The sequence below is a fragment of the Pinus tabuliformis genome, chromosome 7 (genome assembly GCF_031772625.1).
Source record: "Pinus tabuliformis cultivar Carrire ecotype Pingquan chromosome 7, CPIR1, whole genome shotgun sequence".
NCBI classification, from domain to species: Eukaryota; Viridiplantae; Streptophyta; class Pinopsida; order Pinales; family Pinaceae; genus Pinus; species Pinus tabuliformis.
Genome location: NC_142293.1, coordinates 63,227,650 through 63,516,007, shown reverse-complemented (window position 1 = coordinate 63,516,007; position 288,358 = coordinate 63,227,650). Strand labels below are relative to the sequence as shown.

The window sequence follows — 288,358 nt, the reverse complement described above, 5'->3', positions numbered from 1 at the left end:
GGAGCAGTTCGACAGGGGGAGTCCCTGAGCACTCCTTTTCCATTGATGTCAAAGGGGGAGAGAAGAAGAATATTGCCATCAATGACAAAGGGGGAGATTGTTGATCTAGATTGTCATTGATGTCAATATGGCAATATTCTAGGATACTAAATGATGATATGAAGCCAAGGAGAAGCAGAGTAGATCCGTGAAGAAACAGGAGCAAGAAGCCAAGGAGCAAAGCCATCAGGGAAGCCATTGGAAAGACATTGGAAGCCATTGGAAGTCAAGAACAAGAGCAGTCAAAGAAGAGCTATCGAAAGAGTTCATCGGAAGCAGTTTATCAGAAGCCATCATGAAGCCAAAGTGTAAGAGGAAGAGGTCATTGGAAGCCACGAGAAGCAAAGAGGAACACATCGGCGGAGGTGCATAAACAATGTTAACAGAGGAGTTAACAGTAATATCGAAGAAATAAGCGGAGGGAGTATTAAACAATGGAGTCAAGAAATGAACGGCGGAGATCAAACCCAAGTGCTTGCGAAGAAGAATGGCGGAGGAATAGATCTGGATTGTCAGATTGACAGATCTGTTAGATCGACGGTGATTAGCAACTGCGGGGGTAGGAAAGTACGGATTTCCTTGATCGTGGCTGAAGTCCCGCACTCAATCCTAGTTGTCGATCTCATATTCAACTCTTAGATCACAGTCAACTGCGGGGGTTAAGGCTGTCTTAATCCGTGTGCCAGTCGAAGTCCCGCAAACCATAGATTGCGATATAATATGCGGACCCGATCAGTGTATGGTAACAGCCCTATTGTAATATTGCATCCGCGTGTATCAGAACCTTCACATCGCAAGTCTTAAAGGAATGTCACACTAAAACTGCGATTGCGATAAACCCCCAAACCGCCGACTGGGATAGCATTGCAGACCCGCTGCACCATTATAGCATGACTTAATAAAATATCGCATCCATAGTAATCACAAGTTTCAAAGGGATGTCAAACCACTGATTGCGATATGTACTGCGGACCCGATGATTCCATTACAATACGCCATAATACAATATCGCATCCATCGTATAAAATTTCATATCGCAAGTCATAAAGGGATGTCACAATAAAAATTGTGATTGCGATATAAGGTGCGGACCTGATAGCTCCATAGAATATACCTTTATGTAATATCACGTCCAGGTATCGGGGAAGTTATGCAAATCATAAGGGTTGACACCGTCGGACTGCCGATTGCGATAAGTCTTGTGAACCCGACCGCCGATTGCGATATTAGCTGTGGACCCAATGGATCTATTGACGATGGTTTAATATTATATCGCGTCTGTTTCATCGGCAGTGTGAATATCGGTGATGTTAAGAGTTGCGATTGCAGACCACCGAAAGTTGTGATTGCGATTGATGACGTGGATGTGGGACCTCCTTGGGTACAGTCTCTCCTATGAAATCCTCCGTAAATAAAACAAGTTTATGAGTAATTGGATGAATATCCATAAGTCAGCCTCTCCTTCCAAATGGATGTGTCCTTTGGTCATTGGTGAAACTCGTATAAAAACAAGTTAAAATGCTTCAATTCTGAGTATCTATCTCGGGCATAAAAATAGAGCATAAAGAAGTTCACAACTCGTGAACTTGAAGAGACAGAGGAAGCCGAAGGAATAGTAGAAAGAAAGCCAAAGGTCGAGTGAGTGAAGAAGGAATCCGAAAGGTCCAGCGGAAGAAAAATGAAGCCAAAGGTCGAGCGAACGAAAGAGGAAGCCGAAGATCGAGAAGTCGAAAGGTCGAGAAGCCAAAGGTCTAGCAGACGATGAAGGTACAAAAGAAGCTGAAGATCGAGTGAGAAGTAAGTTGTAGGTCCAGCAGAACAGAAGGAAGCCGAAGGTCCAGCAGGACAGAAGGAAGCCGAAGGTCCAGCAGGACAGAAGGAAGTCGAAGGTCCAGCAGGACAGAAGGAAGCCGAAGGTCCAGCAGGACAGGAGGAAGCCGAAGGACGAAGAAATTCTGTTGATTGGGTTAATATTTGAAAGGCTCAGACCTGTGATAAATTAATCTATGGAAGAAGTACAAAACGCAATTTGAAGAACAATTCTGTGAAAGGAAATAAAGTTTCATCTGTCATCGTTTGAAGGGAGCAGTAGACAGCACCAACATTGAAGTGTTTGTGAGTTTGTTTCTTGGAAGTTTTCAGACTTTGTGTGGGCAATATGAAGAGTTGTGAAGACTCCTTCATATGAAGACAGGTTGTCATTAATGATGTAGCATGGAGACTAGAGTGAAGTTGTAGATTGACAGAACTCAGTGAAGAATATTTTGGGAGCAGAGAATTACTACCAAACATACCTTAACAAGATAGGGTCGGAGCCCTTGGGGTTGGTGCCTCAGAATTGGAAGGATTGGTGTCCTTGGAGTTGGTGCTCCTAAACACAAGGTTGGTGCCTTGAGAAGATAGGGTTGCTGCCCTAGAGGTTGGAGCCTCACAAAAGACCAAGTTGGTGCTTGGCAACAGGTTGGAGCCTTATATATATTGTACCTGATTTATTGTAAAGATTATATTAATAAAAGCATTTATTCCTATTGTTCATTTTGTGTTCTAAATGTAAATGATTTAACTGGTAAAAAATAACAATTAAAAAGGAATTCTGATTCACACCCCCCTCTCAGTATTTCCAACATCTATAGTAACAGTCATGTACATACGCTAGTTGCCTTTACAACAGTCGTGTATAATAATCAGAATAAGAAATTGAAATTGAAAGTGTGTAAAACACTGATTCACCCCCCTCTCAGTATATTTCCTAACGGTTGATGAGAGTGAAAGAAATGGAAAATAAGCTTTTAACTTTGTATAAAGGTATTTATTCTCATTTTGAAGGAAACATTTTGAATATTGTACCAACTCCTATTCATCTTTTAGTTGTTGAATTGCTTTGAAAGTGGGGGGCGACACACTTCTCAAAATTTATTGCAAGTGTTTTCCAATAGTGAATTGGAGAAAATGGCCAGACTTGATGATTTGTTAGAGTTATTAAACAATCTAATGTTGTCTACTATCCATAACATTGTCCAAATCAGTAAGGACACAGTCTCTGACATCCGAACATGTTTGAAAAATGCTCAAAGAAAAATTGAATTTTTGGAGTTAGAATCACAGTTGCAAAATGATGAATTACGTGACCTAAAGATGAATTGTAAATTTGAACTTGTTCTTGTTCAGAACAACAATTTGTTTGAGCCTGATCATCAGTCAGAGAATGATCAGAGTAATGAAGTGATTTCAAAAGAAAATTTGGATGCAGCGGAAAGTAATGTTCAAGCAAGGGTATGCAAGAGTCATTTGCATACATATGTGCAATTTTTCATTCCCAAAACCTTTATAAGACCATGGGAAGAAATTACGCATAACAAACACAGAACTGGTTTGGGGTATAATAAGGATGTCCTAGATGTATATTTTCATATTCCTGATTTTTCTAAACCTATACAATTTCATAGTGTTGGATTTCTGGATGATGTTGTTCTAGAACAAATTGATCGATTCCAACATTGTGATCGAGTTGAACATGTGAAAGACCAGTGTTTTGATCTTCACCCATTGTGGAGTAGGTAAATCTCCTTTGCAGATAGAGGTGATCCCTCTAGCCCAAGAGTGGGTCTAGCCGTAAACAGAACAACCTAATGAAAACTTCCTTAGACTATAATTGAATAAGAGGGCCTACCTCTTAGGACGCTAATCTGCTTGATGGTGGTCTCACTCCTTTGCTCTAGCTTCCTTTCGTTCTTTCCATTCAAATACCTGAAACAAACACACAAGAGACAACAACAAACATCATAGCATACAATCACATTCAATCTACTTAAAAAGTCAAGGAATCTTAAGCCATCAAATGTAATATGACACTAAATGTAGGAAATAAACCATTAGTTGTATTGATATAAAACTTAGAAGGAAATACAACCAAAGCCTTGACATTGCAGGTCTCCTCTGATGTATCCGGGTTCCAACACCACTGCTAGCATCTCATGGTTAGCCTCAACAATGGAAGTTTAAGGCTTCTTCCCTTTAGTTCCAAACCAAACCAAACACACTATTCTCCCTTCACAAACATAAACTAGAAGGCTAAAGCTATAGATATCTTGCTAGTTATTCAAGCTCCAAAAAAGACTAGTTCAACTTGGAAAAGGAGGAGTTTATATAGCTTTGATGGAGGGGATATGGTTCCTCTTATGATGGGAGAGGGCTTATCTCTTTGGTTTGTTCCATCTTAATAGGGGAAAGGAGCCCAAACAGACTCCCTCGGCTCTATCTAGCCCAACCATTTACCAGACTTTCGTTCACGAAGATTCTAGACCTGGAAGTATCGAATCCATTTTTAAAAACTTGCCAAAAGAGGGTCGACACGAGTGATGAAGGGCTCACTTGCGCCATTCGGCACTAGGTCTGGTTTCAAACTCTGCAAATCGGGATGAGGAAGGAACTGATCACTAGCGCCAGTCTTGAAAACTGGGATTGAAGGAAGATTCTTGGGAAATGATGCAAGAGGGGAATGTTTTTGCACATGAAGAGGGATGTAAAGGCATGCTCTTCATGATGGGAAAGCATATAGAGTTCACTATAGAGGTCCTCCAGGATCGAGGAACAGGGAGTACAGGGACAGTGACAAAATGCTGTGTAACAGATGCCCCCTAAAGCGTGAAGGCCGAACTAGAGTGAGGGGTGAAATGCTTTACAAATATATGCGTGGAACCGAAGATAGTCGTCGAAAAACCTGCAAGCAAGCATAGATACATATACATCACTGAAAACTCTGATAAATGATACATGAATCGTGGTATGGATGCAACCATCTAGAGAAAGATCATGTAAATGGATCCAAGGTATGGGCGCAACCATCTAGTAAGGAGGATCATATCGAACCCAAGGTATGGTCGCAACCATCCAATAATGAGAAGGATCACATATAACAACTCATGGTATGATCGCATCCATCCATCTGAAAGAGACATGTATATCAAGATGATCATGCCACATCACCTTGCAACCTGGACTTTAGTAATCTGAGCCTAGGGTCTTGCGCTCCAACATGACCCAATCAAAGTACAAATTCTAACATGTGAATACATGTGTCGAAGTCGAACATGCTAGAAAGTCGCTTGATTACCGGTCAATGATGTGAACCGTTAACAAGCGCGAGAGAAACCACCAATAATGACAATGGCTCTCAAGGTACCAACAGAACAATCCATGGAATGTGAATAACGAACTGAAGTCGAACACCCGTGAAATCACCCGATCGAAAGCCAATGATGTGAACTTGTCATCGAGTGCAAAGAACTTGACATTAGGGCATGCAAGCTCTAAGGTACTGGAAAGGAGTCTCTCGGCCAACTTCCCGGATAATGTGCTAAAGTCGATAGGAAGTGACCTTGTCGAAGGAGGGCCATGATGTATCCCACATCATCGACGTGAGATAAAGGGATGTAATGATTATGGATGATACAAAGAATCAGGAATGAGTGTAACTGCAGAAGGATAACCCTTAAACATATTGGCGAAACGACTCCGGAGTTTGGCAACTTTTGGATCCATAGGATTGGAGGTCATGATGACGTGGCAGAGATCAAATGGAAAGGAAAAAATGAACAGCCCAACCCAGGAAAGTCAACGATGAAGTGTGGATATCCCAACCTGACACGAAGCAGAAAGTGTCATGTTCAAGAGTGAGCTGCCGACACAACTGATAGAATTTCCCATTTTCCCCCACCATTTCTAGCAGGTACCCCAATTATTTTTTATCACAAGCTTGAATGGGATATCATGTGCTTGCACTATAAGTCTATCCTTCGGATGAATCTGACCTAGATAAAATTAATGATCCTTAGGAAGGACAAGCTCATGTCCGTCATGGTGATGAATCCGATGTCATTTAATTTTTTAACGAGTCCAACAAAGGTGTGATTCGGTATCTTTTTCATATTTAGAGAGTTTGAAAAAGACACAAAAAAGAAAACTCCAAAAGGTCCCTTTTCATACATTTGTGTCTCTCGAGCCCGAAAAAGTAGAAAACAATACTTGAGAGAACCGCTTGACCATGTCAGTCAAGGAGTACCTTTTTCGTAAATAGTTTATCGCGACCCGAAAAAGGGGTAAACGTATACTGGGTAAACGACGTTTTGCAGCCTTTAACGAGTTCAAAACGACAAGATATCGGCAATATTTTCGTGTTTTAAGGGTCGAAAAAGAGCTGAAAAATACCCCCCATTTTTATTTTCTTTAACGAGTCAAAAAGGGAAAAATACTCGGCAATCTTTTCATTTGAGTTTTTACAAGTCGAGAAAAGAGCTTAAACGCGACTCTAGCACCATCATCAACAATCCATCACCTATCGTTGCACAAGAAGCAAACGCATTATCCGATTTCTAAGGTAAGAATAGGCGAAAAATGATTTTAAAACCCTAAAATATCATGAAAAGTGAATAAAAAGGGGAAAAGTAAATAATTTTTTACCACTTACCTTTTTACTTTGCTTGGAGCAATTTTTACCCACTTGTGCCCTAAATTTTCAGGAGCAGATTGCGGTAGATCCAGGAGGCCGATCGACGAACCGTCAGTTGCAGGTAAGAGCTGAGACCCTAAGCTTCATTTTCATACCTGCTTTCCTTGTTTTTAACCATTTTTTAGATTTTGTGGGGGATTTTGGCAAAAAAAAATCGCCCTCAGTCGAAACGAGATCTAGGCTCGGGATCGCGCCGATCAAGAGTTAATAGCACAGGAACCTGCGTCGTCGGCGCTACTATTTTTAAAACAGTCGCGCCAGCGCAAGGAGAAGAAAAAATTTCATTTTTTCCCACTTTCTTTGCTACAAATCCGAAATTTCTTGATCCAAGGCTAATGTTGACTTGAATACATGGTGTTTGCAGGCAAAATACAGTGAAAAAAATGGTTGATTGGAAAGAACGTGAGCACGAGGCAATTGATTCACAGGCATTGGCAGATCCAAATTGTTTAGATGCTTTGAGGAACTGTGGGCTCCTCAAATTCTTCCTTACACCGGGCCTTCGGGCTCAACCTGAGTTGTTACAATACTTGATTAGTCTTTGGGACGTTGGACGGGAAGTCTTTGTGATCTGGGACCAAGAGCTGGAGCTAGAGACTTCAGATATATACTTCATCACCGAACTATCCCGAAGAGGGGAACCAATCAATTTGTATGGGTCCAGGCCCATTGGGGCAAGTGTGAACATGTTGCTTGCAGAACATTGTCCAGAAGCACTGAAATCAAAAAGCGACAAGGTTGATATCATGAGTGTTAACGACCTTGTATTGAAAGTGTTGCTCTTGACCATAAATAGAGTTGCTGGGGCTCAGGCATTTCATGAGTCCAACAAGTCCAAATTCCAGTATGCCATAGACTGCACGGCACCCACTGTATTCAATTGGGCGGAAGCCATGAAGGTGAACATGAAGCTCCAGTTATCCAAAGCTAAGGCAGGGAACCTGAAACAGTTTGGATATGGTTCCGTTCTGGTGAGTTTATATTTGAAGCAGATCCCACTATTTCACTATCAGTTGGCAGAGGTAAACCCCCCATTGCCACAAGATCCACGGATGGTCCGATGGAGTGAACTGATGCCTAGAACTGGCGAGGGCCAGCATATGTCATACAAGCCCGCCTTCTTTGCATGGCTGAGGCGTCAGCTGATTGTGGTAGAGGATTGGCCATATAGTGGTACTGACTTCTGCGGCGATCCTGACATGCCGCTCCCAGAGGGAGAAGATTTTGATGATGGAGGTAAGCAAAACAATTTTAATTTTTTATTTTTTATTGTTTTTGAAATATATGTATTTGTGACATTTCGATTTTGTAATTGCAGATGTAGGACCAAAGTGACCAGCCGAGATGTCCCCGATCACTAGACGCATTGCTCGATAGTTTGAGATCGCTCCTTATCAGGAAGGAGTCGATAATGAGGAGGAGATTGTGTGGAACCTTGACAACTTGACCAGAGGCATCCCAGAGTATGCCCAGGTGGGTGACATCCCATGCCAGTATCAGCGACACACAGTGGGAGTGTCAGATTGGATCTACCATTTACTGACTCGAGTAGTACGAGCAGTGACGTGCTATCATGAGCACCATGCCGAGTAGTCCATAGTTTTAGCATTTACATTTTTGAGGCCTGCAAGCCACGAATGTACTGAACACATATATTATTTTTTTGGGTTTTGATGTATGACACTCAAACATTATCGACATATATATATATATATATATATATATATATATATATATATATATATATATATATATGTTATATTTCATGTTTACTATGATACAATGTTTTGTTTTTCACATGTTGCGTAAATGTCTGTCTAACACATAATTAGCTAATGCATATGTTAATGTATTCATATGCCTAGGAATATGATGATATGTGATGTAATCAAAATTTCTTTCCAATAGACGAATACGCAAATACATTCTCAATATGTGAGGGTTTCTAACGGAATATTGCCCATTGAGCTGAAGAAAAACAAGTTGTGAATCAAGGTTAACAACCATTTCCCGAATGTCAAGAGCGATGGCTTCTGACAAGAGTTCGATAACCGCGCTATATTCAGCAATGTTATTAGTTGTTTGACCCAAACAAATACCTTGAAGATCAATCAACTCACCATTAGGAGCATAGATAGCCCATGCCGTGGAAGATAGATTCTGGGTACTACGGCAAGCACCATCAGCAAAACCGACGTAAGGAGTCACAGACATTTGCAAAGCAGGTGAAGACATAATAAGTAGGAAAGTTGCTTGAAAAAACACACCAAACCAAACTTGCACAAAAATGAATAACACACTTATGTACAAAAGTAGCCATGCGAGATGACTCAGGCATAGTACTTTTTTAGGGAGTCCATTTCCGAACTCAGGTAATCAATCAATAACGAGGAAAACCAGAGTTTTACCGTTGACATGACGTGTAAGCATCGAATCAGCCAAATAATAGAGTAAAACTCATAAAAGGTTGTGCCCCCAATCCCCCTGGGCGAGTGAGGGTTACGAGTTGTAAGATGAAAACCATAATGGGTCAACGGTAGAAAATTGAAGAGATGAGGCAAACCTGAACTCATGATGAGAAAAAGGTGCCCCCAATCGAAAGATCTTGACAATATCAGGGTAAACCGAGATGTCAATAAGCAGTGCTAGGGTAATATTACCCATGTTCCCTTCTGACCAAACTTCATGGGTCATGATAGGCGTCTGAAGTGGTTGGGTCAGGAAACGAGAAGAGAACTTCTCAAGATAGGTAGACATGACCGTCGGGCCAGGCAAGAACGAGGAATGATGATGAGTATCATTCCATGGTGCTTCCTCCAGAGACATAATTTCCATGATACTTTCATCAGAAGGAAAAGTCTTAGTTAAGGGATCGGGAGAATCTGAAGAACCAAGCCACGGGGATTGAGAATACGTGTCAAGAGACGTACTCGAAATAGTATGATCAGTAGGTACCGAAGCTGAAGCCGAAACAATCTCCACATAATTGATCTTAGCAGGGCTTAACGGCATGACATCACCCCATGTATCAACAAGATCAGGAGAGGGAATGACCCAAGGATTAGACTTAATCGAGATCATGTTGACTGAGGCAACATGCGGAGGTGGGAGAGGAAAAATACCCATCAAGGTGGGATCTTTAAAAATTCCAGCCCCCACACTCTCATAAGGAGCACCGGTATGCTTCACATAAGGAACATTGCCATCCGAGGAAGAAGAAGCAAAGAAAGACAACTGGTCGACCGTGACAATTTTCCCTTGATGGGGAAAATGGAGCACGCGGAATAGAGAAGAGGCCACAACATGCATAGCATGGGTCCAACTCCGTCTGAGTAGAAGATTATAATTAAGATTCGCATCCACAATTTCTACTTCGACATGTATTGTCTTGCCTTCCAAGGTAATGGCAAGATTAGGAAGGACACCGAATGGTCGAGAATCACGCCCATCAAAGGCTTCCAAAGTGTTAGGTGATTGGTTCAAGGTAGGAGAACCAATTGCCTTCCAACAAGAGATAGATATGATGCAGGTGGAAGCAACTTCATCAATGACGGTCCTGTGAATTGTCTTCTCATTAATGATTACCTGAATGAGGAAAGAAATCTGATGAGGTAAGCGCAGAACATGGTTTTCCAGATCAAAACAAATGAGATTAGAGTCAAATGGATCAATACCTCCAATAGCCGACAGCAACGCTTTCCATTGAGAAGGGCAAATTTGAAGGACCTCGAAAGCAGACATAGTTGATGGCACTTGAGCCAAATCCTCAACAATGTTATAATGTTGAGTGGCGAGGACTTTCACAGCACACCCCAGGAGGGTGGTTGAATAGCGGAATCAAGATTAGGTCGCTCTATATGGAGAGGACCAGAGGTAGACAACATAGAGGAGGAAGGGGGACCTTCTTTCTCTTTCCTTGCTGTCGGAGTAGGTGTTTGATAGAATTTCGATCTAGTAGCCACATTTATAGGCATACTCATCATAAACACTTGGGAACCTAAGGAAGCGGAAGATTCAGGTTGGTCTACCATTTGGGTCTGCTGGGACGAAAAGGGCTCTTTCAAGACAACTGGGGTCCCTTTGAGCAAGCGACTAACTTCAAACCGTCGGGGACAATCTTTAGTATAGTGATCCTCCTCACAGATGAGGCATGGATACTTGGGCTTCCTTTGAGAAGCATCACCAATAGACGACTTAGGAGGGCCCTGTTTTGGGGCATCGGCTTTGGCCTTGCCTTTGCCCTTATTTTTACCTTTAGAGGATTTGTCCGTTGCGGTAGACTGGACAGCGTGAACCTCAGAGGTTTTACCAGGACCAGGTGAATTTCGAGAGGGATCATTGGAACCAGTGTTTGAGACCGCCTTCTGCTTGGAAGAAGATTTCGCGAGGGTCTGAGACACGAAACCAATCACTCCATCAACAGGTGGGGTAGCCGGAGACTTTGATGTTGTTAGATCAGATGATGGTCTTGGAGCATCGGGTAACATATCATATAATGTGCCAGATTGCAAGTAGACGAGGTCTAAATACTGGGCACAAGTGATGGCTTTCTCCTTAGTGACACAGCCACCCATAGCTATGTCCTCAGCAATTTTGTTGACGAATGACTTGGTAAACCATTATGTCAACAACTGATCAACAATTTCAAACTTGATCAGGCGACGTCGATGCCTCCATTCATGGATGTGATTGGAGATATGGGTCACAGTGTCTTGCTTAAGGGACATAAGCATATGGGTGCCAGTTTCATAGCGAACCGACAGCTAAAAATGTGTGAGGAAAGCCATAGCAAGAGTGTTGAAGTCATTGTAGGTACCTTGAGGCAATTCGATGTACCACTTGGCTACAGCACCTGTGAGAGTTCGTTGAAAAAGTCGGAGATGAATGGAATCATCAACGTACGAATTGGAGGAGCACCAGAGGTGATATGTCATCACGTGGGCTTGTGGATCCTCCTTCGCTTTTCCCTCAAACTTCGGACAATCGCTCGGAATCTTGGACGGAACTGGAGGCCAGTATGGCGAATGAAGAATGGGATCATTCGTGAGTCTAGAAACATCTGGCAGCTCCAATGTGGCCAAGAATGGCAATTACATATTAAAAGGCATTTGGGGCCTCTAAGCAGGCCCAGACTGTAGAACCCATCCTTGTTGGTAAGGATTTTGTCCCCATAGTGGAGGATTTTGTCCATATGGCATCTGATTTTCCCCCACTATAGGTTACCTTGCCCGTAGGGAGGATTCTGACTTGGGTAGCCTTGATATTGTCCAGCCATAGGCTGTTGATAAGCAACATATGGGTTAAAAGGTTGTTGAGCCTGTTGACCTTGGACATACGGATTTTGCACCTGCTGCCCCTAGACATAAGGGTTTTGAACCTGCTACCCTTGGACATAAGGATTTTTCACCTGCTGCCCTTGGACATAAGGATTCTGAACCTGTTGCCCTTGGACATAAGGATTTTGAGCCTATTGCTACAAGACTTGACCTTGACCTTGCAAAGGTTGACCCTGTTGATATGAGTACAAGGGTTGTTGTTGCCCAGGCTAACCTTGGTGCTGCAAGGGCTGGCCTTGCTGCTGTAAAGGTTGTCCCTGCAACTGCAGAGGTTGACCTTGCGAGGACATAGGTTGAGAATATTGGTGAACAAACTGCGTCTGCGGCTGCAAAGTTTGTTGCGACTATTGCAAGGGTTGCCCCTGTGGTTGTTGTAGTTGTCCTTGCTATTGCATTGTCTACCCTTGCTGCTGCAAGGATGGCCCTTGTTGCTGCGAAGGTTGCCCTTGCTGCTGCAAGGGTTTCCCTTGCTGTGGCAAGGGTACTTGGACAGTTCCTGGAGTGATACCTTGAGGGTACTGAAAGTTCCCGAATTGGATCTAGCCATATCCACCAGGCATGGCGGATGGACCAAGCTAAACATAAGGTCCAACTTGAGGGACGTAAGGCGGATTTACCATCACTTGTGAACCATATGGAACATAAGGAGGTTGGAATGGAACCTGAGCCACATATGGCTGCTGGTACTGGACGTTACTTGACCCAGACGAACCAGCAGGGTTTGGTTGCTGGTATTGGACATTACTTGATCCAGAAGGACCAGCAGGGTTCAGAATAGCACCGTAAGAGGGCTAATTCATTCCAACCATGTGAGTTTGTGAGCCACTCACATTGGTTGCACCAGACATCATGGAGATATTCGGATCTTGCCCCCTAGGTGGTGGTACAACCTGTCCACTTACTAGAGGGGTCGAAGAACTTACAGAGACTTGACTTGAGACTGTCGGTTGAACTGGAAGAGTCGATTGAAATGACAAAATGAGCAGATTCGAAATGGCGGGTTGCATTGGAACTGAAGTGATTACAGTGTGCACAATCGGTTGAGAGGTCAGGTTCTAAACGAATGGACCTGAGGTAGGCATAGCACCAGACGACCAGATAGGGTTGTGATATAATAACGAGGCACTAGGAGTGCCCGACACCAACTGAGCTAGAGAGGTATAACCATGCAACAATGAAGGCCCGCTATACTCAGGGTAAACGTTGGTCGGAATGCTTCCCGTGTAAGGGAAACCTTCAGGAGGGAATTGATATCCATGTTCATCAACTACGTGAGGAGTGTGTGTAGCAAAAACCTCCGAGTGACCCAGAGAGGAGATTGGGATCTCGCCTTTTGATTCCATGGGTGGAAACAAACGACGATGGACAACCGAAGATGTTTGAGGGGATAATTCCAAAGGAATACTCGGTTGATCGTATGGACTGTACAGATGCTGCGGTGATATCACAACAAGATCAAACAAAGGATTCAGAGGGTAAACAACCAATCCTTGCTGACCTTTAGGAGTCGGCGGACTCTCAGGAGTCTGGATAGGATTATCTGGAGATTCCAGGCCAGATTCGTAAGGTGACCCAGTATCTGATGGGGGAGGATGAGATGACAAAGGTTGAATACTCAGAACAATTCCAAGTTCAACACCTTGATCCTCGAGTGACTGCAAGAGTTCGGGAAGAGGCTCCTTAGATGATCTTTCAGATGGAGGAGTGGAAGAGGAACTAGGCAAACTTGATGGTTCTGCCATGATGACTTTGTCTCAAACAACAAGAGAAAAGAGATTAATTCAAGGCTTCTTGAAAATGTATTAAAGGTATACTCACGATGTGGTCCAGAATAAGACTATCAAGAATGTGATGTGATCGTGGGCAACAATTTTTTAAGACGTTGAAACAGATTGGTGCCTTTTCATGTTTTAAGAGTCGAGAAAAAGGCAAAGATGACTCTATCACTTTCGGTTTGAATGAGCTCGAAAGGACAAGTGCTCGATGATATTTTAAATTTAAAGAGTTAAAAATACCAAAACGACTGCTCAGGATAATCTAGGCAAAAGGATTACCAGGTAACCGTGAACTGCAGAATACCTCCTGGTGAACCAAGAAGTACGGGCAGGCAATCTCCCCGAATGTTGTGTTCAGTGTATCACGTTTACAAGGCGGCAGAATCAGCTTCCTACGGATAAAGGATTGCAAACCTAGTGGGGTCTCCCTTTATATACGCGACAGTACAGGGAGCACAAGTTCGTACTAGCGCTGTCTAGTGTTGAAGCGAACGACAACTGCTAGGTTTAAAGACGTCGGAACTCATATTTAGCCTAGACCTCTAAAATGTGAGTGTTAAGTTTCAAATGCGCCTTAGGTTAATTGAATACGTTTTGAATTTTATAGGTTAATTGAATACATTTTAAATTTTATCTTGAAATTATGTCTCAGTTTTCAGGCCCTATCGATGTGACTCGAAAAACTCCTATATGCAGCTAAATGAGACAAAACCCTTTCAATTCGATGAATGTTTACACTAATGAGAGTAGAGAAAACAATCAATGCAACAAACAAGCAACTGAAAGCAAGATGACTCTTCACTACTTTGCTTTTTAAAAACAAAATAATGAAAATTCTTTCCACTTCCTATCTTCTTATCAAATGCACTTCAACTAGTCCTTTCAATGGTAAAAGAAGTTCATTTCATTTCAAATGCAAATGATGATGCAATTCTAGCTTTCAATGATGCTACTTAATGCAACATATCGATTCAAAAAACTAGAATGATGTATTTTTCAATGGAATGATAAAATGAATCTTTCACATAAACACTTCAATGAAATTTTTTCAAACAATCAACATCAATCATATGCAAAGCATGAAAAAGAGAACTCTTTCCAAACCAATCATGCAAAGACTCAATAGAAACAAGACGAGCAATTGTAATCTATGCTCGAAAAGAGACGTTCAACCAAGAGAAGAGCAAACGAAACTTTTCAAACTTGTTCAATTGAAACCAAAGCAATAAAAGGACTAAAACACAAAATGCATGGAGCAGTTAACCAACCACTTGACTTGTTGAGCACAAAAACAGCTGAATGGACAATGACCTAGATGCCCTAGGGTCACAAACCATCCAAAGACTCAAAAAATCAAGTAAGGAAATCTCAAACCAAACAAGCACACAAAACAAGCTAATGAAGCTTTCTAGCCAGGGAGAACAAAAGGAAAACAGGCTAAGAGGCAGAAATTATGAGGGCAAGACACACTGGTTATGATTCAGGAGAAACCCTGATCTTCACCTACAGGAATCGGCACAATTGCCTAACTGACAACAAGCGCCACAAGGGGGTACGATGCGACTATTTAAGAGCAATTCGCACTGGTTGGCGTGACTGTCAGAAAATAAAACGTGCTGATCGAGGATTTAAAAGAAAAAATAAAAAATTTCAAATACCAAAACCAGACCTGTCACTCTAAATTTCAGAGCCAAAGTAGTAAACCAGGCAAAGCACAGAAAACCAAAGGGAAAGGATGATACAACAAAAGTTCACACAAACCACGAAATGAAAAACAATCAAAAGAGAGGCATGGATCCCCAATGGAGTCGCCAATTTGTGGAGTAGGTAAATCTCCTCTGCGGACAGAGGTGATCCCTCTAGCCCAAGAGTGGGTCTAGCTGCAAACAGAACAACCTAATGAAAACTTCCTTAGACTAGAATCAAATAAGAGGGCCTACCTCTTAGAATGCTAATCCGCTTGATGGTGATCTCACTCCTTTGCTCCAACTTCCTTTCATTCTTTCTGTTCAAATACCTGAAACAAACACACAAGAGACAACAACAAACGTGATAGCATACAATCGCATTCAATCTACTTAAAAAGTCAAGGAATCTTAAGCCATCAAATGTAATATGACACTCAATGTAGGAAATAAACCATTAGTTGTATTGATATAAAACTTAGAAGGAAATACAACCAAAGCCTTGACGTTGCAGGTCTCCTCCGACGTATCCGGGTTCCAACACCACTGCTAGCATCTCATGGTTAGCCTCAACAATGGAAGTTTAAGGCTTCTTCCCTTTAGTTCCAAACCAAACCAAACACACTATTCTCCCTTCACAAACATAAACTAGAAGGCTAAAGCTATAGATATCTTGTTGGTTATTCAAGCTCCAAAAAAGACTAGTTCAGCTTGGAAAAGGAGGAGTTTATATAGCTTTGATGGAGGGGAGATGGTTCCTCTTATGATGGGAGAGGGCTTATCTCTTTGGTTTGTTCCATCTTAATAGGGGAAAGGAGCCCAAATAGACTCCCTCGGCTCTATCCAGCCCAACCATTTACCAGACTTCCGTTCATGAAGCTTCTAGACCTGGAAGCTTCGACTCCATTTTTAAAAACTTTCCAAAAGAGGGTCGGCGCGAGTGATGAAGGGCTCACTTGCGTCGTTCGACGCTAGGTCTAGTTTCAAACTTTGCAAATCGGCGCAAGGAAGGAACTGATCACTAGCGCTGGTCTTGAAAACTGGGATTGAAGGAAGATTCTTGGGAAATGATGCAAGAGGGGAATGTTTCTGCACACGAAGAGGGATGTAAAGGCATGCTCTTTATGATGGGAAAGCATATAGAGTTCATTATAGAGGTCCTCTAGGCTCGAGGAACGGGGAGTACAGGGAGAGTGACAAAATATTGTGAAACACCCGTGTGAACATTATGGAAAGTGCAATCACCATTCAAACAAATGTTCTCGCAAGAAGACTACTGCAAGAGAGAAACTAAAATTTAGATGGATTGCTTCTTGGGATTGGTCAAAAACAACCATGAATATTTACAGGTCATACAACAGGATATGTTCAAGAGTATTGACCAACCTTGCAGTGAAGAATTCATCTTCTCACCCTGTATCTGACAAGGGGGGAATTGATGGAATTGATGGTCTTCTTGGTCTGCGGCAAGTTTGAAGATTTGTAAAGCGATCCTGAGACAAAGATCATAATTTTGTTGCTACAGTCTAGAGTCTGAGTTCAGATTCAGACTTGTAGATAAAGTTTTTGATTTATGCTCTATGAGAATGAGCATGATTGCATGCTTTTGGCATGTTGTTTTGATTGATTTGAGAACTATCATGAAGGTTCCATATGTGGGTATTGTTTGTGGTTTTCTCTTAAAAACCACCATCCTTGGTTTGTGTTCATCCTTAAAAACCATTTCTGAGAGACATTCGGCTCTTGGCTGAGTTGCATTTTGCAGTTTTAGCTCTCATTCTTGGACTTTGATACATCCCTTCAGATTAAGGGGGAATGTTAGACAACGAATCCTTGGGATTAAGGTTAGGTTAGTTTGTGTTATGGTGAGTGGTTATTAGAGTCCAAGAAGACCTAGAAACTGAATCAACAGTTTCTTTATGTATTTATATGTACATTGTGTACATCATTCTTTGAGATCAATTCTTAATATACTTTTGAGTTTGGTTTAAAATTATTTGGCATATAATAGGCAAAGAGTACAGAAGAAAAAGGAGTTTAAGAAATAGATGGATCATTTACCACTGAGCAACTCCCCGCCTCCAAGAAAACAAAGATCCCTTGTAGGCACAAAGCAAGCTGCAAGAGCTTTGTTTCGAGCCAGCTAGCAAGGAGGCCTAGAATGATGCCAAAACTTCGTTGTGTGTTAATAATGGACACTGAAGGAGGATAAAGTTCGTTGAGCTTGAAGGTTGAGCTAATACGATTTTTAGAGTGAACAATTGAGAATGATTTTGCAAGTGACACTGAGGAGGATGTGCCAAAAGAGTGGTTGGCGTTATGTTGTTTTCTATAAGCTCAACCTACGAAGCCAAATGTAAGTATGAAATTGCAAAACCTGCACACTCCTTTTACGAGAAATTCGACATTTTCATTTCCAAGGACTCACACAATGACTTTCTAGAGCAAGAAACACGGGCATCATAATTAGGACTGTTAATGAATAAGAATTGATTGCAGGGGATACATGTAAACATTTACATAAGATAAGTTGAGGGATTTGTAGTTTCCCGTGTTGTTTTTTCTGGTATTTCGCATATAGCAGTATTGGGACATCATTCTTATTTTAGTAGGCAACAATATGGGTGATAGTGAGAATAGTAAAGTGGAGAATTGCAGGGATTTTGAAAAAGAGAAAAATAAAGGTAATTTGAACCTATTCAATGTTCAAGAATATGCATTGAGTAGCTAGGAAGCTATGTCACCTGTACCAAGCTCATCCTCACATGTTTACGGCATGGATTTTCTTTGAAACGGAGCAAAATCATGCTAAATTGAACCTAGTCATGTTATCTGGGAAGAGGCGGAGTCTGGTCTTTTTTACTTGAATCTGACATATAATTTTTAAATTGGATTTCTAATATCTAAATGTATTTAGTGCCTTAAAATTTAAAAGTATTCAATGCCAAAGAAAACCATTACCAAATTTGTAAAATGTGCAACTCAATAACTCGAATTTACAATTTGAACACATTCTAATAAAAAAAATAATTTTTTTTAATAAAATTGATAGGAAAATATACACTAAAAAGACACAAAACAATTAGAAAGATATGTAATCTGCACCAAGTTCACCAAGCTCATCAGCGCTGGTTTCATGCAAGTAAGTATAGGAAAAAGAAGGATATAGATATACTTAATATTAATGTCCACATATAATAAACTAACTAGTAAATGTGGAATTTCGTCTCCATCTAAACGTTGTTTCAAATTCTTTCAAAACCTTCTAATACCTCAATCCTCCTCAGAGTTGTGAATTTGAAGACAAAAATCTTTTAATTTTAATTACGTATGTTAAGGTTATCTAAAAAAACGAAATTTGGTATTTAAAAGTTCCAAAGGAACGCAATGCGTGTCCAAAATGTTTGGCTTGCTAGATTGGCTGGACAATAAATGGAGTTTCCGACAACATCAAAATGTTAGCAATTGGTATTGTTTGATCGATTATGAACAAAGGCAAGGTGAATTAATTGTTAATTAGTTTATTTATACATTTCCCGGATGTATCTGTCCGAGGAACCTCAAATAATGGAAACTCAATTTATAAATGGGTTGAGATTTCCCAACCAAAAGGAGATCAAGGTGATGAGTATTACGGATTCGTTGAACTTGGAAGAAGCGTTTCTGATGACTCTAAAGGTAGAAAGACTATTTAAGAGGAGACAAGCAAATCACATCAGAGAATCCGGTTGAATTACTGAGACATCTAATCAGACAAGCAAATTAGTTGATTAACTTAGTGACAATTTAAGAAGATATAAGCAAATCGTATCAGATAAGTATTTTGTTTTTTTGGGTTGATTCTAATAGTTAAATATTAATAATGCGGATACGAGCTCTACTTTGTATTTTGTTGGATATATTTCATTATAAAGTGTAGAAAACACAAAGATGGTTAATCAGATCATACACAAGCATAAACTCTATGTCCAAAACGGGACAATAGCCACAAATATAAGAAGAATAGAACCTAATAATAAAAAAGTTAAATATGTTCTCGGTTGTAAAACCAAATAGCATCTTAATGTATAATAAACCAAATAACATCTTAATGTATAATAAACTGGGAGAAGCACAGTGTTAAAGCTGGTCGTTTGATAGATACATTAAGAGGGTGGTTATCAAATAGATTAATTTAGTGTTAATATTTTATTTAAGCGAATTTAATTGAGTATGTACATTATTAGTGAAATTATTAAATTTCTACACTACACTGTGATAAATACCTAGGTACAAAATATTTAAAAAAAGAATGAACGTTCACAAAGAACCAAAACAAGATAGTAGACAAAAAGGAGGGGAAAAAATTCTTACAAAACTAAGTGTGTAAAATAGCTACACCGTACTTATCTTCTTGGCTTGAAAAATGTTAGGTAGCTCTTACTAAGGAAAATTGTAATTGCATTTTTCATTATGGATATTGGGCTAAGGAAATAAGTGGCATTGCCAATCACAGTTTATTTTCCTTTTCAGTTCTGGCTACTACATTCATACTTTCTACATATATTTTCCTCACTATTATATAGAGCTTGTAGCTCTATAAAATATGGCAAGAGTGTATATATAACCTTGGATAGTCTTTATTATGTTTGATACAAAAGGTTGTTATAAATATGAACATTAAGATTAAGACAAAAAGCTTTTCGAAAGAACTAGCCTTGTAGGCCACTGTAGCTTACTACTTGGAGATGTTTCTCATCCTCTCCTTTGTCCTTCTCATTCATCTGCCTTGGTCGTTTCCTGACACTTACACAATATAACATTAGGTTTTGTGTAGTACTAATGATGTTTGATTTGGTTTAGGAGCTTTTCCATCTCATCTTTGAGCGGCAATTTCTCCTTATGTCGCATTCTTGACATGTCCTTGAATATTCTCATCCAATTTTTGCTCTACAACCACAAAGCAGGACATGTCAGTGCATGCCTAGGGTTTTGTTGTAGACCAACCTTCTTCTAGTTGTGTTTCCCAGGTTTCCTGGGAGGAAGTTGGAACCAGTGATTCATATCATCCTCATGCTCCTGAAACTATTCTTTGAGTTTTGATTGCTCTTTGGCCCATTGATCAACTCGTGTGTCGACCACTAGGGGATACCTTGCTTCAGGTTCCTCTTGCAAACTTTGATTTAGTTCTATTTAAATAAATGTCTAAAAGAGAAATATGATAGAACACACACGAGAATTTATTAATTCAGGGCAATGCCCAAAACTGATTGCACAATACATGACTATGTTTCCTTATAAAGGAAATAACATGTACTCAACTGTAACTAACTCATTTACTTAACTACAGCTGACTCATACTGAACACAATGAGTTTATTATACTCTAAAACATTCAAGACTCTAGTTCTACACAATCTGGAGAGTTCTACACAATCTAGGACATTTTCATGAGTTCCACATAATCCAAAACATTCTATTTCTCCATTAACTCTAAGTCTCCCCCTTAATGGAGAAATGAATTATTTATCACACCTAACTTGTCTCTACATAGCAAGAACTTGTATTTTTTATCCCAGTGCCTGTAGGAACACACACAGGACGAAGAGGGCTTATGAAAGCTCAAAAATCAAAGTGATCGGAATGCTTTTGAACCAGGACCAGAGTGTAGATCTCGTCGTCTTGATCACGGTGGTGTGAACAGTTCATCAATCCGAGTCCGAATGAGGAAGATAGAGGCAGTCAAAGTTGGGTTGACTTTTGCTGACTAGGCAGGATTAATGAAGACACAATTTGGACTTTTTTCCAGTAGACAAAATCTGGCCAACTCCGGCCAGATTCCAGGCAAAATTGTCGCCTGGTTAATTCGTCTCCTTCGGTCATTTTTCGATTTTTTTAAAATGGCTAATTGTTGTAAGTAAAACCAAACAAAAAATATAATTTTGGGGTAGCGAGCCACCAACCCCGCCACCCCCCATATCCAATAATAAAAAAAATAATTAATTGTGGGCCGATGGGCCATGACCCCCGCCGGCCCTCCCTTAAACTACCGTAGCCAAAACAAGGGGTGGGCGGCCATGACCCCGCCACCCTCGGATCTCCACCCAACAACACCATTAAACATAGTGGGGGCACGGGTTGTCAACCCTGCCACCCCGGAACCTCTCCACACGTGCAACGATCGTCGACGAGAAAAGGGGCGCGGGCCACCAAACTAGTGGACCCGCCGCCCCACAATTTAAAAAAAAAAAAAAAAAAAAGGAATTATGGGAGGGGAGGGGTTTGACCACCTGACCCCTCCTCAACGAAATTTCTAAATTAACCACTGCGCCAACCGAACAACATGGTAAAGTCCACCCATTAATTTATATAAAAACCCGTCATTTCATCAGTGCGTGCAGATGGAGGAACCATGAGCGGGCACAGAATTCAAGGAGACATTTTTTAATTAATTTTTAATGCAGGTGGAACCATGAAGGAGCAAAATTTCCAGGAGGGTGAAATTTTTGCAGTGTCCAAATTGGACAAATTTTATGTCGATCCTACACCTCTAGGCGACACGAACCCGATGGTGCAATCAGTTTCCTAATCTGAGCAACTGATTTGCAGAGGACCCGGAGGAGGGAATCTTTGAGGAATCTAGGGGGGATCCAAAAGATTCCTTGAGCCCCAAATTTTCATTTTCTCATAATGCAGAAATTTGACAGTCGATTGTGCACTATTCGACACCACAAATCTGATGGTGCATTCGGATTTTCCATTTGCTCATTCTATTTTTCGGCCACTTTTCTAAGTGGAGTGCAGGTGTCAGCATTCGACGTGCAGTCATTCCATGAGATTCGATGCCGCGAAATTGATGGTACGACCAACTTCAGCAACTTGACATCCTTTTCTTCAGATGGCCCCTGGATGTGAGGTATATGCAGTGTGTTCATGTACTTCTTTTGCTAAGCATTGTGCTACACAGCTCTTTGTTTGATGTTTGATGTGGGATCTTGTTTCTTACTTGTTTTCATGATTCCTGCTTGATGTGATGCGGAATCGTCTGTGTGATGTACTTGTTGTCATGATTCATCATGTTTTGTTCGAGATCCCTTTGTTGTCATGTCGATGGGATACTCCGATTGTCACCATGTATGTTTGCATTGAGATACCTTTTATGCCATGTTGGCGGGATGCTCATCATGCATGAGTTTATGTCATACTAATAGGAGTCCTTTTGATTGAGAGTTCCTGTAGTGGAACATCTCTTGGAGCCACTCCCGCGTGAAGGCATTTTCCTTGTATGATAGCGACATCCCCTCTTATGTACCTCATCACTATTGACAGCACTTAATGTAGCAGCCTACACAATCTTGACATCGAGGCTCAGAGACGAGTCCCTCCTGGATGAACTCTGTTATCAACGACTTATGTTTTCATGTGTTGATGATTGTCATGTTCCTGTTCTCTACAACATGCAGATGTATTCTGATTTATGTTCTTTTAAAAATGCAATTTAACACATCACGAAAGTAAAAGGTCTTCGAAGGGTCCTTTGTCACACCCGGACCTGGATCAAGTGGTATCGGAGCGGTCTTTGAGTGGATGTGAATTGCAAGTGTGAACAATGGAACGTGCAGGGATAGAGGATGAAAAAGTGATGTACGAGACCATGCTCAAAATTTCCCAAAGGGTGGAAATAATGTATGAAACTCTACAGAAAGAGACAGAAGAAAAGGAGCGATTGCAGCTTCAATTGCAAGCCACGGAATAGGCCCTGGAAGAACTGAAGCACAACAACCAAAATCTTCAAATAGATAACACTGAATTGAAGATGCGTCGTCATGAAGAAAAAAAGGAGAAACATAGTTTGCTACGATAGCTGCAAGCTAAGGACAAGGCCTTGGAAAAGCTCCAGCGTGACCCATGTGAGGTAAAAAGTAGTTCTCTGAATTCATGTATGTTTCCTGATGATGATTTCATCGTTTTTGAAAATCATACCATAGGAATTGGCTCCAAACTGTTGAAGAGAATGGGGTATGAAGGAAAAGGCTTAGGCGTTAATGGCCAAGGCATTGTCAACCCCATCAAAGTAGAAGAATTACCCGATCAGGTAGGACTTGGGTATGTCAAAAAGGAAGTTGGGGAATACGTCGAGACAGCTAGTGAACCAACAACAACAGATGATGAGAAGCCCTCATCAGTTCTTTCCAAATCGACAGAGGAGGTAAAATATGTTGATTTCCTTTCGGTTCCATCTTCACATAGTATGCTTTCTGTTGGAGATTTGGAGATCCCAATTACAGGGGCAAACATGAGGCTCCTTACAAGGACGAGGCACGAAAGGAAGAACAACATGGTGTTAATAACCAAGGCATAACTCAACCATTGGAGGTTGCGCAGAGACCTCAATTTGCAAGCTTGAGATACACCGAGGGAGAATGCTCGAGGGTGTCAGATTCTTTCGAGACATCGTCAAGGAAAGAGAATGATAGGAACACATCCCCATCATCCCATGGCAATTTCCATGGCAGGGAAAGAGCTTAGGCGAGCTCTTATCGCCATACTTACACCAGAGACGGCAAGGAGAGGTATAACCAGTTTCGACATTCGAATGTTCATTTTGATTATAATCATGTTGTTAATGATGAACGTAAAACATGGCATCGAAAAACATGTACCTTTTGTGGATTACATAACCATACATTTTCTAAGCATTGGAAAAGAATGACAGCACACAAAAGGATGAGGCGTGAAAGACCCTCTCAATAGCAAGTAAAGAAACATGTTAAGCAGATCTGGAGGAAGAAGACCTATTGCAGTCATTGCGACAGAAGTGGCCATCAAAGAGCCACATGTTGGAGGCTCCATCCAGAGCAGTGCCTTAAAGACAAAGTGTCGATGCATGAACCAAATGAAACAGTTGTTCGACCAGCAAAACCACCACAGGGAGATGACCCTTTCACCTTGATAAGTGAGAAATGGTTTTGAGATATGTTAGTGTTTCATGGTCATGCTTTTGTAAATCGTTTGTTGCATTTTAAAATGTAAAAGTGATGATGTGTTTTCTATCACTTGTTAGGCAACAATGATGTCTGGTCTTATTTTGAGTTGCATTTTAAACTCTGAAAGTGATTTCATGTTTCCATCACTTGTCAAAGAAAATAGTGTTTGGCCTTATTGTTGTAAATCATGTGTTGCAGTGATAATGTGTCCATCACTTGTTGAAGCAACAATGATATGTTGGCCTTGTTTTCATAGTTGGGGTATTGTGTCCATTTTGATGTAAACTTGACCATCGAGTATGTGTTATAAACTCGTGGCAAGTGTGGGATTCTTGAGTCATTAGCTGGTCATGAAAGGCAGCATGTAATTTGCAAAACAATGTACTACAGGTTGCAGAGATTGCAGGTGCCGGCTCATCGCTTAAGGCTCCAAAGAACAAAGGTGAAGGAGATGGAAGCGAGACCTTTTAGGACGCTTGTGGTGCAAACAAGGTACAGAGAAGTTGCACATTATTTTTCATGCTTTTGGAGGACCAAAAGCTCCTCAGTGGGGAGGATTGATCCAGATGGCTCTAGGAACACACACAAGACAAAGAGGGCTTATGAAAGCTCAAAAATCAAAGTGATCGGAATGCTTTCGAACTAGGACCAAAGCGTAGATCTCGTTGTCTTGATTGTGGTGGTGTGAACAGTTCGCCAATCCGAGTCAGGATGAGGAAGATAGAGGCAATCAAAGTTGGGTGGACTTTTGTTCACTAGGCAGGATTACTGAAGACACAATTTGGACTTTTTTCCAGCGGACGGAATCCGGCCAACTCCGGCAAGATTTCGGGTGAAATTGTCGCCTAGTTAATTCGTCTCCTTTGGTCATTTTTTGATTTTTTAAAAATGGTTAATTGTTGTAAGTAAAAACAAACAAAAAATATAATTTTGGGGTGGCAGGACACCAACCCCGCCACCCCCCATATCCAATAACAAAAAAATAATTAATTGTGGGCCGACGGGCCATGACCCCCACCGGCCCTCCCTTAAACAACTGTAGCCAAAACAAGGGGTGGGCGGCCATGACACCACCACCCCTAGAGCTCCACCCAACGACACCATTAAACATAGTGGGGGCACGAGCTATCAACCCAGCCGCCCCCGAAACCTCTCCACACATGCAACGATCGTCGACAGGAAAAGGGGCACGGGCCACCAAAATAGCAGACCCGCCACCCCACAATTAAAACATAAAAAAACTAAAATGTACTATGGGAGGGGCGGGGTTTGACCACCCGACCCCTCCTCAATGAAACTTCTAAATTAACCACTGTACCAACCGAACCACGTGGTAAATTCTGCCCATTAATTTATATAAAAACTCGTCATTTCGTCAGTGTGGGTAGATGGAGGAACCAGGAGAGAGAGCACGGAATTCGAGGCGACATTTTTTAATTACTTTTTAATGCAGGTGGAACCATGAAGGAGCAAAATTTCGAGGAGGGTGAAATTTTTGCAGTGTCCAAATTGGACAAATTTTGTGTCAATCCTACACCTCTCGGCGACACGAACCCAATGGCGCAGTCAGTTTCCTGATTTGAGCAACCAATTTGTAGAGGGCCCGGAGGAGGGAATCTTTAAGGAATCTAGGGGGAATCTAAAAGATTCCTTGAGCCCCAGATTTTCATTTTCTCAGAATGCAGAAATTTGACAGTCGATTGTGCACTATTCGACGCCACAAATCTGATGGTGTGTTCAGATTTTCCATTTACTCATTCTATTTTTCGGGCACTTTTCTAAGTGGAGTGCAGGTATCAACATTCGGCGTGCAGTCATTCCATGAGATTCGACGCCACGAGATTGATGGTACGGCTAGCTTCAGCAACTTGACATCCTTTTCTTCAGATGGCCCCTGGATGTGAGGTATATGCAGTGTGTTCATGTACTTCTTTTGCTATGCATTGTGCTGCACAGACACCTGTTTGATGTTTAATGTGGGATCTTGTTTCTTACTTGTTTTCATGATTCCTATTTGATGTGATGCGGAATCATCTGTGTGATGTACTTATTGTCATGATTCGTCATGTTTTGTTCGAGATCCCTTTGTCGTCATGTCGATGGGATACTCCGGTTGTCGCCATGTATGTTTGCATTGAGATCCCTTTTATGCCATGTTAACGGGATGCTCATCATGCATGAGTTTATGTCATACTGATAGGAGTCCTTTTGACTGAGAGTTCCTGTAGCGGAACATCTCTTGGAGCCACTCCTGTGTGAGGGCATTTTCCTTATATGATAGCGACATCCCTCTTATGTACCTCATCACTATTGACAACACTTAATGCAGCAGCCTACACCATCTTGACACCGGGGCCCGGAGACGTAGTCCCTCTTGGACGAACTCCGTTATCAACGGCTTATGTTTTCATGTGTTGATGATTGTCATGTTCCTATTCTTTACAACATGCAGATGTATTCATTTATGTTATTTTAAAAATGCAATTTAACACATCACGAAAGTAAAAGATCTTGGAAGGGTCCTTTGTCACACTCGAACCTGGATCAATTTTCCTAAAGGCTTAGTAAATATGTCTGCCACATTATCATTTGTATTACAATAGATAAAATTAATTTCCTTTGATTGTATCTTTTCTTGTACAAAATGATGTTGTGTCTCAATGTGCTTTGATCTTGCATGATACACTGGGTTGTTTTCCGATTTGATAGAGCTTTGATTGTCACACTTGATAGCTATTGGTCCTTCCTATTTTTCTCCCATGTCTTCAAGAATTCTTCTTAGCCAAATTACTTCACAGATTGCATTGCATAGGGCCTTATACTTTGCTACTCCATGACACAATACCAGATCCAATATTGAATGCATAACTAGAGGTGGACTTCCTATCATCTAGATCTCCTACCCAATTAGAATCTGAATAACCTATCAACTCAACATTCAAATCATTAGTATATTTAATACCAAAGTTTTTAGTCTCCTTCAAATATCGAAGAACTCTCTTTGTTGCTTTCCAGTGACTTTCATGTGGTTTTTCCATGGATTGACTAAGTATGTTGACTGAATATGCAATATCTGGTATGGTTGTAGTTAAATAATTCAAACTTCCCACCAATTGTCTATATAATGTGCCATCCACTTCTTTTGTTTTGTCATCACTACTGAGTTAAACATTTTGTTCCAATGGTGTAGATATTGCTTTACATCCATTCATATTGAATCTCTCGATTAATTCATGTGTGTATTTGATTTGTGTGACACGAGTTCTATCATTATCTCTCCAAACTTCAACACGTAAACAATAATGCAGCTCTCCAAGATCCTTCATTTCAAATTCCTATGACAGAATGTGTTAGGACCCTATACCACTAGTGTAACCCCTTATTTTTATTAGTACAACCCCCTTTTATATTGTTGTACCCATGTAGTCCCCATATTGTTATTATTGTGCCCCATAGAAGCCCACTATTGTTATTATTGTTCCCTTACATTATTATTGTTATGTCGGCTCTGATTATATTATGACCCCTTAGACTCCTATATATAAAAAGGAGGTCTTGTCATTTGTATCATCTAAGAATTGTTCATTTGTGTAATGTAAAGGAGGTTGACCCCTCGAAGAGGCTGAATTCTAAGGTGTTGATCTATATTTTCTATCTTTTTGTGAGCTGGTTTCATAACATTTGGTATCAGAGCTTTGGATTCTAGGGTTTCACTACTCCAAATAGGTCATCGTGGAATTTTCTCTATAACTTTTTCGCTACGAAGTTTCAGAAGCTAAAAAAAAACCCATTTGATACGAAATCATGTTGAATCCAGGATCCTAATTTTAGATCTTATCTCACTATATTTTTGGAAATATGATCTGAGGAAATTAGGGTTTTTGCAAGCTCCAGAATTTGAACTAAAAGAGGTCATCGTGGGATTTTCACTATAACGCTTTCGCTATGAAGTTTCAGAAGATAAAATGAAAACCCATTTGAGAAGAAATCGGTCTAAACCTCGACTCTGAATTTCAGATCTTGTCTCGCTATATTTTTGGATATATAATCTTAGGAAGTTAGGGTTTTTGCAGACCCCTGAATTACATTCCAAAAAGGTCACCTTGGGAAAATCTTCATAGCTGTCTCTCTGAGCATCAGATTGAAATTTCGTAAGAAGTTACAGAAAGAGGACAGATTGTAGTTTCCTGTATATAATTTTTAGAGCCAAAGGTCAAAACAGTCACACGTGGCACTTCATACAAATTCACTCTTCTGAAAAGGTATATAATCAGGTCATCTTGGGAGATTGTGCATAGCTCTTTCTTGGAGAATCCAATTTTGATCAAACTGATGGCATTGGAAAGAGGACATAAAGGGCTACTGCAATTTGCAATTTTAGAACTAGAAGAGCTGAAATTACAGAGTTATAGTCATTTCAAGTTCGAGATCCTAAAATCAAGAAAAGGCGATATGAGGAAGTTTGATGGCAAGGATCTAGTAAATTGGATACTACAGATGAAGCAATATTTTGATCTACATGAGGTGCAACTGTTACAAAAGGTACGTATTAAATCTTCATATTTAGGACCAGATCAATTTTTATGGTATAAAGGGCTTTGTTCTCGTAAACCACTTGTTACGTGGTCAATTTTCATGGAGGAAATGACAGCACATTATGAGGATACAAAGAGAAACACCTTCTTTAGCCAATTGATAAATCTCAAACAAAAGTGTTCAATGGCAGAGCACATTGAGGAATTTCAAAAATTGAATATAAGGGTAAATGATATTCCATAGAAGCAAAGGATTGATGTCTTCATAGGTACTTTAAAGGATAACATTCAACATGAGGTTTGTCTTTGGGAACCTGATTCATTGGAGAAGGCATTCAGGTGGGCAAGAAAAATTGAAAGCGAAATTATGGAAACAAGGAATCCCACCACTGACAACTATAATTATGGAAGTGTTTCTTCTCCTAGCCTTCCACAACCTACAAGGTTTACACCACAACAATTGGAAGAAAAAAGAGAAAAAGGGCTTTGTTACAATTGTGATAGAAAATGCACTAAAGGTCATAAGTGGGATGAGAAGAAATTATTTTACATTAAGTATGAAGAGGAGGAAGAAAAGGATCAGGAAACATCAAAAGAAGAGGATATAAGCCATGACCAAACCCTAGAGAAAGAAGAAATGGATCCGACCATATCTTGTAAAGCATTGGCAAGAATTACCACTCCTCAAACTCTCAAGATAGAAGGACATATCAAGAAGAAAAAGGTTCAAGAAGTGAAAGATCACATCGAGAAAGAAGAAATGAATCCAACCATATCTTGTAATGTGTTGGCCGTAATTACCACTCCTCAAACTATCAAGATAGAAGGACATATCAAGAAGAAAAATGTTCAAGAAGTGAAAGATCACATCGAGCATCAAGAAATGAATCCGACCATATCTTGTAAAGCATTGGAAGAAATTACCACTCCTCAAATTCTCAATATAGAAGGACATATCAAGAAGAAAAAGGTTCAAGTAGTGAAAGATCACATCGAGCATCAACAACAAGTTCTCCAACTTTTAAAGGATAACGCCACTTTGGTGTAGAATCGAATGAAACAATAGGTAGATCAACATCACAGTGAAATTTTTTTTGATGTAGGTGATTGGGTATTTTTACGGCTACATCTCAAGCAAGCTATTTATGAGAAGGAAATGTTGGCAATACTACATGCACTTAAGAAATGGCGACCTTACCCAATGAGAAGACACTTCAAGGTAAAAATGGATCATGATAGTCTTAAATACTTTTTAGAACAAATATTATCTTTAGAAGAACAAAAAAAATGGGTCACAAATATGTTGGGTTATGACTTTGACATCATATACAGAAAAGGGAAGAAAATTTTTGTTGCAGATACACTCTCAAGAAAGGATGAGGATGTGGTAGCATTGTTTTGTGCTATTATCCAACCAGATTGGATAAACGAAGCAAGGGATGAATGGAAGAAGGACAAAGAAGTGTGGCCACTCATTCAAAAGTTGCATAATATCCCAATTCAAACAATGTTGCCAGAACTTGAAGAGGAAGGAAAAATCATATTGGAGCCTGGAGCAGTCACAGAAACAAGAACTCGACAGTTATTAAATTGATCAATTTCAGAGTATCTCACCAAGTGGAAGAACTTACATGCTAAAGATTCCACATGGGAGGACAAGAATTTTATACAGAAGCATCAAGAACTACTCAAGCGTTGAGGACAACACTTTTTGAAGGAGAGGGGCATGTTAGGCCCCTATACTACTAGTGTAACCCCTTATTGTTATTAGTACAACCCCCTTATTATATTGTTGTACCCATGTAGTCCCCATATTGTTATTATTGTGCCCCATAGAAGCCCACTATTGTTATTATTATTCCCTTACAGTATTATTGTTATGTCGGCTCTGATTATATTATGACCCCTTAGACTCCTATATATAAAAAGGAGGTCTTGTCATTTGTATCATCCAAGAATTGTTCATTTGTGTAATGTAAAGGAGGTTGCCCCCTCGAAGAGGCTGAATTCTAAGGCGTTGACCTATATTTTCTATCTTTTTGTGAGCTGGTTTCATAACATAATGCTTTTTATCTTTTCAATCACCTTGGTATCACTTCCTATTATAATAAGATCATCAACATATACATAAATCAAAACAATATGTCATTTTTCATCCCTCTTGATATAGATATTTGGATCTCCTTTACTTTGAATAAAACCCTGTTGAGAGAAGAATTTATCAATCTTCACATACCAAGACCTTAGTGCCTATTTGAGTCTATATAATGCTTTCTTTAACCTGCAAACAATATGCTCTTCTCCATGTTTTACAAAACAAGATAGACTTCTTTAAATTTTCTATTCAGAAATGTTGATTTGACATCTAACTGATTTAGCTTCCAGTTATGCTTAGTTTCCAATGTAATCATCATTCTAATGGTGTTCATTTTAGCTATAGGTGCAAAGGTTTCTTCATAGTCTATCCCTTCTATTTGTGAATAACCCTTTGCTACAAGTATAACTTTATATTTATCAATAGTTACATCAACATTAAATTTAGCTTTGAACAACCATTTTAATCATATGGGAACTTTACCTTTAGGTAATTCTGTCGATTCCCATGTATACTTTTTTATAATAGAATCATATTCTTCCTTCATTGCATTTATCCATTCTACATGTTCATTAGCTTCTTTAAAGTTCAAAGGATCTAATACATTCATCACTTTAGTCATCAAGGCATAGTCTTTATACCTTAATGGTTGCTGAATTTGGTGTGAGGACCTTCTTGGTTGTTCATTGCTTTCATCCTTTCCTCTAGTTTGTGGTGATTATTTTCCTCCTCTAGGTGTGCTCTCACTGCTTGAGATGTGCATATCACTAGATTCTTCCTCTTTTTTTTTACTCATGTTTGTCATCAACATTATCTGTAGCATCATCACAGTCATGAGGAATATGCCATGCATCATAACTATCCTCCTTATGGCCTTCATTTGCATGTTCATGAAACAAAACATGCCTGCAAAAACTTTATGAGTAGAAGGATCAAACGACTTATATGCTTTATGATCAGAACAATAACCAATGAAAATACACTTGATAGCTTTGACATCAAGTTTTTTCCTATATTCTTTCGGAACATAAGCAAATGTTTTGCTTCCAAATATTCTTAAATGACTTACTGCTAGTTTATAACCATAAAGAGCTTCAAATGGAGTCTTATTATTTAGACTTTTTGTGGGACTTTTGTTTTTTAAATAGACAACAATACTAATAGCTTCTGCCCAAAAAACATTGGTAAGATTTTTACCTTTCATCATGCTCCTTGCACATTCTACTAAAGTTTTGTTCTTCCTTTCGGCTACACCATTTTGCTGTGGAGTATGTGGCACTATAAATTGTTGTACAATTGCATGGGCTTTGTAGTATTTGAAAAAATATCCTAATGTATATTCCCCCCCCTTGATCAGATAGGAGGATCTTGATGTATTTTCCTATTTGTTTCTCAATCAAGTTTTTAAAATATTTGAAATATTCAAATACATCACTCTACTTTCTCATGAAATAAACCCAAGTATATTTTGTGCAATCATCAACAAATATTAAGAAATAATATGCTCCTCCCAATGATATAGTCTAAATAGGCACACACACATTTGTATGCACAAGTTCAAGAATACCCCTTTTTCTTCTATCTGTTGTTACACTAAATTTTGTCACAATGACTGTAGATTCGGATCTCTTGGCATTCGATGAGTGTCTCAAGTGAATCCCCTATGAATCTTGAAGTAAAAAAATACTAGGGACAAAAGGAATTTTGGGTTGCATTGCTTAAAAACCATTTTTGAGCATCTGTGCAGTTTTCTTAGCCATTACATGTGCATGAACAGTTTTTACCATGTGGCCTACACAATTCTGCGCATTGTATTCCGCTATAAATTGCACAATCTTGTTCACACAAGTAAAAATAAAAAAGCAAATTCTAGAAGCTTTGATGGAGGAATATTATCCAAATTAGAAACCTCAAACTACTACATACCTACGCCTCATCCCTTGGTTCATGGAACTAATCTCCTCCTCTTAAGCATCATATCCCTTGAGAAGAGGAACTAGAAACATCCTCCTCTTACCTATAAATTGAGCACAAGATTAGAAGATGAGGGAGACTTGGATTTGTAAACTTATGCTACTGATTTTAGGTCTGAAGAGCTTGTCATTAAGGGAAGGAATGAAGACCATTGGAAGAGGCTTGTGACATAAAGGCAACCAGGTTGTAAGCTTATTTTCCTTTGAATTTAATACAAAGTAGTTGTCCTTTCCTAATTTCGTCTATTTTGATGTTATTTGCAAGATTCCTTGATCACTCACATGGTTAATAACTGATCATTGATTCAACTATATGTTGTATGTTAAGTTAGGGATTTCATTTACCTTTGATTTTATATGCAAGATGCTTTGATCCCTTTGAATTTTTTTGTCTATGCAAACCTCTTTTCGAGCATCATGGAGAAGTTGTGGAAAGCATTGGGAAAGCCTCTAAGGCATTGAGGAAAAGCTGGTTGTGAAAAGAATTGAAAGGATTTTTACAAGCACATCGCTAATAGGTAAGTGATTCTTCACATACTACATGGTTCACGTTTTAGTTATAAGCTAAGGAAAGGTAGCAATTCTTTTGATGTTTGTTACTAGGTTTTGTTGGAAATCTAGGGAGATCCTTCTTGTCTGCAAGAAGTGATTTTTCTGCCTAACAAAGTGGTGACTCCACTAGGGAAAGAGAGTTTCTTTTCTTGTGTCCTGTTGCAACCCTTGACACCTTTGGACCTTTTTAAGAATTGAAATTTCTAGTTTGAGACCCTTATTTTTTATTTTTTTTCCTAAAATTTTCTCGGACTACGCATTTTATCTTAAGCAACAGAGCACATATTTGCGCACTTAGTCCTTAGCACTAGTGCGTATGCGCACTGAATTGAACTAGTAACTTGCGCAACCTTGTAATTTTTTTGAAAAAGCTAAGGTTTCTCTAATTTAAGTCCAGATTTTTTGTTTTTATGATTTCTTAAGCTTGTTTACAGCCTTATAGAGTCTCTATCAATTTGATTGGGTGTTTTGAATTTTATTTTTGGGAAATTCTTAATTTGATGTCCTTTTGTCATTACTCAAAGGTTTGTCTCAGATTTTTAACAATTTTTGCATGTTTTTTCTTTCATTTTTGCAAAACAAATTCCCCCTCAATTGTCGAGGGAAGGGGAGGGGCGGCCTGAATTGTGTCTAAGTGATAATCTCCTTTGAGTGTCATCACTTTTGATATTTGGAATTTTCACCCAATTTCCTTTACTTACACTCGATTGGTTCTTTACTTACATTGGTGAAGGAAAATAGTCTTGTTGTTCTTTCACTAATTTGGAATCATATTGTGTTTGTTTTGAAAAATTGTCTTGCATAGATTACATTTGCATAGTTAGAATTCTCATTTTCATAACATGAATGGAAATTGTGCATAGATTACATTTGCATAGTTTTTAAACAAATTGTGCATAAATTACATTGCATGGTTTGGCACTTAGGGATTTGAATTGCATTGGAAAATTAGAAGTGGTGCATTCTAGAGTTAATATTTTAAAGAATAAACTCTCTCCTTCCTTTAGCTAGGATTCATCAAAATGAAAAGATCACAATATCATGTTCGATTGCATTAAAGTTTTGAGTCAGGTCATAACACCATTAGTTTCACATCCATTTACCCATTGAGTAAGTAACAACTTTAAAAAAACAATGCTAATAAAATAAATTAGAAGTTTTATATTTCTAGGGCTTATTACACCTACATTAGATCATATTGTAGGACTTTGGAATAGGAAAGTGAGTTAACTTCCCAAAGCCACAAACAAACAATAGAATCTTGCGGTAGGGAGTAAATCCATTTATTACAATTTGGCTCTAGGAAACTCCTATAACAACAAAGTTAAGCACGAGATCATATCGAACCCAATGGGGTGATTGACACGTATTAAAAATGGTGTTGAAAGGTGCTTGGGAGTCACTTGAAGGTAAACCTCAGATTAACCATGTTGAGGAACTTTCAAGGGGATTGAGCTTTGTTACTCTACCCTTGCGTGTACGTCTGATCTACGACTGTCCCCCAGGTTAAATTGTCGTAATTGGTAACCTTAGAGACCATAATCTTAGGGATATTACCCAAGGTGACGGCAGAGGGGAAGTCTCTGTTGTACCTGGAACAGACGTTGGCTAGACTCACTTGGACCTTTTTGGAGGGTATTCTTCACTCGAGATGGCATAAGTGAAGTTACTTGCACCATATCATGTTCATTAAGTAGGTTGTCAGTGTAACTGGTTCCACCCACTCTATCTTTATTCACTTTTCACATTAATCTCTGCGACATTGGATTTCATCACCAACTAGTGATTTCGTTGTGAAAATTTTGTTTGCATGGTTTGACTCCTTAGATTTACTAGCGTGTGTTATTTGCTTGTTTTTACTTTTTACAGACCTTAGGTGTGGATTGTGAATATTATTTAAATTCTTAATAAAACTTATTTGAGTTGAATCTAATGGCAACAATTTTGGAAGTTACCGATGAAGGAACGCCTCTTAACGAGAATCCTATTCCTTTTCCTTGTTTTGGAAATGTTGGTCCTCCTTATATGACTACATTGTCATTACCTAGATTTACCATTGGTTTATCGATATGGTTGTTTTCAACTTCGTTGGCCTCAAATACTCAATTTGTTCCACCTCAACTAGATGCTTCACCTCAACCGCGTTTACCATCTCAACATCACCAACCTCATGTTGACCCTTTACCTTCTTCTCCCAACATGTCCTCCTCCCTTTCTTCTTCTTCGCTTGATAAAAGCCTTGATGCTAGTAACCTAGTGACTAAGAAGAAAAAGAAAGGGAAGAAGAAGAAGAAGCAAGAGAAGAAAGAAGTCAACTAACCAACCATGGCTGTAAGTATTGGTAATGTTGAGCAAACTTCCAACATGGATCAAGAGCCCAAATACCCTTGCAAGCTTTGTAAGGGTGACCACTTCCTTATCAATTGTCCTGGTATTCCTAAGGTCTTAGAAGTATGGTCAGAAAATTATTATCAACTTATTGTTGATCCATCAACCAGTGAATTTTCAAGTTCCAAGGAATAAGGGTAAAGTTAGGCTTCCTTGTAGGTTATGTGAAGGGAGTCATCGAAATCATCTTTTCCCTCACATGGATGAAGCCTCAAAATTGTTGGAAAACCTTACTGTTTCTCAACAACAACTTCCAACTGGTTACGGTAAACTTTCTCCTAACATATCGTCAATTAACAAAGTGATTGATCTAATTCCAAGTAAAGTTAATCCCAATATTCCATTGGAGAGTGAAACACATATCACTCAGGTTGATGAACCATTGATTTATCAAGTGGTAGAAACGATTCCATCTTTAGTCGATCCCACTCTCCCTTTAGAGAGTGAACTTAATACCTCTCAAGTTCTTCTTGTTACTTCAGATTCTTCTACACTAGGGGGCATTTCACCTGTTTTCGCAGAACCCCCTCCAAGTGTTGAGGTCATTTCCTTTGATTGGAGTATACTAACAAAGCCTCACCTTCCTTCTTCCCCCCCTTTCCAAATCATTGTGAAATCGTATGGTAAGAATGTGCGTCACACACACGTCGACGAAGGTGCTTCTATCAATATTTTATCCTCAACCGCTTGGAAACCTTTGGGTTCCCCTCAGCTTGTGCCTGTTACACATAATTTATTAGCTTTTAATAGAACCATTAGTGAATCTTTAGGGATCCTTCTTAAGTTATCTATTACTTTGGAAGGAAAAATTGTCTGTATTGATCTTATGGTAGTCCAAGGCCCCTTGGATTTCAATTTTCTCCTTAGGCGAGACTATATCTATGCCATGAAAGTTGTTGTGTCCACACTTTTTTGAATGATGCCTCTTCATTAACCAACTTTCGTTCGTTGGTATTGATTCAATTACCAGCCATCTGACATCCTTGAATTTTCCTTATATGCAAGTGGTATCTACCCCACCATAGGTTAATTACGTGGCATCTGATCCCATGTCTTCAGTTACCGATGTAAGTGAGCCTCTCACTATTTGCTCAACTTATTTTGACTTAGATCCAATAATTGACATGGTGAACCCTTCAATGGGGACATTTGTACCTGATTTTCTTATCCCCATTGATTCCCTTAACATGTGTTCCTTCCAGAGAACTATTCTTCCTTCTAATGAAGATCTCTTGGAAGCCGTAATCGGGGAGTGTCCCTTGGTATGTGTTTCTTCCAAATGGAAGCCATGAACAAGTTCCTATGAGCATAGTTCTTTTCCTGTCTCAAGCTCATTAAAAAATGAAACAACACCCACAAGGATGGTTCTTTTACTGTGTCAACCTTGTTAAAAAATGAAACAGGTCATTATGAGGATGATTCTTTTATTGTGTCAACCTCGTTAAAAAATGAAATAGGTCCATTTGAGGATGGTTCTTTTACTGTGTCAACCTCGTTAAAAAATGAAACAGGTCCCTATGACAATGGTTCTGTTACTGTGTCAACCTCGTTAAAAAATGAAACAGGTCCCCGTGAGGATAGCTCTTTTACTTTGTCAACCTCGTTAAAAAATGAACAAGTCCTTATGAGGATGATTCGTTTACTGTTTCAACCTCGTTAAAAAATGGAATAGGTCCATTTGAGGATGGTTCTTTTACTGTGTTAACCTCGTTAAAAAATGAAACATGTCCCTATGAGGATGGTTCTTTTACTATGTCAACCTCGTTAAAAAATGAAACATGTCCTTTTGAGGATAGTTCTTTTACCGTGCCAGCCTCTTTAAAAAATGAAACAAGTCCCTATGAGGATGGTTCTTTTACTGTGTCAATCTCGTTAAAAAACGAAACAAGTCATTATGAGGATGATTCTTTTATTGTGTCAACCTCTTTAAAAAATGAAGGAGGTCCCTATGAGGATGGTTCTTTTACTGTGTCAAACTCATTAAAAATGAAACAACTCCCATGAGCATAGTTCCTTTTCTTGTGTCAAGCTCGTTAAAAAATGAAACAAGGTTCCGTGAGCATAGTTCTTTTCCTATGTCAATCTCATTAAAAAATGAAACAAATCCTCCCCTAATTAAGTCCAATCTTTCACCTGATCTCATAAATGAACCTTCATTTCATCCACATATTAGTAACCAATAGTCTACTCAGGTGAATGAAGCGAAGCTTGGGGGGCATGTGCCTATGTCGGTATGTTGGGGGCATGAAAAATTATCTCAAGCATAGTTTCCTCTTTGTTTCAAGCTTGTGTAAAAATGAAACCACTCTCAAGCATAGTTTTTCTTTGTTTGAAGCTTGTAAAAAAATGAAACCTACCTCGAGTCCATTTCAATTATTATTTTCAAGAATTCTTAAACTCATGAAAATCCCGAGCTTCTTTTTCTATCTTTTCATGCTCGTAAAACGTACATGAAAATGCTGAGTTCTTTCCATATTTTCCTGCTTTTTAATTAAATTGAAATTCGGTGATACGAGTAAACTTGATCACTTTTTCGGATTCGTTACAACTTACGAAAAAGTGAAACCCTGGAGTTACCTTTAAGCTCTTTTTTGACTCCCGGAATATGAAAATATTGTCGAGTACACTTGTTTCTTTCGAACTCGTTAAAGAAAACGAAAAACGTCTACTTGATACAAGTTTACCCCTTTTACAGATCATGTGGACTATTTACGAAAAATGTATACTTTGACTAATCATGGTCAAAATAGTTTCTCTTGCATATTTTACCCTTTTCTGGGATTAAGAGACTAAATTTACGAAAAAAAGAAGACATTTTTGGAGTTTACTTGTGTTTTTCTTCGGACTCCCTAAAAATAAAAAACATCGAGCTTTACTTTCTCCAGGCTCGTCAAAATCTACGTTGAAAGAGTTGAATGAGTTTTCTTTTTGTGTCTTTTCAAACTCCTTAAATATGAAAACAACATCGAGTTACCCCTTCACTGGACTCGTAAAATGTAAACAATTCAGGACTCGTTAACCATGACCAAACCAAACCACTCCCTCCTAGGGTTCGCTAAAAATACTCTGAAGGACTCATCCGAAGGATGAGCTTATATGAAAAGCATATGTTATCCTCCTCAAGATTGTGTAAAAATAAAGAGGTACTTGCCAATAATGGTGGGGCGGAATTGGGAAAACACATTTGTTTTTCTATTGTAAGAAGGTAGTATGTCACTCTCGAACATGACACTTTGTCACCTTTATATATGGGTTTAGAAATCCATTTGCCTTTGAATTGGTCATACCTCATTGAAAGTCTTCAAACTGGTTTCTGGTCCTATTTTTGAGTCAAATGATGCCAAGTCGAAATGTTGTGTCACCTCAGTCAAAATTACCCTGCAAATCATAACCTTCAATCGCGGCGGTCATCTCTGAGTCAGTCCTAAATCACTCCATTTTGTTCTTCAAAACTTGACATGAGTTTCGTGTCGTAGGTCCTCTTGTGACAAATCGCTTCCTATCGACATCAACTCATTATCTTGGAAGTTGATCTAGAAACCTCCTTTGGTGCCTTGGAATCTGCATGCCTCAATGGCAGGTTTCTCGCCTTCGACGATAGGTTCTCATCATTGACCTTCGATCGAATGATTCTATGAGTGTTCAACGGAAAGACATTTAATCACACTGGAGTACCCTGAGAGCCATTGTCATTATTGGTGGATCGAATGATTCTATGAGTGTTCAACGGAAAGACATTTAATCACACTGGAGTACCCTGAGAGCCATTGTGATTATTGGTGGATCGAATGATTCTATGAGTGTTCAACGAAAAGACATTTAATCACACTGGGGTACCCTGAGAGCACCTGTTAACGGTTTACATCATTGACCGATAATCAGGTGTTTTCTACCATGTTCGACTTCAAGACATTTACTCACATGGTTAGATTCGTACATTGAGAGATGGAGATCAAGACCCTGGATCTAGTTTCATCCATCCAGGCTGCGTGGAGTTATTAAATATTCATGATTGTAAACATAGATCCATTGATGGTTGCGTCCATACTATATTCTGTTGACATGGATCTTTAGATGTATTTCTATACTGATTTTTTGAGATACTTGTACTATAAGTATGGGAATGCCTACCTCAGTGATGTTTATATGAAAGCATGATATGGTAATCCTTGATTGTTTGTTTCAGGTCTTCAATCAATTGGTCTTTGATCTGAACCTTTGACATGATAAATCTCTTTAGTCGTCAAACATCTTTTGTAGATTTTCACTTTAGGAGGAGATTCGTTACACTAAATTTTATCACCATGACTGTCGATTTGGATATCTCACCATCCGATGAGTGTCTCAAGTGAATCCCTATGAAGCTTGAAGTAAAACAATACCAAGGACAAAAGGAATTTTGGTTTGCATTGTGTAAAAACCATTTTTGAGTATCTACATAATTTTCCTAGCCATTACCTACGCATGTGTAGTTTTTACCATTGTGGCCTGCACAATTTTGCACACTATCTTCCACTATAAACTGCGCAATCTTGTTCCCGCAAGTAAAAATAAAAAAGCAAATTATAGAAGATTTGATGGAGGAATCTTATCCAAATTAGAAACCTCGAACTAATACTTACCCGTGCCTCATCCCTTAGTTCATGGAACTAACCTCCTCCTCTTAAGCATCATATTCCATGAGAAAAGGAACTAGAAACCTCCTCCTCTTGCCTCTAAATTGAGCACAAGATTAGAGGACGAGGGATACTTGGATTTGTAAACTTATGATGTTGATTTTGGGTCTGGAGATCTTGTCATCAAAGGAAGGAACGAAGACCATTGGAAGAGGCTTGTGACATCAAGGCAACTAAGTTGTAAGCTTGTTCTCCTTTGAATTTAATACAAAGTAGTTTTTCTTTCCTAATTGCGTCTATTAGATGTTATTTGCGAGATTCCTTGATCACTCGCATGGTTTATAACTGATTAGTGATCCAACTATATGTTGCATGCTAAGTTAGGGATTCCATTTACCTTTGATATTATATGCGAGATGCTTTGATCCCTTTGAATGTTTTTGTCTATGCAGATCCCTTGTGGAGCATCATGGAGAAGTTGTGGAAAGCATTGGGAAAGCCTCTTAGGCAGTGAGGAAAAGATGGTTGTGGAAAGCACTGAAAGGACTTCTAAAATAACATCGCTAATAGGTAAGTGATTCTTTGCATACTACATTTTTCATGTTTTAGTTATAAGCTAAGGAAAGGTAACAATTATGATGTTTGTTACTAGGTTTTGTTGGAAATGTAGGGATATCCTTCTTGTCTGCAAGAAGTGATTTGTCCGCCTAACATCAGTGTGAGTAGGGAACTCTTCCCTATGCATATTCCCTAAATCACACCCTTCACATGCCAAATATGCATTCTTAAACAATGGAAGTCCCTTGATCATTCTTTGTTTTTGTAGTAGCAACAAGTCATGATAGTTAAGGTGGCCATACCTTTGATGCCAAAGATCTTTCGTTGTCATGGTAGTGGATGCCAACGCATTATGACTTTTGTTGGTCACATAAATCTTGTATAAGCTTCCCATTCACACTCCTCTTACTATTATGTTGTAGTCATCTTGTATATCCTTAACAACACAATGTGACTTAAGAAATTCAACTCTGAAATTCTGATCTGCAATGGTGGACACATAGATTAGATTCTTCTTGATTCCAGGAACATACATCACATTTTGTATTTGTCTTACATGTCCATTTGGTAAGGTTATACATACATCACCATAACCTTTGATTTCATGAGATTGATTATCTCCTAAATAGATGTGAATGCCATTATTATTTTCATGATAGGTATCAAACCATTCTTTTTGCATGTCATATGAATTGAAGCACTAGAGTCAATAAACCATACATTATCATTATCAGTTTTTGTTGATAAGACAACTTTTGAAATGAATAATTTGAGATTATTGAATTTATCACTAACTGAGGCTTCTTGATCAACAAAGCTGGTTGAATGCCTTCTATGCTTAGGCTCATCAATTTTTTTTTATGACAATCTTTAGCAAAGTGTCTAGGCTTACCATAGTAGAAGCATACATCCTTCCTCTTCATATAGGTATTTGTCCTTGGTGGTGTTGTGACTTGATGTGGTTTTGGATATGACTTTCCTCCTTTGTTCTTGTCCCATGGATTTCCTCTATATGACTGCTTCCCTTTTGTCACCAATGCCAAATCTGAATTTTGAGATCTGCCATTGATATTCTTCCTTCTCTCTTCTTCTTGCAAGAGAATACCTGTTAATTCATCAAAAGTAGGAGCTTTTTCCCGAGCTGAAATTCCAATGTTAAACATATGATAATCATCTAACATCCCATTCAATTTAATTGTTACTAGATCACTACTTGAAATCTTTTCACCAATAGCATCAAGCTTATCAAAAATTTCTATGATTCTAGAAAGACAATTACTAATAGTTTCATTTACATCCATCTTAATTGAGAAAATCTTCTTCTTTTAAAACAATACTCTATTAGTATTGGGAGTTTCATACAACTTTTTAAGTGTTTCTGTGGTTTCTTGAGATGTAGCACAATCCCTGATATGTGGAATAATATTGTCTTTTACAAACATTCAGAATATTACCTCGGCCTTGCTCTTTTTGCGCTCCCAATTTTGAAATGAAGCTGGTGGTGTTGTCGGTTTGGTTTCATCTCCTATCATGATTGACCAAGCATAGGCTCTTTCTAATACTCTCTATAATTTAAATTTCCAGTTTCTATAATTTTCTCCATCTAACTTTCTGCACTCCGTAACATAAAAATCAACAAATTGATTTTCCATTTCAAAAAAATTCCAAACAACTCCAATCAACTAATCAACAAAACTTATAAGTGCTTTTTAGCCCTTTTTTAAATAACCAAATCTCAATTTTATTATTATTTATTAATCAGTTATATATCAAATCTCCATTGTAAACCTTCCAAACCATATATAATAATAACCTTTCTCATGATAAATTTTATACTGTTTTAATCAACACTCTATATCAAATCTGTATATCAAAAATTTTCCATCCTTAAAAGAAACGTAACCAAACCTCCTCACTCAAACCTCCGCTTGAATCATAAAATATCCAACCGATCTACTAAATATTAAAAAATATTTATAATAACTCCAAGCCAAGGGTTAAAAAAATAATCCTCGTACTTACAATACACTGAGATTTCATTAATTTTAAAGTACAAGGTATTATTCCTAACAAAAATAAAATAGGTGGCCTGATCTCTACCAATATAAATATATCTGGCTGAAGTGCTCTATAATGCAGCGGACAAAAGGTTAAAGGTAACAACGTCGAAAATTGGCAGTGCATCCTCCAACTGACAGCGACGATGGATTCGGCTCCTCACACACCAAAGACTGCAATTACTCTTATGCAAACCTCACACCAATTCCACGATGTTCCACACTGCACCGACTTCCCAGGATTAACCCACAGGCTTTCCTTCACTCTTTACGGAGGCTCTGATTCCACGCGCAGTAGGTGGATGACCTACTGTTTGGTGGAGCAACAAATCTTGTAGAATGGACCCACATCTGCAGTATTATTTCCATTTTTAGCGTGGCATATGGTCTTGTCATGAATAAATCTAAATCATGTCTTATTCATGGAGATAGTGACGAGACAATCATCAGGGAGATTTGCAGTCTCTTTGACATTGGCTCCTCTCATTATGAAGATGGCTTTTTATACCTGGGTTTTAGAATAACACCGAAGAATTATCATGTTTAGGACTGGGATTGGCTGATTGACAGGTTTGAAAAGAGGCTATGTGGGTGGAAACACAGGTGGTTATTGTTGGGAAGTCGCCATACTCTAATAAAATTTGTACTCCAAAACATTGCAGTTTACTGCATGCACCTATTTCAGTTACCTAGGGTGGTCATTCACAGGATTGAGTCTATAATGGCAAGGTTTATGTGGCGTAGAAATATGAAAGCGGAGAAAATCCACCTTGTCCAATGGAGAGTCCTCACCAGGCCGATTGTAGACGGTGGATGGGGATCTTAGACACTCAAAATTTCAACCTGGAATTGATCATAAAAATCAGCTGGAGGGCTATGGCTGGGAATGACATATGGTCACGATTTCAACCTGGAATTGATCATAAAAATCAGCTGGAGGGCTACGGCTGGGAATGACATATGGTCACAAATCGTCAGAAAGAAATATATGTTTGGACAATAATTCACTACTTGGATCAGAGGTGGTGCCAGGAGGAAAACAAACTCATTGTTCATTTAGAGATGCATGCAAAATAATCTTCATTGGTTGATGACCTTCATTCGACGAGAAGTTGGGGGTGGATCCACAATTGAGATTGGACTATATGCGCTTTCAAGATTTGATGGGAAACATACTCTTTCGACTCCACTGATCACACTACTACATGAAAGTGGCAAATACTATCTACAACAGGCCCAACACAATCAACAGGTAAACATGCTTGGACAGTCCTGGATGAAGGAAACTGAGATAGGTATTCATGGGATTCTGGCTATTGAATGGGACATTTACATTTCCTAATTAAGTACCGCGGGCATATTCCTCATTGATCAGGCAGACAAAATGATCTGGGCAGGGAAGAAAAAGAAGAGACCACCGATGGTTAAAGAGCTTTACCAAAAAAATTCCAATGAATAAAAAGGATTTCAAATATTGCTATGAATAAGAAGGATTTCAAATATTGCTTATGGTTTCAGGAAGCTTGGAAACGGGGGATTCCATAGAAGATCATATGCTTCTGCTGGATGGCACTTCATGACCGCATCCTTAACTGGAAAAACCTGCAAAAAAGGGGCTTTATTGGACTTCTATGTTACCAGAAACGAGAAACGGGAAACCAAACGAGAAACAGAGTTTCAATTTTCAATATAGTTTCAACTAATTTTCTAGCCCAAATTTTATTTAAAAACTAAATAATTTGAATACCAAACTTATGCTTAGCAGATTGACTATTAAATATATACATTCTTATGCTTCCTAGTCAATTAAGTATATACATTCTTATGCATTTTGGGCCTTCGGCTAATTATTGTTTCCTTAAAAAAAACCAAATAATATATATATATATATATATATATAAACAATAAATAGATTTGCAATTAAATGTGAACTTCTTGAGCCACATATAGAATAGTGTTTAAACTATGAATTTTAACACTATACATGTTAAAGGAAAACAAATCAACTAAAAAAAGGGACAATAGTACAAAAAAATCAACTTTCTAATCAACTTTCTGTATACTTCGCATAGGCCTCTAGGTTATTGAATGAATACATGCATGAAATCTACAATAAAGAGTGAAAATATAGAGCTGAGAACGACCTGCAAAAGAGCCAACTACGACCTGTAAAAGATTTCCCGTAAAATATATGCACTGGTTAACTAAAACGACCGTAGAAAACGGCGTTTCCGTCTGGTCTCGTTTCTTACACGTTTTTTTACCGGGAACGGTGACAACCGTCGCGTTTCTGGTAACATAGTTGGACTTCGTATATGTTTGTTGTGCAAACAGGGAGATGGAGATGTGGATCATTTAATGCTTAGATGTCTATTTGCTGCTGCAGTCTGGGAAGGGGTAATGGATGCAATTGGTATTTCACCCAATAGGAGACATCTCACACTGAAATCATGCTTGTCCTTCAGGATAAACTCACGGTCTCACTATTGTTCCTTACCTTTTCTCATTTTGTGGTCCATCTGGAGATGCCGGAATGCATTTATCTTTGGCCAAAAATCTGTTGTTGTTAGAGAACTTATTATAAAATATGTGGCTTATTTCGTGGAATCTAGGATGACAGAAAGAAAGAAATCAAGTAGAAAGATCAGAATTCGGGACATCGGGAAGGTCTTCCCGGTGGGGTTTTTTTGATGGGGCTTGCCTGCACAGAAAATGTGGATGCAGGGCCGTCATTGTTTTGGAACCAAGCAAATACTTCCATTTCTGGTGGGAGGGGGTGAAGGGACAAATAATAGAGCTGGAATTATCGTTCTATGAGACGTCCTCATAGGTGAAAATCGTTGGGCTCGAGGAATTTCTGTTTTATGGGGACTTGAGGAATTTCTGTTTTATGGGGACTTGAAAGGCATTATCGATTGGGTTAAGGACTACACTCTATTTAATCCGCCCATCTTATCTAACTGGATGAAGAGAATTCGACATTTGATAAGCACTTTCCAACCTATTGAATTTGGTCATATATAGAGGGTAGAATCAGATCACCGACCTCCTCTCAAAAAAGGAATCTCAAAGGCACCTGGTAAGATGCATTATGTTGCTTATGAACAGGGTGTAATGAAAAATGATGGATGCATCAATCACACTTAGGAGTTGATGAAAGAAAAAGTGACAGTACGTTATTTTGGACAAAAATTCGTTGTAATTTTGTTTGTCAAATGTTTTTTTGTATGGACAATATGCTATGTAAGTGGTTAATAAATGATTATAGGGACAATTCAGACAATTTTACTACAGATAGGATATAGATATGAGAGATATAGGAGAATTGATAGAAGTCTACAAAACATCTCATGAATATGTACTCTCTTTTTGTTTTTAATGGAAATGTAGCATTTTTTCTTCTAAAAAAAAGGCTCTGATGCCAACTTAAATAAATAACTAAAACTTAAATATGATAGAACACACATAATATTTTATTAATTCAGGGCAATGCCCAACACTGATTGCACAATACATGACCAGGTTTCCTTATAATGGAAAATAACGTGTACTAAACGATAACTGACTCATTTACTTAAATGCAACTGACTCACACTGAAGATAATGAGTTTATTATACTCTAAAACATTCAAAACTCCAGTTCTAGACAATCTGAAGAGTTGTACACAATCTAGGACATTCTCACGAGTTCTATAAAACATTCTATTTCTCCATTAATTCTAAGTGCATGCCTAGGGTTTCGTTGTAGACCGGCCTTCTTCTTCTTGTGTTTCCCAGGTTTCCTAAGAGGAAGTTGGAACCATTGATGCATGTCATCCTCATGCTCTTGAAACCATTCTTTGAGTTATGATTTCACTTTGGCCCAATGATCAACTCGTTTGTTGACCACTAGGGATACCTTGCTTTAGGTTCCTCTTGCAGTCTTTGATTTAGTTCTTAATTAAATGTTGATGCCCTCTTCTTAAAGTCACTTGGCTAGTCTCCATCAATTCTGTTTTGACACAAGCCTTTCTATCTTCCATCTCCTTCTCCTAGTTCTTTCCTCTAAGTACCAACCCTTCATCCTTCCTAAATTAACTACTTCTTCTCCTTCTCCTAGTTCTTTCCTCTGAGTACCAACCCTTCATCCTTCCTAAATTAACTACTTCTTGACAAGTCAATTATCCTTTGCTAAACTTCTTCCGTTGTCACCTACGTCCATATTTGTATGGATTGTCTTCTTTGCTGAACTTGGTTATTATACCTTTCCTCTGTGTATAAGTTATCTTTGTATGTCAATTACTCTCTCTTGTATGATATCCCTGTTGGCCTTGATTCATGAAAGCTGGGATGCCCTCTTTTGTATGATATCCATGTTGGCCTTGATTCATGAAAGCTTGGATGCTCATGAATATGTTAAAAGTTGAATAAAGTTGTGAAGTTGCGATAATACAGAGCTAGGCAACATTGTATAATTCACATTTGGTTATGGCAAATTGTTTATAATGAGGTTTTATTGGGATATGATAATTTTAATAAATTGTATTAGTTTTTCTTCCATTATTATATATATATATATATATATATATATATATATATATATATATATATATATATATATCTCTCTCTCTATCTATATATATATATATATATATATATATATATACATTTTTTTTTTATTAGGTCTTCCACGTTCTTATAAGATTTTTCTAATAGGTTTTTCTAAGTTTGTTATAACTTGAGAGATTTCTAGTGTCCTCTTACAGTACACTACTAAATCAATATGATCTGTGCTAGTTGTAAACTTACAATTATCTTATTTCATTGGATGAAATTTTATTTGAAATCAAAGTTCCATCAAATTTTGTTAAAGTCAAACAAACTAAGACTACATGCACAAGATTTATTTATATAAAAAAGAAGAAAGGAGTGACATGCCACCACATGGCTCTTGTTTATTTATCGACCCCTAATCTCTTTCAACCTATCCCTCTATCCTTCATTCATTTTTAGTTATCCAATTAATTAAATAATTAAATCTTAATAGTTTTGATTTTGTATTATTTTATTATTTTTAATCATATTCATATATATATATATATATAGTGGGAAAATCTATCATAACTCAATTGATTGTCAAATCAACAATGAGGACAAGCATCTTTGGTTGCTATCTGCAAATGTAGGCTGACTCATCACCATTTTTTTTTAACATAGTTGGTTACTTTTTATATATTGCAAAAAAAGAAAAAAAAGGGAAAGGAAGCTAGTTCCTTGTACATTCAGAGGAGGGCTGGTTCAAAAGTAGTGCGCAAAATGGGAGCGCAGTCCCCACAACTACTTTTACAACCCTGTTTCTATAAACTTCAAAAACTATAGTGCTGGTGTCGTGGTTCTGAGCTATGGGATAACTTTCCAAATTTTGACTTGATCTCCTTAAGCCTCGCGTGGTAACCAAACCCGCACTTAACTTTGGATAAAGCGGACTTAACCATAAACCTTTATCCTCGTATAGTGGGAATATACACAAACACACAGGAAATAACATTTTCCGCTTTTCCATAGCCTTGGCGCGATTTTCAATGCTTACCTTTATTAGGCTCAATCTCCACTGTAGATTTTCCTCCGTCAGATCTGACGGACACCTCCGATCGCCGATCAATCAACTTGCACGTCACTCCACCACCGTCGATCCACTCGTGATAGATCCAACGGCTATCAGGGATTTCGGGTGGGCAAATCGCGCGGAGAATACCCGCCCGATAAAGCGGTATTCTCACTCCACCCTCTTGCTACGTGTCCATCGGTGAGTGGAATCAGGTGGTTCCCTCCTGAAACCGCTTACCGCTTATTCTCATCCCGAAATACCATTCCTGCTTATATTCCCACCTTTTCTCTTTGACTAACTCTCGAGCATGTTAGCGCCCGATGACCGTAGATCTGCCACCATCGACGGCTGTGACGGCTTCTCCGAGTTCCTCTTCCGCTACTACTGAAGTCAATCCTCATCCGTTGATCTCCGAGATCCAACGGTTCCTGTGCGATGATTCTTCATCTGTCTCCTCACTCTTACTTTGCGGCATTTCTTCAGTGTTTTGTGGTTTCTGTTCCTAATTTATTGGTCTCTGTTGAGGAGAGACCTGCTGCTGTTGATTGCCATACTGTCTCGGGTCGCCTGGGAGCCTGCGTAGGTGTACGTGGAGACCTGACTGTTACTTGCAATACCATTACGGTCCAGGCGTTCGTGATTGACATGACTAATGCCGTCTTCGCCCAGGAGAGGAGGACAATTGAAATCTTGATTCATCATATAGTGTAGCTTTTTTGGGATTGTGAGAATCGTGTGCTCTGAGCAAGGCTGATTACAGTTGAGAACCTCTGCTGACATATATTCTCTGTTTTCCTCATGCAATCTCCTTCTTGAATTGATGTTTTGATTCTTCTTTTTTTATTTTTTTTCCCCCTGAAATATTTCTCGTGATAATCTTCGGATCTATATCTTCTTTCTCGATCCTCATACTGGGTGAGGGGGTCATGGTATAATTTCTTCATAAACTTCATTATTCTCTTTGACAATCCCAACTGGTCTGTCAATTGCTTTGTTGGCATGGCTATCAGCGTCCTTATTTTGGTTTCTCAGGACATGCTTTATGGTTATTTTTCCCAAACTTTCAAAACTTGTTTTGATCCTTTGATAGATTTTGTTGATGGCTATGCTTTTGAAGTCCCTTTTGGCATCCAATGCGGCTATTATGATAGCCAAGTCCCCTATTATTATAGGGTCCTTGATTGCATTTTTGTTTAAAAGCCTTGTGCCTAGGAGAAGGTTGTATGCTTCAGCCCTGTTGTTTGTCATTTCTCCAAGGCTCCATTCATAGGTTATTATTTTTTTTCCATTTGGATCTAGTATAACTCCACCTGCCCCTGCTTTACCTGGGTTATTTTTTGCAGCTCCATAAAAAAAAAGAATGTGTCTCTTCTATTCTTTTATCCATTCTGCAAATTCTTTATCCTCCAATCTTAATTTCCATTTCTTGTTTGTGTGAAATTCTTTATTTTTTGCTATAGCTTCTGCTTTTGCTTTGTTTTCTAACATTGCTTTGCTGTACCAGTCTTTCTCTTCTTGTTGTAAATTGTTCTGGTCCATTTTTGAGATTCCATTTGTACTTATTATCTCTGCAACTTGGCTCCAAGTTTTTGCTAGGATCTTGCCTAGATTTGGCTTTTGTTCTTTGAAAATGCATTTGTTTCGGGCTAACCAAATTTGCCAACACAGGATTGAAGGGAGACATTTCCATATCCTATTTATTGTTGCCTTTTTTTTCTTTGTATATGGGTAGCTTTTATCCCAGTTTTTATGAAGAGTTGTCAACTGAATTGTTGGATTTATGTTTATTTCCAAAGGACTTGTTGCCTGTTTCCAACACTCTCTCGCCACCATACAGTTTATGAAGAGGTGTTGGATTGTTTCTTCCTCCTTTTGACACATGACACATTTTGAGGGCCCTTGTATTCCTTTTTTTTTTAAATTTTCAGAGGTAAGAATTTTACCTTTGAGAAGGGTCCAGGTGAAGACTTTAATTTTGGGCAGACTCTCTGATTTCCAAGCTGCCTTCCAAAGACTCCAATCATTTTGATTGTGAAGTTTTTGGAGGAGGTTGTACCCGATTTCACTGTGTAATCCCCTCCATTTGGGTCCCAAACAAAGTCATCCTGCTCTTCTTTGTTGATGGGCGTGGCCCCTGCCAGATGAACTTTTAAAATTTCCCACTTACTTTTTAGTCTTGGTGGTGTAGCCAGCTTTTTCCATCTTACCCAGTTATTTTGATCCCAATCCGAAATAGAATAAAGAGTGTTAAAACTTTGCTCTTCCATCCATCTCTGAAGTCCTCTTAAATTTTGTTGCTGATTTAAGGGGTTTTTCCCCATTATTCTATCCTCCCAGATAGAAATTGTTTTGCCATTCCCTGGATTTTTGGATATTTGATCTCTAATAAGAGGAATTATCCTTTTAACCAATTTCCAGATTTGGGTGCATGGCCTGTCTGGAATAGTATCAGTGAGCAGCTTTGTTCTATGACAATTTAAGTATTTCATTGTTAGAACTTTTTCCCACTAGTGACTATTCCCATTTATCATTCTCCAGATAATTTTTGTCCCTAGAGCAATGTTCATTAGTCCTGGCAGGCGTATTGCTATACCTCCTTTTTCATAGGGAAGAGTAACTTGCTCCCATCTAACAAGGCTGAATTTTTTATTATCTTGTTTTCCTCCTTGCCAGAGGAAGCTTCTAATTATCAGTTCCATTTGCTTGTGGGCACTTGCCGGAGCCATAATGATTGCATACTGATATATAGGCAAGGCCGAGAGAAGTGCTTTAATCAATGTCACTCTTCCTGCCAGGTTGAGCCACATCACTCCCCAGTTCTGAATTTTTTCCCTCATTCTCTCCACTTGCTTGTTCCAGACTTCTGATTTTACCACTTCCTTTGCTAAGGGCAGCCCAAGATAAGTGAAGTGGCTCCAATTTATTTGTAAAGGTATTTCCAGTATTTGTGAGATACGCTGCATTGTTTTTGTTGGGGTATTCCAACAATAAATTCTGCATTTGGAGTTGTTTAAAATTCCTCCTGAAGCTAGGAGAAATTCATCCAAGACTTTTTTGAATCGTCTTGCTATAATGCAGGATGCCTCGCCTATGAGAAGGGTATCATCTACAAAGAGAGAGTGGTTTATATCTTTGACTCCTCTCGATATTTGGATCCCTGTTATATTTTTTCTCTTTTCTCTGATTTTCCAGCATAGCACTCAGCAATTCAGCCATGATGATGTACAAGAATGGAGAAAGCGGACAACCTTGCCTCAACCCTCGTGTGCTTTGGAAAAATTTATTGGGCCGTCCATTGATTAATGGAGCTATCCATGGATTTGATATACATGCCTGGATAATCTCTATGAAATTTATTGAAAAGCCAAACTTTTTGAGAGCTGCTGCAAGAAAGTTATGGTTAACTCTATCAAAAGCATTAGCCATATCTAACTTAACAATCATTCCTCTCTCCTTTCTTTGGATACTGCTGTGAATAGCCTCCTGAACAATTATCACATTGTTTGTGATTTGCCTCTTGGGGACAAATCCTCCTTGGCTTTCTGAAATTATTTTTGGAAGTAATTTTTTCATTTTGTTTGCTAGAATTTTGGTGAGAATTTTATAAGACGAGTTGCAAAGGGATATTGGCCTATATCTGTTAAAAGTTGTAGGATTGGGTTCTTTGGGAATGAGGGCTAGGAAGGAGGATTTTGTATTTCCTCCAATCTTTTTTTTTTGGAAAGCATTTTTGAGCATTCTCATTAGATCTTTTTTTATAATTTCCCAATGTTGTCTGTAAAAGGCCATTGTAAATCCATCTGGACCTGGTGCCTTATCAGGGTGGAGATTCCACACAGCTTCTTTGACTTCTTCCTCAGTGATTTCTTTGTCTAATTCCTTGTTTGGTTGGTTGCTTATTTTTTTTTTATATGCTGCAAAATTTCTTCATTAGCTGCCTGCTGGTCACTTGTTGAGAGTTCTTTAAAGTGTTTATGGGCTGCATTTTTTATTGCTTCAACTCCTTTTATTTCTTGACCATTTACTTGAATCTGTTCAATCTGATTTTTGGACCTCCTTATTTTCATTGTATTATGAAATAATGATTTATTTTTGTCTCCGGATTTTAGCCAGAGGCATCTTGATTTCAGTCTGCTTTCCTCTTCTTCTTGCCTATTTTGCTTATATATTTCTAGATATATTTCCTTTTCTTGTATATGATCTTGCTTACTTTCTTCCTTGTTCTCTTTTTCCTTGCAAAGATTATCCATTTTTTTTTGCAATTCGATTTTCCTAGCTTTGTCCCGGAGATCATTTTCTCTTGTCCAATTTTTTAAGTGCATCCTTAGGTTCTTTAGCTTAGTTTCCCAAACATACTGGGAAGATCCTGTGACGCTTTTTTTTCCAGCTGTCCTTTATTTGTTTGCCAAAATCTTCCTTGTTGTCCCAAATTGAATTATATCTGAAGGGAAGGGGTCCTTAATTTTCCAGCTTTCCCAAGGTTAGCACCACCGACTTGTGATCTGAAGCTGAGTTGTGAACAATTTTACTTTTCACAAGAGTATAAGCAACTGCTATGCTTTCATGAATAAGAATTCCGTCCAACCTTTCTTTTATGTTGTTTTTTCCTATTCTTTTGTTGTTCCAAGTGTATTTTCCATTGCTTGGCGGAATGTTTATTAATTTGTGTTCTTCTATTATTCCTTCAAGAGCTTCTCTTGACGGATCATTGTGGAAGATTCCGCAAAATTTTTCTTCTGTATTCCTTATCAGATTTAAGTCTCCTCCCAGGATTAAGTTCCAACTTTGTCTCTCTGCTATTTCTTCTTTAACTGATTTCCAACATTGTTCTTTCTCTCTATAGTGATTTGGGTAGTACACATTTATAATGCTATACTATTCTTTTGTATTGAGATTTCTCAACTCTGTTCGAATCCAGTGTCTGCTGTGTTTTTGGGTCATTAATTCCCATTTTCGTTTATCCCAAATGGTGATGATTCCTCCTGATGCTACTGTGGCTTCTAATGCTACTCCTTCATAATCTTTTAGTTTTTGAATCATTTTTTGATTTTCTTGCTTATTTAGTTTGGTCTCTTGGATCATTTATATGTCTGGTTGTTCCATGGCTAAAATGTCTCGAGCTGCATTGACTTTAAAGGAGGTCCCAAGGCCGCGACAATTCCAAGAGACCACTATCATTATTTACTGTTGTGTTGGTGTGGTCCTCCCTTTCCTCTTTGCTGAGTTTTTTCATGACTTCCTGTTTGTTTCCCAAGGAATGAATCCATTGGCTGTTGCGTTCCTAGGGCCATTTCTTTAGCTGCTGCCTCATCTCTGATTTCTTTATTGGATTTCCTTCCCACTTTTTTTTGCTGATCCCAGGCTTGGGGGATTTCTTTGGCTTTGTTTCTAGTTAGAATGCGGTCCACTGAGGGAGGAGGTGGAGAGGATATAGGGTTGGGGGAGGATATGAGAGCTAAAGAGATGGGGTTTGAAGGTGGGGATCTGGGAGAGGGTGGATCAAAGGAGTCTTCTAATGGCTCAAAAGGATTCGGAGTTGTGTGATCAGGAGGAGTAACCTTCGCTGGAGGCTGAGAGGTTGTTTCGTTTGCTTCTTGGGATTGATAGATATTTGATGCGGTCTGCTTATTGGTTGATTTTTTTCCTTTTCACTTGTTCCCATGTAGGTTCTTGCTCTTCTACATTTTCATGCTCTATTTTTTTAAGACACCTATTTGCAAAATGACCATACTCGTGACATACCTTGCATTTAAATGGTATTTGCTTGTAGTCCAGCTGCTGAATGTGTGTCCACTGGTCGACCTTGATCTTTATTGCCTTTGGGAGGCCTTTTCCGAGATCTACTTCCACACATATTCTTGCGCACGCATGCATGTTGTCTTTTGGCTCACATCTGTCAATATATTTGCCCACTGCGTTTCCTATAGCCTTTACAGATTCGTCTCCCCAGCAGTGAAGAGGAAGATGCGGGAGCCTGACCCACACAGGCACTGCATTTGGGACATCCATCTCCGGATCAAAGTCTGGCATCCACCTGTTCAGGTATAAACCTCTGGAGTCCATGAAGTAAGGTCCGTTTCTAAATATCATATCTTTGTCCTCCTTTGTTTCAAAGAGAAAGGTGTAGTATCCCCTTCCACAAAATTGTATTGCTATCTTCCCCTGTGTGGTTGCATTCCAGTTTCTTTCCACCCATTTTTGCACTAATTTGGGTGAAGGCCATAGCCCTGTGAACTGTCCAACAAGTCCGCGTTCTGCCAGAGAGATGGCTGCTCTTCTTGGAAGTGCTGGAGGGAGAGAAATCTCTGGGATACTTTCAAGTTTCTTTACAAATTTATTGACTGATGGCCTGTTCCTTGGAGCTCCATTCTCTGCGATCAGAGATGCGAAGGCTTCTGCGTTTTCTTCATTCCCTGGCTGTGTGGAAGAGTGAGGATCTCCCTCCTCAGAGGGCTGCATGGTTTGGTTGGCCTCAGCAGCAGGAGGCTGCTGAGAGAGGGATCTGCAGGGGCAGTGGCGGCTAGGTCAGCGCAGGCTCGGGCTGGGCTGTTGCGCACACGATTTAACTGACTTATTAAATTTAGGCTGACTCATCACCATTATTCAAGGAAAACCATGCCACTTGGAATGGTCTGGTGGTGGTCAGTAAGTGGGCAAGATTTTACTCCTGCCAGATGCCTTTGGGTATTGGGTCGTTAACCTGATGCCTTTGGGTATTGGGTCGTTAACCTATTTCCTTACGTCTGAGGAAGACAAGCTCTTAGCCAAGCAAAAGTAGTTTTAGGAGATACTTAATTTTCTATTTTATTACTTAGTTCTCAATTTTTTAATTCATTAATTTTAATTATTTATTCTTAATTCAATTTCAATTCATTATTTATTAATTTAATTTAAATTTTTTCCAATGTTCCTTTTGACTTATGAATTTCTAATGTTCCCATCCTTTCCCCACACCTATATAATTTCTTTTGCACTCTTTTTCTAATCATTTTGCTTCGTTTGTTCCCTGAGGATGGGTGAAGTGTCCACCCTAAATGTTGGACACAATCCTCGTACCACACACAGAGCAAATACATCCACAAATATTATTACTATCATTAATAATATTGATGTGATAATATGATTTAGATTAATATATTATATTAACGTTTATTTGTATTTTTCTTTTTAAATCACGGTTAATTGGTGATATGTTGGAGTAGTTTGAGTTAGGTTTATGATCAAATCTTCTCATTGCCATTATAATACCAAGAGTATATCTAATAACTCTCAAGCTAGATATACTACTCTTTGAACCTCACCACAATGGGCCAAACATGTTCATGGAATTAAACCCAAGCGGATGAGAGAACAAATTGTGTTCCCAACCACTTGAGCTACTAGCCCAAAAGCAATGTATCATACCAATGTTATAACCTAACTTATACATAAAATAATACACTACCTATAGATATGGACCAACATAAATCCATGTAGTATTGAGGAGGCGAGTACTATATTTATCTTCAACCATGCCATAGGATTTTTGAGAATAATAAGTTTGAATTGTGTAACCTACACAATCCGAGTGCCTTCAGGTTTTTCAAGGTGTTGAATCTATTTATGCCTTTAAAAATGCATTTTAAGCACTGAAAATTCACAATCTCACTAAAAGTTTCTATTGTTAGATTTTGACCAAATTAACAAAAATATTAAAAAATTAGACTACACCATTAGAAATAATATTAAAAATTTAATTAGTTGACAAAAATGAAAATTATTTTTTCTTATTAATTAGATTCTTAAAGAATAATAATCTTCTTAAATTTTAGTTTATTGAAAAGTGTAATATATTTTATTTTGTAAAATAGTAAATCGATTATATACATTATATTTATGGCACTTAGAAACGTAAAAATAAAATTAATGTCTTAAAGAATAATAATCTTCTTAAATTTTAGTTTATTGAAAACTGTAATATATTTTATTTTGTAAAATAGTAAATTGATTATATACATTATATTTATGGCACTTAGAAAAGTAAAAATAAAATTAATGTTTGAAAACATATACCAATAACTTATAACTTGGTAAAAATTAAGACATCATATTGGTGGGACTCCTACTATTTGAGTCTTATATCATAATGGGCCAAACATCCCCCTTGGAATTAAATTTTAGTGGATGGGAGAACAAATCATGCTCCGAGGCAATGAAACTACAAATCCAACACCAATTTATCATATCAAAATTGTGACCTAACTTATACATAAAATAGTGTACTACACATATAAATGGACCAACATAAATGCATGTAGCATTTAGGATGTGAAAACTATATTTATCTAAACCCATACCATATCATGAATTTGTAAAATAATAAAATAATAGTATATATTAAATTTTAAAAGTTATATTATCTATATGTGGGGAAAACTATTATAACTTAGTTGTCAAATTAGGAGTGGGGATAATTATTATTGACTATTATTCACCAATACTTATCATTGACTACTATCCATCAATGTAGGACTCATCACCATTATTCAAGGAAAGTCATGCCATTTAAAATGACTGGCTAGTACTCCATAAAGGAGTAGGCTTTCACTCCTTCCAGATGCCTCTAACTTTGGCCATTAGGGTCTTCATTCTCCAGTATAGAAGCAATGTCTGACCGTATAGATTCCTTCTCCTTTTGGTTTGGCTTGAGTCTATCACAATTTCACCATAGTCTTGCACTAACTCTGCCATGCTTGGTTCAAGTTCTGAATTCAACATTTCCTCTCAGTCTTCCAGTTTGGAGCCTGCTGGGTTTGAGGACGAGGCTCTGTATAAGTCTGCTACCTCCACCTCTAGGCGAGACCCACCTCCTTGACCTCTCCCTTTGCCAGCTCGGTGTTGACTGTCGCCTTGACCTCCTCCGTTGGTCGTCTCCCTTCCTCGACCTCGACCTCAACTGGGGTTGGTAGTATTACAACACCTCAGACCCAATCGAGCCATTTCCTTCCTTATCCAACAAATCTTTATGTCCTTAGGGCTCTGTCTTGAAGCCCAGTCGCCAGATCTTGTGCCCCAGCTAGAATTCTTGGTGGAAACTTGCGCAATTGCTAACCTTGCAAACTTGACGTTATCAGAACGACAAACAATAAACGGTGATAACATTAAACCTTCTAAGAGAGAAGATCTCATTAACCAAACACTGTCTCCAAGTCGGTCCACGTACAGAGAATTGTCAGGCCAACATACCATAAACTGGGGAATTAGCAGAACATGTGAAAGGAGGTGTCTCAATAATGCCTCTATAACCTTAGCAAGGTGGGTTCCATAAACTGACCCTCCAGCTCGAAAGCCGACCGTGGCCAAATAATTCTCAAGGCCGTATAACGAAATCAACAAAACCACAACCTCCCTATTGTAAGCATCCCACATTCAAACCGACACGCAAGGGATAAGACCACAATTCCAGTTTCGAGCCTTTCTCCATGCTAAATAAGTAAACACAAACTGCGAATAGTAAAGAGCCTCGAAACTAAGATAACAATGCATATAAACCCAATTCCAAACATACCACAAGATCACCTGCTAGTTATAAATAACCATTCACAAAACTCTCCATCATCCAAGTGACACATGAGAATCAAAGGGAGGGGAAAAGGTAACATACCCACAGGCGTCCATTCCCTGTTGCCCAGCCCAGGTCATCTTGAGACTAGATGGATGCCCGTCCTCCTCTGCTCTCGACGTTCTTTCTTCTTGTGTCCCTCCTCTCGGAAAGATTAAAAATTATTTCCAAATTGCACCAAAAATGATACTTGGCTACTAATTCTCTCCACCATTCAAGATTATGCCTAGCGGAAGATCTCACCTCCATTACTCCTACGTACTTCACCAAGTCATTATCCATGCACGTGCATGATGTGATGGGGTGGCCACGCCACCCATCCTTTATTACTCTGAGTCTTCTAACCATGGCAATGAGAATCCCATGGTGAAATCCTCCCTAGCTTGCACCTCGATTGGGGAAAAATAAATAATAATTTTTTTTCTTTTTAAATATACTATTTTTAATTTAATTTTTAATAAGTGGTTGAAATTATATATTTTAGTTTTTAAAATTATAATATAGATTTTTTTATGAATCTTTTAGTAAATTTATTTAATATTTAAGAAATTATAAAAAATGGAGTAGGGGGGGAATTGCCCAGATGGCCAAAAGTGGCCGGAATGGGCAAAACTTTTTCAAAAAATCTTGTAGAGATAGTGTTTAAATCATGTTTTGATGCTGGAAATGGATTCAACACCATCAAAAACTTCTAGGACACCTAAAATCTTGAAGTTTGACAATTTTTACTTAGATTTACAACAATCCCAGGCCGATTTTTTCAAAACATGGTATGAATTTCCATAACTTTCAGAACAAAATAAGAGTCTCATTAGACTACTATATAAAAAATTATCATTATTATTTTTTTTCATTATAAAATTATTTAAAAAAAGATAATTTAATATTAAAATAAATATTAAATGGTTAAATTTAATATGACTATATATATATATAAAATTAGTAAATATTTTTTGTGGGTTAAAACATAATTAAAAAAAAACATTATTTAGTATAATTAAAACAACTATTAATTATAAGTTTTTTAATTAATAAATTTAGTTTTGATTTCTTCAATTTTAATTTTTATCGTCAAATCATTTTTTGGTTAAAACATAATTAAAAAAAAAAAAAAAAACATTATTTAGTATAATTAAAACAACTATTAATTATAAGTTTTTTAATTAATAAATTTAGTTTTGATTTCTTCAATTTTAATTTTTATGGTCAAATCAATCATAAAATAAAACTTCAATTCTTTTAGTAATAAAATAATATAAAAATAAAAAATATATTTGCACAATATTTTAAATTAGACAATATAGATAAATATTTATAGTTAAAAACATAATTAACCAATATAGATAAGTCAGGTGTTACTTTCAACCAGAATTAATAAACCTTGATTTGTTTCCAGCCAATAAGGTAGCAGTTTACTCCAAGATTACACAAAATAAAGCATAAGAGAGAATTAAAATGAAAATCATTGTCTTGCCTAGTTTGACTGAATAATAAATAATAGGCGCAGAATTTCCAAGGAAAATCGACTGGCGAAGTTTCCCGCAGGAATCGACCACGGAACGTGTAAAGTCCAGATCTCTGGGTAAATTGCTGAAATGAGTCTTTGAACAGGCATCTCAAGCTTGCTTGCGTGAAGGTGAAGCACAGACAGTGGAACTCTAATCAACTTCGATCAGAGGCACATCGGTCCTCAATATTTGCAGAACTTTCATCTCCCCATCTTTTGAAAATGCCCGTACAAAAGCTCATTGTCGAACACAATGGAGACGAACACAGAGTCGAGTACGACACAAATGATGGAATAGAGGTCCGTAAATGCGTCGCTTTTTTGTCTGAATCGCTCTAATATGCAGGCACTGGCAGACGCATCTACCTATCTGCAAAGAAGTAATTGAATTCATGAAATATGATTATCCTTTTATTGTTTTATGCAATTATAATCATTGTAGTTTCTGCTTCGCTATCTTATTTCAGGTGCTGAGATACCAGCTTTATTCACTCACACTTGTTCCGCCCGAGAACCAAACGGTAAGAGTCAACACCTTCAGTTTATTATGCTTTTCCCTCACATAAATGGTTAGATTTTGTATCCAAAAGCCAATGCGGCCTCACAGGACAGATTGATAATACAAGTCATCCGAAGGTACATGACGACTTGCAGTTCTTTCCTCTTCCCATCGAAAATCTGGGTAGAGAAGACGATCTTTCTTTCTGACTACATGAATAAGTCTTACAGATGATTCCATTATATAAGGCAGAAAGAAAGAAAATATGATTATCATTTGTTGATTACTATCACCTCTTAAACAGGGGAGGTTCCAAAGTTAACTGATATTGAAAAGATATTCGATTTTGCATTCTCTCTGTCCCGGTTAGATTTCCTTTCCTTTCAAATGTCTCCTCACAATCAATTCCTTTTTTTTGTGCAAATCATTTTGCCACCAGCCCTGCTTTATGCTTGTCAAGTGAATCATCTGATTTGCTCTCGTTTTTGTAGACCCACTTGTAGCCAATTGGTTTGGTTCCAAATGGAGGGTCTTCTAACTTTCATGTGCTGTTTTTGATGACAACATCGTACTACTCTTGTACAACTTATTTCTAATGGTCATGAGAAGTAGCTTCTTTAAAGGAAGTTGGTTCAATGTTAGTAGATAAATTCAATTTACAATTATATGCAACATCCATTTCATCTATGTTGAAGTTTCTAAGTTTACTTAATTTAGAAACCTTTTATGCACTTTTTCTGATTTATTCCTACCTGCTTGTTAATTTTTCTTTAACAAGTTATTTACAAAGTAAATACTGAAAATAAACACCAGTGCATGCTCAACATATTACAGATCAGCAACTAAAAGAAAGAAGAACAAACACACCACATGACACCATTATTTTTGGACCAATGTCCCCAGAAAAACCCAATGCGGGAAAACCGGTGCAGCTATCTGAGGGTTTTCTTATTAAGCAATATCAGAGTACAATCTGGGTGCCGTAACTGGCCTACCCAACAGAGAATTTCCTTAGCACCTATACCTCACAGTTTGAGAGAAATCTCCTCACTGAAACCCCGAAAAACCCTTCCGGCAGCTTCTCAGCACAAAACTGCTCCTGCAACCCCAGCGTCTGCTCAATCTGGACTGCGTCAGCCCCTCTCTGTCTCACGCTGGCACTGCGTCAGCCTTTCTTGGCCTGCGTCAGCCCCAAGAGGCCTTCTGTCAGCTCTGGGAGCCTCTGCGTCAGTAACGCTGGCCTTTCTGGTGCTCTGCGCAACACTTCGCTGCCTCTGTGTGAGCCCTTGCTGGTTCTGCATCACCGTCCTTGGCTGTTGCGCTGCTCTCCCGGCACAATCTCTGCCTTCTCTGTTCCTTTGTACTCAATGCCCCTCAGCTGCTCTTTCGATCATTGATTCTATCTTTCTTAGCAAACCCGCTCTAGAGAATAGAATGACTGATCATCTGGTGTGTTCTCCAAGTGACCCTCAAGCCTCCTCTTATACTTTTCTTGTTGACATTTCAACGGCCGAGATTAAGTCCCTAATCAACGACTAAGATTAGATTTGGCTTGATCCATGTCTTTTGGACCACTCTAACACAGATTCATATTAATACACATTAATATTTTATTTTCCCTAAGTTTAGACTCAGGGACTCCATTAAAAATATTAATTATTTTAATATCTCCTGATCTGTTTAGAATCTGCCCAAACCCTTTCTGGGTATTGGAGATCTCATGTGCCCCAACCTCTCCACCAAATTTCATGGCTAGAGCACATCTGATGCTACCCCAAATCAACACTCCCTCTTAGCGAAGACTGTGCTCTAGCAATACTCTTCATTGAGTATTACTCTGATCATCCGGCATCGGTACCTGTGCTGATGCTAGGCCTTCCTGCCCAACATCCTCTGCACTGCTGCATCCTGTACTGCTGCCCATGGTTCTGCCACTGCCACTGCTGCATCTGTACAATAGATCCCTCTGCATCCGTGCTGCTGCTGGTCCATTCTCTTAGCACTGCATCCACACTGCACCTCCTCTCATCATGCTGCATCGTGCTGCCCATTGCTACACTCAACTTAGTTATTGAGAAGTAAGTAACTGATCTCCCAACTGACCTCCCTGTTGGGCTAGAAACACCTACTGATGTTGAAGCTCCCTCTGCCGCTGACAAGTGCTCCCTCTCTCTGACCTCTGCGCTGCTGCAACAACTCCCTGCATCTCGCACCGTTGCACACCTCGCTGTGCCTTCCTGCACTGGTGCAACACCCCTGTGCTTCTCGCACTGCTGCAGCCTGCTAGCTCTGTGCTGTCTCGGGACTCCTGCACTGTAGCTCTCTCTGCCGCTCCATCCGCATCCGTCTCTACCCATCTCAACCAGTTCTGCTACTCCTCGTCGGGGCTCCCGTAGCAAGGTCTAATCCAAGAGGCTGGGTACCTCAAGGATCCTGCCCCTCATCGCCTGTAGTCCTCCTGACTACAACTCGATGTCTCCCCACTTCCGCTCAAGTGGTGCGTGTACACTCATGGCACAGTCATCGTCTGTCGAAACTTCCTTCTCTGCCCGTGCTGGCGTTGCCTTAGTCCCGGAAGACTGTCCCTTATTCTTCTTCCGTGGGCACTGGGTCGCATAATGACCCATCTCCCCACACTGGAAGCACTTGATCTTGGAGAGATCTTTCTTCTTCCGCTTCTCCTGCTTTCCCTCAGATGTTAGGGCCAGATCCTCCTCCTCCTGCTTGACCTTGATCCCTTTGCTGCTGCTACCTGTCTTTGAATGCCGTCTGATCTCTTCCTGGTGAAGAGCTGCCCACATCTCGTCCTAAGGTAGGAGAGTCCCTCTGCCTAGGATGCTCTGGACAAACACTTCCCACTCTTCTGAGACAACATTTAGGGTTGTCCTCACCATAAGCTCCTGATCCGGTGTCGCTCCTATAATAGTCAACTGATCTCGGATCTCATTCAGTCCTCCGAGGAAGGAGTCAATCTATTGACCCTTCTTCATCTGATACGACCTCATCTGGTTCTCGAGCAACATTCTTTTCTGCACAGAAGTATGCTGGTACAGGTTCTTGAGAGCCTCCCACAACTCAACTGCCGTTTCCTTCTCGGCTATATGTGGTACCACATGATCCTTGACCCCGTCAAGGATAATGCACTTGGCCCTCGCCATCGCCTCTTCGTACTTGTCGTTATCATTAGGGTTGACTGGGATAGCTATAACCTTCAAGGCGAAGTTCTTGACACGATTCCTGTCAAGCACTGATAAGATTTTGGCCTTCCAGATTGCGAAGTTCGATGCTCCATCGAGTCTATCCTGGTCTCTTACCCCGTGTAGTGCCATGACGCTCCTCTACTTCCCTCCTGGAAGTTCTCTGTTCGACTCCTTTGAGTCTCTACTTCCCGTTTGGAAGTTCTCTTCTAGACTCCCTCTTAGTCCTGATTTCCCTCCTGGAAATCCTTCTGCCGCTTGTCGAGATGCCCCCTGCTCTGATTGTCTTGTGCAACTGCATTGCTAATTCGGGTTCCTCGGCCAGAAACCCTCGGTAACAACTCCTCTGGCCCTGCTCTGTCAGGTACTGTTCTGACTATAGTGCCTCACCAGCTCCACTCTGCAAAATTTCTGCAGCCTTCTAGACCCCAGCAACTGCCTCTCTGTGAACTGCATCAGCCCCTCTCTGCCTCATGCTGCCTCTGCGTCACCCTGGATGGGTCTGCATCAGTTCTGGGATGCCCTGCGTCAGCCCTCTGGCCCTCTGCGTCAGTTCTGGGATGCCTGCGTCAGCCCTCTGGCCCTCTGCGTCAGCAACGCTGGCCTCTCTGAGGCTCTGTGCAGTTCCCGACTTCTTCTGCGTGGCTCTCGCTGGCTCTGCGTCACACTTCCTTGGCTTCTGCGCTGCTAGAAACAACTTCTGTCACCTCGGGACAACTGTTTTTTGCTGCTATTGCTCCGCTCGACTGATGTCTTTTAGTCCTCCTGTGATCTGCAATCATGCTCTGATACCATGTTGAAGTTTCTAAGTTTACTTAATTTAGAAACCCTTCATGCACTTTTCTTGATTTATTCCTACCTACTTGTTAATTTTTCTTTAACAAGTCATTTACAACGTAAATACTGAAAATAAATACCAGTGCATGCTCAACATATTATAGATCAACAACTAAAAGAAACAAGAACAAACACACCACATGACACCATTATTTTTGGACCAATGTCCTCGAAAAACCCAATGCGGGAAAACCTGTGCAGCTATTTGAGGGTTTTCTTATTAAGCAATATCAGAGTACAATCTGGGTGCCGTAACTGGCCTACCCAACAAAGAATTTCCTTAGCAGCTATACCTCACAGTTTGAGAGAAATCTCCTGGCTGAAACCCCGGAAAACCCTTCTGGCAGCTCCTCAGCACAAAACTGCTCCTGCAACCCTAGTGTCTGCCCAATCTAGACTGCGTCAGCCCCTCTCTATCTCACGTTGGCCCTGCGTCAGCCCTAGGAAGCCCTGCGTCAGCTCTGGGAGCCTCTGCGTCAGCTCTGGGAGCCTCTGCGTCAGCTACGCTGGCCCTTCTGGTGCTCTGCGTAGCACTTGGCTGCCTCTGCATGGCCCTGCGTGAGCCCTTGTTGGCTCTGCGTCACCGTCCTTAGTTGTTACGCTGCTCTCTCGACACAATCTTTGCCTTCTTTGTTCCTCTGTAGTCAATGCCCCTCAGCTGCTCTCCTGATCACTGATTCTATCTCTCTTAGCAAACTCCGCTCTAGAGAATAGAATGATTGATCATTTGGTGTGTTCTCCAAGTGACCCTCAAGCCTCCTCTTATACTTTTCCTGTTGACATCTCAACGGTCGAGATTAAGTCCCTAATCAACGGCTAAGATTAGATCTGGCTTGATCCATGTCTTTTGGACCACTCTAACACAGATGCATATTAATACATATTAAAATATTATTTTCCCTAAGTTTAGACTTAGGGACACCATTAAAATATTAATTATTTTAATATCTCTTGATCTGTTTAGAATTTGCCTAAACCTTTTCTGGGTATTGGAGATCTCATGTGCCCCAACCTCTCCACCAAATTTTGTGGCTAGAGCACATCTGATGCTACTCCAAATTAACACTCCCTCTTAGCGAGGACTGTGCTCTAGCAATACTCTTCACTGAGTATTACTCTGATCATCTGGCATCGGTACCTGTGCTGATGGTAGGCCTTCCTCCCCAACATCCTCTGCATTGCTGCCTCTTGTACTGCTGCCCATGGTTCTGCCACTGCCACTGCTGCATCTGTACTACAACTCTCTCTGCATCCGTGCTGCTGCTGGTCCTTTCTCCTAGCACTGCATCCACATTGCACCTCCTCTCATCATGCTGCATCGTGCTGCCCACTGCTGCACTGCAACACAGTTACTGAGAAGTAAGTAACTGATCTCCCAACTGACCTCCCTGTTGGGCTAGAAACACCTACTGATGCTGAAGCTCTCTCTGCCGCTGACAAGTGCTCCCTCTCTCTGACCTTTGCGTTGCTGCAACAACTCCCTGCATCTCGCACTGTTGCACACCTCGCTGTGCCTTCCTGCACTGGTGCAACACTCCTGTGTTTCTCGCACTGCTGTAGCCTGCTAGCTCTGCGTTGTCTCGGGACTCCTGCACTGTAGCTCTCTCTGCCGCTCCATCCGCATCCGTCTCTACCCATCTCAGCCAGTCCTGCTACTCCTTGTCGGGGCTTCCGTAGCAAGGTCTAATCCAAGAGGCTGGGTACCTCAAGGATCCTGCCCCTCATCGCCTATAGTCCTCCTGACTACAACTCGATGTCTCCCCACTTCCGCTCAAGTGGTGCGTGTGCACTCATGGCACAGTCATCGTCTGTCAAAACTTCCTTCTTTGCCCATGCTGGCGTTGCCTTAGTGTCGAAAGACTCTCCCTTATTCTTCTTCCTTGGGCACTGGGTCGCATAATGACCCATCTCCCCACAGTGGAAGCACTTGATCTTGGAGAGATCTTTCTTCTTCCGCTTCTCTTGCTTTCCCTCAGATGCTAGGGCCACATCCTCCTCCTCTTGCTTGACCTTGATCCCTTTGCTGCTGCTACCTGTCTTTGACTGCTATCTGATCTCTTCCTGGCGAAGAGCTGCCCACATCTCGTCCCAAGGTAGGAGAGTCCCTCTGCCCAGGATGCTCTAGACAAACACTTCCCACTCTTCTGAGACAACATTCACGTTGTCCTCACCATAAGCTCCTGATCCGGTGTCGCTCCTATAGTAGTCAATTGATCTCGGATCTCATTCAATCCTCCGAGGAAGGAGTCAATCTATTGACCCTTCTTCATCTGATACGACCTCATTTGGTTCTCGAGCAACATTCTTTTCTGCACAGAAGTATGCTGGTACAGGTTCTTGAGAGCCTCCCACATCTCAACTGCCGTTTCCTTCTCGGCTATATGTGGTACCACATGATCCTTGACCCCGTCAAGGATAATGCACTTGGCCCTCGCCATCGCCTCTTCGTACTTGTCGTTATCATTAGGGTCGACTGGGATAGCTATAACCTTCAAGGCGAAGTTCTTGACACGATTCCTGTCAAGCACTGATAAGATTTTGGCCTTCCAGACTGCGAAGTTCGATGCTCCGTCGAGTCTATCCTGGTCTCTTTGTAGTGCCATGACGCTCCTCTACTTCCCTCCTGGAAGTTCTCTGTTCGACTCCTCTGAGTCTCTACTTCCCGTTTGGAAGTTCTCTTCTAGACTCCCTCTGAGTCCTGATTTCCCTCCTGGAAATCCTTCTGCCGCTTGTCGAGATGCCCCCTACTCTGATCGTCTTGTGCAACTGCACTGCTGATCTGGGTTCCTCGGCTAGAAACCCTCGGTAACAACTCCTCTGGCCCTGCTCTGTCAGGTACTGTTCTGACTACAGTACCTCACCAGCTCCACTCTGCAATATTTCTGCAGCCTTCTAGACCCCAACAACTGCCTCTCTGTGAACTGCATCAGCCCCTCTCTGCCTCATGCTGCCTCTGCGTCACCCTGGATGGGTCTGCGTTAGCCCTGGGATGCCTTGCATCAGCCCTCTGGCCCTCTGCGTCAGCAACGCTGGCCTCTCTGAGGCTCTGCGCAGTTCTCGACTTCTTCTGCGTGGCTCTGGCTGGCTCTGCGTCACACTTCCTTGGCTTTTGCGCTGCTAGAAACAACTTCTGTCACCTCGGGACAACTGTTTTCTACTGCTATTGCTCCGCTCGGCTGATGTCTTTTAGTCCTCCTGTGATCTGCAATCACACTCTGATACCATGTTGAAGTTTCTAAGTTTACTTAATTTAGAAACCCTTCATGCACTTTTTCTGATTTATTCCTACCTACTTGTTAATTTTTCTTTAACAAGTTATTTACAAAGTAAATACTGAAAATAAACACCAGTGCATGCTCAACATATTACAGATCAACAACTAAAAGAAACAAGAACAAACACACCACATGAAACCATTATTTTTGGACCAATGTCCCCGGAAAAACCCAATGCGGGAAAACCGATGCAGCTATCTGAGGGTTTTCTTATTAAGCAATATCAGAGTACAATCTGGGTGCCGTAACTAACCTACCCAATAGAGAATTTCCTTAGCAGCTATACCTCACAGTTTGAGAGAAATCTCTTGGCTGAAACCCCGGAAAACCCTTCCGGCAACTCCTCAGCACAAAACTGCTCCTGCAACCCCAGCGTCTGCCCAATCTGGACTGCGTCAGCTCCTCTCTGTCTCACGTTGGCCCTGCGTTAGCCCTAGGAGGTCCTGTGTCAGCTCTGGGAGTCTCTGCGTCAGCTACGCTGGCCCTTCTGGTGCTTTGCGTAGCACTTGGTTGCCTCTGCGTGGCCCTGCGTGAGCCTTTGTTGGCTCTGCGTCACCGTCCTTGGCTGCTGCGTTGCTCTCCCGACACAATCTTTGCCTTCTTTGTTCCTCTATACTCAATGCCCCTCAGCTGCTCTCCTGATCACTGATTCTATCTCTCTTAGCAAACTCCGCTCTAGAGAATAGAATGATTGATCATCTGGTGTGTTCTCCAAGTGACCCTCAAGCCTCCTCTTATACTTTTCATGTTGACATCTCAACGACCGAGATTAAGTCCCTAATCAACGGCTAAGATTAGATCTGGCTTGATCCATGTCTTTTGGACCACTCTAACACAGATTCATATCAATACATATTAAGATTTTATTTTCCCTAAGTTTAGACTTAGGGATACCATTAAAATATTAATTATTTTAATATCTCCTGATCTGTTTAGAATCTGCCCAAACTCTTTCTGGGTATTGAAGATCTCATGTGCTCCAACCTCTCCACCAAATTTCGTGGCTAGAGCACATCCGATGCTACCCCAAATCAACAATATACAACACCCGAATTTGAATTATCTACATCACCTCCATCATCTTGTCTTGTAGAACTTCTAGTTCTTGTCTTTCCAACCTTATTAGGATGAACACTTTCAAGTGTCTTGATGAACCACTTTGGACATTTATGAGATGGTCGAGGAGGGTGTTGCATTTTCATCAATGTTCAACTTTTTAATCCTCTTGATCACATCATCCAACTGAACTTCTTGGTCTAATGAAGTGGCCAGAACTTGTTAAGGAGAGCGAGATGGCGGTGCAAATGAAGATTCTAGAGATTAATCCGAGATAGTGATCCCTCCTTCAAGATGTGGAATCTCATCATCAAACTCGTGATATGCCTTTATATGAGTGAATTTATCTAGATGATCAAGGTGTAGCTTAATAGTTTTTGTTGATTTGGGGTAGCATCGGATGTGCTCTAGCCATGAAAATTGGTGGAGAGGCTAAAACACATGAGATTTCCAAGACCCAGAAATGGTTTGGGGAAACTTCACCCAGTTAGAGAGATATTAAAATAATTAATATTTTTAATAAAGTTCCTAAGTCTAAACTTAGGAAAATTAAAATATTAATGAGTATTAATATAAAATTGGGTGAGAATGTTCTAAATGACATGGATCAAGCCAAATCTAATCTTAGCCGTTGATTAGAGATTTAATCTCGGCCGTTGAAGACTCAACATAAAAAGTATAAGAGGAGGCTTGAGGGTCAGTTGGAGATACACCAAGATTGATCAGTCAGTTCGATTTTCTGGAGCGGGGTTTGCTGAGAAAATTCGAACAAGTGATCAGAGTTGCAGCGAGGGGCAGTGAGTGCATAGCAGAGAGGCAGAGATAGTGCTGAAGGACCAGCGCAGAGATTGAGGAGGCTACGTAGAGCCAGCAGGAGCCATGCAGAGGGCCAGAGTGACTGCGCAGAGGCTAGCAGGGCCTGCGTGGGTGACACAGAAGGCTAGGGAGCCAACAGAGAGCAGTGGAAGGCCAGGAGGGCTGACGCAGAGCCTCAGAGAAGCGTTGGAGAGATTTTCGTGGAGCAGACTTGCTGAATATCTGCTTCCGAAGAGAGGTATTACTGCCAGATAGATATCTCTGTTGGGTGAGCCAGTTTGGCACCCTAGTTGTACTCAAGAAAGCTGCTTAATAATAAAACCCTCTGCTGCACTGGTCTTCCCAAGTTGGGTTTTTGCGGGGACGATTGTCCAAAAATAACGGTGTCCCTTGTGTGTTTGTCTGTTATTTTCAGTTGATGATCTGTAGATGGTTGAGACTGCATTTGTGTTTATTTTCAGTATTTATATGGTTAAATAACTTGTTAAGAAATAAACAAGTAGGTGAAATAAACCAGATAATGCAGGAAGAATTTCTGACGTGTTAGACTTAGAAATTTCAACATGGTATCAGAGGATTGCAGATCACAGGAGAGCTAAAGACACTAGCTAAATCAGAAAATTTGCAGCAGAAACAGCTGTCCCGAGAGACAACGCTGTTCCTAAGCAAAAAGTAGCAGTAAAGGAGTGACGCAGAGGGCCTACGTCATCATTTCGAGCTAGATAGAGGGTCATCGCAGAGGCAGAGAGAGGCAGAAGAGTTTCACGAAGAGCCACGTTATCCGACTCAGTCAGGTAGGCTTGACGCAGTTGGCCAAAGGAGCGATTCAGCCTTACTGGGATTGCGCAGAGCTAAGATGCTCAGTTTCTTCAGCTGCTGGGGCCTAGGGAGCTGTGGGCAGATTGTGTGTTGGGAAGCTGGTGGGGTGCTGATGCTGTCGAACCAGAACAGTACCTAATGGGACAGAACCAAGGTAGAGGGATCCGTTACATTGAGGGATTTCTAGCCAAGAAATCCAGATCCGAGTTGTAGTTGCAAAGAGGATCGAAGAGGAGCGGATCGACAGTTGGCGGGAAGATTTCCAGCAGGGAAATCAAGACTCAAAGGGAGTCTAGGAGAGAACTTCCAGGAGGGAAGTCGAGACTCAGAGGGAGTCCAGTAATAGAGCGGAGATGGCAATGAACGGATTGAGGGATCAGGACAGGTTGGATGGGGCCTCCAACTTTGTCATTTGGAAGGCCAGGATCCTGTCTGTTCTGGATAGACATCGCATCAAGGGCTTTGCCTTGAGAATCGTGGCTATCCCAGTCGACCCAGCTGATAATGAAAGGTATGAGGATGCAATGGCGAAGGCAAAGTGCATAATCCTTGACGGGGTCACGGATCATGTAATACCGCATATTGCTGAGAAGAACATGACAAAGGAGACGTGGGATACCTTGATGACATTATATCAGGGCACTTTTGTGTAGAGGAAGATGCTATTGGAGAATCAGCTGTGGTCGTATCAGATGCAGAAGGGGGAGCAGATAGATCTATACCTCAGCAGGTTGCAAGAGATTCGGGACCAACTTACTTCCATAGGGGCCACACCGGATCAGGAGTTCATGGTGAGGACCACCCTGAATGCAGTCTCCGAGGATTGGGAGACATTTGTCCAAAGCATTTTGGGCAGAGATGATCTTCCAGGATGGGAAGAGATGTGGGCAACTATTCGCCAAGAAGAGATTAGATGGTTGACCAAGATGGAAAGTAACAACAAAGGAGGTTGAATCAAGAAAGAGGAGGAGGAGGATGCGGCTTTGGCATCTGCGGGACATCAAGGGAAGAGGAAGAAGAAGGACATCTCCGAGGTAAAGTGCTTCCATTGTGGGGAGCTGGGTCATTATGCAACCCAGTGTCCCAGGAAGAAGAATAAGGGAGAGGCTTCTGACTCCAACGCAGCTCCGGCTAAGGCAGAGAAAGACGTCGAGATTGATGACGATTGTGCCATGAGTGCTCATGCACCTCTAGAGAAGAGGTGGGGAGACATCGAGCTGTAGTCAGGAGGACTACAAAAGATGAGGGGCAGGATCCTTGAGGTACCCAAACTCTTGGATCATATCCGGCTACGGGAGCCTCGAATGATAGTAGCAAGATGACGGATGTCGATAGAAGAAAGATGCGGATGGAGCGACAAGGCAGTGCTAGAGTGCAAAGGTCTGTAGCAGCGCAGTGGAGGTTGCAATAGTGTGAGAGGCACAAAGGTCATTCAACTCCAATGCTCCTCCTCAACATAATTGTTTGGGTCCATCATCAATCTCCATGAAGTATCCTCAAGTTAAGTGTCCAACCTCCAAGATATATAGGACATGGTCCCGAATCCCAAGCTCCAAGGGTCAACTGCCCAATGATCATCCTCCTATGTAGGTACCTCCCTTGATCTAGTAATCGACTCCCCCATTATGTGCACCTAATGGGTTAGTCAACGTGTTGATCATGGTAATTACCTCCTAGGTAAGGGCGCCATGTGAACACTCTAACCAAGGTCAAACATCCCACCCGAACTAAGCCATCCATATGTCCATAAAACATCGAAAGGGTCTAGGCGATCTAGCACCCTCCTAGCAAGGTGAAAACACTTTCGGAGCAACCCCCAAAACTAACAACTTCTTAAGTTGCTTTGGAGGCACTTTCTTCCTTAGGACCTGTTGTCGCGCGGATTGGCACGACAACGCTCAGACCGGGGCTGTCACTCTGATCCCCGGTCTCTCCGTTTAAGCCTGTCTCCCGCGGCTAAGGGGGGTAGACCCTGTGAGATGATGAGGCCAACTGTCGACCAGTTGGTTGGGGACACGAGACACGATCAAGAGAAGCACTAAAATGGATTTAGAAATGAAAAGACCAGTGCCTTAAGAGATTGCGGATAAGACGATTACTTTGTTGAATGATATAAAAAAAAGCATGGACCATGAACAACGATCATCTATCATCAGCTAGATCACAATGCTCTTAGAATGATATCCGGCAACTGAAAAATTTGAAAAAGATGAATGTTTCAAAACACCACGAATCATAAATCATTAACCAGATATCAGGTTCGCATCTTGGAAAAAAAATTAGATCTTCAGCATAAAAGATATAGCATGAAAACCACTGAAACTTGGAAAAGTAAAATTTCCGCAAAATTTTTATTTTTTCAATTTTTTTTTTTTTTTTTTTTTTTAAACTAAACTATGAAAACTTTAAAACTAAATCTAAAATCTAAAGAAATTTTTATTTTTTATATTTTAAAACAAAAATAAAACTAAAATCTAGAAATCTAATTAAAATCTAATCTAATAAAAAAAAAAGAACTATGAAATTTTTTTAAATCTAAATCTAATTTAAATCTACGTAAATTCAAAACAATAATTAACATTTTTTATTTTTATTAAAATTGATGAGAAGAAAAACAAAATCGAAACTCAAGAAGTTAAACTACGTAAATAAAAAAAGGAAAATCAAAACGCATCAAAAAAACTTAGAATCATAAGAGGCAACGAATAACACAAGGAAAACCCTAGCCGTCGAAACAAACCACGCACTTTCAAATAAACACACAGCATCGAAGCTCAGCGAATTTTTTTACAGTAACTAATGCATGAATCGATTTTACCTGGCACGTGACCACTGATCGATTTACCTGGTGATATCGAAGTTTTCCGTGATTGAAAGGTTGAGCCGCAGTTGGAAAACACTGGAAAGCTCGACGGCTGGTAACGCATACACAATGCATCTGACGGCAGACGGAATGGCGTTTGAAGGACGAGAATCATAGCCCTGGACAGAAGCTTGATTGCATATTGCATATACGATGAATAAAGAACCAAATTTGAATCGAAACCCCTGTCACATACTCAGGACTTCAAAGCACGTTATGTGACCAAAAAAAAAAACGATTTTTTCTGCTACGGATTATGCCCAAGCCGCTGAAAGATTTAACCACCGCAGATATTCATATCAAAAGATCAAAATCGAAAATGTGTATATAACTTGGATTAGCACTTTCTGCAGGTTTTGACGGCGCGAGGACGCTGAGAAGACAGACAGCGAAGGGAAAGCGATTTTGCTATGGGGGAACGACGGCACTTGGAGAATAACTGCGTGAAGAAGAGGCTACGGTGGAGCAGGGCCGAAGTGAGAGCAGCGCTGATCAGGCAGTTTTGATGGCAAAGCTATGCAGAAGACAGACAGCAAAGGGAATGCGTTTTGTCAAAATTTAAAACATTAAATCTACCGAAATACTGCTGTCAAAACAATACGCAGTAACCTTCGACGGATACTCACGTTGAAAACAATACACGCTGTTATCAAAATTTGGAAACAGTAACCAGATCCTCAGGTTTCATTCACACTGAGAGGAATAAATGATACGCAGACTTTGCAAAGGGATTACCTGATAGTGAATGTGGCGGATAACTTACAATTTTCAGATATTTCTTGGTTAACCTGAATGCTCCCACGCAATGATGCCCACCTCTATTTCGCTGGACACAGCAGCTGAGCTTATATCTTCAATTTATTGCAGATCAAAACTTTGCACATGAATTACAGATCTGAAGGCAAAAATATTTAGAACCCTTGAACAACCAGAATGGAGAGACTGCAACAAGAAGAACTAACTTTCCACAAGAATTTATCTCAGGCCTGTAACCTGCAAAATAGAAAACAAAACCCGGCAGACATATGCAAAGTTTTAAAGTAAAGCCCTTCAAAAATTACCCTAATCAAATCTTCAGAAGAAACCCTAATGAAAACTGCCAAAAAATAAACTTGAAACCCTAGAACAACTAATTAATGTACGGATTTGGGCCCCTACACAACCAGATTTAACAATAAGAGCAGAAATATTTTCAATATATCAGAAATTTTGAACTTCACTGTGAACATAAAGAGAATCTCTCAATGTAAAACAGAAAAAGAAACTTTGAATGATTTACCCAGGGAACAATCAGCTGGGCTCTGCACAGAAAGTGCTTGCGGGAGTTGGCTGGTTCAGCCGAGAACTTCCCCGAACGCCCACAAAATTTCCTTCAAAAAATGTTTTCCTGCACATCTCAAGCAACCATCAGCAAAGAGAGAGAGAAAGCTGCTAGATCTCAGGAAATAATGGAGATATCTGCCATTATTTCAGAAACCCTAGCAGCCCTCAAACCCTAGCAGGTGAACAAGATACCTGTGCTCACACTACTCTAAAAACAAGCTATGATTAATGGCTGAAAACTGAAATATGCAGAAAACTAAAGATCTCACAGCAATTCCAGAGAGCAACACCAACACGATTTGGACCCCAAAGTCTTTTTATTAACCAGAAAATCAGATTACAAGAGAGCTTTTTCAGTACAGACTCACAGATCAGATGATCTGAAATGACCCCCTAAGACCCTATATAAAGGAAATGATCCCAACGGCTAGTTTTGGGTGATCCATGTAGAACTGATCTCGACCGTTGGATGAGGATCAAGACATCTCTTGATCTCATCCGTCGATTTATTAACTTAAAATATTATTATTTTATTAGTTAGGGTTTTTGCTTCATTTTTTAATTTTTTATTATTTTATTATTTTTATTCATTTTTTTAATTTTTTAATTTATTTTAAGATGGATCATCAAACTAAGCCGTTTGGATCATCACCTAGGACCTAGGACTTAGGACTCATGAGGGGATTTACAACATTTTCAACCCTCAAGACACAATTCATCATGATTTTTACAATTTACATCTCAAAGGGATGAACCCACTTAATACAGACCCTCATAGAACACCCAGTTCTGCGACACAACTATAATCTAGCAGATTAACATATAAGACTCTCCTAAAGTTCTGATGACGAAATCCATCCCGGCTTTGGGGTCAGGTTTGAAGGAAAACTCTGCCGATCGTAGATCGGTGAGACGAAAAACCTCCCGGGACGCAGATCATCATTAGAAAGTTAGGTCCACCTAGGCAACTTTACATACATGACTCTGATCTGCTTAGATTATTTACAACTTATACATGCAGACTGGGTTTACAACAAAAATGATCAAGCTGCTGATGATGGCAGGATGGCACGGACATGCTGATCAGGTGCTGCTTCTTTCTGTCAAGAAAAACGGGATGCACTGCATGGGTAGTTGACCAGTAGAGGTCAACATCTGGCTCTACTTGGGGACACGTTGCTGCTTGCAGGAATGTGAGAATCCAGAATCTGCATCCATACAACACAAAAATAAGTAGCGTCCATCCCAAAAAATCAGCATATACATTAAGCACAGGAAAGATAAAAGCTCTTCATTTATTAACTATCTAAAACAGAAACGAAAATGCGGAAAAAACAAGGAGTAGGGTTAGAAATACGATACAAAAGGATGCCCTACAGCATCAGATGTGTTCAATGTAGTGCATACTGAGCATTTGCCTGCTTTCAGGCAAATCTGTGGGCTGCTTGTCGGATGTGCCATGTCCAATTTTGCATATGGTAGGACTCCTTCCTATCCGAAAATCAAGCTGCTCACGGCCGTCTGATGCATCAAATCTTCGTCTAATCTTCTTCCTCTTGCGCTTCTTCTTTCTGGCAGGATGAATTACTGATGATCTGGAACTTTCTGTTTCGAAACTATCAGATGAAGTGTGTAAGATATGCATGCTAAGTTCTTTTGTGTCGTGCATCTGATTTTTATCGTTTTTAAGCTTATCTGGATCACCTTCAATTATCCACCTAATGACCTCCTCATAGTAAGATGGAACTTGTTGCGGCAAATAAGAAGGCTCCTGGTTTCTCTTATCATCTGGCCATTGTTGAATCTTTTGAACTTGTATTCTAATGGCATCCATTTGACCAGAGCATTCATCCCTTATAGTACTGATTTGTATGGCATGGTGTTCTTTCATGTGTTTTATCACTTTATCATTCTTTTCCTCTATGTCCATCAAGCAATGTTGCATGAAATTTATTTCTTCTTTATGTTTCGCTTGCATGTCAGCCAACTGATTGTTATGATTGAATGTCATAGAGTCAATTTCCTTATCATGATCAGCTTTCATGGTCACCATATTTTCCTCTAAGACTGACATCTTGTTTTGCATGCTTCTAATTTCTGTTTCATACTTAATTTTCATGGCCTCAATTTCCTTAGCATGCTGATTTTGCGTGACCTCCAACTCCCTATTACGTTTTTCCAGGTGGGTGCCTAAAGTTTTAACATCATTGATAAGACTAGTTTGATTGCTTTCCATGTTTCTTACCAGCATCATTAGATCTTGTATAATTTGCTTTTGTTCTTCCCTTTCACTATTATTTGTCCCTGATTTTTCACTATCATGAACTTGATCTACAATATTTCCGGTGGATGACACATTCTGATCCTGAAAACTTTCTTCAACAGCTTGACCTTTAATATGATTACTTTCTTCTTTTTGCACAGTTTTAGAGGTAGAAGGCAAGCTGTTTGGACTATCATATCTATCTTTAAAAGCATCGAGAATGTCTTGTAAAGAAGTGAAAAAATCATTAGGAAAATTATTAAACCAATTCAAGGCATCACCCTCTAAAGAATGGACAAATAGACGCATCTTGAAGTCTTCATGATTATATTGAGGGAATCTACAATACAAGATCTTTACACAAGTAAATATGTTTAAATGATGTTTAACAGTGACCGGATCATCACCCGAGAACTTAAGTAATTTAGAAATGGCCTCTTTCGGAAGATCATGGAGATTATTAGTAAAATGACATGGCTTACATGAATAATCCATGATGAACAGTAAGAGATCAAATGGATGATAGAAAGAGATTTCTGCTCAAGAAAATTAAGAGGTGAGAGAAATGGAGTCGCCACTTGAACAATAAATCTGATTCTAGGATCCAAAAGTAACCACAAGTAGATATGAGGAAAGCTTCTTGTCTGGGAAAAATGAGAAAAATGGAGTCGCCACCCAAACAAGAAACAAAACCGAAGAGATGCTGCTGATATGTGATGAAAAGATGCCAAAATATTTGAATCTGCCAGCTCAAATGAGAGATGAGAAGATGAGAAGATGAATGTCGATGAAACCCCAGGAACAGAAAAACTCTGTCCCCGGCAACGGCGCCAAAAATGTTGTCGCACGGATTGGCACGACAACGCTCAGACCGGGGGCTGTCACTCTGATCCCCGGTCTCTCCGTTTAAGCCTGTCTCCCGCGGCTAAGGGGGGTAGACCCTGTGAGATGATGAGGCCAACTGTCGACCAGTTGGGTGGGAGACACGAGACACGATCAAGAGAAGCACTAAAATGGATTTAGAAAAGAAAAGACCAGTGCCTTAAGAGATTGCGGATAAGACGATTACTTTGTTAAATGATATAAAAACATGGACCATGAACAGCGATCATCTATCATCAGCTAGATCACAATGCTCTTAGAATGATATCCGGCAACTGAAAAATTTGAAAAAAATGAATGTTTCAAAACACCACGAATCATAAACCATTAACCAGATATCAGGTTCGCATCTCGAAAAAAATTTAGATCTTCAGCATAAAAGATATAGCATGAAAACCACTGAAACTTGGCAAAGTAAAATTTCCGCAAAATTTTTATTTTTTCAAAATTTTTTATTTATTTTTTTTTATTTTTTATTTTTTATTTTTTTTTTATTTTTTATTTTTTATTTTTTAAAAAACTAAAAAAAATCTAAACTATGAAAACTTTAAAACTAAATCTAAAATCTAAAGAAATTTTTATTTTTTATATTTTAAAACAAAAATAAAACTAAAATCTAGAAATCTAATTAAAATCTAATCTAATAAAAAAAAAAGAACTATGAAATTTTTTAAAATCTAAATCTAATTTAAATCTACGTAAATTCAAAACAATAATTAACAATTTTTATTTTTATTAAAATTGATGAGAAGAAAAACAAAATCGAAACTCAAGAAGTTAAACTACGTAAATAAAAAAAGGAAAATCAAAACGCATCAAAAAAACTTAGAATCATAAGAGGCAACGAATAACACAAGGAAAACCCTAGCCGTCGAAACAAACCACGCGCTTTCAAATAAACACACAGCATCGAAGCTCAGCGAATTTTTTTACAGTAACTAATGCATGAATCGATTTTACCTGGCACGTGACCACTGATCGATTTACCTGGTGATATCGAAGTTTTCCGTGATTGAAAGGTTGAGCCGCAGTTGGAAAACACTGGAAAGCTCGACGGCTGGTAACGCATACACAATGCATCTGACGGCAGACGGAATGGCGTTTGAAGGACGAGAATCATAGCCCTGGACAGAAGCTTGATTGCATATTGCATATACGATGACCAAATTTGAATCGAAACCCCTGTCACATACTCAGGACTTCAAAGCACGTTATGTGACCAAAAAAAAAAACGATTTTTTCTGCTACAGATTATGCCCAAACTGCTGAAAGACTTAACCACCGCAGATATTCATATCAAAAGATCAAAATCGAAAATGTGTATATAACTTGGATTAGCACTTTCTGCAGGTTTTGACGACGCGAGGACGCTGAGAAGACAGACAGCGAAGGGAAAGCGATTTTGCTATGGGGGAACGACGGCACTTGGGGAATAACTGCGTGAAGAAGAGGCTACGGTGGAGCAGGGCCGAAGTGAGAGCAACGCTGATCAGGCAGTTTTGATGGCAAAGCTTATGCAGAAGACAGACAGCAAAGGGAATGCGTTTTGTCAAAATTTAAAACATTAAATCTACCGAAATACTGCTGTCAAAACAATACGCAGTAACCTTCGACGGATACTCACGTTGAAAACAATACACGCTGCTATCAAAATTTGGAAACAGTAACCAGATCCTCAGGTTTCATTCACGCTGAGAGGAATAAATGATACGCAGACTTTGCAAAGGGATTACCTGATAGTGAATGTGGCGGATAACTTACAATTTTCAGATATTTCTTGGTTAACCTGAATGCTCCCACGCAATGATGCCCACCTCTATTTCGCTGGACACAGCAGCTGAGCTTATATCTTCAATTTATTGCAGATCAAAACTTTGCACATGAATTACAGATCTGAAGGCAAAAATATTTAGAACCCTTGAACAACCAGAATAGAGAGACTGCAACAAGAAGAACTAATTTTCCACAAGAATTTATCTCAGGCCTGTAACCTGCAAAATAGAAAACAAAACCCGGCAGATATATGCAAAGTTTTAAAGTAAAGCCCTTCAAAAATTACCCTAATCGAATCTTCAGAAGAAACCCTAATGAAAACTGCCAAAAAATAAACTTGAAACCCTAGAACAGCTAATTAATGTACAGATTTTGGCCCCTACACAGCCAGATTTAACAATAAGAGCAGAAATATTTTCAATATATCAGAAATTTTGAACTTCACTGTGAACAGAAAGAGAATCTCTCAATGTAAAACAGAAAAAGAAACTTTGAATGATTTACCCAGGGAACAATCAGCTGGGCTCTGCACAGAAAGTGCTTGCGGGAGTTGGCTGGTTCAGCCGAGAACTTCCCCGAACGCCCACAAAATTTCCTTCAAAAAATGTTTTCCTGCACATCTCAAGCAACCATCAGCAAAGAGAGAGAGAAAGCTGCTAGATCTCAGGAAATAATGGAGATATCTGCCATTATTTCAGAAACCCTAGCAGCCCTCAAACCCTAGCAGGTGAACAAGATACCTGTGCTCACACTACTCTAAAAACAAGCTATGATTAATGGCTGAAAACTGAAATATGCAGAAAACTAAAGATCTCACAGCAATTCCAGAGAGCAACACCAACACGATTTGGACCCCAAAGTCTTTTTATTAACCAGAAAATCAGATTACAAGAGAGCTTTTTCAGTACAGACTCACAGATCAGATGATCTGAAATGACCCCCTAAGACCCTATATAAAGGAAATGATCCCAACGGCTAGTTTTGGGTGATCCATGTAGAACTGATCTCGACCGTTGGATGAGGATCAAGACATCTCTTGATCTCATCCGTCGATTTATTAACTTAAAATATTATTATTTTATTAGTTAGGGTTTTTGCTTCATTTTTTAATTTTTTATTATTTTATTATTTTTATTCATTTTTTTAATTTTTTAATTTATTTTAAGATGGATCATCAAACTAAGCCGTTTGGATCATCACCTAGGACCTAGGACTTAGGACTCATGAGGGGATTTACAACATTTTCAACCCTCAAGACACAATTCATCATGATTTTTACAATTTACATCTCAAAGGGATGAACCCACTTAATACAGACCCTCATAGAACACCCAGTTCTGCGACACAACTATAATCTAGCAGATTAACATATAAGACTCTCCTAAAGTTCTGATGACGAAATCCATCCCGGCTTTGGGGTCAGGTTTGAAGGAAAACTCTGCCGATCGTAGATCGGTGAGACGAAAAACCTCCCGGGACGCAGATCATCATTAGAAAGTTAGGTCCACCTAGGCAACTTTACATACACGACTCTGATCTGCTTAGATTATTTACAACTTATACATGCAGACTGGGTTTACAACAAAAATGATCAAGCTGCTGATGATGGCAGGATGGCACGGACATGCTGATCAGGTGCTGCTTCTTTCTGTCAAGAAAAACGGGATGCACTGCATGGGTAGTTGACCAGTAGAGGTCAACATCTGGCTCTACTTGGGGACACGTTGCTGCTTGCAGGAATGTGAGAATCCAGAATCTGCATCCATACAACACAAAAATAAGTAGCGTCCATCCCAAAAAATCAGCATATACATTAAGCACAGGAAAGATAAAAGCTCTTCATTTATTAACTATCTAAAACAGAAACGAAAATGCGGAAAAAACAAGGAGTAGGGTTAGAAATACGATACAAAAGGATGCCCTACAGCATCAGATGTGTTCAATGTAGTGCATACTGAGCATTTGCCTGCTTTCAGGCAAATCTGTGGGCTGCTTGTCGGATGTGCCATGTCCAATTTTGCATATGGTAGGACTCCTTCCTATCCGAAAATCAAGCTGCTCACGGCCGTCTGATGCATCAAATCTTCGTCTAATCTTCTTCCTCTTGCGCTTCTTCTTTCTGGCAGGATGAATTACTGATGATCTGGAACTTTCTGTTTCGAAACTATCAGATGAAGTGTGTAAGATATGCATGCTAAGTTCTTTTGTGTCGTGCATCTGATTTTTATCGTTTTTAAGCTTATCTGGATCACCTTCAATTATCCACCTAATGACCTCCTCATAGTAAGATGGAACTTGTTGCGGCAAATAAGAAGGCTCCTGGTTTCTCTTATCATCTGGCCATTGTTGAATCTTTTGAACTTGTATTCTAATGGCATCCATTTGACCAGAGCATTCATCCCTTATAGTACTGATTTGTATGGCATGGTGTTCTTTCATGTGTTTTATCACTTTATCATTCTTTTCCTCTATGTCCATCAAGCAATGTTGCATGAAATTTATTTCTTCTTTATGTTTCGCTTGCATGTCAGCCAACTGATTGTTATGATTGAATGTCATAGAGTCAATTTCCTTATCATGATCAGCTTTCATGGTCACCATATTTTCCTCTAAGACTGACATCTTGTTTTGCATGCTTCTAATTTCTGTTTCATACTTAATTTTCATGGCCTCAATTTCCTTAGCATGCTGATTTTGCGTGACCTCCAACTCCCTATTACGTTTTTCCAGGTGGGTGCCTAAAGTTTTAACATCATTGATAAGACTAGTTTGATTGCTTTCCATGTTTCTTACCAGCATCATTAGATCTTGTATAATTTGCTTTTGTTCTTCCCTTTCACTATTATTTGTCCCTGATTTTTCACTATCATGAACTTGATCTACAATATTTCCGGTGGATGACACATTCTGATCCTGAAAACTTTCTTCAACAGCTTGACCTTTAATATGATTACTTTCTTCTTTTTGCACAGTTTTAGAGGTAGAAGGCAAGCTGTTTGGACTATCATATCTATCTTTAAAAGCATCGAGAATGTCTTGTAAAGAAGTGAAAAAATCATTAGGAAAATTATTAAACCAATTCAAGGCATCACCCTCTAAAGAATGGACAAATAGACGCATCTTGAAGTCTTCATGATTATATTGAGGGAATCTACAATACAAGATCTTTACACAAGTAAATATGTTTAAATGATGTTTAACAGTGACCGGATCATCACCCGAGAACTTAAGTAATTTAGAAATGGCCTCTTTCGGAAGATCATGGAGATTATTAGTAAAATGACATGGCTTACATGAATAATCCATGATGAACAGTAAGAGATCAAATGGATAATAGAAAGAGATTTCTGCTCAAGAAAATTAAGAGGTGAGAGAAATGGAGTCGCCACTTGAACAATAAATCTGATTCTAGGATCCAAAAGTAACCACAAGTAGATATGAGGAAAGCTTCTTGTCTGGGAAAAATGAGAAAAATGGAGTCGCCACCCAAACAAGAAACAAAACCGAAGAGATGCTGCTGATATGTGATGAAAAGATGCCAAAATATTTGAATCTGCCAGCTCAAATGAGAGATGAGAAGATGAGAAGATGAATGTCGATGAAACCCCAGGAACAGAAAAACTCTGTCCTCGGCAACGGCGCCAAAAATGTTGTCGCGCGGATTGGCACGACAAAGCTCAGACCGGGGGCTGTCACTCTGATCCCCGGTCTCTCCGTTTAAGCCTGTCTCCCGCGGCTAAGGGGGGTAGACCCTGTGAGATGATGAGGCCAACTGTCGACCAGTTGGTTGGGAGACACGAGACACGATCAAGAGAAGCACTAAAATGGATTTAGAAAAGAAAAGACCAGTGCCTTAAGAGATTGCGGATAAGACGATTACTTTGTTAAATGATATAAAAACATGGACCATGAACAGCGATCATCTATCATCAGCTAGATCACAATGCTCTTAGAATGATATCCGGCAACTGAAAAATTTGAAAAAAATGAATGTTTCAAAACACCACGAATCATAAACCATTAACCAGATATCAGGTTCGCATCTCGAAAAAAATTTAGATCTTCAGCATAAAAGATATAGCATGAAAACCACTGAAACTTGGCAAAATAAAATTTCCGCAAAATTTTTATTTTTTCAAAATTTTTTATTTTTTTTTTTTTTTTTTTTTTTTTTATTTTTATTTTTATTTTTTATTTTTTATTTTTTAAAAAACTAAAAAAAATCTAAACTATGAAAACTTTAAAACTAAATCTAAAATCTAAAGAAATTTTTATTTTTTATATTTTAAAACAAAAATAAAACTAAAATCTAGAAATCTAATTAAAATCTAATCTAATAAAAAAAAAAGAACTATGAAATTTTTTAAAATCTAAATCTAATTTAAATCTACGTAAATTCAAAACAATAATTAACAATTTTTATTTTTATTAAAATTGATGAGAAGAAAAACAAAATCGAAACTCAAGAAGTTAAACTACGTAAATAAAAAAAGGAAAATCAAAACGCATCAAAAAAACTTAGAATCATAAGAGGCAACGAATAACACAAGGAAAACCCTAGCCGTCGAAACAAACCACGCGCTTTCAAATAAACACACAGCATCGAAGCTCAGCGAATTTTTTTACAGTAACTAATGCATGAATCGATTTTACCTGGCACGTGACCACTGATCGATTTACCTGGTGATATCGAAGTTTTCCGTGATTGAAAGGTTGAGCCGCAGTTGGAAAACACTGGAAAGCTCGACGGCTGGTAACGCATACACAATGCATCTGACGGCAGACGGAATGGCGTTTGAAGGACGAGAATCATAGCCCTGGACAGAAGCTTGATTGCATATTGCATATACGATGACCAAATTTGAATCGAAACCCCTGTCACATACTCAGGACTTCAAAGCACGTTATGTGACCAAAAAAAAAAACGATTTTTTCTGCTACAGATTATGCCCAAACCGCTGAAAGACTTAACCACCGCAGATATTCATATCAAAAGATCAAAATCGAAAATGTGTATATAACTTGGATTAGCACTTTCTGCAGGTTTTGACGACGCGAGGACGCTGAGAAGACAGACAGCGAAGGGAAAGCGATTTTGCTATGGGGGAACGACGGCACTTGGGGAATAACTGCGTGAAGAAGAGGCTACGGTGGAGCAGGGCCGAAGTGAGAGCAACGCTGATCAGGCAGTTTTGATGGCAAAGCTTATGCAGAAGACAGACAGCAAAGGGAATGCGTTTTGTCAAAATTTAAAACTTTAAATCTACCGAAATACTGCTGTCAAAACAATACGCAGTAACCTTCGACGGATACTCACGTTGAAAACAATACACGCTGCTATCAAAATTTGGAAACAGTAACCAGATCCTCAGGTTTCATTCACACTGGGAGGAATAAATGATACGCAGACTTTGCAAAGGGGTTACCTGATAGTGAATGTGGCGGATAACTTACAATTTTCAGATATTTCTTGGTTAACCTGAATGCTCCCACGCAATGATGCCCACCTCTATTTCGCTGGACACAGCAGCTGAGCTTATATCTTCAATTTATTGCAGATCAAAACTTTGCACATGAATTACAGATTTGAAGGCAAAAATATTTAGAACCCTTGAACAACCAGAATGGAGAGACTACAACAAGAAGAACTAACTTTCCACAAGAATTTATCTCAGGCCTGTAACCTGCAAAATAGAAAACAAAACCCGGCAGACATATGCAAAGTTTTAAAGTAAAGCCCTTCAAAAATTACCCTAATCAAATCTTCAGAAGAAACCCTAATGAAAACTGCCAAAAAATAAACTTGAAACCCTAGAACAGCTAATTAATGTACAGATTTTGGCCCCTACACAGCCAGATTTAACAATAAGAGCAGAAATATTTTCAATATATCAGAAATTTTGAACTTCACTGTGAACAGAAAGAGAATCTCTCAATGTAAAACAGAAAAAGAAACTTTGAATGATTAACCCAGGGAACAATCAGCTGGGCTCTGCACAGAAAGTGCTTGCGGGAGTTGGCTGGTTCAGCCGAGAACTTCCCCGAACGCCCACAAAATTTCCTTCAAAAAATGTTTTCCTGCACATCTCAAGCAACCATCAGCAAAGAGAGAGAGAAAGCTGCTAGATCTCAGGAAATAATGGAGATACCTGCCATTATTTCAGAAACCCTAGCAGCCCTCAAACCCTAGCAGGTGAACAAGATACCTGTGCTCACACTACTCTAAAAACAAGCTATGATTAATGGCTGAAAACTGAAATATGCAGAAAATTAAAGATCTCACAGCAATTCCAGAGAGCAACACCAACACGATTTGGACCCCAAAGTCTTTTTATTAACCAGAAAATCAGATTACAAGAGAGCTTTTTCAGTACAGACTCACAGATCAGATGATCTGAAATGACCCCCTAAGACCCTATATAAAGGAAATGATCCCAACGGCTAGTTTTGGGTGATCCATGTAGAACTGATCTCGACCGTTGATGAGGATCAAGACATCTCTTGATCTCATCCGTCGATTTATTAACTTAAAATATTATTATTTTATTAGTTAGGGTTTTTGCTTCATTTTTTAATTTTTTATTATTTTATTATTTTTATTCATTTTTTTAATTTTTTAATTTATTTTAAGATGGATCATCAAACTAAGCCGTTTGGATCATCACCTAGGACCTAGGACTTAGGACTCATGAGGGGATTTACAACATTTTCAACCCTCAAGACACAATTCATCATGATTTTTACAATTTACATCTCAAAGGGATGAACCCACTTAATACAGACCCTCATAGAACACCCAGTTCTGCGACACAACTATAATCTAGCAGATTAACATATAAGACTCTCCTAAAGTTCTGATGACGAAATCCATCCCGGCTTTGGGGTCAGGTTTGAAGGAAAACTCTGCCGATCGTAGATCGGTGAGACGAAAAACCTCCCGGGACGCAGATCATCATTAGAAAGTTAGGTCCACCTAGGCAACTTTACATACATGACTCTGATCTGCTTAGATTATTTACAACTTATACATGCAGACTGGGTTTACAACAAAAATGATCAAGCTGCTGATGATGGCAGGATGGCACGGACATGCTGATTAGGTGCTGCTTCTTTCTGTCAAGAAAAACGGGATGCACTGCATGGGTAGTTGACCAGTAGAGGTCAACAGGACCTACAATATTTTCCTTATTATCATCCTGTATGATTGCCATGAAGGCCACTACACCGATGGACGATTTGCCATGAAAGATGGTAGTTACTAGTGATGGCTCCACACATGCGAAAAAACAATTGCATTAATGGATGATATCTTTCTAATATCTTTTGATTTAACCTTTAACAAGAATCGACATAGTAAAGTGTTTAAGCACAGGTTTATGGATGGGACAATGATTGAAAGTAACCTAACTGTTTTTTCCTTGTAATCTGTGAACAGGAAACCCCTAGAGACTTCACTACTGCCGACAGGTGTGACTAGGGTAAACCACTGACTAGGATAAACTTGGCAAGGACATTGAGTATTAATATATCACATATATCTTGCTGAGGGACTTGACACCGAGATCTCTTATTTCAATTCATAGCCCTCAAATGCTTGAGCTAAGCCAATGGGCTAAAAGTACCCTAATTTATTTATCAGTTGGGGTGATACACATTCCAAATTTTCTTGACCTAGGGGTGTTTTACACTGTATGATTAACCAGGCTAAAATAACCTAGCAACAAATCCATAATTTGGGCTTCCAGAGTGCAACCTGTTGAGATTAGGTTAAACTGTTTGACGGGATTGAACTGAATTTTATCAAAACTATAAAGTAGCTTTTGAAGGTACTTTGTGGAATTTACTTCAATTTACGTTGACAAATATATAATTGAAATAATCTTAGAATATCAATCAGTGGTCCTTGCTGAATTCCTCATTCGAGCATAGTAGTAAATGCAAAGCCACAATCAGTCCAGATTATATTAGATTTATCTTATCTCTCAATGAAAATTTTCTCTGATACTTCCTTTGGGATAATTCAAGCAAATACATTATGGTTTCATGCAAATTCATCAATGCGCCAACAATTTTCTGGCAGCAAAACTAGTGCAGCTTTCTGCTGAATTGTATTTTGTAGTAGTTCAGATAGATTGTTTTCATGCAAATCAAATTATGGAAGGGCCTTATTATTGCTTGAAGTGCCTCCTTACTAGTGATAAGGAAGACAAAGCAGAGTTCATTAAGTCAATTATTTTAGTTTTAACAGAAATGTTTGAAGGAAAACAGTATGGAGCAGCAAATGGGACTGGTAAATGTTTAGTAAACTTGCCTTGAGTTATTGATCATTAAGAAGTGGCCCTTAGTCTGACATAACCAGCTATAGGAAGTCACCCTTAGTGCTTTGATAATTGTAATTTTTTAATGAGATGCTTCCTTATTTTTATAGATACAAACTGTGGAGTAGTGAAAATTCTAAATGGTCCATGCCCTCTTTGTATTTTTTTAAAGATTTTTGGAGATAGAAGCGTTCCAGTTGAAAATGATGCAGACCTTCTACACATTTCTGTTGGAGGTGTAAACAAACTTAAGTTAGTGGAGAAAACAGAAACCACAGATCCTTCTACCAAGGCTTCACTGGAAGAAATCACAGCACTAGAGAAAGCTGATGAGGAATTGGCACGATTCTTACAGGTAGCCACATCAACTATAATACTAGTTTGATTTCTTCAAGGTTCATACTTTCTGAGAACAGGTGTTGTCCACTTGTTTGTCCCTTTTCATTGGAACTAGGTGGATCAGTAATATAGTAGACTGTAACATGTTACAGATCTCTTAGTTAGTGGGCTTTGGTATTTTTCTGCTTGCCTCTGAAGAATAATGCTGCTTATTAGAAGTATTTTCTTTCTAAACAGGCCGAAGAAGATGCTCTTGCCTTCCAGCAACAAAATGCTGGTCAAGGTAAGGGGGAGTTTGAAAGAAGGCTTCGACCATATGTGGACCAAGTTTTATTGGTGTGTATTTCATTACCTTCTATTGGATGAACAGTTACATTGTTATTGCTTTTCTGTTTTCTTGTCAGTTGGTTCTATGCTAAGAGACAACCATGCTAAACTGAAATAGTCTAAGACTGAAGTCCAAAAGTAATTTCTTTTGTAGTATGAAGATCCTGTCCGGCAAGAAGCAGCACGAAAGTCAGTTCCCATGGATGAACTTGAAGAAAAAGCTGCCATTACCTTAGCCAAGGTAAAAGTACTATCTAGTTTACTTGAGAGTTGCTTGTCTTTCTAGTTTTGCAGGTTCAACAGAGGACTTATGTTACAGTATTTGTAGACTTCTATCATTTTTTTGTAAACATAATTTTTGTATTATAGTACATAAAGAAATGCATGACTTACTAATACATCAGATGTTAAAGTGGTTCTCGAATTTAACTTTGGCACCCCACTTGTGATGGTCATTGAAGACATAGCTATTCTAGAGAATCCATGGTTCAGAGTTCCCAAAAATAAAAAGATAATAATATGTCAAAACCCAAGCTTTTCAAAATAGCCACTCTAAAACAGATTTTTATAAAAGGTGCTATTACTGCTAAACATATTTACTAAACTGCTTATATTTCTCGTCTAATCTGCCCTGCTAGTAACACAAAATTCAAAATCTTCTTATTGTTCGCAAAAAAATGCTATTCCAGGTCTTGCTAAGAAAATCATAGTGGAGTATAGTGTCATATCCCCAATAATTAAATTTGTCTGAGTATACCCGATTTTGCAGTTTTGTTTCCTACTCAATTATTTTGGCGCTTGGACTTTAGGAGTTTGGGTTAGAAGGCTTGGGAATTAAATTTTGCAAAAGGAAAAGAAGGCAACTTAGGAAAAGTGGGTCAAAAATTAAAAGGGTGAGTTGTGGGGGCCACACAAAAGGGGAAATCGAACCCTTAGGAGGAATTCGACCCACATGGAGCGAGAACGCTCTAGGGGGTTCGATTTGGTGGGGACCACAAGAGGAAGAGGAGAGAAGCTACAAAAAACAAAGGCAAGCTCATTTTTGGGGTTCCTTGTTCATTCATCTAACTTGAGAGTTTTCTTGTGCTGATAGCCAAGTCAACCGGTGCTTTGAGCACAGGGATTTCCAAGGGGAAATTCCAGCCTCTCTTTCGGTGGACTTCAAGTGCCACCCTAAGAGGGAATTTCTGAACTTAGTGGGAAGGAATTTCGCTCGAGTTCGTGGGACAGTTTAGCGCTTCCTTTAGCGAGTTCAAACTTCCAGGAGGACGCAGGGGCAAAGCCGTACTAGGGGAGTTTCAAGGGGTATTTTGGCCAGACGTTTTAGGAGAAATTTCACTAAGGGTGGACCAGCATTTGTGGATAATTTCAGGGCTTGAAGTTGCTGCTCCTGAGAGAGATAGACTCACCATTTTAGGGCCTGCGCAGTAGTGTTATTGGGCAGAATTCGTGGGGCTGGATTCACCTCACTTGTGTCGGGTTTTGGAAGGAAATTCGCTCAATTCTTCCAGAGGGAATTACAGGGCAATCCTACAGTTGATTGAGGAGGGATAAGTGGCATATTCAACAATTGTGGGTTGTGGGGGACACAAAATCTGCCAAGGAGGGCGTAGCACCCGATTTGGGTACTTCTGGGAGGTTGGAATTAGCCCAAATCCTTTCTGGGTTTTGCTGGATTGGTCTTGTTAACACTCAAACTAGCAGGGGACCTAAGGGGGATCCCTAAAGGGCAAATGCTAGGCCAAGGGCAACAAATGGAGACTTAGCCCACTGTCACCTCAGCTAAGGCTCCCTTCTATTTACGGAATTTCACCGATGGGAGGAGACCCGGTATATTATGGAGTCACTGATGAAGGATAAGTCAATGAAAAGATGTGGAGTGACCTAAATAATCCCTTTCTCGGAAGGGTTAGAAAGATAGAGCTTGCTTGCTTTCTAAGCAAGGTACAATGTCTTCTAGGGAAAGGAAGGGAGGATTTGAGGGTTAGGTTTATGGGATATGACTTGTGAAGGAGTTTCCCAATCCCTAAAATCCTTGTTGAAATTGGTATCCTGAATGGTTCTTGAAGAATTGTCGTTTCAAAGAAACGGGACCACATGGGACCAAGTGGACCCAGTGTAGGGTAGGGGAGAAGAGTGTGGCAACCAACGATTATTCCTAACCTGGACAAGGTATGGAAATGGATCATGGAAAGAATATCCACTTAAAGGTTTGAATTGATCCAACAAGGTACTAGCCTTTGGGGATGTTAGGGCAAAGTTTGATCTCAAAACTAGGGCTTGGCTTTTCTCCAACTCCACCGTTGGAATGGCTTCAAAATTGGAGGAGGCCTTGAGAAGACACCAACGCAGGAGACCCTAGGAGATCAAACTTTTTGGAGGGATAGTTTGTCAGGAAAATGATGCCCTAGGTGACCCAACTTGGGTTGACCTGGGAAAAGGTGAAAAAGCTGTGATTTTAGGTGACCACCTCTTGGTAGATCAGTGCCTTAGTCTTCGGAGAATGGAGTCTACGATGAATATGAGTGAGGGCCTTTGGTTCTTGGTCAAGGAGGCCCTAAGACTACTTCGCTAGCCTTCTAGGTCAAAGAGAAGCAATCTTGGAGCTTTTATACTTTGATGTGCAAAGGAGATGGCTTATCATGGTCAATTCGTTGATAAAATCACCCCTAGGAGATTTCGTTCACATTACATGGACCATACATTGAGAGATGCTATAATAGAGAAAAATTTTCACAACTTAAAGCAGTGAATGCATGCAACAATTAGCCCTAAAAATAGCGAAAATCCCAGTCCAATGTATATGACAGAGTAAAACAAGAATAACATTAAAATTATGTACTTACATGTAACAAAATATATCCAACCATCCATAATTGACAAAAGAGAAGCTCCAAGATAAGATAGACCAATATCCACACATCAAAATTCATCCATAAAGCTCCAATTCATCCTCTAGAAAAAGTGCGAAATTCTCAAGAGAGAAAAGATCCAATCCAAAGTGATGATGAGAAAATGAACTCATCCCACTTGTATTCATACACTAATGAGGAGTTCGAATTAGCCTCCTTGGCTTACATAAGCCCCAAAAATAAAATAATGTGTTAATTTTCTAACTTTTGGTGACAAGTGCACCAAACTAGCTCACAAATGAGAGAATATGCCTCTTAAGAGGTCGAATGATGAATAATGCATGTTGTAGAGCCCTTTAAGAGGCTTGATGAGGTCATGGGTGCCATAATGAAGAGTAGGACCCTCAAAAGTGATGGACAAGGGGTTGGCCCCTTGTTCTCCAAACAATAAACCTGTGGTGCTCCCAATGGGTGTGGGGTACAATAATAACCTCACGGGTCTCCAAATGAGTAGAAGATGCCTGTAGATTGTCTGCAAGGGCTCTGATGAGGGTGTAGGGGATGCCACATCATCCTACAAGTCTTGGGTCAGCTGCCAAGTGCATGGTACATCTGTGGGCCAACTGGGCAAAGGTGAACCAAGTGCATCTTCCTCGTCCAATGGGAGTATCTCGAGCATCTCTGACCATCCTCAGGGATCCATGGAGTGCTGTCTACTATTGTGGAGGTCCATGGCTCTCAACACACACCCTACATGTGCCAATGCAGCCCTTTGGAGGATTAAGACCCCGTATAGGGAGACCAAACCCAAGATGGAGATCATCTGCAATCCTGCATAAGATCCAATGCATCCCCTAGCCTTCTAGTACAACAAGTCATTAGAGAAATTGAGTAAATGAGCTTACCAACCATGGACCGCAGTTGCGGACTTCATAATGGCCTGCCATTCCAAAATGGGCTTCGGGATGTGCCAATGTACCAACTCCAAATGGGGTTAACCAAGTATCCTATTAGGTGGTTTCTACTTCTAAAGGGGATAATATGTTCAAGGTACATCCTTCAAAAGATGGTGGCATGTGACAGATAGGTGAATGAAGTAGGGGATGAGAAGGGGCAGCTCTGGGCCACATGTTGGGGTACAAGGGTAGCTAATAAAAGGGAAGCCCACACTTGGGTTTATAATGTATAAGAAGGAGAAATCGTGGTACATGAAGTGCCCCGACCTTGATTTTTCCACCCTTCTTTATATGCCTTTTGCCTTTTTATGATTTTCTTTAATTAATTGCTCGGGGCTCAAGGGGTAAGAGCATGATGCGTAAGATATAGCAGTGAATACCCCCTTTTAAGGTAAAGTGGTTCATTGCCCACCGGGGGTTGGGACAATCATGGGTTCCTATATGATGAAGGGGGTTCATAGAACCCGTAGGAACCAGGGTGATGGCCATGATGATGGGTAGAGCTCATGTATTGGCTTTTGTCCACGTGCTAAATATGTTTGTCCTGGCCATATTTTGCATTTTGTGGTACATTTTCTTGTTGAATGTGGCCAAATATGTTTTTATCTTTCTTTTTCGCTGCATCAACCTCCGGGGCATCATTTCAAGCCTGACCCAAGGTGTGGGCAAGGGGAAGGGGCGGGCTAACCCTATGTGGAGCCAACGGAGGAATGTGGACCTAGCGGAGGAATGTGGACCCAAGCGAGAGAAATGATGAATGGGGTAATAATGAGTGGAAAGGGAGTAATATGAACGGATAAGGGAGCTGGACCACGCGACCAAAATTAGGTTTTCCCATTAAATACCATCCCTAAAGCCAAATGGTCATTAAAAGAGATTCCATGGGATTAGAATGCAAGGTTAATATCCAAAAGGGGTCTAGGGGACAAGGGCACAGACCTAAACCATTCTTTCCGCCGAATCCCCCCATTAATCCATGCCCATAAGTGTCCATGATAAGCAAACAACAATACTCAATTATCAAATGACAAGGCATACCTTTAGGTTCAGGAAGCCCACCTTCAAACATACGATCATGGCAGATGGGTGAGGGACCACATGGTTGGCTTAGGTGGTAGAGAAATGGTACAATGAGCTAGCTGGTGGTTGCCGACTAAGGACCATCTTGGAGATTTTTTTTTTCTCCTAAGGATATCACCCACAAAATGGTGGGTAACAGGCCTCAAGGAGTATACTCCTAATATTGCAGAATTTTTGGAGGTGTTTTGGGCCCTCAAATCTCAGTTCACCTACAACAATAGTGCAAAATTTTCTGGGTGAAACATACAGCTTGGAGGAGCCATATTGGGTGGAGATTTCTAGCTATTCTCACCTGGGTATTTGCTTACTTTCCATAACATGCCCAGGTGCACACTTTCCATTCTCCATTGTAATCAGATTCCATGGTTAATTAATAAAATGGCTCAGGATCATTGCTGCTACCCTATGGAGTTTTAATTTGTTGATGCATGTGTTATTTCCAGTATTTTATGGTTGTACTTATGCAGTAACTAGTGCATGTCTTTGGTATTCTACTGTAAATTTCTATTAGGAATATTACATATAGTCAAGAATATCTTACGAGAGTCCAAAAATATGGCAATCATTTCCATACTGGAAAACTTATTTGGTTGTAACTTGAACTCCTAAGGCTGTCCTTGTATCTGGGATGGGTCCAACACTCTTCAACCAAAGGCTAGTAGTCCATTGACTCCAGTGTTTGCCAGGAGCTAGGATTTTGTTATGCTCTTAACCTGCAAGACGATACCAGAATACTAAATATGCGAAGAAATATACCCAGAACATAGAACAATGAGAAATAACAGCAAGTATTTTATTATTCAGAAAGCAATGTTCACTTGCCTCTTCGAGGGGGCAACCTCCAATAGAGCAGAGCTCGATTACAGAATAAAACACGATGCTCCTCAAGGGGAGTCTCTATCCTTTATATAGGATTCATACATGCAATACCATGGGGCAATACCATGGTTCTTATTAATACCATCTATCTAATACCATGGCCCATTTGCAACTAACTGTGGTCCCTTCATTAAATGCGGGTTAACCACTTACAATTATTAATATGGGCTTTATTGACTCTTTACTTAACTATAACTATGACTCGATCCTATTACATAAATAAGGGGGTTAGGGTGGGACCCTAACATGCCCTCCCCCATAAGAATAGCCTTGTCCTCAAGGCTGAAGCTGCGGAAACTGCTGAAGAATAGTGGCTGGTTCCCAGGTTGCATCTTCTGGAGAGGTGTCTTTCCACTTGACGAGGACTTCCTTGATCATGCGGTCATGCAGGTGCCTTTCTTGTGTATCAAGAACCTGTTCAGGTTGGAGCCAGATTGACCCTTCTTCATCCAGTTCAGGTAGACTGGTTTGAATTCTGCAATTGTTCCCAATCACTTTCTTGAGGCATGAGACATGGAAAACTGGATGGATTTTTGCAGTGGGTGGCAAAGCTAGCTTGTAGGCAACTTCTCCAATGCGTTGAAGTACTTGATATGGTCCGTAGAATTTTGGAGATAGTTTCTGACAACCCTTGTCTTTGAGTGATGTTTGCTTATATGGTTGCAGCCTCAAAAATACCTGATCCCCTTCTTGAAATTGGCGTTCTGAGCGATGTTGATCTACCTGTTGCTTCATGCGGTTTTGAGCTTGATGAAGATTCTCTCTAAGGTGGGCCAGCATGGTTGTGCGGTTCTGTAGGAGTTGATCCACTGCTTGTACCTTCGAGCATCCCTTGATATAAGAAGTAGGGGAAGGAGGGAGTTGACCATAAACTGCTTCATATGGAGTCATTTTGGTGGTGGCATGATAGTTGGTGTTATACCACCATTCAGTGAGAGGTAACCACTGTACCCAGAGATGTTGATTTTCTGAAGTGAAACACCTAAGGTAGGTTTCCAGACATTTGTTGACTGCTTCAGTTTGACCATCAGTTTGAGGATGACAGGAAGTACTAAGTTGGAGTTGGGTACCTTGTAGCCGGAAGAGTTCCTGCCAAAAGTTACTGGTGAAGACCGGGTCACGATCTGACACAATGGAAGTGGGCATGCCATGCAATTTGAAGATCTGATCCATGAAAGATTGAGCGACCAAAGTCGGTGTAAACAGGTGGGGTAGGGCGCAAAAATGAGCATACTTAGAAAGTCTGTCCACAACCACCATGATGACTGACTTGTTTCCTGACTTTGGAAGACTCGTAATGAAATCCATAGAAACCTCCGTCCAGATTGAGGCCGGGATGGGCAATGGCTGTAATGTGCTTGGGGATTTGACTGTTTCTCCTTTGTGGCGCTGACAGACATCACATTCAGCTACAAAAGTAAGAATGTCCTTTCTCATGCCTGTCCAAAAAAATGATCTTCGAGTGCAAGCATACGTCTTCTGAAAGCCTGAATGTCCTGCAGTGGGCGATGAGTGCAACTCCGCCAAAATGCGGCTTTTGAGGGTGGATGTTGGTGATATTACGACTCTGTCCTTGTAGCAAAGAATCTCATCCTGCCACGAGTAGCCTGCTGTGGAATTTGGATCCACCTGCAATTGATTAATGAGTTGGGAGAGCCAGGGATGTGAAAACCATTCCTTGCGAGCCTCTTCAATCCATTCTGGAATGGGAAGGGAAATTGCGAGCAGGGTACTTTCCTCCTCAAATTGGCGGGATAACGCATCTGCTACAATATTTTCGCGCCCTTTCTTGTAAATTATCTCATAATCATATCCCAGCATTTTGGCGAGCCATTTATTTTGTTGTGGTGAGGATAGGCGTTGCTCCAAAAAATATTTAAGGCTTTGATGGTCTGTGCGGATTTGGAAATGGCGCCCCAATAAGTATGGTTGCCAGGTATCTACTGCATGTAAGATGGCCATCATTTCCTTCTCATAAGTAGATTGTCCCAGATTCTTCCCACTTAGTTGTTGGCTCGTGAAGGCCAAGGGTCGACCTTCCTGCATTAAGACCGCCCCAATACCCGTACCCGAAGCATCACATTCTATCACAAAAGATTTGGTGAAGTCGGGTAGTGCTAAGACTGGAGTGGAACACATGGCATGTTTGAGAGCTGTAAAGGCCTATTGTGCTTCATTATTCCAGAGGAATGAATTTTTCTTGAAGAGTTGAGTGAGGGGCCTAGCAATGCGACCATAATTGCGGACAAATTTGCGATAGTAGCCTGTGAGACCCAAAAATCCTCTCAGGCTCTTCAAGGTCTTAGGTTGAGGCCACTCTTGCATTGCCTGGATCTTTTTGGGGTCCACCCTGACACCGTCACGCCCCACAATGTGGCCCAAATACTCAACTTCTTCCATGCCAAAAGAACACTTGGACATCTTGACAAATAATTTATGCTTGCGGAGCAGTTGCAAGAGCAGATCTACATGCTGAAGATGTGCGGCCCAGGTGCGACTGTAGATGAGGATGTCATCAAAGAAAACCAGGACAAATTTTCTGAGATATGGTTTGAGCAGGTGGTTCATAAGGCTCTGAAAAGTGGATGGGGCATTAAAAAGACCGAATGGCATGACCAGGAACTCATAATGGCCTTCATGAGTTCGGAAAGCAGTCTTTGGAATGTCTACTTCTTTCATGCAAATTTGGTGGTAGCCTGAGCGAAGGTCGAGCTTAGTAAAGAATTGAGCCCCATTTAGTTCATCCAACAAATCATCGACAACCGGGATGGGAAATTTATCTTTGACTGTCAACTTATTAAGGGCCCTGAAGTCTGGACACATACGCCATTCCCCATCTTTCTTGAGCACCATGACCACCGGCAATGAATAAGGACTAATGCTGGGACGAATGACGCCTGCTTCCAAGAGTTCCTTGATTATTTTTTCTATTTCATTCTTTTGGGCAAACGGATATCTATATGGGCGCACATTTGGTGGTTGAGCCCCTGGGACCAAAGTAATGCTATGATCATGTTCCCCTCTCGAGGGTGGAAGCTCATGAGGCTTGTCAAAGACTGGCAGATGGTTGTTTAAGATCTGTTGCATCTCAGGATGAATATGAGGAGAAGTGGGTTCGAAGGCTTGGATGGCATTAAATTGAGCTATAACTCCATGGTGGCCCTTTTTTAACAATTTTTCCATCCAATGTGAGCTGATGATAGAGGGACCTCCCGCCTGGAGTCTGCGGAGGGTATGTGTGTGGTTGTTCTGCTTAAAGCTCATATATAACTCCTGGAAATCCATTGTGATTGGGCCAAGTGTGCGAAGCCATTCAGCACCGAGGACAATATCGCACCCTCCCATGTGTATGGCAAACATGTGGGTCTTTAACTGATAATCTCCCATTTGAAGTTTGACATTTTCACAGCGGCCTTCACATTTCATTGTTCCCCCATCAGCAATTTGGACCTGGAAGTTAGAAACTGCTCGGACAAAACAATGCACTGCTTCCGCGACTCTTTGATGGATAAAATTATGTGTACTTCCACTATCAATCAAGACTACTACTGGGCGATGCTTAATAAAACCTCTGATTTTGAGAGTTTGAGGCGAAGAAATCCCTGCCAAAGCATGCAGCGAGATGACTGGTTCTTCAGGTACATTGTTCTGCTGGTTGTCCTCTTCTTCCTCCTCTGGTTCCTCAAGTGGTGGGGCTTCCTCCGATGGACTGTGATCAGTAGCATCAATTTGAAAGAATTTGGGCTCCTTGCATTTATGCCCAGGGGAGTATTTCTCATCATAGTAGTAACATAAGCCTTGCTTTCTTCTTTCCGCCATTTCTGCTGGTGACACCTTTTGAACCTTGAGTGTTTGGGTAGTGCTTTGAGCCTGTGGGGGGCAACCCTTGGTGATGAAATTTGGGCGATTAGACTGGGCCGCTAACGCACGTTCGACTTCACGAGCTATCTTGCAAGCATCCAGCCATGAGCTAGGGTGGTGCAGTCGGACGTGGGCTTGTATGGCTTCTTTGAGACCACTGACAAAACATTCCACGTAAAACTCATCGTGTAGACCTCCAGTGCGGAAAGCTAAGGCTTCAAAGGCTGCAATATATTCATTTACTGTTCCTGTCTGTCGGAGCTTAGTGAGACGACCCAAAAAGTCAGATTCCTGGTCAAAGCGATCCATAAGATCTTTTTTGAATGTGTCCCATGTCAAGGGCCTTCCATAGCAACGTTGATGCCATTGCCACCATTGCCATCTTTCATTGTCCAAGTACATGATACCCACACTAAGCTGAGTCGCATTATCCAGGATGTAATTCAGATTGAAATATTGCTCCATTTGTGCTATCCATGCGGCTGGGTGAGAGCCATCAAATTTGTACATGTCCAGCTTGGGTGGTCGCGGATGGGATTGTTGGTGGGTGCCCCAGAGGTGAGGCGACTGGCTAGACTCACCCTCACCGTCTTCGCGTGCCTCCACCTTGCCCTTAGAGAGTGTTGTATTTAAGTTTTGCATCAGCGACATGAGCTCGGTCAATGTTGTTTCAAGTTTGTCGATCCTCTCATTCGCCATAGCTTGAGCTCTAGTTTCTACCATGCACCGATCCGATGTACTGGAAATTTTGGGACCGCCCGAATTTTTTGGCTCTAACAATTGAATGGTACCACCTTGCTCAGCTCGTCGTCCTGATTCTGATGGGCTAAGTCACCAATAAGCGCCCCGGGGGGTCTCAAACTTTTTTTTTTTTGTTACTCCGAACGGAGTTTTACTCCTTGCTTAGGAATACTGCAGTAGCCGAATCCCAGAAATGTCAATGTTGCCAAAAGTCCTGCGAAAATCACGCCCAGGTATAGGAACCCACACAACTACTCAGATCTGGATGGCGGGTCTGATGATTCTGAGAGATTTGAATGGTTGATCTCATAGATCTGAACGACAGAACTGATTGCTGCTGCGGATCTGATGGATCTAATAGATCCGAATGGTTGTTCTGATAGATCTGAACGACGGAACTGATTGCTGCTGCTGCGACAAAACCCCACTTGCGAGATCTGATCTGGCAAAGATTATGCGTGATCCCGAGATAGAGAAGGGAACTATGGTCTCCAGGAGTGTCAGGTGCTACAGATCGCAATATACATAAGGGTCTGACAGTGGTACTCGGCCCAATTTTTCAGGGCACTAAGCAAGGAGGATCAACCGTACCCTTAGCTGTACAACCCGACTACCCTATCGTACGCACGAGTAATCTCTCCGAGTGCTGTTCTCGGTGTACTGTAGCAGCAAGACGGCCGTCGGTTTATCTATTATGGCAAGGTTTCAAGGGAGCTAGGGGGCTTCTGATATACCCAGAGGGTACTTGGAAGACAGTCCGTGCGTGGTTCTGTCTAATGCTCTACTACTCGAAGGGGTACCCACAGGGGTTACAAGGGAGTCCAACAATCGTGACCACCTCTTGTATTTCCTGCGTGCATGCCTCCCCAAATCTGCAGGTTTATGCGCTCAACGACAGATCCCGTGGTTTAAAGACGCCGGAACACGTCTCTAGCCAAAAAAAAATTTGCTAAAATTTGGAGATCCCACCGGCCCTGGAAAGCGCTCTGATACCACTTGTTATGCTCTTAACCTGCAAGACGATACCAAAATACCAAATATGCGAAGAAATATACCCAGAACATAGAACAATGAGAAATAACAGCAAGTATTTTATTATTTAGAAAGCAATGTTCACTTGCCTCTTCGAGGGGGCAACCTCCAATAGAGCAGAGCTCGATTACAAAATAAGACATGATGCTCCTCGAGGGGAGTCTCTATCCTTTATATAGGATTCATACATGCAATACCATGGGGCAATACCATGGTTCTTATTAATACCATCTATCTAATACCATGGCCCATTTGCAACTAACTGTGGTCCCTTCATTAAATGCGGGTTAACCACTTACAATTATTAATATGGGCTTTATTGACTCTTTACTTAACTATAACTATGACTCGATCCTATTACATAAATAAGGGGGTTAGGGTGGGACCCTAACAGATTTGCTCAGCATGCTGCAAGTTTCTGCAACAATTTCCTCTATGGAGTGGAGCTTTATTATCATCTTTGTTTTCTTAGTCTTCAACTTTGCCTTCTCTGTCATCTCGTGGTGGGATTTCCTTGTTCGCATGCTATTGAGACTGACTGGTATGAACCCTCACCTAAGTCATGATAGAAAATGTGAGTTCACATTTGCTCTCGTCTTCTTCAATTTTTTGTTGAATAAATTTTCACAGCATAGCGATCATCTCACCCATATCCTCCATGTTCTCAAAGTTCTTCACAATTCCTGCCACCACATCTCTTATTGCCTACCCTAAATCAACCACTACCTTGAAGATGCTTTCTAGATTGCTATCATTATGTCTATTAAAACGTAACATTTACAGATCAACATTTTGACCAAATGTCATGTTGTTCAGGAAGAACATGTGAATAACTTATCTGATTATCTATTACTTTTCATTGGATCTCGACCAACATTTCTCTAAAAATATAAATATCTCAAACTAATATTGCTTAAATTCCATGTTTTTTGTTCTTGAGGTAGTTCATTACCTAGTTTAAAGATTTTGCATGTTGCTAGTATGGTTAGCTTTATCTGAAAAGTTTAAAATAGTCAAATCAATTTATTTAGAGATAGGAAGAACACTATATAAAGGCATTCGACGTCCTCATCAAAGGCACCATTCGACCTCGCACAAGAAAGACAAGTTCTGGGCATCCAAGCGAAGATCAAGAAGGACATGAAGGACACATATCTCTTTCTCTCTCTCTCTAGCTCACATTTTATCTCTCCAGACCTTGCACGTGTGAATTCTAGGCAACAATTTTTGGGTAGGTTGAGTTGCAGGGTCGAAGTTGCAGGGTCGAAATTGTAGGGCTGAGTTACAGAGCTGAAATTTTGGGCATATTTGAGAGGGCCGAAGTTTTGAACATTAGAAGTTTGACTTGACTTGAGGGTTGGAGACCAAGTTTGACCATAACTTGTTGATCAGTTTGATGTCATAGTTGACTCGCGCATTAGATGTATCTCTTGTTGAACTGAAGAATATCTCTAAGGAAAAGGTTGCTGGATTTTTCCCCCAAGTGGGTTTTCCCAGGGTAAATCTTGTGTTCTCTTTGTGCATTGTGTGTAGGTTTTAACCTCGTACAAAAATTACCTGCATACGAATTCTAAAACACAGAAAAATAAACAATGCGAGAGCATAATACATAAAACACATATACATACAGATTTTCCCATTGGATCCCAAAACTAGAACTACCAGCTTGATTTTTCATTATGTTCCTTTCAATGTTATAATACATATTTATACATGTCGAAGCATCCAATACCATGGACCGAAAACCATCGCATCCAATACCATGGATCGAAAACCATCACGTCTAATACCATGGACCGAAAAACCATCGCGTCCAAAAAACATGTGCAAAAATCATGCACAAAACCATAGGTGGGTTCGCCCAACCTAACATAGGGTCCAAAATCAAAATTTTCCGGGGCGCTGCCCCAGACCCCATAAAGTGGGGTTACGGGTACCCCTTCAACCCCATGTTAACTACGTGGAAAGAATATAACACAACCCAACATTCTCCCACTTGTTGTTTTCTTTCCACAGGGGGCCACAAGAGAGCTTAGTCATTTTTCCAGCCCTGAAACGCCCATTGTTTCTCTACACCAGGGCAACTTCTCAGAGCTCACAGATTTTGTCAATGCATCTGCAGTATTCTTCAAAGTGTCCACCTTTACCAGCAACACCTTTTTGTCTTCTATCATATCCCTCACAAAGTGATACTGAACATCAATGTGCTTTGTCTTTGAATGATATGCAGGGTTCTTTGCCAAGAAAATTGCACTTTGGCTGTCACAATCTATCCTTATAGCTTCCTGTACTAACCCCATACTTGAACACAATCTCTACAACCAAACTGCTTCCTTGCTTGCATGAGTGGCTGCCATGTATTCTGCCTCTGTAGTTGATAGTGCCACTACAGATTGTTTCTTACTCATCCAACTGATTGCACCTCCAAATAGGTTAAACACATACCCGCTTGTAGATCTTCTCTGATCCAGATCTCCAGCCCAGTTTGCATCAACAAAGCCACGAATATCCAACACTCTGTCCAATCCTGGTCTTCCTTGGTAGCACAAACCATAATCACTAGTGCCACGCAAATACCTGAAAACCCGCTTCACTACTGTCTAATGCTCCTTTCCTGGTTTTGACATAAACCTGCTCAATACTCCCACTGCATGTGCAATGTCTGGTCTAGTATAGACCATTGCATACATCAGGCTACCAACTGCACTTGCATATGGAACACGAGACATATCCTCTTCCTCTTCTTGTGTCTTGGGACACTGTTCAGTAGATAACTTTACACCTACAGGAATAGGAACCTTCACCGGTTTACTATCCTGCATATTAAACCTCTGCAATATTGTCTCGACATACTTCCTCTGGTTTAACCAGAGCTTCCTCTTTTCTTGATCTCTTTTAATTTCCATGCCCAAAATATAGTTTGTAGCACCAAGATCTTTCATGTCGAATTTGGAGGACAATTGGGTCTTCAAATCCTGGATAATTTCTTTGTCATTTCCAACCAACAACATATCATCCACATACAAGACCAGATAAATAACACGGTCACCAATTAATTTAAAATACACACAATGATCTGCTTTGCTTCTGGTGAAGCCAAGTCCCCGTATAAATGTATCAAATTTCTGATACCACATCCTTGGTGACTGTTTTAACCCATACAGAGACTTCTTTAACTTGCATACCAGTTCTTTTTTACCCTTCACCACAAAGCCTTCAGGTTGTTTCATGTAGATCTCCTCTTCCAGATATCCGTGAAGAAATGCTGTCTTCACATCCATCTGTTCTACCTCAAAATCAAAAGCAGCTGCAACAGATAAAAGTAATCTAATAGAAGTTACCTTGGCAACAGGAGAAAAAATATCACCAAAATCAATTCCCGGCACCTGGGAATAACCTTTTGCTACCAACCGAGCTTTGTATTTCTCCACTTTTCCTTCTGCATTTGTCTTCTTTTTGAACACCCATTTACTGCCAATGGGTTTCCTTCCAGCCGGCAACTCCAGCAGATCCCAAGCCTCATTTTTGTGCAAAGATGCCATTTCATCAACCATGGCCTCTTTCCAGAGTTTTCTATCCTCTGAATCCATTGCTTCCTTCACAGTTCTAGGATCATCATCAGTAATAGATAAAGCAAAATTTGAACAGAAAGCAGATGGACTATACCTTTCTGGCTGCATTCTTTCTCGAACTGATCTTCTTACCCCCGGAGTTTGTGGCTCTTCATCTTCTGATTCCTCCTCTGCTGTAGAGTCTGATTCTTCCTCCTTTAGCTCAAACTCCATCTTCTCAGGTTCCTTTGGTTGGACTTCATGTTTAATAACATCTTTCACCTCTCTGAACACCACATCTCGGTTGTACACAACTTTCCTTGTTACTGGGTTCCAAAGCTTATAACCCTTCAAACCATCCTTATACCCAATAAAGATGCACTTTTCAGATTTACTATCCAACTTGGTTCGTTTCTCCTTTGGAACATGTACATATGCATCACATCCAAATACCCTCAGATGTGAAAGAGAGGGTTTCTTACCAGTCCATACCTCTTGTGGAGTCTTATCCTCCAACGCTGATGAAGGTGACCTGTTGACCAGGTAACATGCAGTATCCACCGCCTCTGGCCAAAATTCCTGTCCTAACCCGGCACCACTGAGCATGCTTCTTGCTCTTTCCATCAACGTCTTATTCATTCTTTCTGCAACTCCATTTTGCTGAGGTGTATATGGAGTAGTCTTCTGCGGCGCTATACCACACTTCTTATAGAATTCTTCAAATTCCTTACTGCAAAACTCTCCACCATTATCTGTCCTCAGCACCTTTATCTTCTTCTCTGTCTGGTTTTCCACCAGAGCCTTGAATTCTTTAAACCTGTCAAAGACTTCAGATTTCTTCTTAAGGAAATATATCCATGTATTCCTTGAGAAGTCATCTATAAATGATACATAGTACACAGACTTACCCAGTGATGGAACCTTCACAGGTCCAAACACATCACTGTGCACAAGCTCTAATATCTGTTTCGCCCTCTTACTTCCAGAGGGGAAACTCACCCGATTCTGCTTCCCATATACACAATTTTCACAGAAATCAAAATCTAGAGAGCTATTACTCATACCTTCTACCATACCTTTACCATGAAGTATTCGAAGGCCCTTCTCTCCAATATGTCCAAGCCTTTGATGCCACAGCATGGTCCTCTCTCCAGAGATGACTAGATTTTCTGCTCCACTTTCAAGAACCACAGAACTGTTGCACCCATCAACAACAGTGCTACCTTGCAGCTTGTACAGAGTTCCAGTCCGAACTCCCCGCATCAATACCAGTGCTCCCCGAACCATCTTGCATGTATCCTTCTCGAACACTGTTTTTACACTTGCATCATCCAGCTTGCTTACAAAAATTAGATTTCTGGCTAATGCAGGAATATGTAGAACACCTGGAAGTGTTCTAACCCTTCCACCTTGCAACTTCAACTTTACTTTACCACGACATCTAGCCTTCCTGTCATCCCCCAAGAAGACATCACCACCATCATATTTCTCATACTCGCAGAACCACTCTCTATGGGGAGTGAAGTGAAAGGATGCACCTGAGTCAATCAACCATGCCTCATGATCTACATGTGTACTTGAAGAAGCCAAGTACACATCCCCACCTTCATCTGAGGTGGTTTTCTCCTTTGTAGAAGGAGCATCATCAGATCCCTTTCGTTTATCAGGAGCTTTAGATTTACAGTCCCTTTTGAAGTGCCCTTCCTTTCCACATTTTCAGCACACCACCTTTACAGGTTTTCCTGGAGATTTAGATCTCCCACTTGATGACTTATTTTTGTTTCTGTTCTGGGACCGTCCTCGTACAGACAAGGCATCACCATTCTGGCTCTCCATATTTTTCCGTCTCATTTCCTCCGTCAGCGAGGATGAGACTATTTCATCAAAATGCAAGGCAGTTGCATTGCTACCTATTGCAATAACCAGACTATCCCACGAATCTGGTAGAGAACACAACAAACTGATGCACTTATCTTCATCTGAAATTTTAATATCAACAGATGATAACTGACTTACCACAGTATTAAACGCATTCATCTTCAGGTTATACAACTTTTTCCGCAGGAACAGTTCATTCACCAAAGACTTAGATTGGTACAAAGTCCCTAACTTGTCCCACAAAGCCTTTGCCGTAGCTTCCCCTGATACATTCAGCAATACTGAATCTGAGACACACAATCGTATTGTGCTTTTTGCCTTCCGATCCAACTTCTTCCATTCTTCATTGGTCACTCCCGTTGGTTTAGTACCTGGATCTACCGCGATCCACTGATCTTTATCCACCAACAGATCCTCCATCTTGAGTTTCCACAACTCAAAACTCTGACCATTAAATTTCTCGATCTCTATCTTTCCACCACTCGCCATCTTCTTTCACCACCAGAATCGATCTCGCAGATCTCCCACTGAACAGGGTCTACCACAGGCCCGAGCAAAACCCCTCAGCAACAAAGGCGTCCCCTTGAAGCCAAAAACAACTCTGATACCAAATGTAGGTTTTAACCCCGTACAGAAATTACCTACATACGAATTCTAAAACACAGAAAAATAAACAATGCGAGAGCATAATACATAAAACACATATACACAAAGATTTTCCCACTGGATCCCAAAACCGGGACTACCAGCTTGATTTTTCGTTATGTTCCTTTCAATGTTATAATACATATTTATACATGCCGAAGCATCCAATACCATGGACTGAAAACCATCACGTCCAATACCATGGACCGAAAAACCATCGCGTCCAAAAAACATGTGCAAAAATCATGCACAAAACCATAGGTGGGTCCGCCCAACCTAACATAGGGTCCAAAATCAAAATTTTCCGGGGTGCTGCCCCGAACCCCATAAAGTGGGGTTACGGGTACCCCTTAAACCCCCTGTTAACTACGTGGAAAGAATGAAACACAACCCAACATTGTGATCTCTTTATGGTTTATGGTTGAATTTCTAAAGCGTAATTGCTTAATGATAAATTGGAATTGTTAAAATAAGATATATATCATTAGAAGTAATTATTAGTGTTTCAGAAATATTATGCTTGTATCTATTGCACTTGAAAAATCAACCCGCATGCAGCCTGTGGCTGGTCAAACTGTGGTCTAATGTGTGGTCAATAGTTCTCACGTGAGGCCCCTCCTATTGTCAACAATCCACTGTCAATTGTCAGTCAAAGAGCTCAGTCAAGGTATGGCCAACTAGGCCCAAAACAACTTGATCTTCTCCTCACATGTGTGGCCAAGAGAGAGATGAGACTTCACCTTGTTCAAAATTGCTCTTGCTTGGTGGTGAAAAATGAGAGGTCACATCATCTATTTATACTAGTCGAATGGGTGAAATAACACAAGGGGCACACCACTTCATGAGCTGGGAGACTTGATGCTTCAAAAATCAAATTTTCAATTTAATCTTTCATAATTATTCCAGGCCGACTTATGCATGCAGGAATACCTCCCGATGCTACACAAAATATCAACAGGATGTTGTACTCAGGTACTATGGATGAAACAAAATTTGAACGATCTTCAGAACATAATGATCAACTTGTTTCTATCATGTGTGATAATACTAGTGCAATAAATATTTCAAAAAATCCTATCATGCACTAAAAAAAAAGCATATTCCCATCAAGTATCACTTTTTGCGAGAACAAGTTGTGGATCGATCATTCAAATTAGAATACATTCCAACCAAAGAACAAATTGCTAATATCTTTACTAAGCCTTTTCCAAGGGAGAGTTTTGAATATCTTAGACAAAGGATGGGAGTGGTCTCTTCCTCACTAGAAGAGTTATCTCACTAATCCTAGTCAAAGTTACAAAGGGTTTTCCTCCAACCCATGATAGGGGGAAGATAATGAAAATAGTTGAAGAAGCATTGGTAGCATGGTCTCAAAGGAAGACTTTATCGGGTCCACAAGAAAAGCATTGGCAACATGGTCACAGGGGAGACTTTATCACATTCAAGAACAATTTGTGAGTATTGACATGAACTTAGAGAATGCAAACATTGGTAGATAGGACAGACTGAAGAAGATAATTTCAAGAGATTCTACTTATAACAGGATCAGGTTCACACATAATTATGGAAGCATTGGTAGACAACCATGTCCCTTTTCCATTGATGTCAAAGGGGGAGAGAATGCAAACATTGATACAGACATTGACAGACTTTGAGACATAGGAGCAGGAGATACTGACATATGTTGAAGGTGAGAATGTAGACATTGACAAAAGGAAGGAAAAAAATAAGGAGGCATCTTCGCAATTAGACAGGAGGAATCCTCATCACTATGTCAAGGGGAGTTTGATGCATGTCAAGGAGAATTTGGCCTATTGACATCAATGGTCATCAATGTTTGGTGGTGTTGCCATCAATGACAAAGGGGGAGATTGTTGCACATAGTGTTGTCATTGATGACAACAAGTGTCATTGATGTCAAAGGGGATGTCCAAGACAATAGTAGTGTCATTCATGAGTCAAAGAAAGCAACATGACAACTAAATATCTTGCATGCCCTCATCAGGTGAAGTCAAAAGAGGTATGAAGTTTATTGATTTTTTCACAAGGTTATGATGCCCTAATGATCATATAAACAACATGGTTGGGTAGTCCTTGTCGAGACCTTTCCAATGGTATATCCCACTCTGAAAAACTCCTCCTGGATGAGAAGTTACGACCATTTGAAAATCAACATTTATAAAAGATGAAAATTATAGGGCAAAAGCTCCCCAACATCAATATGTTAAATAGTGTGCAACTTCTAGGCAGATCCATGGCTAATTAATTAAATCCACAACGGATGGTGACCATACATGCACATAGTTTAACGTGGTTAAAGATCACGCACCTTGTTCAGATCAAATGATAGATATATGCTAACATGTGCACTAGTTAACTAGAGCGGCCTTGCCAAAATGGCTAATCTCGGTATGACACATGGCAATGTTTGATTGGATGATTTGGTGAGGACATGGCCCCCTTTGCACAATCACCCATGACATAGCAGCAAGGATGACACATGGAAGCATTTGATTGGATTTGGTAATGATGTGGCCCCCCTGCACAGTCACCCATGATGTAACAACAAGGCTGGCATGGTACCTCCAGGGATTGACACGTGGCAAGTCCAAATGGCAACTTTTGGTTGGTCAAACAATTGAAAATGAATGACATGTGGCACCCCTCATAGGATAACACGTGGCATGATGATGTCATGCTAACGTCATCATGCAGATGACCATGGGCCCTTAGGTCAGGGTCACATGACAAGGTCATATCAGTCTGAGCACAAATTTTAATGAGGTCACATAGTCACGGTTTTATCGTCAGAGGGCTAAGCCCCAGGTTATATGCATGTCAATGTTTTTGAACGAGAATTATATGAAGCTGTTGTCTGCCAGGACACACACACACACACACACACACACACACACATATATATCGTGGTGCAACTCCATTCAAACATAAATTCACCGAAAATCAATTTAAATCGTATTTGTGGTTCATGGTGAGGTTGAAGTGGTAGCACAATTGATCTGTTGTGTGATTGTTATTGGTTCAAGTTCTTGGGCGATTGCTCTGCACATGTGTATGGCATTTCCCATGAAGAGTTGACACAAGTTTTCGTTTGGGCTTCGAGCTCTGAGTATGTGACAACACCTCGCCCACAGGTAATGACTTCGTGATTAGGTCAATTGGTTATGTGATATGGTTTGTACAGTGTAGATAGTGGGTTCGAGTGTGGGTAGACTCGGTCAATTATTTTTGTAGAAGGGTTATTGCCGTGCCAAATTTGTTCATTTTGTCGAACAATTAAACTTTTCTAGCACTTGTAAATTGCTATTTTGTAGAATGTGTTTGGAATAATCCATTCTATAGAAGGATTAATATTTGCATGGTTTTTGTATAGTTACAATGTTTTTTGGAGGTTTTTGGGCTCATTTTAAGGCCAAATTGGATTCCAGAAGAAGCATGATGATCAGGGTTAAGTGGTGAACAATCCTAGATGCATGAAGTGTCTTGATGATGTATTTTTGGTATTCAGAATCCATGTTATGTGTTTTGAGAGCTTTATGAGCAGGTTGTAGTTGACGTTGAGTATATGGCAAGAACAAATTCTGAGAAGGGTTTTATGTGACCAGATTAATGAGCAGGTTGGAACATGGTTTGGACAAGTTATGACAAGTTGTTGACAGTAGTATGGCAATAATAGTTTGTTCAGTTTGAAGATTTATATTGATTGAAGAGCAGGTGGATCCAGTTTGAAAGATTTTGAAAAGAGGTCCATAAGAAGTTGAAGAAGGAGGTGGGTACCTCTACTGAGGCTGGTGCCTCAATCAGGTTAAAGCTTAGAGCTAGTCGAGTCTTGTTCATCTATGAGGTTGGTGCCTCAATCAGGTTAAAGCTTAGAGCTAGTCGAATCTTGTTCATCTCTGAGGTTGGTGCCTCAATCAGGCTGTAGCCTATAGTGAGTAGATGCTTGCACATTTTCGAGGTTGGTGCCTCAATTAGGTTGTAGCCTACCGCAAGTAGTTGCTTGCATATCTTGGAGGTGGGTGCCTCTAGCAGATCGATGCTTGCAAGTCTATGTAATGATTTGAAGAAGAAGAATTTGTGGTTTTCTCCCGTATGGGTTTCCACGTAAAAGCTTGTGTCCACTTTGTGTTGATGTGATGGCTTCTTGATGTATTGTTGATATGATAATGGCTTTTTGATGCATTGTTCTTTTTATTGATGTGTTGCAAATAGTTATGATACATTGCCACATAATTGCTCATTGATAAAAAGTTGTGAAATGCTAAAATTGTTGCCACACTGATCCAAGCCCCCTCTTAATGTGATCTTTGGTCCAACATCTGGGCCTCCTATTTGTGCCCCTCCTGGACAGTAAAGGAAAGGCCTCAAGGGTGTCACAGCAGGGCAAGTGATAACCACCAAGGTGAAACATGGGAACAAGTGTACAACCAAAAGTGGTCTATCATCAAATTCATACTAGAATGCCCTTAAACATTATGCGAAAGCACTTGAATACAAAAATGGTCATGTAAGTTACAATAGATGACCCACCTTTTGGATGAGTAAGCTAGATGAAAGAAATCACTGATTGGAGGATGGATGAGAGGCATCTAAGGCTATCTATCTATCAATCATATTAGGCCTGCTAGTTGATAGGCTAAAACAACAAGGGAAGTTTTTTTTTCTCGTAGGGGTTATGAACATGGGTGGTTAATAGGGCCTGTTGACCATTGGAGTGGCACCTAATCATTATATGAAAGACTTCCTGCCCAAGGATGATCCAGAGGACACTTGTACCATCAGATATCATTAGGCAACAGAGTTTTTTAAACTCTACTTCTATTTTCTCATCATCTTTCTTGTACCCAGATTCCACACCCTGCAGGGAATTGTAATAAGTGATACTAGTAATGATGAGTTTTGAGTCTGTAACATGCCTAGGATGTTGGAACTCGATCAGCAAACAAGTACACCTTGGAGTGTTCTTTTATCTGGTTAATTATCCATTTTTTCAGAGGCGGATAATTTTCTAGGTTTTTTTCACTCACTTTTTACCCCAAAGCCGGGGTGATGGTTTGAAGGTTGAGCCCTTAACACATATTAGTGTCTAGAGCCGATGTATATTACCGTACTAGATCACAAAAGAAATTTCGTGGAATTTGGTTAGGTCTAGGTAGTCATTTTTTTAATTTTTAGATTTTCCGCACTGCGGAAATTGCTAATAAAATTGTATTTGTAATGTAATAAGTGATGTCTAGACAAATTGTATGGGGTATGAGTAATGCAATTTGCACCCCTCACCCTCAAATTTCTACTATAACACACTTTGAGGGGCTAAAAATGTGTTTTGAACCCTCAAAACCCACTTTTCCTAAGTTTAGTGGGAAATCTGGCAATTAAGCAATAAATTAAATAAACGGAGAAAAATAAATATCCACACATGCTAAATGTTCTCGAAATGAGGTGGAAAATTATGGGGGAGTTAAAGTGAAGTCCTAAGGTGTTGTGGATTCCTAAAATCAAGGAAAGGACATGTGCTCAAATAAAATCAAATTTCTGGCATTAAATGAGAAACCTGCTTACTTGGAAATTCGAATTTGTAAAGTTAATGCACATTTGGAAGGATTTGGGATAATATTTGGTGGAGATTTTTGTGGGAAATTGTCCCCACATGGGTTACCACCCATATACACTTGCCATTCCATCATAAAATTCGAATTTGGCACAAAAGGGAAGAAGAAAATGATGTCCACTTGCTAGAATTCGATTTTTACAATTGACATTGGAGCTCCATTCAACAAATTCGAATTTCTCTTTGAGATTGTCACCTCATGCCACTTGTTTAATCACTTCGACATTGGAATTGGCTCCCATAGTTCTATATAATAGAGCCTTGAACTCTCATTTGTATATAATGTTACTAGCTATTGTGCTTGCGGAAGCGCTGCTACCTTGTACACTTTCAGAAATATCAATAAAGACTATGGGGTTTCATTCATGAGGTGTTCCTCCTTTGAGAGTGCGATGAATTGTTGATCATTGGTATAATTCCTTTTACTCATGCTTTGATCTAATTTGTTTCCATATGCTCTTGTAGATTTGTTAATGTAGAGTTATCTTGCATTGACATTTGATTTAGAAGTATGCTCTAGGTATAGAATGCTCTAGTTGGTTTTAAATAAATCTCTAGAGTTTCTTATCATTGTTTATCGCTAAATCTATATGGAACTAATTCTTGATTGAAGTTTTGTAGAGGGAACATCTTGTTGGGATCACAAAATCAAGTCTGAGGGGAAGTCTTTGGAGAGACCAACCCACTCTTGATACATTCTTAAAAGAGCTCTCATTTGTTCTTTGAGCCTTCATAGTCTTATCTTACAAAGTGGTTTTGCAGGGGTTTTGGCACATAGCTTGTACACAAGCCGAGCACTTCTAAATTTAAATCTCTTTAAAAAAAACATTATACTTCATTTCTTTCATTTTCTATCTAAGAGCTTGAAGATGGCTAAGCAAAGACGAGAGTTTACTCTCACTCTTTAGCTTAGCCTTTTGTAAATTATAATTGTACATATACATTTTATCTTGTTGATTTTTTCACTAATACTTAACTTATTTTGCAGTCATTGTTTGGATTGTTTGCTAACTCTTGTGTGGCATATTTTGAAGAGCAACCTCCCGCAACATCTAACAAGTGTTTGCAAGACCTTTGGAAAATGTTGGGGGTTCGATTTCCAAGGATGTCATGAGCCCTTTTGAGGCTTATTTTGGCCAAGTCGAGTTCACTAGAGGGCTACCCATTTTCTTCTCTAAGCCGTGGGCATTTGGAGGAAACTCACACCTTGTTTCCCTTGCATAAGTTTTGTGAGATCTTGTCACTACTTTCTCAAGAAAGGAGGTCTAGTGTCCAAGTTTCAAGCAATTATTGTGAGGACTCTCCTTGAAGTTTAGTTGAGGACTTTGAAGGGCCCTCTTCTCATTGTAATATTAATAAAAGATCTAATTTGTTTGTGGGAGCTTGGGATTTCTCCCATGGTATCATATCTCCCCATTTAGAGGGAGTTTTCTCTTGGGTGGATTGACATTTGCACGGTTTAAACTTTCATACTTCATTCACTTACATGCATGCTTTAATTGGGAATTAACACAACCTTACTATCACATTTCATTAAGTTAAAGTTTGTTACAATTTCATTTGAGCTTTGCATTCTCTATCTCATTGTTGCTTGAAGCTACAAGCTTACACTTTACTTCGGGCAATTCATCCTTCACATGCAAGCATTTTATATTCTTAACAAACTTTGATTCGTTTCCATTTACCTTGGTAAATTGTTTCATGAGCACTTGAATGCATGCTTCAATTTTATGCTACATTGTAAACAAGGTACAACACCTTTTTTTGATTACAGTGGAATCGACAACAGGGGCAGCTTCGTGACTCGCGTTACGCGGGGTCGATTCTGACTGCTACCTCTATAACCACTGGGAGCTGCGCCCGCCCCTCTATACAACTCCAGGGTAAGTCCAGGGGATTTGAACTCGTGACCTTCAGTATGGAGCCCACCTTTCTAACGAACTTCACTACATTGTGATTACCAACTCGCCTACCCCCGTGGGGCTAACAAGGTACAACACCTTATTAAGAAGGATGCATCGAAATCTTCAAATGAAGAAATTCGAGTTGAAGAGAAAGGAATTAATACCAAACTAGTGAATATCTCAACTCAAGAAGAAGACAAGCCAGTTGTAGGAAAAGCATACTCAATTGTTGTAGTTCAGACGATGAGATATCCAAATGAAGATTTTGTAACCAACTCAACAACATCAGTGTTTGAAGTGAATTAGGAAGCTGTCACATGCAAGATAAGGGAAAAGCAAACCACAAGAACTCCCTATTGACATCCGAATCACAAGAGCAAACAACTCATTCAATCTACATATATGTATCACTTAGATCAGAAACAACAAACTTATGTTCCAAAAAATACTAAAGTTTCAACAATCCAGTCCTGTTATAACAATTCATCACAGGTTTCTAGCAATTGCAAGATTCCACAGAAGATTAATTTAGGATGGTCAGATCCCTTCTTAGTTCTATAATTTAACTTATCACTCGGAGGATCATATCATCTTGTATAAACAAAGATGACAGTTCTGACACGAAAAGACATTCGAAATAGAAAAAGAGATGAAGCCTTTTAATCAGTAAGCTTTGAGGACAAAGCTTTTTGAAGCGGAAGACAATGTTATGAATAAAATATAAATATATAAATAATAATAAGGAATAGTTAATTAAATAGTAATTAGTAGTGAAGAGGCATGTCTCTATGGACATGACCGTTCGTGAAAGGGTACTTGCCTAGGTATATAAAGTAGACCCTCATTTGTAACACAATCATCTCACTTGTATTCAAATATTATTATATATAATTGTTGAGAAATCTAGGGCATAAAGATTAAGTGATTTCTCTTCTATTACTAACTGCTTGTGAGTACTTTTTACTTCTTTATATTAGGATCTCCTTTTACTTAGGTTATTAGTGTTCTTCTTCATCAAATAGCTACCAATATATAAACCATAAAGAGACAAGAGACACAAAATATAGGCTATTAGCTAGGGCCAAAACTTCTCTCTTTGAGAGGAAAACCCGAACAAATTATTCTTCTTATAGAGATTCCAATTGAAGAATACCAAGACCAAGACCCTTGACCTAGTTGCCACTCCAAGACCAAGACACCAAGCCTTCTTCCTCTTCCTTGAGTCAACAATAGTCAAACCCTTTTCTTGCTGTTACTTTCTCTGCCTCCTTGCTGCAATTTATAGGTCTTCAACTTCGACTTTCTCGGCCTTCTTACTATAATTTTATAGGTCTCTTTCTCGGCCTCCTTACTGCAAATTTATAGGTCTGCAATTTTGCACTAGTGGAGATATTTTTAGCCCAAAACAGTCTTGTCTTCTAGTCCCTCCTTTGCTTGGGGAGAGGCTTCCTTGATGAGACTTCACACTTCTCTAACCGCAGATATGCTGTACCTTGCACTTCTCTAACCACAGATCCCTGTACCTCGCACTTCTCTAAATTTTCTGTGTTCTGAGATTAGGCCGAGCTGCCTATTTATAGTGGTTGGAGTCTCATAATTAGCCGACATGACTTTTGGTGAACCAACGTGTCCTTTTTATGAAGATATTATTATTTCTTTGAAGCCGACCTGTAGGAGGATGCTTGTGCTTGTCTTGGAGGGTTGTTTGACACTTCTATTGACTCATATACAAGTGTATCATGCCCAAGAAGGGTCCTTCATACATGGCATTGACTAAATTTGACTTTTATGACTATATGACTCAATCCTAAAGGCTCACAATGGGAGCCATTACTAAAATAAAATTCCTTGCTCATGAAACCCATGAGACAAGCATTACAATAATTTTATTTTTTCTTTCTTTTCATTAATTACATAAAATCACAATTACACATGTCATTATGAAGACCGAACCTAGTTACTTTTCAACAATAATTACTTGTCCTACAATGGGTGTCTTTGTATTCGAAGTATTCTGAAGATTATTGCAGGCTATGAGCTTTGTTCATTACATTGGTATAAGAGCATTCCTCTAAGTATACGAACTTTGTTCGTTACACTCCATGTTGGAAAATGCAATATGGTAGCTATTAATTCAAATTTTCCTTAACCTTAATAATTTCTTGTGAACTTTATTTATCTTCTTGTGTTTTCTTTATTAGTTCTTCTTCATTGAACAATTATCAAGAGAAAAATAGTAAAGATAGTGGACACAAAAATTAGGCTCCAAGCCAGGGCAAAACCCCTCCAAGGGGAAAACCCATAAATACTCTTCTCTTATTATAGAATTTGCTTCAAATGAGACCACAAAGACCCAAACCCTAAACCAAGTCCTCCTCCAAGTACCAATTTAGCCCTTAAAGAAAAACTTGCATCACCCAACTTTCAAGTTCTAGCTACAACTTCGACCCCCAACATCAACCCCGCAACTTTGTCCTGCAACTTCGATCTTGTAGCTGCATAGAAACCCTAATTCCGGCACAAGACAATCCTTCAAGAGGTCCTCTTTTGAGCAAGATAATGTCTCCCAAGGTCAACAGAGCCAAATCAGAGTACTCGCTCTTCCAACAGAATGATCTTGCAACTTGATCTCTTGCAATTTCAGACCTACAATTGTGGCCTTCTTTGAAGCTGCAAAAGCCCTATATTTCACACGTGTGAGAGAGCTACAACCCAAAAACAAACTTTCCTTCTTCTTGGATTCTCCTTGCCTTTTATACCTTCACTCTTTTTTTCTTGCTTCTTCCAATTTCAGATCAAACTTGTTCTTGAGAGATCGAACTTGTGAGTGAGTGCCAAATGAGGTCGAATCTGCTTCTATTTATAGCCTTTCCAAGGGGTCGAATTCCCTCCTTTAGGCTGACTTGTAGCTGCCAGGGCCGACTTGTACTTTGGAGGTTTCCAGGACCTTCTAGACTCAAAATAAATTCTTTTACAAGGTACATCTTGCCCGGAAGGGTCTTATAATCATGATGTTGACTCTCTTGACTCATGACAATATATCCTATGACCTAACAAACCCTAGAAGCATGAAGAACATGCTTTTACCTAGAAGACCATCAATAAGGAGCATGAAACCCATGCTTTAAAATAATAACTTTTTCTTTCTTCTTTTGTTTGTTACATAAGATACATATTGAAATGAGTACAATAACAATTATGAAGACCGAAACTAGTTACATTTCCAACACTCTAGACTTAGAAGATCCATCATAGGTGATCATAAATCATACTGGGACTCCTCCCATCTATGAAAGTCCGTAAAGAGCAGGGGACTTTGGCTGTGGTGATAGTGGGCCATTATCTCATTGCTATCACATAGTCTAGCTCTCCATCCTTTAGGGTTTCCCTCTTTAAGCCCCGCTAGATTGTGTGGTAACAAGCTCAACATGTCACATGCAAAAATTGACCTAGGTGGGGAGGAAAATAATCATTTCTCCTAACCACCCAAGATAAACTCAATTGATGTCCCCATGGTTAGAACTTAGTTACACATACCAATTTTCATTTTTTCTTGAGAGACTTGCCAGCTTGGATGCTGAAAGAGCCCTTGCAAGGAGTTCGTGACTTTCCCATAGGATAGCACAATTGAGCCCTCTTAGCCTTGGCCACTTTCTATGGGACACTATCAGTTTTAGCATTGGTCATAGTGATTGACTGAGATGCTAATACCTCCTCTGTTTCAGGTGCTGGCTAGGATCTTGCTGCTCATGACTTTGCTGGCTTCTCCCGCTGTAGGGTTATTTCTTCTTAAGAGTTTCTGGCTTTACTAAATTGACTTGGGTTTACCCTTTTGGGTCCACCCTTTCTTAGATTTTTGATTTTCACCTTTCTTGTTGGAGATGCTCTAGGAACTCTGTCATTGCTATTGTTACTTGATGTACTTTCGCATCTCATTGGCCTACTTTAGTGATAGTCACTCATGGAAATTAATATAATTTCTCTTTCTTCTTTCCTGATTGAGCTTTCAAATTCATTCTTCTTTGAATCTTTTTGGGCCAAGAAGTATTTTGATTGTGTTTGGAATCTATGGTTTTGTAGGGTTTTCTTAGACAACTTAACCCAAGTGATCTTGATGAAGGGTATACAGGTTCTTATTGTGAGTTTTTTGACAACCATCAAGTACAAGGATTTTATTGGATGAGATTATTGGCAACATGGTAAGATTTAAGCCCAACAATGATCAATTGTTTTGTAGTCCGGGTTTTGGTTACTTATCCTCTCTGATGAGAGGTTGGTACATGGGTCAACATGGACCTTAAGGAGATAAAATCACAGAGGGAAGTGGAGAGAACTAAGGATGCTAGGATCCATTTGGGTAATATCAAACATCTGCTTTGGCTTGTCAATGCAGTTAGAACTTAGTACAACTGCTCCCTTCTATTTTCTAGAGGAATGGTGATTCATCTCTCTGTATTTTATCACCCAATAGGTTTTTACAGCCGTTGTGATAAGCAAGCAATTCTACTATTAGGAGAGCCATCCCCTCAGTTTCGTCAAGTGCATTCTGTAGCTGGTGCCTGCAGATCCTATGAGGGGAATCTGAGAGCATAAGTTTCATGGGAGTTCTCCACGAACTCTTATTAATGAATTGAAAACCATTGTGTTCCATTTTGTTTCCTTCCTTTGTTATTGGAATAGCTTATAGTTTATGATTGACTCTATTCTTTAGCATGTTTCTTATATTTCTTCTTTTTTACTAGATTAGTTAGCAACATTTTCTATGGATGTACTGTTCTTAGGAGCATTGGCTGTGCCTTGAATGTTACAATCATTATGGCTATTGGCTTTTGATCCCCCAATGGGACCATTTTCTATATAATCATGTATCATTTATTCATATACAACTGGAAATGCTAGATTCTAGACTCATTGTATTGGTATTGATCATATCTACTGAAATGAATGAGATGGATTCATGAAATGGGAATCCTATCACAATCCTTCAGAGGTGGCCTAAGCTTTCTGAGTAATGATCTGTTTCACAGGAAGGGAAGTTTAAGCCGGATAAAGCTGAACAAGATCATGCTTTGCTGCTACAATTATTGTTCTGGTTCAAGCAATCCTTCAGGTTTCATTCCATGGTTTTGTTCTTTCTAGCATTTCCTCATTGTCTGCTTGAATAAAGTAAATTATGCATGGCACCATACTAATCTAAATTTGAATATCACAATCACATGAAGTTGCTGTGATTTCTGTATTTTGTTTCAAATAATCCATGGTTGATGCTGAAAATGCAAATCTTATACTATTTGTATATATGTGCTGATTTTTCCCTAAAAGAAAAAATTCACATTTTTCTCATTATTTGGGGGGAAACTTCGCACTAACCAGTGCTACAAAAAGGTCCAATTGACTGGCTTAGAATTCCATTGGGAGGCCCAGAACATTACTGATATCGCTCTCAGAAAGAACCATAACGAGTCATAGACTCAACATATGATCATAACCAAAATCCGAAGGATCTGGACAACTGGTGCTAAAACTGGAGCAAAAACATAACTGTAAGCCAACTTAGATCTGAAAAAACCCTTTCTGGGCCAAGATTGGAAATCTATCAATAGGACAGTTGGCACTACCACATCTGCAAAATCATCTCAAAAACCATCTGCATCTTTGAAAGGCATAAATTGCCTCATCTGTGTCCCCCAAGTCCTAGACCTAGGAGGAGACATCCGTGGGAATAAATTTAGAATTATTACCTTTTCACGAAACTGCACTTCGCTTCTTTGAGATGATCTGCAAGCTGCTGCGCTCACTCGAGGAAGTTTGATATGGACAATAGACTACTTGCAAAGCTGGCTCATAGGAACCCATATCATCCATAGCACTATCAAATGCCAAGTCCTCAGAATGCATCCAGAGTCAAGACATCAACCTATCAGCAGAGAATCCATGGACAGGATGGCAAGGGGAAACGTCTTTTGTGGATGTGTGAACCCTACTTTGTTTTCTTTGACGCTCTGACACTAACCAATTCAGACTGCAGCCTCTCCTCCATGATCACGTAATCCCCTCTACTCAGATTTGGAGCAATGGAGAGCAAGGTGGGATTGACTCCCTCAACCAGTCTCACATGATAAAGCCCCCAATTTGGCATCCAAAGAAGTGAAGGAATCGTCACCGTAGCCCATAGTCAGACTGCAGTACTTCAAGGAGTGACACTAACTCTGCAGCACAAGATCTTGAGGGGCTTTCTTATCTTGAATGTGCTCATCACCAACAACTTGAGGCATCAAAGCTATAGTAGAATCCCTGATTTCCAATTTGTATGGGAAGGCAGGAGTTAATGATTGCAATACTTTGAGAAAGGTCCCTGTTGCTGCCTGATCCAATCCTTTGGGTTACATGGAAGAAATATTTAATCCACTAAGTGTGGCCTTGGTGGCAAGTCTCGAATCGAGTTGTTGTCACTCAATATCGACTCCTCCGTATAGGCTAACTCCTAGCGAAGTCAAGGGGGGTAGTCGCTGAAACAACTAAGGCTGATTAAGCTATAGTAAACAAAAAATTAATCTAAGAGTTAATTAGATTAAACAAGAGTACATTAACCATCAGCAATCAATATGACAGATAGACAAGCAGACAATGACAGAAATTTAAATAACAAGATAGACCAGTGCCAAGAGTAAATGCTTGTTGCTTGAAAATAAATCCGGCAAATGAATTTGTAGCCCAATGCTGTATGCTGTAGAGATGTTCTGGAAAGTGCTCTTCGTAAATTTTATTAAGGTTATTTCACTTGGATTTATTAGTTAAGTGAGTGCAAGATGGAGAGGCGGGTATGTGATTTGTGTGATTGCAAGAAAATAGAACTAATCTAATGTGTGTTTCCTCCTTCACCTTTATCCTTTGAATAGGGTTGAGAAGGTCACAAGGAGATCCAACGGGAGGAAGCTTAGCTTCAATGAGTACTCCCCTGATTTCACAATTCGACAATTGCAAGGAGATCCAACAAGAGGAGGCTTAGCTTACTCTCATAATTTCGCAAGTCAATGATTTCTTTTTCCCCAAACTTACAATAAAGATTAAGAGGTTTTTGCTAGTTAAACTAATCTAACCAACGAGTCCTCTTTGATCATGCGCAAGGATCAAGCTTCCCTTGCAATGGCTGAGAGCATAACAGAACTTGGAGGGGAGATGGTTCGTAACTTTTGCAAAAATGAAATTAATCTAAAACGTAAAGAAATTTAATCTACTAAAATGAAATAAATCCACTCTAATGTTTGTGGTGCGACCGTGCAAGGTTAATTTTAAGCCAAATAAAAGCACACCATGAAAATGAGACAAGAACACACAAGAGGCCCCGACTGGGTAGGGAAATTGGGATGCCTAGGAGACTCACGTAGTTCCCTCACAATTGTGTTGATACTTGACTCCATATGCCCTAGATTGAGAAAAGTACCAGTTTTCCTCGTGTCAATCATTATTCTCTTCAAATTATTTTCATTTAGAGTAGTTTGGGGTTTAATTACAATACAATTTTGTATTTTCAGCACTTCATAACTTGGATATCTTTAATCCTAGGGTTGGAGAGAGTTTATAATATACTCTAAAATACAGTGTCATATTTAATGCATTTTTCAGCCAGTTATAAGACTGATATCTAGGGTTTTTATTGCTGTTATATGCTTTTTTACTGCAGAAAATTTGTTGTAGTTGAGTCTCTATTTTTCTCTTATCATAGCCCTTATTTTTCACATTGTTATCATAGATTTTGGGGCTATTTATTACTACTGTTATAAACTGATATGTTGTTGTAATCTCTCATTTTACAAGCTAGTTTGCAACTACATTGTGTAATTTCTTGATTGTGTGTGTTCGGGGACCTTCCTTGAACTTGTATTGGTTATCGTAAGCCTTTAGAACAACTGTAGGACCCTTTTAACTCAAACCTGGAAATTGCCTTTCAAAATCTGCATAAACCATAATTATTAACTTTCTTGTGTAGTGGTTATAGAAGTAGAAGCCTTAGGGAGCTCTTGACTAGGTTTGACTGGGCTATTTAATCCCTAAGATCTACTAGGTAAGCTTGCCTTGTGTTGGAATACATCCATCACTAAAATGAGGGTAGAGGTTGCTAGGTGACAATGGTGACTCTCCCGTGTTACTCATTGTTATAGTCACCTAGTGAGGCTTTGCACCAAGGTTGCATAAAGTGGGGACATTTTTTGGAAGCGAAGCGTTGTAAGCGTCATTTTCCAAAAATCGTCGGAAGTGAAGCGTCTATATATATATATATATATATATATATATATATTATTTTTTTGCGTTTATATTAAAGAAAAATCCAAAATACTAGATTAATTGTAGAAAATATGAAAACATGCATATTTGTACATAAATCAAGATAGATATGACAACCATTGTACATCAATGATTAATTATTCGAGCATCAACCATCTAGACTCTAGCAATTACAAACATATTTAGAATCCTTAAGCGTATCATAGATAATAGAAGGTAGAAAGTACCAAAATTTGTAAGCATATAATAGAAAGTAGACATTTAGAAGATAAAATCATAAAACATTCAAATAACTTATTAGGCAAGTGAGCCACTGTCAACATGAGTCATGACCAAAAGTCAAATAATAATGTTTACAAAATAGGCCACTTGGCCACCACCAACTACACACTGAACTGTGAAGAGAGACAAAAATGTTCAAATTCACAACACTAAAGTCTAACAATTTAGAGTCTTATCTATGACAAAAGTAATGAACTGTGAATATATCTACTAATCTCTCCTCCTAAGCACTTGGACCAAAATATGTGTGGATGAGTATGCTCAATGATTTTTCCTGCTCCCTTACAATTCGCTGCTTTATCAGTGATCACCTGAATCACATTATTAGGAACATCTTTGATTGTTTTTAATATGAGATCTGCAATGTTTTGAGAAGATGCATTGATGGAAGAAGAGTCATGACTTGAAAGAAACACTTCATCGCTAGCAGAAACACCAAGAACATTTATCCAATGTTGGTTTCTAACATTTGTCTCACCATCTGATTCAGTGGATACCCACAATCCACCCACTCATTTGTAAAATGTGTTGAATCTCTTTGAACATTTGCTTTTTCTCTTTCGAATAACGTAGTTCTAGCTTTCTCATGGTTGGGGCTCTTATATTTTTTGGGGCTTCATTGATGGCCTTAACCAAATCATGCTAGTAGGGAGTGTGAAGCACATTGAATGGTATACCGCAAGAACAAAGAAACCATACCTCTTTTCCACCCACATCATCCCTCCCACCAACATTCAGGAAATCTGCTATTGTTCTTGTAGATTCAAAGGTTGCAGAACTACCATGAGGAGATGAGCCACCAAATCTAGAGGTTGCACTTGGTTCAAACTGAATTTTTTGTTTCTTGCTTTTCTTTAGTGCAACCTCCTATATTTGGATGTATATTCTCCTTTGTTCCACTAAAACCAAAGTCACCAGGTTCGTGTTCGAGTTCGAGTTCGGCGACCTTGAAATTCGAATAAAGTTCGGCAACTAAAATTTTGCCGATAAAGTTCGACATATAGAAATTCGAAAAAAAAAATGTATATATATATATATATATATATATAAAAATCAATTTAAAGTATAATGTGTAATGTTGTCTGTTCGTCATCAAAATTTAAATTTTGCTCAAATCAATTAAAATAATTTAAAAAAAAATCTAAAAATAAAAATAAATAAATAACTATACAAAACCTTTAGCTAATATCAATTCATAAAAAAATGCCCATAAAAAAATAAATCTTTCTGTCTTAACTCTATTAAACGCACTTACAAGTGATATACATCGTTTGATTGCATTGGAGGTCATAAATATGGAGCAACCCTATTACTTTTCATAGTCCGATGAGAAAGTTTTTAATGCATTATAATTTATATAAACTCCTCTAAAAAAATGTTTTATCGTGGTATATGTGAAATATCACCTTATAAGACACGCAAGAAAATATAAATCATATTAAAATGAGGAGCTAAGGATAAAAACCATTTTAATAAATCCATTTCTTAAAATTTTATTAAATTAACATGTGAAAACGTGGGTGATGTAAATCTCATCGGGTCAGATTAGAGAATTAATTCATGAGCTTGTTTTCATCTAATATTAAATAGCCACGGCCCACAACCCGTCGAAAAAGCCGTCCGAAACCTGTCGAAAACCCTGTTGAACGATGAAAACCTGTGGCCCGTCACTGTAGTCTGTATGTTGCTCACGCGGACTGGTAGTTTGGTTGAGGTCAGTGGTTGTCGGTCGCTCGGTGGTAGACTGGTAGTGTATCAAACCTAACCCTCCGGCGTCCGCAAACAATGAAACCAAAAGCAAAACGTGCCTGCGGGCCGCAATTCATTTCGAAATTTTTTTAAAACAGGAAAAAAAATCGAATTAAAACGAATTTCATCGAACCAAAACGAATTTAATCGATTTTGTTCGCAAAAAAATTCGAGTTCGGCTTTAAATTCGAGTTCGCCATAAAGTTCGGCGAACTTGAACGAATAAGTTCGTATTCGTTTGAAGTTCGGCGAATTTCGAACTTATTCGTTCAAATTCGCCGAACCTGGTGACTATGACTAAAACATTGTTATGAATAAAATATATAAAATAATATAATAATGTAAACAATAATAATTATAAGTAACGCTTAATTAACTAGTAGTTAGTAATGAAAAGGCATGTCTTTATGGACATGATCATTTGTGAAAGGGTACTTGCATGGGTATATATTCGGGACCCCTAGTTGTAATCAATCATATTGTCATTCATAGATTTTAATATATAGTCTTGTATCTTCAGTGGAGATCTACATATTCCAAGTCTTCTGGAATGTTTAATTTGCTATAATGAACTTTCTTTGTTACATTGGTATCAGATCCGTTCAATCCTTTGGCTGCTCAACCGCTGCATAGAGCGCGTTCTGTGGTCCAGGTCTTTGACCGTTGAAATTCGTCAACTTTGTTGTCATTGTGATCAAAGTGCTTCGCTATATTGTCTCTGAAGATTCTCCATTTCGTTATTAGGCTTTTTTCCATAAAATTATATATATATATATAAAGAGTTTAAAAAATAAAAAAATAAAAAAAAATATTATTAAAAAAATTATATATTTGAAAAAAAAACAAAAAAAATCATATTAACAAATTAGAAAAATAAAAATTTAAACTTACCTACCGCTAGTGGATCAACGACGACCGCTTTCGGCTTTCTCAGCGCCTTTCTCAGCACCGCATGCAACGTTTGCATAGTCTCCTTTGCCAATGAATCTATCAGTTGCTCCACCGCTGCCACCATCAAGCCCCCGCACGGCCCCTGTCCTCTCATTTCAACAGGCAACCACGTTCATTTTGTTGTTAGTACTACCGCCACCATAGAAATTTAAATAATTTGGTACAGTAATAGAATTATGCAGTGACAAATTAGAAATAAAATCTACCATACAACCCTACAATCAGCAATTTGTACAACCGATTTACAAATTCTTTGTGGTTTCTGACAGACAAATTTGGGTACAAATTTTTGCAGTCAACAGTAGCAACAAACATCACCATTCAGTGCCAAGCCGTTAAATCGTTGTCAAATTGTATTACAAAAATTGTTTACACAAATTGCTGGGGCCTCCAAGGCTGTCCGTACAGCGATATGTTTGAATTATTAAAATCAATAAAAATAGAAAAAGAGCCAACACGATCCAATCGTTCTGGAAATTCAACCATCGAACCACCAAACCGTATTGTCGTTCCTTACAACCACATTAGTTGAAATCTATACAAAATCCCAGATGTACTTTCCATACAGTCAACCACAAAATAAATAAATAAATTTTTGTGAGAAGGTTGTGCCATTCAAAAAGGCCGGAGATAGAAATAATCATAAAGGCTCTAAATTGATTTTGGGAGGACACACAACCAAATTTCAAGCATCACCCCCCTTTATTGGTTTGTTGAAATTAGTCACCAAAAAAATACATAACATATTAAGTGTCGACCTGTGAAAAATATATGTGAAGAAAAACGAAGGGTCATGACTCTACCGTAAGAAAGAAAGAAAGAAATTATTTTAACGTCCACGAGGTTAAAGATAGCGTATGGGACATATTGCTTCTTCATCTGCTTGATGTATTCGGCCCTTTTTCTGTGAAGCTTCAAAATAAATGCTCCCAACTTCTCGACGAACCCCTCGTTAAATAGATTATCCCAAGAGCTAGCTGCCAGCATATCTGCATAACTTTCCCTGTTGTCTTTGAAAGCCTCACATTCTAAATGAAATGTTTTTCTGTTTACACTTTTCCGGAAGAACAAAAAATGCATATTCTTTCCTCCCACACTTCCTTTGGCCTTTTCCAGCGCCCTGTTTCACAATGGAGTTGATGAGAATTAGTCCTTCACTGAGCAATAAGAATTTTGGCTCTCCAAGAGATATTGGCCTCTATGTATGCTTTTGGTTGATGACTCTGAGTGGGATTAAACACTTCAATATAGTAATTTTTCTTTCTTCCTAGCTCCTTATTCCAAGTACACTTGTGGAACTTTTCCATAACAAAAGCTTTTATCTCTTTTCTATTTATGGGACACGCATTCAAGCAAATACCCCATTTACTAAACCATTTGTTATTTTGCTGCATCCAAGTTTTCTTGTTCTTGCACAATCTATCATTAAAAACAACCTTAGGCCATCTACCCTCTTCCATTTGCTCAATTTTTTTTAAATACCTTATGACTCGCACCATAGCAATTGCTTCAATAGGAGCAGTCCCTGTTTCACTTAACAAGATATCATAAGGAACTGCACTTTTAATCTTAAATTTGTTTATAATCAAACGCTTCTGAATTTTCTCAATTTGTCTCCACTGCATGTCGGATGTACTGCTGGCCCATAGTTCACAACCATAGAGAATCACCAGAATCACTAGAAGCCCAAAAAGATTTTGAGTGGTTTTCCAGTCCGATAACTCTGTCTCTCTACACCTATTTTGAAAAGCATAAAATGCTTTCCAACCCCCCAAAGTTCTTTTCTTTCTACAACCATTCCATCTTAGATTTTTGTTGAAGTCAATTCCGAGGTATTTGTAATCCGCAACTTCTTCCAGAATGTTGCCTTCAAAGTAGAACTTATGCTAATTATCTTTTCTTTTCTTAGAGAAGACCACTACTTTTGTTTTGCTGATATTGACTTGCATCCCCACACTTCTACAAAAATACTCAAGGGATAGTAAGTGCTCTTGCAAACCAAGAGCCGATTTAGCAATCATAATAAGGTCATCTGCATACAAAAGAAGTCTTATAACAAACTTGCCCAAATAGATACCATCACCCCCTTGCGAATTTAACCACTCCTCAAGCTTGTCGATATATAAACCAAAAAGGGTAGGAGATAGTGGGCAACCTTGCTTGACCTCGATATTGCTTCTAAAACTTTCAGAAATGCCCGCTGAAGTTCTAATTTTGACTTTCACCTCTTCATACAGCCTATGCACAACTGCTCTCAAATGTTTAGGAACCCCAAGTTCCTCCATTCTGTGCCAAAGCTTATCCCTAGGAACCGAGTCAAACACTTTTCTGAAATCAACAAAGCAACAAAAGATTTCTTCCTTTTTCTCCCAAACTTTTTCAATCATGTGCCTTAAAGTTATACAATGATGAAAAGTGATTATAAATATTATAAGAGAGGGATTAAAGTAACTAAAAGAAAAATAGAGTACACTTTAATTTAAATTTACAAAAAGGTATTATTGAAAAAATATATTATTGAATATATATATAAAGACAGAGTATTATAAGGAAAGGCGATATTTATAAAAGTTTTAAGGTAATAAAAAAATAAGTCCAAAGTTCAACAAAAATTAAGAAGAGGAGGATTATTAAATTACTATTATAAGGATTAGAAAGGAGTACCTTTAAAACTTCAAGGTCGAGCAAAATGGAGCCTAATTTGGAAATAACAACAGGAAGATTCCCAAAAACTTCATATAACTATGCCTCAATGCTATTTAGAATTAAAGGGTCTATTTTGGGAAAAGATGTTATTATCGCTATCTCACCAACTGAAGATAAAAATTATATAAAACCTAAAATCGCAAACCAATTAGTGATTCCTGAGTCAAATATAATCGAAAAATTAGACTGTTATGACAACAAAAAATATGACAACAAATTTACAATTAAACATTGGAGATTATACATTCATATCACAATTTTCAGTTCAAACCCTATGGAGCGATCAAGGTGACATTATTTTAGGTTCACCTTGGATGGAAACCCTAGGTTCTTTCATCCTGAATACGAAAAATAAGTTTTTGACATTTTCATACAAAAAGAGAAAAATAACACTACAAGATGTTACATTAAAGCCGAATTCAGTAACACCAGAAGACATACAAGATATTTCAAAAGTAATTTTTCAAGAAGGTAAAAAAGCACTACAAAATATGCAAAATGAAATTGACAAAATCACTGCTAATAGAAATGAAGAAGTCTTTCGACTTAAGGACCATAGCAAAAAATTACTAACACAAATTAAGAAGCTTAAGAAGGACAAGAAGTCGTTAAAAGACAAGTTAGAACATTGTATTCAAGAGTGTCGAAGTCGCCAATCGTAACAGCTCCAGTTGAAGATAAAGGAACAAATACTGAACCAGTCAATACCACAACTCAAGAAGAGGATAAATCAATTGAAGGAAAAACACACTCACATGTTGCAATTCAGATGATGAAAATTCGAAATGAAGATTTTGTACCTAACTCAACAATTGCAGTACCAGAAGAAAATAAAAAATTGCCACACACCTAATAAGGGAAAGTCAAGCCAAAAGAATTCCCTATCGACATGCGAATCACGAGAGTAGAGAACTCAATCAAGTTATGTATTTGTATCATTCAGAACAGAAACAACAAATTGATTCTCTGAAGAATATTGAAGTAGGTTCAATCCAGTCCTATGATGACAGTTCGTTACAAATTTCCAGTAATTGAAAGATTCCACAGAAGATTGATTTAGGATGGTTAGATCCCTTCTCAGTTCGACAATTTTGTTTATCACTTAGAGGATCATATTGTCTTGTATCAACGAACATGACAGTCCCGAGATGAGAAGACATTCGAAACAGTAAAAGAGATCAAGCTTTTTCATCAGTAAGCTTTGAGGACAAATCTTTTTGAAGAGGAAGGCAATGTTATGAATAAATTATATATAAAATAATATAAATAATGTAAACAATAATAATTATAAGTAATGATTAATTAACTAGTACTTAGTAATAAAAATGCATGTCTCTATGGACATGATCATTTGTGAAAGGCTAATTGCATGGGTATATATTCGGGACCCTTAGTTGTAATCAATCATATTCTCATTCATACATTTTAATATATAGTCTTGTATCTTCAGTGGAGATTGACATATTCCAAGTCTTTTGGAATGTTTAATATGCTATAACGAACTTTGTTTGTTACAAACATTAGGGCAAACTGATATCCCTATGGGACTCTTTTTGTCATCACTTACAACACCCCACAAAGATGCCTCCTCACACGGGTATGTGAACCACTACGAGTTTTTCCTCCATGACAATCATGAGGGCACAAAAACTTGTAGCTTCCACCACCTCTTCCCCCCTCAAGTTTGTCACATAATTCCACAAGGGTGTCAATGCAACTTTTCACCCTTGCATTCCAATGTCCTCTTCATCAACTTCCTCTTCAAACCCTTCCTCGTCATCATACATTGGGTCATTCATTTGTGACCAATATCCTCTTCTTATTCTTCCCTTCTGTGCCTACTTCCCACCAACACCATGAAAATCAAAAGTGGAATGATACAAATAATCCAAAAGAACATCATTTTGGAATATAGACGGACAACCTGCAATAAAATGAACAAGAAGAAAGAATGGGAAAGAGTAGGAGAGGGAGGAGAAAAAATACAAATAATAATTACAAGAAAATGAAGGAGTTTGGGGATTGCACTTACCTCTTTAGGTCTTGTACATGGCAACCCTTCTTTACTCCTCCAAGCTCCTCCCGTTAAAGTTATGCAACTGCGGTCAAATTCCACTTTGGACAGCTCATGTGATGAAGATAATGATTGCAATAGATTCCTCTTTTCAAGAGAACCCAATTCGACCTAAAGATCACATTATTTGGACAAGCAGAAGTTGGTTTTTGAATTTATTTGTTTATTCATGTATATTGGATTAGGGCGGCCCTAAGCACACGTACAATTGGACAAGTCAGCCTCAACATCAAGTGGACCCTCATGAAAGCCTATAAATAGAAGAGACCTCAAGCTCATTTGGACACAATCATCAAGCACTCTCTTCTCTCTTCTATTGTTTGGTTCGCACAGGTCTGATGGAGGAAAGCTCACCCAAAAGGGTTCGAAACTACAGGGTCGAAGCTCGCACGTGTCTAGGGCTTCTGAGTCTCGGACGCTCGCACGTAACTAAGGTTTTTTGTCCCTAGACGCTAACAGAGTATGGTCATGGGAGCGTCCGGGAAGTGTTAGATGCACGCACAAAGTGTTTATGGGAGCGTCCTAGAGGCTAGGGTTTCCGCAGTCTAGTTTAGTCCCCAGATGCACGCACAAAATGGTCTAGGTAGTGTTCGAACTGCCATAGATGCTCGTACATAAGCCTAATGGGAGCGTCTAGGGTTTGAGGCAGATCTGTGTATGCTTAGACCCTAGACGCCCTCATCCAGTTCCCCAGAGAGCGTCTAGATCTATCCTAGACACACTCATCCAGTTCTGCAGAGAGCATCCATATCTGTCTTAGATGCTCGCACACAGTATCTCTGCATGCGTATGGGACCTAAAGATGAGTTATTGATATGCAACAATGTTCAGCAGTGTTCAACATAGTGACAACAATATCCAACAGTTAACTATAGACAGTGACAATGCATTACAGTCCTCAAAATCAGGATCATGTTATGGATATTCTAGTTGTTTTTGTTGCAATGATGAAGATATAGATCATTGTACTCTCTTTTGCTAAATCATTCGATGACGATCTAAGAAGAAGAAGAATTTACAAGGGTTTTCCCCATAATGGGTTTTGCCCTGGTCTTCGACCAATCCTGGTGTCTCTGTGTGCATGCTTTTCTTCTATTGTTCCTTTATGTTCCGCTGCATTGATGATGATGATGTTGTTCTTTCTTCATAGTTGCATATACTGATGAATAATGGTGTAGATCTAAATAATGTTATAATGTTATGAGGTGAACTTAATATGTTAATGAAGAAACACAATTATCTAAGCAAAGAACAATGTAGCCCTATGAAAAATTAACATGGTATCAGAGCATGGCTGAAGAAAAGCCATGGAGATCACCCCGATGATGACACCATTGATGGAAGCAAGAGGAAGATGGTGGAGACCTAAAATAATTCTAGGGTTTGAAGAAAACCCTAGGCAACTTGATTATTAGGATTAGGGTTTGAGAGAAACCCTGGTTTATGGAAAAGACATGAGATATAGCCAAAGGAGGCTCAAGCGCTTGAGAAAGATTTGATGAAGCCCTAGATGGGATAATCCCTAGTAAGCCTGGTTGGTTGATTAAAGGTAACAATGTTATGCAGACAATGGATGGTGATGGTTGGTTCTAGAGGGAGAGGATCACTTCTCATTGAAGATAAGTATTTCTTGACTTATGATGCCTCTTACCTTTGTTTAGACTTATGGATTTGATTATTATGTTTATTGTTTGTACTTCCTGCATATGTATTTGAGTATATGGATGCTTCTAACCTCCTTGATGAGATGTGATGGGTGAATCCTTCTTGAGGATCATTTGAAATGCAGGAAAGATGGCTAGAGCTGGAAAAGGTAAAGAGGCACTATATGAAAAGATGACAAAGTACTTCAAGCTGCCTATGTCTAATGAAAAGGTGCACAGGTATTTGAATACCACAAGGTATGCATGGTATGTTGTATTTCAGCAGTAACATTGATGGCTAGGTAAGCCTTAGGGTATGATGAGAATGTCTCTTTAATGGCTCATACATGCATATGAAAGCGACTTGGATCTATGTCTCCTATGATGAAATGATGCACCTGGTATTGAACATTTTGATCTTCTTGAAGTCTATGAGGCTATCTAATGTTGATACATTGATATACTTGATGTTTGGCTAACATTTATCTGTTGGATATCTTGATCCTATAAAGAAGGCAAGCACCTTGAGTCTAGTAGATGATACTCTCGATACTTGTCGTGCGTAAGACATGATGGATTTCACATAAAGGTTAGCTCATTAATTCCTATACATAATACTATTGATAATGCTTGTGATAAGCATGCTAAAAGCTAATGGACAGAGAGATTGTCACTCTTGTTGTTTTGGTAACGTTTTATTGAATGACCTAACTTGATCCTATTGATCATGATAAGCATGGTAACCTTGATATTAGAGGTATAACTATGAGATTGATATTCTAGATCTCTTATTACCTGTGGTCATGTCTTGATGGCGTATGGTTAAACTGAATGCCCTAAATTGATGGAGTGACTTGATAGAAAAGTGTTATCATGTTCATGATATGATGTCACATCTGTCTACTTCCCTAGTCTTTCAAGTCTAGCTTTTGACAAAAGATTGATGACATGATGTTGATGACCATGATCTAACAGATTTGTTGTTACATGACTCTAGTAGAGACGGGTTGATGACATGAATGAAGATGAATCAAGTAGATTCCTAGTCAAAGGGAGAATCTCTTCTCAAGATTCTTACTCACATCACTCAGGCCAAGAGGAGTTGGACCTCTTCTTCGATCATCTCAATAGTCAATCCTTGGCTATTAAGTTCACTAAGGAACAAGAGGTCGATGGTTGCCTCCCTTTCCTTGATATTCTTATCTCTAAGAATGAGGATGGTTCCCTTTCCCACCGAGTATTTCGCAAGAAAACTCATACGGAGCAGTACCTTCATGCTAGTTCCCATAATTTCCCGGCCCAGAAGTTGGGGGTTCTCAACACCCTTGCAACTCGTGCCTTAAGGATTTCTGACAAAAATAGCTTCGATGAGGAAAAATCCCATCTTCTTAATGTCTTTGTTGAGAATGGATATAGTAGATACTTGGGACAAAAGGCTTTCCTCAAAGCAGCTAAGAACTCGTGTACCAGGAAGGAGCCTAAAGAGAGGATTCCTGGAGTCCATCTTCCGTATGTTCATGGGACCACAGATAAGATTGCGAGGGTTCTTAGGAGACATAATATCTCCGCAACTTTTAGACCTCTTAACACCATTCGTAATTCCCTAAGATCTGTAAAGGATCCCATCGACCCCAAAGACATGAAAGGGGTTTATATTATTCCTTGCTATTGTGGGACCCCCTATATTGGTGAGACTGGTCGCTCCATTAATCAAAGGATTAGTGAGCACGCGGCTGACCTAAAGCATATGAGAACTAAATCTTCCGCGTTAGCAGAACATGTAGAGAAAACCAATCATCATGTCTGCATCGAGGAAGCTAGTGTGATTGCTAGAGTGTCAATTCCATCACCGGAAATTTAGGGAAGCCCTTGAGATTGAAAAAAGGCCGATCAATTTGAATAGAGAGGATGGCTGGAAGATTAGTAGTTGCTGGGTCCCAGCCCTCTCCTCCTAATTGTTTGCCTTCTTTCTCTCAATTTATTGTTTGCAATTTCTATCAATTTATTTGTTTATTTTTATTATTATTATTATTACTATTATTTATTTTTTTGGATTTAATTATAATTTATTCACTTAAATTAATTTCATATTAGTTAATTTATTTAAACTATTAATGGTTCTTAATATATTTAGTTTTATTTATAATTATGTATTTTCTTTACCTATTAATTTTATTTTAATTTATAAAAATTAATTTTAAAATTAATCTAAATTTAATATAAAACTAATATACTTTTGGTTCCTTAAATGAATTGGTATTACTGTAATAATTTTATTTTATTGTCCTTTTTTAATAAAATTAATTTGAAATATTTTTATTTTTATTTTTTTATTTTGATTTTTTTATTTTATTTTATTTATTTATTTATTTTTATTTTTTTACACCATGTTTGACGTTTATAACTAACTATAATTTCTTATTTATTTTTATTTTTATTTTTTATTTTTATTTTTAATTTAATTTAATTTAATTAATTAATTTATTTTTATTTTTATTTTTATTTTTATTTTTATTTTTTATTTTTTATTTTTTATTTTATTTTTTAATTATTTTATTTTATTATAAAAAGTAATTTTAATTTAATCCATTTTATTTTTTCAACATATTTGAATTTATTGATTTTCTTATTAGTAATTTTAATTTTAAAAGAAAATAATAATAATAATAATAATAATAGGTTTGTTATGTATAACTAACTATTAAATTCAACATATTTAAAATTATTAATTTTGATTTACTTATTATCAATTTTATTTTAAAAGAAAATATTTTTAATAATATTAATATCATTATTATTAATTTCCATTTATCTCAGTCAAACTAACCGTTATCATTTTCTAGCTGTTATTTTTTAGCCGTTGAGTCATGGATTCTCTGCCCTGTCTATTTAATGTGCTAAATGAGATCTGCTCATTCAACTTGTCCTGATGATGAACCGCACTGGAAGGTTCGAAACGCGTCGACATAAGTTTTTCTATGTGATTTTGGCCGAAGATTCTTCATAAAAAAAAATCACTATTTGCGTTATGCACTGTTGAAGGATGATGTGCATCTAACATTATTGAACTGCAGCAAAGTCTCAGATCTGAAGCTTGTACAGAAATTAGGGTTTCTGTTCCGGACACAAGCACAGAACTGGGAGATTTTGCCCCTGGACGCACGCATGCTAAATCCTAGGTAGTGTCCAAGAAGCTAAAGACACTTCCATGCTAACCTGAAGGGAGGGTCCAGGGGTTTGACTTCAGTTGACTATCATCATAAGTTTTCTGAAGCTGTTTGAACTCTGAATCAAGGTGTCTCTGACACATTCTGCCATTGTACACTGATTTTTGAAGTTGTTGGTCTAAATTGTTGATCACAGGAAAGGAAGTACTGTGCAAGAAATCAAATATTCACCTGGAAGATGTCAATATGATAGATGTGTTGCAGATAACCATAAGATCTGCACGTCGGAAAAGCTTGAATGTTTGCCATAATATGAAGATAAAGACTGAACTTGTGTATGCAGGTGACCGGGACATATATAGATATGTCATTGTTTTTGAGGCTTGTGCTACAAGAGTTTGGCATGATTTGGCTGATTGATATAGATGAGTTGTGTTTGGAGCTTTGACATGATGCTTGACAATGACTTAGAACTTTGAATTGATGATTGAGCTATGCTTTGGACTATAGATCTCTCTACAATAACAAATTTGGATTTGACCTGATGACTAATGATTTGATTTTGATGATTGTTGATTTTCCCTGATGTCAATGCTATGTGGGCATAGTGACCTTCAATGACTTATGTGGGTATTCAAAAAAATGGTTTTGTATTGGCCTCCTTGTTCTTAGCACAATGGCTGAAGTATTGATAGTTGTGATTCAGTATGAAGATGGAACCTGCATGACTTATCCTTGGTGTATTCATTTGCATCTTGTGACTGAAATAACTTGTATTATGATTATGAGAATGATTTGATGAAGTTTTGGATTGATATTGCGTGGTTGATGACAATTTCTTGTCATCAAGACCTGATATGTGCTCTACCTGTCCCCTGGTTGAAAGAATTAATATTGTGATATTGATGGCTTTGATAATAGTTTGATCTAATTTCTGAACTCTGATGAGCTAACTTTGTTGATACAACATTGGTTTATGTAAGGCCGATTATGTTGGCTTAGTAAGGCATTATGCTTGCACAGAGCATTGCATAAAGCAGGCTCCCCAATCTAGATATGTCCATATTTGACAAGTTATTTGATGAAGTCAGGATGATGAGTTCCAAGGTATGGCTTGATTCTGATTATGGTTTTGATTTTACATACTGATGGTCTACTCTTGACAGGTGATGAGCCTTTGATGAACTAAGGAAGAGGGAGATGGCTTTTGAAGCTCGAAATGATGTATCATGGCATGATGAATCGATTTCTAGAATTTGGGAAAGAAATTCTATATTGCAAAGCTGTTGAAAAATGTTTTCAAATAATGGAAATGAAAATTCGCGGACACTCCGATTTGAAGTTCAAGATGATGTTGAACTTGACATGGCATCCGAAAACTGATTAAAGCATTGATGTTGCGTCTTTGAACATCCATCTGTGTGTATATATATATATACTTGATGTGCATAGAACCTGAATAAATACATGATTGAGCTGCTTCATTCACATAGAGTTGCCACTGAACATCTTTTGAAATGTTTGCATGAGATGTTCTATTTTTGAGGTTGAGATATTTCTCCTATGATATGTGACTGCATGGATTTATTGTTGTTAATAGAAATTATTGTTGACGAGCACATATGAGTGTTGCCTTATTATGAGATCTGCCATGATATTATTGATAACAGATCCATTACTTTACACTCAACGGAGATTGAGCACGATGTTTCTAGCATGGCTAGCTGCGAGGCAGAATGTAGAAGCTCCTTATGATTTGAATATGACATGGATACATTGTGATGACAGAGAATCCAATATATATAGTTGGGACTGAGATACTTCCATATATTGAGTCAGTGCAATTGTTCAAGACAAGCTTAGGCTTGTGATTGACACCTCCTTGAGAGGGGGATGATTATGGTATGCATTTTTTATTTATATGATTATTTATGATCTAACATGATATTTGATTTAATGTCCTGTATGAACAGGAATCAACTACTATTGAGACAAGCAGATACCAGATTTGAGTATGATGAGAGCAACATTGATCGAGGACACTGAGCCAACTCTTCTTCCTTGTCTGAGCTCCTCGGGTGAGGAATTGAGATAGAGGGCTCCTGGGGTTGAGGGAAATCTGGACAATAGGGTATGACCCCTATCTGTTACCCATAGGGTTAGAGATGCTGCTCCCTTATCTTCATAGGGTCGGAGAACGCTGCTCCCATGTCTGGTCTTTGCAGAGTATACCCCAGTTGGCATCATACCAACAAGCAGGGCTTGTCAGGAATACCGCTCCTTGTTTGGCCAACGAGTTGAGAGTGTACGACCCAAGTCGATTATGTTGCAGGTGTTCTACCACATGACTATTCAGGGTCATCGATGGGAAGAACAGTATGCAATAGGATGGGTTGAGATAATCCTATGCGGTTCCAGGTTAAGATTGAGCTCCATGATGTGATCCCAGGGTCAAGATGTACTCCCTTGTGTATTTGGATATCCTATTGCTCGATATGGGGCCGTAGATGTATAACTCCCCCATCATCCACGAGATTTCGGGTTGATATGTGCTCCCCGATGTGGTTACAGGTTGAGATGTGCTCCTTGATGATATGCTCTTTGATGATGATTGATGATGAGATTCCGAGTAGTAGTTGGATGGATAGAGGGTGGTAGATTGAGCTCCCCTCCGATGTCAAAATTCTTCTTCTTTTAGATTCGAGAATGTTCAACATATGAGTAGGAACAATCAAGAGATGAGCAAGAATAAGAAAGGGATAGACCGAGATGTACATTGATGATTTGTGATGATGAGATACTTGAGATGGTCATGGCATGACAACTACTTGACAAAGATGATGGGAGCGTTCGGGAAGTCTCGGACGCATGCACAATGTGTTTATGGGAGCATCCAGGAGGCTAGGGTTTCCGCAGTCCAGTTTGGTCCTCGGAAGCACGCACATAATGGTCTAGGGAGCGTCCGAGCTGCCATAGACGCTCGCATAGAAGCCTAATGGGAGCGTCCAGGTTTTGAGGCAGATCTGTCTATGTTTGGACCCCAGACACCCTCATCCAATTCCCCAGAGAGCATCCAAATCTATCCCAGACGCATTCATCCAGTTTTGCAGAGCGTCCAAATCTGTCTTAGACGCTCGCACCCAGTATCTCTGCATGCGTCCGGGACCTAAAGATGAGTTATCCGTATGCAACAGTGTTCAACAATGTTTAGCAGTGTTCAACACAGTGACAACAATATCTAGCAGTTAACTATGGTCAGTGACAATGCATTACAGTCCTCAGAATCAGGATCTTTGAGTATAAGTATGTTTAAGGTCATGTTATGGATGTTCTAGTTGTTTTTGTAGCATTGATGAAGATATGGATCATTGTAGTCTCTTTCGCTGAATCATTTGATGCCCCAGTTAATAATTTCCAACAATCTTTCAAATGTACATCATTCAGGCTGATGGCATAGTCAGGATAGATTGTCCCATACTGACAACCTGTGGCAAGGTTTCCCATAATAGTTCCGATCCTAGCATGATCATAATTCTGATGACGGGTATCAAATAGTTCGACAATACAGGGAGTATTAATTCCATGACGAAACAAAGGAGCAAGACCTATTCTTATCCCCCCAAAATGAAGATAGAAATATTTTCCATCTTTAGCATACTGTCGAAACTTTTTAATTTCATCATCAGAGAACAAATTCAAAGCAAGGATTTGAATAGAAGGTCCAGAGATTTTTATAGTAATTTCTACTTCCTTCAGAAAAGTCTTTCGTTTCAGGACAAAAGTCATGGGGAGTTTATATATATCAGTAGCATGCAAAGCAGGAGGAGTCCACTTAGAAGGATCCTCGACTATCTCATGACTTTCATTTTCATTATTTTCAGACACAGCTGATCGAGATGAAACTTCAGTAATGACCTTTCTATCTATTGAGGAAAATGAGCTTAACAGATTTGCCATATTTTATAATCTAAACCAGAGATAGACTAAAGAAAGCGTTTATCTACTCAGCCCAATGATCAACAGAGTAAGAAGAAGAAGAATTTACAAGGGTTTTCCCCATAGTGGGTTTGGCCCTGGTCTCCAACCAATCCTGGTGTCTCTATGTGTGCATGCTTTTCTTCTATTGTTCCTTTATGTTCCGTTGCATTGATGATGATGATGTTGTTCTTTCTTCATAGTTGCATATGTTGATGAATAATGGTGTAGATCTGAATAATGTTATAATGTTATGAGGTGAACTTAATATGTTAATGACAAAATGCAATTATCTAAGCAAAGAACAATGTAGCCCCGTGAAAAATTAACACCTCCTTCACTTCTCCAAGTGCTCCTCAAACCTCTCACAAATATGCAAGAATGAGGAAAAGGGGGGGGGGGGAATTCCTTTTAACCTCATCCTCTCTTTTTCGTAACTCACCTTTAACTCATTTGAACCCCAAGTCAACTCTAGTTAAGTCAAAAAATAAAATAAAAAGAAGAGTTGCCCATGGAACCATCTGCCCCTATCTTGGAACTGATCATGATCCGTGGCGGAACTGCGACGGATTCGTGCCAGAATTGCGATTCGGGCTTGTTGCTACGAAAATTAGCAAGCCTTGGAGAGGGAAACCCTACAAGGCATAAACTAAACCAAGAAGCAACAATGGGGTAGTGGCTACTGGAAAATGTAAAGCGACAACTATTATATCTTATTTTCCTTAACCTTGATAATGCATGTGAATCTTTGGTTATCTTCTTTAGTTATATCTTTGATCAAATAATATCAAGAACAATAACAGTAACAAAAAAGTACACAGATATAGGCTCTCAGCCAGGGCAAAACCCCTCCAAGGGGAAAACCCGAAAACTCTTCTCTTCTTAGAATCTGCTTCAAATGAGATATAAAGACCCAATCCCTAGACCAAGTCTTTCTCTCAGTACCAAGTCGGCCTTTTCTCAAGTCCTTCCTTTATTTTGCACCAAGCAACTACACCTTGCAACTTCGACCTACCAGCTACAACACTGCTACTTAACTTGCAACTTCGTCCCAACAATTTCGTCCTTGCAGCTTCTTGGAAACCCTAATATAACTTCTTCCTGAGACCTACTTCGAGCAAGATAACTCTCCCAAGGTCAATGGGGTTAAGATATGGGTTTTCCCTCTTCCAGCTACTAGATTTTGCACTTCGTCCTATTGCAACTCGAACCTACAACTTCTGCCTATGTCTGCAACCCAGAAACCCTAGAATTTCACACACGTGAGAGAGATAGAGCCCAAAGACAAGAAATTTCATCCTCCCAGCTTCTTCTAGACCTTCGCTCTCCTTTTTTTGTCCTTTCCAGCTACAGATTGAATTTTTTCTTGTAGATCGAACTTATGAATGAGTATGTATCAAATGAGGTCGAACTGCTCCTTTAAATAGCCTTCTCAAAGGGTCGAATTCCCACATTTAGGCTGAATTGATGATCCTAGGGCCTGTTACCCACCATTTTGTGGGTGATATCCCTAGGAGAATTTCTTTTGTCTCCAAGATGGTCCTCAAGCAACAGCCAACAACCCCTTGCAGTGACCAGCGAGCTCATTGTGCCATTTGTCCGCCACTTGAGCCAGCCATATGGTCGCTCGCCCATCTGCCATGATTGTATGTTTGAAGGTGGGCCTCCCGAGCCTAAAGGTATGCCTTGTCATTTGGTAATTGAGTATTGTAGTTTGCTTATCATGGACACTACTGGGTATGGATTAATGGGGGGGTTCGACGGAAAAAATGGGCTAGGTCTGTGCTCTTGTCCCCTAGACCCCTTTTAGGTATTAACCTTGGATTCTAGTCCCGAGGGATCTATTCTCTCTCTTGAGAATTTCGCACCTTTTCTAGAGGATGAATTGGAGCTTTATGGATGAATTTTGATATGTGGATATTGGTCTATCTTATCTTGGAGCTTCTCTTTTGTCAATTGTGGAAGGTTGGATATACTCTGTTACATGTAAGTACATGCTTTTAAATGTTATTATTGTTTTACTTTGCCATATACATTGGACTGTGATTTTCGCTATTTCTAGGGCTAATTGTTGCATGCATTTATTGCTTAAAATTGTGGAATTTTGTCTCTATTATAACATCTCTCAATGTATGGGCCATGTAATGTGAACGGAATCTCCTAGGGGTAAATCTCCTTGACCTAGAAGGCTAGCGAAGTCGTATTGAGGCCTCCTTGACTAAGAATCAAGAATCCTACTCATATTTCAACAGACTCCATTCTCCCAAGACTAAGGCACTGATCTACTAAGAGGTGGTCACCAAAAATCACATCCTTTCACCTTCATTCAGGTCTAGCCAAGTTGGGGCACCTAGGGCATCAATTTCCCGACAAGCTAACCCTCCAAAAAGTTTGATCTCTTAGGGTCTCTTGCGCTGGTGTTTCCTCAAGTTCTCCAATTTTGAAGACATTCCGATAATGGAGTTGGGAGAAAAGCCAAGCCCTAGCTCCAGGATCAAACTTTGCCTTAACATTCCCAAGGCTAGTGCCTCATAGGATCAAAACACCTTCAAGTGAAATTCTTTCTTTGATCCTTTCCCCACTTTATCTAGGGTAAGAACATCATTGGTTGTCATACTCATTCCTCCTATCCTAGACTGGGTCCACTTGGTCCCATGTGGTCCCGTTCCTTTGAAAAGACAATTCTTCAAGAACCATCTAGGATATCAATTACAATAAGGATTTTAAGGATTGAGAAGTTCCTTCATAAGTCATATCCCATAAACCTAACCCTTAAATCCTCCCTTCCTTTCCCTAGAAGACATTGTACCTTGCTTAGAAAGCAAGCAAGCCTTCTCTTTCTAACTCTTCCAGGAAAGGGATTATTAGGGTTAGTCCATATCATTCATTAACTTATCCTTCATCGGTGAATCCATAATATATTCGGTCTCCTCCCATCGGTGAAAGTCTGTAAATAGAAGGGAGCCTTAGCTAAGGTGACTGTAGGCTAAGTCTCCATTTTTTGCCCTTGGCCTAGCATTTGTCCTTTAGGGATCCCGTGCTATTTTGAGCGGTAACATTTTGGTGCCATTACCGGGGACACGAAACATGTGTTTGTTCCCCATACGACATATTTACATAACATTATTGGCGACTCCATTGGAAGAACGAAGCCCTAGTTCTTCATTGAACTTTAAGGTCGATGCCTGTAGGGTAAAGCAATCATTTTTCTAGGAATCTTAAATTTCACCCTGGTGACTCCTACATATTTTTCATGCATACCTCAAATAGGTTGTCATTATTTGACAAATTTCCCGCTTTGAACGTTGCTAGCATCCCTGGGCATCCTAATCATGTCGTGGGAAGGATGGTATGTGGGGTGCTTGTGTTTGATGGTGATCCACTCTCTGCAATTGACCACGTAGAAAGATTTAATGCACATACTACAAGAGAGAATGTTGTCCACCAAGATGTCCTTATGTTATTGTTCATGGGATCCTTCGGTGGTCATAACTCATCGCTGCATGATCATGAACCTAGGTACATCTCATCTATTGAAGAGTTCGTTGTTGGCTTTCTTAGACATTTTTAAGTACACCCTGCATTAAGCATCCAAGAGGAAGCCTTCATCAAGCATCATCAAGACATTAAGAGCCTAGGTAATGAGCAAGAAAACGAGTCCTCCTTGGCTACACATGATGAAAATGATGATTTTGAGGACACGTGCTGCGAAGGATGAGTTTATGGAAAGTGAAATTGAGACTAACCCTACCTTTCTCAAGGATATTTTTCCCGATGAATCCTCTTTTGAAAACCTTGAGAGAGATGATTCCATTAACCCCTTGAAAGATGACATTGAAGATTATTTTGCACATTGAAAAGGAGAAATGGGAAATTGCTAGTCCTCAATTTGATTGTGCTCCCATTTACAACACCGACAATGAGGATGAGGATGAGATTGGTCTTCCCTTCCCCTCAGGCACTCTTTATGAGGACAGGTGGGTCAAATTACCCAACAACAGTGCCATTGAGGGAAATTGGGCCGAAATTCCAAAGTCAACCATCGACAATTTCCTTTGTGGGTTATTCTGGGTATTTGGTGGAGATCTTGGGGTTAATTTCCTGGGATTTTATGAGCAACGGAGGAGGCCCTAGCAGCTATTCTACACAACCGACAACTCATTTTCTGGGTATTTCAGAGTAGAGCCAAGGAAGACCAGCTAGTACGCTTGGGGGAATTTCACATTCATCACATGGGCTTAGCTAGCATGCCTTGGGCAAGCCCAGGTGCATACTTTCCAAGAACCCATTGTACTTCATGCCTTATCAATAAAATGGCTCAGCAACACAATTTTTGGCTTTATTTGGTGTTTTGATGTTTGAGTAATTTTTCTGTGTGTTTATGTCTATGCATGCTTTGTTTATTACTATAAATTTTCCTTAGGGATATTACAGTGGTATCAGAGCTCATAGCCTTAGCTCAGCCTGTGGGGAGCAACATCAGTCAATGACACCAGAAGACCAACAAAAATAACTTACAGGAGGCAGAGGTACAAAAGCAGAGAGAGGCAGCTACAAATCACCCTAGATCCAGAGGTTGATGAACCAAAGGTCGAAAGTCCAAACATGGGGTATAACGTGGGAGACAGAGGGAGTAAAGAGGAGGCGTTTGCCCAAACTCTTCTCAAGGCCGTGCAGGATTTGTCCAAAGGTATTGAGGAGTTGAGACAACAAAATTGCAGTAACAATAGGGGCAAAGGGATTCAAGGGGAATTCCAAATTGGTGAGGGCTCCGGTACTTCGCATCACCAAGGGGGTCATGGCCCCAACGCACCCCTCATTCCCAGCACACCACCCAGGTCCACCATTCCTACATTTATAGCATTCGACGCTGGAGGGCCGCAAGGGCAAGAGGAGATGCCCATGGGGGACTATTTTATAGAGTATCAGTCATATGGGCCTGACTTTAGAGAGGCCATTACCTTCAGGGACTTTTGTCAATTGAAAGGTAATAACAAGGGAAAGGGACAAGTTGGAGGAAGCTGGAGATGGAGTTCACAGGGCCAGATGGAAAATTGGTTTTGGTGAGGGGTATGCACTCTTACCCTCCACAGACTGTTTCGATCCATAGGATGGAGGCTGATCTGAGGCATGGTGATATTGAGTGGGCCGTGGAGTTGAGGATTTTTGAGGCTAGGGGTCAGCCCAAGCCACCACACCCAGACATACAGACTATTTTGGACAAGTACCTGGTGGTGTTTGGAGACATACTGCCTGGGCAACCTCCTGATCGGGGTTTTGAGCATACTATTGAGTTGGAGCCGGGGGTACAGGTTGTGATCACTACACCTTACAGACATCCCAAGGCATACAAGGATGAGATTGAGAGGGCCATCCATGAGTTGTTGGCACTTGGGCACATCAGGACTAGCTCCAACTCTTTTGCTTCATCAGTTGTCCTGGTGAAGAAGAAGGATGGGTCCTTACGCATGTGCATAGATTACCGGGCCCTCAACAAGAAGACCATGAAGAACCTTTACCCCATCCCATGCATAGATGAGCTGAGGGGGGGCTAATTTCTTCTCTTAGATTCACTTGCGCTTGGGGTGCCACCAGATCAGAGTGAGGGACCAGGATGTACCTAAGACAACTTTCAGGTCCCACTATGGGCACTTCGAGTTCTTGGTTATGCCCTTCGGGCTGACCAATGCACCAGCCACTTTCCAGTCTTCCATGAACCACAAAAATTGTGGGCAGTTGTGGAAGTTCGTGTTGGTGTTCTTCGATGCCATATTGATCTACAACCAAACCTTGGAGGAGCACTTGTAGCATTTACAGACAGTATTACGTATTTTAGAGGAGCAACAGTTTTACGCTAAGATGTCCAAGTGTGAGTTCGGTCAGAATGAACCAATTGCAAAATGTTGGTAGTCTTGCTATCACTTGAGGGGAATGGTCCCCTTGTATGTTTTCCTTCGACACATCCCTGAGAAACACCTTCATGTTCTACTTTAAATTCGGGCATACCTGTCACCATCTTCCTCACATCGGGTAAGCCTCATAATGTAAATGGGCAAACCTCCGGTGCCATAATTCGGATTGAAGAGATGTGTTGCAAGACATAGCTCCCAACGGGCTTCCTCCAACTTGATATAGGCTATCAACCCTGAATCCAAGAGTAAATGCTTCTTTGAATTTTTTTTTCCAAACACGTACCTTTCTATCAATGAATGCCACCTTGAATCCTTTGTCCTCCATCGCTGAGATAGATACTAGGTTCTTCTTTAGATCAGGTACATGTTGAAATTTCTAAGCCTAACCCGTTAGAAATTTTCCTGCACTATCTGGTTTATTTCACCTACTTGTTTAATTACTGAGCAAGTTATTTAACCATATAAATGCTGAAATAAACACAATGTAGTCTCAACCATCTATAGATCATCAACTGAAAGAAATAGACAAACAAACAAGGGACACCGTTATTTTTGGACAATCGTCCTCGGAAAAACCCAACTTGGGAAAACCGGTGTAGTAGTTCTGAGGGTTTTATTATTAAGTAGCTTTTCTTGAGTACAACTAGGTGCCAAATTGGCTCTCCCTACATAGAAATCTATCTGGCAGTAGTACCTCTCTTCGGAAGCAGATATTCTGAAAGTCTGCTCCACGAAACTCTCTCCAATGCCTCTCTGAGGCACTGCGTAAGCCCTCCTGGCCTTTGTGTCAGCCTGAAACCCTCTGCGTCAGCCCTCTGAGGCTCTGTGCAGCCTCCTTGGCCCTTTGCGTCACTACTGCAGCCTCTGAGTCACTCATGCAGGCCCTCTGGCCTCTGCGTGGCTCTGCGTCTGCCTCTCTGCCTCTGCCCTGGTCTTCCGACACTATCTCTGCCTCTCTGCCTCTGTGCTGGTCTTCCGACACTATCTCTGCCTCTCTGCTATGCACTCACTGCCCCTCGCTGCAACTCTAATCACTGGTTCGATTTCTCTTAGCAAACCCCGCTCTAGAAAATCGAACTGACTGATCAATCTGGTGTATCTCCAACTGACCCTCAAGCCTCCTCTTATACTTTTTCTGTTGAGTCTTCAACGACCGAGATTACATCTCTAATCAACGACTAAGATTAGATTTGGTTTGATCCATGTCATTTAGAACCTTCTAACCCAATTTTATATTAATACCCATTAATATTTTTATTTTCCTAAGTTTAGACTTAGGAACCCATTAAAAATATTAATTATTTTAATATCTCCTTCACTGGGTAGAATTTCCCCAAACCATTTCTGGGTCTTGGAGATCTCATGTGCTTTAGCCTCTCCACCAATTTTCATGGCTAGAGCACATCCGATGCTACCCCAAATCAACAATACATATACTACTTCTTGTAGATGAATGGTGTTAGCTTGATTCAATTGAAGAGTAACATTCTCAACTCCCTTCACTAGATAGGTGGCATTGTCCCCAAGAATGATTTCCAAATTTGTATCTTTTTCTATCAAATTTGAAAGAGCTTCCTTATACCAAGTGAAGTGCCTTGAGGCACCACTATCAATTAACCAATTTCCCAAGGTATCCGGAGGAGAGACAGTAGAGAGGGCAGATATAAGATAAAATTCTTTTTTCTTGTTATCTACAACATTAGATTCATCATACCCGGAGTTTCTTGATCTTTTGAGAGGTTGACCATTTCCATGTTGAGTAGTGGAAGCATTCATTTTTCCTTTGTTGTTGAATCTGCAATTCTTTTGATTGTTGTTGCCCCTGAAATTGTTGTGGTTGTTGTTGTCATCATCCCGAGGTGTATCCCTTCTATTAGGACACTCCCTATCATAGTGGCCAAACTTGTTACAAATGAAGCATTTTCCCTTCCTTCCATCTTTGAATCTCGGTCTTCCTTGACATTACTTCTTTGAACCTGCAGTGTTCTTCTTTTTAGCATGAGCGGAGAATGCAATGGGATCACTCCTATTAGAATGCATGTCTCTCTCCATCATCCTTGTCTCTTCTTGAGTACATCTAGTCAACAATTCATCAAAACCTGGAATCTTATCATTGTTGAGGATAGTAGTGTTGAACACATGTCATTCACGAGGGAGACCTCCAAGGGAAATGAGAGTGAGCTCCCTATCAACAATAACTTCTCCAATTGAAAGAAGATCATTTTTGATCTCGGTAATCCTGATGAAGTAGGATTGGATATCTTCACTTCTTCCCTTCTCTATGTCCTTCAACTTGTTTTTGAGAAAGAGGACTTGGTTTGCATTTCTAACTTTGAACATGCCAACCAACCTGTCATACATATCCTTAGATGTGTTCAAATCGGAGATGTATGCAACCAAATGCTTGTTAATAGAATCTTTGATGATCTTGTTAGCTTTGACTTCACCTTTCTTGTACTATGTCTTAGCGGCAGCCGATGAATTTGAAGGAGGTCCAGTAATCTCTCCCTGCACATAGTCCATAACATCCTGCTCTTCTAAAGTCAAATCAAGAGACATCTTCCATGCATGATAATCAGACTTATCATTGAGCTTGTCATCAGGTTTGAAGTAAGATGCGGAGGCCACTGAATCTTGTTCTTGTCCAACAAATCTCAGTGATTTCTCTTTTCATTCTTGCTTGGGCTTTGTCCTCACCTCAACTCCGATACCATGTTAATTTTAGATAACAATGGTATGTTCTATGCTTAAGAGCAATTTACTTCAATTTTTCTTATTAGCCCAATATTAATTTCCATATTAGCAATCACAGTAACATGACAGTAAATGCAAATAGAGCATAACTAAAAAAACAGAAGACAAGCCAAGACAAGAGGACACAAGATGTGGCACATGCTAGGGACAAACCACAATGTGGGGAAACCCTTTGATCAATTCTTCTTATTATTCTTCAAAAGTTCAGCAGAGAGGGAGAGTACAATATACAAAGTTCACTTGCCCAAAGACAGTCAATTCTGTCCAGTCAAACTACAGCCAACAAGATGCGCTAACCAGAAATTCAACACTGGTCAACTTAGCAGAAATCTTCCTCCAAATCAGCTCGGTCAAACCCAGTGAATTCTGCCTCCAAGGATAGTCTGAATCAGCCCAAAACAATCCTGAAAATATCAGTCAAACTTGGTCAACGCAGAGTCAAACCTGTGGTCAACGCTGGTCAAAGAACTCAAAATGCCTCGATTTCTGTGCCTAGAAATGCGGCCTGCCCAAACAGAATTTCACCAAGAAAAATCACTGCCAAACAAGGTCAATTGTTGCCTGGTCAACGTTGGTCAACCCTTCCGCAATTTGGTCAATGCATAAAACAGAAAATCACAGACTTGTCCTTCACACGTATGGAGGAGAGAGGCTACCCATAAATCCTTACACCCAATCAGATGAGGGGAGAGAAAGATATGTGAATGATGAATGATGTCCAAAAGAGGTAGATGCTCTTTCTATTTATATGCAACGTTGAGGGTGAAGAGACATGTCTTTTGGGCTTCTGAGCCTACATTAGTTTGTTCGCTGACCTTGACAATTAGTCCATAGAAGAAATAAATTCATAATTCCATTTATACTTGTCAGAATGAGATGATCTTTAGATCAATCCTACAACTCTTGGAAAGAGGAATCCAATAAAAATATGAACTGCATCATATGAGCTGTCCAAGATGGAGTAGAATCTTAAAATCTCTGACACTACCAAACCAAGAAAATCAACCAAGCTATTTTGCACAACGGAATATAAACAAGAATAAATCACACATGCACAATTATCGACAACTTTTTACAAATTTTTCAACCCAACTTCGTTATATTAATCAACATATAATACAACTATCTAGGGTTCCCATACAAGGGATAATGGCCCTCAAATATCCACAAGTATAAGAATACAAGATACAATGACAATCTCGCTACAATCTTAGTATCTATGTCGTATCTCATCCTGCCGGTCCTTCGCTTCCGTTCTGCTCTTTAGCTGTCCCTTAGTTCATCAAGAAACAACACATAGAGACTCCAAGAGGGTTGCCACCTATCACTGCTGCAAGTCACTTCTTCTCCAATGAACATGGGCTGATCTAATCTGCTCTTCTAGGCTGGCCAATACCTGAGCTCCTATCTGCCAATCTAGTAGCTTCTTTCATCCTTCAAAGAGCTACACATTAGGCTCCAATCTTCACCCAATCACGCAACAATGAACATCCTTCTTGTTTGCTGCTCTAGGGCTACTTTGGTCTACCTACACGCTGCCCTCCAATAGTCCAAAGGTGCCCAATACCTTTTTCAATAAACCACTGTAGGATCTGCTCCTAGTTAGGGTCTCTAACCACCCAAGTCAACCCTAATGCATGTATTCCACAGGCTGCAACTAATTCTGTCCACACTAGGATTGATCCAGCTAGCATCTGCTCACACAAAACACATCACATACCTGACATACCTCCTTCTGAAATGCTGTAACATCTGCTATCTTGGTTGCTCCTGGTTAGGGCATTTGTTACTCTGCAACAACCCCACTAAAAATGCCCAAACAACCTCTTATTAAATGCGGCCTCCCTCCATACCTTTGCTGCCCAAACTCCCTGTGGGATAGGGCTACAACTAGCCCTCAAACAAGCCCAAAACTCCTCCCTGTATACTCTGCGGCTGACTGTGAACACTACAACACATACGACCCTCTTGTACAGGACATTTCAGGCCTACAGCCTATCCACAATTGACAGCTAGGGTTGCGGCCTAGCAAGGAGAGAAGAACCTCACCCAGCCACACTCAAAACAATCCTAAAATCACCCTAAGTCTGTGGCCTCCACCTGAGGTAAACTTGGACATGTAATAGATAAAGAATTATGCCAAACCAACCTTCTCTCCTCCACGTCTTGTCCTCCACAAACTTCACTGCCTAAGATTTGTTTACACAAGAGATAGATGCACATTTGGATGAGTAAAATGATCTTCCACACCTTATATTTATACCAATACAAGGGCTCCACGAATTCCTTGAAGAGTCATGTATTTTGGCACATTTCATTCCAAGCCTACATGACTTATGTGCCAAAAACAATTACTAACTTAAAAAATTCATATCTCATCTTTTACAACCCGGATTTCGACGATTTTCGTTACGTTGGATTCTCCTCGTCATCCTCTATCATCTCCATCCATCACTTGTAGAAAATTCCTCATGCTTTTGACCCAAACATCGATGGGTGCAAAACCCCAACCTTGGGTTCCAAGCCCATAAATGAATTTTGCGGTGCTCCAACCTCCAAATCTTGAACCCTAGGGCTTGGAGTAGCTCCCATGCTATCAAAAATCAACAAGAACTTGGTATTCCAACAATTTTTTCTTTACTAACCATCTTTAGGGCCTACCTCTCTTAGCTTGCCTACGAGAGAGCTTAAACAGAGAGTGTTGGGAATAGGTGACAACCCCTTCTCCGAGCGTTGCGCCTTAAAGACTATACCTTGTGGGGTTAGAAAATTTTCCCACATCCAAGTGTACATATTAGGTGACAACAGGTCCTATGTCAGTGGAGTTCGTAATGTAGTATTGCTATTATGTGATACTCATAGAATATTTCTCTAGGAGGACTAGGATATACTTCCGGAAGACCAAGGTTGAGGTCCTCAGTCAGTTTTAGGAGTTAAAGATTCCTGTGGAAAATTGGATGGGGAGTGTTGTCACTGATTGTACATGCATTATTACAACGACTTAGGGTAGGGGCTATCACTCTGATCCCTGCCCTCTTCGTTCTAGCTGTCTCTTAATAGCAGGCTATGGGGGGTAGTCCCTATGAAATAAGAGAATGCAAGACTCGTTGGCAACCAACAAGTCCAGGAGACACGATTGAATGGCCTAGCCACTTGGTTGATTTTAGCAAGTTTTAAAGATTTGATTAGATTTATATATGAGACCAGTGCCTTATGGAGTCAACTACTTACTTTAGATCGATTAGAGACCAAATGACCGGATGAACAACTGCTGCTTAAGAAATGCTTATCTATCCTATATGAAATGCAAGATCTAAAATCTAGGTGAAATGCAATATCTTGGTTAATTTCAGTTGTATACCTAGCTAAGTAAATCCCTTAATCCCTAGCTGTTTTAAGGCTAGTCTCAAAAGTAGGTGGTAGAGAGAAGTCAAGGTGAAGCAAGCAAAGACTTGGTTAATGATACCTCTCCTTGAAATCTAACGTACTCGATGCCTCCGGCGCTGCAGAGGCCGTGGCGCTGACGACTGCAAGGTCACTGTTTTAACCACTAGATGCGAAAATTCCTACTCCTCAAGGAACCCCCACTGTAGCAAATTTGAATCTACTTCACCTACTTGATTTTAATTACATTCATCAAGTTATTCTTCTAAATACTAAAGAAAATTACTTCTGCAGCCTACACTACTTAAATTTGATTTGCATGAAACAAGGAAACTGAGCAAAGAACAAGATACATAGGACACAGTTATTTTTGGACAAAATAGTCCTCGGAAAAACCCAATATGGGAAAATCGGTGCAGCATCTCTAAGGGTTTATTATTATGCAAGAGAAAATTCTGAATACAAATCGAGGATGCTTCAACTAGCAATCCTTTACAGAGAAAATACCGGACAAAAGACTGGTGAAATAATCTCACCCTATCACTGGAGAATCAGTGACTATTCCTCAGTTTTTGACAAATCTCCTGGCTGAAACCCCGGATAATCTTTTTGGCAGCGACTCAGCACCAATCTGCCCTAGAAACCCCAGCTCAGCCTCTCTCTGGACTGCATCAGCCCCTCTCTGCCTCACGCTGGCCCTGCGTCACCTTGGATGGGTTTGCGTTAGCCTTGGGAGGCCCTGCGTCAGTCCTCTGACCCTCTGCATCAGGAATGCTGACCTCTATGAGGCTCTGCGCAGCTCTCGGCTTCCTCTGTGTGGCCCTGCGTGAGCCTTGGCTGGCTCTGCGTCACTCTCTTTGGCTACTGCGCTGCTCTCCCGACACTATCTCTACCTCTTTGTCTCTCTATACTCAATTGCCCCCCAGTTGCATCTCCCGATCACTAATTCTATCTCTCTTAGCAAACCCCGCTAAAGAGAATAGAATGACTGATCACTCTGGTGTATTCTCCAAGTGACCCTCAAGCCTCCTCTTATACTTTTCCTGTTGACATATCAACAGCCGAGATTAAGTCCCTAATCAACAGCAAAGTTTAGATCTAACTTGATCCATGTCTTTTGGACCATTCTAACACAATTTTATATTAATAGACATTAATATTTTATTTTCCCTAAGTTTAGACTTAGGGACTCCATTAAAAATATTAATTATTTTAATATCTCCTGAACTGTTTAGAATCTGCCCAAACCCTTTCTGGGTATTGGAGATCTCATGTGCCCCAACCTCTCCACCAAATTTCGTGGCTAGAGCACATCCGATGCTACCCCAAATCAACATTCCCTCTTAGCGAGGACTGTGCTCTAGCAATACTCCTCACTGAGTATTACTTTGATTATTCGGCATCAGTCCCTGTGCTAATGCTAGGCCTGCTGCCCACCATCCTCTGCACTGCTGTATCCTGTACTGTTGCCCATGGTTCTGCCACTGCCACTGCTGCATCTGTATGACAGCTCCCTCTGCATCCGTGCTGCTGCTGGTCCTTTCTCCCAGCGCTGCATCCGCACTGCACCTCCTCTCATCATGTTGCATCATGCTGCCCGCTGTTGCACTGCAACTCAGTTACTGAGAAGTAAGTAACTAATCTTCCAACTGACCTCTCTTTTGGGCTAGAGACACCCATTGATGCTGAAGCTCCCTCTGTCGCTGACAAGTGCTCCTTCTTTGACCTATGCGCTGTTGCAACAACTCCATGCATCTCGCACCATTGCACACCTCTCTGTGCCATCTTGCACTGGTGCAACACTCCTGTGCCTCTCGCACTGCTGCAGCCTGCTAGCCTTGTGCTGTCTCGGGACTCCTGCACTGTAGCTCTCTCTGCCGCTCCATCCGCATCCGTCTCTACCCACATCAGCCAGTCCTGCTACTCCTCTTCAGGGCTCCCGTAGCAAGGTCTAATCCAAGAGGCTGGGTACCTCGAGGATCCTGCCCCTCATCGCCTGTAGTCCGCCTGACTACAGCTCGATGTCTCCCCACTTCCGCTCAAGTGGTGCGTGTGCACTCATGGCACAGTCATCGTCTGTCAAAACTTCCTTCTCTGCCCGTGCTGGCGCTGCCTTAGTCTCGGAAGACTCTCCCTTACTCCTCTTCCTCAGACACTGGGTCGCATAATGACCCAACTTCCCACAGTGGAAGCACTTGATCTTGGAGAGATCTTTCTTCTTCTGCTTCTCCTTCTTTCCCTCAGATGCTAGGGCCACATCTTCCTCCTCCTGCTTGACTTTGATCCCCTTACTGCTGCTACCCGTCTTCGACTGCCGTTTGATCTCTTCCTATGGAAGAGTTGCCCACATCTCATCCCAAGGTGGGAGAGTCCCTCTATCCAGTATACTCTAGACAAATACCTCCCAGTCTTTTGAGACAACATTCAGGGTTGTCCTGACCATCAACTCTTGATCCAGTGTCCCCTCTATAGCAGTCAACTGATCTCGGATCTCATTCAGTCCTTCGAGGAAGGTGTCAATCGATTCTCCTTTCTTCATCTAATACGACCTCAACTGATTCTCAAGCAGCATTCTTCTCTGCACAGAAGTATGCTGGTACAACTTCTTGAGAGCCTCCCACATCTCAAATGTTTTTTCCTTCTCGCCTATGTGTGGTACTACATGATCCTTGACCCCGTCAAGGATAATGGTTTTGGCCCTCACCATCGCCTCCACGTACTTGTCATTATCATTGGGGTCGACTGGGATAGCTATTACCTTCAAGGCGAAGTTCTTGACACGATTCCTGTCAAGTACGGATAAGATTCTCGCCTTTCAGACTGCGAAGTTCGACGCTCCGTCCAGTCTATCCTGGTCTCTTACTCCATGTAGTGCCATGATGCTCCTCTACTTCCCTCCTGGGAGTTCTCTGTTCGACTCCTCTGATTCTCTACTTTCCGTTTGGAAGTTCTCTTCTGGACTCCTTCTGAGTCCTGATTTACCTTCTGGAAATCCTTCTGCCGCTGTCGAGATGCCCCCTACTCTGATCATCTTGTGTAACCGCACCACTGATCCAGGCTCCTCAGCTAGAAACCCTCGATAGCAATTCCTCTGGCCTTGCTCTGTTAGGTACTGTTCTGACTACAGTACCTCACCAACTCCACTCTGCAATATTCCCACAGCCTTCTAAACCCCAACAACCTGAAGGTGAGAGCTCCTAGGCTTTGCGCAATCCCGGCACCAGCAACCTGACCTCCTCAGCCAACTGCGTCAGCCCTCCCAGCTACTGTGTGGCTCTGCGTGAGGCTTCTTTTGCCTTCCTTAGCCTCTGCGCTGCCTCTTCCCGGCTCACCCTTGATGACGTAGGCACTGCGTCACCCTTCCTTGTTGCTGCTCTGCTAGAAACAACTTCTGTCACCTCGAGACAACTGTTTTTTGCTGCTATTGCTCCGCTCGGCTGATGTCCTTTAGTCCTCCTGTGATCTGCAATCACCCTCTTAATCCATGTTGAAGTTTCTAAGTTTACTTACTTAGAAATTCTCTATGCACTTTATCTGATTTATTCCTACTACTTGTTATTTTCCTTAACAAGTTATTTACAATGTAAATATTGAAAATAAACACTAGTGCATGCTCAACATATTACAGATCAACAACTAAAAGAAACAAAAACAAACACACCATATGACACCATTATTTTTGGAGTAATGTCCCCGGAAAAACCCAATGTGGGAAAACCAGTGCAGCTATTTGAGGGGTTTCTTATTAAGCAATATCAGAGTACAATCTGGTGCTGAAACTAGCCTAACCAACAGAGAATTTCCTTGGCAGTAATACCTCTCAGTTTCTGACAAATCTCCTGGCTGAAACCTTAGATAATTCTTTTGGCAACCACTCAGCACCAATCTGCCCCAGAAACCCCAGCGTCAGCCTCTCTCTGGATTGCGTCAGCCCCTCTCTGCCTCATGCTGGCCCTGCGTCACCCTGGATGGGTCCGCGTCAGCCCTGGGAGGCCCTGCGTCAGTCCTCTGGCCCTCTGCATCAGGAACGTTGGCCTCTCTGAGGCTCTGCGCAGCTCCCGGCTTCCTCTGTGTGGCCCTGCGTGAGCCCTGGCTAGCTCTGCGTCACTCTCCTTGGCTACTGCGCTGATCTCCTGACACTATCTCTGCCTCTTTGTCTCTCTATACTCAAATGCCCCCCAGCTGCATCTCCCGATCACTAATTCTCTCTTAGCAAACCTCGCTAAAGAGAATAGAATGACTGATCACTCTGGTGTATTCTCCAAGTGACTCTCAAGCCTCCTCTTATACTTTTCCTGTTGACATATCAACAGCTGAGATTAAGTCCCTAATCAACGGCTAAGATTAGATCTGGCTTGATCCATGTCTTTTGGACCATTCTAACACAATTTCATATTAATACACATTAATATTTTATTTTCCCTAAGTTTAGACTTAGGGACTCCATTAAAAATATTAATTATTTTAATATCTCCTGAACTGTTTAGAATTTGCCCAAACCATTTCTGGGTTTTGGAGATCTCATGTGCCCCAACGTCTCCACCAAATTTCGTGGCTAGAGCACATCCGATGCTACCCCAAATCAACACTCTGCGCTAGATCTTTTGCTGGCTGAGAATTCGACTTTCTTGCCTCCAGTCTCACACCTTGGCTTCCGACACCTGAACTTCGAATTCCCTTTGCAGAAACTCGACTTCCCCTCACTCACTGCACTGACTCTGCATCAGCACTGCGTAGGCCAACGTCAACCCTCCTTTGGACGTCTTCTGTCCTTTCTCTGCCTTGTATTCTCTGGGAAGTCCTTCCGAAATCTCACTCCCCCTCTGCTACAAGATCTTCCCAATCGATTTTCCTCCTGAGAACTTCTCACCTTAGAAAATCGATTTCCTCAATCTCCCTGTGTGTTTCCAAATGAACCCCAAGCCTCCATTTTATACTTTTCTTGTTGAGTCTTCAACGGCTGAGATTAAGTCTCTAATCAACCACTAAGATCAAAATATGACATGATCCGCCCTCTAGATCATTCTCACCCATATTTTTATTAATACCCATTAATATTTTAATTTCCCTAAGTATAGACTTACGAACTCCATTAAAAACATTAATTATTTTAATAAAATACAACGCACATGGAATTTCACCAAATGGTTTCTGGGTTCTTTAGAACTCATGTGCCTTAGCCTCTCCACCAATTTTCAAGGCTAGAGCAGTTCCGATACTACCAAAAACTAACACTCCCTCTTAGCGAAGAAAGTGCTCTAGCAACAATGTCCACCTGCATACTGCTCTGTTTCTGAAGCATCTCTTTTCTTTATTATTGCTGCCACCAACACTGTGCCACTGCTGCTATTGTACTACTACCCATGACACTGCCACTGCTACATCTGTACTACAACTCCCTCTCAAAGGCTGCATCTGCTATGCTGCTAGCACTGCCACTACTAAAACTGCATCCGTACTACAACTCAGTTGTTGAGAGAAGCAACTGAAAAACATCCAAAATTAACTAAAGTTAATTGCGTTCAACATAATACAATGAAAGTTGGAATCTCATTGCTGCTGACCCTATGAAACTTCTGCGCTGTTGCTGACTTCTGCACTGTGCCATCTGCACTGCTGCTAACCTTGCTCTATGCTGATCAATATCTGGTCCCAAGCTACTGCATCCGTCCTCCAAACACTCCACTGCATCATCTGACACTAAGTCCATCTCGCTACTGCTGAATCTTAGGCTCCCGTAGCAAGGAATTGATCCAAGTGGTGGACTCCTCAAGGATCCTGCCCACATGTAGTCCTTCCAACTATAGCTCAATATCGCCCCATCTCCCTCTTGGAGATGCGTGGGCACTCATGGAAAACTCATCTTTGTCAATCTTTGCTGGAGCAGCCTTAGGATCATGTTTCTCATCCTTATCCTTTTTCTTCAAAGGACACTGGGATGCATAGTGGTCCATCTCGCTACAATTGAAACATATCACCTTTGAAATGTCCTTCCGCTTCTGCTTCTGCTCTCCTTTCGATGCTAGAGCTGCGTTTTCCTCCTCCTCCTTCGTCTTTGTGCCACTCCTGCTGCTGCCATTGAGGTTGACCTTCACTAGGTCCCTCCTTAACTCCTCCTGTTGAAGAGCCGCCCACATCTCCTCCCATGAAGGTAGTCTTTCCCTGCCCAAAATGCTTTGGATGAAGACTTGCTATTCATCTGAGACTCCATTCAGGGCTATCCTCATCTTCGCGGTTGACTGAGGAATGGACCCCACTGCAGCAAGCTGGTCTCTAGTGTCCTAAAGACATTGAAGATAGGAGTTAACCCCTTCTCCCTTCTGCATCAAAGTCCACTGCAACTTCTGTTCTAGGTACATCTTCCGTTGTTCAAAAGAGCCTTCATATAGAGAAGACAAGGCTTCCCACATCTCTCGGGTTGTTCCTTGTCTTGCAAGTGTGAGACCACATGATCTCGAACTCCATCGAGAATGAGCCTCTTCGCCTTCCCTGCTCGGCCTTGTACTTCTTCTTTTAATCATTGTCAACAGGAACATCCACAACACTCTTTGCGTAGGCTTCGAGATCGTATTCTTCTAGAACAACTAAGATTCTGGTCTTCCATATGTTGATTTGGGGTTGCATCAGATGTGCTCTAGCCATGAAAATTGGTGGAGAGGCTAAAGCACATGAGATTTCCAAGACCTAGAAATGGTTTGGGGAAATTCCACCCAGTTGGAGAAATATTAAAATAATTAATATTTTTAATGGGGTTCCTAAGTCTAAACTTAGGAAAATTAAAATATTAATGGGTATTAATATAAAACTGGGTGAGAATGTCCTAAATGACATGGATCAAGCCAAATCTAATCTTAGCCGTTGATTAGAGACTTAATTTCGGTCATTGAAGACTCAACAGGAAAAGTATAAGAGGAGGCTTGAGGGTCAGTTGGAGATACACCAAGATTGATCAGTCAGTTCGATTTTCTGGAGTGGGGTTTGTTGCAGTGAGGGGCAGTGAGTACATAGCAGATAGGCAGAGATAGTGCCTGAGGGTCAGCGCAATGACTAGAGAGGCTGACGTAGAGGCAGCTAGAACTACGCAGAGGCAACAGGAGCCACGCAGAGGCAGCGAGAGACTGCGCAGAGGCTAAGGGGCCTGCATGGGTGACGCAGATGGCCAGAGAGTTGACACAGAGAGGTAGAAGGTTGACGCATAGGGTTCAGGAGCTACGCTAAGGCTAGCAGGGCTGATGCAAAGCCTAGGAGAAGCGTCGAAAGGATTTTCGTGGGGCAGACTAGAGCTGAGAGGCTGAATATCTGTCTTTGAGAAGAGGTATTACTGCCGTGTAACAATCTCTGTTGGGTGAGCCAGTTTGGCACCCTAGTTGTACTCAAGAAGTCTGCATAATAATAAAATCCTCAGAATTGCTGCACTGGTTTTCCTACATTGGGTTTTTCCGGGGAAAATTGTCCAAAAATAACGGTGTCCCTTGATCTGTACATGAGTTAAGGCTGCATTTGTGTTTATTTTCAGTATTTATATGTATAAATAACTTGTTAATGGAATAAACGAGTAGGTGAAATAAACCAGATAATGCAGTAGGGATTTTTAACATGTCAGGCTTAGAAATTTCAACACCAGATGACATAGTTGGAAGCTCCTTCCAACCTGTCCTGATCTCTGAGCCCATGCGATGCCGTCTCACCCAACTGTCGAACTGACTCCTATAGTCACTGCTCAACACCGTTGCCCGACAAGTGAGAAATTCGAACTTTTTGGAAAAAATTTCTTTGAGGAGAAAATTCCCCTTCTATGTGTCTTTGCTCTTTTCGACGGATTTCTACCCCGACAGAAACTGTGCCCTTCAAGCATTGCGCTGAGGCTCTGCGTCACTCCCTCTGCCTCTGCAAGCTCACGATTCAGAATTCATACCTCTTTGTTGACTCTCTTAGAGAGAGATGTCCATGGAATCTCTGCTTCCTGGCAAGGACTGCGCAATCCCTTCAAAGGGATTCGAATTGCTGCCAAGTGCAGCTTTTGGCCTCTCTGCTCAGCGCTGGATCTGCTCTTCCCTATTTCAAAATCAATGCTCTGATACCATGTGAAAACTCCTACTCCTAAAGGAACCCCTACTACAACAAATCTGAATCTACTTCACCTACTTGATTTTAATTACATTCATCAAGTTATTCTTTTGAATACTGAAGCAAATTACTTCTGTAGCCTACACTACTTAAATTTGATTTGCATGAAACAAGGAAACTGAGCAAAGAACAAGATACATAGAACACAGTTATTTTTGGACAAAATAGTCCCCAGAAAAACCCAATACGGGAAAACCAGTGCAACAACTCTGAGGGTTTATTATTATGAAGGGGAAAATTCTGAATACAAATCTAGGATGCTTCAACTTGCAATCCTTTAGAGAGAAAATACTGGACAAAAGACCGGTGAAATAATCTCACCCTGTCACTGGAGAATCAGTGACTGATCCTCAGCTCTGGGAGGCTTTGCATCACCTTCTGATGGCCTCTGCGTCAAACTGCGTCACCCTAGGCAGCTTCTGCGTCACCCCTCCTGGGTATTACGCTGCCTCTCTGCTCTGGATCTTCTGCTGGCTGAGAATTCAACTTCTTGCCTCCAGTCTCACCTGGCTTCCGGCACCTAAACTTCGAATTCCCTCTGCAAAAACTCGACTTCCCCTCACTGACTGCGCTGCCTTTGCGTCAGCACTGCGTAGGCCAGCGTCAACCCTCCTCTGGACGTCTTCTGTCCTTTCTCTGCCTTGTATTCTCTGGAAAGTTCTTTTGGAATCTCACTGCCCCTCTGCTGCAAGATCTCCCCAATCGATTTTCCTCCTGAGAACTTCTCAACTCAGAAAATCGATTTCGTAAACCTCTGTGTGTGTTTCCAAATGAACCCCAAGCCTCCATTTTATACTTTTCCTATTGAGTTGTCAACGACCGAGATTAAGTCTCTAATCAACGACTAAGATTAAAATATGAGTTGATCCACCTTCTAGATCATTCTCACTCATATTTTGATTAATCCCATTAATATTTTAATTTCCCTAAGTTTAGACTTAGGAACTCCATTAAAAATATTAATTATTTTAATAAAATACAATCTAGGTGGAATTTCACCAAACGGTTTTTGGGTTCTTTAAAACTCATGTGCCTTAGCCTCTCCAACAATTTTCAAGGCTAGAGCACTTTCGATGCTACCAAAAACTAACACTAGAAAGGGTCTATCCTTCACAAGCTACAAGATGAAGAGGGGCCCTATCTTTCTATCAACCAAGCTTAGGCGTGGAGGTGAATTGATTAATGCACAACTAGGCTTAGAATGCAATGCAAGATAGTTGAGTTCTCTTGATTTAAGATTTCTTATGGTTTTAAGTTGTTTTGTTGTTATTTACAATTGATCTTTAGTTATCACACAAGAGTACTTAATGAATGAAAGACAATCTTAAATACAAGATGAAGTGCTTAATATCACAAGTGCCCACGATAATCAAGAGATAATTGCCCAAATATTAAATGACAAAATGCTCTTAAACAAATCACCAATATGCCAAAGATGAAATTGTCATCCACAATAGATTTTAACCATGAAACAAGGTAAGTAAAAGATACTAGAGCACTTATCCATGATGTTACTTAAAACAATTAGCCAAGGCTCTTTAATGATTTATATGAGACAAGCACAAGAATGAAAAGGATAACGATAAAAATTGCTCAAGAAATAGACAATTAGATGATTGATGCTCTTTAGAAAATTAGAAGCTTTCCAAGTTATGTCAACAAGATTATAATAATGCCAACAAGAGATGCTAATATCCAATCAATTCGAGCAATGTTAACAAGATATTAGACTTTAGGCTTATGTGCTTATGTGAGTGAGCTTATTAAGTGAAACCTTTGAAGCTTATGAAACTCACAAGAGACAAGGATGTGTTAGTGTTCTTATTATGAAAGAACAAAACAACTTGGCCAATTATCAATCCCTTTAGGAACTTAAATCTTAGCAATCCTTTTCGCATGCAACAATTTTATGAACCTTATATAACTTATGCAACAGTAAGCAAAAGATGCCAAACCTATTTGTGAAAATTCTATCACTGCAGCATCTGATTTATTTTTCCTACTTTTTCCACAATAAGTTATTTATGAAATTACTTCAATAAACATTAAAATAAATACTGCTGCAGATATCACACCGTAATACAGAAACAAACATAAGCACAAGCATTAACACATTGACACAGATATTTTGGACAACAGTCCCCAGAAAGACCCAATGTGGGAAAACCGGTGTAGCAAGGGAGGATTTTATTATTCAGCAATTCTTCGGTACAACAGGGTGCCAAACTGGCTTACCCACAGAGAGAAATAATTCTACAACACTTCTCCCAATCCTAGCGTCAGCCCGACTGACCTCTGCGTGGCCCTCAAACCCTCTGCGTCAGCCCTGGGCCTCTTTGCGTCACCCACGGGCCTCTTTGCGTCACCCACGCAGGCCCAACAAGTGACTGTACAGTCTTCTACTGCCTCTGCATCTGCCTCTCCTGCCTCAGCGCTGATCTCCAGTGGATGATCCCGCCTCTCTGCTCCGTACTTGCTGCCTCCTGACTGCTCACCAAACCATTGGTTCAATTTCTCAGCGAACGTCGCTCCAGAAATTGAACTGAGTGGTCTCCTTCAGTGTGTTCTCCAAGTGACCCTCAATGTAATGACCCACTTATAATAATTTTTTTTTTTTTTATTGTTTTAAATAAAGTTAATAAAATTAAAAAAATTTATAAATTACAAAAATTAAAAGTAAATCATTAAAATAAATAAATAAATTTTATTTCAAATTAAGATCTTCAAATAAAATAAAATTAGATTTTCTTTATAAAAATCAAACACGTATCATAATTTTGACACGGTGATGGAGGATGTCGGCAAATGGAAACATATAAGAAGGAAGGGACGGTTGGAGGCAGGGGGAGGAAAAACAGGAGAAAAACTGATACACAGAGTTTGTTTATCATCATGAAGAGTTGGGCCTTACTTGTTCTGAGGTTTCTGGGGATGGGGGAACAGTCTGCTTCAACTGAGAAGTTTACTGGACTGAGAAGCGAGGTTCTGCTCAGTTTGGCTGGGTGGTTTCGGTCTTTTGGTAACCGAAGCAGGAATAGTTTGAGGCCTCATCGACCGTAGGATTACAGGTAAGTACTTTCATTGTTTCTGTCAATTAAATTTATAAAATTCAGGAATTATTATCACAGGGTCTTGATGGGTAATTCTAGAATCATTTACTATCTCTGCAACGGCTGTAGGCTGTAATATTTTGTTAAGTCATACTCTGTTCATAGGGAATAGTTGTTAAAAATATTCAGTCCTTACATCTGGTATCAAACACCCAAACTTCACCAATGTCGTAACAGCTTATTCGGAATTCATGTGGATATGTATACAAACTTTATATTAAATTATATTTAATTTTATATCTAATGCACCGTATTCATACACTTGGTCATGGCTTATGACTAGTGGCGGGAAGCTATATATATTGAAAACAATTGAATTTATATATTTGTAAACACTGTTTCTATAACTAAGTAAATTAAATGTTAAATTTCTTTTCTTTTTCTTAAAAAAAAAAAGAAGTAAACCCAGCTATACTTTATAGGCTTTTAATTTAGGCATTCAATTAATCTGACTGTGAGAGAGCAGTTGTAAAAAAATAAAAATAAAAAAAAAATAAAAAAAAAAAAATAATTATTTTTTTCCTTCAAGACCCATGCATTAGAATAAGTATTGTTACGCATTAGGATAGAATACCTTGCATTAGGACAAGGAGGTCACGAGACCACCCTCCTTGACCTCGGTACCAGTAAGACCTGCCTAGCAGATAAAAATAGCAAAAAAAAAACTATACCCGTTTATAAATGTGAAATGGCAAAAAAAAAAACTATATGTTAAATCCGAATATATACCTCAAATTTTTATAAAATTTTTATTATGTATACAGGAAACCTTACAATGGTAAGGACATATGAGCGACGACGACGTGATCGGGCAGTATCACTGTCATTAATGCCACTACCATCGTCATCACCATCTTCATCGCCACCATCATCATCATCGCCTCCATCGAGACCACCATCAATACCGATCGCTCCAGCATCGGAGTTGACGGTGATAATGAACTCCTTGGAAGCTTTATTAGAAACATTAAAAGGGTCAACCATGGCTAAGACCAAAGAAGAACTTCAACCCTTAGCAACCAATTCAGCGGGGCCAAAGAATTTTGAGTTTAAAAGATCAAAGGATGATATTTCTAGGGAGCTTCAGAAAATTAAACTCCCAGAATTTTCAGGAGGTCGAGCTGGAGAACGTGCTAAGGCATGGTTAGAAGGAATGAACAGATGTTTTAAATTAAGAGAATATTCTTCTTCTGCAAAAACAAAAATTGCTGTATTTCAATTAAAGGAGAGTGCTTTGATTTGGTGGGGAAATCTGGAAAAACAACTACACCTCACAACGGATAATGTCCCTTGGGAATTGTTCGAGGAAAGATTCCGCGCGAAGTATTTACCTCCATATTTTCAACAACAACAAGCCGCAGCCTTTCATACATTAGTTCAAGGTAATAAAACAGTGGAGGAATACGAGATAAGGTTTATGGAGCTTGTAAAATACATTCACTACTTAGATTCTGATGAACGTCAGGCTGAACGCTTCATATTTGGGTTAAATCCTCGCATCAGGGCCTTGGTGAGCATGTGGAAACCATCATCAGTAGCTGAGGCGGTAGAATGTGGCTGTTATGCAGAAGAACATCTAGGAATAAAAAAGGATGTAGGGCCAGCAGAATCTTTACAATCAGGATTTCCAGGAAAGACTCCCCGAAATTTCTTCAGGGGAGGTAACTGAAGGCCACCTTATGGTAATAGATTTACCCCAAGAAATGTAGGAACAAGAGTTCCCATGGCAGTTAATACTATAGCCGCTGAATCATCAAACACCAGTCCATGGAAATCTCGTGGAACTGCTAATAGAGGAAGAAATTCAAGAGGAAACAATATGAGAGGACAAAGCTCTTTATCTAGAAATTCACGTCCTGATTCAAGAGGACCAACACAGGTTATATGTTGGGGATGTGGAGGACCGCATTTTCAATGTGATTGTCCAGAAGCTTCATCAAGTATATTGCATAGGACTGGAAAGGAACCAACATCAAATAACCAAGGCAATCATAGAATTCATGCATTAGTCAACAACGATCAAGCAGCACATCAATCCACTGTAGTGGAATCTTCAGGTATTATTAATGGTATAAAACTCAAAATCTTATTTGATACTGGTGCCACAGATAGTTTCATTTCGTCATATGCATTAAACAAATGTGGGTTGGCAGCTCGCAGACAAAATGATTTCAGACAGGTAGAAATGGCCTCAGGAGACCTCCAATCCGTAGACTTAAGTGTGGATCAATGCAAAATTGACCTAGGGGTCTGTTCGACTAAATTGAAAGTTTATGTCACAACCAAATAAACTTATGATCTTGTCATAGGTATGGATTGGCGAGAAGCTCATCAAGCTTGGGTAGACTGTTATGGGAAAAGAATTCTAGGAATAAATGATGAAGAAGAAACGATCCAAATTCAAGGAATAAAGAGAAAAGTACCTTTACGCTACATATCAGCAATGAAAATGAAGCATTGATTAAGAAAAGGTTGTCAGGCATATGTAATTCAGGAAGTAAGTAAAGAAAAAGGACCATCCTTAGAACAATATCCGGTGTTAGTCGAATTTCCGGATGTATTTCCAAAGGAACTACCAAGATTACCTCCTGAAAGAGAACTAGATCTCACAATAGAATTGAAACTTGGTACTCAACCGATTTCTAAAACACCTTATAGAATGACAGCTCCAGAACTTCAAGAATTGCAAATTCAATTGAAAGAACTATTGGATATAGGACATATTCGACCCAGTATATCACCTTGGGGTGCTCCTATAATTTATGTCAAGAAGAAAGATGGATCCTTAAGATTATGCATAGATTATCGAGACTTGAATTGAGCTACAATAAAGAATCGATATCCTATGCCTCGAATTGATGATCTTTTCGATCAAATGAAAGGACCTGCTGTCTTTTCAAAAATTGATCTTCGATCAAGCTTTCATCAGCTAAGGATTTCTGAAAGCGATATTTCTAAGACGGCATTCCGGACACGTTTTGGACACTATGAATTTACTGTAGTACCATCTGGATTAACAAATGCACCAGCAGTATTCATGAATCTTATGAACAGTGTTTTCCGCGAATATCTTGATCAATTTGTACAAGTCTTTTTAGATGATATACTCATCTATTTCAAGAATGATAAAGAACATGAAGATCATTTACAGATAGTGTTGTCCGGCCTTAGAAAACATCAGTTGTATGGAAAATTATCCAAGTGTTCGTTCTTTCAGGAAAAGATTCATTACTTAGGTCATATCATATCAGGTGAAGGGATTTCAGAAGACCCTGAGAAGGTAAAAGCAATCATGGAATGGCCAATACCGAAAAACGCACATGAAGTACGAAGCTTTATGGGTTTAGCCGGTTACTACTGAAGATTTGTGGAGGGATTCTCCAAAATTGCAAAGCCGATTACAACCCTTCAGCGTAAAGGTGTTAAGTATGAATGGACTAAGGAATGTAATAAAGCATTCTCTGAACTCAAAAAACTACTGATCAGTGCACCAATCTTAAGAGTCCCTGATATAGACAAAGTTTTTACGGTATGTACTGATACATCTAAACAAGGGCTAGGTGCAGTATTGATGCAGGACAGAGGAGTAATAGCGTATGTCTCAAGAAAATTAAAACCTCATGAAGAACTCTATGCTACTCATGATTTAGAGTTAGCCGCTGTAGTACTAGCTTTAAAGATTTGGAGACACTATCTAGTGGGGCGAAGTTTTACTCTTGAAAGCGACCATCAAAGTCTACAATATTTGTTCACCCAAAGAAACTTAAATGCTAGACAAAGACGATGGAGTGAATTCCTAAGTGAATATGACTTTGGAATATCATATATTAAGGGAAAAGAAAATGTAGTAGCGGATGCTTTAAGCAGAAGACCATGGATATTTTCTCTCATACCTATCAAAGTAGACTTAAGGCAACGAGTACTAGATTATCTCATAAAAGATAGCTGGTATTTAAAGGCGAGATCTAGTCTTGAGAGTAAAAAAACAAAAGAATCTAAGTTTGAAGGATATGAACTAGAAGATGATGGAATCTTACGGTTCCATGGAAGGATGTATATTCCTGATAATAGGGATCTTCGAGACACTATTCTTAAGGAAGCCCACAGAGCAGTGTATTGTGCACATCCTGGAATAAAGAAAATGTATGTGGATACCAAGAAACTCTTCTTCTGGTCGGGCATGAAACGTGATATCGTTCAATTCGTTGCAAGATGTTTGGAATGTCAACAAGTAAAAGCAGATCATTGTCATCCAGCGGGTCTTTTACAACCTCATGACATTCCTATGACCAAATGGGAGATTATTTCTATGGATTTTATCTCTGGGCTACCTCTTATTTCTCAAAGACACAATGCTATTTTGGTAGTAGTGGATAAATTAACAAAAAGCGCCCATTTCATTCCCGTAAGAGATACTTACGAAGTTGCTGACGTAGCTCGAGTATTCATAAATGAAATTATCAGATTTCATGGAGTACCTAAGAAGATTATATCAGATAGAGATTCACGATTCACTTCAAGATTCTGGACTTGCATGCAGTCAGCCTTAGGAACTCAACTAAATTTGAGCACAGCTTATCATCCTGAAACTGATGGGAAAACAGAAAGGGTAAATCAAGTACTTGAAGATATGTTGAGGATGTATGTTATGGATCAGCAATCACACTGGGAAAAGTACTTATCCTTAGTCGAATTTGCATACAATAACAGTTACCATAGCTCAATCAGAATGCCTCCATTTGAAGCATTATATGGCAAACCTTGCAGAACACCATTAAGTTGGGACAGATTAGAAGATCGGGTGATAGTAGGACCAGAATTAATCCAAGAAATGGAGGAGCAGGTAAAACAAATTAGGCAACGATTAAAAGAAGCACAGGATAGACAAAAGAGTTATGCTGATACTCACAGAACTGATAGGAAGTATGAAGTAGGGGATCAGGTTTTCATCCGCATCAAATCGAATAAAAGCACTATTCGATTCGGAAAAGGGACAAAGTTGTCACCTCGATTTATTGGACCATTTAAAGTCATGGAAAGAGTCGGACCTGTCGCCTATCGTCTTGCACTGCCATCTCACTTGCATAAAGTTCATAATGTATTTCATGTATCTGTATTAAGACATTATATAGCTGATCAATCTCATAACCTTCAATGGAAGGAACTGCAGGTATTAGACGAAGGAATCATATTAGTTGAACCATTACGTATACTGGAATATAGAGTTCGACAACTCAGAAATCGTCTAGTAGACCAAGTTAAGGTCCAGTGGGACAAGTATAGCCCTGGATCAGCTACTTGGGAAGATACAGAGAACATATGTCAAAAATACCCCAATCTGTGTCAATTTTGAAGAACTTTAAACTATGTTTTGTATATATTTACTTTACTGTAAATCAGAAACTTAGAACCATTTTGAATGACCATATATAAACATGAACTTTTTTGACATAATATCTATTTAATTCCGCTAGTACATGGATACCAAAACGGAATATGTTATTGATCTTACTAAATTATAGTTATCAAAGTAAAGTTTAAATATTTAAGTAATTTTGCTTTTGATGAGAATTAAGATATTATAATTTTGTTTTATTTATGCATATCAATATGACTGATGAGATAGAAATCAAAGAATGATTACATTTTGATATGAAAACTACTGACATGAATAGATTATGGCAAAGTATGTTATACTGTAGATGACATATATGAAATATACATAAGCTATGTGTTTTGAATATGTTAATGCACATTTTATAAATGCATGGACAAGTGTTTATGATTGCAGATAATATCTGTTACCAAAATGACTACGTGATGACAGAAACTTCAGAACAATTAAGGCACAAAGAGATTCTATGATAGGGTATTAACCCTGATTCTATTGGGAGGGGTGGAGCTATTGCCCACCGTTTAGCCTTCGAACCCTGGAGTCATGGTAGGACTATGCGAGTCACGCTCCCCTAGACGTGTGATGATGATTGCCGGATGCCTACTAGGGATCAGGTCGGTATAGCCGACGTTGTCACTCTTCGAGTTTATGAATGGTTAGATCAGTATAACTGACGCCATGGCACACTCTAGTAGAGGACGGATAGGATGGGAGCGAAAGAGATTAGGAATGATAGGATGATTATAGAATAACTGAAAACCAACTAAGGCAGAACATGGATATTATAGTTGTAAAATATTAAAAATATTAAAGAAAACAAATTTAATTTTGTAATATAAAGACCTATATATTCATAATAATTATTAATATATTTTATAAACCCTAACTTCGAGACGAAGTTTTTTGGAAGGAGGGATGTATGTAATGACCCACTTATAATAAATCAAAAAAAAAAATTATTGTTTTAAATAAAATTAATAAAATTAAAAAAAATTATAAATTAAATAAATTAAAAGTAAATCATTAAAATAAATAAATAAATTTTATTTCAAATTAAGATCTTCAAATAAAATAAAATCAGATTTTCTTTATAAAAATCAAACACGTATCATAATTTTGACACGATGATGGAGGATGTCGGCAAATGGAAACATATAAGAAGGGACGGTTGGAGGCAGGGGGAGGAAAAACAAGAGAAAAACTGATACACAGAGTTTGTTTATCATCAGGAAGAGTTGGGCTTTACTTGTTCTGAGGTTTCTGGGCACGGGGGAATAGTCTGCTTCAACTGAGAAGTTTACTGGACTAAGTAGTGAGGTTCTGCTCAGTTTGGCTGGGTGGTTTCGGTCTTTTGGTAACCGAAGCAGGAATAGTTTGAGGCCTCATCGACCGTAGGATTACAGGTAAGTACTTTCATTGTTTCTGTCAATTAAATTTACAAAATTCAGGAATTATTATCACAGGTTCTTAATGGGTAATTCTAGAATCATTTACTATCTCTGCAACGGCTGTACGCTGTAATATTTTGTTAAGTCATACTCTGTTCATAGGGAATAGTTGTTAAAAATATTCATAGTCCTTACACTCAAGCCTTCTCTTATACTTTTCTTGTTGACAAATCAACGGCCGAGATTAAGACCCTAATCAACGGCTAAGATTAGATCTGGCTTGATCCATGACTTTTGGACCATTCTAACACAGTTTTATATATATATATATATATATTTTTTATTTTTTATTTTTTCTGAATTTGTCTACTCCTATATTGATACAAAATAAATTTACAGAGAGGCCAAAGCCTCGAGATGTCTAGCCCAGAGATGTGGCATGCTCACATTGCAAAGCCAAACACTATCCAAAAAACCTGTTGAAGACTAGCCAAAAGGGCTTCTGGGAACATGACCAAGAAAAACACCATTATCGCGACTAAAACTGAAGACTGACCCATGGAAATTCAGCAACCAAAACAGGATGACTGGGCTCAGGCAAGAAACCAGAAAGGCGCTGCCCAAATAAAAAATGAAGTCAGACTTGAAAAACAGCTGTGACTGAATTCGAGACCAAAACATATTGCCCGAACAATGCCGCCCACGTAGGGGAAACCGGATTTTGGACTTTGGAACCAAGGCCTGATCATGAGAACTGTTTAGCATATCATGGCGATAAAACAAGAGGAAATTGAGCACCTTCGAGCCACGGAGAGACAAAAGCCATTGAACACAGACTTGCTTAGGCTTCATGAGAGTTGGAGGGATGCTCTTCAATGATGCGACACCCATAATCGTAGAGGTCTTCGTCCTCGGAGGGATGGCCCTCTTTGCTTGAAGAACCTCCGCCAGAAGGGACGCTCGGACAAGCCTGATTATCCTTGACCTGGGTTGCAATGCATTTGCTTGGACCTGGAGCCTTGCTTTGCTTGTTATCAAACTGAGTAGTGCCATGCCTATCTTCCTCCCTCATCTCCCGAGTCGCCTCAGAGGTCACGGCATCCTGACTGGAGGTAACCTCACTAAGCTCAATGGTTATAGAGGCTAGAAAGGAGGCATTGCTGAGAGTACAGGGGATCTGAAGATGAGCTGTATTAGGAGGAGAATTGAGAGAGTGCGCTACCAAATTGAACTGCCCACGACCTCGTCCACGACCACTCCTGGTAACAGGATAACGGTCAGAGCAGAAGTCCGAGGAGAATGACGAGGGTTCCGTCGTGGAGGAGGAGGCTTGGCAGTTAACTTGCCCCTAGGAACTTCCCCTCCTGCAACTCATTCTCTGGCGCAGTCTGGGCATAGTGGGAAGAGCAGGAGGTTCAGAAATGACTGCAATACTGTGGAGGCAGAAGGGGACTAAGAGTAGCTGAGCTTCAGCACCAAGAGGGGCAGTGGGAGGGGCAGAGGACGAGCTGCTATTACAAATGCAGAAATGGCGGTGAGGTACCTGAAGGGCCAGCAATAATTCCACCCAGCGATCCAGAGCCCAACGATTCCCAGGGCTGGTCCGGGAGCTCAGCTCTGCAACAGTGAAGGAATGACGCGAGCGCAGAGGCGGAGCGCAAATGAAACCAGGAAGGGGCGACATGATTGAAGAATGAACCGACAGATAGGGAGGGACAGGCTGCGTTAATGCAGCATTAAAAACTGTAAATGCGCGAGGCCGGGTGGCGGTGGTAATGAGCCACGCGCCAACCCCTATAGCCGCCCACGTACCATTCGAGCCATTAAACACCCGGATCCGGGAGCGATAGATCTTGTTGCACCAGGAGAGTGCAGTCTCGTTGGAGTTGTATATCATTGGAACTGTTCAAGGGGCCAGAGAAGAAAGGGAGCTGCTGATCGGCTCCTTGATTTGCCAGTCTATCTGCTACCTTATTGGCTGTTCGCCGAATATGCTTGAAGGTGATGCTGCGTGGAGCCCTGAACCATTCTTCAATTTGTTCCAGTCTGCTTAGGAGCCGCCAGCTCGAAGCGATCTTTGCTGCTGAAGAGCCTGATTGAATCCGAATGGCAGCCTCTATTAAAACTTGAGAATCCCCTTCCACCTCTAGAGGGAAAAAATTGTTTATTTCTGCTATACAGATGCCCTTCCATAAGCCTTCAAGTTCGGCAGCGTTGTTGGTGTCTCTTCCAAGCAAACCATGATATATGTGCAGAACAGAGCCTGTAGCATCTCTGAAGATACCACCATAACCAGCCGGCCCAGGATTGCCCTTAGCAGCTCCGTCAAAGTTCAGTTTGTAAGGGTGGATGGCAGGAGGGGACCAGAATTGGGGAGACTCAGAGCGGATGGAGGAGCTGGGCTTGATATGAGCTAAGAAGGTGAGATCCAGGTTCCAATTGGCAAGAATGAGGCATTCCTGGGGTGAAACTGGCATATCTGAGTCTTGCCAATGTCTTAGAGCTAGAGTTTCTTGAAGGTTTTGCTTGAGAAGTAGCCAAAGAGTGTCTAGGGGCTTACTAAGATTTTTGAAGATTCTGTTATTTCTTTCCTTCCAGATGATCCAGTAGACAAAGCCCGGTAAGAGGTTCCAGAGGGAATTGAGTAGAGGACTTTGGAAAGGATGCCGGGGCCAATTCCTGATGGTATTTAAAATATCTCCCACACATCTGCCCATTCTTCTATTACACTGTGCTGTTCTCCCCCAAAGTTGATCTGCTAATGGGCAGGTGTCCAAGAGATGCAAGATGGTCTCTATGTGAAGATTGCAGTTGGGACATCTGGAAGGCCCAATGAATCCTCGTTTTTGTAGATTATCCCAAGTGAGGATCCGTTTTTTGCTTAGTAGCCAGAGGAAAGTGGAGACCTTAGGCCAGATACTTGGTTGCCAGACCTGATCCCATAGCTGATCCTTTATGTTCTGCGTGGGTTGATAGAGAAGATGGTATGCTTCCTTGGTAGTGAACATACCTTTGGGAGTATATCCCCATCGCACCTTGTCCTTCTGATCAGAGAGTTTAATTTTCCTGAGATTGAGCTCTTGATCGATCTCTTCATAGGTTTCCTCCTGCCAGTTAGCTTGCCAGGTGTTAGCTGTTCTCCAGAGATGAAAACCTTGAGGGGATTGCTGCTGCCAAAATTGATGGACATGGATTTGATCATTTTGCTGCATAGTTGCTTGCCACTTAGGTTTGTGAAAGAGAAAGGCGAGTTTGGGAAGTTGTTGCCAGGAGTCCTCCCAGAATCTTGTAGTGGTACCCGAGTGGATTTCCCAGAAGCTGTGCTCTTGAATAAAGGAATTATGTTGCTTGTCCACGTTCCAAATCAGCGAGCCAGGGGTGGTTGTGCTGATGCGGATGAGATTCTCCATTGGACTACCTGGAGCATATTTGGCCTGCCAGAGACGTGCCCAGGGAGTGAGCGGTTTTGAGATCCAATTCCACTAGATGCGGGTGCCCATGGTGTTGTTGCTGTGGAGGGGATCCCTCAGACCAAGCCCACTAGCTGACTTCGGAAGATAGACCTCCGCCCATTTGACCAGAGCCCATTTTCTGTTGTGGCCTGAGGAACCCCAAAGAAAGTTTCTTTGAAGATTGCGGATATTTTTAAGAACCCATTTAGGGGCAGCCAGGATTGAAAATAAATACAGAGGCATGGCTTGGAGAACGGATTTAATTAGAATAAGCCTGCTTGCAATGTTGAGCGAGCGATAGGTCCAGGAGGAGAGCTTGGTTTCTAAATTGTCAAGGAGGGTGTAGTGATTCTAGCTAGGGTACTAGACTAGACTCTATATTTAATATCGACCGAGGTGCGTAAACTTAGAGGCGTGGTCTAAGATATATAGACATAAAGAATTACCGCCCAGGTGATTATGAGGGAAATTGCAAGGCTTCCTTACAGAAGACCGTGATATGCAACCTATCCTTCACACACCTAGATTACCCTACTGATGTATTTGACTACAATGCTGATTATGACATGCATCTATTAAAGCAAACTGTGACTCTAAAGACTGTGTATGATTATGGCAATGATTCTAACCTCCTTACAGAGGTATCACTCAGAAAATCTTTGCTCAGGACACACACACAACATGCAAGATATGTACACTATTAAGCTGTATAAAAGGAACATGAATAGACTAAAAAAAGGAAGCAGAGTTTATAAGCATGTATCTGTAAATCACACGAGGGCCAAATCCCTTACAAGATTCTCATTCCAGGCCCTAATGCTGACCATTCAACATAACAATAAACCCTTCTGATGCGCACACCATATACATATGCATGTAATGAAACTTAAATCATAAAAGAATCGAAAACTCATATGACTGCAACCCGTATGCTATGTGAATCAACAGTTATATAAATCGAAATTATAATGCAATCTGTGTGATACATAAATCGGAATCAATGCAACGCTGTGTAAGCACAGAGATTGAAACTAATACAGCGCTGTGCAAACACATATATATGTATATGAACTGAAATGAAATATAACAGAAACGAAGAGCAGTATACCAAACAAAGGACGCAGGGCCCGTCCGCGCCTAAGGGTATACCGACTACCATCGTTCAATCAATCAACCAATGCAAAGGAGTGAACACACGTTGGGACTGTAAACGATTCTCTGTGTATTAACTAAAACTCTGTTCGAAGCAAATGTTTCAACTATTGATTAACCATCAAAAACATTCAACCACTGTATTTACATACGCGTACATACAGCCATGTCATAGATGCAGTGAATGTACATGCTGTTGCCGCGCTTTTACATAGCTTTTGCAAAATGTTTCCATACCATAAGTTTCAAAAAGAACAAGAAAAATCAAAATGAAAATAGAACAATGCTGTTGCTGCTTTTATGCGCCAGAGTACCCTGCTTTGACTGAGGTTGACCGCATGCTTAGGAGGCCCGATTTGGATGGAAGATAGGTGATTGTCCATCCTTGGACATTCCATTTTTCGCCCATGCTTTCCGTTCTCGCCCATCCGCTGCGCCACATGTCAAACGGTAAACTCATTACAGGTTGTGGGTACTTCCTGTAGTCAAGTCATCAAAAACCTCTAATTCTGGAACATAAAACCCCTAAATTAATTCTTATGCAATCTAATAACTATAGAACAATTAATAATCAATATTCAAGGATTTTGAGGGATAAATGATGAAAGTGTATGGATAAATGATGTGAAACTGGGAAGGAAAAAGGGTCTCAGGATGATACCAACATCTCTCCCCGACTTAAGGACTTAGCATGTCCTCATGCTACCCCAGAGGTACTCCCTTTGAACTCTGTGCCTGCATGGATCTCTGCTGCCTTGAGCAGGGTATCTACATTCTTCTTCACCTGTTGGTCCTTCTGTCCTTTGAGTTCTTGCTTCAACTTTTTATATTTCTCCTTAAGAGCCTTTTTCTGGTTGTACCACTTAGTGGCCCAGTTGGAAATCTCAGACTGCTCAGTTTCTAACTCACTGATCCTTTCCTTTAGCTTTTCATTTGTCTTCTGCATTTCTTTGCCTTGTGTTTTGAGCAGTTCATTTTCTCTTTTGATAACCTTTTCCAGCATGTTAGCTTCCATGAGCTCTTCTTTCAAGTCCTCAATTTGCTTTTCTAACCTCTTCTGTCTTTTTGTAGGAGGTGGTGAAGATTTCTACTGTTGGTTATGGCTTTCCACCTCTATGTCAACTTCTGGTGCTGGTGGTGAATGACCACCACTTTCAACATCCAAATGGGCAGGGGCATGAGATTCAAGTTGGTCTTCTTGCAGCTGAGTTTTTGGTGTCCTTCTTGACCTTCGGGAGTAGGTGGTGAAGATTTTGTCTTTCTCAGCCCTCTTGTCATCCTCTTTTTGCATGTTTCTGGTTCTTATGCTGCACTCAGGTTGAGGTGCTCTGCTGGCCTTGGACACTGGAATTTCCTCATCTATATCCTTCATAAACCCAGAATCTTCTTGCAGCTCTTCTTTTTCCTCCTCATCTCTGATCTGGTTGACAACTAGGAACTCTTTCCATGGCTTCCCTCGCTTCTGCAACTCATGTTCAATGAGGATTTTAATCAGGCCAAAATGGTATAGACTTTTGTCCTCATTCCCTTTTTGTTTCTGGATAGTTTTGGCCATCTTTGTTAAACTTTGCAGCAGAAAATATGGCACACTGATTACACATTGTTTCTTTAAATGGAGGAGTAGCTTGATATGATAGAGATAAACAATGCTGTATCTACCTTCACATGTTATAAACTTCTGAAGAATGTAAACCATTTCATCCCAAGGATGAACTAACCAGCTCCTTGGAACCCCCTTTTTCCAATTCACTGAGGAAACTCTAGATCTGGACATGAATTGTACCCATGATTTCTCCTTGAACTGCTTGGTTTTGAAGTACTTCTCTCCTTCAGGACTTACTCCAATGGCCTGAGCTATAGTATCCTCTGAGATTCTGAAGGAGAAGTTGCCTATTAGGGCCTTTTCCCCATTAAAAGTAAAGGCAAATTGTTTTGTGACTTCTTCATTACTACCATGGAATTTCTCCAGAAAAGGTAGCCACTGTGCTTCTCTAAGAATCTCAATACAGTCTTTATGGTACTGTGAGCTATCGAATGTACTAGGTTCAACTCTATTAGTCATGGTGATGGCAGAGGGTTATGCCTTTAACCCTTCTCTGTCTACACTTTTAGAATTTAAACACAGAGATGTCAAGTCGGTTACCTGGTATATGCAGCTCCCTTCAATCTTTAATTACGGTGCCTAGCTGGTCAATATGACTACTGTGGGTGTTAGACGTGGGATGGTGATGCTTCCCTTTTCGGCGCTCACCGGTTTCACTGTGTAAACCGTCCCCAAACAGTGATACTCTCCTCTGCGCTCTTGTTCAAATTTTTACTTTGTAACCCCACTCAAATGGTAACAATCGCCTCGGCGTTCCTTGCTTCACTCCTTTACTTTGTAACTCTACCCAACTGATGACAATTTCCTCGCGTTCCTTGCTTCAAACTTTCACTTCGTAAGTTATGGGAACCGAGGATGTGAAATACCCTGTACTCGCCTTACAATGTAATCATACAATTTTAAAAACAGAGGGCTGTACGCTTGTATGCATGTTAGCATAACAACGCTGAGAGCGTACCCAAAGTGTTGAGCTATAATGCTGGGTGACAATGCTGGGTGGCGAGGTTATGATTCGGGTGTGCGGTGATGTAAGGCATATAGGCCGCTTGTTATGATTCGACTGTATGGTGTAAAGAATATATATATATAGGCCGCTTCCATCTCATCCTTTGTATACTTTTTTTTTTTTTTTTTTTTTTTAAAACAAAACAAACATACAACTCACCACGTGCACGTACCCTCTTCAATTATGTTCAGTCATGTAGAGAATATTGGTATGCCTGGGGGTATATGACATAGTGAATGTGTTGGTGATGGGTGTAAGGGATAGGTGGATGTAGGGAATTGATGAAACTTGGTGGAATGAGGGTAGTGAGTGGATGTATGAGGGTGTCCTTGAAATTAATTACAACAGCTTATAGTCACCAAAATTACATTAAAAACTAATCTAGGAAATTAAATGCCCAAGAATAGAAATACATTACTCCTTTGTTACTCATTTGACATGCTGAGTTGCTAATCCTTGTGACTGTTCTTTTTGACAGGTCCTCTGAAGGAGGTTGAATACACAGGTCCTTTGAGAAAATTTTTGAAGATGTAACAGGTCCCTTTGAAAAGTTTGAATGTACAGGTCCCTTCTTGAAGACTGTTGAAGACTGAAAGTGTAATAGGTCCCTTTGAAAACTGAAGATGTTGGTCCCTTGAGAAAACTGAAGATGTGCATGCAGCTCTTTGTATTATTACAGGTTCACTGAGCTTGCAATTTGCTGAAGTATTGATGCCAAATCCTTGTAAGAGCTTAGTTGAAGTAGCCCTTGTTATCAAGAATTTTTTTTAACAGGTCCCAACTGAATGTTTTAAACAGGTCCCTACTGCTGGCTGGAATGTCTCAAACAGGTGTCAATTGCTTTAAACAGGTCCCTTCTGAATATCTTAAACAGGTCCCATTGCACTGATGGTGTTGGTAGCATAGGTGTCTGATCAAAACAGGTCCCCCTGCAAACTATTTACAACCAGGTCCCTCTGAAAATCATGACAGAACAGCTTATTTGTTAAAGTCTAGAATACTGGTAACAAGCTGCTGTTGGAAATTTACAGTGAAATATAGAAATCTGAAGAATATACAAGGGAGAGATAAAAGTAACAGAACATATGTCTCCCTCTCCCCGACTGAAAGTTTGACTTGTCCTCAAGTCATGATGCAACTGAGAAAGGAAATAATGAACAACAGAAGTAGAATTCATACCCGCCAATAAATTGGTTTTCAGGTAGGAATTCGGGGTTAGATTGTGCCAGATACTGGTTTTCACATCTAACCCATTATTATGATTATTTTTTTTTTAGTTTTTGTTTTTTTTTTTTTTTTTTTTTTTTTTTCTTGATTTTGGAATTGAAAAAAAATGAAATTAAGGCAGTGATACTGCAGCTGAGGGCTGCAGTAACTCAACCTCTTCTTGCTGAGATAATGTAGTGAGAAAGTCTTCCTTGCTGATGGGTTTGTTATACAGCTTCAGGCGATGACCATTGACTGTGAAACAATGACCTTTGCCATCAATAGTTTGAAGTTTAACTGAACCATTGTCATAAGCCTGAACAATTTCATAAGGGCCCATCCAATGGGTGGTGAACTTAGCTTTATGATCCTTGAATTTTGAATCAAAAAGCAGAGCCCAGTCACCTTCTTTGAAGTGCTTCTTTTTAATGTGTGAATCATGCCATTGCTTCCTGTGCTTTTGCATGAGGGTGGTGGTTTGTTCTGCTTGTTGCCTCATCTCATCCAGCTGATTCAACTGCTGGATTCTCTCTTTCTGTGCTTGATCCAAATCAATTAATAAATCTGCAGCTAATTTGAAAGTGTGAATTTGGAATTCAATAGGAAGCATGACATCCTTACCGTACACCAACTGGTATGGTGTAAATCCGGTGGTATCTTTCCAGGTAATCCGGTAAGCCCAGAGTGCCTCCTTGAGCTTCTCCTCCCAGTTTTTGCGGTTCATTGCAACAGTTTTGGTAATGATCCCCTCCAGAGTCTTGTTGGTTGATTCCACCTGCCCATTGGCCTGTGGATGGTAGGGGGTACTTTTCCTATGCTTTATTTGGTACTTGTCTGTGATGTCCTTCATGAGCTGGGAGGTGAATTGGGTACCTTGATCAGTGACAATTTCTCTTGGCACTCCATACCTCACAAAGATCTCCTCAAAGAGGAAATTGACTACTGTGTGTTCGGTTGCTCTTACCAATGCTTTTGCTTCTGCCCACTTTGTGACATAATCAGTACACACTAAGATGTACTTCTTACCATTAGAGGCTGGGTTGATCGGTCCTATGAAGTCCAGAGCCCACTTATCAAATGGTTCTAAGTGAACTTGGGGCTGAAGGGGCATCTGATCCGTAGCTGTGGGTCTGCCCATCCTTTGGCAGCTGTCACAACTCTTTACATACTTCTTGGCATCCTTGAAAATGGATGGCCAATAGTATCCAAGAGTAAGAACTTTGAAGGCTGTCCGCTTCGCTGCAAAATGCCCACCACACGGTTCATCATGGCAAGATTTTAAAATGTCAATTACCTCATCATTTCGGACACATCTCCTAATGATCATATCAAAACCAGTGTAGAAGAGATCGCCATTAAGCCAAGAATATCTAACACTTTGTTTGATCAGTCTTTTCCTTTCCTTTGTAGTGAAATGTGGAGGTGTCCTACCTGTAGACAAGTAATTAGCTAAATCAGCAAACCAAGGAGTTACTATGGAAATTGCGAATAAGTGCTCATCCGGAAAAGAGTCCTCAACAGGAACAATCTCACCTGGATTTTGTAGTCTAGAGAGGAAATCTGCCACCTGGTTTTCTTTACCTGGTCTATCTAGCACTGTGATGTTAAATTCCTGCAACAATAGTAACCATCTGGTAACCCTGCCACTAGTTATTGGTTTATTCATGAGATGTCGAATGGCAGAGTGATCAGTATGTACAAAGACTTCATAACCAGTTATGTAATGGCGAAATTTGTTCACAGCATAAATGATGGCAAGTGTTTCCTTCTCTGTAACTGTATAGTTTAGCTCGGCAGGTGTGAGATTTTTACTAATGAAATAAATTGCATATGTACAAGATTCTTCTTTTTGGCCTAAGCATGCACCTATGGCAGTGTCAGATGCATCGGTAAAAATATGAAATGGTAAACTCCAATTAGGCCCTCTCAGGACTGGTGCAGTAGACAGTTTCTTCTTAAGTTGTTCAAATGCATGTTGGCAGTTCTCAGTCCAAGTAAAAAGTACATCTTTGGCAAGAAGTTTAAACAAAGGTAAGGCTATCTTGCTAAAATGTTCAATGAATCTGCGGTAATAGCTAGCATACCCGAGAAAACTTCTTACCTCTCTCTGGTTCTATGGAATAGGCAAATCGGCAATAATCTGTATCTTGGCTGGGTCAACCTGGATGCCTTGAAAAGAGATATAATGGCCCAACACGATCCCTTCATTTAGCATCATGAAGCACTTTTCGTTGCTGAGGGACAGGTTAGCTTCAATACACCTTTTCAAAACTTTTTCTAGATTTTCTAATGCATGATCAAAAGAATTGCCATATACTGAAAAATCATCCATATACACTTCAACACAATCATGAATCAAATCAGCAAATATAGCTAACACAGCTCGCTGAAATGTAGCTGGAGCGTTACAAAGTCCAAATGGCAAAACATTGTAGGCATAGGTGCCCCAAGGACAGGTGAAGGTGGTTTTGTCCTGGTCTTCAGAGGCAATCCGGATCTGGTTGTAGCCACTGAAACCGTCAAGAAATGAAAAGGATGATTTGCCGGCTAGGGTGTCTAACACTTGGTCAATGAATGGCAGTGGGAAGTAGTCTTTGAGTGTGGCTTTGTTCAGCTGTCTGTAGTCAACACAGATACGCCACTTGCCATTCTTCTTAGGCACAATAACCAATGGGGATACCCACTGACTGTCAGAAATAGGATATATAAAGTTGACTCTCAAGAGTTTTTGCAACTCCTCTCTGACAATGTCTTGGAGCATGGGGTTCATTCTTCGTTGTGGTTGCCTCACCGGTTTAATGGTGCTATCTGTGTAGATGTGGTGAGTGCATGTGTCGGGGTGAATCCCATGCATGTCAGTGTAATCCCATGCAAAGGCTTTTTGGTACTTTGTCAAGAGTCTAATCAATTTTTCTTGTTGAGATGAGTCTAGGTGGTTACCTATGTTCAAAGTTTTGCCCGGACTGATCTCTATGACTTGACTCTGAGTATTGGTGATGGATTGAACAGGAAAGATGTCATGAAATGTAGATTGCAAGGAGTGGATAGTGCATGTTTCTTGAAAGTTCTGAGCGAGAAGTACATCTGCAGCATTATATTGTTCATTTCTCAAGTTTTCAGATATATCAGGCTGTGAGAGAAATAATTCTACCAAATCAGTATTATCTTCATGGAAATCATAGATCTGGTCAATGCTAAAAACAGATTGTACCTCCTCTTTGTCATTAAATTTGTCATCAAGCCACAAGTTATGTGTGACTGCAGGTGATTGTGCTGATGGGTAGAGGGTGAGTTGTTTCCTTTCGGTCCCTCTAGAGATAATCATGTTACCTGATCGGCATCCAATAAATGCATCAGCAGTCGCTAACCATGGTCTGCCTAGAATGATAGGATGTCCTCCTAGATTGGATTTGGGTTGCAGGACTAGGAAATCCACCGGATACTCCCAAGAGTCCAGTGAAACAATGATATCTTCCAAAATCCCCTCAGGAATGACTTTGGACCTGTCAGCTAGCTCAAGAACAATTGTGGTATGTTGCAAATTCACAAGCTGGAGCGTTCTCATAGTTTCAAGGGTCATGACATTGATTGCAGCTCCAAGATCTATCAAAGTGTTTGGGATCCGTATGTTGTTAATGATAGTGGTCACTTTTGGAATGCCCGGATCAACATACTTCTCCATGGAGATGGTATTGGTCATAAGGCCTGCCAAATTTCCTAAAACATGAATGGTCTGCGGATCAATCCTCTTCCTAGCAGGTTTCTTGAGACACATCTCTTTGATGGCTTTGGTGTAAATAGGAATGTCCTTTATAGCTTGCAGCAAAGGGATTTTTATGTAGACATTTTTAAGTTCATCCAAAACATCAAATTGTGGTGGAGGCAATGGTGGTCTGACTTGGACCAAACGGTCCGGAAAAGGTGGTTGCAGTGACTGCATTTGTTTATCTCTGGTTTCACTGCTTGGTTGTGTTTGAGTTGTTATCTCTTTTTCTTTTTCTAAGTTTTCTTCTTGCTGGTCTGTTATTGGAGAATCCTTCTGAAGCACCCTACCAGACCTCAGATTAATGTTTTGTAAAGGCAATGTGGAGTAGGAAGTTCCTTCTTCCACGTTATAAGCTGGCCTCTCTGCTCTATTGTTCGGATTTGGGACAGTTTGAGCAGGTATTTGTGTTGGTCTGGGAGGTTGTGGATTAGTTGGAAATTGAAGTTGTGGGACATTTATTTGTGGAGGAGCAGGCAGAGTTTGTTGAGAAGGCTGGGACTGATAAACAATTGGCTGATGGTGCTGCTGATATGGCTGTGAATGTGATGGATATGGCTGCTGGTACTGCTGATATGGCTGTGAGTAAGGTGGATATGATTGAGGATACTGATGGTAAGATTGGGGATATTGTTGAGATGGTCTCCATTGATTTTGTGATTGGTTTCCATGCTGCCATGGCATAGGTATATTCCATGAGTTTTGTGCATACATCTGATCATTCATAGGAAATTGCATGCTTTGATTAGGAAACATACCTTGGGGTGTTTGCCTTGGTTGCCATGGTCGCTTTGCACCCATGTAGTACACGTTCTCCATCTCTGTGCTGGCTGCCATGTTACAATTCTGCACAATTTTAAGTTTGGGGCAGTTAAACACATCATGATGCTCAGTACAGAAAGCACATACTTGTATATTTTCTAGAGGACAGTCTTTTAATGCATGTTTCTTGCGACACTTGGGGCAGAAAATGGCCATGATATTGTTTTCTTCCTCTTGTTTCTTTTTGGCTTTTAAGGTATCAATTTGGTTTCCTAGAGTACTTAACAAATCTGTTTTGAACTCTTCTAAGAGATTACCAATTTCAGCCCGGGTGACACTAGCAGAGGCAGTTTTTGTGACCTTAGAGGACAAGGTTCTCTTTCCCATTTTGGCCTTACTTCTGGAATATTTTTCACACAGTCCAGCTATTTCTTCAAAGGGTAAGGCAGAGATATCACCTTTGCCCATTAGGTTGAGATCATCCATGTACTCTTCCCGGATACCTTTCAAAAATATGGTGCGGACTAGATCAAGAGGCATTGTTCGGTGTTTAGATTTTTGCAAGTTATAAACAAACCGTTCTAGATATTCTTCTAAGGTCTCATCCTCCTGCTGACTCATTCTAAAGATGTCATCTTTAGAATCTTTGGATCTGCAATAAGGCTGATATTTCCTCAGAAATACCCTCCTCATGTCATCCCAATCTCCTATGGCATGTTCCCCTAGCCCCATAAACCATTTCAAGGCTGCTGCCTTTAATGTGGCTGGAAATAATCTCAGTCTGTGAGCATCATCTGTATAACCATAAGTGCGACACACAATGTCGAACTCAAATAAGAATGAGTCCGGATCCTCAGATGCCATACCATAGAAATTGGGTAGCACGGATGGGGGTATATTTTTCATTTTAATCTCCTCATCCTCCTGTGGTTCTTGTATAGGGAATTTAAAAGTGGATTCCTCTTCCTCTTGATGGGGGACTGATCCAGATCCCTCCTCAGCCATTTTGCTTGGTTTCTTAGTGTCTCTAGGTGGAAAAAAGGGAAAAGAGGATTGTTTGGTAATGGTGCTACTTTTCCTTTGTGTAGAAGCTTTAGGAAAAGGTTGCTGTGATTTATGTGCAAACAGAATTTCCCTCTCAGCAAGAGTAATATGCTGTCCTGAATAAAATTTCTCAGCTAATGTTTGAATATCCTCCTCAGTTGGTGTTGAGTCTGCTCCTGATGATGATGGGTTAGTGTTAAGATGGTGGGGGGGTTTCACAAATCTCCCTTGATTGTCCCTAAGTCTAGGCATAAATGAACATGATTCTAACTGTGTTTTTTTGGTTTTTGTGAATTAAAGTTTTTTTTGTTTTGCTTGTTTGAATTCTTTACTTACGCCTCCCCGGCAACGGCGCCAAAATGTAGTGATTCTAGCTAGGGTACTAGACTAGACTCTATATTTAATATCGACCGAGGTGCGTAAACTTAGAGGCGTGGTCTAAGATATATAGACATAAAGAATTACCGCCCAGGTGATTATGAGGGAAATTGCAAGGCTTCCTTACAGAAGACCGTGATATGCAACCTATCCTTCACACACCTAGATTACCCTACTGATGTATTTGACTACAATGCTGATTATGACATGCATCTATTAAAGCAAACTGTGACTCTAAAGACTGTGTATGATTATGGCAATGATTCTAACCTCCTTACAGAGGTATCACTCAGAAAATCTTTGCTCAGGACACACACACAACATGCAAGATATGTACACTATTAAGCTGTATAAAAGGAACATGAATAGACTAAAAAAAGGAAGCAGAGTTTATAAGCATGTATCTGTAAATCACACGAGGGCCAAATCCCTTACAAGATTCTCATTCCAGGCCCTAATGCTGACCATTCAACATAACAATAAACCCTTTTGATGCGCACACCATATACATATGCATGTAATGAAACCTAAATCATAAAAGAATCGAAAACTCATATGACTGCAACCCGTATGCTATGTGAATCAACAGTTATATAAATCGAAATTATAATGCAATCTGTGTGATACATAAATCGGAATCAATGCAACGCTGTGTAAGCACAGAGATTGAAACTAATACAGCGCTGTGCAAACACATATATATGTATATGAACTGAAATGAAATATAACAGAAACGAAGAGCAGTATACCAAACAAAGGACGCAGGGCCCGTCCGCGCCTAAGGGTATACCGACTACCACCGTTCAATCAATCAACCAATGCAAAGGAGTGAACACACGTTGGGACTGTAAACGATTCTCTGTGTATTAACTAAAACTCTGTTCGAAGCAAATGTTTCAACTATTGATTAACCATCAAAAACATTCAACCACTGTATTTACATACGCGTACATACAGCCATGTCATAGATGCAGTGAATGTACATGCTGTTGCCGCGCTTTTACATAGCTTTTGCAAAATGTTTCCATACCATAAGTTTCAAAAAGAACAAGAAAAATCAAAATGAAAATAGAACAATGCTGTTGCTGCTTTTATGCGCCAGAGTACCCTGCTTTGACTGAGGTTGACCGCATGCTTAGGAGGCCCGATTTGGATGGAAGATAGGTGATTGTCCATCCTTGGACATTCCACTTTTCGCCCATGCTTTCCGTTCTCGCCCATCCGCTGCGCCACATGTCAAACGGTAAACTCATTACAGGTTGTGGGTACTTCCTGTAGTCAAGTCATTAAAAACCTCTAATTCTGGAACATAAAACACCTAAATTAATTCTTATGCAATCTAATAACTATAGAACAATTAATAATCAATATTCAAGGATTTTGAGGGATAAATGATGAAAGTGTATGGATAAATGATGTGAAACTGGGAAGGAAAAAGGGTCTCAGGATGATACCAACAGAGGGTTCTCCAGGAAGCATGTTTAATGGCTGAATCAAACAGGGGAGCACCAAGATATTTCGAAGGAAGCATGGCTATCGGAAAGCCCAAAATCCTGGCTATATTTCTCTGAGTGAGAATGGGAGTATGGAAGAAGAAGAACTGGGATTTAGAGGCATTGATAGTCGTACCAGAAGCTTCTGAGAAGAGATTGAGCAGGGACTTGAAGGCAGAGGTCTCTTGAACTGACGGATGGCCGAAAAGCATATTGTCATCGACAAACTGTTGGTGAGAGATGGGGGGTTGACCATGCAGAGAAATGCCCTTTAAAGAGTGTGAATTGATAGCGGAATGAAGAAGGCGACTAAGTCCTTCGGCCATGAGAACAAAAAGGAACGGGGAGAGAGGATCGCCTTGACGGATACCCCGGGAAGGACGAAAGGGTAGGGAAGGAGAACCATTAAGAAGAATGGAGAAAGAGGGGGAGGAAATGAGATTCATAATCCATCGAGTCCAGGTGGCATTGAAGCCAAAGGCAAGTAATATATGATTGATATAGGTCCAGCTAAGCTTATCGAAGGCTTTAGAAAGATCTAACTTGAGAATCATACCTGGCTTTTTTAGGATCTTGAGGGAGTGGATCACTTCATGTGAGAGGATGATACCATCCAGAATCTGGCGCCCTTCTACATAGCCTGTCTGCTCTGGCGAAATGAGGAGAGGGAGGAGAGGTTTGAGCCTGTTCGCCAAGACTTTAGATATGAGTTTGTAAATTACATTGCAGAGTGCAATGGGCCTATATTTGTCAGGTGTATTGGATTCTTCCACTTTAGGAACGAGCGCTATAAAGGTCGTATTTAGGGAAGGAAGGATCCAATGCATCGATCGTGATTCTTCCACGAGCTCCCAGACCTCTGTTTTGATATGCTCCCAAAAGGCATGAAAGAAGTTGGCTGTGAAGCCATCAGGGCCAAGCGCTTTGTGTTAGGGTCCCACCCTAACCCCCTTATTTATGTAGTGGGATCGAGTCATAGTAAAGAGTCAATAAAGCCCATATTAATAATTGTAAGTGGTTAACCCGCAATTAATGACGGGACCACAGTTAGTTGCAAATGGGCCATGGTATTAGATAGATGGTATTAATAAAACCCATGGTATTGATCCATGGTATTGCATGTATGAGTCATATATAAAGGATAGAGACTCCCTGCGAGGAGCATCGTGTCTTATTTTTGAATCGAGCTCTGCTCTATTGGAGGTTGCCCCCTCGAAGAGGCCAGTGAATATTGCTTTCTGAATAATAAAATATTTGCTGTTGTCTCTCACTATTCTATGTTCTAGGTATCTTTCTTCGCATATTCTGTATTTGGGTATCTTTTTGCAGGTTATGAGCATAACAAGTGGTATCAGAGCACTTTCTAGGGCTGGTGGGATCTCCATTTCTTAGCAATTTTTTTTTTGGCTAGAGATGTGTTCCGGCGTCTTTAAACCACGGGATCTGTCGTTGAGCGCATAAACCTGCGGATTTGGGGAGGCATGCACGCAGGAAATACAAGAGGTGGTCATGCTTGTTGGACTCCCTTGTAACCCCTGTGGGTACCCCTTTGAGTAGTAGCGCATTAGACAGAACCGCGTACGGACTGTCTTCCAAGTACCTTTTGGGTATATCGGAAGCCCCTTAGCTCCTCTGCAACCTAGCCATAGATAAACCGTTGGCCGTCTTGCTGCTACAGTCAATGTTGCACGAAGCGGGAGCGAAGCGGAAGCGCGAAGCGGAGCGCAGAGCGCGGAAGCGTCATTTTCCAAAAATCTAGGAAGCGAAGCGTCCGCGGAAGCGTCTGCTATATATATATATTTTTTTATATTTTTTTGCATTTATACTCAAAACAAACATCCCAAATACCAAATTAATTGTAGAAGACATGAAAACATGCATATTTTTGCATAAATCAAGATAGATATGGCATCCATGATTCCATTGTAGTTACTAGTATGTACAACAATCATCTATATTCTAGCTATTACAAACATACATCAAATTTTTAAGCATATTATAAAACATAAAACATTTAAGCATATTATAAAACATAAAACATAGAGCATATTATGATTTATCTAGCAAGTGAGCAACTGTCAACATTTGTCATGTCCAAAATTCAAATAATAATGTTTACAAAATATGTCACTTGGTCACCGCCAAGCCAAAAAGGTTCAAAATTCAAATTCACAAGTCTACAAGTCTAATGAGTAATCTATGACAAAAAGAAGTAGATTGTGAATATATCTACTAATCTCTCCTCCTTCCACCACGAATAGAACGTGATGGCGGGCCTCCACGTGGTGGCAATGAAGAAGATGGTCCCTGTGTAAGTCGTGGCACTGGAACTGATGAAGAAGAACCCCCTGCCGTTGGTGTTGAACCATGGAACCTAGAAACCAAGGGACCAGATGGGGGTGTTGGCATATCAACACCCGTGTCATCATCCTAGAATCGCTCAAAAAATTCATGCAAAAAAAAAACACTAGTTAACAAAAAAATTAAAAACATGAATTAGAGAAATGCTTTATAAGGGAAAATTGGAAAATTCATACCACAATGGACATACCTGGATAAGAGAATCCTCTAATTGCTCTAGTCGCAACACTCCATCCTCCAAATTGGGCTCCTCTGGATTCTTGTCCCAAGTCAACAAGTCTTTATTAGACTTTGCATCTTCACAGTAATGGGACAACAATCGCAAGTTGTAATGAACATAAACCAAGCTCTCTGCCCGGTCTAAATTCAACCTGTTCCTTTTAACACTGTGGATGAAAGAATAAGAGCTCCAACACCTCTCTGCAGAAGAAGTGTTTACCACCTGTGATAGCACCCGCAATGCCAAACTCTGTAGAAGTGGAGTAGGCCCTCCATGCATGTTCCACCACTCAAGAGCAGAAAAATGCTCTCGATCTTGAATTGCATGCATGCTCCCAAATGGACCAGTGTTGCTCGTATAGTTGCTCACCTGTCTCCATACCAATGCAGCCTCCTCATTATCAGGGATTAATCTACTCAATGCAGCCATATATTTTTCGTGAACCTCTTTATCTTGGTGTGGTTTTTTCCTGCTTCCCCCCCCAGGTGCTGGTTTTGAAAGCCATGATGGATGATAGTATTTAGGTGTCAAAACATATGCTAATGCATGAAATGGAACATTTAGCATATCCCATCGGTTTTCCACCTCTTCACGAATATAATTGTACAAGGTGGTATCTCTAGGCTCAACAATGTCTTTAATCTGCCCCAACATGCTATCCATTTGCTCATACACCTCCCCAATTACTGGTCGATCTGAATCTGCAAACTTGATCATGTAATAAATTGGTTTGGTGAATTGCAAAACATATTTAACCTGTGACCAAAAGTAACTGTCAAGAACAGTGTCCTTGACTTCATTAGCACCATCTGTGTCATTGTTAATTTCATCCCATGTTTCAGCACACACCAGATTAGTTAAAGCTTGTCTCACCCTCACTAGCCGCCTAAAGGTGAGGTAATAACTAGCAAATCTTGTCTTTGCAATTTTAAGCAATTGCAACTTGGAGTAAGTGCCATAGAAGTAGTTTACCCTTGTATGCCCTGTGATGAATTTAATGAGCTGCTTCCCTTTCCTGTAAACCTCAGCAATCCACCCACAATCTTTGTGTTTCACAATATCATGCATCAAAAGGTTCAATGTGTGAACCAGGCACCCAGACCAAAAGATGTGTGGATGAGTACGCTCAATAATTTTTCCTGCTAACTTACAATTTGCTGCATTATCTGTGATCACTTGAACCACATTATTCGGACCAACATCTTTGATTGATTTCAATAGGAGATCTGCAATGTTTTGTGCAGTTGCACTGATGGAGGAGGAGTCATGAGATGCAATAAATACTGCACCACTAGAAGAAACACCAAAACATTTATCAAATGTTGGTTTCTAATATTTGTCCACCCATCTGATACAATGGATACCCCAGAATCCACCCACTCATGTGTAAAACGTGTCAAAGCTCTTTGAACCTTAGCTTTTTCTCTTTCTAATAACACTGTTCTAGCTTTCTCATAGTTGGGGGCCTTGTATCCTTTTGGGGCTTCATTGATGGCCTTTACCATTTCATGCCAATAGGGAGAGCGAAGCACATTGAATGGTACACCGCAAGCACAAAGAAAACGGACTATCTTTCCATCCACATCATCCCTCCCAGCAACATTAAGGAAATCCCCTATTGTTTTTCTACCTCCAGAGGTTGCAAAAGTACCATGAGGAGATGGGCAACTACCAAATTTAGAGGTTGCACTTGATTCAGAATGAGTTTTTTGTTTCTTGTTTTTTTGTTGTGCAGCCATCTCTATTTGGATGTATTTTGTTCTTTGTTCAGCTGAAATTTTTGGGCAAATTTGTACCCCCACAGAACCCTTTTTTTCATCACTGTCCAGCACCCCACAAAGATGCCTCCTCAGACGGGTATATGAACCACAATATGGTTTTCCTCCATGACAATCATGAGGGCACATCCATTTGTAAGATCCACCACCCTTTCCCCCATCAAGTTTGGTCACATAGTTCCACAAGGGTGTTGTTGTACCTTTCCCATCTTGTGCTTCAGTGTCCCCTTCAAGTTCATCCCCTTCCTCTTCAAACCCTTCCTCCTCATCATACATTGGGTCACCAAGTTCATCCCCTTCCTCTTCCCCTCTATTCCTCACCCTTGCCATCATTAAAACCAAGAGTGGAATGATACATAGAAGCCAAAAGAACACCATCTTGGAATATGGATATAGGTGGTGGACAACCTGTAAATAAAGGAGCAAGTACAAACAATGGGAAAGAGTAGGAGAGGGAGGAGAAAAATACAATTTTTTTTTCAAAAAAACAAGGGAGTTTGGGGTTTGAACTTACCTCTTTAGCTCTTGTAGATGAAGTCCTCCAAGCTCTTGCTCCAAGCTCCTCCTCCTTCTCCTAGCTCCTCCTTCTTCACTCCTCCAAGCTCTCCTCTCTTCTCCTCTCCTTTCCTCTCTTCTCTTCTCCTCTCCTCTCTTCTCTTCTCCAACTCTCATAAACTCAAAGTGAGAAAATGAGAAGAGAATGGGGGCTTTATTCTTTTCTAAACTCACCCTAAACTAACCCTAACCTCACCCTAACCCACCCCCTCATGCTAACTTAAGTGAACTTTTTTAAAAAAATTAAAAAAAAAAACCAAGTAACATGCTGCCCGCGCGGAGGAGAGAGGAAGCGCGCTTCCGGGCCTCGTGAAGCGTGCGCTTCCGGGCCTGAAGCGTTGCGCTTCCGGAGGCCAGAAGCGCCCTCCGAAGCGCGGATCCGGGCAGCCGCTTCCAATATTCCAGGAATCGTTTTTTTTTAACGGAATCGCGCTTCATAAAATCGGAATCGCGCTTCGGGGAGAGGTTCCGGAACGCTTCCGTACGGGACGCGATTCCGGCCTCGGATCCGGGGGGGGGGGGCGATTCCTGCAACACTGGCTACAGTACACCGAGAACAGCACTTGGAGAGATTACTCGCCCATACGATAGGGTAGTCGGGTTGTACGGCTAAGGGTACGGTTGATCCTCCTTAGTTAGAGCCCTGAAACATTGGGCCGAGTACTACTGTTAGACCCTTATGTATATTGTGATCTGTAGCACCTGACACTCCTCGAGACCATAGTTCCCTTTTCTATCTTGGGATCACGCATCATCTCTGCCAGATCCGCTTGCGCAAAGGGGTGCAGCAGCAGCAGACATCAGTCCCGCAATTCCGAGTTAGCAGACCAGCCATTCCGATCTATTAGATCCATCAGATCCGCAGCAGCAATCTGTTCCGCCGCTCAGAGCTATCCGATCCGCCATTCAGATCTCTCAGATCCACCTGATCTGAGTAGTTGTGTGGGGTTCCTATATCGGGGCATGATTTTCGCAGGACTTTTGGCAGCATTGACATTTTGAGGATTCGGCTACTGCAGTATTCCTAAGGAAGGAGTAAAACTCCGTTAGGGAAAAAAAAAAAAAATATCCCGGGGCGCTTATTGGTGATCTAGCCCATCAGAATCAGGACGACGAGCTGAGCACGGTGGTACCATTCAATTCTTAGTGAAATTTTTTTTGGGCGGTCCCAAATTTCAAGAACATCAGGTCGGTGCATGGTAGAAACTAGAGCTCAAGCTATGGCCAATGAGAGGATGGACAAACTTGAACAATCCTTGCAATCCCTCCAAATTCAGCTTGACAGACTAACTAGCATAATCCCGAAGGGCAAGGAGGAAGCCCATGAGGAGGCGTATATTGGCAATGGACACAGTGAGGGTGAGTCTAGCCACTCTCTTCACCTCTGGGGCCCCCACCAACAATCCCGTCCGCGACCTCCCAAGTTGGATATGCATAAATTTGATGGTTCTCACCCGGCAGCATGGATAGCACAAATGGAGCAGTATTTCAATCTGAATAACATCTTAGATAATGAGACTCAGCTTATGGTGGGGAGCATGTACTTGGACAATGAAAGGTGGCAATGGTGGGAATGGCTTCAACGTTGCAGTGGAACTTTTGTGACTTGGACCACCTTCAAAAAAGCTCTTACAGAACGTTTTGACTAGGAATCTTCTTTTTTGGGTCGTCTTACTAAGCTCCGACAGACTGGCACAGTGGATGAATATATTACAGCCTTTGAAGCCTTAGCCTTCCGCACTAGGGGTCTCTCAGATGTGTTCTACACGGAATGTTTTATTAGCGGTCTTAAAGAAGCCATAAAAGCCCATGTCCTACTGCACCACCCTCCCACATGGACGGAGGCTTGCAAGGTAGCTCGTAACATGGAACGTGTGTTAGCAGCCCAGTACAGTGGCCCAAATTTCACCGCTAAGGGTCGCCCCCCACAGGCTCACAGCACGACTCAAACACTTAAGGTTCAAAAGGTGTCACCTGCAGAAATGGCCGAAAGAAGAAAGCAAGGATTATGTTACTACTGTGATGAAAAATACTCCCCAGGTCATAAATGCAAGGAGCACAAATTTTTTCAAATTGATGCCACTGATTACAGCGCATCGGAGGAAGATCCACCACTGGAGGAACATGAGGCAGTAGAAGAGGACAACCAAAAGGACAATGTCCCTGACGAACCAGTTATTTCGCTGCATGCTTTGGCAGGGATTTCTTCACCTCAAACTCTCAAAATCAGAGGTTTTATTAAACATCGCCCAGTAGTAGTCTTGATTGATAGTGGAAGTACACATAATTTCATCCATCAAAAAGTCGCGGAAGCAGTGCATTGTTTTGTACGAGCAGTTTCTAACTTCCAAGTCCAAATTGCGGATGGGGGCACAATGAAATGTGAAGGCCACTGTGAAAATGTCAAACTTCAAATGGGGGATTATCAGTTGAAGACCCACATGTTTGCCATACACATGGGAAGGTGAGACATTGTCCTCGGTGCTGAATGGCTTCGCACTCTTGGGCCAATCACAATGGATTTCCAGGAGTTATATATGAGTTTTAAACAGAACAACTCCACACATACCCTCCGTGGACGCCAGGTGGGAGCTCCCTCTATCATCAGCTCGCATAGGATGGAAAAATTGCTAAAAAAGGGCCATCATGGAGTTATAGCTCAATTTAATGCCATCCAAGCAGTCGAAACCAAGTCTCTGCCGATTCATCCTGAGATGCAACAGATTTTAAATAACCATCTGCCGGTCTTTGACAAGCCTCATGAGCTTCCACCCTCGAGAGGGGAACATGATCATAGCATCACCTTGGTTCCTGGGGCCCAACCCTCAAATGTGTGCCCATACAGATATCCATTCACCCAAAAGAATGAAATAGAAAAAATAATCAAGGAACTTTTGGAAGCAGGTGTCATTCGTCCCAGTATTAGTCCTTATTCATCACCGGTGGTCATGGTGCTCAAGAAAGATGGGGAGTGGCGGATGTGTCCAGACTTCAGGGCCCTCAATAAGTTGACAGTCAAAGATAAATTTCCCATTCCGGTGGTTGATGATTTGCTGGATGAATTCAATGGGTCTCAATTCTTCACTAAGTTGGATCTTCGCTCAGGCTACCACCAAATTCGCATGAAGGAAGTCGACATTCCAAAGACTGCTTTCCGAACTCATGAAGGCCATTATGAGTTCTTGGTCATGCCATTCGGTCTTTGTAATGCCCCATCTACTTTTCAGAGCCTTATGAACCACCTTCTCAAACCATATCTCAGGAAATTTGTCCTTGTCTTCTTCGATGACATCCTCATCTATAGTTGCACTTGGGCCGCACATCTTCAGCATGTAGATCTACTCTTGCAACTGCTCCGCAAGCATAAATTATTTGTCAAGATGTCCAAGTGTTCATTTGGCATGGAAGAAGTTGAGTATTTGGGCCACATTGTGGGGCGTGAAGGTGTCAAGGTGGACCCCAAAAAGATCCAGGCAATGCAGGATTGGCCTCAACCTAAGACCTTGAAGAGCCTGAGAGGATTTTTGGGTCTCACAGGCTATTATCGCAAATTTGTCCGCAATTATGGTCGCATAGCGAAGCCCCTCACTCAACTCCTGAAGAAAAATTCATTCTTCTGGAATGAGGACGCACAACAGGCATTTACAACTCTCAAAAATGCCATGTGTTCCACTCCAGTCTTAGCACTACCTGACTTCACCAAATCTTTTGTCATTGAATGTGATGCTTCGGGTACGGGTATTGGGGCGGTCTTAATGCAGGAAGGGCGACCTTTGGCCTTCACAAGCCAACAACTAAGTGGGAAGAATCTGGGCCAATCTACCTATGAGAAGGAAATGATGGCCATTTTACATGCAGTAGAGACCTAGCGACCTTACTTATTGGGGCGACGTTTCCAAATCCGCACAGACCATCACAGTCTTAAATATTTTTTGGAGCAACGCCTATCCTCCCCACAACAAAATAAATGGCTCGCCAAAATGCTGGGATATGATTATGAGATCATTTACAAGAAAGGGCAAGAAAATAGTGTAGCAGATGCATTATCTCGCCAATTTGAGGAGGGAAGTACCCTGCTAGCAATTTCCCTTCCCATTCCAGAATGGATTGAAGAGGCTCGCAGGGAATGGTTTTCACATCCTGGGCTCTCCCAACTCATTTCTCAATTGCAGGCGGATCCAAATTCCACCAAGGGCTACTCGTGGCAGGATGAGATTCTTCGCTACAGGGACAGAGTCGTAATATCACCAACATCCACCCTCAAAAGTCGCATTTTGGCAGAATTGCACTCATCCCCCATTGCAGGACATTCAGGCTTTCAGAAGACGTATGCTCGCACCAGAAGATCATTTTTTTGGACAGGCATGAAAAAGGACATCCTCACTTTTGTAGCAGAATGCGATGTCTGTCAACGCCACAAAGGGGAGACCGTCAAAGCACCAGGCACATTACAACCGTTGCCCATCCCGACAGCAATATGGATGGAGGTTTCTATGGATTTCATTACAGGTCTTCCAAAGTCAGGAAACAAGTCAGTCATCATGGTGGTTGTGGACAGACTTTCGAAGTATGCTCATTTCTGTGCCCTACCCCACCCGTTTACACCGACTTTGGTCGTTCAATCTTTCATGGATCAGATCTTCAAATTGCATGGCATGCCCACTTCTATTGTGTTCGATCGCAACCCGATCTTCACCAGTAATTTTTGGCAGGAACTCTTCAGGCTACAAGGCACCCAACTAAAACTCAGTACTTCTTATCATCCACAAACGGATGGTCAAACGGACGCTGTCAACAAATGTCTGGAAAACTACCTTAGGTGTTTCACTTCAGAAAAGCAACATCTTTGGGTACAGTGGTTACCTCTGGCTGAATGGTGGTATAACACCAACTATCATGCCACCACCAAAATGACTCCCTATGAAGCAGTGTATGGTCAACTCCCTCCTTCCCCTACTTATATCAAGGGGGGCTCAAAGGTACAAGCAGTGGATCAACTCCTACAAAACCGCGCAACCATGTTCGCCCATCTTAGAGAGAATCTTCATCAAGCTCAAAACCGCATGAAGCAACAGGTAGACCAGCATCGCTCAGAGCGCCAATTTCAAGAAGGGGATCAGGTCTTTTTGAGGCTGCAACCATATAAGCAAACATCACTCAAAGACAAGGGTTGTCAGAAACTATCTCCAAAATTCTACGGGCCATATCAAGTACTTCAGCGCATTGGAGAAGTAGCCTACCTACAAGCTGGCTTTGCCGCCTACTGCAAAAATCCATCCAGTTTTCCATGTCTCATGCCTCAAGAAAGTGATTGGGAACAATTGCAGAATTCAATCCAGTCTACCTAAATTGGACGAGGAAGGGTCAATCTGGCTCCAACCTGAACAGGTCCTAGACACATGAGAAAGGCATCTGCGTGGCCGCATGATTAGGGAAGTTCTCGTCAAGTGGAAAGACACCTCTCTGGAAGATGCAACTTGGGAATCAGCCACTATTCTTCACCAGTTTCCGCAGCTTCAGCCTTGAGGACAAGGCTATTCTTAAGGGGGAGGGCATGTTAGGGTCCCACCCTGACCCCCTTATTTATGTAGTGGGATCGAGTCATAGTAAAGAGTCAATAAAGCCCATATTAATAATTGTAAGTGGTTAACCCGCAATTAATGACGGGACCACAGTTAGTTGCAAATGGGCCATGGTATTAGATAGATGGTATTAATAAAACCCATGGTATTGATCCATGGTATTGCATGTATGAGTCATATATAAAGGATAGAGACTCCCTGCGAGGAGCATCGTGTCTTATTTTTGAATCGAGCTCTGCTCTATTGGAGGTTGCCCCCTCGAAGAGGCCAGTGAACATTGCTTTCTGAATAATAAAATATTTGTTGTTGTCTCTCACTATTCTATGTTCTGGGTATCTTTCTTCGCATATTCTGTATTTGGGTATCTTTTTGCAGGTTATGAGCATAACACTTTGCCATCCTTGAGTTGGGCCATTGCATCCTCCACTTCTTGCATAGAGATAGGCTGGAGAAGCATAGTGTTGTGGTCCGCGTGATGATTTTAGGAATGTGCTACGTAATAGATCGAATAGCTTGGTTTCTGCCGCCCGGGGGTTCTCGAAGAATGTCCTGAAAGTACTCTATAAATTCTTGTTCCACTTCTTCATGCACCTCCAGACGCTCCCCTTGCTGATTATTAATGAAGGCAATGTTATTATGCATTCTCCTTTGAATGGTAGACCTGTGAAAGAATTTGGTATTTTTCTCCCCATCCTTTAGCCATCTGATCCTGGATTTTTGTCGCCACAGGGTCTCTTCTTGTTGCCTTCGTGCTTCAATCTGGGTTAAGAGGACCTGCTCCTGTTGCGCATAGACTTCCGTTCTTCCCTCAGAGATAATACGCTGTTGTAGTGTATTCATTTGCTGCTCCAGCACTTTCCGATGATCAAAAATGTTGCCAAACTGAGTGCGGTTCCATGATTTGAGAACTTGTTTAAGGTATTTTAACTTTTGTTGAAACTGGAACATCTTGGCTCCTGCAGGGGGAGTGAAGGATTTCCAGGCTTCGATAACTACTTCTTTGAAGTTAGGATGAGAAAACCAAAAGGATTCAAAGCGGAAAGGTCTATTGCACTTAGAGCCCGGACGCGACCACTGTAGCATTATGGGCCAGTGATCAGAGCCCACTTGAGGCATGATGGAAGCATGAAAGTCCCCACCCAGGTGAATGGCATTATCCGACATAAGGAATCGATCCAGCCTAGAAGCTATATGCTGTGGTCCTCTTCTTTTATTGGTCCATGTATACATACCATTAGAAGTCTGAAGGTCCATTAACTGATTCCTGTGGATGAAGTCTTTGAAGCCGATACTGTCACCTTCCAGCCTCGATCTTCCTCCTATTTTTTCCTCCAAAGCTGTGATGATGTTGAAGTCACCGCCACAAATCCAAAGGGGAAAGCTCCTATCAGAGTTGAGAGCTGTGAGTGTGTCCAGCAGATCCAACTTTTTTTGTAAATCTTGTGGGAAATACACATTAGAGAGATGACCATGGATATTGGTCCCGATTAGGTGGAAGGTTGTCTGAATAAAGAAGTGTGAGGCATGAAAATCTTGAAGAGAGAGAACTTGAGGGTTCCACACAATTGCTAACCCTCCTGAAGCTCCTGAAGCATCCACTGAGACTGAGCGGCTTCCTGACCAGGCTTTATTTAGAATCTTTTCTAGTACAGTGCTATTGCATTTTGTTTCTTGTAGAAAGACTAATGAAGGCTTTTCTTGCTGGATCATATTTTTTAACATTCTGTGTTTTGCAGGGCTATTAAGCCCTCTCACGTTCCATGAGATGTGCTTCATGAGGAACAATGGGGAAGAGATTTGAAAAACTTGGTCAGCTTGGGAAATCTACCTGATTCCACCAGCATTTCTCCAATAATAATGGTCCGCTGCAGATCCGTTTTGCGCCCACGTTTCTTCGTATCTTTCAGTATTTTTTTTCCATCCCAAGGACTGCCTGCCTGAATACCAAGACATTTGTTATGCTGTGCTCTGGCTAAAACTACTTCAAGTCTTTCTATTTCCCGGGGGGGTATAGCACTGAATTCTTTCTGTCGACACGCTGCTTCCAATCTGAGAATGTCCAGACCTCCCAGATCTACACTTTCTGGTTCCTCATCCATATGTATCGGTATGTTCTGTTCTTCCTCGTTTGACTCTTGATGGATTCTGAGAGCTAGAGCTGCATCTACCTCCATGTTGGAAGACTGTAGGGCTGTATCTGGAGCTTTTTTATCAGAGGAGGTAGAGGCGGGGATGCTGGTGAGATCGGAGGCTGAGAGCGGAGCTGAAGATTTTGGAGGAGGGGGGGGTGAAGAAGGAGATGGATCTGAAGTAGGGTTTAAAGGGAGATCCTCCATGTTATTTTGAGAAGTCAGGATTTCGAAACTGTTCCGAGTTTCAGGTATCTTGAGATTATCTGGGGCGACTTGAGATTTCTTGGCGTACTTTCTTCTACTGGAAACCTTTGTGAATCCCTCAGCATCTTTGCTCGTCTCATTGACAGGGGCTTTAGACTGAAGATTCAGAGGGCAATCCCTGAAAAGATGGCCATGTTCGTGGCATTTCCTGCAACGAAAAGGAACATGCTTGTAGTCTATTGTTTGGACCCATTCAAAATCGTCATGAAATAGACTTACCGAGTCCGCGAGTGCTTTGGCCAGATGCATGTGTACACAGATCCTGGCATAGGAGGTGTATCTTCGGAGTTTGGTTTCCTCAGCAACTTTGATGAAAACCCCCAGGCTATTGCCTATGTCCTTTAAGGTCTCCTCGTTCCAGTATTCCAGGGGAAGTGAGTACAAACGGATCCATACTAGAGCCCAGTTGAAATCTTCTTTGTCTGGATTGAACCTCTCAATCCAGTCACGAAGGTACAAGCCTGCAGAGTTGAAGAAGTACGGGCCTCCCTCAAAGATACGAGTTTTGTCCTCCAGACAGTTGAAAGTAGCAGTGAAGAAGCCCTTGGGACCGAGCTGCAGGGTTACTTGTCCTTTAGGCTTCCATTTGGAGGCGATCCATCCTTGCAGGGCCTTTTCAGTTGGCCAGAATCCGAGGAACTTGCCTATGAGTGCATGATCCCTCATGTATTGGATTTGGCTGTTGATTCGGTGACTGGGGAGATCTATTTTGATTCTTTCTGCAGACTTGGGGATGCATGTAGCAGAGGACGCCTTTGGCTGTGACGGCGAGGCATTCTGGTCAATGCCTTTGTCCTTGGCGGCCTTGGAAACTGCAGCAGAGGCACCAGCATTGTCGATGGCAGGATCTATGTCATGTGCGACCAGTGGGGTGGGGCAAGGACTGGCCTGAGTGTCTGCGCTTGCAGAAATGCCAGAAGAGGGACCGATGGATGGAGGGGGGGCCGCGCCCACCCCTTCGGAGGGCGGATTCATGGAGAAGCGTCAACGGAGATCAGAATCAGGTGAGCAGTGAGCGCAATGGTGTAGAGCAGCAGGGTATACGTAGAAACCCTAGCAGGAGCAGCATCATCGACCTCTGCAACACAGTTTTATATTAATACACATCAATATTTTATTTTCCCTAAGTTTAGACTTAGGGACTCCATTAAAAATATTAATTATTTTAATATCTCCCAAACTGTTTAGAATCTGCCCAAACCCTTTCTGGGTATTGGAGATTTCATGTGCCTTAGCCTCTCTACCAATTTTCGTGGCTAGAGCACATCCGATGCTACCCCAAATCAACACTCTCTCTTAGCAAGGACTGTGCTCTAGTAATACTCCTCACTGAGTATCACCCTGATCATCTTGCATCAGTCCTTGTGCTGATGCTAGGTCTGCTGCTCAACATCCTCTGCACTGCTGCATCCTGTACTGCTACCCATGGCCCTGCCACCGCCACTGCTGCATCCGTACGACAACTCCCTCTACATCCGTGTTGCCGCTGGTCCTTTCTCCCAACACTTCATCTGCACTGCAACTCCCTTTGCATCCTTGCTGTTATCACTCCCATTTCTGCTACTGAAACGGGTTCTTTACCATCCACATCTTTTCCCTGAAGTAGTCAAATTTTATCCTTCCAAGAGCCTTGGTGAGGATGTCCGCCACCTGTTCTCCTATAGGAGTGTAGCTCAACTGTACAACGCCTTGTTGGACACAGTCCCTTACAAAGTGACACCGGATATCAATATGTTTCGACCTATCATGAAACACTGGATTCTCAGAGAGCTTGATGCAACTTTGATTATCACACATGATCTTGGTCGCCTCCATATTCCTTCTGAATAGGTTCACAAGCAGTTTTGTAAGCCATATGGCCTTACATGAAGCTATGCTTGCCGCCATATATTCTGCCCCAGATGAGCTCAGAGCCATGGACTTCTGTTTCCTACTGGATCAGGAATCCTACTGCACCAGGAGGTCATTCCTGATCCAATGTTGAAATAGTACACAAAGGTACTTTTCCGATCCACTGAACTTCTTGCCTAATCTGCATCAGTGAATCCACTCAATCTGATATCCTTACTCCTGGTGTACAAGAGTCCATAATCGACTGTTCCCTGTAAATACCTGAGAACATGTTTGGCCGCTGCCCAATGCGCCCTCTTTGGTTCCACCATTAACTGACTGAGGGTGTTGACGGCGTAGCAAATGTCTAGCCTGGTATTGACCAAATACATCAGGGACCCTATGAGCTGCCTGTATAGGGTGGGATCGACGTCCTTGTCATCTGATGCATCAATCTTCTTCTAGTTGGTGATCATTGGCATAGCCATAGGTCTACAATCCTCCATCCTGAATCTTTTCAAGATTTCTGTAGCATACCTCCCTTGACCAAGGAGGATTTCTCCCTTCTGCTGCCAAACTTCCAACCCTAGGAAATAGTGCATTCGTCCCAAATCCTTCATATCGAATTCTGTGGCTAGATTCTTCTTGCAGTCCCCAATGAGTCTGGATGATCTTGTCAGAAAGAGATCATCCACATACAATACTAAGATTAGCAGCTCGTTCTCTACAACCAGATAGTAGAGATTCGAATCCGCGTCACTCTTGACAAACCCCATCTTCTGCAAGTAGCCATCTATTTAACCATCCTATGCTCTCGATGCCTGTTTCATCGCATACGAGGCTTTCTTCAATCTGCATACATGAGACTTATTCTCATGAGTTTCAAAGCCCTCTAGTTGTTCAATGTATACCTCTTCTTTTATTACTCCGTTCAGAAATGCCGTTTTGACATCCATCTGATGGATCTCCCATCCCATATGGGTTGCAAGAGATATCACGGTCCTAATAGATGTATACCTGGCTACCGGGGCGAAGGTCTCCTCATAGTCAATCCCTTCCTTTTGAGCATACCCCTTAGCCACAAACCTGGCCTTGTATTTCTCAACACTGCCGTCTGCAGCGTATTTGATCTTGTAGATCCATCTTGAACCTACCACTGATTTGTCTTGAGGTCTTGGCACCACCTCCCAGACATCGTTTACCATTATGGAGTTGTATTTCTCTACCATCGCATCTAGCCAAACCTGATGTTGAGCTGTCTCCTTGAAACTGACAGCCTCTCCATCCTGGGCTACTAATGCCTGATATCTATCTGGTTGTTTTCGCTCGCTCTTATTGTTTCTTGGCACATCGATGAAGTCCTCTGCATCTCGCAGAATCTGACAAAGTTCCCTGCTAGTTCTTCCTCTGCCAGCAGGTGCTTCTGTTTGCTCCTCCTCCTCATCCTGAGAATCTTCCTGTCCTGAGGAAGAATTCTTTACTTCTGTTGGTTGAAGAGGCTTAACCAACAACTCCTCTTTCGACTGCTCCTCGAAAGGCATCTCGCGAGATCTTCTGAAAGCCCTATCCTCCATGAACTTTACATCTTGTCGTACTACTACCTTCCTGCTCCCTGGAAGATAGATTCTGTATGCCTTAGGGTTCTCGCTATATCCTACCAGATATCCTTTTTCCGCAGTTTGATCCAACTTCTTCCTCTTTTCTTCGGCTATGCGGCAATATGCTAGACTCCCAAATATCCTGAAATGACTAACTTCAGGTGTGTTCCATGTGAAGACTTTCTCTGGAGTAATCTTGCCCACTGCCCGATGAGGAGTCCTGTTCTGAACATAGACTGTTGTGTTGCATGCTTCCGATAGGAATTTTGGCATATCCTGATCATACATCATGGCCCTAACTGCTTCTACAATAGTCTTGTTCTTTCTTTCTGCTACCCCATTCTGCTCCGGATTATATGGAGCTGTCAACTCTCTTTTGATGCCCTCCTTAGCGCAAAAATCAGTGAAGTCCTTATCGACATAGTCTCCACCATTATTTGAGCGCAAAAATTTTATTTTCTTCCTAGTCAGATTCTCCACTAGAGCCTTGAACTCCTTGAATCGACAAAAAACCTCACCTGTGGTTTTCAGAAAATAAATCCAAGTTTTCCTTGAGTGGTCATTAATGATGGTAAGGAAATACTCGGCACCACTGAGAGCTTTGACGGACATAGGTCTGCAGATATCAGAGTGTATCAATCCTAGCACACTCTTGGCCCTGTGTTTACTCCTAGGAAATGCTGCCTTGGCATACTTTCCTAGAACACATCTCCTGCATACATCATCTCGTTCCATACTCAGATCCGGAACCCCTGTTACAGTGCTCCTGAGAATTCTCAGAGCTCCATGGTGCAAGTGACCCATTCTTCTGTTCCATATTTCGTTCAAGTCCTTGTTTCTATGACTGCCTATTAGTGCCATTGGTGATTCTAGTTGCAATCTATACAACCGATTACTTTTGATCTCGATCTGCACTTTCTTTTTCCAGCTCGGGTGTTTGACGTATACCTTCTCCTCGATGTAGACGTCATAGCCCTTGCCTTGTAGTTGTGACACGGAAAGTATGTTCATCCCCAATCCTGGTACATGCAGCACATATGTAGCACGAAACCGTTCTCCTGATTCTATTTGAAAAACTATGGTACCCTTCCCTACTAGAGTACACTATGCCTTGTTCCCCATGGTGATCTGAAAGTTCATCTTCTCTTCTCGATATTCTGAGAAACACTCCTTGATTGCCGTCAAATGCCACGAAGCTCCACTATCTATATACCATACTTCTGATGATGCAGCATTAGTCATACATGCCACTTATTCTTCTAGCCTGGAAGCCAACATAGAGAAATCGAAATCTCTTTCTCTTGTGCAATCTTCTGAAAATCTGTGTGAGTCCCCTGACGTGGATGCCTCTGCTTCGTGGTCTAAACCCATAACTGATTTTCCCTTTCTGTCTCTGATTACTTCCTCTGATACCATGTGAAAATTCTATCATTGCAGCAACTGATTTATTTTTCCTACTTATTCCACAATAAGTTATTTATGAAATTACTTCAATAAACATTAAAATAAATACTGCTGCAGATATCACACCGTAATACAGAAACAAACATATGCACAAGCATTAACACATTGACACAGATATTTTGGACAACAGTCCCTGGAAAAACCCAATGTGGGAAAACCGGTGCAGCAAGGGAGGATTTTATTATTCAACAATTCTTCAGTACAACAGGGTGCCAAACTGGCTTACCCACAGAGAGAAATAATTCTCCAACACTTCTCCCAATCCTAGCGTTAGCCCGGTTGACCTCTGCGTGGCTCTCAAACCCTCTGTGTCAGCCCTGGGCCTCTTTGCGTCACCCACGCAGGCCCAGCAAGTGACTGTGCAGTCTTCTGCTACCTCTGTGTCTGCCTCTCTTGCCTCAACGCTGATCTTCAGTGGTTGATCCCGCCTCTCTGCTCCGTACTTGCTGCCTCCTGACTGCTCACTAGACCACTGGTTCAATTTCTCAGCTAACCCCGCTCCAGAAATTGAACTAACTAGTCTCCCTCAGTGTGTTCTCCAAGTGACCCTCAAGCCTCCTCTTATACTTTTCTTGTTGACAAATCAACGGCCGAGATTAAGTCCCTAATCAATGGCTAAGATTAGATCTGGCTTGATCCATGACTTTTGGACCATTATAACACAATTTTATATTAATACACATTAGTATTTTATTTTCCCTAAGTTTAGTCTTAGGGACTCCATTAAAAATATTAATTATTTTAATATCTCCCAAACTGTTTAGAATCTGCCTAAACCCTCTATGGGTATTGGAGATCTCATGTGCCTTAGCCTCTCCACCAATTTTCGTGGCTAGAACACATCCGATGCTACCCCAAATCAACACTATCCCAATACTTGCAAATGATTATACAAGAGCATTTAAGGTGCAAGTGTTGAAGAATGAAGGGCACTAGTGTTTGTTAGGATTCTTCACTGCTTGATAACAATTTGTGAAGCACTTTTACAATTATCTTAGCTTGGTCTTCTTCTTCTTATTAGTGTGTGTATTTCATCAAACTGCTACCAAAAACATAAAGACAAGAACACAAATGTTGGCTCTCTGCCAGGGCCAGAATCTCTTTCTCTTAGGGAGGAAAACCATTCAGTAGGTTTCTCTTATTGAAGCTTCTTATTGATCACTGCCAAACACTAGACCCTTGATTAGGATGTTCTCCAAGCACAAGTCAAGTCCTTTTTATTTTCTGCACTTGGTTCCTTGGCACATAGACTTCCTCCTTTTGGCACTTTGCTCCCTAGCACTTCGTCCTCTTTCTTTGTTTCTTGTCTAGAGATATACCTTCCTTGAGTGAGCCTTCTAGATGAGATGTTCCTCTTCTATCCTTTGCTCAAGTAGACTTCTTCTTTTGTTGACCAAACAAGATCCTTCTTGAGGTATGGGTGTATGACTGTAATTCTGTTCTGCTGCCCTAGTTTTTCCATGTGTGGAGGTACCCTTAGTGAATTAGGGTCCTTTCACCTTCGCTAGAGAGAAAGATTTCTTCGCTTGAGTTGGGAGGCCTTGTAGGCCTAATATCTAGCCCAAACACTAACGAATCTTGCACTGAAATGCTACTGCTGTTATATCCGCAATCTGCCCTCTTCTACCTCGCACGTGACTGTTTTCTGCCCTAGAAACAATCCTTTTACTTCGTTTTGACTTCCTTCCTTCCTCGCTTTGCTTGGATACCCTTAGACTTGTCTTTTTCTTCACTTTCCTTGGCTGTCCTTCTTTGCTGATTTCAGAGGAGAGTTGCTTTTTGTTATAGTGGAGTGGACAGCCTCTATATATAGAGGACTGTCCCTCCTTTTAGGCTGACTAGAAGGCCGGCATGCTATCTTTAGGCCGACACGAATTTATTCCATTGTTTTGTTTCATTTGGAGGACGTTGCTGCATGGAGAGAACTTGGAATTTGCTTTGAGGTATTCCTTTGACTCTTATACAATTTTATACAGTGTAACATGCCCTCTAAGGGTCTTACGTAAATACATTGACTTTTGACTTCCTAGAAGCACTTAAACATGTGCTTGACCTACTTCAATGAACAAGAAACTCATTGAGATATATTATAAAAATAATATTTCTTTTCTTGAATAAATACAACTATCAAAAGTACATTTATGAAGACCAAACCTAGTTACATTTCCTTCAACAGCAAGAAGTGAAATGCCAATGAATGCAAGAAGAACATGCTATGCAAAAATGTGAATGATGGCAGTCAATGATAGACTAGATGGCAGCCAATTGAAACCACCCTGCCAAACACGAGGTGCAGACCATATGCAAGGGGACACAAGGGACCAATGCCTTGATGCATTTTAGAACTTTTAAAATGCCACTGTCTAGCAAGATCATACTTCAGTATGCTTCTCAAAACAGTATGACAGTCAATATAAATTATAAATTATGCCAAACAGTCAATACCCAATCTTTTGTAAGTGAGTTTGCAAGTATGTTAGGTTCTACAATTAGAGATGAAGAGGTTCTACAATTAGAGAATACAAGCTCCAAAATGATACACGGCCTAGCCTCCTTCACAAACTCTCCTAATGCCCACAACCTCCTTGGAATAAGTCTTGAAGCTTGAGAGGACCTACAAGAAAGAACATTAGGGCAGCAAAACTTTAACAAAAGTTAGTGTGAAAAAGAGAGCATGTAAGTGGATGATAATGCTACAAAATAATATACAAAAGCTAAATTAAATGATGGGAAAAGACTCCATCACTTGTCTAGCTTATAAGAAGCTATTGACTAGCTAGATAAAGAGATGAAAGCACAAGATCAAAAGATATGAAAGATTTTTTGATATTTTGACTTATGCATAAACTATGTAAAAGAGAACCCTGCAAGAATAAGTACTTTTAAAGATTAGACTTATGAAATTCAAATAACGATGAGAGCTCCTTGAAAACAATGCCAAGAGTGGTTTGGTCTCTTGAAGACTTTCTCTCAGGCTTGCTAGTTGATTCAACAATGATCTTCTACAAAACTTTCAACACACATTAGTTCATATGGATTAAATCAATAAACAAGGGTGAGATAACTTTAGAAATTTATATGAAAACAGCTAGAGGTAGTCTATACCTAGAGCATATTCATAAACCAATTGTAAATGTAAGATAACTATACATCTACTATTCTATAAAAGCATATGAGCAAATAAAATATAACTCAAAGACACAAGTAGAGAGGATTATACCATCAATGAACCAAACACATGCTCCAATGGAATAACAATCATGAATGAACCCCAAAGTCTTTTTATTCAAATGAAGAACAAGAGTACATAGAAACAAAGCTTCCCCAAGCACAATAGCTCATTGCAAAAGATACAATATGAGAGCCCAAGGCTCAATTATATGGGAAAATGGTTGGAGGTCCCAATGAAGAACCAAATGTCAAGTGTGATGATGACAATCCCAAAGCTCTATCATGCAATTTGAATTCACTAGAGATGCCCACACAATCCTTGAGAGGAGCTAACTCGTTGTTGAGGAGGGACAAGTGTATATGGGAGTGGAGTGGCAGGAGACCACTCTCCACTCATTTTCAGTCAAACTCCAAGTCAAAGGCCACCAAAAATATGACTCATCAAGGCAATTCGAATTCCCCTCCATAATAAATGCGTTTTTCCTTGGGAATCTTGTGGTCCCCTCCAAAAATTTGATTTTCTTGGAGCACATGTCTTTTCCTTGATTTTAGGAGTCCACATCACCTTGAGACTTCACTTTAACTCCTCCATGATTTTCCACCTCATTTCCACATCATTTGGCATGTGTGGATATTTATTTTTCTTCATTTATTTAATTGCTGGCTCAATTTATTGTCATATTTTCCACTAAACTTAGGAAAAATGGGTTTTGAGGGTCCAGAACACAATTTTAACTCCTCAAAATGTGTCTTCGTAGAAAGTTGAGGGTGAGAGGTGCAATTTTTATTACTCATACCCCATAGAACTTCTCTAGACATCACTTATTACATTTCAGATATAAATTTTATTCCAATTTCCGCCTTGCGAGGAATTTAAAAAAATAAAAAATGACCTCGTAGACCTGACCAAATTCCACAAAACTTTATGAGTGATCTAGTATGGTAATCTACAATGACTCTAGACACTAGGATTTACCTAAGGTCTCACCATCAAGCCGTACCCTGGCTTTGGGGCTATGCTTGGAGGAAAAACCTCAATTAATTATTGAGTCCTCGTAAGGAGATGATAATTGACAAAGTGAAGAAAAAACTCCCAGAGTAATACTCACTTGATGACAAGGTCCCAAACTACCTAGGTCTGTTACATGACTCAATCTTTTCATACTAGCATCACTTTACATCATCCGCATAGGGCTTGTGGAATATGGGTACAACAGAAAATAATAAGAAGAAGAAGTAGAGTTGAAAAATTTTGGTAATATGATGATCTCTGATGGTATAAGCATCCTTTGATACATCCTTGGGAATGGAGTCTTCAAATATTCTTCAGGTACCACTCCAATGGTCAACAAGCATGATCCTTGAGGAAGTCCACCTCATGGATCATTACTTGGCTACAGGGGCCCACAATATTCAATAGTGGGCTGGAAATTCAGTTACCGTAAGCCAAGGTGTGAGTCTGGGAGGCAAAAGGTTGAATTCTCAGCCAACAGAGGATCCAGAGGAGAGGCAGTGTAATACTCAGGAGGGGTGACACAAAAGCTGCCCAGTGTGACGCAGTTCTGCGCGAAGAACACGCAGAGGGTGACACAGAGCCTCCAGAGAAGAAGGATCAGTCACTGATTCTCCTGTGGCAGGGTGAGATCATTTCACCAGTCTTTTGTTCAGTATTCTCTTTGTATCGGATTGCTAGTTGAGCATCCTAGAATTGTATTCAGAATTTCTCCTGCACAGTGTTACTTGGGAGCGGGAGCGAAAGCGGGGAGCGGGAGCGAAAACGGGAGCAGGAGCGACATTTTCAGAAGCTCCTGGTTTGGGAGCAAATCCTGGAGTGTTTTTTTATAAAATATATTTATTTTTTATATTTTCTATATTTTGATACATATATGTCAACAAAAACATGTAGAATAATGAATTAGATATAAAAAACATAAAAAAACATAGATTGAACCATATAACAACAATCATCTAGAAGTTATAATTTTTGTCAACCACGTCCACAAGTTAGTAACATAGTAACATACAACATATTGAGTCTCATGATTCATCAATCTTAAAGTTTCAAGCTTTCAAAATTCAATATATAACATTTATCATCATTGATCACCAAAGTTGTACTTGTAAGCTAAGCGTAACCATTACAACAAATAATATCTAACATGAAATGAAATGTTATAAAATGAAATGAAATGAAACAACTTTCAACTTTCATGAAGCATCATATTCATAATTCATTACTAATGAGTTATAATTGCCAACTGCAAACTTAAATTGTCATATATTGTTTAAAAAAATATCATAATAAATATGAAAGAGTCAATAATTATAAAAGCTACTAGAAACTAGAAAAGAGAAGTAAATCTATTATCTATTTCTTATGCTTGGGCCTCTTGCCACCACGAGAAATGTCTAATTTTTTAGGCTTGCTGGAAAATCAAGATCTTTGTCATTAATATCACCCTCTAAGCATTAATATCTAGAGGTATCTTCGTCATTACCTCTGTATCTGTATAGGGATCTTTGTCATTAATATCACCCTCTAAGCATTAACATAAGATAGAAAAAGCATAGCATGTCAAGTCGAGATTTTGTTTGAGTGATGTGTATATTTTTAGGAGGGTCATGATAGAGGAGTTCGACAACCAATGTCACTAACATCAAGGTACATAGAGGGATTGATGCTCTTGATTAAATACGAGTTCCATACCCTAATACATGACAAAATTCAATGGAAACATTGCAATCCCCCAATCCTGAAATCCTGAAAAACTGATAAGTCTGCTGGATTTTGAATGAAATCTAAAATTCTACTTTCTCCATATGAAATCCAATGAGGCCGGAACCACTCTCAAACATCCTGAGTCATTTCATAGTAATGTTAAAAATTTAAGTAAAAGGATGAAAATGAAGATTAAGGAGAATGTCACTTTTACTTTAAGAATTTAACATTACCATGAATAGCATATCAATACTAGGGCCTAGACTTGATAATTAAGCTGCCCCACTCAAAAATTATTTGTTTTTTTCAAAAAAAAATTGCATTTCGAACATTACTACAAAAAAAAAAATTCAAAAAGGCAAAACGCTTCCGAAAACCTCCCAAAAAGGTAGGGAGCGAAATTTTTTTTAGGGAGTGCACTCCCGACCCGCTCTTGCCCAAAGCGCGGATTGGTAGCGGGATCGAGGGGTGGTGGGGCGCTCCCCCGCAACACTGCTCCTGCATAATAATAAACCCTCAGAGCTGCTGCACCGGTTTTCCTGCATTGGGTTTTTCTGGGGACTATTTGTCCAAAAATAACTGTGTCCTATGTGTTGTATTTTTCTTTCTTGCTCAGTATTTTGTTTCCGCATATATATTAATTAAGTGAAGGGTGCAGATGTTTTTGCTTCGATATTTACAGTAGAAGACAATAAATAACTTGCGTGATTTAAACAAGTAGGAGAAGTAACATCAATTTGCTGCAGTAGGGATTCTGGCTTAGGAATTTTCACATGGTATTAGAGCTAGTGCAGGTGAGACAAGAAGAGAAGAACCAGAAACCCCAATGCTGAGCAGAAGGGGAAATCGAAAAGCTGTAGGAGGTAGCAAGTCGAAACCCAGAGGGTTTGCACAGTTCTAGTCGAAGGGCTGAAAATTCGAGGTAGTCTCTCTCCGAGTGAGTTGACGAAGAGAAAGAGCTTCCAGTTCGAATTTTGCCGTGGCAGAGGGAGCAACGCTAAGCCTCAACGTGAGGAGCAGTTGGTGGATGCAGATTTTTTTAGTGGGCAACCTTCTCGGGCTGAAAAGACGTTAGAAGAAAGAAGAGGAGCATACTGAGGGAATACTTGCTCAGTGATTTCTTTTTGAGGAAATCAACATTTCTCAATTGCTGAGCAACAACTTACCAACTCCATCAGGGAGTGCGTAAGTCAGCGTAGGAGCTACGGAGTAGGGAGAAAGAGGTAGTTGTTTGACATTTTTCGGAGGAGATGGCAACCAGTGGCTTGAGGGACCATGACAGATTGGACGAAGCTTCTAAGTATGCTATCTGGAAGGCTAGAATGACCTTCTTGCTAGATGAGCATGCCCTCAAGACGTATGTTGATAATGTGGTAGCTGTCCCGGTGGATGCAGATCCGCTAAAGAAGTACAGAGCTGAGATGGCTAAGGCGAAAAGGATGATCTTGGATGGAGTCAAGGATCACGTGGTGTGCCATGTTGTAAGCAAATGGACCGCTAAGGAGATGTGGGATGCCTTGGCCACATTGTATCAGGGATCTTCCGAGTAGCGGAAGATGTACTTGGAACAAAAGTTGAGATCTGCTCAAATGCAGAAGGGAGAACGTGTGGATCCATTCCTCACAAAATTGAAGGAGACCCGTGATGAGCCGTCAGCTGCGGGACATAACCTCAAGGCTCAGAGTTAGTGAGACTAGCTCTAAATTCCGTCTCAGATGATTGACAGATCTTTTTCTAGAGTATCCTGGGCAAAGCAACATTGTCAAATTGGGACGAGATGTGGGCAACTCTGAAACAAGAAGAGCTAAGGAGAGATCTGCTCAAGGTAAAACTTGACGGGAGCAACAGTGGGTCGAAGCCCAAAGTGGAGGAAGAGGATAACACAGCCCTTGCATCGAAGGGACAGCAGGGGCAACAGAGACGAAAGAAGGACGTCTCCAAGGTGAAGTGCTTTAGATGTGGCGAGATGGGCCACTATGCATCCTAGTGTCCTTTGAAGAAAAAGGACAAGGATGAGAAGCATGATCCCAAGGTTGTAGCCGCGAAGATCGATGAGGAGTTCGCCATGACAGCTGAGATACCTCCAGGAGGGAGGTGGGCTGATATAGAGCTGTAGTCAGGAGGACTACAGATGGGCAGGATCCTTGAGGAGCCCACCTCTTGGATCATCACCTTGCTACGGGAGCCCATGATCAGGAGTAGCGGGATGGTGGAGTTTCAGTTGGTGCCATGGAGTGTTGATTCGATAGATGCAGTGGCTAGGAGAGCTAGAGACTGAGCAGCGCAGAGCAGAGAGGCAACAATGCAAGGAGGCACAGTGTAGAGCTTCAACAACGCAATGGCTTCAGAGGCAGAATGGGACTAGCAGTAGTCAGGATGTCAGCACCAAGGAGTAGCCACTGGATACTTGTCCAGTTTTGGATGTTTTCAGTTGCTTCTCTCAGCAACTAAGTTGCAGTACGGATGCAGTGTTAGCAGTGGCAGTGCTAGCAGCATAAAAGATGCATCATTTGAGAGGGAGCTGCAGTACAAATGTAGCATTGGCAGTGGCAGTGTCAAAGGTAGCAATATAGTGGCAACAATAGCGCAGTGGTTGGTGGACAATACGTCAGATATCAACATCGTAGAGAAGATGCTTAAGAGTCAGAGCAATATGCAGAGAGGCAGTGTACTGCTAGAGCACATTCCTCTCTAAGAGGGAGTGTTGATTTGGGGTAGCATCGGATGTGCTTTAAGCTTCAAATTTTGCAAGGAGGCTTAGACACAGGTATTCCAAAGAACCCAGAAAGCGTGTTGGGAATTCCACCCAGAAGTGATTTTATTAAAATAATTAATATTTTTAATGGGGTTCCTAAGTCCAAACTTAGGAAAATTAAAATGTTAATGGGTATTAATCTAATCAGGGGTGAAACTTCTAGAAAAAGCCATGGATCAAGTCAAAACGATCCGAGCTTTTGATTATATGTTAATCTAGGCCATTGGTTGTCTAACATGAAGATATAAGAAGGGGCTTGAGGGTCATTTGGAAAACACAGAGAGATTGAGAAAATCGATTTTCTGAAATGAGAAGATCTCAGGAGGAAAATCGATTTTGGAGATCTTGCAACAGAGGGGCAGTGAGTATCCGGGAAAAGGAATTTCCGGAGAGTACCATGCAGAGAGAGAAAATAAAGATGTCTAGAGGAAGGCTGACGCTAGCCTACGCAGTGCTGACGCAAAGGCAACGTAGTCATTGAGGGGAAGTCGAGTTCCTATTGAGGGAAGTCGAAATTCAGTTATCGGAAGCCAGGGTGTGAGTCTAGGAGGCAGAAGGTCGATTTCTCAGCCAGCAAAGGATCCAGAGGAGAGGCAGCGTAATACCCAGGAGGGGTGACGCAGAAGCTGCCCAGGTTGACGTAGTTCTGCGCAGAGGCCACACAGAGGGTGATGTAGAGCCTCCAGAGCAGAAGGATCAGTCACTGATTCTCTAGTGACAGGGTGAGATCATTTCACCAGTCTTTTGTTCAGTATTCTCTCTGTATTGGATTGCTAGTTGAGCATCCTAGAATTGTACTTAGAATTTTTCCTGCATAATAATAAATCCTTAGAGCTGCTGCACTAGTTTTCCCGCATTGGGTTTTTCCGAGGACTATTTGTCCAAAAATAACTGTGTCCTATGTGTTGTATTTTTCTTTCTTGCACAGTATTTTGTTTCTGTATATATATTAATTAAGTGAATGTTGCAACTGTATTTGCTTCGATATTTACAGTAGAAGATAGTAAATAACTTGCATGATTTAAACCAGTAGGAGAAGTAACATCAGTTTGTTGTAGTAGGGATTCCGACTTAGGAATTTTCACAGGATGCTCCTTCTTCTTGCTTCTTCCTTGATGTTGATGATGATATAGAATATAGAAATTTTTTCCTTAATAAAGGTAGTTTTCTTCAAGAATGATCCTTGATCCCACAAAGGGGGAGATCCCTTTGGATCCTTTGATGGTGGAGTCTTTGTTGATGAAGATCAATGATGACTTCTTGATGATGCCTTCTTGCTTCAACGAGAGAGAGATCGCCTTAGAATCTCGATGACAACATTCTTGGTCTTGCTTGATGTAAGCGTCCTTTAACTTGATTAGGGTTTTTGAGGTCTCTTGAGATGGCTTGAGGGTTCCAAAATTTCTTTGTAGCCTTCTTCTATGATTTAGGGTTATAATGCTTCCTTTGTAGATCTTGACTTCAAGATAATCTTTGCTTTGATACCTTCCTTGAGATTTGATCCTTGAGTGTCCCTTGATAAGATGCCCTTGCTTGATTTAGTCACCTTAGCTTTGAAACCATGTTGAGAAATCTAGGGCGTAGCTATTAAATGATTTCTCTTCTTTATATAACTGCTTGTGAATGCTTTTTACTTCTTAGATTAGGATCTTCTATTACTTATGTTATTATATTGTTCTTCATCAAACAATGACCAATGCATAAACCATAAAGAGACACAAAATATAGGCTATCAACCAGGGCCAAAACCTCTCTCACTTGAGAGGAAAATGTTAGTTTTTTGTAGCATTAGATGTGTTCTAGCCTTGAAATTTTGTGGAGAGGCTAGAATGCATGAGATCTCCAAAATCCAAGAATCGTTTCTGGAAATTCCACATAGAAATGAATTAATTAGATTATTAGTTGTTTTTTAAAATATTTCCTAAGTCTAAACTTTAGGGAATATGAATAATTAATCAGAATTAATTAAGTTAAGGTGTGAATAGTCTAAAAACTCACATGGATCGACTTCAATTTAATCCTAGCCATCGATTAAGATCTCATCTTGGTTGTTGAAATCTCAATAGAGGATTATAAGAAGAAGTTGATGGGGCTTGGGGAAATCACTTGAGCAATTCAATTTCATGAGCAGATCGATTTCTTGAGTAGCAACATTCAGTTGCCGGAGAGAGAGCCAGAGAAATCGAAGCAGTGAGAGAAGGGCAGGGACAGTGAATCTAGAGGAAGATTTCCTTATCCAGTGAGTGCATTTGCTGAGTGGCAGAGAAGCCACAAAGAGGTTGATGTAGAGCAACACGATAACCTCTAGAGGCAAAGTCGAATTGTTGGGGGAAGCAGAGTTTCAGTGCCAGAAGCTGGGCATGAGTTCCAGAGGCCAGGAGAGATGTTTTCCTAGACAACAACTGGTCAAACGGCTTGAGGAGAAGTTGTTCCAAGCTAAGAGCAACAACAACTGCATTAGGGTGACGTAGTGAATGCGCAGAGGTAGTTTGGACAACTCAATTTGAGCCTAGTGTGAAAGTTTGCTGTAATAATTGATTTATTTCTCCTACTTATTTATGATAAGTTATTTAACAATACTTCAGTAAATACCAAAATAAATTCAGTTGCAGACTTCACAAACTAGAACTGAAAATTAAACGACAAGAGAAACATCAACCTATGAGCAATCTCATTGACACACTTGTTTTTGGACAATCGTCCCTAGAAAAACCCAATGTAGGAAAACCGGTGCAGTAGATCTGAGGATTCTTATTATTGGCAGTAAATATCTGAATACAATCTAGGATGCTCATCTCCTTTATAGAGAAAATACTGGCGGAAAATCTGAGTGAGTTTTACCTCACTTCACTCGGTAGAATTCCCGCTGATCCGACACAAGACTGGCTAACCCCAACTATTTCTGTGTTGGCTCTACGTCAGCCCTGCGACACCTTCTCCGCCCTCTGCGTCAGCTCTCCCTGCTGTTCTGGCAATTCCTGACAGTTCCGGCAGTTCCCGACAGTTCTAGCAGTTCCGACAGTTCCTGACAGTTTCGGCTGTTTCAACAATTCTGGATTCTGCGTGATAGACAACTTTTCTGCTCTGTGCTGGCCCTTCTGGCTCTGCGTCAAGGATTGCGTGGGCCCAGACTGGCCCAACGTCAGTTCTCTCGGCTACTGTGCTACTTCTTTGCAAGCTCTCTTCGCCTCTGTTCTGTATTTTTCGGAAAGTCCTCCCGGATTCTCTTTGCTCCTCAACTGCAAGATCTCCCCAATCAATTTTCCTCTTGAGAACTTGTCACCTTAGAAAATTGATTTCCTCAATCTCTCAGTGTGTTTCCAAATGAACCCCAAGCTTCCATTTTATACTTTTCCTGTTGAGTTTTCAACGACCGAGATTAAATCTCTAATCAATGGCTAAGATTAAAATATGACTTGATCCGCCTTCTAGATCATTCTCACCCATATTTTGATTAATACCCATTAATATTTTAATTTTCCTAAGTTTAGACTTATGAACTCCATTAAAAATATAAATTATTTAATAAAATACAATCCGGGTGGAATTTCACCAAACAGTTTCCGGGTTCTTTAGATCTCATGTGCCTTAGCCTCTCCACCAATTTTCAAGGCTAGAGCACTTCCGATGCTACCAAAAACTAACACTGAGGTTAGTGCCGGGATTTGCTTGTGGAGTGAGGAATTTATCCTCACTAGATTTTTCTTGGCAATTTTTCTCTGTAGGATTGCCAGTTTCGGCATCCAGTTGTACTCAGATTATTTCATTGCTGCATAATAATAAAACCCTCAGTTGCTGCACCAATTTTCCCAAGTTGGGTTTTTCCAGGGACATTGGTCCAAAAATAACTGTGTTATTTTATGTGTGTGCGTGCTAGTATTTCTTCCAGTGTTTATTTCTTCCACAGTTTATTTGTGTAGGTTGCAGTGTGATTGATTTAGTATTTGCTGTAGCAAACAGTAAATAAATTGTTAAAAATTAATTCAACAATTAGGAGAATTATTTCTAGTTGCTGCAATAGGAATCGGGTGACCAATTTTTCACATGGTATCAGAGCACAGATGATCAGCCGGAGTGCTCAGTAGCGAAGAGGGAGTTTCCCTGTTCATTGAGGGGCAGCAATTCGAAACCCCAGAGGCAGCTCAGTCACCTTAGCCAAGAGGTCGAATTCTTAAGAAGAAATCATTTTTTTTTTAGGGAGGGACAAAAAAATTTGATCTCTCCAGATCGAATTTTTACAGAGGCAGAGGGACCAACTAGTATTTTTCGCTGAGCAGATCTCTAGCTGGACGCAACAATTTTGCAGCAGTTACTAGAGCAGAACTAGCATCAGGAGGAAGAAGAGCACACACTGAGGGAAAATTGTCCTAAGGGAACTTCTAGTTTCAAGAAGTTCGAATTCCTTTGTAGATTAGTAGTCGTTGTAAGCAGTTTTTCTCACTCCAGAAGGGAGTGCGAATAGCCTAGCAGCAGCTGAGCAGAAGGGAACAGGAGGTTTACGACATCATCTAAGATGGCCACTGCTGGACTACGAGATCGGGACAGGTTGGATGGTGCTTCCAACTTTGTCATCTGGAAGGCAAGGATGTCCTTCCTTCTAGATGAATATGGCCTGAAGCCATATATCGATGTAGTGGTAGCCACCCCCATGGATATAGTTTTGTTGAAGGAATACCACAAGGAGATGACGAGGGTGAAGAGATTGATCCTAGATGGTGTCCAGGATCATGTTGTATCACACATAGCGGTCAAGGGAATGACCAAAAAGCTGTGGGATACACTTTCCACGCTGTACCAGGGAACTTTCGAGCAACGGAAGATGTACTTGGAGGAGAAGCTGAGATGCACTAGGATGCAGAAAGGGGAATGCATAGACCCCTTCCTCACCAGGATTCAGGAGATTCGGGACTAGTTGTTAGCTGTTGGGGCAGCGCCTCAACCCATAGAACTAGTACGATTGACACTCAACAGTGTCTCAGAGGAGTGGCAGGTATTTGTCCAAAGTATCTTGGGTAGAGAAACCTTGCCAAGTTGGGACAAGATGTGGGCCGATTTGCAACAAGAGGAGTTGAGACAAGCTCTATTGAAGAGCTCCTTTAGTGGTAGCAACAGCGGATCGAAGCAGGTGAAGAAGGAGAATGTGGCCCTCACATCAAAGGGTCCTAGTCAGGGACAGGGGGAGCAACGAAAGAAGAAGAAGGGCTTGTCGAAGGTCAAGGGCTTCAAATTTGGTTAACTTGGTCACTATAGCACCCAATGTCCTCTTAGAAAGAAGGACAAGGAGGAGAAGCAAGACCAGCAGGCAACATCAACAAAGATTGATAGGCTTTCCTCCAGGATGGAGGAAGGCTTCGCCATGTTTGCTGACATACCCCTAGGATTCAAGTGGGGTGACTTGGTGCCATAGCCTCAGAGTGCTACAGATGGGCAGGATTCTTGAGGAGGTCCACCTCTTGAATCAATACCTTGCTACGGGGCCCATAGTATTTTGTAGCAGGATATATTAGTGGCAATAGATGCAGTCAGATGTCAGAGTGACAGATGCAGAGTTTAGTTGTAGTCAGATACTGGGTAGCGCAGTGCGGAGTGGCACAGTACAGAGTTAGCAGCAAAGCAGATGCCTCAGTGACAGCGCAGATACTTGCAGCAACCGAAGACTTGGGTGACGGATGTATCATACTGATCACAGTTGATTCAATATTTAGGATACTTTTCAGTTGCAGATGTTGCAGTAGTAGCAGTAGTAGATGGAGAGGGAGTTGCAGTGCAGATGCATTGTTGGCAACAGTTTTGTAGGGTCAACAACAACACTGATGCAACACATATTAGAGTTGCGCACTAGTTGGTGGGTAGCAACAACCAGACATCAACAACGTGATAGGAAATGATCAGCAACACTAGAACACATTCTTTGCTAAGAGGGAGTGTTAGTTTTTGTAGCATCGAATGTGTTCTAGTTTTGAAATTTTGTGGAGAGACTAGAATACACGAGATCTCCAAAACTCAGAAATCATTACTTGAAATTCCACCTAGAAATGACTTAATTAGATTATTAGTCGTTTTTAAAATATTTCCTAAGTCTAAACTTAGGGAATATGACTAATTAATCATAATTAATTAAGATAAGGTGTGAATGTTCTAGAAACTCACACGGATCGACTTCAAGTTAATCCTAGCCATCGATTAAGATCTAATCTTGGCCATTGAAGTCTCAACAAAGGATTATAAGAAGAAGTCGATGGGCTTGGAGAAATCACTTGAGCAGTTCAATTTAATGAGCAGATCGATTTCCTGAGTAGCAACATTCAGTTGCCGGAGAGAGAACTAGAGAAATCGGAGGAAGATTTCCTGATCCGGTGAGTGCATTTACAGAGAGGCAGAGAAGTCACAGAGAGTCTACGCTGAGCAACACAGTAGCCTCTAGAGGCAAAGTCGAATTGCTGGGGAGAAGTAGAATTTCAGTGCCAGAAGCTGGGCAGAGGTTCCAGAGGCTAGGAGAGATGTTTTCCCAGACAACAACTGGTTAAACGACTTGAGGAGAAGTTGTTCCAAGCTGAGAGCAGCAGCAACTGCACTAGGGTGATGCAGTGATTGCGTAGAGGCAGTTTGGATGGCTCAATTTGAGCTGAGGTCAATGTCGGGATTTGCTTGTGGAGTGAGGAATTTCTCCTCACTAGATTTTTCTTGCCAGTATTTCTCTGTAGGATTGCCAGTTTCGACATCCAGTTGTACTCAGATTATTTCACTGCTGCATAATAATAAAACCCTCAGCTGCTGCACCGATTTTCCCAAGTTGGGTTTTTCCGGGGACATTGGTCCAAAAATAATCGTGTTATTTTATGTGTGTGTGCTAGTATTTCTTGCAGTGTTTATTTCTTTCGCAGTTTATTTGTGTAGGTTGCAGTTTGATTGATTCAGTATGTGCTGTAGCAAATAGTAAATAAATTGTTAAAAATTAATTTAACAATTAGGAGAATTATTTCGAGTTGCTGCAATAGGATTCGGGTTTCCGAAATTTCACAGAAAACCCAAACAAATTCTTCTTCTTATAGAGACTTTAATTGGCGAATACCACGACCAAAACCCTTGACCTATTTGCCACTCCAAGACCAAGACACAAGTTCCCTTTCACTGCTTCTCTTTTGTGCCTAAATCAATGTTGACTTCAGGTAGCATTGGATTTGCTCTAGGCCTCAAATTTTGTAGGGAGGCTTGGGCACATGTGTTCCAAAGAACCCAGAAAGTGTTTTGGGAAATTCCACCCAAAGACGATTTTATTAAAATAATTAATATTTTTTAATGGGACCCTAAGTCTAAACTTAGGAAATTAAAAATATTAATGGGTATTAATCTAATTGTGGGTGTAACTTCTAGAAGAAGACGAAGATCAAACAAAATGATTTGAGCCTTTGATTAGGAGTTAATCTAGGCCGTTGGTTGTCCAACAGAAAGATATAAGAAGGGGCTTGAGGGTCATTTGGAAAACACACCGAGAGATCAAGAGATCGAATTTCTGAAGTGAGAAGTTCTTAGGAGGAAATTCGATTGAGGAGATTTCTTGCAGTTGAGGGGCAGGGATAGCCTCCAGAGAGAGATTTTCTTAGCCAGAGTATCATCAGTAGAGAGAGGCAGAGAGTAATCTAGCAGTGGCAACACTGAGCCAGAGGGGTTGACGCAGAGTCATAGAGGGGCAACGCAAAAGCCAAGAGGGAGTCCGAAATTTGCAAAGGGAATTCGAGTTTCAGAAGCCGGGAGCTGGGGTGTGAGACTGGGAGGCAGAAATCGAATTTCTTGGGCAACAAATCGACTAGCCAGAGGATTGACGCTATCCCCAGAGAGCTTGACACTGGGCTGATGCAGATACTGCGCAGAGACAGCCAGAAAAGCCAGGGGCAATCATTTTGGGGTTGTATCAGCCATGATTTCCAGTGATAGTGTGAGGTAATCTCACAATTCTTCCTGCCAGTATTTCTCTCTCTGTAGCTGAATAACCTGAGAGGTATTCAGAGATGTATTCAGAATTTGCTACTGCTTAATAATAATAAACCCTTAGAATTGCTCCACCGTTTTTCCCGCATTGGGTTTTTCTGGGGACATTTGTCCAAAAATAACGGTGTCTATTGTGTTGTATTTTCTTTCTTGCTCAGTGTTTTGTTTCCGCTTATAATTTAATTAAGTGAGGCTACAGTGTATGTATTACGATATTTTTCGTTGAAAACTGCAAGTGATTTGTTTAAAGGAATTTAACAAATAGGAGTAATATCATCGGTTGCTGCAGCAGGGGTTTCTGTTGTGGAATTTTCACAATCAACACTTGATCCAACTGCTTGTCTTCTTTGTACTTCGGCTATACTTCATATTTTTGGTCCTTGGTTCAGCACTGCACTCCTTGTCTCTATTTTAGAAACCCTAGCACACGTGTTTGACCAACTTTGACCCTTTATCTTCCTCGCTCTAGAAGGAGACTTTCTTCCTTCAACTCGACTATCTTTTGATTTGACTAATTCCTGAATTCAGTTTCCTTAGAGGTCTGCAATATTTTCGGCCTTTCCTGTAGCAGATGATGCTTCTCTCCTTCGCACGTGTGACAGTAAAACAGCCCTAAAAATAGATCCAAAGAACTTTTCTCTTCCTTCCTTCTTCTCGCTGGTTATGAGGCTTCTTTCTTGGTGACTTTCGCACTTCTTACTACTTCAGACCTTGACCGAATTGCTTGTGACTGAAATGAGGCCGAGCTGCCCTATTTATAGTCGTTGGAGCCTCCATAATAAGCCGACTTGAACTGAGGGTGAGCCGACATGACTTTAGGAGCAAATTCATTATTATTTGAGGCCGACTTGAAGGAGTTTCTTGAGCTTGGTCTTGGAGGGCTATTTGACACTTTCATTGACTCATATACAAATGTAACATGCCCAAGAAGGGTCCTTCAATACATGACATTGACTCTCTTTGACTTTATGATCAATCCTAAGGGCTCACAATGGGAGCCATTACTGAAAATAAAATTCCTTGTTCATGAAACCCATGAGACAAGCATTACAATAATAATTTTATTTTTCTTCTTTACATCAACTACATAAAATCACAAGTACACATGCCATTATGAAGACCGAACCAAGCTACACTTTTCAACACTCCCTGATAATGGTTTATAATTATAGATGATCACAAACTTTTGCAGGTGGTAGTTTAAGGAAGATCACAAACCCAATTAAGTGGGAGAACTCGAGGTCTCAACCAATGGTGGTTTAAGCCTTAAGGTTGACCACCAACTTTGGAACTAAAGTTTGTTGTTGTTCTTGTAACAGTGCCGAATCTGGCTAGAAGCTATCTTCTGCTAGTGGAAGTGTTCCTTGATAATGGTTTATAAATGACCACAAACTTCTGCAGGAGGTGGTTTAGGGAAAGCCACCAAACAAAAGCATGTTCATGGAACATCACGGTCTTTGGCTACAACTTTGAATCTGGGTATGGCTGACTCTAGCTCTAAGCTCAGGAAACTGGCTTTGGTTCACGCTGTGGCTCAAACTTGCTTGATTTGGCTTCGAATCTGGTAACTGACCATCAACTCCCCCCTTGTCAGCTATAAGTTGAGAAGATGAAGAAATCTCAACTCCAAGATGTGTCAATACTCGAGAATGGACTCTGAAGTATGATCAAAATATCTTCTTGGCTGTTGAAGCCCATTGCCAAGAAGCAATCCATCCAAGGTGAATCTTCGTTCTTGCAAGAGGTTTGTTTTTGGAAAATCTATTTGAACGATGAGTGTGCTTACAACAATGCTCACAAGGGTGAAGATCAAAACACTGATCTTTCACATGGCCAACTCGATCACAGTGTTGGCATCTCACACTCTGACTTAGTGGCTGTGGAAGAGTAGGAACAGGGGAAGATGAACCGTCTTGAAGAAACCCAACATTTTGAAACTTGATGGATTTGGAGTAGTCTAGAGTGTGAAAGGAAACATCCTTGTCATATCCAAGACCAGTTCTGCTTTGGTTGTTGATAAGTTCTTCCAAAGGTCTGATGATGGGCTTGGGAAGTGCAACCTGAACCTCTGCATCTTTATACAAATCTGCTCTTGAATTTGGCACTTGATGTGAATCAATCTTAACGTCACTGATTTGATCAATCTCTGACTGCTGATGGGAGTCAACTTCAGACTCAAAAAGGGAGTTGTTCTGAACAAAAATTAGTTGAGAGTGATGACTCTTCTGTTGTGACTCATCTTGCTGTAGCTGAGATTTGAGTTGCAGAAACTCGGTCATTTCCTGTGTATCTTGCAAACATGTTCTAATGTCTGTGAGAGTGACCTTGCTGATTTGGACTGTGTTATGAGCAGTAGACAGCATTAGAGTGCTCTGATACCATGTTAAACTCACACAATGTAAAGAACAAATTAGATAAATCGTGGAATGCAATATTATTCACAAGATTCACATATAAATACATTTGTTTTATGACCCCTGGTTTTCATCTTCCAAGAGGTTGTTTGGACTCCAATGACTGTTGGAATTTTTACCTGCCAACTTACGGATTAGGTGTCCAACATGAGTCAAGGCCTGAAATTTTCTAGAAAAATTAATGTGAAGGAAAATTTGATTGGGCAGATTTATGTGCTGTTTGTGAGAGTTTTTAACTGCAAATTTATTGTGAAAAGTTAAAAATACGAGTTTGTTTATTTTCAGCAGTTCAAAAGATTGATTTACTGGTTAAATATTTTTTTGGGTATAGAATAATTGTTGTGTGAAATAGATCAGATTTGGTATTTAAAAGTTAACAGAAATTGCATGGAAAAGTCCAAAATTACTCATGCATCAAAAGTTGGGATATAGAGAACACAAGAAATCCCCAAGTGGCTTGTTGAGGCCAATATGAAATTCTAAATGCTTAGTTTCTGGAAGCATGTCTACTAGTGAAAGATGTACTCTTCTATTCTTATTTCTGATATTTCCGATAATTTTTCTATTGTCTTAGATATTTTGTTTTCTCCAAGGAATAAAGTCCGTAATTTTATTAGTAAAAGATAAGATTATACCCGTAAATGCCTCAAGCATTCTTTTTGGCCTTATCGGCCCTTCCACCGTCTTAGATATATAATGAAAATCAATTAGTATTATCCTGAAGGTTTGTTGTTTGATGAAAGACTGTAGGGTAGCATGCATTACATGTATGAAGTTAAATTAATTTCTTCAGACTTATAGAATTTGTGAATGAAACAACATTAATATCGGATTTATTTTTATATATTTATTTTTCTATTTTTAGGATTAACACATGTACATAATCTTATTCTCACATATTCTGATGCTTTAGGTGGGTCAATCAACCACCATGTTCTAGATGTGGATTCGACACTGTTGCCATTGGTATGGGTAATGCTACTGTTGAGGATCTTCGATTTGGTGGAAATAGGGTTGAACTGTTTAGGTGAGATTAAAGCACACTCTTTTACTGTTTACATTTGGTTCTGATATTTTTTCTCGTGAGTATACTTCCTGATGTAAAAAGGCTTCTAGAGTAGCTTACATGCAAATCTTTAATCTTCGTTTACTTCACTGATTCTCTGATGGGCCTTTTTTAAGAAATTCTTCATCAATGTTTGAAGAAGAGGACCTGGGGATTTGGAGACAATGCTTTGTTTCAGCTTAAATTTTTTGTGTGTAAATACATATAATACTTTCTTACATACTTGTGTGCACGTGCACTTGCTGAATCCTGTTTGAAGATCCCGAAAACAAATAACATGCAGGAAGCACAGCTGTGACAGATATGATCCTTTGATTCATTCTTTGAATCAAACTGATGCTCACAGTATTTGAAATATGAGATTATGTTTCAATTTTCTTGAAATTTTATACTAGTTTAAAGTGATCATAAAGGATAAAAGCCTAAAGGAGCTAGAAAGATGCCAGGGCATCAGCTTATCTACAATCATATTGATTGAGAAGATTAAATTAAGCTTCAGAATGTTAAGAATAAAATCCAAATGGTTTATTTACTTGAACGAAATACTTAGCTTGTGTAGTTGTCACAACTATCATTTATAGCCTTTGAAAGAATAATGATTAATTAGGCAGGGTTAACATATTCTCGTTGAGCACAAAACAACCTTAATTTTAGTTGAAAAATGTGTGTTATAACTTATATTTACAATCAAAGGACAGAACAAAAGATAGGCACAAAAGAAATTCTCATTTCAATGGGAACAATTTCTTTTGAGGACAAGATGTTATGACTATGCCATTACATTGCTAGGTTCTTTTTGCATCGGGAATTCATCATCCACAAATGTAAATTAGGTAGAGGCATGAAACGACCCTCATTACAGTGGGAGCAATTTTTTCAAGGACAAGCTGTTATGACTATGCCATTCTACTGCTAGCTTCGTTTTGCATCAGGAATTCACCATCTACAAATGTAACTTCACTACTCTTTTGTCTTCTAGTGGGAAAATTCTTTATCTTATATCTGTAATACAGACACCCTTTCTCACACCTAAAACTCTTAAGGCAATATATTGGCATTATAGAGTACCATGTGTTCATGGTTATGCAAGGAAACATATGTGTGTGAAAGCCATCATTGTTTATGCATTGGGAAATTCATGTACCTATAGAAAATCGAAATACCTATATTTCCCACCAAGTCTGAAGAGTCTTTGCTCCAATGGTTAACCTCACATATTCATCAACATCCCTGTTGTACCCAAAAGATAACTCATGTCATTTCATTCTATCATAAAATAGCTACCGGTGAACAACTTTTGTGTGTAAGAGCCCCTTACAACAAAGAAGAAAAACATTACAACCCTAAATAAGAGGATTCTTGTAAAGACAAAATAGCCTTATTCGTCCTTAATTTAGTAAATGGTAACCTAAATTAATAGAAAAGGAAGATAATTTTGTATGCTAAAAAATGACTGACTTAAATATAATGTGTGATATAGGCCTACCTATAGGAGCACAAGGTGCAGGCCAACATTAAACTAGGTATAGGCTGCTCTATAATAGATTACATGGCCAACCTCAATGAAGACTGCTCGACTAGTATGAATAGGGGTCATGTAGGATTCATTTTCACACATTATCACTTAACATTTCTCCTCATTTGTTGCAAACATCTCCTTGATTTCTAGAGAAAATTTCAAAATTACTAGGATTTTTAACCTATCAGTTTCCCTGTATCATGCAACTTTGGTTATATACTAGTTGATTAGTCCATAGTTGGAGACAAGCCGAAATAGTGGGATTTGGTTTTGATGTAGGTAGAGTTTGAATATAACAACTCTATGAATAGGTGACAAGAGTTTTGCCTTTCAAGGTTGTGTATGGGAGGAATATGAGAGGAGTAGCATATTTGGTTGATTTATTAGTTGAAATGCAAGGGGGTGATGATCCGTAAACTGCCATGGATATTTCACTGGATAGTTCGTCACAACCGATCTAATAATAATATATTAAAACACGTTACACTATTGAAGTTTTTATTAAAATTCTAGATCTGTAGATTCAACTATAATTAGTGCATGCATGTGAATGGAAATTATGTAGAAAAGTAGAGAAGGACAAAATAATCTCACACACACACATAAGACACAAGATATGCTCTCTAGGAAACTCTTTTGGGAGAAAAACCTAGTTGAAAGGTGAGACCGCTTTGCTCTTTCTTTGTCTGGAAATATGGCTGCAGGTACAAAGACGTAATGCCTGTGGTCCGTGGGCTACTACAATGCACATATCCTCTGTGTGTGCTCTACCTCCTATCTCTCCTGGCCATCTTTTCTCAGCTATGGAACAAAATGCTCTCAAAAGAATCGGATGCCTCTTCCTCCTAGTGGCCTAGTTATAACACAACACGATAGCCTACTAGTGGTTAAGTTTGACTACATCAACTCTTAACTAAAGTTACAATATAAACTATTCTAGAGTCTTTTTACATCATAATCACGTGGCTAACCCCTTTTCCATGAATAATGGGGGCTGACGTGGCATTCTCCCGAACTATAGGTGTGAAAACAAGAAGGTCAACTTTTGAGTGGCATAACTTTTGCATACAGACTACAATTGACGCGCTTCTTGCTCTGTTGGAAATATCTCTGTGTGTAGAATAACATGAAATGGTGCTGCGCTAATGTGACAAAGTTTTACCCCCAAAAGACGTCGTTTGATGCCTCAAAACTCTCCCGGAAGGTTTCAGACCTCGTTTTGCCAAACTAGGTCTCGTCGGTAAAAACAGTCCCGTGAGTTGATTCCTCCACGTTTTCCACTCCAAATGGATCAATATGGATGAAAGACAATATAATGATCCAATCCGGATCACACCTCCCCATTTTGGGAGGCTTTTGGTCCCTAAAAACTTCTATTGAATGAGGTGACGAAATTTTTCCTCCACCTCTCTGGTGTACCATTTAGCTTTGCCTGGAAGTTGTCCCTTCAATCCAATCTGCCAAAGGTTATGTTGCCCCTGTATTGTAGTTCTGGACCTCTTGCAAAACTGTATCTTTTGTCAACTCTGCCTGAGCATCTGGTGTCAAATCCTCTACAGAAAGTAGGACCTGTTTCTCTTCCTGATATAGCATGGAAGGCTCATAGAGTTTCAAATTCTCTACATTCACAACTAAGTAATATGGTGGTAAACTTAGTCAATAGGCATTATCACCAACCCTTTCCAATATGTCAAAGGGACCATACCTCAGAGCCTTGATTTTCTTACTAGGCCCCTGCAGCCTCTCCTTGTTCAACCGTAACCATACTCTGTCTCCCACCTTGAATGAATTCTCTGTTCTGTGTTGATCATGCTTGACCTTATAATTCTCTTGTGACTCTGCAGTGTTTCTTGTACCTGTAGATGGATTTGCCTGATCTTCTCTATAAATTTTTCAGACCTCAAAGCATCTCCTGTAAGATCTTCCCTCACTCCTTGTTGCCCATATGCAATATCCAAAGGTGAAGGTGGAAAATATCCAAAACAAGTCCCAAATGGGGAATTCCATGTAGAAGTATGGATTGCTCTGTTGTAAGAATGTTGTATATATACCAGATTTTCATCCCAGGAGTTCAGATGCTTCTGATTGTATCCCCTCAGAAGCTGCACCAAAGTCCTGTTGACTACTTCTGCCTGTCCATCTATCTGTGGATGAAATGTTGTAGATCTCTTCAACTTTGTGGCCATGTTTTCCCACAATGTAGTTCAAAATGCACTGAGAAATCTTGTATCCCTATCTGAAATGATGCTCCCTGGTATCCCAAAGTGCACCCAAACCTGTCCAAAGAACAAGTTTGCTGCTTCTTGTTAGAAAATCAGAAAGGTAGAAAGATTTTCTTATACTTGATAATTACTTGTGATGTTCTTGACTTCTTATTAGGTTTCTTTATATCTTCTTTCTTTTAGTTCATCAAGCAATTACCAAAGCAATAGCACATAAAACAATGGACACCAGATGTAGGCTCATAGCCAGGGCAAAACCCCTCTCTAGGGGAAAACCCAGTCAATAATTCTTCCTTCAATAGTTTTCCGGAGATATTCCAAGACTCTTGACCTTGACACAAACTTTCCTCCACACCAAGTCAACCTTCCTCTTCTCTTGCAGATGATCCTACTTGACCTGGCAACAACAACAACAGTGGCAACACTTTCTTCGACCCAACAACTTCGACCTTGCCTTGGAGACTTCGATCTTCACTGGAATACTTTGATCTTCTCTTAGAAACTTCGATCTTGGCCCAATACAACTTCTAGAGGCAACAACATCCAGCAACAACAACTTCGACCTATACTTTGATTTGGCAGCAACAACATGCAACAACTGGCTACAACATCAACAAGAAAACTTCGATCTTCCAAATATTGATTTCTGGTAGCATTGGATGTGCTCTAGGTCTCAAAATTTGCAGGGAGGCTTGGACACATGTATTTCACAATACCCAAAAATTGTTTTGGGAAATTCCACCCGAAGACAATTTTATTAAAATAATTAATTATTTTTAATGGGACCCTAAGTCTAAACTTAGGAAATTAAAATAATTAAAGGGTATTAATCTAACTGTGGGTGAAACTTCTAGAAGAAGACGAAGATCGAGTCCAAATGATCTAAGCCATTGATTAGAATCTAATCTGGGCCGTTGGTTCTCAACTGGAGGATTATAAGAAGGACTTCGATGGGCATTTGGAAGACACACCAGGTAGATACTCAGTTACCCGAGTAAAATCGATTTTCTCACTGGTCGAAGTTTGGCAAGAGGAAATTGATTCAGAGGGAGAGTTGCAGGTGAGGAGGAGAGAGAGGGTAGCGGCATTAGTCGAGAGTGCAAGAGAAAAAGACGCAAAGCAGAGAAGGGACATCGCATAGGCTGTGACGCAGAGGGACAACGCAGAGGTTGACGCTAGGACTCCGCAGTCCTCAAGTAGAAGCTGACGCAGAGGGGGCAACAGGTCCTCTCTTGGATTAGAATCTTGCCGGGAAGTGTGAGAGAATTGTCAGTAAATTTCTCATAGAGATTCCTCTTCTATTTTGCTGGTTGTATCTTGTACATGAGATTTTTACTGAAGATTAATAAAGAGACCCTCATCTGCTGCACTGGTTTTCTCGCATTGGGTTTTTCTGGGGTCAATTGTCCAAAATAACGTCCATTGTGATTATACTTGTGCTAGTATTTTTCCTTGCATTTATTTTCCGCAGTATTTTAATTGTGAAGGCTACAGTAGAATTTATTTCGATATTTGCCGTAGAAACACTGTGAATAACTTATTTCTGAATTAATAAGTAGAAGAAATAATATTAGTCACTGCAGTTGGATTTCTATCTAGAAATTTTCACACGGTATCAGAGCACAGATCATAAGCAGAAGAGCTCAGAAGCAGAGGAAAGGATTTTGAAATTACTATAGAGGCAACAATTCAAAACCCCAAAGGCAACGTAGTTCGAAGGCCAAGGAGGACGAAGTTTTGAGGAGAAATCGATTTCTTTGAGTGAGTTGACAGAGAAATTTGATCTCCAGATTGAAGCTTACCAGAGGCACAAGGGAACAACATATTTTTCCTTGTAGAGAAAATTTTCAGCAGGGAGACAAATATTTTTGTAGTAGTTGCTAGGGCAGAAAAGCTTTAGAAATCGATAGGAAAATAGCACAAAGAAGGATGGAAAATTAAGATGTCTCTGGATTATCTTTTAGATTAGAAGAAGAATTCACATGCTTGGCAAGTTCAACATCAACAGATGTTTGGTACATTGATAGTGGGGCTTCAGCCCATATGACTGGAGTACGAGAATATTTCTCGAGCTATCAAGAAGAGAAAATGGACTTCCAGATTACTATGGGAAACAGAACGAAGTGTACTCCAGTAGGGAGAGGCACCATAGCATTTCAGATAGAAGTAGGAACCAACATCCGAGCCACTAATGTTTTGCATGTGCCCGGGTTAGGAATGAATTTGATTTCAGTGTCCCAGTTACAAGACAAGGGATACGATGTATACTTCATTGGAAAGAAAGTATATGTCAAACATCCAAGCTGGAAGAAGAAGAGACAAATTGGAGCTCGAAGCAACAAACTGTATAGGTTGCAGCTCGAGTCTCCAATGGCACTAATAGGCAACAATCTTAATGGTGAAAAGGAATTGAATGAGCTATGGCACAGGCGAATGGGACACTTACACCATGGAGCACTGAGGATGCTCAGAGAGACTGTTATAGGAGTTCCAGTTCTTAGTACTGAGCATGATGATATATGCAGAGGATGCGTACTAGGGAAGTATGCTAAAGCAGTTTTTCCAGGAGTAAAAATAGTGCAGAGGGTGTATTGGGATTAATACACTCATATATCTGTCGTCCAATGTTCATAAGAGTTCTTAGTGATGGCGAATACTTCGTCACCTTTATTGATGATCACTCTATAAAAACCTGGATCTATTTCTTAAAGACCAAGGATAAGGTTTTTGATCGATTTAGAGAGTTTAAGGCTCTCGTTGAGAACATGACAGGAAAAAAGATAAAGGTATTGCGTTTAGATAATGGTGGAGAATATACGGACAAAGACTTCACGGATTTCTGCCCAAAAGAGGGCATCAAAAGAGAATGGACAACTCCATATAATCCGGAGTAGAATGGAGTAGCAGAGCGTAAGAATAGAACTATTGTTGGGGCGACAAAGGCTATGTTGTATGATTAGGATTTGCCTAGATTCTTATGGGCATAAGCTTGCAACACACCGGTGTATATCTAGAATAGAACTCCCCACAGAACTTTGGGGAAGAAGACGCTTGAAGGTGTCCTCACAGGGAAGAAGCTGAAAGTTAGTCATCTCAGAATATTCGGAAATGTGGCATATTGTCATCCAGACGAGAAGCGTAGTAAACTAGATTAGACTATAGAAAAGGGGTACCTCGTAGAATATGGCGAGACCTTGAAGGCATACAAAATCTACATTCCTAGCAACACGAAGATTGTAGTAAGACGGGATGCGAAGTTCATGGAGGATAGAGCCTTTAGGAAATCCCGAGAGATGCCAGCAGAAGATCAGTTAGTAGATATTCCTTTAGTCCAGCAGCAGCAGGGGCAGCAAGGAGGAAAGACACCTGGAACTAGCACAGTGACTAGTACCAATATTTCCTTAGAAGAAGGAAATCCAAGTAGTTCTCAGCAGGTGGAACGACAGGAACAGGAGGGGGATTTGATCAAGCCTCCCACCACCAGTGGCAAAACCAGTAGAGAAGTACGACAGACATTGAGGGACGCAGAGGAGTTTGTCGGAGCTCCTAGAATCGAGAAGAGGTAGCGTAGATAGTTTGACAGGTACCAAGCCTTGGTAGCACAGGTTGAAGAACCCTCTAGCTTTCAGGAAGCCATACAACACCAAGTATGGGTGGATGCCATGGTAGAAGAGTATAGTTCTATCATGACAAATGATGTCTGGGAAGTGGTACCTAGGCCAGAGGATAGATTAATTGTAGGATCAAGATGGATCTACAAAATCAAGTATGCTACAGATGGCAGTATAGAGAAGTACAAGGCTAGGTTCGTAGCAAAGGGGTATGCACAAAAAGAAGGAATAGACTATGAAGAGACCTTCGCCCCAGTAGCCAGATATACCTCTATCAGATATGTTATATCCCTAGCAACTCAAATGGGATGGGAGATTCACTAGATGGATGTCAAGACAACATTCTTGAACATGGTGATAGAAGAAGAGGTGTATATAGAATAGCCCGAAGGCTTCGAAACTCATGAGAAGAGAACTCATGTATGTAAGTTAAAGAAAGCCCTATATGGGCTCAAGCAGGCACCCAGAGCATGGTATGGTCGGATTGATAGTTACTTGCAGCAGTTGGGATTCGTCAAGAGTGATGCTGATCCCAATCTCTACTATCTAATGGTGGAGAATGAGCCACTTATTCTGGTATTATATGTGGATGACTTGTTTCTAACAGGGTCATCTAGGCTCATAAAGGACTGCAAGAAGAATCTTGAAGCAAAATTTGACATGAAGGATATGGGGTTGATGCATTATTTTCTAGGGTTGGAAGTGTGGCAGAAGGATGGGGAGATCTTCCTTGGACAAGGAAGATATGCTACAGAGATTCAGAATGCAGGATTGTCGGCCCATGGCTACGCCCATGATCACCAATTGGAAGAAAATAGATGCATCAGGAGACAAGGAAGTGGGCCCCATCTTGTACAAACAACTCATTGGGTAGCTCATGTATCTGGTCAATACTAGGCCAGCCATTTGTTTTGCTGTCAATACCCTTAGTCAGTTCATGGTGGAACTGAAAAGGGTGCATTGGGCAGCAGCTAGGCACATTCTTAGATATGTGCGTGGAACAGTCGGATATGGGTTGAAATACACCCAAGAAGATGACGTCAGATTGAATGGATTCACAGATGCAGATTGGGCAGGTAGTTCAGTAGACCGGAAAAGTACCTCCGGGTATTGCTTCAGTGTTGGATCAGGAATGATCTCTTGGTGCAACAAGAAGCAGAAGTCGGTAGCTCTAAGCTCAGCAGAAGTAGAATATATGGCGGCCAGCACAACTACGTGCGAAGCTATATGGCTTAGAAAACTGCTTGTGAGTTTGTTCAAGAAAAGGATGGAGGTGACCAGTATTTTCTGTGATAATCAGAGTTGTATTAAACTCTCTAAGAATCTAGTATTTCATGATCGGTCGAAACACATTGATATCAGATGTCACTTTATCAGAGATTGTGTTCAGCGTGGGGCAGTACAGTTGCAGTATGTCTCCACAGGAAATCAGGTAGCAGACGTACTCACAAAAGCTCTAGGAAGAGCTAAGTTCATCCAGTTCAGGGAGCAGATGGGTATGGTGAGAATTCATTTCAGTAGCAGAAAAATAGATGGTTTCTCAGTTGTAGTGGCAGAAAGTTACAGTACAGATGCAGTGTTGGTAGTGACAGGGTCAGCAACACTATAGACACAACATTTGCGCAATAGTTGTTGGGCAGTAATGTCAGACATCAGCAACACAGAAGGAGATGTTACAGAACAGGGTGATGCTTCAGCAGGGTGCATTGCTAGAGCACATTCCTCGCTAAGAGGGAGTGTTGATTTTTGGTAGCATTGAATGTGCTCTAACTCTCAAAATTTGCAGGGAGGCTTGGACACATTTATTCCATAATACCCAGAAATCGTTTTGGGAAATTCCACTTGGAGACAGTTTTATTAAAATAATTAATTATTTTTGAGGGGACCCTAATTCTAAAATTAGGAAATTAAAATAATTAAAGGGTATTAATCTAACTGTGGGTGAAACTTCTAGAAGAAGACGAAGATCAAGTCCAAATGATCTGAGCCATTGATTAGAATCTAATCTAGGCCGTTGGTTCTCAACTGGAGGATTATAAGGACTTCGATGGGCATTTGGAAGACACACCAGGCAGATACTCAGTTACTCGAGTAAAATCGATTTTCTCAGTGGTCGAAGTTCGACAAGAGGAAATTGATTTAGAGGGAGAGTTGCAAGTGAGGAGGAGAGAGAGGGTAGCAGCATCAGTTGGCAATGCAAGAGCAGAAGATGCAGAGCAGAGAAGGAACAACGCAGAGGCTGTGATGCAGAGGGACAACGGAGAGGTTGGTGCTAGGAATGCGTATTCCTTACGCAGTGAGACATAAAGGGGGCAGCAGGTCCTCTTCTGGATCAGAATATTGTTGGGAAGTGTGCGAGAATTGTTAGTAAATTTTGCACATAAATTCCTCTTCTATTCTGATGGTTATATCTTGTACATGAGATTTTTGCTGATGATTAATAAAGAAACCCTCATCTGCTGCACCGTTTTCCCGCATTAGGTTTTTCTGGGGACAATTGTTCAAAAATAACTGTCATTGTGATTATACTTGTGCTAGTATTTTTCCTTGCATTTACTTTTCGCAGTATTTTAATTGTGAAGGCTGCAGTAGAATTTATTTCGATATTTGCTGTAGAAACACTGTGAATAACTTATTTATGAATTAATAAGTAGAAGAAATAATACCAATCACTGCAATTGGATTTCTATCTAGAATTTTGCACACCAAACTAGGGCACGAGAGAGAGAGATAGATGCACCAAAATTTCGATCTTCCTTCCTTCCTTCTCCTAGACCAAACTCGCAATTCCTTTTCTTCCTTCCTCTATTTCGCACTTTTTCCAGCTTCAAGAGATATCGAACTAGCTTGTGTGTGAGTGCTTCAAATGGAATTCGAATTGCTTCATTTATAGTCCTTTGATGAGGTCGAATAGCCCTCTTTGAGGCCGACTTGATCATCTTAAGGCCTACTTGGTGTGGAGGCAACATAATTCATATTTGACTCAATACTTAATTTTTTTACATGATTCAAAAGCCCAAGAAGGGTGTCTTTAAAAGTACAATAACTCTATTAGCTCAGAATAAATCCTAGAAGTCCTCAATGAGGACTTTGACCTAAAACATGATTACCAAAGCATGAAACCCATGCTTTAATAAGTCATAACAATAATAATAAAAATTCTTTTCTTTATTCATTTGACAAGTACATTACAAGATGACTCAAATACATTTAATGAAGACCGAACTTAGTTACATTTTCCAACACTTCTTGCCTACTGATGGTCTTTTTATAGGGCATCAAAACACACATCTTGTTGAACTTGTCAACTACCACAAACATGTAGTCATGTCCCTTCTTGGTTGTTGGTAAACCTCCAACAATGTCCATGGAAATGCTTTCCCAAGGACGAGTAGGTATAGGTAAGGGATGATATAGACCTTGTTTCCTGTTGCTAGGTTTGCTGGTACAACAAAGCATGCATCCTCTTAGGAACCTAGTTACCTGCTCTTGCATCTTGGGCCAATACACATACCTCTACAAGTTAGCCACGATCTTCCCTAAACCAAAGTGCCCTGCAACCTTGGAGGTGCAAGCCTCTCTGATCAGCGACAATTGCTTACCTTTAGGAAGACATAGCTTATCCAGCTTGTAGAGTAACCCATCTTGGAGATGGTAGTCAACCGTGCTATCGACATCGTGCACATGACTATGACTCTGCAACTGTTGATACATCTCCATGAAGTCCTCATCTTCTGAATATGCCTCTCTGTATGCATCATGGTTGAATGGCTCCATGTACATACGATTCCCCAAAGCTGTGATCATTTATGTGGGTGGCCTTGAAATATGTCGGCCAACTTGTTTGTGCTTCCCTTCTTTACTTGATCACCAAATGAAACAGCTGTAAAAACCCCATCCACTTAGTGCTTGGTCTGCTGTAGCTTACTCTGGGCCCGCAAGTACTGTAATGACTGATGATTTGTGTGGACTACTGTCTCCTTTCCCATCAGATAGTGCTTCCATTTCTTCACAGCTTGCACCATGGCATAAAGCTCCTTGTCGTAGGTAGGGTAGTTAAGGACTGCCCCATGAAATACTTCAGAATGTTAGCATATAGGCCATCCTCCCCGCATCAAGACAACTCCCATAACATACCCACTCGCATCTGTCTCCACTTCAAAGGGTCGCTACAAGTTTGGTAATGCCAAAACTGGTGCTTGGTTGATCTTCTTCTTTAGCTCTTTGAAATCCCTTTGTTGACCTTTTCCCCATTGGAAACTCTTGCCACTTGCTATTATGGTGTGGAGTGATGTTGCTACCACTGAAAACGAGGCTATGAACTTCCTCAGGTACTGTGTTGCCCCAATGAAACTCCTGACCTCAGAAAAATTAGTAGGCACCGACCATTTCATGATGGCCTCCATCTTGGAAGGATCTATCTTTAGTTCTCCTTCATTGATCGCATATCCCATATACACCAAAGACTGCTGCACAAACTCACACTTCTTGAGATTTGCTAGCAGCTGGTGCTTCTTCAATGTTTCCAGCACTTGCGTCAAATGTGACATATGCTCCTCCCAGGTAGCACTATATAACAGTATATCATCCAAGTAGACAATAACAAATGAATCTATAAAAGGGTGCAGTATATCGTTCATTAATCTCTTAAATGTGTGAAAATTTCTGAATCTACACATCAAAAATCCTACTGCAATCACTGGTTTATCATCTCCTACTTTTTTTTACATTCAACAAGTTATTTTTTATTTAAACAACGATGAAAACACTATTGTAGACTACACATACATACAGATCATGAACTGAAAATAGAATGAGACAAACACACAAGGGACACCGTTATATTTAGACAATCGTCCCTGAACAAACCCAATGCGGGAAAACCGGTGCAACAGCTCTAAGGGTTTTCTATTATTAAGGAGTAGTTCTGAATATAACTCTGGAGGTTGTTGATTTGGGGTAGCATCAAATGTGCTCTAGCCACGAAATTTGGTGTAGAGGTTGGGGCACATGAGATCTCCAATACCCAGAAAGGGTTTGGGCAGATTCTAAACAGATCAGGAGATGTTAAAATAATTAATATTTTTAATGGAGTCCCTAATTCTAAACTTAGGGAAAATAAAATATTAGTGTGTATTAATATGAATCTCTGTTAGAGTGGTCCAAAAGACATGGATCAAGCCAGATCTAATCTTAGCCGTTGATTAGGGACTTAATCTCGGCTGTTGATTTGTCAACAGGAAAAGTATAAGAGGAGGCTTGAGGGTCACTTGGAGATCACACTAGAGTGATCAGTCATTCTATTCTCTAGAGCGGGGTTTGCTAAGAGAGATAGAATCAGTGATCGGGAGAGCAGTTGAGGGGCATTGAGTACAGAGAAGGCAGAGATTGTGCCAGGAGAGCAGCGCAGCAGCCAAGGAGAGTGATGCAGAGGCAACAAGGGTTCACGCAGGGCCATGCAGAGGCAGCCAAGTGCTGTGTAGAGCACCAGAGAGGCCAGCATGTCTGATGCAGAGGCCTAGAAAGCTGACGCTGGACCTCCTGCGGCTAATGCAGGCCAAGAAAGGCTGACGCAGGGCCAGCGTGAGACAGAGAGGGGCTGATGCAGTCTAGATTGGGCAGACGCTGGGGTTACAGAGCAGTTTTGTGTTGAGGAGCTACCGGAAGGATTTTCCGGGGTTTCGGCCAGGAGATTTCTCTCAAACTGTGAGGTATAGCTGCTAAGGAAATTCTTTGTTGGGTAGGCTAGTTTCGACACCCAGATTGTACTCTGATATTGCTTAATAAGAAAACCCTCAAATAACTGCACCGGTTTTCTTGCATTGGGTTTTTCCAGGGACATTGGTCCAAAAATAATGGTGTCATGTGGTGTGTTTGTTCTTGTTTCTTTTAGTTGCTGATCTGTAATATGTTGAGCACGCATTGGTGTTTATTTTCAGTATTTACTTTGTAAATAACTTGTTAAAGAAAAATAACAAGTAAGTAGGAATAAATCAGAAAAAGTGCATGAAGGGTTTCTAAACTAAGTAAACCTAGAAACTTCAACATGGTATCAGAGCGTGATTGCAAATCACAGGAGGACTAAAAGACATCAGCCGAGCGGAGCAATAGCAATAGAAAACAGTTGTCCCAAGGTGACAGAAGTTGTTTCTAGTAGCTCAAAAACCAAGGAAGTGTGACGCAGAGCCAGCCAGAGCCACGCAGAAGAAGTCGGGAACTGCATAGAGCCTCAGAGAGGCCAGCATTGCTGGCGCAGAGGACAAGAGGGCTGACGCAGGGCATCCCAGGGCTGACGTAGACCCATCCAGGGTGACACAGAGCCAGCGTGAGGCAGAGAAGGGCTGACGCAGTTCACGGAGAGGCAGTTGCTGGAGTCTAGAAGGCTGCAGAAATATTGCAGTGGAGCTGGTGAGGTATTGTAGTCAGAACAGTACCTGCCAGAGCAGGGCCATAGGAGTTGTTACCGAGGGTTTCTAGCTGAGGAACCTAGATCAGCAGTGCAGTTGCACAAGACGATCAGAGTAGGGGGCATCTCGACAAGTGGCAGAAAGATTTCCAGGAGGGAAATTAGGACTCAGAGGGAGTCCAGAAGAGAACTTCCAGACGGGAAGTAGAGACTTAGAGGAGTCGAATAGAGAACTTCCAGGAGGGAAGTAGAGGAGTGTCATGGCACTTCACGGGGTAAGAGACCAGGATAGACTCGACGGAGCATCGAACTTCGTAGTCTTGAAGGCCAGAATCTTATCAGTGCTTGACAGGAATCGTGTCAAGAACTTCGCCTTGAAGGTTATAGCTATCCCAGTCGACCCTAATGATAACGACAAGTACTAAGAGGCGATGGCGAGGGCCAAGTGTATTATCCTTGACGGGGTCAAGGATCATGTTGTACCACATATAGTCGAGAAGGAAATGGCAGTTGAGATGTGGGAGGCTCTCAAGAACTTGTACCAGCATACTTCTGTGCAGAGAAGAATGCTGCTCAAGAACCAGATAAGGTCGTATCAGATGAAGAAGGGTCAAAAGATTGACTCCTTCCTCGGAGGACTAAATGAGATCCAAGATTAGTTGATTGCTATAGGAGCAACACCGGATCAGGAGCTTATGGTAAGGACAACCCTGAATGTTGTCTCAGAAGAGTGGGAAGTGTTTGTCCAGAGCATCCTGGGCAGAGGGACTCTTCTACCTTGGGACGAGATGTGGGCAGCTCTTCGCCAGGAAGAGATGAGACGGTAGTCAAAGACAGGTAGCAACAACAAAGGGATCAAGGGCAAGCAAGAGGAGGAGGATGTGGCCCTAACATCTGAGGGAAAGTAGGAGAAGCGGAAGAAGAAAGATCTCTCCAAGATCAAGTGCTTCCATTGTGGGGAGATGGGTCATTATGCGACCCAGTGCCCAAGGAAGAAGAGTAAGGGAGAGTCTTCCAAGACTAAGGCAGCGCTGGCACGGGCAGAGAAGGAAGATTTGATAGACGATGATTGTGCCATGAGTGCACACACGCCACTTGAGCGTAAGTGGGGAGACATCGAGCTGTAGTCAGATGGACTACAGGCGATGAGGGGTAGTATCCTTGAGGTACCCAGCCTCTTGGATTAGATCTTGCTACGGGAGCGCCGACGAGCAGTAGCAGGACTGGCTGGGTGGGTAGAGACGGATGCGGATGGAGCGACAGAGAGAGCTATAGTGCAGGAGTTCCAAGACAGTGCAAAGCTAGCAGGCTGCAACAGTGCGAGAGGCACAGGAGTGTTGCACCAGTGCAGGAAGGCACAAAGAGGTGTGCAATGGTGTGAGATGCAAGGAGTTGTTGCAGCAGCGCAGAGGTCAGAGAGAGGGAGCACTTGTCAGCGGCAGAGGGAGCTTCAGCATTAGTGGGTGTTTCTAGCCCAACAGGGAGGTCAGTTGGGAGATCAGTTACTTACTTCTCAGTAATTGAGTTGTAGTGCAACAGTGGGCAGCACGATGCAGCATGATGAGAGGAGGTGCAGTGCAGATGCAGTGCTGGGAGAAAGGACCAGCAGCAACACAGATGCAGAGGGAGCTGTCGTACAGATGCAACAGTGGCAGTGGCAGAACCATGGGCAACAGTACAGGAGGCAGTAGTGCAAAGGATGTTGGGCAGGAAGGCCTAGCATCAGCATAGGTACCGATGCCGGATGATCAGAGTAATACTCAGTGAGGAGTATTGCTAGAGCACAGTCCTCGCTAAGAGGGAGTGTTGATTTGGGGTAGCATCGGATGTGCTCTAGCCACGAAATTTGGTGGAGAGGTTGGGGCACATGAGATCTCCAATACCCAGAAAGGGTTTGGGCAGATTCTAAACATATCAGGAGATATTAAAATAATTAATATTAAAAATAAAATATTAATGTGTATTAATATGAATCTGTGTTAGAGTGGTCCAAAAGACATGGATCAAGCCAGATCTAATCTTAGCTGTTGATTAGGGACTTAATCTCGGCCGTTGATATGTCAACAGGAAAAGTATAAGAGGAGGCCTGAGGGTCACTTGGAGATCACACCAGAGTGATCAGTCATTCTATTCTCTAGAGCAAGGTTTGCTAAGAGGGAATCAGTGATCGGGAGAGCAGCTGAGGGGCATTGAGTACAGAGAAACAGAGAAGGCAGAGATTGTGCCGGGAGAGCAGCGCAACAACTAAGGAGGGTGACACAGAGCCAACAAGGGCTCATGCAGGGCCACGCAGAGGCAGCCAAGTGTTGCGCAAAGCACCAGAGAGGCCAGCGTGTCTAACGCAGAGGCCCAGAAAGCTGACACAGGGCCTCCTGGGGCTGACGCAGGGCCAGCGTGAGACAGAGAGGGGCTGATGCAGTCCAGATTGGGCAGACGCTGGGGTTGCAGAGTAGTTTTGTGCTGAGGAGCTGCCAGAAGGATTTTCCGGGGTTTCAGCCAGGAGATTTCTCTCAAACTGTGAGGTATAGCTGCTAAGGAAATTCTCTGTTGGGTAGGCCAGTTTCGGCACCTAGATTGTACTCTGATATTGCTTAATAAGAAAACCCTCAGATCGCTGCACCAGTTTTCCCACATTGGGTTTTTCTGGGGACATTGGTCCAAAAATAATGGTGTCATGTGGTGTGTTTGTTCTTGTTTCTTTTAGTTACTGATCTATAATATGTTGAGCATGCACTGGTGTTTATTTTCAGTATTTACTTTGTAAATAACTTGTTAAAGAAAAAGAACTACTAGGTAGAAGGGTTTCTAAACTAAGTAAACCTAGAAACTTCAACATCCTTTTGGCTATCCAGTTATAGAGATAAAAATATACTGGCAGAAAGCTAAGTGAGATTACCTCACTTCACCCAACAAAATCTCTCCGTTCCGGCAACTGGATTGACTGTCCCCAGCTACAACTGTGTTGCCCCTTCGCAGTAGCTGTGTGGGCCTACGTGGAGCACACTGGGACACTGCGTCAGCACTGCACTGCCTCCTCTGCCTCCTGGAACTCTGACATCAGCCTTCTGATTCTCACTTCACCGAGCAAAATCTCTCCGTTTAGGCAACTGGACTGACTGTCCCTGGGTACAACTGTGCTGCCCCTTCACAGTAGCCGTGTGGGCCTGCGTGGAGCACTCTGGGATACTGCGTCAGCACTGCACTACTTCCTCTGCCTTCTAAATCTCACTTCACCCAGCAAAATCTCTCCGTTCCAGCAACTGGACTGACTGTCCCTGCTAGAATTGCGCTGCCCGTTAGCAGTAGCTGTGTGGGCCTATGTGGAGCACACTGGCACATTGTGTTAGCACTGCACTGCATCCTTTGCCTCCTGGAACTCTGACGTCAGCCTTCTCGGCTGAACCTGCTGCTCCTCGTGCTAAATTCGGATTTTTGCTGGAGGGTGGCTCAACCCCTACGCTGGAAATGCATGGGCCCTTCCTGGCCCAGCGGCAGCCTCCCTGGGTCCGCGTTGCCTCCTCTGGCGTCTCTCTGCCTCTCTGTGCTGTGTATTCGAGGTCCTGGAGAAGATCCTCTAACCTCAACTATCCCTGCCCCTCTGCTGCAACAGGTAACTTGTTCGATTTTCTTAGCAAAACTCGCCCCAAAAAAATCAAACTGACTGATCTCTCAAGTGTATCACCAACTGACCCTCAAGCCTCCTCTTATACTTTTTCTGTTGATGAATCAACGTCTGAGATTAAGTCCCTAATCAACGACTAAGTTTAAAACGGACTTGATCCTCGTCACTTAGAAGTTTCTCGCCCATATTCTTATTAATACCCATTAATATTTTTATTTTCCTAAGTTTAGACTTAGGAACCCATTAAAAATATTAATTATTTTAATAACTCCTCATTCAAGTGAAATTTCTCCAAACGATTTTTGGGTCTTGGAGATCTCATGTGTTCTAGCCCCTCCAAAAAATTTCGGAGCTAGAGCACATCCGATGCTACCCAAAATCAAGAAAATGTAGCTGGTGCATTACATAGGGCAATTGGCATGACTGACCACTCATATAAACCTTGCCTAGTTTTGCAGGCGGTCTTCCATGTATCTTCTTCTTTGACTCAAACTTGGTGATATCCAAAATTCAAGTCTAACTTGGTGAACTCCTTTTCTTGCTGCAATGAATCTAGCAAATCATCTATCCTAGGCAGTGGGTATCTGTTCTTGAGCATGATTTTGTTCAACGCCCTTTAATCTATACACAACCTCCAAGTCCCATCCTTCTTTGGCATAATGATGATGGGTGACCCACATTGTGATGTACTTGGTCGAATGACTCCTTGTTCTAGTAGCTGCTACAACTGTTTCTTCACCTCACTTGCTTCTATAACAGACTGTCTGTACAACCTAATATCTGGCACTGGGGAGTCTGGCAATAGCTCGATCTCATGCTCCACTTCTCTCTTTGGTGGTAACCGTTTAGGCTCTCGGAACACATCCTTGTATGCCTATAATAACTCCTCCAATTGTTGTTTCTGTTTCTTAGTACACCCCTCCAGGGATGCCTTGCCTCTTATTGACTCCTCTTCAAACTGACTTTCTCTTAAAAACAATAAAACATACTTCTTGTTAGAACTGATCAATTTCTTGGCTTGGTTGACACTTACTAGTGAGATTTTCGACTTGCCTTTGTGCACGTTGATGATGAATGATTTTCCATCCTTGACGAGTCGATACTGGTTGGCTCTCCTCATGAATATTGCATCACGCATGTACATGTATGGACTCCCAAACACGACTCCACATACATCAAGGGGAACCACATCTAGGTCTACTTCATCAATAAAATCAACACTGATAGCAAATCTAATTTTACACTGTTTTGTTACCTTCAACTCCGCATCCTTATTTACCCATCCCAATGGATATGGGTTTGGATGATCACGAACTTCCAGCACCAACTTCTTAACCAGCTTTGTTGTATTGAGATTTGCCTGTGATCCTGAGTCAAATAAAGCATCAACCTTTTTCTTCTTGACCTATATCTTTATATGGAAGAGTTTGGTCATTTCTTTCTCTTCCTGTTGCTGAAGGCTACTCAGATTCACCTCCTTCTATACTGACATACAAACGATCTTCTCATCCACATCCGAGCTGCTTTCAACTTGGTTGCTCGAATCAATGGCCATGAGATTCTTCTTCTTGTTATCTTTCTTCTTGTTCTTCGGGTTTAGCTCTGGATGCAACTTCTAACATTTTTCCTCTGTATGGCCATCGATGTTGCAGTGGTTGCTAGGATCTTTGCATTGGTGTGTTGTGGTTGTCGTCTTCTTATCTTTTCCCCCTTTTTGCTTCTTCTTCCCCTCCTTAGAAGCTTCTTGTTGCTCCTTTTGCTTCGATCCACTTGATTGTGCTCTCTTCAGGCCTATGTTCTCCAGGTACTATGCTTGTACCCAAGTCTCATCCACCCATTTGGGCTTGAACAACATCACTTGCTTACACATATTGCGGTGCATACCCCCCAAATACTTGAGGAGTACATCTAGGTTCTTTGAAGAGATACCCAACATTATAGCCATCTTCCTAAATTCCGTGCTGTACTCTTGCACGCTTTGGCCCAACTTTTGCCTGAAGTAATGCCACTAGATCCACTGGTCCTCCACGTACCTAATGAAATAAAACTGACTTAATGAGGGTGTTGAAATCCTCCCACTTAGTCACTGGAGGTTCTCCGTCCAATCTTAGGGTTTCCATGTGGCTCTCCCACCAAGTTAGTGCATGGCGCTCTAATTTCAGCCACGCGAATGAGATCTTTTCCCTTCCTCGATTTGGACACTGAAATAAACTTCCAGTTGCTGCAACCGGTGGTTCAACTTCAGAGCGTCGATCTCACCGTGGTACAACTTGATATCAACTTTTGGTCCCTTTTTAAACAGGGACTGTGATTGGTTCACGACACTCGAACTGGGTTGATCATTTTCGGGTCCTTTCTTCCACTGGTTCTCTGTTTCTTCCCTATCTTCTGATCCCCATTCTGATTTGTCGTTTGCATTCGAACCCCCATCTTCTCCAAATATCCCCAACTTGCTATTCAAGGCCGCCTTGAGGAGGCTTACATTGCGGTTCATATCTGCGAATTGTTGTTCCAACCACGTAAACCTCACCTCTGCAGGATCACGAGGTTCGTTTACAGATTCATCGACCATGATTAGGGTTTTAAGATTTTCGGCGTCGCCGATCTAAACCCTTGCAATCTCCCCAAAATGCCCAAAGAAACCTGCTTTGATACCTAATGGTCCATAAACTGCCATGGATATTCCACTAGACAATTCGTCACCACAGATCTAATAATAATATATTAAAATACTGAATTGTTACACTATTACAATTTTTATTAAAATTCTAGATTTGTAGATTCAACTATAATTAGTGCATGCATGCGAATGGAAATTATGTAGAAAAGTAAAGAACGACAAAATAAGCTCACACACACATAAGACACAAGATATGATCTCTGGGAAAGCATTTCGGGAGAAAACCCAACTGGAAGGTCAGGCTGCTTCACTCTTTCTCTGTTTGGAAATATGGCTGCAAGTACAAAAAAGTATTGCCTGTGGCCCATGGGTTGCTACAGTGCACAACTCCTCTCTGTGTGTTCTACCTCCTATCTCTCCTGGCTATCTTTTCTCAACTATGGAACAAAATGCTCTTGAAAGAATGGAATGCCCCTTCCTCCTAGTGGCCCAGTTATAACGCAATCCGATAGCCTACTAGTGGTTAAGTTTGACTACATCAACTCTTAACTAGAGTTACGTTATAGACTCTTCTAGAGTCTTTTACATCACAATTATGTGGCTAGCCCCTTTTCCATGAACAATGGGGGTTGACGCGACATCCTCCCGAACTATAGGTGTGAAAACATGAAGGTCAACTTCTGAGTGGCATAACTTTTGCATATAGACTCCGATTGACGCGCTTTTTGCGCCGTTGGAAAGATCTCTGTGTGTAGAATAGCATGAAATGGTGTCACGCTATTGCGACAATGTTTTACCCCCAAAAAATGTCATTTGATGCCTCAAAACACTCCCGGAAGGTTTCAGACCCCATTTTGCCAAATTGAGTCCCGCCGGTAAAAACGGTTCGTGCGTTGATTCCTCCACTTTTTCCACTCCAAATGCATTGAGATGGATGAAAAAAAATATAATGATCCAATCCGGATCAGGTGATGGTGTGGAAACATTTGCAAAGCAAATGGAATAGGTTCATGTGCAAGTCTAGCACAATATGAAAGAAAAAAACATATAGTATAAGGACTATGTTGGTTTGGGGAAATATTTAATTCATTTGTTCTGAGTGACTAGGTTATGGTGCATATGAAGAAAGAGTACTATCTCGTGACTGACAACAAGATGAATGAATGTGAATAATATCATGCTTTGTAGGATAAAGAGGAAGTTTGGCAATTTTGCATATAAGATGGTTATTAGGATAAAAAAAAATCAGACACATAAAGAAAACCAAGATAAACTTGAGATAGTTCTCGGTATTGCATTGTTTAAAGGAGAAGTGAAAGCATTCTTCTAAATGTTGATTTCTGTAGCAGAGATCCACCTAGAGATGATTTAATTAAAATAATTAACTTTTTTAAATGGTTCCCTAAGTGTAAACTTAGGAAATCTGGTTAATTAAAGGGTATTAATGAAATCTGGTGTGAATCTTCTAGAAGAAGATGACGATCAACTTCCAGTTAATCTCAGCCTTTAATTATGTTTTAATCTTGGCCGTTGGTACTCCAACGAGAGACTATAAGAAGGAGCTTGATGGGCACTTGGAGAACACATCGAGTGAGAGAGATGAAGAGATCGAATTCCTCAAGAGTAGCAACACTGGTTTGCCGGAGTGAGATCGAGTGATCTTCTTGCAGTGAGGGGCAGGGATAGTAGTTCAAAGGAGAGTTTGCCAGATCTGGAGAGTATAAGGCGGAGAAGGCATAGAGAGGTTCAGAGAGGCAGTGCAGTGCCACGCAGAGGTAGTGCAGAGCTTCAGAGGGAGTTCGAAATTCAACTGGGATAGTCGACATCTAGTGCCAGTAGCCGGGGTGTGAGACTAGAGGGCCAGAGGGTCGAATTTCTAGACAATAGGAGATTAGAGGAGGAGGTGATGCAGATCCTAGAGGCCATGATGCAGATCTGCGTAGGTTGACGTAGAGGTTGCGCAGAGGCAGCGTGGGGCTAGCCATCCAGAGCCTGGATCAGATCCGGATCGCTAGTAACAGTGTGAGATTTTTTTCACTGACTCTTTGCCAGTTTATTCTCTGTATTAGATTGCAGTTTGGGCATCTAATGATTTGTACTTAGAAACTACCACATAATAATAAAACCCTCATCTGCTGCACTGATTTTCCCAAGTTGAGTTTTTCCGGGGACACTGCCCAAAAATCACTGTGTAAATGTGTGTGTGTTTATTTCTCTCCAGTGCAGTATTTAGTTTCCACAATATTTATTTTGTGTAGGCTGCAGTGTATGTATTTCGATATTCACTATAGCAAACTACAAGTAATTTGTTTAATGGAATTTAACAAATAGGAGAAATATCATTAGTTTGATGTAGTAGGAATTTGGTCATCGATTTTTCACACTAAAGGGTTACATACTATGTTGTAGGGAACACCACACCTCTTGTACCAATCATGTTTCCTATCAAAACACTGAAATGTGCTTGAAAGAATCCACACAATGCATTTTGAAAAAAATAAAATGAAATTGGTTTTACCTTAATTTGATTACTATGACCCACAATTTTGGTTCTAATGCCTAATCAAAGGTTAATTATGAATTAATGAAACTTCTAGAAGCTTTTAAGACTAGACAATTTTCTTTATAAGAAGGTTTCACTCTCTCTTTGCACCAAAAACGCTGTCAATTAATGGTAATGTTAAATTCTTAAACATTCCTTTGTCTTTCCTTTCTATCCTTTTACTTTTTCTTTCTTATCCTTTTACTTTATTTTTCCTTTTAGAACTTTTACTTAATATTTTAGCATTACCACTAATTGTTTCCAGGATGTTTGGGACTTGTTCCAACCTCATTGGACTTCATGAATTGCATATCCTATTCAAATTTGACCAGACTTAAAAGTTTTCAGGATTTCAAGATTGGGAGGATTGCAATATTTTCATTGGATTTTATCACGTATGCGAGCTATGGGATTAAAATTTTATCCAAAGCACCAACCTTTTCATGCACCTCGATGTTGGTGGTATCAATTGTTAAGCTCCTTTGTCATGGCTTTAGCAATACCTCCATGTTGGTGGTATCGATCTTTAAACTCCTTTGTCATGTCTTTTGCAAAAATGTAGCTTTCACTTAAATCAAAATCATTGATTAGAATCTTAAGCTTTTTCTACCATATTTTAAAGCCTGAATTAGGCAATGTCATCAAAATTGGGTGGTGTTGATTGGTGTCCCTAGAGGATCAAGGTAGAAGCAAAGGGTGACACCATTGATAAGAATCCCCATATAAGCAATGTTGGAACATTGCTTGTCATCTGTGGTTGTCATGTAAATGTTCTTGTTGATTGTAACGAACCATTTCGATCTATAAGCAAAAGAGTATAAGCATGCATACGATGTATGCATATGATAGCTACATACGCATACATCGCATGCCTTGCACTTGATCTGAAATGATCATATGCTAAAACTGAAGTAGAATTGATTATGCCAACAGTGAAATGAATGTTAACTCAAAGTGTTGAAAACGTGAGAACTGCTTGAGAAGGACTTTACGACAGATGAGAAAACATAAGTAAGATGCAAAACAGAAGTGAAAATAGCAAATACACAACGATACCAGACAACAAGATTGATTACGGAGTTCGTCCCTGATGGACTACGTCTCCGGGTCCGCTTTCAAGATGGGCGACCGCTTTATTAGGATTGATTCCGAAGAGGTTGATTACACAACAAATTGACCAAACTGAATGTGCACGCAGGCACTTCTGGTCACTGTCATAAGAAAGCTCTCTGAACCAACTTTCCAACGCCTATCTCGGTTTCCAATTCCGACTCCTGATGCCCCTGTTACACTGAAAACAAAATCGACTATATCCTCCAGAACTTGCACATAAAACTCAAAACCACTCCATCTTTTCTTCAATGAGCAAAACAACCTTTTAAAACCTTGCAAGTACATTCGAACTCCCTCACGCCGAGTTTAGGAATGAATTAGCTGAAATTAGGGTTTGTTTGGTCTCGATCTCATCTTTTTTTGACATCTTAGGGTTCATATGCATGGTCTTTTAATTAATTTTTAAACAAACTATAACAAAAAACCCAAATCTTGACTTTGGTTATACGCTTATCTGCCAGCGGTTAGCAAACGGCGCGAAAATAGCTTAACTGTTCCATGTGAATAAGACTATTGTGCCACCTCGCCGTTATCTCCGACAGTTCCGGCGTAAACATCTGGTGGACAATTGTCTGCGGCTTTCCTGTTCACATGCCAACCGTAACTCTCGACGGTTAACAATCTCCGCTGCGGTTAAGCTCTGATATCTCCGTTGCTCACATGACTGTTGACACTGTTATGGTTATCTTATTCGCTGCGGTTAACTCTAACCTCTGCCCGATCTCCTCTGGCTGCTCACATGGCACAGTTCCGACGCGGTTAGCAGATGGCGGTTAGGGACTGATATTAAAGTTTTGTAATGTATTACATAGGCTGAGGGTTCATAACATAGGTTTATGTGTTTTTTTGAATTGTTTTAATACATAGTGTTGTATTGTAATATGCCCGATAGGTTTAGGACTTAGGGTAATGGTCTAGAACTTAGGTTTAGGTGTTTTAATGTATGGATTTAGGTGTTAGGACTTAGGTTTGATGTATTAGGTTATGGTTTAGACTTTAGGATTGATGTTTTCCTCCATAGCTTTTAGGGCTAGGGTTTAGTCATAGGTTTTAGCCTTTACATCAAAACCATTTACAACCATTTGTCACAAAGTGACATTCAAACCCACACACATATCTTCGACACAAAGCTACATTTGCGACGACATCACATGACGACAAATCCGTCGACAACCAAATTCTACGAGGCGGACGACAAACTCTTGTTGACGACCAAATCCTGACGGAACTGACGACAATCACATGTCGACACCCAGGTATCAAACCATCACCATGAAAACCATATACATTACCAGACAACCTGAACCATAAACATCACTGTCGAAGCTGACGACATCGGACACTGAATGCTGGCAACGACACTGAACTTGTTCACTAATCTAACGAGATCCTCCTGGATCAATCCTCTCCACTTGAAAGCTTTTGGACCACAAAAGTTTGACTAGACAGATAGTAAATGAGGGTAGAGCTCCCTCACTCTCCACCTTGTCCTGATGATGTACCAATACATTCGATCAACCACCTGAAAGTGATGACCTTGATGATGCTGACCATGGCACATTTTGAATCGGTGACCTGTTTCATCCATCTGCAGTATGAACAACTTGCGAAGATGGTCAAACAACCTGTTATGAACATGGCAATTGATTTCTTTCCACGAAATACCATGAGTTAGTGATTCATAATCATCTTTGAAAACAATCTCTACATGATATTGTTCAATACTATTGACATGTATTAACAATCTATATTGCGGAATGACAAAGACAATCAAAGACATTTTTGACATCATACCAGCTACTTGACTTGATATACTTTCCTGATTCCTGATTACTAAGTGAACTTGCTGCAATAAACCCTTCAAGCTGTAATATGAAAACTGCTGAAACTTAGTTTGACTTTGAAAGTATTGAAATGGTTGTTGATTTGTTTGAATCACTATTTCCTTATTTATTAAATGATGTTTCCATTGATTAACACTTTCCTCTGGTGCATAAGTTTCCCTTAGATGTATTGGATACTTTGATAATGCTTTAGAAAAGGCTTTGATATGAAAACAAATGGGCTTCCTCTCCACTTGAAAAGAGGCTTCCAAACTGTTTGAAACATGAAATGTTGACACAATACAAGAGAAATGTAACGCTGACTTTCCCCAATATTGACCTGCATCCCTGTAACTATTAATTTCCAAACTTGCACTGAATTGATTAATTTTGACATTAGGAAGAGGAGCTTTAGGAATCAACTGTAATTCATGTTGTATTCCCTGCTTATGCGTAAGATGTTTGGTTTCTTTAAATAGAACTGGAAAAGTTTCTACCTCTTTGATCAAACTATCTTTAAGCTAAGACTCATAACTTGAACAAACATCATGTTGATTCTTATGTTGTTCCTTTACACACATGATTACAAATCTCTTATTTGAACTTATTATTCGCTTCATCTGATTAGCAACAACTAAATTCAAGTGATTTTTACCTTTATGTGCCTTGACAATAAATTCAACCCCATCTTTCTTAAGGTGATATTTATGCTCTCTTCTATAAAATACTGCATCACGATCATAAAGATAAGGACTTCCTAAGACAACTCCACATATGTCTATTGGAACCACATCTAATTCGACTTCATCAATGTAATTCGCTGTAATAGCAAATCTTAATCGACATTGTTTTGTGACTTTTATCTGAGTTGATTTATTTAGCCATCCTAATGGGTAAGGTCTTGGATGATTCTGTGTCTCCAAACTCAAATTCTTAACTAAATATTCAGATATTAAATTCACATGTGATCCATCGTCAAACATTGTATCTATCTTTGTGTGCTTAGAAGTTATCCTTATGTTAAATAATTCAACTCTTTATCCTCATTTGAAGGATTTATGTTTGATGAAGATGCAATAGTATTTGAAATTGAACCAGTGTCAGAAGTTTTACCTGTCCTAACTGTTGTCGCACAGATTGTCACGACAACGCTCAGACCGGCGGCTGTCACCCTGATCCCCAGTCTCTCTGTTTAAGCCTGTCTCCCACGGCTAAGGGGGGTAGATCGTATGAAATGATGAAGACCAACTGTGGACCAGTTGGGTTGGGAGACACGAAGAAACAAGCACTAAATTGATTTATTAAATAAATAGACCAGTGCCTTATAAAGTTAATGTTTAAATGATTACTTACTAAATGCTGTAGAAAAGTAAACCATGCAGAGCAATCATTTATCATCAAATAGCTCGAACAGAGACTAACTTTTACCAAATGAGAGAAAATGCTTAAATGATATTCCAGCGATTAAAGCTTCGAAAGATGAAATTCGATATAAAACCACGAAATTTTAAACGCTAACCATATATGACATTCATGATCATTCAAGCATGTTAAATCGCATAAACATTAGTTTCACATCAAAATTTTAGCCTTAGCAGAAAAAAGATAAAACGTGATAAATCCCCGAGCCAAGACTGAATCAGGTAAAATATTTCCAAAATATTTTTATGTTTTTTCAGATACAACAAAATTTTAAAGCTAAATGAAACTTTTAAAAAATCTAAATGATACTAAATTAAATAAAAAAAAACTAAACTATAAGGAAACAATTTCTATATGCTTTTTTAAAGTTTTATAATTTTTTATGAATTTTTTATTTGTATATATATATAACAAAACTTTAAAAAATAAAATCTAAACTAAAACTAAAACAAAACTTGAAAATTAAAATCTAATCTAAATCTAAAGTCTAATAAAAAGGAACTTTTACCTTTTTTTTTTTTAATTAAAATTTAACTAGAATAAAAATTAAATCTAAATCCTAAAACTTAACTCCTTTTAATCTTTTTTGTCTTTATGAAATTTTTATTTTTTATTGATTTTCTGATTATTGAAATTCTAAATGAAAAGCTAAAATCTAAGTTAAGAAAAACAACTGGAAATCGATTTTTTTATTTTTTATTTTTTAAAGCTTAAAATAAAACAAAGAAATGATATTTAATCTAAAACTATTAAAAAAAACTAAAATCTAACGATGTTTTTTTATTTTTTATGTTTAAATAAATTTAAAACTAAAACAAAGCTAATCTAATGCATAAAGATTAAACAGAGCCTAAATAAAATATGAAGTCAAAATCGAAGAAAACAATTAAAATAAAAATGAAAATGAAAATCGAAATCTAAGTTTACCATTGTCTTACCAAACCAACGCATGAAAAAAAAGGCTGGCCCGTATACACAGAGAAAACGCGTTCAGATGGCGGAATGATTTTCGAGGGCGGACGGAGAGGTTTGCAGGTGCTTATGGCAGCTTTGGAGCGGATTTGAAAAATGCAGCAGCCATGAGGGCTCGGGTTTTGAATCGCTGGATGGAGAGGTTTGCAGGTGGGACGAGGACGCAGCACGCATGTCTTGAGAAATTATCCAGCGCACAAAAAAAAACTTTGAATCGTTACCTGGCCCGTATGAATAAAAACGAGATCTTTAGTCTTTGCAGTGGACGACAGAGAAGGGAATGCATTGAAGGATTGGTGGCTCGATGGGCAGATAGACGATAGCTAGTGAGGAAGCTGTGGTTCAGGCGTAGATGGGTGTAGGTCTGGCATGGATAATACTGAGGAGATGCAGCGTGGAGGTGCGTATGGAGAACCAACGTTGCAAGTAAACCCAAAATTTGATGTGCGCTGTAGGGATGACTGCGTATAGGAGAAGGCACAGGTTTGCTGACATATTCGGCACGTTTGTAGAACAGCAACTCAGAAACCCTTGAAGAAGCTTTAAATAAAAAAAATTAAGTTTTCCCTGCTTCAGATTTAATTGATGAAAACCCCAAAATTTCTTCAGATCTGAGACAAACACCCCTGCAAAAGCTATTTTCCACAAGAATTTATCTCAGACCTGCAACCTGCAAAATGAAAAAAAAACCCAAAAATCAGGAAAGTATATGCAAAGATTAAAAATGAAACCCTACAAACCAGTCCAATATTTACAAAATTATAGCTCTACAACAGCCAGATTTGTCAGTGATCATCAATAATATTTTTAGAACTTCAGATTTACTATGAAAATACTTTAGAAATTTCTCATGCAAATCAGAAAACAAACTCAAATAATAAACCCAGGATCGACATTGGCTGGGCTTTGCAAGAAAATGCTTGCGGGAGTTGGCTGGTTCAGCCGAGAACTTCCCCAAACCCCCGCTGGTTTTCTTCGATAAGGGTTTCCTGCACAGCTCACTTCAACCATCAATAAAGAGAGAAAAAGCAGCACTAGATCTCAAAAGCAATGGAGATACCTGCCATTACTTCAGAAAATCTAATACCATTCAAACCCTAGCAAGTGAACAAGATACCTATGCTCAACAATACTCTTCAAGAAGCTGTTACTAATGGCTGAAAATTAAAATATGCAGAAAATAAAATAGCTCACAGCACTTCCAGAGAGTAACACCAGCAAGATTTCAACCCCAAAGTCTTTCTTTATTAGCACCAGACAAGTTTACAAGAGAGCTTTTTCAGCACAAGACTCACAGATCGAATTTGCTCTCAAATGACCCCTAGCACCCTATTTAAAGGAAAAATCCCCAACAGCTAGTTCGAGTGATCCATGTCAAACTTATCTCGACCGTCGATGAGGATCAAGATATCTCTTAATCTCATCCGTTGAATTTTTTAATGCATTAAAAAATTGAAATTCTGTATTTATTTACTCAAAATATTATTATTTTATCATTTTTAAGCTTTTATTTTTTATTATTATTTTTTTATTTTTATTTATTATTATTTTTTTTAATTTATTTTATAAATTTTTAAATTTTTTAATTTTTTAATTTTTAATTTATTTTTAAATGGATCCTCGAACTTAGCCTTTGGAAAAATCACCTAGGACCTAGGACTTATGAGGGGATTAAAACATTTTCTAACCCTCAAGACACTTTACATCATGACTTTTACAACTTTGTATCTCAAGGGGGAGAACCCATTTGACATAGACCCTCATAAACCACCCAGTTCTGCCACACAACGATAATCCAGCAGATTAACACACTAGGATTCTCCTAAGATTCTAATGACAAAATCCATTCCAGCTTTGGGGTTAGGCTGAAGGAAAACTCTGCCGATCATAGATCGGGTAGACAAAAAACCTTCCGGAACGTAGATTATCACTAGGAAATTAGGTCCACCTAGGCAATTTACATACATGACTCATTTCTGCTAAGATTATTTACAATTCACACATGCAGACTGGGTTTACAACATAATATGATCAAGTCGACGATGACTGTCGAATGGCACGGACATGTCAATCAAGCGCTATCCCTTTTGCGAAGAAAAGGGGGTGTACTTGCTATGGGGAGTTGACACGTAGTGGTCAACATCTAGCTCTACTTGGGGATACTTGGGGACACGTTGCTGCACTGCAGTAATGTGAGAATCCAGAATCTGCATCCACGCAATACATAATAAAACATAAGTAGCGTCCATCCAAAAATCATCATATAACATTAAGCACATGAAAGACATAAGCTCTTCATTTATTAACTATCTGGAAAAGTAAATCTAATCCTAAAACATAAATGAAATGGTGAAATGACAAGGAGTAGGGTTAGAAACACAATACAAAGGATGCCCCATGGCATCATATGTGTTCAATATAGTGTATACTGAGCATTTGCCTGCTTTCAGGCAAATCTGTTGGCTGCTTGTCAGATGTGCCATGTCCAATTTTGCATATGGTAGGACTTTTTCCTATCCGAAAATCAAGCTGCTCGCGGCCGTCTGATGCATCAAATCTTCTTCTCGTTCTCTTTCTTTGGTGCTTTTTCTTCCTGGCAGGCCGTATCACTGATGGCATGGAACTTTCTGCTTCAAAACTCTCAGATGAAGTATGCAAGATATGCGTGACATGTATTTCTTCATTCTGCATCTGCCCTGCCAAGGATGATGGACCAATCTCACAGGTGCCATGAGTTATAACTTGATCTTCAATGACTGGTGGATTAACCGTGTGAGTATCAATCTGATTATTAATTTCCCTTTCATCCAGGCAATTTTCAATGGAACAAAGAACCTCATAACAAGATGGAGCTTGCTGTAACAGATAAGGAGGCTTCTGATCTATTGACATTCCTCGGTTTCTTTCATCTTCCGATTGCTGTTGAAATTTCTGAAACTGTATTTTAATGGCATCCATCTGACTAGAGTGTTCAACCTTTATAGCACTAATTTCCCTGGCATGGTTTTCTTCCATATCTTTTATTACTTTATCGTTCTTTTCCTTTATGGTCATTAAGCAATACTGCATAGAGTTTATCTCTTCCTTATGATTTGCTTGCATGTTTATCATATTTTCCTCTAAGCCTGATAACTTGCTTTGCATAAAACTAATTTCTGTGTCATGATTAGTTTTCATGGCCTCAATTTCCTTAGCATGCTGATTTTGCATAATTTCCATCTCCTTATTACGTTTTTCCAGGTGGGTGCATAAAGTTCTCACATCATTAGCGTAATTAGTTTGATTGACCTCCATATTTTTTACCAGCCGCATTAGTTCTTGTATAATTTGCTTCTGATCTTCCTTTTCATTGTCAACACTGTTTTTACAATTTGTCCCTGCTTTTCCACTATCATAGATTTGATCTGCAATGGTACAGGTGGATGGCACATTCTGATATGAAGAATTGTCTTGGAATCTTTCATCGACAGCTGGACCTTTTACAAGATTACTTTCATTCTGTTGCACAATTTTAGGGGCACAAGGCGAGCTATCTGGATCACCATATCTATCTTTAAAAGCATCGACAATGTCTTGTAAAGAAGTGAAAGAATCTTCAGGACAATTATTAAACCAGTTCAAAGCATCACCCTTTAAAGAATGGACAAATAGACGCATCTTGACATCTTCATGATTATATTGAGGAAGTCTACAATATATGATCATTACACAAGTAAACCTGTTTAAATGCTGTCTAACAGTGACTGAATAACCACCTGAGAACAAAAATAATTTAGAAATGGCCTCTTTCGGAAAATCATGGAGATTATCAGTAAAATGACATGGTTTAAATGAATAATCCATGATGAATAACTAGGGACCAAATGGATAATAGAAAGAGATCTCTGCTCAAGAAAATCAATAGATGAAAGAAGTGGAGTCGCCACTTGAACAATGAATCTAATTCTAGGATCCAAAAAGCCACAAACAAGCTGATATGAGGGAGGCTTCTTGTTTGGGAAAAATAAGAAAATGGAGTCGCCACCCAAATAAGAAACGAACTGAAGAGAAGTTGCTGATATGAAAGATAAGGGGATGAAAAGATCCAAATGATGCCAAAAAATGTTGACTCTGCCAGCTCAAATGAGATATGCGAAAGATGAAAGAATGATAAATGTCGTTGAAACGCCAGGGCCAGAAAAACTCTATCCCCGGCAACGGCGCCAAAAAATGTTGGCGTTGCCGGCTCAAACGAATGATAGAAAGATGAACAATGAATGATGAAAAGTCGTTGAAACACCGAGAATAAAGTATCCCCGGCAACGGCGCCAAAAAATGTTGTCGCACAGATTGTCACGACAACGCTCAGACCGGGGGCTGTCACCCTGATCCCCGGTCTCTCCGTTTAAGCCTGTCTCCCGCGGCTAAGGGGGGTAGACCCTATGAGATGATGAAGACCAACTGTGGACCAGTTGGGTTGGGAGACACGAAGAAACAAGCACTAAATTGATTTGTTAAATAAATAGACCAGTGCCTTATAAAGTTAATGTGTAAATGATTACTTACTAAATGCTGTAAAAAAGTAAACCATGCAGAGCAATCATTTATCATCAAATAGCTCGAACAGAGGCTAATGAGAGAAAATGCTTAAATGATATTCCAACGATTAAAGCTTCGAACGATGAAATTCGATATAAAACCACGAAATTTTAAACGCTAACCATATATGACATTCATGATCATTCAAGCATGTTAAATCGCATAAACATTAGTTTCACATCAAAATTTTAGCCTTAGCAGAAAAAAGATAAAACGTGATAAATCCCCGAGCCAAGACTGAATCAGGTAAAATATTTCCAAAAAATTTTTATGTTTTTTCAGATACAGCAAAATTTTAAAGCTAAATGAAACTTTTAAACAAAAATCTAAATGATACTAAATTAAATAAAAAAAAACTAAACTATAAGGAAACAATTTCTATATGCTTTTTTAAAGTTTTATAATTTTTTATGAATTTTTTATTTGTATATATATATATAACAAAACTTTAAAAAATAAAATCTAAACTAAAACTAAAACAAAACTTGAAAATTAAAATCTAATCTAAATCTAAAGTCTAATAAAAGGAACTTTTACCTTTTTTTTTTTTTAATTAAAATTTAACTAGAATAAAAATTAAATCTAAATCCTAAAACTTAACTCCTTTTAATCTTTTTTGTCTTTATGAAATTTTTATTTTTTATTGATTTTCTGATTATTGAAATTCTAAATGAAAAGCTAAAATCTAAGTTAAGAAAAACAACTGGAAATCGATTTTTTTATTTTTTATTTTTTAAAGCTCAAAATAAAACAAAGAAATGATATTTAATCTAAAACTATTAAAAAAAACTAAAATCTAACGATGTTTTTTTATTTTTTATGTTTAAATAAATTTAAAACTAAAACAAAGCTAATCTAATGCATAAAGATTAAACAGAGCCTAAATAAAATCTGAAGTCAAAATCGAAGAAAGCAATTAAAATAAAAATGAAAATGAAAATCGAAATCTAAGTTTACCATTGTCTTACCAAACCAACGCATGAAAAAAAAGGCTGGCCCGTATACACAGATAAAACGCGTTCAGATGGCGGAATGATTTTCGAGGGCGGACGGAGAGGTTTGCAGGTGCTTACGGCAGCTTTGGAGCGGATTTGAAAAATGCAGCAGCCATGAGGGCTCCGGTTTTGAATGGCTGGATGGAGAGGTTTGCAGGTGGGACGAGGACGCAGCACGCATGTCTTGAGAAATTATCCAGCGCACAAAAAAAAACTTTGAATCGTTACCTGGCCCGTATGAATAAAAACGAGATCTTTAGTCTTTGCAGTGGACGACAGAGAAGGGAATGCATTGAAGGATTGGTGGCTCGATGGGCAGATAGACGATAGCTAGTGAGGAAGCTGTGGTTCAGGCGTAGATGGGTGTAGGTCTGGCATGGATAATACTGAGGAGATGCAGCGTGGAGGTGCGTATGGAGAACCAACGTTGCAAGTAAACCCAAAATTTGATGTGCGCTGTAGGGATGACTGCGTATAGGAGAAGGCACAGGTTCGTTGACAGATTCGGCACGTTTGTAGAACAGCAACTCAGAAACCCTTGAAGAAGCTTTAAATAAAAAAAATTAAGTTTTCCCTGCTTCAGATTTAATTGATGAAAACCCCAAAATTTCTTCAGATCTGAGACAAACACCCCTGCAAAAGCTATTTTCCACAAGAATTTATCTCAGACCTGCAACCTGCAAAATGAAAAAAAAACCCAAAAATCCGGAAAGTATATGCAAAGATTAAAAATGAAACCCTACAAACCAGTCCAATATTTACAAAATTATAGCTCTACAACAGCCAGATTTGTCAGTGATCATCAATAATATTTTTAGAACTTCAGATTTACTATGAAAATACTTTAGAAATCTCTCATGCAAATCAGAAAACAAACTCAAATAATAAACCCAGGATCGACATTGGCTGGGCTCTGCAAGAAAATGCTTGCGGGAGTTGGCTGGTTCAGCCGAGAACTTCCCCAAACGCCCACTGGTTTTCTTCGATAAGGGTTTCCTGCACAGCTCACTTCAACCATCAATAAAGAGAGAAAAAGCAGCACTAGATCTCAAAAGCAATGGAGATACCTGCCATTACTTCAGAAAATCTAATACCATTCAAACCCTAGCAAGTGAACAAGATACCTATGCTCAAGAATACTCTTCAAGAAGCTGTTACTAATGGCTGAAAATTAAAATATGCAGAAAATAAAATAGCTCACAGCACTTCCAGAGAGTAACACCAGCAAGATTTCAACCCCAAAGTCTTTCTTTATTAGCACCAGACAAGTTTACAAGAGAGCTTTTTCAGCACAAGACTCACAGATCGAATTTGCTCTCAAATGACCCCTAGCACCCTATTTAAAGGAAAAATCCCCAACAGCTAGTTCGAGTGATCCATGTCAAACTTATCTCGACCGTCGATGAGGATCAAGATATCTCTTAATCTCATCCGTTGAATTTTTTAATGCATTAAAAAATTGAAATTCTGCATTTATTTACTCAAAATATTATTATTTTATCATTTTTAAGCTTTTATTTTTTATTATTATTTTTTTTATTTTTATTTATTATTATTTTTTTTAATTTATTTTATAAATTTTAAAATTTTTTAATTTTTTAATTTTTAATTTATTTTTAAATGGATCCTCGAACTTAGCCTTTGGAAAAATCACCTAGGACCTAGGACTTATGAGGGGATTAAAACATTTTCTAACCCTCAAGACACTTTACATCATGACTTTTACAACTTTGCATCTCAAGGGGGAGAACCCATTTGACATAGACCCTCATAAACCACCCAGTTCTGCGACACAACTATAATCTAGTAGATTAACACACTAGGATTCTCCTAAGATTCTAATGACAAAATCCATTCTGGCTTTGGGGTTAGGCTGAAGGAAAACTCTGCCGATCATAGATCGGGTAGACAAAAAACCTTCCGGAACGTAGATTATCACTAGGAAATTAGGTCCACCTAGGCAATTTACATACATGACTCATTTCTGCTAAGATTATTTACAATTCACACATGCAGACTGGGTTTACAACATAATATGACCAAGTCGACGATGACTGTCGAATGGCACGGACATGTCAATCAAGCGCTATCCCTTTTGCGAAGAAAAGGGGGTGTACTTGCTATGGGGAGTTGACACGTAGTGGTCAACATCTAGCTCTACTTGGGGATACTTGGGGACACGTTGCTGCACTGCAGTAATGTGAGAATCCAGAATCTGCATCCACGCAATACATAATAAAACATAAGTAGCGTCCATCCAAAAATCATCATATAACATTAAGCACATGAAAGACATAAGCTCTTCATTTATTAACTATCTGGAAAAGTAAATCTAATCCTAAAACAGAAATGAAATGGTGAAATGACAAGGAGTAGGGTTAGAAACACAATACAAAGGATGCCCCATGGCATCATATGTGTTCAATATAGTGTATACTGAGCATTTGCCTGCTTTCATGCAAATCTGTCGGCTGCTTGTCAGATGTGCCATGTCCAATTTTGCATATGGTAGGACTTTTTCCTATCCAAAAATCAAGCTGCTCGCGGCCGTCTGATGCATCAAATCTTCTTCTCGTTCTCTTTCTTTGGTGCTTTTTCTACTCGGCAGGCCGTATCACTGATGGCATGGAACTTTCTGCTTCAAAACTCTCAGATGAAGTATGCAAGATATGCGTTACATGTATTTCTTCATTCTGCATCTGCCCTGCCAAGGATGATGGACCAATCTCACAGGTGCCATGAGTCAGTGTTGCAGGAATCGCCCCCCCCCCCCCGGATCCGAAGCCGGAATCGCGTCCCGTACGGAAGCGTTCCGGAACCTCTCCCCGAAGCGCGATTCCGTTAAAAAAAAAACAATTCCTGGAATATTGGAAGCGGTTGCCCGGATCCGCGCTTCGGAGGGCGCTTCTGGCCTCCGGAAGCGCAACGCTTCAGGCCCGGAAGCGCACGCTTCACGAGGCCCGGAAGCGCGCTTCCTCTCTCCTCCGCGCGGGCAGCATGTTACTTGGTTTTTTTTTTTAATTTTTTTAAAAAAGTTCACTTAAGTTAGCATGAGGGGGTGGGTTAGGGTGAGGTTAGGGTTAGTTTAGGGTGAGTTTAGAAAAGAATAAAGCCCCCATTCTCTTCTCATTTTCTCACTTTGAGTTTATGAGAGTTGGAGAAGAGAAGAGAGGAGAGGAGAGGAGAAGAGAGGAGAGCTTGGAGGAGTGAAGAAGGAGGAGCTAGGAGAAGGAGGAGGAGCTTGGAGCAAGAGCTTGGAGGACTTCATCTACAAGAGCTAAAGAGGTAAGTTTAAACCCCAAACTCCCTTGTTTTTTTGAAAAAAAAATTGTATTTTTCTCCTCCCTCTCCTACTCTTTCCCATTGTTTGTACTTGCTCCTTTATTTACAGGTTGTCCACCACCTATATCCATATTCCAAGATGGTGTTCTTTTGGCTTCTATGTATCATTCCACTCTTGGTTTTAATGATGGCAAGGGTGAGGAATAGAGGGGAAGAGGAAGGGGATGAACTTGGTGACCCAATGTATGATGAGGAGGAAGGGTTTGAAGAGGAAGGGGATGAACTTGAAGGGGACACTGAAGCACAAGATGGGAAAGGTACAACAACACCCTTGTGGAACTATGTGACCAAACTTGATGGGGGAAAGGGTGGTGGATCTTACAAATGGATGTGCCCTCATGATTGTCATGGAGGAAAACCATATTGTGGTTCATATACCCGTCTGAGGAGGCATCTTTGTGGGGTGCTGGACAGTGATGAAAAAAAGGGTTCTGTGGGGGTACAAATTTGCCCAAAAATTTCAGCTGAACAAAGAACAAAATACATCCAAATAGAGATGGCTGCACAACAAAAAAACAAGAAACAAAAAACTCATTCTGAATCAAGTGCAACCTCTAAATTTGGTAGTTGCCCATCTCCTCATGGTACTTTTGCAACCTCTGGAGGTAGAAAAACAATAGGGGATTTCCTTAATGTTGCTGGGAGGGATGATGTGGATGGAAAGATAGTCCGTTTTCTTTGTGCTTGCGGTGTACCATTCAATGTGCTTCGCTCTCCCTATTGGCATGAAATGGTAAAGGCCATCAATGAAGCCCCAAAAGGATACAAGGCCCCCAACTATGAGAAAGCTAGAACAGTGTTATTAGAAAGAGAAAAAGCTAAGGTTCAAAGAGCTTTGACACGTTTTACACATGAGTGGGTGGATTCTGGGGTATCCATTGTATCAGATGGGTGGACAAATATTAGAAACCAACATTTGATAAATGTTCTTGGTGTTTCTTCTAGTGGTGCAGTATTTATTGCATCTCATGACTCCTCCTCCATCAATGCAACTGCACAAAACATTGCAGATCTCCTATTGAAATCAATCAAAGATGTTGGTCCGAATAATGTGGTTCAAGTGATCACAGATAATGCAGCAAATTGTAAGTTAGTAGGAAAAATTATTGAGCGTACTCATCCACACATCTTTTGGTCTGGGTGCCTGGTTCACACATTGAACCTTTTGATGCATGATATTGTGAAACACAAAGATTGTGGGTGGATTGCTGAGGTTTACAGGAAAGGGAAGCAGCTCATTAAATTCATCACAGGGCATACAAGGGTAAACTACTTCTATGGCACTTACTCCAAGTTGCAATTGCTTAAAATTGCAAAGACAAGATTTGCTAGTTATTACCTCACCTTTAGGCGGCTAGTGAGGGTGAGACAAGCTTTAACTAATCTGGTGTGTGCTGAAACATGGGATGAAATTAACAATGACACAGATGGTGCTAATGAAGTCAAGGACACTGTTCTTGACAGTTACTTTTGGTCACAGGTTAAATATGTTTTGCAATTCACCAAACCAATTTATTACATGATCAAGTTTGCAGATTCAGATCGACCAGTAATTGGGGAGGTGTATGAGCAAATGGATAGCATGTTGGGGCAGATTAAAGACATTGTTGAGTCTAGAGATACCACCTTGTACAATTATATTCGTGAAGAGGTGGAAAACCGATGGGATATGCTAAATGTTCCATTGCATGCATTAGCATATGTTTTGACACCTAAATACTATCATCCATCATGGCTTTCAAAACCAGCACCGGGGGGGGGAAGCAGGAAAAAACCACACCAAGATAAAGAGGTTCACGAAAAATATATGGCTGCATTGAGTAGATTAATCCCTGATAATGAGGAGGCTGCATTGGTACGGAGACAGGTGAGCAACTATACGAGCAACACTGGTCCATTTGGGAGCATGCATGCAATTCAAGATCGAGAGCATTTTTCTGCTCTTGAGTGGTGGAACATGCATGGAGGGCCTACTCCACTTCTACAGAGTTTGGCATTGCGGGTGCTATCACAGGTGGTAAACACTTCTTCTGCAGAGAGGTGTTGGAGCTCTTATTCTTTCATCCACAGTGTTAAAAGGAACAGGTTGAATTTAGACCGGGCAGAGAGCTTGGTTTATGTTCATTACAACTTGCGATTGTTGTCCCATTACTGTGAAGATGCAAAGTCTAATAAAGACTTGTTGACTTGGGACAAGAATCCAGAGGAGCCCAATTTGGAGGATGGAGTGTTGCGACTAGAGCAATTAGAGGATTCTCTTATCCAGGTATGTCCATTGTGGTATGAATTTTCCAATTTTCCCTTATAAAGCATTTCTCTAATTCATGTTTTTAATTTTTTTGTTAACTAGTGTTTTTTTTTTGCATGAATTTTTTGAGCGATTCTAGGGTGATGACACGGGTGTTGATATGCCAACACCCCCATCTGGTCCCTTGGTTTCTAGGTTCCATGGTTCAACACCAACGGCAGGGGGTTCTTCTTCATCAGTTCCAGTGCCACGACTTACACAGGGACCATCTTCTTCATTGCCACCACGTGGAGGCCCGCCATCACGTTCTATTCGTGGTGGAAGGAGGAGAGATTAGTAGATATATTCACAATCTACTTCTTTTTGTCATAGATTACTCATTAGACTTGTAGACTTGTGAATTTGAATTTTGAACCTTTTTGGCTTGGCGGTGACCAAGTGACATATTTTGTAAACATTATTATTTGAATTTTGGACATGACAAATGTTGACAGTTGCTCACTTGCTAGATAAATCATAATATGCTCTATGTTTTATGTTTTATAATATGCTTAAATGTTTTATGTTTTATAATATGCTTAAAAATTTGATGTATGTTTGTAATAGCTAGAATATAGATGATTGTTGTACATACTAGTAACTACAATGGAATCATGGATGCCATATCTATCTTGATTTATGCAAAAATATGCATGTTTTCATGTCTTCTACAATTAATTTGGTATTTGGGATGTTTGTTTTGAGTATAAATGCAAAAAAATATAAAAAAATATATATATATAGCAGACGCTTCCGCGGACGCTTCGCTTCCTAGATTTTTGGAAAATGACGCTTCCGCGCTCTGCGCTTCGCTTCGCGCTTCCGCTTCGCTCCCGCTTCGTGCAACATTGGCCATGAGTTATAACTTGATCTTCAATGACTGGTGGATTAACCGTGTGAGTATCAATCTGATTATTAATTTCCCTTTCATCCAGGCAATTTTCAATGGAACAAAGAACCTCATAACAAGATGGAGCTTGCTGTAACAGATTAGGAGGCTTCTGATCTATTGACATTCCTCGGTTTCTTTCATCTTCCGATTGCTGTTGAAATTTCTGACACTGTATTTTAATGGCATCCATCTGACTAGAGTGTTCAACCTTTATAGCACTAATTTCCCTGGCATGGTTTTCTTCCATATCTTTTATTACTTTATCGTTCTTTTCCTTTATGGTCATTAAACAATACTGCATAGAGTTTATCTCTTCCTTATGATTTGCTTGCATGTTTATCATATTTTCCTCTAAGCCTGATAACTTGCTTTGCATAAAACTAATTTCCGTGTCATGATTAGTTTTCATGGCCTCAATTTCCTTAGCATGCTGATTTTGCATAATTTCCATCTCCTTATTACGTTTTTCCAGGTGGGTGCATAAAGTTCTCACATCATTAGCGTAATTAGTTTGATTGACCTCCATATTTTTTACCAGCCGCATTAGTTCTTGTATAATTTGCTTCTGATCTTCCTTTTCATTGTCAACACTGTTTTTACAATTTGTCCCTGCTTTTCCACTATCATAGATTTGATCTGCAATGGTACAGGTGGATGGCACATTCTGATATGAAGAATTGTCTTGGAATCTTTCATCGACAGCTGGACCTTTTACAAGATTACTTTCATTCTGTTGCACAATTTTAGGGGCACAAGGCGAGCTATCTGGATCACCATATCTATCTTTAAAAGCATCGACAATGTCTTGTAAAGAAGTGAAAGAATCTTCAGGACAATTATTAAACCAGTTCAAAGCATCACCCTTTAAAGAATGGACAAATAGACGCATCTTGACATCTTCATGATTATATTGAGGAAGTCTACAATATATGATCATTACACAAGTAAACCTGTTTAAATGCTGTCTAACAGTGACTGAATCACCACCTGAGAACAAAAATAATTTAGAAATGGCCTCTTTCGGAAAATCATGGAGATTATCAGTAAAATGACATGGTTTAAATGAATAATCCATGATGAATAACTAGGGACCAAATGGATAATAGAAAGAGATCTCTGCTCAAGAAAATCAATAGATGAAAGAAGTGGAGTCGCCACTTGAACAATGAATCTAATTCTAGGATCCAAAAAGCCACAAACAAGCTGATATGAGGGAGGCTTCTTGTCTGGGAAAAATAAGAAAATGGAGTCGCCACCCAAATAAGAAACGAACTGAAGAGAAGTTGCTGATATGAAAGATAAGGGGATGAAAAGATCCAAATGATGCCAAAAAATGTTGACTCTGCCAGCTCAAATGAGATATGCGAAAGATGTTTGAATGATAAATGTCGTTGAAACGCCAGGGCCAGAAAAACTCTATCCCCGGCAACGGCGCCAAAAAATGTTGGCGTTGCCGGCTCAAACGAATGATAGAAAGATGAACGATGAATGATGAAAAGTCGTTGAAACACCGAGAATAAAGTATCCCCGGCAATGGCGCCAAAAAATGTTGTCGCACAGATTGTCACGACAACGCTCAGACCGGGGGCTGTCACCCTGATCCCCAGTCTCTCCGTTTAAGCCTGTCTCCCACGGCTAAGGGGGGTAGACCCTATGAGATGATGAAGACCAACTGTGGACCAGTTGGGTTGGGAGACACGAAGAAACAAGCACTAAATTGATTTGTTAAATAAATAGACCAGTGCCTTATAAAGTTAATGTGTAAATGATTACTTACTAAATGCTGTAAAAAAGTAAACCATGCAGAGCAATCATTTATCATCAAATAGCTCGAACAGAGGCTAATGAGAGAAAATGCTTAAATGATATTCCAGCGATTAAAGCTTCGAAAGATGAAATTCGATATAAAACCACGAAATTTTAAACGCTAACCATATATGACATTCATGATCATTCAAGCATGTTAAATCGCATAAACATTAGTTTCACATCAAAATTTTAGCCTTAGCAGAAAAAGATAAAACGTGATAAATCCCTGAGCCAAGACTGAATCAGGTAAAATATTTCCAAAATATTTTTATGTTTTTCAGATACAGCAAAATTTTAAAGCTAAATGAAACTTTTAAACAAAAATCTAAATGATACTAAATTAAATAAAAAAAAACTAAACTATAAGGAAACAATTTCTATATGCCTTTTTAAAGTTTTATAATTTTTTATGAATTTTTTATTTGTATATATATATATAACAAAACTTTAAAAAATAAAATCTAAACTAAAACTAAAACAAAACTTGAAAATTAAAATCTAATCTAAATCTAAAGTCTAATAAAAAGGAACTTTTACCTTTTTTTTTTTTTATTTATTAAAATTTAACTAGAATAAAAATTAAATCTAAATCCTAAAACTCAACTCCTTTTAATCTTTTTTGTCTTTATGAAATTTTTATTTTTTATTGATTCTCTGATTATTGAAATTCTAAATGAAAAGCTAAAATCTAAGTTAAGAAAAACGACTGGAAATCGATTTTTTTTTTTTTTTAAAGCTCAAAATAAAACAAAGAAATGATATTTAATCTAAAACTATTAAACAAAAACTAAAATCTAACGATGTTTTTTTATTTTTTATGTTTAAATAAATTTAAAACTAAAACAAAGCTAATCTAATGCATAAAGATTAAACAGAGCCTAAATAAAATCTGAAGTCAAAATCGAAAAAAAACAATTAAAATAAAAATGAAAATGAAAATCGAAATCTAAGTTTACCATTGTCTTACCAAACCAACGCATGAAAAAAAAGGCTGGCCCGTATACACAGAGAAAACGCGTTCAGATGGCGGAATGATTTTCGAGGGCGGATGGAGAGGTTTGCAGGTGCTTACGGCAGCTTTGGAGCGGATTTGAAAAATGCAGCAGCCATGAGGGCTCGGGTTTTGAATGGCTGGATGGAGAGTTTTGCAGGTGGGACGAGGACGCAGCACGCATGTCTTGAGAAATTATCCAGCGCACAAAAAAAAACTTTGAATCGTTACCTGGCCCGTATGAATAAAAACGAGATCTTTAGTCTTTGCAGTGGACGACAGAGAAGGGAATGCATTGAAGGATTGGTGGCTCGATGGAGAACCAACGTTGCGTATGGAGAACCAACGTTGCGTATGGAGAACCAACGTTGCGTATTGGAGGTGCGTATGGAGAACCAACGTTGCAAGTAAACCCAAAATTTGATGTGCGCTGTAGGGATGACTGCGTATAGGAGAAGACACAGGTTTGCTGACAGATTCGGCACGTTTGTAGAACAACAACTCAGAAACCCTTGAAGAAGCTTTAAATAAAAAAATTAAGTTTTCCCTGCTTCAGATTTAATTGATGAAAACCCCAAAATTTCTTCAGATCTGAGACAAACACCCCTGCAAAAGCTATTTTCCACAAGAATTTATCTCAGACCTGCAACCTGCAAAAAGAAAAAAAAACCCAAAAATCCGGAAAGTATATGCAAAGATTAAAAATGAAACCCTACAAACCAGTCCAATATTTACAAAATTATAGCTCTACAACAGCCAGATTTGTCAGTGATCATCAATAATATTTTTAGAACTTCAGATTTACTATGAAAATACTTTAGAAATCTCTCATGCAAATCAGAAAACAAACTCAAATAATAAACCTAGGATCAAAACTGGCTGGGCTCTGCAAGAAAATGCTTGCGGGAGTTGGCTGGTTCAGCGGAGAACTTCCCCAAACGCCCACTGGTTTTCTTCGATAAGGGTTTCCTGCACAGCTCACTTCAACCATCAATAAAGAGAGAAAAAGCAGCACTAGATCTCAAAAGCAATGGAGATACCTGCCATTACTTCAGAAAATCTAATACCATTCAAACCCTATCAAGTGAACAAGATACCTATGCTCAACAATACTCTTCAAGAAGCTGATACTAATGGCTGAAAATTAAAATATGCAGAAAATAAAATAGCTCACAGCACTTCCAGAGAGTAACACCAGCAAGATTTCAACCCCAAAGTCTTTCTTTATTAGCACCAGACAAGTTTACAAGAGAGCTTCTTCAGCACAAGACTCACAGATCGAATTTGCTCTCAAATGACCCCTAGCACCCTATTTAAAGGAAAAATCCCCAACAGCTAGTAAGAGTGATCCATGTCAAACTTATCTCGACCGTCGATGAGGATCAAGATATCTCTTAATCTCATCTGTCGAATTTTTTAATCCATTAAAAAATTGAAATTCTGCATTTATTTACTCAAAATATTATTATTTTATCATTTTTAAGCTTTTATTTTTTATTATTATTTTTTTATTTTTATTTATTATTTTTTTTTAATTTATTTTATAAATTTTAAAATTTTAAATTTTTTTAATTTTTAGTTTATTTTTAAATGGATCCTCGAACTTAGCCTTTGGAAAAATCACCTAGGACCTAGGACTTATGAGGGGATTAAAACATTTTCTAACTCTCAAGACACTTTACATCATGACTTTTACAACTTTGCATCTCAAGGGGGAGAACCCATTTGACATAGACCCTCATAAACCACCCAGTTCTGCGACACAACTATAATCTAGCAGATTAACACACTAGGATTCTCCTAAGATTCTAATGACAAAATCCATTCCGGCTTTGGGGTTAGGCTGAAGGAAAACTCTGCCGATCATAGATCGGGTAGACAAAAAACCTTCCGGAACGTAGATTATCACTAGGAAATTAGGTCCACCTAGGAAATTTACATACATGACTCATATCTACTAAGATTATTTACAATTCACACATGCAGACTGGGTTTACAACATAATATGATCAAGTCGACGATGACTGTCGAATGGCACGGACATGTCAATCAAGCGCTATCCCTTTTGCGAAGAAAAGGGGGTGTACTTGCTATGGGGAGTTGACACGTAGTGGTCAACACTAACCATGGCAGTTATCCTCCTTTCATCACCTGAATCAGAACCTAGATCTTGCTGGACTGCTGCAATTGCTTTCTTTTCATCTTTCTCTTGAAGGAACTTCTTGGGCTTAAGTTCTGGATGAAGTTTCCAACAATTAGATTCATCATGATCGATTCTCTGGCAATGAGAACAAGTAGGTCTTTCCTTCTGAGCTATCGCTGATTTCTTTCTCTTCGAATTGTTCTTCCCCTTACTTTCATTGCAATCTTTTATTTCCAACTCTTTGGATGATTGCAATGAAAACATGAATGGTCTGCCACCTGATTCAATATGTATAGCTTGAACACACACTTCGTCAAAATCATCAGGATTAAACATCAATAATGTATGCTGCAAATATGAATGTAAACTGCTGATGTATTTTAATAAAGTTTTACATGTATCTAATGAAATACCAAGCGCCAATGCTTTCTTTCTGAACTCCTGAGTAAACTCCTGAACACTCTGCCCTTTACCTTGCCTCAAATGATGCCAATGAATACAGCTTGTTGCATGTATCCTAAAGGATAGAATTGCTTCCTAAGAGCTTTTAAAAACTTAGACCATGAAGAGATGACTTTTCCTTTCTGCTTTACATCTATTTGAGTTTTACTTTCCCACCAGATTAAAGTTGTTCCCCCCATTCTAAGTGTAGCTAATTGAATTTTCGTTTTATCGTCAAAAATGTTTTGAATTCGACAATGCACTTCTAACTGTTTAATCCAGTTATCCAGCTTTTCAGGATTCATTTCGCCATCATGAATAGGTAATTGAAATTTTACATCAAGTTTTAAAAGAGATGTTTTCTTAGGTTTCTTTTCTGTTTCAGATTTTGCACTGGAAGAAGAAGAAGAAGATGATGATGGAGATGACGGAGGTGAAGGTGGTTTATCAGCCTTGCCTTTACCTTTGTCCTTCTTCGATGTCTTTGAAGAAGAAGCTGCATCTCTCGCCTTCTTATCTTCGTAGAGTTCTCCCAACATTTGCTGCATAGTCAAGAATGCTTGCTGAAACTGTTCATCGCTCATTTTAGTTTCTGGGGTTTCCTTGCGTCAGATCCTGTCATGGTCGACTTATGAACGGCTCTTCGCTTTCCAATCTCTGGATCAATCTGCTCGAGGATTCTTTCTCCACGTTGCGACTTTGACTTGGTTATCATTCAATGGCAAATTTTACAAATGCAACCTGCTCTGATACCAAATTATATGATCTGAAATGATCATATGCTAAAACTGAAGTAGAATTGATTATGGCAACAATGAAATGAATGTTAACTTAAAGTGCTGAAAACGTGAGAACTGCTTGAGAAGGACTTTATGATAGATGAGAAAACATAAGTAAGATGCAAAACTGAAGTGAAAACAACAAATACACAGCAATACCAGACAACAAGATTGATTACGGAGTTCGTCCCTGATGGACTACGTCTCCGGGTCCGCTTTCAAGATGGGCGACTGCTTTATTAGGATTGATTCTGAAGAGGTTGATTACACAACAAATTGACCAAACTGAATGTGCACACAGGCACTTCTGGTAACTATCATAAGAAATCTCTCTGAACCAGATTTCCAACGTCTGTCTCGGTTTCCAATTCCAACTGCCGATGCCCCTGTTACACTGAAAACAAAATCGACTGTATCCTCCAGAACCTGCACATAAAACTCAAAACCACTCCATCTTTTCTTCAATGAGCAAAACAACCTTTTAAAACCCTGCAAGTACATTCAAACTCCCTCACACCGAGTTTAGGAATGAATTAGCTGAAATTAGGGTTTGTTTGGTCTCGGTCTTGTCTTTGTTTGACACCTTAGGGTTCATATGCATGGTCTTTTAATTAATTTTTAAACAAACTGTAACAAAAAACCCAAATCTGGACTTTGGTTGTACGCTTATCTGCTAGTGGTTAGCAAACGGCGCGGAAATAGCTTAACTGTTCCATGTGAACAGGACTATTATGCCACCTCGCCGTTATCTCGGGCGGTTCCGGCGTAAACATCTTGCGAACAACTATTTGTGGCTTTCTTGTTCACATGCTAACCGTAACTCCCGACGGTTAACAATCTCTGCTGCAGTTAAGCTCTGACATCTCCACTGCTCACATGACTGTCGATGCTGTTGCGGTTATCCTATCCGTTGTGGTTAACTCTAACCTCCACCCGATCTCCTCTGGCCACTCACATGGCACAGTTCCGACGCGGTTAGTAGATGGCGGTTAGGGATTTATATTAAAGTTTTGCAATGTATTACATAGGCCGAGGGTTTATAACATAAGTTTATGTGTTTTTTTGAATTGCTTTAATACATAGTGTTGTATTGTAATATGCTCGATAGGTTTATGACTTAGGGTAATGGTCTAGAACTTAGTTTTAGGTGTTTTAATGTATGGATTTAGGTGTTAGGACTTAGGTTTGATGTATTAGGTTATGGTTTAGACTTTAGGATTGATGTTTTCCTCCATAGCTTTTAGGGCTAGGGTTTAGTCATAAGTTTTAGCCTTTACATCAAAACCAATTACAACCATTTGCTCCAAAGTGACATTCAAACCCACACACATATCTTCGACACAAACCTACATTTGCGATGACATCACATGACGACAAATCCATCGACAACCAAATCCTGCAAGGTGGACGAAAAACTCTTGTTGACAGCCAAATCTTGACGGAACTAACAACAATCACATGTCGACACCCAGATATCAAACCATCACCATGAAAACCATATACATTACTGGACAACCTGAACCATAAACATCACTGTCGAAGCTGATGACATCGAACACTGAAAGCTGACGACGACACCGAACCTGTGCAACTTATCTGACGAGATCCTCCTGGATCAACACTAGTATACTTATTAAATAATTAGGAAAAATGTTTAAATGAATGAAAATGGGTTAAATACCTAAATTATTGAGAAGAGAGATATTACCTAAAATTCGACATTCAAAATATACATATTAAATACTTCGTACTGATTAAGTTGTTAAATAAAATTTACAATTCCAATCCTTCTAATGTAAATATTGAACACTATAGAGTTAAAGTTATAAGTTAATTATTGTTAATATATATATCTATATAAATATATATTTATAAGTTAAAATTTCTAAATTAATATAACAAACATTTGATATATATGTATAACTATTCATTTTTATATATTATAATTAAATTTTATAAAAGTTAAAATTATTAAATTTAAACATAACAAACATATCAATATATATATACATACCCTCACCTCCCGGTTACATGTAAAGCTATGACCGTCAAATAAAAATCTAATGAGGGGCGGTGGAAGAGGGCGGTGACCGCTTAGGAAGGGTATTTATCCTGAGTACACAGAGACACTGGGGGAGGGATTTTTGAGGTAAGAAAGACTGGAAGGAGAACAAAAGATCTGAATTAGAGCTGGAGATTCGATTCAAAGCTGTATATTCGAATCAAAACTTGAGATTTGAGCAATTATTCTTGAAGCTTTTGGGCACGGGGGCCAAAATACTCCAATTGGGAAGTATTTTGGAGTTGGGTACCAAGGTTGTGCTCAGCTTGGCTAGGAGGATTTGGTCATTTGGTATCGGGAGCAATTGGGGCTACATCAGCACGGAATCAACGTCAAACTCGTAAACCAGGTATGTATATGTGAATTAAATTGATAAATTATGCCTAGATTGTAATTGGTAAATTTTGTAGAAATTAGTGGTTTAAATTGTGTTTGGTCTTCACAACTGGTATCAGAGCAAGGTTTCCAAATTCTGCGGATCTTAGGGCCTCTTTTGAATCATCTCTGTGATTTTTCAAACAAGTATTGCTACCTCCCTGTTGCAGTGATTTAACACTGGACATTATTGTTGGTTTCACAACTTAGGGCTTTACAATATGTTATTATTGCTAAAACACTTTAATGCTACAGTTTGTCATACACTCTGTCATAGGAAAATTTATTCATATTATAAACTGAAACCCCAACTTGAAATTTAAGTTCAAGTTTGTGATTTTCTGGGATTGTATCGTCTCCACTGAACCATGTTGAGAATTTAACCATGAGCCTTAAGTAAACCTCTCTGCGTCTTTTCCCTATCTGTTGTCATGGGGATTTTACCACTGAATATATATCGTGTTGGGTTGATGATTCAAGGTGATTCACAACAATTTGCATGCTGTAGTTTCCTTTGTGTAAATACATTACTAATTAGCCAAATTCTTGCCTTCTGTAAATTCTGTAAATTCTTCAGTGTCGATATGGTGAGCGGTTAAGGCACCTGCAAAAAAATTGTCATTTTCTTCATAAGAAATGCACATTTTTATTAAAAATTATTCAATAATATATATCATATACGGATAAGGGATTTCTAAGGTAGGAGCGGCATCATTAGATTTTATTTTTAATTAAATACAAGCTTATAATATATTAGTAACATAACTCTACCAATTTGTAATAAATGTTTGCGAATGAAATGTTGTATATAAATAGCCCTCTGTACATGGGCAATTAACGACAAAGATATCTGAGCCACCTTGCAGCCTAACTGCGACTTGGGAGAGTCAAACACGCGATTAGCGTTAATGCCTGAAATGGTATCTTAAAATTTGCTGTTGATTTATCGCTGGTGTCGACAACAAGGTTCGAACCTGCACGAGCGAAGCACAACAAATTTTTTTTTTTTTTAATAATAATAACTTACCAACTGCTCAAGCCCTAAAATTGGCTCTCTTAAAAATCACATTGTCGATGGTACAATACATCTTGGAAATAAAATTCTTTAAAAAAAAATCTCTACGTTGCATTACACGAGATTATGGATCCAAACCTTAGGTGGGGGACTCATGTCTATCGATCGACATGCGTGTAAAGCCAACGAGCAAAAAGAAAATGATACTCGGTTAAGTTTGGTAGCTTTAGACTCAAGTTTAATTCCCTTAAATGAGTTTAGTGCTACCTAGAATCGGGTTAGTTAATATAATATTATTTTTGAAATAAAATTAAAAATATATTTAGAAGTTGGCCATCACATAAAAAGTTAGGATTTTGCAACTCTGTGAGTGGCACAAGCTTCTGTTGTACGGTTGGCAAGCCATATATCGGTCGATCAGGCTATTGCCAGTATGGGGACAGAAGCTGGCAACGTTCCTCACACCTCCAAAAAGCGTTCCTCACTCCTCCAAAAGCCTTCCAGATCCCAGGAGTAAGAGCTGAACCTTAACTTGCTCATTAATAAGTTAAATCCAATTCTTTGTTTCCAAATCTATGTAAATAATTATGTAAATAATGTGTTTATTTGGGGTAGCATCAGATGTGCTCTGGCCATGAAAATTGGTGGAGAGGCTAAGGCACATGAGATCTCCAAGACCCAGAAATGGTTTGGATAGATTGTACCTGGTTTGGGAGATATTAAAATAATTAATATTTTTAATGGAGTTTGTAAGTCTAAACTTAGAAAAAATAAAATATTAATGGGTATTAATATAAAACTGGGTTAGAAGGTTCCAAAAGTCATGGATCAAGCCAAATCTAATCTTAGCCTTTGATTAGAGATTTAATCTCGACTGTTGAAAGGCCAACAGGAAAAGTATAAGAGGAGGCTTGAGGGTTAGTTGGAGAACACACCAGAGTGATCAGTCATTCGATTTGCTAGAGCAGGGTTTCTAAGCAAAGTCGAATCAGTGATCAACAGCGAGGGGCAGTAAGTACTGAACGGAGAGGTAGAGATAGTGCCGAGAGACCAGCGCAAAGGTAGAGAGCGAGAAGAAACAACTAGAGCAGGCCACGCAGAGCCCAACAGAGACAACGCAGAGGCCCGAGGGCCCGTGTCATCCACGCTGAGCCAGTAGGAGTGACGCAGAGGTTCCCTAAGGTTGTGCGGTGCCTCAGAAGGCTGACGCAGAGGGTTCTGAGGTTGACGCAGAGCAACAGGAGGCTGACATAGTGCTTCAGTGGTGCTGGAGAGGGTTTCGTGGGACAGGTTTTCTAAATACTTGTTTCCGAATAGAGAGGTATTACTGCCGGTTGTTTTCTCTGTCAGGTGAGCCAGTTTGGCACCTAGTTGTACTCAAGGAAATACTGCATAATAATAAACCCTCAAAATAGCTGCACTAGTTTTCTCGGATTGGGTTTTTTCGAGGACATTTGTCCAAAAATAATGGTGTCACTTGTGTGTTTGTTTTCTTTCAGCTGTTGATCTGTAGATGTTGACACTATATTGTGTTTATTTTGTTATTTATATGTTTTAAATAACTTGTTCGAAATTAACAAGTAGAAGAAATAAACCAGAAGAATACAGATTAAATTTCTAACGGATAGACTTAGAAATTTCAACATGGTATCAGAGGGTGGTTGCAGATCACAGGAGAGTTGAAGGCATCAGCTAAGCAGAGCATTTGTAGCAGAATCAGCTGTCTCAAGTGACAAAAGTTGATCCTTGCAGAAGCGACATAAGGGTTGATGCAGAGAGACGGCGTCATCAGTCCGGGCTCGAGAGAGGCCAACGCAGAGGCTGTGGAGGGAAGAAAGAGGCTGTGGAAGGAAGAAAGAGACCATAAGTGTTGATGCAGTTCGCTGAGGGAGCTGTTTTGCCAGTGCCGAGATTGCGCAGAGCCTAGAGGCTCAGTTCTTCAGTTGCTGGGGCATAGGAAGTTGTGGGCAGTTTGCGAGAGCGAAGCTGGTGGGGTACTGTGGGCAGAACAATACCTAACAGGGAAAAACCAAGGTAGAGGGAGTTTCAAACGAGGCGAATTTCTAGCCAAGGAATTCGGATTAGAGTTGCAGGTGCATAGAAGATCGGATAGGTGCAACTTGACGTTTGGCAGAAGGATTTCTAGAAGGGAAATCGGGACTCAGAGGGAGTCCAGCAGAGAACTTCTAGGCGGGAAGTAGAGAGACTCAGTAGGAGTCAAAGAGAAGACTTCTAGGAGGGAAGTAGAGAGACTCTGAGCAGTTGACAAGAAGAGTAGAGAGATGGTTGTGAATGGATTGAGGGATCAGGACAGGCTCGATGGAGCGTCCTACTTTGTGGTCTAGAAGGCCAGGATCTTGTCCATTTTAGATAGACGTCGCATCAAGGGCTTCGCCTTGAGAACAATGGCTATCCCAGTTGAACCGACAACTAATGGGAAGTACAAGGAGGCAATGGCCAAGGCAAAATGCATCATCCTTGATGGGGTTAAGGATCATGTGGTCCAGCATATTGGCGTGAAGGAGACGACAAAGGAAATGTGGGACACCGTGAAGACGTCGTACTAGCATACTTCCGTGCAGAGGAAGATGTTACTTGAGAATCAACTATGGTCATACCAGATGCAAAAGGGGAGCAAATAGATCACTTCCTCAGTTGGTTGAAGGAGATCCGGGACCAATTGACTTCCATAGGAGCCACGCTAGATGAAGAGATGATGGTGAGGACCGCACTTAACGCGGTCTTCGAGGAGTGGGAGACATTTGTCCAGAGCATACTGGGCAGGACAAATCTTCCAGATTGGGAAGAATTGTGGGCGGCTCTTCGCCAAGAGGAGATTAGGCAGTTGAGCAAGACGGGAAGTAGCAGTAAAGGAGTCCGGATCAAGAAGGAAGAGGAAGAGGATGCAGCTCTGGGATCTGCGGGAAAGCAGGAGAAGAGGAAGAAGAAGGACCTCCCTAAGGTCAAGTGCCTCCACTGTGGGGAACTAGGTCATTATGCCAACCAGTGACCGAGGAAGAAGAACAAGGGAGAGGTGTCTGGCTCTAAGGCAGCGCCAACGAAGGCAGAGAAGAAAGTCGAGAAGCATGACGATTGTGCCATGAGTGCTCATGTACCTCTAGAGAAGAGGTGGGGAGACATCGAGCTGTAGTCAATAGGACTACATGCGATGAGGGGTAGGATCCTTGAGGTACCCAACCTCTTGGATTATACCTTGCTACGGGAACCTTGAAGAGTGAGTAGAAGGACTGGCAGATGTCAGTAGAGACGGATGTGGATGAAGCGGTGGAGAGTGCTACAGTGTAGGAGTCCCCGGGCAATGCGAGGCTAGTAGGCTTCAACAATGCGAGAGGCACGAAGAGTGTTGCACCAGTGCAGGATAACACGAAGAGGTGTGCAACGGTGTGAGATGCAGGGAGTTGTTGCAACAATGCAGAGGTCAGTAGAGGTAGCACATGTTAGCGATAGAGAGAGTTTCAGCATCGGGGGTGTTTCTAGCCTGACAGGGATGTCAAAAGTTGGGTGGATCAGTTACTTACTTCTCTGTAACTGAGTTGCAATGCAGTAGCACGATGCAACATGATGAGAGGGGGATGCAGTGCAGATGCAGTGCTGGGAGGATGGACCAATAACAACACGGATGACGAGGGAGGTGTCGTATGGATGCAGCAGTGGCAGTGGCAGGTACATGGGCAGTAGAGCAGGATGCAACAGGCAGAGGATATTGAGCGGGCAGGCCTAGCATCAGCACAGGTACCAGTGCCGGATAATTAGTGTGATTCTCAGTGAGGAGTATTACTAGAGCACAGTCCTCGCTAAGAGGGAGTGTTGATTTGGGGTAGCACAGGATGTGCTCTAGCCATGAAAATTGGTGGAGAGGCTAACACACATGAGATCTCCAAGAGCTAGAAATGGTTTGGACAGATTGTACCCGGTTTGGGAGATATTAAAATAATTAATATTTTTAATGGAGTTCCTAAGTCTAAACTTAGGAAAAATAAAATATTAATGGGTATTAATATAAAACTAGGTTAGAAGGTTCCAAAAGTCATGGATCAAGCCAAATTTAATCTTAGCCGTTGATTAGAGATTTAATCTCGGCCGTTGAAAGACCAACAGAAAAGTATAAGAGGAGGCTTGAGGGTCAGTTGGATAACACACCAGAGTGATCAATCATTCGATTTGTTAGAGTGGGGTTGCTAATCAAAGTCGAATCAATGATCAACAACGAGGGGCAGTGAGTACTGGACAGAGAGGCAGAGATAGTGCCGAGAGACCAGGGCAGAGGTAGAGAGCGATAAGCAATAGCTAGAGCAGGCCACGCAGAGCCCAACAAAGACAACGCAGAGGCCAAAGGGCCTACGTCATCCACGCTGAGCCAGCAAGATTAACGCAGAGGGTCCTAAAGGCTACGCAGTACGTCAGAGGGATGACGCAGAGGGTTCTGAGGCTAACGTAGAGCAGCAGGATGATGACACAGTGCTTCAGTGGTGCGGGAGAGGGTTTCTTGGGACATGTTTTCTGAGAGTGAGGTTGGAAGCAGTGCAGTGAGATTCCAATATTCATTGTATTATGTTGAACATAGTTAAATTCAGCTAATTTTGGATGTTTTTCAGTTGCTTCTCTCAGCAACTAAGTTGCAACACAGATGCAATGTTAGCAATGGCAGTGCTAGCAGCGTAGCAGATGCAACATTTGAGAGGGAGCTGTAGTACAGATGCAGCAGTGGCAGTGGCAGCGTCATGGGCAGCAGTGGCAGTGGCAACGTCATGGGCAGCAGTACAGTAGTAGCAACATCACAGTGTTGGTGGAAGCAACATTGTAGAAAGGAGGTGGTTTAGAAACATAGCAACATGCAGGTAGACATTGTTGCTAGAGCACTTTCCTCGCTAAGAGGGAGTGTTAGTTTTTGATAGCATCGGAAGTGCTCTAGCCTTGAAAATTGGTGGAGAGGCTAAGGCACATGAGTTCTAAAGAACCCAGAAATTGTTTGGTGAAATTCCACCTGGATTGTATTTTATTAAAATAATTAATATTTTTAATGGGGTTCCTAAGTCTAAACTTAGGGAAATTAAAATATTAATGGGTATTAATCAAAATATGGGTGAGAATGATCTAGAAGGCGGATCAAGTCATGTTTTAATCTTAGCCATTGATTAGAGACTTAATCTCGACCGTTGAAGACTCAACAGGAAAAGTATAAAATGGAGGCTTGGGGTTCATTTGAAAACACATAGAGAGATTGAGGAAATCGATTTTCTGAGGTGAGAAGTTCTCAGGAGGAAAATCGATTGGGGATATCTTAGAGCTGAGGGGCAGAGAGAATCTGGGAGGACTTTCCGGAAAATACTGAACAGAGAGGCGGAGAGAGCTTGTAGAGAGACAGCGCAGTAGCCGGGAGAACTGATGCAGAAAAGCTGCGTGTCACGCAGTATCCATAACTATTGGAACAACCGAAACTACCAGAACTACCAGAACTGTCGTGAACTGCCAGAATTGCTGGAACTATTAGGAACTGCCAGAACAGCCGGGAGAGCCGACGCAGAGGCAACGCAGTAGCCGGGAGAGCTGACGCAGAGGCAACGCAATAGCCGGGAGAGCTGACGCAGAAAAGTTGTTTATCACACAGAATCCAGAACTGCCAGAACAACCGAGAGAGCTGACGCAGAGGGCAGAGAAAGTGACGTAGGGTTGACGCAGAGCCAACACAGAAATAACCGGGGTTAGCCAGTTTTGTGTTGGATCAACCATAATTCTGTCGGGTGAAGTGAGGTAAAACTCACTCAGATTTTCTGCCAGTATTTTCTTTGTAAAGGATTGCTAGATGAGCATCCTAGAGTTGTATTCAGATATTTCTCCTGCATAATAATAAACCCTCAGAACTGCTGCACCGGTTTTCCCACATTGGGTTTTTCTGGGGACTATTGTGTCAAAAAATAAGTGTCCTATGTATCTTGTTAGTTGCTCTGTTTTCTGTTTCATGAGATCAAATATTTAATTAGTGTAGGCTGCAGAAGTAATTTTCTTTAGTATTCACAAGAAAAACTTGATGAATGTAATTTAAAAATCAAGTAGGTGAAGTAGATTCAGATTTGCTACAGTAGGGGTTGGATCACATATGGCTACGGGAGCCCTTAATGACAGTAGCAGAATGACGGGAGTCAGTTGGTGCGAGGGATGATGGAGCAACAGTGGCAGAGCTAGAGTGCCAAAGTTTGAAGCAGCCCAGGAGAGTGTTGCAGCAGTGTAGACGGCACAGAGTAGATACAACAACAGTGCAGTAGCATCAGAGGGTCAACACAGATTAGCAACAAAGGTAGCTTCAACGTCAAGGGGCATCCAGACTGACCAACATGTCAACTTTTGTGTGGCTTTTCAGTTGCTTACTTCTCAGCAATTGAGTTGCAGTGCAGCAGTTAGTAGTGGTAGTGCTATGGGCAACATATTGAGAGGGAGCTGCAGTACAGATGCAACAGTGACAGTGACAGTGTCATGGGCAGCAGTACAAATTACAACATCGCAGTGGATGAAGGGTGACAGGCCGAGCATCAGCGGCTCAGAGGACCGATGCCATGGATCAGTGTGATACTTAAACCGGGAAGTATTGTTAGAGCACGTTCCTTGCTAAGAGGGAGTGTTGATTTTTGGGTAGCATCGGATGTGCTCTAGCTTCGAAATTCTGTGGAGGGGCTAGAACACATTAGATCTCCAAGACCCGAAAATCGTTTGGTGGAATTCCACCCGGATTGTATTTTATTAAAATAATTAATATTTTTAATGGGGTTCCTAAGTCTAAACTTAGGAAAATTAAAGTATAAATGGGTATTAATGAAAATATGGGTGAGAAGCTTCTAAGAGATGAGGATCAAGTCTAATTTAATCTTAGCCGTTGATTAGAGATTAGATCACGAGCGTTGATTTCTCAACAGGAAAAGTAGAAAGGAAGGCTTGGGGTCAGTTGGAGAACACTCATAGGGAGAGCAACACTTGAGCTAATTCGAAATTCTGGGGGAGGGTTTGCTAAGAATTTCAGAGTGAACTTATCGTGCATAGAGGGGCAGTTTGGTAGAGGGACTTCCGTCCAAGGCCGACAATACATAGCAGAGAGGCAGAGCAACACAGGGGAGAGACAACGCAGCTCCAGAAAGGGTGACACAGAGGGTGGAGGGCTGACGCAGTCACTTAGAGGCAGCGCTCAGGTTTCTGTGAGACAGATAGGGCATCAGTTTAGCAGACCAATTTATGAGCCCGGAAGGCTCACTGGGAGGGTGACGCAGCTTCTAAAGGAGGTGACGCGGTTCTAGTGCAAAGTTGGGAGCAACCATCGCTGCACAACACTAGGGACAACACAGTCACCTGTGGGGTTTGTTCATCCAGTTGTTGGATTCGCCAAAATATCTGCCTCTGGATAGAGGTACTTTTGCCGGGTTTATTCTCTGTTGGGTGAGACGGATTTGGCACCCTAGTTGTATTCGGAAATCTGCTTAATAATATAACCCTCATATCTGCTGCACTGGTTTTCCCACACTAGGTTTTTCTGGGGATGTTTAGTCCAAAACTAAGTGTGTCCTTTGTGTAATTGTCTCATTTATTTTCAATACTTGATCTGTATATTGGTGTAGGCTGCAGTGTATTTGCACTAATATTTTCTGAATATTTATGAAAATAACTTATTAAAATGAAGAACACAAGTAGATAATGCAAATCAGTTTACTACAGTTGGATTTCTGGTTTGTTAGATTCAGAAATTTTCACATATATGTGAAGTGAAACATGATATGTTGTCTAAGAGATATATCGTTGGGACATTAATAATAATGTCAATGATTTAGTTTCTCTCCACCATCGTTTATATGAAGGTAAGCACCCTAATTCTTAGTGCAACCATCTTAGTTAATACCCTAGTCGACTCTACCAGCATAAAGCTACCTTAGTTAATCTCCTCGAAGGGTTTGATCAATGTGGAGGCCAAATTCCAAGTAAGGGATGCTTTTTTAGATTAATGTGACCTTTTCTATCTGTATCTAAGCTTTAATTGGTTAATCTAAATACTGCATTAGTTTCTTGGCATATTGACTTGGGCTGTAACAATATCAAGGCCATTGTCTATCAATGGTTCCTTGTGCCTCATTTATATTAGTTTTAAGTACAACAAAACTATAGTTAATCAACCTTGCATTTAAAGAAAATATATTGTTGTAATTGAATACTTGCTTTATGAATCAGAACCTTCAGCTGTAAACAAATACTTCCATTGTTCCACACTAGGCATGTACGTATACATTTGAGCCCAAGGCAAATGAGGTAAGTTTTTCGTTACAATGGGTTTAGCAGGTTTCATTTCCACCTCTATACACTCTATAACTCTCTATCTGTTAATTTTAGGTATGTTCTATGCTAGAGCAATTTATTTCAATTTCTTTTCCACATTAGCAATCACATCAGCATAAAGTAAATTGCAGATAGAACATAAATATAAATCACAGAAGACAAGCCAAGACAAGAGGACACAAGATGTGGCGCTCGCTAGGGACAAACCCCAATGTGGGGAAACCCTTGATCAATTCTTCTTTTATGTTCTTCAAAGTTCAGCAGAGAAAGTGAGAGAGTACATTTACAATAGAAGTCAATCACTTTGACTTTTGATATGGACATGAGATCAGTTGAAGACATATTGCTTCAATTGATTCTCTAAGGTGACTCGTTCACCTATCATAGTGCTGCATCTCGTCTACTTGCTGCACATTATCGTGTGACACCTTGCTGTACTGTCACATGTGTTGAACCTTGATGACTGAGCTGCTCTCATCTTCATGCTGCTCATCATGCTGCATCTTCCATGGTCTTATTCATCATCAAGCTGCCCATGCTCATGATCTCATTCATCATTATGCTGCCCATGCTCATATCATCATGCATCATTATGCTGCCCATGCTCATATCATCATGCTGCTTATTATGCTGCCCATGATCTCATACATCATGCTACCTTCCTTCGGAGACAGATGCTCCGGCTGTTTCGGCAGTTCTCGGTAGTTCCGGCTTTTTCGGCAGTTCCGGCTTTTCCGACAGTTCCGACAGTTCCGACATTTCTGGCTTTTCCGGCTTTTTTGGCTTTTCCAGCTTTTCGGGCGTTTTCGGCTTTTCCAGCAGTTCCGGCTTTTCCGGCAGTTCCGGCTTTTCCGGCTTTCGGTCTTTTCTGGCTTTTCGGGTATTTCCGGCTTTTCCGGCATTTCCGGCTTTTCTGGTAGTTCCAGCTTTTCCGGTAGTTTCGGCTTTTCTGGCTTTTCTGGCAGTTCCAGATTTTCCGTCTTTTCTAGCAGTTCCGGCTTTTCCAGCTTTTCCAACTTTTCCGGCTTTTCCGGCAGTTTCGACTTTTCTGACTTTTCCTGCAGTTCCAGTTTTTCCGGCTTTTCCTTAGGATCTCTCCTCCTACTAAAACCCAAAGACAAGTAGAGAGAGGAAGAGATCCAAGTGTGTGTAGAAATGACTTGAAGTCCTCTTCTATTTATACTAAAACGTAGAGGTTGAATAGACATGACTGTTGGGCTTTTGAGCCTACATAAGTTGCTGGCCAACTTAACAATTTGTCCATAACATAAATAAATTCATAGCTTCATAAATACTTATCGGAATTGGATGATCTTTAGATCAATCCTACACCTCTCAATGAGAGGGATCCAATAAAAATATCAGCTGCCATAAATAATATGACCCACATGGAGTTTGGCCCTAGTTTCCAATTTTAACACTCCCTCTCAACTAGGGAGAACTCTATCCGCTGATCCATATGTCCAACTGTACTATCTCTGCTATCAGTGCCCTGCACTGCTCTGCTCAACTCTGTTCTGCTCTGCTGGCTCTGCTCTGCTCTGTTGGCTCTGCTGGCTCTGCTCTGCTCTGCTCAGCTCTATTGGCTCTGCTGGCTCGGCTTTGCTCTGCTCAACTCTGCTGGATCTGCTCTGCTCAACTTAGCTCTGCTGAACCATGAAAAAGAAGAATTGATCGAGAATGTGTCATACCATTCTCCACTGACCCAAAGTCAGTCTCAGAGTGTGTACCACTGGTCCCAGACCAGTCCTCAACCGACCCGAAGTCAGTGTCATAGTAGGTACAACTCCTACCACTAGTCCCAGACCAGTACTCATTGATCCCAGATCAATGAAGGTCATCCTAGCATAGGGAGTACGGTAGATACAACAATGCGTCCATCAGCACTACTATGGTCCCTATCCTCATTTCCCTACTCATTGATCAGATGAGAGGTACTTCCATGAGTCCCAGACTGCATGGGTAGGATGCCTCGACAGGAGAACTTAATCATTCCTATCCTCACAGGAGAACTAATCATCCTGCTACATAATCGCCATGGCGAACACATCATCCGGCCTCACAGGAGAGCTGATCATCCTGCTACATAATCGTCATGGAGAACACATCATCCAGACCTCACTGGAGAACTAATCATCCTGCTACATAGTCGTCATGGAGAACACATCATCCAAACCTCACAGGAGAACTAATCATCCTGCTACACAGGAGACCGAATCATCCTGTCCCACAAGAGAGCGAATCATCTTGTCCCACAAGAGAGCGAATCATCTTGTCCCACAAGAGAGCAAATCATCTTGTTCACAGGAGAGCGAATCATCTTGTCCATAGGAGAGCGAATCATCCTGTCCCACAAGAGAGCGAATCATCTTGTCCCAGTGCGCACCACCAGGGGAGGGTGAGTCACCTTGTGGTCGTATGTTGCTCTAGTAAGAACCACAAGCCCCCAGAGCTCCCAGAGCTCAATGTACACAACATGCAGGACCCTTGTACAAGGGTCTCTTGACGACTCCAAGTTGTTCGAGAAAATCACAAATTTGATTTTTCCCCCGGGGCTTAGACAAAGTGTAGCGACCTGTACATCATCTCATAGCGATGGAGCTTCCTTGCTCATAGACTTACCATATCCCAGATAAGATAGTATCTGATGTCTATCTGCTGGAGCAATCGTCGAATATGGGATTCCTTAATAATCGAATCACACCTCTGGTTGTCACAGAGAATCACAGTGGTACAAACAGCTCACTTGAAGAGCTTCCCCAACCAGGCAGCTTCATACGAGATCATACTCGTAGATATGTATCTGGTCTCAGCGGTGCTTATAACAACCGACTTCTGCTTCCTGCTCATCCATGATATCGAAGCAGAATCCAAAGAGAAACAACACTAAGAAGTGCTCTAATGATCCTCCACACTGCCTGCCCAATCAGCATTCGAATAATCATGCAGTTTCATATTTTCGGCAGTGTATCTCAATCCATGAGAGATTGTGCCTCGAAGACATCTCAGAAGATTCTTGGCACCAATCCAGTGAGGTTCAACCAAATATGAGCTCACCATGCTAACTGCAAAACATATGTCCGGACGGAAGTTCACCAAGAACATCAACGCGAATGAGTTTATGAGATTCAGAGGCATTTCCCAAATCTGGTCCGACATCACTACCATATAACTTCTGAAAGTTAAGATCCTCGAGGTAGTCATAGGCTTGCAGTTCACCATTCCACATCTGGAATCCAACTCCCTCTTACTTCTGCAAATGAGAGGGTCTGCACCTATTAGAAGTAGGTCGTCCTCATAAGGTGCTGGTATGAGAGGTCTATCATCCACAACCTTCGGATGGTTTGGATCCATTTCACTCCTAGTGAATCTCAGCTTTATCAGACAGCTATCGATCCTCTCATACTATGCCCGGGGTGTTTTGCTTCAAGCCATAGAGGGCTTTCTTCCACCTGCATATGCGAGATTCCTGATTATCAATCTCAGACCCCTTGGGTTGTTCCAGACCTGTGGACTTGCTACATGAGGGGAATGGTCCCCTTGTAAGATTTTCCTTCGGTACATCTCAGACATGTACTTTCATGCTCCTTTTGAATTCAGGCATCCCTGTCACCATCTGACTCACAGACCTTCGGTGCTACGTGACAATGGACATGGTCCCCAGTGGACTTCCTGCAATTTGATACAACCCTGAACTCAAAAACATCTTTGAAAATTCTATTTCCAAACACGTACCTTTCCATTGATGAGTGCCACCCTGAAACCTTTGACTTCCATTTCCGAGATGGACACCAGGTTCTTCTTGCGATTAGGTACATAAAAGTGATTCGAGGTTCCTTGCTTTCTTTGAAGAGTCGACCATTTCCTTGATGACCTGCATTACCTTCGGACACTCCTTCACATAATGGCCGAACTTATTGCAACCAAGGCATCCGCCTTTCCTTCCACCCTTAGATCCGAACTTCCCAATGAAGTGATCTTTAGATGGGCCATCAGAAACTTCCGCTACGCCATTCTGATAATATGTTCTGCTTCGACTTCACCCTTTGTGAACTTAGAAGAGAGATGTGGAACCCATTGATCCTTTTGTCTTGTCCCTATTGTCTTTGGTGATTGCTCTTTCACTCTTGCTTGGGCATTGTCTTCACCTCAGCTCTGATACCATGTTAATTTTAGGTATGTTCTATGCGAAAGCAATTTATTTCAATTTCTTTTCCACATTAGCAATCACATCAACATAAGATAAACTACAGATAGAACATAAATATAAATCGCAGAAGACAAGCCAAGACAAGAGGACACAAGATGTGGCGCTAGCCAGGGACAAACCCCGATGTGGGGAAACCCTTGATCAATTCCTCTTTTATGTTCTTCAAAGTTCAGCAGAGAAAGTGAGAGAGATAGTACATTTACAATAGAAGTCAATCACTTTGACTTTTGATATCGACATGAGATCAGTTGAAGACATATTGCTTCAACTGATTCTCTAAGGTGACTCGTTCACCTATCATAGTGCTGCATCTCGTCTATTTGCTGCACATTACCGTGTGACATCTTGCTGTACTGTCACATGTGTTGAACCTTGATGACTGAGCTGCTCTCATCTTCATGCTGCTCATCATGCTGCATCTTCCATGGTCTTATTCATCATCAAGCTGCCCATGCTCATGATCTCATTCATCATTATGCTGCCCATGCTCATATCATCATGCATCATTATGCTGCCCATGCTCATATCATCATGCTGCTTATTATGCTTCCCATGATCTCATACATCATGTTGCCTTCCTTCGGAGACAGATGCTCCGGCTGTTTCGGCAGTTCCCGGTAGTTCCGGCTTTTCCGGCAGTTTCGGCAATTCCGGCTTTTCTGGCTTTTCTAGCTTTTCCGGTATTTCCGGCTTTTCCGGCAGTTCCGGCTTTTCCTGCAGTTCTGGCTTTTCCGGCTTTTATAGCTTTTCCGGTATTTCCGGCGTTTCTGGATTTTTCGGTAGTTCCGACTTTTCTAGCAGTTCCAGCTTTTCCGGCTTTTCCGGCTTTTCCGGCAGTTCCAGCTTTTCCGGTCTTTTCCGGCAATTCCGGCGTTTCCGGCTTTTCCGGCTTTTCCGTCAGTTCCGGCTTTTCCGTCTTTTCCTTAGGATCTCCTCCTACTATAAAACCCAAAGACAAGTAGAGAGAGGAAGAGATCCAAGTGTGTATAGAAATGACTTGAAGTCCTCTTCTATTGATACTAAAACGTAGAGGTTGAATAGACATGACTGTTGGGCTTCTGAGCCTACAAATGTTGCTGGCCGACTTAACAATTTGTCCATAACATAAATAAATTCGTAACTTCATAAATACTTATCGGAATCGTATGATATTTAGATCAATCCTACATCTCTCAATGAGAGGGATCCAATAAAAATATCAGCTGCCATAAATAATATGACCCACATGGAGTTTGGCCCTAGTTGCCAATTTAAACACTATCCAATTAAGGGTCAAGTCCACTGTAATACGGATGACTAACAGTTCTTGGAGATGCAATGCACATGATAATCATATCAAAACCATCAACGGCAGAGTGATATTTCCTAATGTGAGTACTGAAAAAAGGGTATCATTTCAGCTGAATTATCACCATTTGAAAATTGGAAAGGAAAGATAAAGAACACATTTTCCCCCAGTGGATATCCATTGAGCCTTATGCTACCTAATTGTAAATTAAATCTGTTGTAGCATGGAGAATTCACTGCAGTTTTTCTTGAGCATGGAAAATAAAAAGCCATTTCTTCTAAAATGAAATTTGCTACTTTAAGGGCTTATTTTATATTTGTTTTGATAATTCAATTCATAAGGCATAATTCTTCTTATTTTAGCCCCATCATGCAGATATTACATTTTTTGGGAATCACAATATTCTGCTATATTTTTGAAATGATAAGCACCCACATTCCAGTGAATTTAGAATATAATGAGATAAATTATCTCTCTAATTAGCTTCATAGACTTGTAATTATATTCTATCACTAGTTCTGTTATTTCTGATATACGGTGTTTCAAGTTCTCTTATAGACAAAGTTGCCATAATTTTTAACTAAGTTTTAGTCACTATTGTGAATTCTTAAACTCATGAATGGTTTGTAAACTACAGGTGCAACAAGTGTTCAGCGACTACTCGCTTTCCTCGCTACAATGATCCACTGAAGGTTTTTGTAATCCTAGCACTTTTAACAACTGTCTTGTCGCAATGTTTATAGGGTTCTTCCCCTTGGGGTAACCCTTTTGTATGCCCAGGTTATGTTGTTTCATTTTCTGTTGTTCTTGTACTTACTTGTCAGTCTCATTTTAGGTGGCCTCATTTTAAGTGGGCTTCTTAATGACATTATCAAGTCTCTGAGATCCATGATTTGTCTGAATCCTTGATTGCAGCTTGTGGAGACCAGGAGAGGACGCTGTGGAGAGTGGGCAAATTGCTTTACATTGTATTGTAGATCATTTGGTTATCAAGCTCGCCTGGTAGGTGACCTGTATTTGCCTTTGAGAATGCCAAATGTGGAATTTTTTAAAGGATATTTGAGGTGGCCTGATTCATTCCAACTGGAAGTTCAAAATGATTATTATACACTTAGAATAAGGAGTCTTAATTCCCTATAGGAGAATGAGTTTGGCTTGCATAAACAATAGGCCAAAACATAGCTATATGTGAATCTTCAGAGTAGGATGTAGACAAAGATTTCTGCAAGTTTTAAGTCACTTTATGTAAATATGGAATAGTTACGGTTGCCATAATCTTAGAGTACACAGCATAGTGTTAGCAACATATTTGGTTGAAGTGCGATCTGTTAGCACTTATTTTAGCAATAATGTTTGTGCTATGTTGCTCTTGATAAACTGTTTTGTTATGTATTTATGGATTGCAATTAATCACGTAATAGTTATATATGAGACAATAATTGGTCATAACTTTTGACTCATGTGTCTATTCAATAACCATTCATGTTCAAAACAATCAAGTAGCATTATTCATGTGCAGTGTTGCAAACATTGGTCAAAATTCACGAAAAATCGGCAACATTGCGATTTTTCCAGCTGTCGAAAAATCACGGGTAAAAATCGCGATTTTTTCCTTTGGCGATTTTTCCCGATTTTGGAAAAAATGAGCATATTTTGTATTTTTTAATATGTGCCGGTTTTGCTGATTTTTGTCGAATTTTTTGCCGATTTTGCCGAAAAGGTGTTTTCTGGACCCTTGCTGATTTTTTCAGCACTGTTCATTTGTCCGATTTCTTCTCTTTTATGTCTAAGTATGCCATGACTTTAATGCTATCAGAGTGATAATAGTTGGTGCGTGTGATCCAATATCAGAGAACTAGGATGTGGACAAGATATTTTGTTAGGGGGTTCTTGATTTCAAATCACATGAAAGAGGCAAATTGTTAGGCACAAGCAAGGCAGTCTTTATTAATAGTTGAATTTAAAACAACAAAAGGTTTATCAAAGGTGAACAAACTCTTAAATTAATATGAAGAAATGTTTTAAAGGGATTTAAAAGACCATTATGGCAACAATAACAAATGATGACATACAGAGGCGTCGACATTGATAATTTTGAGGCATAGTAGATTGTTATCCATCCATATACATGGGAACCCTAGGATAAAATTTTTCTCCTACGATGCAGCTGGCCAGCCAGCAACCCTACCATGATCCGTAGATAGCCAGCCTCAGATGCCTCTCATCCATTCTTGTTGGAATTTCTAAGTCTAACTGTTAGAAATCCTTCATGTACTTTCTGATTTATTCTTGCCTACTTGTTCTGTTTAATTAACAAGTTATTTACCATGTAAATACTAAAAATAAATACAAGTACATGCTCAACACATTACAGATCATCAACTGAAGGAAAAACAAGAACACAAGTGAAACTGTTATTTTTGGACTAATGTCCCTAGAAAAACCCAATGCGGGAAAACTGGTGCAGCTATCTGAGGGTTTTATTATTAAGCAGTTTCAGAATACAATCTAGGTTCCAAACCAGCTCACCCAACAAAGAATGATCTCGGCAATAGTACCTCTCAGTCGGAGACAGATATTCCGGCTAAAACCTCGGATGAACAATCCTACAGCTCTTAGCTCCAATTTGCCCCACGAAATCTCCAACGTCTGCCTCTAAGGACTGCGTCAGCCTCTCTGGCCTAGCGTCAGCCCAACGTCACCCACACTCACCCTGCGTCAGCCTCTGGAGGCATTGTGTCAGCCTATAGAGCCTCTGCGTCACCCACATCGGCTCTCTAGCATTGCGCAGCTCCTGGCTGCCTCTGCGTGGGCCCTGACTGGCTCTGCGTGGCCTCTAGCTGGCTCTGCATCCCTCTCTCTCCCGGCTTCTGTGTTGATGCTCCTGGTACCTTCTTTGCCTCTCTGCTCTGTATT

The 288,358-nt window shown here is 40.3% G+C and overlaps 1 protein-coding gene across 1 annotated transcript; it reads left to right on the top strand.

Moving 5' to 3' along the window:
* The first annotated feature begins 59,753 nt into the window (after positions 1-59,753).
* LOC149245217 (peptide-N(4)-(N-acetyl-beta-glucosaminyl)asparagine amidase-like) lies at positions 59,754-286,597 on the top strand. Its single transcript, XM_089455548.1, has 9 exons — positions 59,754-60,077; positions 60,245-60,298; positions 87,871-88,053; positions 88,275-88,373; positions 88,519-88,605; positions 118,400-118,482; positions 221,880-221,993; positions 286,080-286,134; positions 286,358-286,597. The coding sequence occupies exons 1-9, from the start codon at positions 60,000-60,002 to the stop codon at positions 286,580-286,582; spliced, it is 978 nt and encodes a 325-aa protein (XP_089311674.1). The 5' UTR covers positions 59,754-59,999; the 3' UTR covers positions 286,583-286,597.
* The last annotated feature ends 1,761 nt before the right edge of the window (positions 286,598-288,358 follow it).

What these genes read in the sequence shown, in the direction of transcription:
- LOC149245217 (XM_089455548.1), top strand. Translation starts at nt 60,000, where the DNA reads ATGCCCGTACAAAAGCTCATTGTCGAACACAATGGAGACGAACACAGA. An exon ending in AATTGGCACGATTCTTACAG is followed by an intron (nt 88,054 to 88,274) that starts GTAGCCACATCA and finishes CTTTCTAAACAG; the next exon opens with GCCGAAGAAGATGCTCTTGC. An exon ending in CTGCCATTACCTTAGCCAAG is followed by an intron (nt 88,606 to 118,399) that starts GTAAAAGTACTA and finishes TCTGTTTCACAG; the next exon opens with GAAGGGAAGTTTAAGCCGGA.